Source organism: Ranitomeya variabilis, chromosome 6, assembly GCF_051348905.1.
Source record: "Ranitomeya variabilis isolate aRanVar5 chromosome 6, aRanVar5.hap1, whole genome shotgun sequence".
Classification (NCBI taxonomy): domain Eukaryota; kingdom Metazoa; phylum Chordata; class Amphibia; order Anura; family Dendrobatidae; genus Ranitomeya; species Ranitomeya variabilis.
Genome location: NC_135237.1, coordinates 44,961,942 through 45,250,299, shown reverse-complemented (window position 1 = coordinate 45,250,299; position 288,358 = coordinate 44,961,942). Strand labels below are relative to the sequence as shown.

At 44.3% G+C, this 288,358-nt stretch overlaps 3 protein-coding genes across 7 annotated transcripts; 1 reads left to right on the top strand and 2 right to left on the bottom strand.

Annotated features, from left to right (window-relative positions):
* Positions 1 to 23,627: 23,627 nt before the first annotated feature.
* Positions 23,628 to 30,188, top strand: LOC143783404 (sperm microtubule associated protein 1-like). The gene is made up of 3 exons (XM_077271821.1): positions 23,628 to 23,956; positions 27,265 to 27,364; positions 29,654 to 30,188. Exons 1-3 carry the CDS (start codon positions 23,672 to 23,674, stop codon positions 29,809 to 29,811), a joined length of 543 nt encoding a protein of 180 aa, XP_077127936.1. The 5' UTR covers positions 23,628 to 23,671; the 3' UTR covers positions 29,812 to 30,188.
* A 37,511-nt stretch (positions 30,189 to 67,699) lies between these two features.
* MSRB2 (methionine sulfoxide reductase B2) lies at positions 67,700 to 81,253 on the bottom strand. Its single transcript, XM_077268360.1, has 5 exons — positions 81,005 to 81,253; positions 77,224 to 77,330; positions 77,016 to 77,092; positions 71,146 to 71,293; positions 67,700 to 69,760 (listed from the first exon to the last, which is right to left on the bottom strand). The coding sequence occupies exons 1-5, from the start codon at positions 81,111 to 81,113 to the stop codon at positions 69,662 to 69,664; spliced, it is 540 nt and encodes a 179-aa protein (XP_077124475.1). The 5' UTR covers positions 81,114 to 81,253; the 3' UTR covers positions 67,700 to 69,661.
* Positions 81,254 to 106,871: 25,618 nt separating this feature from the next.
* On the bottom strand, positions 106,872 to 243,979 carry ARMC3 (armadillo repeat containing 3). Of its 5 annotated transcripts, none has more exons than XM_077268355.1 (20): positions 243,852 to 243,979; positions 231,369 to 231,417; positions 230,966 to 231,083; positions 229,495 to 229,620; positions 211,997 to 212,065; positions 207,308 to 207,483; positions 206,536 to 206,730; positions 204,791 to 204,974; positions 192,679 to 192,831; positions 192,489 to 192,594; positions 192,252 to 192,353; positions 172,218 to 172,467; positions 151,063 to 151,199; positions 149,183 to 149,351; positions 147,041 to 147,141; positions 136,947 to 137,045; positions 126,881 to 126,976; positions 113,200 to 113,406; positions 111,628 to 111,790; positions 106,872 to 107,150 (listed from the first exon to the last, which is right to left on the bottom strand). In XM_077268355.1, the coding sequence occupies exons 2-20, from the start codon at positions 231,414 to 231,416 to the stop codon at positions 106,947 to 106,949; spliced, it is 2,703 nt and encodes a 900-aa protein (XP_077124470.1). In that variant the 5' UTR covers position 231,417; positions 243,852 to 243,979; the 3' UTR covers positions 106,872 to 106,946. The 5 variants fall into 5 exon arrangements, with proteins under 5 accessions (XP_077124470.1, XP_077124472.1, XP_077124471.1 ...); XM_077268357.1 differs by having other exon boundaries at positions 126,881 to 126,973; XM_077268356.1 differs by lacking the exon at positions 243,852 to 243,979 and adding an exon at positions 243,674 to 243,793.
* Between the last annotated feature and the right edge of the window lie 44,379 nt (positions 243,980 to 288,358).

Below are 288,358 nucleotides of genomic sequence, written 5' to 3'. Positions count from 1 at the left end.
TGGCGCTCCTTTGCTTCCGAGCTCAGCCATGCGCCCAAACAGTGGTTTACCCCCACATATGGGGTGTCGGCGTACTCAAGACAAATTGTACAACAGCTTCTGGGGTCCATTTTCTCCTGTTACCCTTGGTAAAATAAAAATTTGGAGGCAAAAAGATCATTTTTGTAGAAAAAATGCGATTTTTTTATTTTCACGGCTCTACGTTATAAACTTCTGTGAAGCACCTGGGGGTTTAAAGTGCTCACCACACATCTAGATAAGTTCCTTAAGGGGTCTAGTTTCCAAAATGGTGTCATATGTGGGGGGTCTCTACTGTTTAGGCACATCAGCGGCTCTCCAAACGTGACATGGCGTCCGATCTCAATTCCAGCCAATTCTACATTGAAAAAGTAAAACGACACTCCTTCTCTTCCAAGCTCTGCGGTGCGCCCAAACAGTGGTTTACCCCCATATATGGGGTATCGACGTACTCAGGAGAAATTGCACAACAACTTTTGTGGTCTAATTTCTCCTGTTACCCTTGTGAAAATAAAAATTTGGGGGCAAAAAGATCATTTTTGTAGAAAAAATGAGATTTTTTATTTTCACGGCTCTACGTTATAAACTTCTGTGAAGCACTTGGGGGTTCAAAGTGCTCACCACACATCTAGATAAGTTCCTTGGGGGGTCTAGTTTCCAAAATGGTATCACTTGTGGGGGGTTTCCACTGTTTAGGCACATCAGGGACTCTCCAAACGCGACATGGCATCCGATCTCAATTCCAGCCAATTCTGCATTGAAAAAGTCAAACGGTGCTCCTTCACTTCCAAGCTCTGCGGTGCGCCCAAACAGTGGTTTACCTCCACATATGGGGTATCGACGTACTCAGGAGAAATTGCACAACAACTTTTGTGGTCTAATTTCTCCTGTTACCCTTGTGAAAATAAGAATTTGTGGGCGAAAAAATCATTTTTGTGAAAACAAATGCGATTTTTTATTTTCACGGCTCTACGTTATAAACTTCTGTGAAGCACTTGGGGGTTCAAAGTGCTCACCACACATCTAGATAAGTTCCTTGGGGGGTCTAGTTTCCAAAATGGTGTCACTTGTGGGGGGTTTCCACTGTTTAGGCACATTAGGGGCTCTCCAAACGCGACATGGCGTCCGATCTCAATTCCAGCCAATTCTGCATTGAAACAGTCAAACGGTGCTCCTTCACTTCCAAGCTCTGCGGTGCGCCCAAACAGTGGTTTACCTCCACATATGGGGTATCGGCGTACTCAGGAAAAATTGCACAACAAAATTTGTGGTTAAATTTCTGTTTTTACACTTGTGAAAATTAAAAAAAATGGTTCTGAAGTAAAATGTTTGCAAAAAAAAGTAAAATGTTAATTTTTTTCTTCCACATTGTTTTAGTTCCTGTGAAGTACGTAAAGGGTTAATAAACTTCTTGAATGTGGTTTTGAGCAGCTTGAGGGGTGCAGTTTTTAGAATGGTGTCACACTTGGTTATTTTCTATCATATAGACCCCTCAAAATCACTTCAAAGGTGATGTGGTCCCTAAAAAAAACATGGTGTTGTAAAAATGAGAAATTGCTGGTCAACTTTTAACCCTTATAACTCCCTAACAAAAAAAAAAAATTGTTTCCAAAATTGTGCTGATGTAAAGTAGACATGTGAGAAATGTTATTTATTAACTATTTTTTGTGACATATCTCTCTGATTTAAGGGCATAAAAATACAAAGTTTGAAAATTGCAAAATTTTAAAAATTTTCGCCATATTTCCATTTTTTTCATAAATAATCGCAAGTAATATCGAAGAAATGTTACCACTAACTTGAAGTACAACATGTCACGAAAAAACAATCTCAGAATCAGCGGGATCCGATAAAGCGTTCCAGAGTTATAACCTCATAAAGTGACACTGGTCAGAATTGTAAAAATTGGCTCGGTCATTAAGTACCAAATTGGCTCTGTCACTAAGGGGTTAACCATCACTCCCCCCTGGTGGAAGAGCGACAATACTGCAACGACCAGGACTCTGGGGCACTCCAGGACTGGGAAAAGAAGAACAACAATACATGTTAAGGTACCTTCACACTAAGCGACTTTGCAGCGGGAACGACAACAATCCGTGACGTTGCAGCGTCCTGGATAGCGATCTCGTTGTGTTTGACATGCAGCAGCAATCTGGATCCCGCTGTGATATCGCTGGTCGGAGCTAGAAGTCCAGAACTTTATTTCGTCGCTTGATCACCCGCTGTCATCGCTGTATCGGCGTGTGTTACGCCGATATAGCGATGTGTTCACTTGTAACCAGGGTAAATATTGGGTTACTAAGTGCAGGGTCGCGCTTAGTAACCCGATATTTACCCTGGTTACCATTGTAAAAGTAAAAAAAAAAAGCAGTACATACTCACCTTCTGATGTCTGTCACGTCCCCCGGCGTCCACAGGGTTACGCGCTGCTGCCGTTCCCCTGATCGTTGGTCGCTGGAGAGAGCTGTCTGTGTGACAGCTCCCCAGCGACCTAAACAGCGACGCTGCAGCAATCGGCTCGTTGTCTATAACACTGCAGCGTCGCTGAGTGTGACGGTACCTTTAGCAAAAGACATACAAAATTTTTGGAATGCTGTAAACAAGTCAATATAACAATGCTTCTTTTTATGGGAGGTGAGAACACTTGAACGTTGCAAACAAGAACATATTTACATTGTGCTTAAGATTTTAAATAACACTTATTAATTAACTAACTATAAATAACTGTTATTACCCAGCCGGGCATACTACCTACTAAGTGCAAATACAAAACGGTATCTCTCCTTTAAGGCCATGTGCACACTTTGCGGGGTCCTCTGCGGGTTCTCCCGCAGCGGATTTGATAAATCTGCAGGGCAAAACCGCTGCGGTTATCCCTGCAGATTTATTGCGGTTTGTTTTGCGGTTTCCACTGCGGGTTTACTCCTATACTATTGATGCTGCATATGCAGCAATATGCAGCATCAATAGTAATGTTAAAAATAATAAAAAATGGTTATATACTCACCCTCTGACGTCCCGATCTCCTCGGCGCTGGACGCGGCGGTCCGGTTTCAAAGATGCTGTGGGAGAAGGACCTTCGTGACGTCACGGTCATGTGACCGCGACGTCACGGTCATGTGACCGCGACGTCACCACAGGTCCTGCTCGCACACCAACCCTGAGACCGGACGGCCGCGTGCAGCGCTGAGAGGTGAGTATATCATTATTTTTTATTTTAATTCTTTTTTTTTTACACTAATATGGTTCCCAGGGCCTGGAGGAGAGTCTGCAGAATGTAAACCGCTGCATTTCTGCGTGGTTTTTCCCGCAGCATGTGCACAGCGGATTGCGGTTTCCATAGGGTTTACATGTAAATGTAAACGCTATGGAAACTGCTGCGGACCCGCAGCATCAAAATCGCCGCGGATCCGTGGTAAAACCCACAAAGTGTGAACATGGCCTTTGGGCGTATACCCACTAAAGGCATGCTATAAAACTCACAAGTGCAAATTAACATTTTCTTTATTTTTCTCTTTTACTTTCACATATGCAGGACTATCTGTCTACCTCTCCGGGCCTACTGCATCTTTCTTCAGCTTTTCTCTCATAAAATCCTAGTAATTACTCTAACTTCAGTTTTAATCAAAGAACATTATCAACATTTCTATTCCTTATCACTATCTTTCTAACTACATACTACTACTATGTAAGAACATTATTACTTATCTATCTATTTAAGGCAACATTATCATGTTTTAGGCTAAGTGCAACAAATGAACATCCCCTTTAAGAGGAAAACAAGTCTTTTCTGAGGTAGTGCAAATTCCCAAGTTGCAAGTCTGTTTAAAGCAAGGACTCCTGCGCTGTAATCAGGAACAGGCTCTTCAAAAAGATCTTTTTGTAAAACCAGTAGGGAGCACCTTTAAGAAGGTGCAAACTATATACAGCGACAGTTTGTGAACCATTCACCGTCCATGATTCGGCAGTCTTTTAAAGATGAGAAAACTTGTGCAAAAACATAAAACAATAGGGATCCCGGGTCAACAAAGGGATCCCTTTAAGAATTAACCCTAGACGGGTTTTAAGCAGCAGGAAACAAACAGGAACAGTTTTAAACGAAACTATGTACATTTTTCGGTTCTTCGAGGTTTATTCTGGCGGTTTCCAGGGCCTTACCAGGCACATAACCCTTCCTGGCCTGTGAAGGGTAGGGTCCAGGGTTACACCCGGTGTTGGATAAACGCCACTAGTCTGTCTTTCGTGGATTGTCATATCATGTGCAGCGATGGAGGTCTGCGTAGCTTGAATATGGGCATTCACTTCAGCAGGGGCTGCGGCTGTTGTCTCAGTGGTAGTCGTGTTAGTCTGGGGGGTTGCGGTAAGATTGGTCACTGCAGCGGGGCCAGTAGCTGGGGCAGGAGCAGTCTCTGGAGTGGTGTCGGTCATCATGGCAGGGTTTTCCCTCATACCTGCTTCAGATGCGGTCCCTCCGGTGCCGGTCGGCTCCGTCTCCGCTGAAGTCTGGAACACTGGTTGAAGGGCCTTGTGCTGAGGTGTCGTCATCTCTGTTTGCAGCATCTTGCTTTCCGGCAGGGTCTTGCTTTCTGGCTTCGGAGCACTGGAACTCCTTTCTTGCTCCGGACCAGACGAGGCTGCCGACAGACATCTGGTGAGGCGCCCGATGAAGGTCTTCTTCCACCCGGCCTCAGTGCTCAGCTGCGTCCGCAGGAGTTGGTCACTGAGCTCTTCCATGCCGGCCGGCAGGAAGTCAGGGCCAACAGGTGATGCCTGGCCGCGGTGTCCCTCCAGATGGGTGGGGGAGTCCTCTGCTCCGACCCCACGCTCTGGTCCCGGACGGCTGGCCATGGCGTCTCCCACGTGGCTGGCTTCTTCTTGGTCCTTTTCCCGCTCTCTCCTTCGTGGGCGGTTTCGTTTTCTTTGTCTCCGCCCTCCATTGAGGATCAGGAGGCGGATCTCGGCTGCTGATGGACACGTCCTCAAGGTACAGAAATATTTAGACTGGGCGGCCATTGTTCTTCGCGCTTCTCAGTTTGTTCACGCCCACAACTCCATGCCCTTCTTCTTCTCCTGCGCTCCTCGTGGCGCTGTAATGGCGGCGATTTTGGCGGGAATTTTTGGCGGCAAATAGCAATACACAGTCTTTGCAATAAATCAATAAATCACAGTTCCAATACAGTTCTGACACAGTTCTTAGGCACACATGACCTGATTTTCAGGCTTAAGTAGATCCTGTCTGTGACGCCAAAGTTGGTTCGCCCTCAGGCGCAGGGCAATGGGGTACTCGGTACCGGGTCCCTCTGTCTCGGTTCTGGGGATGTCACGGTGGCCCAACCTGGTCCGTGGCCCTGCTAAGGGGCGCCCAATTAAAGGTGTAGTTAGTTGTTTGTACGGTGTTCGTGACGCCACCTGTGGTGTTCGGTCAGGGGACCGACGCTGCTAGGGGTCCACTGGGGTGATGGAATGGCAGCTAGATGGTATACCTTCCCACAGGTGAAGTATGTCCCCAGGGCTTCCCAGTAGGTAGATGATGATGGTGTAGGTCGCATTAAATAACGAGGACACAGGGTTGCAGTCTCTTTACCTTTTACTGTAGACTTCAGCATCCACAATCCAGAGCACTGCTAACAGGGATGGCTGAATCCGGCCGGTCCGAAGGCACATCCAGAGTTCCCTTTGCAGGTGGAAATCAGTAGCCTTCCTACTAGCGCCTGTGTGTTGTAGTACTTCCCTGCTGAGCACCACGGGATAGTCCTCACAACTGTCCTGTATGTTTCTGATATTCTCTCTACGTCCCCCAGATGATATGGATAGGACGAGCCGTATGACGGGGTAGGCCTGGAGCTATTTTATAGGGACCCTAGAGACGCCCCTCTCCCACAATTTGCCTCCGTTGTCTTCATTAGGTTAAAGGTTGGGCAGCCAACTTGAAATTAACTGTCCTGCCGTAGTTTGAAGTAATGCGTAGAGCCTATTACTCCCTCGGTGTTCCGGCCACCGGCTACGCGCCTCAGAAGGATGTTCCCAATCTTAGGGCAGGACTCCTCCTGGTATTATCTCCTTGTGCTCTGCTCTCGTTTCTCACTTCTCCACAATATACTTTGCTTCTTGTACTTTCTTAGGATGCTGCCGCAATGAGGTGCAGACGCAGCTCCGTAACGTTCTATCTCTCGCTCAGTCTCTGCCAGGATCCCACCCCTGACAGGGACCTCTGTCTGCAGCTCAGATGTTCCTCCTTCTCTCCCTGTCTGCCTGACAGGTCTTTCCTGGGTCTCACCCAGTAGCGTTCTCCCTGACTTCCTATCCAACCCACCAGTTTTACCCGTGTGTGAGGAGTGGCCTAGTAAATAGAACCTTTGCTCCCCCTGGTGGACTGGAGTGTGAAGTGTAGTGTGTGACTGTGATACCTGGTCAGGTGAACTCCTTTAGTGCCATCAGACGTACCATCACTCCCCCTGGTGTAAGAGCGACAATACTGCAATGACCACGACTCTGGGGCGCTGCACTACTACCTCTGATGATAAAAAACCTGCTGAAATCTCTTCATGAAAAGACAATAAGTAAGAGTCTAAAAAAGCTTCAGTGGCCAGTGTGAAAATTGCAAGATTACCAATTTTATTTATTATTTTAATAAAGATTGTGAAATAAAAAAAAAATTGTGAATATTGTAACACAAAAACCTGATTTATACAACAGGTCATTTTTGATTGATAGCTTCCCTTAAAGGTTTGGGCTATACGGTGGATTGCAATTGCACACAGTAAAATCAGAGAACTACCATGACGCAACTGCTATGAAACTCATTGTGTAGCCCAGATGTAAGGTTCTGGATCAGAGGAAAAAAGTTTTCTTGAAAGGTCGGTCTACCAAAGAAGGAGCAACACTGGAGCAGATTATACACTACATTCATACATCCAGGTTTTAGTTAAAGAAGAACTCGCACAATAAAAATTACAGACCTCTCTATTCTTTGTAGGTGGGAAAACTTGCAAAATCGTCAGTGTATCAAATAGTTATTTTCCCCACTGTATTTGCAATCGCTGGGTGCAGGAATGTCAGATCTTCCAAAATATAAATAAATTAATCTGATCGGTAATCAGGAAAACGAGAAAAAAAATCAAAATGCCAGAATTGCGCTTTTTTGGTCTTCGCTTTTTATTGCATTGTATTGCAATGAAGCAGATCACAAAGTTAAATCTCCAACATCAATAAAAACGGCAGCTCAGGGAGCAAAAAATAAGCCACAGATCCTGAAAAATGAGAACTTTATGGGTATCAGAAAATGGCGACAAAAGCAAAATTTTTTTTTCAGACCAATTCTGAATTTTTTTTCACCACTTAACCCCTTAAGCCCTGAGGGTGGTTTGCACGTTAATGATCGGGCTAATGTTTACAATTCTGACCACTGTCCCTTTATGAGGTTATAACTCTGGAATGCTTAAACAAATCTTGGCGATTCTGACACTGCTTTCTCGTGACATATTGTACTTCATGATAGTGGTAAAATTTATTCGATAAAACTTGCGTTTATTTGTGAAAAAAAACAGAAATTTGGCAAAACTTTTGAAAATTTCGCAATTTTCCAACTTTGAATTTTTATGCCCTTAAATCACAGAGATATGTCACACAAAATACTTAATAAGTAACATTTCCCACATGTCTACTTTACATCAGCACAATTTTGGAACCAAGTTTTTTTTTGTCAGGGAGTTATAAGGGTTAAAAGTTGACCAGCAATTTCTCATTTTTACAACACCACTTTTTTTTTAGGGACCACATCTCATTTGAAGTCATTTTGAGGGGTCTATATGATACAAAATACCCAAGTGTGACACCATTCTAAAAACTGCACCCCTCAAGGTGCTCAAAACCACATTCAAGAAGTTTATTAACCCTTCAGGTGTTTCACAGGAATTTTTGGAATGTTTAAATAAAAATGAACATTTAACTTTTTTTCACACAAAATTTATTTCAGCTCCAATTTGTCTTATTTTACCAAGGGTAACAGGAGAAAATGGACCCCAAAAGTTGTTGTCCAATTTGTCCTGAGTATGCTGATACCCCATATGTGGGGGGAAACCACTGTTTGGGCGCATGGCAGAGCTCGGAAGGGAAGGAGCGCCATTTAGAATGCAGACTTAGATGGATTGGTCTGCAGGCGTCATGTTGCATTTGCAGAGCCCCTGATGTACCCAAACAGTAGAAACCCCCATAAGTGACCCCATATTGGAAACTAGACCTCCCAAGAAACGTATCTAGATGTGTTGTGAGAACTTTGAACCCCCAAGTGTTTCACTACAGTTTATAACGCAGAGCCGTGAAAATAAAAAATAATTTTTTTTTCCACAAAAATTATTTTTTAGCCCCCAGTTTTGTATTTTCCCAAGGGTAACAGGAGAAATTTGACCCCAAAAGTTGTTGTCCAATTTGTCCTGAGTACGCTGATACCCCATATGTGGCGGGGAACCACTGTTTGGGCACATGGCAGAGCTCGGAAGGGAAGGAGCACCATTTGGAATGCAGACTTAGATGGATTGGTCTGCAGGCGTCATGTTGCATTTGCAGAGCCCCTGATATACCCAAACAGTAGAAACCCCCATAAGTGACCCCATATTGGAAACTAGACCTCCCAAGGAACTTTTTCTAGATGTGTTGTGAGAACTTTGAACCCCCAAGTGTTTCACTACAGTTTACAACGTAGAGCCGTGAAAATATAAAAAATCTCTTTTTTTACCACAAAAATGATTTTTAGCCCCCCAAATTTTTATTTTCCCAAGGGTAACAAGAGAACTTGGACCCCAAAAGTTGTTGTCCAATTTGTCCCGAGTACGCTGATACCCCATATGTTGGTGTAAACCCCTGTTTGGGCGCACGGGAGAGCTCGGAAGGGAAGGAGCACTGTTTTACTTTTTAAACGCAGAATTGGCTGGAATTGAGATCGGACGCCATGTCGCGTTTGGAGAGCCCCTGATGTGCCTAAACAGTGGAAAGCCCCAATTGTAACTGAAACCCTAATCCAAACACGCCCCTAACCCTAATCCCAACGGTAACCCTAACCACACCCCTAACCCTGACACACCCCTAACTAATCCGAACCCTAATCCCAACCGTAAATGTAATCCAAACCCTAGCTCTATCTTGAGCCCCAACCCTAACCCTAACTTTAGCCCCAACCCTAACTTTAGCCCCAACCCTAACCCTAACTTTAGCCCCAACCCTAACCCTAACCTTAGCCCTAATCCTAGCCCTAACCCTAACTCTAGCCCTAACCCTAGCCCTAACGGGAAAATGGAAATAAATACATTGTTTTAATTTTGTTATTTTTCCCTAACTAAGGGGGTGATGAAGGGGGGTTTGATTTACTTTTATAATGTTTTTTATAGCGGATTTTTATGATTGGCAGCTGTCACACACTAAAAGACGCTTTTTATAGCAAAAAAGTTTTTGCGTCTCCACATTTTGAGACCTATAATTTTTCCATATTTTGGTCCACAGAGTCATGTAAGGTCTTGTTTTTTGCGGGACGAGTTGATGTTTTTATTGGTAACACTTTCGGGCATGTGACTTTTTTGATCGCTTTTTATTCCGATTTTTGTGAGGCAGAATGACCAAAAACCAGCTATTCATGAATTTCTTTTGGGGGGGGGGGGGGCGTTTATACCGTTGGGTTGGGGCTAAAGTTAGGGTTGGGGCTAAAGTTAGGGTTAGGGTTGGGGCTAAAGATAGGGTTAGGGTTTGGTAAAATGGATAAAGCAGTTTTATTCTTCGGGTCAGTACGATTACAGCGATACCTCATTTATGTCTTTTTTTATGTTTTGGCGCTTTTATACGATAAAAGCTATTTTATAGAAAAAATAATTATTTTGGCATCGCTTTATTCTGAGGACTATAACTTTTTTATTTTTTCGCTGATGATGCTGTATGGTGGCTCGTTTTTTGCGGGACAAGATGACGTTTTCAGCGGTACCATGGTTATTTATATCTGTCTTTTTGATCGCGTGCTATTCCACTTTTTGTTCGACAGTATGATAATAAAGCGGCCCCGCGGCCATTTTGGATCCAGGACTGCTGCAGGGAGGAGGAGGTAAGAGACCCTCTGAGCAACGCAATCACATCGCGTTGCTCCGGGGGTCTCAGGGAAGCACTCAGGGAGCCCCCTCCCTGCACGATGCTTCCCTATACCGCTGGAACACTGCGATCATGTTTGATCGCAGTGTGTCGGGGGTTAATGTGCCGGGGGCGGTCCGTGACCGCTTCTGGCACATAGTGCCGGATGTCGGCCACGCTCTCCCCGTGAGCGTGGCCGATCGCATATGACATACTATCCTGTCACTGGGAATTAAGTCCCAGGTCACCTTGACAGGATAGTACGTCATATGGGATTAAGGGGTTAAAGCAAAAAAAAAAAAACTATACATGTTTGATGTCTGCATACGCACACTGATCTGAGAAATCATATTGCCAGGTCAGTTTTACCATATATTGAAAATGGTAAATAAAAAATCTAAAAAACCCATTGAGGAATTGCACTTTTTCTTTCCAATTTCACTGCACTTGGAATTTTTTTCCTATTTTACAGTACACGATATGGCAAAATGAATGGTGTCGTTCAAAAGTACAACTCGTCCTGCAAAAAACAAGCCCTTATACCGCTATATGGATGGAAGAATAAAAAAGTTATGGCTCTTGGAAAAGGGGAGGAAAAAACGGAAATGGAAAATGGAAAATCACCTAGAGGTGAAGGTGTTAATAACCAGCATGGTGGTATTATCACTCCTGTATATGCTGGTGTTATTTGTCTGTTATATTGAAATATTATAATTATTATTATGATTATTACATCTTACAGTGGGTACGGAAAGTATTCAGAGCCCTGTAAATTTTTCACTTATTGTCTCATTGAAGCCATTTGGTAAATTTAAAAAAGTTCATTTTTTCTCATTAATGTACACTCTGCACCCCATCTTGACTGAAAAAATGGAAATGTAGAATTTTTTGCAAATTTATTAAGAATGAAAAAGTTAAATATCACATGGTCATAAGTCTTCAGACCCTCTGCTCAGTATTGAGTAGAAGCACCTTTTTGAGCTAGTACAGCCATGAGTCTTCTTGGGAATGATGCAACAAGTTTTTCACACCTGGATTTGGGGATCTTCTGCCATTCTTCCTTGCAGATCCTCTCCAGTTCCATCAGGTTAGATGGTGAATGTTGGTGGACAGCTATTTTCAGGTCTCTCCAGAGATGCTCAATTGGGTTTAGGTCAGGGCTCTGGCTGGGCCAGTCAAGAATGGTCACCGAGTTGTTCTGAAGCCACTCCTTTGTTATTTTAGCTGTGTGCTTAGGGTCACTGTCTTGTTGGAAGGTGAACCTTCGGCCAAGTCTGAGGTCCAGAGCATTCTGGAAGAGGTTTTCATCCAGGATATCTCTGTACTTGGGCGCATTCATGTTTCCTTCAATGGCAACCAGTCATCCTGTCCCTGCAGCTGAAAAACACCCCCATAGCATGATGCTACCACCACCATGTTTCACTGTTGGGATTGTATTGGGCAGGTGATGAGCAGTGCCTGGTTTTCTCCACGCATACCGCTTAGTATTATCACCAAAAAGGCCTATCTTCATCTCATCAGTCCAGAAAATCTTATTTCTCATAGTGTGGGAGTCCTTCTTGTGTTTTTTAGCAAACTCTATGCGGGCTTTCATATGTCTTGCACTGAGGAGAGGCTTCCGTCGGGCCACTCTGTCATAAAGGCCCGACTGGTGGAGGGCTGCAGTGATAGTTGACTTTGTGGAACTTTCTCCCATCTCCCTACTGCATCTCTGGAGCTCAGCCACAGTGATCTTGGGGATCTTCTTTACCTCTCTTACCAAGGCTCTTCTCCCACAATTGCTCAGTTTGGCTGGACGGCCAGGTCTAGGAAGACTTCTGGTGGTCCCAAACTTCTTCCATTTAAGGATTATGGAGGCCACTGTGCTCTTTGGAACCTTGAGTCCTGCAGAAATTCTGTTGTAACCTTGGTCAGATCTGTGCCTTGCCACAATTCTGACTCTGAGCTCCTTTGCTAGTTCCTTTGACCTAATGATTCTCATTTGGTCTGACATGCACTGTGAGCTGTGAGGTCTTATGTAGACAGGTGTGCGCCTTCCTAAATCAAGTCCTATCAGTTTAATTAAACACAGCTGGACTCCAATGAAGGAGCAGAACCATCTCAAGGAGGATCACAAGGAAATGGAGAGCATGTGACTTAAATATGAGTGTCTGAGCAAAGGGTCTGAATACTTAAGACCATGAGATATTTCAGTTTTTCTTTTTTAATAAATTTGCAAAAATTTCTACATTTCTTTTTTTTTTTAGTCAAGAAGATGAAAAGTGGCTGAAAATGAAACAGAGTGAAACATTTAAAGGGGTCTGAGTACTTTCCGTACCCACTGTATATACTGATGTTATTGGAAATATAGGTAGTAGTAAATTTTAGTCCCAGTCTGTCCCTGCATACATTCATGTGACATGTCCATGCTGTCTCATAGGGTTTTATTGATTCGCACATGCATTTTAAAAACTGATCCATTTGTCGGGTCTGTGAAACTCACAGTATGTCCTATTATTTATTTTTTCCAGATCATACTCAGCCAATAAAGACTATGGTGAACATGGATAAATCTAGGAAGCTAGACTTTGTACTTCAGAGCTTCCATTCGAGCGTCATTCATTTTTAACTGATCCAGGAGTCAATGGATAAAATAAAGTACAGACAGTCTACCTGCTTCAGTGAAAAGGACCAGATGAGAGAGAGCAGATGCAACACAGAGGCAATATAGATATGCAACTTGCCTCCTTAGAGGGATGAAGACTTGAATTCTAGCGCCACCTAATGGAAGGAGAAATCCTAACATTCAGTATTGACCTTTGCAACATGACTTAGGATAAAAACCAAACCTGACACTCTATTTGCAAACACATGTTTTGGTTTGTTGGCCTCTACACAATGCGAAGTAAGATGTTTGATTTGGCTGGGTGAGGGGCATCTGGCGGGTGTTTAAGAAGTAATATCTCTCTGGTGTAAAGAGACTGGCGTAAAGAGACTTAAAGGCCAATGTTTTGTCTGGAAAATTATATATGCCATCTATAGGAAGTAGCTATCCTAAAAATCAATAATGGTTAACAAGCCTGGCCAACATGCCTTAGGATAAAAGTCAAACATTTAGATGATGTCGCATAATAAACAAAAATGCTAATTTTACACGGATGTAAAATTAGACATGGATGTGTGAACTAGGGGTGGATTGAGACAGGTGTATTTCAGGATTAATACATAAACAGCAATGCCCAAACTGACCGTGGGTCTTCTGAACCGAATGTACAGCCTTAACTTACAGCCCCATGGCCATATATTTAGGCTGTAAGTTCAGATTGGGAGACCCGAGGTCAGTCTGGGAATTATGGTCTGTTTATAGATTGTGAAGTACGCTCATCTGAACCCGGCGTAATCCTGACCAATATTGTGTAAACTTATATTCTGTGCATTTTCAGACTATCAATCATAGGGACTTTTGCTAATTAATATTTTGCAGCACGTTTTTACACTTAGGTCCTGATACATCAAACTTATTACACCAGGATTTTGGTGTAAATCACTTAAAAAAGTCACAACATTTTTGCAAAACGTGACGTTGCGCAAAAATGTTGTGACTTTTTGGCATCTTCACGTAGAAAAGAAACCGGCACTGTTGGATAGATGATACAGAAAAATCTTTAATTGTCTGGTCCAATAGAAAACATGTAAATAATGTGACGCTTCAGTCCCACTGACTTTCATCAAACTTAGGCTGGGGTCACACGACTGTGTTTTCTCTCATCTGAGAAAATGGGTCTGAGATTGATCATAGTGTGATCCAATTTTCTCAGATGTGGAGAAAATTTTTTAAATAATAATTACTCCATATTCTCTATTCTGTTAGTAAGTGAAAATCAGACTGCACTCAGATGTCATCCGAGTACGGTGAGGACCCATTTATTTGCATGGTCGAGTCCGATCAGATCTGGATGCAAATCGTGCATGTTGTGATGTTCTTTTCCTAAAAGAGACTCAGTCCGAGGTAAAAAATCAAACATTTGCACGGCCCTATAGAATAACATTGGTCCGAGTGCAAGGCGGTTTTACTGGATCGCACTGGGACTGAGAATATGGTGGTCTACACGAGCTGTAACGCTGAAAAAACAATAATTCAATACAAGGCCTTCTTCACACGTCCGCATAAAACTCGTACGTTAAAAAACGGTTCTGGTGCCATCAGTGTTTTCCATGTGTCCGTTTTTGCCATCGGTGCCATCAGTGTTTTTCCAATATGGATAAAGAAATAAATAAATTACAAATCTTCTCTTATACTTTGCAGTATTAAACACGGACAGCACGAGGTCTGCACACTGATGCCATCCTTGTGCTGTGCGTGTTCTTCACTGATCATTAGACTTGTTTTTGCCCTTGTCATCCGTGCTCCATGGAGATGTGCATTGCGCCACAGGTTATAATAGGTATGTGTGGTATCTGCGAAAAAAAGGGTACTGGAAACACAGACGTGTGATGGAGGCCATAGGCATGAAAAAAGTGATAAATGTGAATATATAAGACATGTTTGACAGTTGTGAATATTATGAAACTGCAAACATAATCATATCAAGAAAGTCAGTGAAAAAGTTGCTACAACAGGTCTCTGTAAGGCCTCTCTGTTTCTTAGCCACTGCTGCTCCGGATCTCGCTGTCTCTTTACTTCAGTCTCCTCTCACTTAGGGACACACCAGAATGTGGCTGTGAGAGGATGGACAGGAGCTCTGTCTCCTCTAAAAGACATCTTGTCAAAAGGGTTAAAATTGCTAAAAGTTGTTTTTGTGTGACGACAGTATTTGCATATCTACTATATAATTGTCTAAGGGTCACTTCCGTCTGTCCTTCTGTCGGTAACGGTTATTCGTTCGCTGATTGGTCTCGCCATCTGCCTGTCATGGCTGCCGCGACCAATCAGCGACGCGCACAGTCCGGAAGAAAATGGCCGCTCCTTACTCCCCGCACTCACTGCCCGGCGCCCGCATACTCCCCTCTGCTCACCGCTCACACAGGGTTAATGCCGGCGGTAACGGACCGCGTTATGCCGCAGGTAACGCACTCCGTTATCGCTGCTATTAACCCTGTGTGACCAAGATTTTTTTTTTTAATATTGACGCAGCCTATGCAGCGCCAATAGTAAAAACATCTAATGTTAACGATAGTAAAAAAAAAACAAAACAATTATATACTCACCTACGCCGCCTTTCCCGCTCCTCGCTATGCAACCGGCACGTTCCGGTGGCACGGATCATCTGGCAGAAGGACCTGCCGTGATGTCACGGTCATGTGACCGCTACATGGTCATGTGACTGCGACGTCATGACAGGTCCTGCACGACAAGGACCTGCCGTGACGTCACGGTCACGTGACCGCGACGTCATCAAACCCTGGGACCGGAAGATGCCGCCTGCACCCCACACAGGCGACAGAGCTACAACGCGCCTGCGGAAGGTGAGTATATGTTTATTTTTTATTTTTTTAACGTGTGTCACACGTGGATGGGCAATATGCTACATAGCTGGGCAATATACTACATAGACTGTGCAATATACTACGTGGCTGGGCAATATACTACGTCACTGGAATATACTACGTGGCTGGGCAATATACTATGTGGCTCTGCTGTATACTACGTGACTGGGCAATATACAATGTAACTAGGCAATATACTATGTGGCTGGGCAATATACTACGTCACTGGGCAATATACTACGTGACTGGGCAATATACTACGTCACTGGGCAATATACTACGTGACTGGGCAATATACTACGTCGCTGGGCAATTTACTACGTCACTGGGCAATATACTACGTCACTGGGCAATATACTACGTGGCTGGGCAATATACTACGTCACTGGGCAATATACTACGTCACTGGGCAATATACTACGTCACTGGGCAATATACTACGTGGCTGGGCAATATACTACGTCACTGGGCAATATACTACGTCACTGGGCAATATACTACGTCACTGGGCAATATACTACGTGGCTGGGCAATATACTACATCGCTGGGCAATATACTACGTGACTGGGCAATATACTACGTCACTGGGCAATATACTACGTGGCTGGGCAATATACTACGTCACTGGGCAATATACTACATCACTGGGCAATATACTACGTCACTGGGCAATATACTACGTGGCTGGGCAATATACTACGTCACTGGGCAATATACTACGTGACTGGGCAATATACTACGTCGCTGGGCAATATACTACGTCACTGGGCAATATACTACGTGGCTGGGCAATATACTACGTCGCTGGGCAATATACTACGTCACGGGAATATACTACGTGGCTGGGCAATATACTACGTGGCTGGGCAATATACTACGTGGCTGGGCAATATACTACGTGGACATACATATTCTAGAATACCCGATGCGTTAGAATCGGCCAACCATCTAGTATTCTATATAAAAGTGTATTTTATCCTTATGGCCGGTGGATGGCAAGTTCTTGGGGTGTTAGCCTCAAAGCCGTCCCCAGGAAGGGGAACCAGTGGGAAGGCTACATGGGTATAGGAAGTAGTTAGTGTTCAATGGTGAAAGTGTTGAAAAGGCTGTGTGCAAGAGAGGAGGTGACTCAGAAGCTTAGGGAATCCCCACAGGTATTCAGGCTGTCTAGCAGCTGCAAATCATGCAGCTGCATCGACATAAAATAAATCCCCGAGCATGCCGAAATACTCGGAGACCACCCAAGCAGCGAGTATACTCGCTCATCACTACACACAAGGAATATGAGATTAAAAAAAATGTGTGGGTTCTGTGAAGTATTGCAGTTCAGGCCAATTCGAGAGTCATCTGCAGTACCATACATAACCCATGGTCTGAGGCGGTGCTATTTCTGAAAGAAAGCAGTCCTATTTTTTTCTAATTTTATGCAATTTCTTTAATTGAGGCATGGTTTACTCTAGAAGGTGTAACATTTATTTTATTAAGACCCGAGTAATACACGGCATGGGCACTTTTCCTCATTGCCAGATGCTTTTCAGCAAAACCTAGAGGTTCTGCAAATTAAAAGGTTGGTTATGCAGATTGTTGCATTACATAAGATTAATTATTAATTGTATTCTTTTAGCATGATCAATTTCACATATTTTATATATCCATTCTATCCATAGCGAACCGTTATATTCTTACTGTAGCCACATGCTATATACAAATACGGTATATTTTTTTCCCCCAGTTTTTGTAAGTTTCCTTGCCTTTCTTACCAACCAGCTTATGGTTATCTGGCGCTCCCTAGTGGATGTTTTGTTAACTGCAGCGCGCTTTCCTTTCCTTAGTAATGATGTTTTATATTTTTTTAATCATTATTTATTCTTTATTTTTCTGTTCCTCATATTGGGACATATATAGAAATCTATCATTTTCTCCAAAAATTACTTATTTAAAGGGAACTTGTCAGCATGTTTTTTTTTTCTTTTCAAGTAGTGGTTTGGCAGAAATGGCGCTTGTCATCTAATGAAAATGATAACTTTTTCTAGCAGTCCGATGTGCCAGTCATGAGAAATATGGTGTAGAATCCAATAGGGCTGAAAGTGCACTGGGGTTTGTTTTAAGTGCATTGACACGCCCCTACAGTGCACTTCCTGATTGATTTGCATATGACTTCTGTGCTAGGTTGCTCATGACTGGCAGATTGGATTTCTAAAAAAATATATATCTTTTTTATTGGGGGTACTATTAACTTTACAAGATACCACTTCTTCCAGGTATAAAACATGCTGACAGGCTCCCATTAAAGGTTTTATGACTATACAGAAAATATTGGAATGTATCCCTTTAATCCTTAGTTTTGCATTTTTTTTATATAAAAAACAGCCATTTTTATTATTATTATTATTATTATTATTATTATTATTATGCAGTTTATCATGTAATTTTGCAAAAGCCCTTTTTTCTTTAGGGGGATTCCAGCCACAGTGATTAGAATTACAATACCTTGACATGTCAAGGACGACCACTAGAGGACACTGGTGTGTTAATATCCAAAAATTAACCACTTCAGTCCTGATGGGGTTCACTCCCATTCACTAGCAAGCCCCTTGAGGCTGAAGTCATTTTTGCATCTCTGCATTAGGAGACCTATAACTGTTTTTTTTTTATTTTATCATAGATGTATGAAAGCTTGTTTTGTTTTTTTTGCAGGGTGATTTGAATTTTTAATGACATCAATTTGTGGTACATAGGTACCTGTCATTACTAATAAATATAACTCATTTTTATTGCTTTTTTTTAGAGAAATGAAAAAACGCGCCATTGTTTATTGTGCTTAAAATGTCTTAAATATTATGATACCAAAATTCTATAGGTTGGGACAAATACAATAATACCATATATACCAAATATAGTTTTCTTTTACAGTTTGCTACTTTTGCGCAGTAATACCACATTTCATGGAAAAATATTTTTTTTAAATATTAATTTGTATTAAATTGAACTTAAATTCATGGCTATACATATATGCTCAGTTCGCTCCAATGACTTCTATGGAAGTTCTTGCTCTGGTATATTCTGAATTTCTATAGAATTCAATGGAGAGAGCTGTGCAGTTGAAGTGCCCTCAGACGCAGGGCCGCGGGGTACTCGGTACCGGGCCTCTCTGTCTCAGTTCTGGGGTTGTCACGGTGGCTAGACCCGGTCCGTGACCCTGCTAAGGGGCGTCCAATGAAAGGTGTGATGATGGTGCGTGGTGCAGGTCGCGGTGAATAACGAGGACACAGGGTTGCAGTCTCTTTACCGCTTTACTGAAGGCTTCAAGATCCTCAATCCAGAGTACTGTCAACAGGGCTGTCTGAGACCGGCCGGTCCAATGGCACCTCCAGAGTTCCCTTCGCAGGTGGAAATCTGTGCCTTCCTTCTAGCGCCTGTGTGTTGTAGTACTTCCCTGCTGAGCACCACGGGATAGTCCTCACAATTGTTGTGTCTGTTCCTGATGTTCTTTCTCACAACTCTCGTTTCTGTTCTGATGCTCTTCTCCGTCCCCCAGATGATTTGGCTAGGACGCACCCGTATGACGGGTAGGCCTGGAGTTCTTCCGGGACCCTAGTGTCGCCCCTCTCCCACAATTGCCTCCTATGTCTGCTTAGGTGATTTAGGTGAGACAGCCAACCTAAAGTCAACTGCCCTGCTGTTGGTTTGAAGTAATGCTTGGAGCCTAATACTTCCTCGGCGTTCCGGCCACCGGCTACGCGCCTCAGTAGGATGCTGCCTCGATCTTACGGCACGACTCCTACTGGGGTTATCTCCTTAGCGCTGTGATCTTGTTTCTCACTTCTCCACAATAAACCTCGCTTCTTATCCTTTCTTAAGATACCGCCGCAATCAGGTGCAGGCGCGGTTCCATAACGATCTGTCCTTTTCGCTAGGCCTCTGTCAGGATCCCACCCCTGACAGGGACCCCCTGAATCCTCCCAAGCAACCCCTTCTCTCACTAGGTGTTACCTGGGCAAAACCCAGTCAGCTTCTCCCTAACTTCCTATCCGGCCCCCAGTTTTACCAGATTGTGAGGAGTGGCCTAATACTTAGAACCCCTTGCTCCCCCTGGTGGCCAGAGTGTGAAGTGTAATGTGTGACTGTGATACCTGGTCAGGTGAACTCCTTTAGTGCCATCAGACATACCATCACTCCCCTTAGTGGCAGAGCAACAGTACTGCAACGACCAGGACTCTGGTCCTGCACATGCATGAGCACTGAGAACAGTAGGAGATGGGGAGCTTCTCTGGTATTTGATCATCTGCAGCAGTAACATCACATCTACATTGCTAGTAAACGCTGCAGCCAATCACTGGGCTAAATTGGTAGTGCTGTTAAGTCCAGTGATTGGTTGCAGTGGTTATGAGCAGCGTAGATGCGGTCAACACTGCAGCCAATCAACAAAGACTGCAAGGCACCGGAGAGGCATAGCCATACCTAGGGAGGGTGATTAAAATCTAAATTTGCTATGTTAAAATTTTGAGGCGTAAAAAATGAAAAAAAACAAACAAGCCAACCCCTTTAAAATGGACCTGTCACCAGATCAAAAGTGGCCAGTTTTTGGATCTATTTTATTCCCGCTGCTCTCCTGAGTATTCCATTTTTTTTTTTTGGATTAAATCCACAATATGGTTCCAGAGACATGGGCCTTTTTATTTAGTGTGCCCTGTATGTAAATTTTTATGGTCTTTACAAGGGGGTGTGGCTCACAGGGGTAGTTATGCATAACAGCCTAAAGACACGCCCCAGAGGATCCTGTGAGCCACACCTCATTGGTAAAGGCAACAAAAATTAGCTCTAAGTAAAAAAGCCCATATCTCTTCAACCAAATGGCGGAATTTAAAAAAATAAAAACCTGGATACACAGGGGAGCAGCGGGAATAAAACAGGTGCAAAAACTGTTCACTTTTGACGTGGTGATGGATCGGCTTTAATTATCACTATTATAGAATATTCTGGCTATTTGTAAAATATATCAAAATCAGATAGTCTTATAAAAAAAAACTATTAAAATATACCAGAAAAAAACCAGTATATTAAAGGCTTCTAGATTAAAGGGGTTATTCGGTATAGTAAACCCTAATTGGGAATTGTTAGTTAATAGCGGGTGGTTCTCTCTCCAAGATCCTCATTGATCTATTACGGATAAACAAAATCGTACAACACATTGACTTGAACAGCCATTATGTAATGCTTGATGAAAATTAAACATTTATTGCTCCAATTCCACACAGATCACTTCTAATTTCACCTCATCAATGGCTCGTCCAATTCATAGCTTGTCATAAACTAGATGAGCCGTGGTGTCATGCTCCACAGGCACCATCGTCATGTCCCAGCTCCACCTATTTCTTCAGAGTTGGGAAGAAACTGGCGTGAAAATGCCAAAAGATGCAAAATTTTGACGCAATTCTGAGTTGCGTCAAATATGTAACTTTTCAAAGCTTTATGCCAAATTTCTGGCTTGAAAGTTTTGATGAATCGGGCCCCTAAGTGTTCTTCCAAAACATAGGGTCCTATTTATCTAGCGGTTTTCACCAGAATTCTGTCATAAGACTGTATATAATGTGGTAAAATGTGGCAAAATTTTTTGCGCAAGTGCAGCCACAGGGACTGGAACATATTTTTCGAGTATACCCGAGCATGCTCCGATAACACCTTATCCGACCACGTTCGCTCATCACTAATTGCCAACTGTTACCCATTAAATTACGACAGAAATGTACACCAGACACAATATGTGAACAGATGTGGCGCTGTGTTTGGAATGGTGCTTCCACATGGCTGACATTTTGATGATTTTGGTAAGCTGCAGGTTACCACTGCTTGTTGTGTGTGACTGGTCACTGCTGATTATTTGCTCTTCATACAAATCCAGTGCCACATTATTTGTCTTTTCAGACACCCTCGGCCTTGAGAATAGGCCTTGATCACCAGCTCAGCACTTTACATAATGAAGTGAAGGTTTCTCTGTGCGGCCGTCACAGTTAACGAGTGTGTCCGGCATCTGACTCACCACCCTCGTCCCCGTCAACCTTCCATTCTAAAACTGTGCCGCCATCACGGTCAAGTCTTGTTTATATAGTCTCGGTGTTTGCCTTTGTGCACTGGGGGGGTCCAGTGAGACATCAACGACGTAGATCAAAAAAATTTCTGAGATGACTTTGAACTTCAAAGACCAGAGACGGACTGTAATGACGCTAATGATCGGAGGATGGAAGCAGGGCCAGCTGCAGCGAGTTATAATAAATGGGATGCTTAGATATCAGATTCAGGGCAATTAGATTGCCGCCCACCGTCGGTTTGATCTTCGCATTGTGATTAATTTCACATGTTCAGATATGCAGGAGATATTGGATGTCGTCCATTCTGTGACACAAGCCATGGGGTAAAGGTGGCCATATACTTTACAGCCAACCTGATGATTTTGGAGGCTTCTCAGCTGTCCCCTGATAGATGATAGTAAAGAAGGATGAGGAATATTGAGTTATTCTTTCATTCTCAAAGAGGATAAACCAAACTCAGAGTTTTCTGCAGCAACTGTTTCCTTATTGAAAACACATGCACACTCAGCGGAATCGAGCTTCCATGTTTATGGGGGAGAGGGGTCTCTCTGCTTTCATACGAGGTCCATTGGGTGCCGTATTTTTCAGATGGAAAAGTAGGGACCATTTGCCGCCATACGGCTTGGTACACTCAGCATTGTCCTGCGCATTGGAAAAAATTGGACTTGAATATTTTTCTTAATTACTCCTTTCCAATTTCCAGAGAATGCAAATGGTCAGCTTGATTAAATTTACCTACAACATAACTAATGTGCTGTATTTAAGGCCACGTTCAGACGTTCAGTATTTTACCCCAGTATTTGTAAGCATTTTAAGGTCATTGTGTGGCCAAGCCAGTTTCCAGACCTTAGTCCCATAGAAAACTTATGGAGGGAGTTGAAGCTCCGAGTTGCCAAGTGACACCCTCAAAATGATTTAGAGATGATCTGCAAAGAGGAGTGGACCAAAATTCCTCCTGAGATGTGCACAAACCTTATCATCAACTACAAAAAACGTCTGACTGCTGTGCTTGCCAACAAGGGTTTTGCCACCAAGTATTAAGTCTTGTTTGCCAGAGGGATCAAATACTTTCACTGCAAAATGCAAATAAATTTATATTCTTTATACAATGTGATTTTATGGATTTTATTTTTGATATTCTATCACTCAATGTTAAAATTAACCTTCCCTTAAAATTGTAGGCTGTATCAGTGGGCAAACTTACAGAATCAGCAAGGGATCAAATACTTATTTCCCCCCACTGTATACAGGCTGTCCGCCCATTTTCTATATGTTATGCAATAGGTTAAAAAAAAGACAACAAAACTCTGAAAGAATTAATATTTTCCACTTAAAAAATGCACCTTGTGGATAAGATTTTAGACATCTCATTCATTTTGCTGCTGTAAAATGCTGAGTTCCTTCCGAACAAGAAAAATGCTTGGAAAAATGAAGCAAGACAATACCCTAGGGTTTTACAGCATTTTTCTTGGTGAAAATTCCTCCACTCTCACCCAGGTTCTCCAAGTATGATCTTATAATTTCATGATGCATTCCAAAGGAAAATCCGCTAATTATGCAAATTGTCTCTTCAGGGAGGAACAGAACTAGAACTCTAGGGCCACCTACTGGAAGGTAGCAATCCTACAAGTCTATGTCGACCCTTTAAGGAGCCTTGTCACAGGACTTAGGATAATAGCCAAACCAGAATTGCGGCTTTAAGTCTCCTCATCTCGGCATGCTTAGCATGTCAATCTCCGCAAGGAGAAACGATACTTCTTGGATAAAGGAAAATTCAAACTTGTGTCCTGCATTTCCAGATTTGCTGCCTCCTAGCAGACACCAGTGTGTATGTTGCTCAGGAAGCTTCTACTGAGACCAAGAGCTAATTGTTAGTGAAAGAGGCCTGAACTCGAGTTTCCGTGTGTCTATAGCAACACTCCAGGAGCTCTGTTGTGCCATCCATTGACTACCGTGACTTCAGCAGGAGACAGGTAGACCTTATAAAATCATGGCACATTTCCCGGTATCAGCGGCCTCAATGGCGCCTCCGAGGAAGGAAACATTTTGTATGTTAAGTCGCTTTGCACCATCTCCCTCCTTAGCTGAACTTCGGATGAAGGAGAAGAGGTTTGTCCTGGACTGTGTGGCTGTTGAAAGCATCTCAAAGGATTACAGCGTCTCCTTGCCAAAGCTCGGCTCCGTCATACCGCCTTACAATGCCCAAAAGGACCGCCACGTCCAAGGCTATTTCCACAGTAGACCTGTGCCCCCACTACTGAGGAGGACAGGGCAGGTGAGTACGTACGATTGCCCCCGTTTGTAGCCCAGTTTTTTATAATACAGTTTGTGGCATATAGAGTTTACTGTTGTGCGGTATTATAAGGGCCCAATATGGCACTATTATTTAGGCGGCGTTAAAACAGTAATATCTTTTCCTCTTGTTAAAAAAAAAAAAAAAAAATCACCAAAACATGAAAGGAGCACTAAGGAACGTTTTGTGTGGGGTCATCTATAGACCACCTTTGCCTGGCGCTGTTTGCTGAACAAAAATGTTTGCATTTTAGAAAAGTATAGAATAATAAAGTGTAAAAGTAAAATAATGTTAAGACACAATATATTTTAAAGAATATGGACACTTTCGGGGAATATATATATATATATATATATATATATATATATATATATATATTGCAATTGGGCTTCATTGAAGATTTTGCACCATTTGGCTTTTACAGGCTTTTTGCATCCCGGCAAATTGCTGTTTTTTTTCTAATGAACTCATGAGGATTTATGACCACAGAGGACTTAAAAGTTGAGCTGAACTTTGATGTGGTCATAAATCAGCTCATAAAACATGAAAGAGTTACAAGCCCCCTGTTAGAAAGAACTCACTGGCAGGCTCTCGGTTAACTCATTCTGCAGCCAAATGGGGTAAAAATGTTAATGAAATCTAACAGAAAAAAATAGTTTTTGCCCAAAATAAATGCATTTAAATAGAAGACCACAAAGATGTCCATATCCTTTAAATTACGCTCCCTTCCCTTGTAAGAAATATTGTCCTGACCATAAATACCCGTTTAAGGGTACGCTCACACTGGCGTATAACACTGCCAAGCGCTATAGTGGCTCCGATATTCAGATCACGCACACCATGGGTGCGTATGAAATATTAGACTGCACTCAGATGACATCCGAGTGCAGCCCAGTGCACGTTCACAGAGACTGTCCTAGAAAATCTGCAGCAAAGTCCTCAATGATTTGCTGTGGATTTTGACTCAGAAATGCTGCGTATTTGCCAATTTGACTGCTTTAAATCCGCAGTGAAACACCTCTTCATGAAATCATAGGAAGCAGATTAAAAATCCTCACCGCGGGTCAATTTAAGATGCACATTTTTTTTTCAAAATGTTTTATTGGGTAAAATCTCATCCACAATGTTGCTACTGTAAGGCGCTGTGTATTTTCCACAGAGACAGGTGGGACATTTGCAGTTTATCCTCTAGTGAATTATTTTGGAGGCACTGCGCTTGTCAAGCAACATCCAAATACATTAATGGTAATCCGTCACCAGATATCACAATACAAACTGTATAAATTATTAAATAGATCGCTTAGACCTGATGAGGCTGGTGTACTTACTTTGATAATACGTATCAGAATGGCTGTGTAATCGTCAAAAGGCCGGGGTCACACTACAGCGTAATACGGATGAGTGTTCAGTGATAAAAAATCGCATAGCACTCGGCCAATGTTAATCTATGGGGCAGCTCCCATCATCTGTTTTTTTATTGTTCGTATTACACTTTGCGAGTGATAACGCAGCATGCGAGAAACGCCAATGCAAGTCTATGGGTGCGAGAAAAACACACACCACGCGAAAAAACGCAACGTGTTCACACAGCCTCAGGTTATGTGCACACGTCAGGATTTCTTGCAGAAATTTCCTGAACAAAACTGGACATTTTCTGCAAGAAACCCGCATGCGTTTTTTTCGAGTTTTTCTTGCACTTTTGACACTTTTTTTTGCGTTTTTTTCCGGAGCTTCCCAATGCATTAATGTGTTTATTTTAGTGCAGAAAATCCTGGATTTCGTACCCCCCAAAAAAACAACAACTGAGTTTTTTATCTCAATTTTTTTCAGGCTCTCCATAAAAATATGGCAAAAATGCACAGTTCAATAGTGTTTGAATCCACAGCGGGAATGAGCTTTCATGATGTCACATCCACTTTGCTTGAACTTTAAGGCTATGTGCCCACGTTGCGGATTAGTCTGCGGATTTTTCCGCACCTTTTTTGAAAAATCCGGATTTACCACAGAATTGCTGCTTTTTTTGTGCGGATTCCACCTGCGGTTTTACACCTGCGGATTCCTATTATGGAGCAGGTGTAAACCGCTGCGGAATCCGCACAAAGAATTGACATGCTGCGGGAAATACAACGTAGCGTTTCCGCGTGGTATGTTCTGCAGCATGGGCACAGCGGATTTTGTTTTCCATAGGTCTACATGGTACTGTACACCACATGGAAAACTCCTGCGGATCCGCAGCCAAATTCACAACTTGTGCACATAGCCTTAAACTCAGCATAAAAAAATGCAGCGGAAAAGAACGCGGCGCTTACGAGAACTTGGCCTAATTATGGCATCACATAGACCTGCATTGGAGCTGTATACGCAGGGCAGTAGGGAATTTTTAATCAAGACTGTTTACAAAGTTGCTTCATTTTTTTTTTACTTTTTATTTGTACCGGAGCCGTAAAATTGGTTCTTAAAACTAAAGTTTGCTCACTAAGGTTTACCATAGATTATCCTAATGAAAAGCTATTTAAAAAATGATCAGTTTTTGGAATCTACCACTGAACAAAAATGTATAGTTCTTTCCAGGGGTGTCACTATATATGGTGCAAAGACAACAGTCCTCTGGGGCTCTAGAGCTTTCAGGGGCCCTCCCCTCCACGTAACAAGTATTATATATTGCAGATTTATCCAGCTTTCCTCTTGGCTCAGCATATCACAAGATGAGGGGCATGAGATGACTTGCTTTGATAAAAAAAACAAACCAAACATGATTTCTCAGTACTCTGTCATGGGTTGATTCTGCTATGGGTATGTGCACAAGCTATGGAAAGGTGTGCGGATTTTTCCGTCCTGATTTTGGTAAATCCGCATGAAATCCGCACTGCGGATTCACTGCAGAATTAGAGCGGATTTTCCACGGTTTTTGTGCGGATTCCACCTGCGGATTTACCCCTGCGGATTCCTATTATGGAGCAGGTGTAAACCGCTGCGAAATCCGCACAAGGAATTGACATGTGCACAGCGGATTTGGTTTTCCATAGGTTTACATGGTACTGTAAACTCATGGAAAACTGCAAAATCCGCAGCGTGTGCACGTACCCTATATGTGTAGGTGGCCACCCAGTGGTTGCGATGTGGACTGCAGGCTGTCGAGCTCTTTTGCTAGTGTCTCAAGTTAATGTTTTACATTTTTATTAAGAGAAATTAGAGCCCTTAATAAAGGGATGGTCTCATCTGTAGAGGGGGCTTCATGTTGTGCCCCTGGTTCCTTTCTCTGACTTGTAACTGATACTTTGGTTTTACAGTCACATGGAGGGACATCGACATTTGGTGACCTCGCGGACCGTTTCCAACACAAGGGTGCAGCTGCTCTTTATCTACTGACCAGAAACAGCCTGGGGTCAGGTACAGTAACTTATCTCTTCTCTGAGGAAGTCTTTAGATATTATTATTATTTATTGTTATAGCGCCATTTATTCCATGGCGCTTTACATGTGAGGAGGGGTATACATAATAAAAACAAGTACAATAAACTTAATCAATACAAGTCACGACTGGTACATGAGGAGAGAGGACCCTGCCCGCGAGGGCTCACAATCTACAAGGGATGGGTGAGAATACAGTAGGTGAGGATAGAGCTGGTCGTGCAGCGGTTTGGTGGATCGGTGGTTACTGCAGGTTGTAGGCTTGTCGCAAGAGGTGGGTCTTCAGGTTCTTTTTGAAGGTTTCGATGGTAGGCGAGAGTCTGATGTGTTGTGGTAGAGGGTTCCAGAGTAGGGGGGATACGCGAGAGAAATCTTGTATACGATTGTGGGAAGAGGAGATAAGAGGGGAGTAGAGAAGGAGATCTTGTGAGGATCGGAGGTTGCATGCAGGAAAGTACCGGGAGACGAGGTCACAGATGTATGGAGGAGACAGGTTGTGGATGGCTTTGTACGTCATGGTTAGGGTTTTGTACTGGAGTCTCTGGGTAATGGGGAGCCAGTGAAGGGATTGACAGAGGGGAGAGGCCGGGGAATAGCAGGGGGACAGGTGGATTAGTCGGGCAGCAGAGTTTAGAATAGATTGGAGGGGTGCGAGAGTGTTCGAGGGGAAGCCACAGAGCAGGAGGTTGCAGTAGTCAAGGCGAGAGATGATGAGGGCATGGACTAGAGTTTTTGCAGATTCTTGGTTGAGGAATGAACGGATTCGTGAAACATTTTTTAATTGAAGTTGGCAGGAAGTGGAAAGGGCTTGGATATGTGGTTTGAAGGAGAGATCAGCGTCAAGGATTACCCCGAGGCAGCGAGCTTGTGGGACTGGGGAGAGTGGGCAGCCATTTACTGTAATGGATAGGTTCGTTGGGGGGGTCGTGTGAGATGGGGGAAAGATGATGAATTCTGTTTTGTCCATGTTAAGTTTCAGAAATCTAGTGGAGAAGAAGGATGAAATAGTGGACAGACATTGAGGGATTCTGGTTAGTAGGGAGGTAATATCTGGTCCAGAGATGTAGATCTGTGTGTCATCAGCATAGAGATGATACTGAAAGCCATGAGATTCTATGAGCTGTCCCAGGCCAAAGGTGTAAATGGAGAAGAGCAGGGGCCCAAGGACTGAACCTTGCGGGACTCCGACAGATAGGGGGTGAGGTGAGGAGGTGGTGTGTGAGTGGGAGACGCTGAATGTCCGGTCTGTTAGGTAGGATGAGATCCAGGATAGGGCCAAGTCTGTGATGCCAAGGGATGAGAGGGTCTGTAATAATAGGGAATGGTCCACTGTGTCAAAGGCAGCCGACAGGTCCAGGAGGAGGAGGATAGAGTAGTGTCGCTTACTCTTGGCGGTTAAGAGGTCGTTGGTGACCTTAGTTAGGGCAGTTTCAGTGGAATGGTGTGACCGGAAGCCAGATTGTAAGTGGTCAAAGAGGGAGCAAGAAGAGAGATGGGAGGACAGTTCAAGGTAAATGTGTTGTTTCAAAAGTATTTTGGAGGCATAAGGGAGAAGTGATATAGGGCGATAGCTAGATACAGAGGATGGGTCAAGAGAGGGCTTTTTGAGGATAGGTGTGATGGAGGCATGTTTAAAGCTTGAGGAGAAAACACCAGTTGTTAGTGATAGGTTGAAGAGATGGGTTAGGGTTGGGATGAAGACTGTAGTGAGGTTTGGGATGAGGTGGGATGGGAGCGGGTCAAGTGCACAGGTGGTGAGATGCGATCTTGAGAGTAGAGTGGAGAGTTGATCTTCTGTAATGGTGGAGAAGTTGGTTTTGGAGGTGGAGGGCTGGGAAGTCGGGAGGAAGGGCTCTGGGGGTTGTTGACCAAAACTGTCTCTGATGCTACATTCTTTTATAGCGGGGGGGGGGGGGGTATTTTCCTTACTTCTTTGCCTTCTTTCTTACATAGTTTGAAAAAAAAAGACCTAAGTCCATCAAGTTCAACCTTTCTCCACCAATTTGTCTTTCTATTTATTTCCTTCTTATTCTACTGTTATTCTTATGTTTCCTCCTGGGGTCTCAGTGCAGGGATGTGGCCTCCTTGTGCACACCGGTAATACGGATCTTCTTCTGTCGGCATCTTTCAGGCGCGGCAGTGGTCTGTATGGGCCAGTGTCAGTAATGAATACATTCTGCATGGTTTCTGAGCAATCTGTCGATGATACCATGTATAACCTTCTTACCTATGACTGCACCATGTCATCAGTATTCACGTCATGTCCTAGGTCATTCTGCAGAACACACCTGTGGCCACGGCTTGTTTTTATCGTCAGTGAAGCCGGTGATTGGCTACAATGGATTCTACGGCTACCGACGAAACACCCCATCACTCAGAAGGATGCCTTCTCCATTTGGAATTATTACCAAGTCAGCAATTTACTAATATATTATTCTGTATTCAGCAATTATTCTATTATAGGATCTCGTACTCTATCTAGTGCAGGTTCTACAGAAAGTTCCAACGTTACAACGTTGTGTTACAAAGGTACATAGCACCATAAAATCTAATAAAAATGTACATCGAGGGAATAGCTGCAAATGTAATTGTAATAATAAAAATCATATAAGAAGTCGCTTTGGATGTGGCAATATTCCTTTGCTGGTCGGTTTTTTCATCATATTATTACAAGTATGGAGTATTTAGGTGCAATTATTTCATATAATGTGATTATGTGTAAAGTTCATTTATGTAATGTACCTTACAATTATTGTACTGGCAACACGATAAATAAACCAAATTACAAAATATGTGCAATCTTCTTTCTCAGGTCTCTGTTGTTTTTTACAGACGCTACACTGGTACTGTGCAAGACCTCATTCATACGTCCATGTTTAACCCCTTAACCCCAGAGCTTTTTTCGGTTTTGCGTTTTCGTTTTCTGCTCCCCTCCTTCCTAGAGCCATAACTTTTTTATTTTTCCGTCAATTTGGCCATGTGAGGGCTTTTTTTTGCGGAACAAGTTGTACTTTTGAATGACGCCATTAGTTTTAGCATGTCGTGTACTGGAAAACGGGAAAAAAATTCCAAGTGCGATGAAATTGCAAAAAAAGTGCAATCCCACACTTGTTTTTTGTTTGGCATTTTTGCTAGGTTCATTAAATGCTAAAACTGACCTGCCATTTTGATTCTCCAGGTCATTGCAAGTTCATAGACACCTAACATGTCTAGGTTATTTTTTTATTTAAGTGGTTAAAAAAAATCCAAACTTTGCTAAAAAAAAAGAGTAAATTGCGCAATATTCCGATACCCGTAACGTCTCCATTTTTCATGATCTGGGGTTGGGTGAGCGCTTATTTTTTGCGTGATGAGCTGACTTTTTTAATGATACCATTTCAGTGCAGATATGTTCTTTTGATCGCCCGTTATTGCATTTTAATGCAATGTCGTGGCGACCAAAAAAATGTAATTCTGGCGTTTTGAGTTTTTTTTCCCGCTACACCTTTTAGCGATCAGGTTAATGCTTTTCTTATTGGTAGATCGGGCGATTCTGAACCTGGCGATACTGAATATGTGTATATTTGATTTTTTTTATTGTTTTATTTTGAATGGGGCGAAAGGGGGGTGATTTAAACTTTTATATTTTAATTTTTTTCATATTTTTTAAAACATTTTTTTTTACTTTTGCCATGCTTCAATAGCCTCCATGGGAGGCTAGAAACTGGCATAGCCTGATCGGCTCTGCTACATAGAGGCAATGCTCAGATCGCCTCTATGTAGCTTAATTTCTGCATTGCTATGAGCGCCGACCACAGAGTGGCGCTCACAGCAATCCGGCATCAACAACCATAGAGGTCTTCAATAGATCTCTGGTTGTCATGCCGACGCTTCGCTGACCCCCGATCATGTAATGGGGGTCAGCGATGCGCTCATTTCCGGCCCGATGGCCGGAAGCTCTAGTTAAATGCCGCTGTCAGAGTTTGACAGCAGCATTTAACTAGTTAATAGCTGCAGGTGGATCGCGATTCCACAGCTAACATGTCCCGGCTTTGATGCGGGCTCACCGCCGGAGCCCACATGAAAGTGGGGGTTGACCTCAGACGTACTATCCCGTCTGAGGTCAGAAAGGGGTTAAATACGTACATGAAAAACTGGTGGTGATGTCATCAATGTTTCATCCATGTGTCCGTTTTTACCATCAGTGTCATCAATCAGTGCTTTTCACATATGAATAAATGAATAAATACATAAATAACAAAGCTTCTCCTATCCTTTGCAATGTTAAATACGGGCAGCGCACATATGGCATACTGATGTAATCCGTGTGCTGTATGTGTTTTTCATGGACTCATAGACTTGTATTGGCCCTTTTAATCCTGACGGACATGTCTCAGAACATTTTTTGGTTTGGTTGGACTGCTCTAGGGGGCTACTGTGTGGGAATGCTATTAATGGAGGTGGGAATTACCAAGAGGACTACTGTATAGGGGCACTATTACTAACTTTACTGCAAAGTGCATATAAACAAAAAAGGATATTACGAAACAGTAATTTGTCATGGGTGATGTCCAAGGCTATTCACACTAGTGAGCTGTCACCTAGCTGTATTGTTCCTCGGCTGGTGTTGCGATGTGACGCACCCCGAGATATTAAACAGAGTCCGGGGAAACAGAGGAGCAGCAGTTGGTGTGAACTCCCGTTTACTGGCTATATTGCTAAATCACAATGGGTAAATCATCTATTGGTACAGAGGGACAGCCATAACCATTACATAACAGCTCCAGATGTGTTGGAGAGCATACAATGAAAAGTGAGATTTCCCAGTGGTGTTCACCGTTAGTGAGGACAGACTGCCATCTTCTGGCTGGACAAAACCAGGTGGAACTAACTGACACCAGAAGAATTGCAGGGGGACCTGGTCAGGTGCCTTGCATGACCAAGTTCTTGGATACAATAGTCCTGCGTTCCAAAACAAGAGCAGATTTGGAGCCAGTAAAGAGAGAGGTGCAGACGTGCTCAGGAGAAGACGTTGTGGCCACAGTGTTAGGCCGGAGCAGGAAGCATGTGCCAGCAGTGTGCTGGCTGCTTGCAGACAGGACCGAGACAACACTAGATAAGATCCAGGGCCCCGACTATGCCAGTCAAGGCCCGAGGAGCTGATCTTCACTGGTTATGACTCGGAGTCCAGACTGTGCCAGTCCTAGCCCAAATCCCAGACTTGCACCGGTCAAAATACTGAACCCTGACAACACCAGTCAAGATCTGAAACCCACCCCTCTTCTCCGAAGATCCCAGAGACAACCAGCCTCGGTTAAGCACATTCATCAGGAAACACCGCATGGAGCATGGAGGTGGATGACTGCGGTGGTGAATGGGAGGCACAAGTGAGCCGGGCCATTACTTCTAATACTGACGTGCGGTACAGGGGTCAGTTGCGGGTGGTTCAACAGGTGGAGTGGGGACCGTCCAGAATGCGAGAGGCACAGAGAGCATTGGTATGACAAAAAGACTGACTGGCACTTCCAAGCTAATGTAAACAGGTGCCAACTAGGAGCAGCTACCTCCATATACAATAAACAAAAAAGTTGAACTCTGTCGTGCTAAAGCATGTCAATGTGAAATATATGAACTATGAATAGCAATACGGCTTCTGGATACTAGGAAAAAATGAGACGCTTAGCATATAATTTGGCCAATTCATGCATGCCCAATAACCAACTACAAGGTAGTCTCAAAATCAGACTTTGAAGAGAGGTATTCACATCTACCCAGGAATTCAGACTTCAGTCTTAGGGAGGTATTCACACTAGTGCAGCACCCCAGAGTCCTGGTCGTTGCAGTAATGTCGCCCTGCCACTAGGGGGAGTGATGTTACGTCTGATTGCACTAAAGGAGTTCACCTGACCAGGTATCACACACACACTCCACACTCCAGCCACCAGGGGGGGTGGCTCTATCTACTAGGCTACTCCTCACACTTGGGTAAAACTGGGGGTTGGACAGGAAGTTAGGGAGAAAGGAGCTGGGAAAAGCTCGAGAGAGGACCTGTCAGGGGTGGGATCCTGGCAGAGCCCTAGGAAAGGATAGATCGTTACGGAGCCGTGCCTGTGCTTTATAGCGGCAGACTCCTAAGAAGGGACAAGAAGCGAGGGGAGTTGTGAAGGAGTGAGAAACGGGAATACAGCAAAAAGGCGATAGAACCAGAAGGAGTCGTGCCCCGAGATCGGCAACATCCTTCTGAGGCGCGTAGCCGGTGGCCGGAACGCCGAGAAAGTAAGAGACTTTAAGCATTACTTCAAACCACGGCAGGACAGTCAGGGGTGGGATCCTGACAGAGGCCTAGCAAACAGAGAGAACGTTATGGGACCGCGCCTGCACGATATAGCGGCGGTACCCCAAGAAAGGACAAGAAGCGAGGTTTATTGTGCTGAGTGAGAAACGAGATCAACGCAACAAGGAGAAATACCAGTAGGAGTCGTGCTGTAAGACCGAGGCAACATCCTATTGAGGCGCAAATAACCGGTGGCCGGAACGCCGAGGAAGTATAGAGCTCTAGGCATTACTTCAAACCTACGGCAGGGCAGTGAGTTATAGGCTAGCTGTCTCACCCAAATCACCTACGAAGACATAGGGGGCAACATTTGGAGAGGGGTGACTCTAGGGTCCCGGAAGAGCTCCGAGCCTACCCGTCATACGGGTGCGTCCTAGCCATATCATCTGGGGGGACGAAGAAGAAGAAGAAGAACATCAGAATCGAGTTGTGAGGGAACACGAGAAACAGACACAACAGTTGTGGGGACTATCCCGGGGTGCTCAGCAGGGGAGGACCACAACACACAAGCGCTAGAAGGTAGGCACAGATTTCCACCTGTAAAGGGAACTCTGGAGGTGCCATCGGACCGGCCGGACTTGCGTAGCCTGGTGAACCGTACTTCGGACTGAGGACTGTGAGACCTTCAGTAAAGAGGTAAAGAGACTGCAACCTGGTGTCCTCGTTATTTACTGCGACCTGCACTGCACAGCACGATAACAGCCTCCTACACCTCTACCTTCATTGTACGCCCCTCAGCAGGGTCACGGACCGGGTCTAGCCACCGTGACAACCCCAGAACAGAGACTCAGAGGCCCGGTACCGGGTACCCCTCGGCCCTGCGGCAGTGGGGGCGCTGCAAACTTGGCGTCACGAACAGGATCTACTTAAGCCTGAAGAATCAGGTCATGTGTGCCTTGGAACTGTGATTTATTGTGCTTGGACTGTGACTTATTGCAAAGACTGTGTATTGCCACTTGCCGCCAGAAGTTCCCACCAAAACCGCCGCCATTACAGCGCTAAGGAGAGCGCAGGAGAAGAAGAAGGGCGTGGAGTGGGCGTAGACAAGCTGAAGAGCGCGAAAGACAATGGCCGCCCAGTCTAAATATTTCGGCCCCTTGAGGACGTGTCCGTCAGCAGCCGAGATCCACCTCCTGATCCTCAACGGTGGGCAGAGACAGAGAAAACGAAACTGCCCACGAAGGAGAGCGGGAAAAGGAAAAAGAGGAAGTCAGCGACATGGAGGACGCCATGGCGAGCCACCCGGAGCCGGAGCGTGGGGTAGGAGCAGAGGACTCCCCCAGCTACCCGGAGGGGCACCGCAACCAGGCCTCCACCGCTGATATTGACTTCCTGCAGGCCGGAGTGGATGAACTCGGCGACCAACTCCGGCGGACGCAGCTGAGCGCTGAGGCCGGGTGGAAGAAGACCTTCATCGGGAGCCTCATCAGACGTCTGTTGGCAGCCTCGTCCGGTCCGGAGCAAGAAAGAAGTTCCAGCGCGCCGAAGCCAGAAAGCAAGGCCCTGCCGGAAAGCAAGGTGCTGCAAACGGAGATGACAATGCCGCAGCGCAAGGCCCTGCAACTGGTGTTCCAGACCCCAGCGGAGACGGAGCAGATCGGCACCGGAGGGACCGCATCTGAAGCAGGTATGAAGAACGACCCTGCCTCGCCAGCAGAGGACTTGCTGATAGGCCCCGTCGCGGTACCCCCTCTCCCTTGGACCTATAGACTCCGGTGCCTTACACCCTGGGATCGGGCCACGGGTATGGAGCACTTCTTAAAGGCCCCGATCTCGCCGATCACCTTGCCGAGCGAGGTCTATGCGGAGCTACGGCCGCCAGAGCGAGAGTAAACCTCGATGCCATGGATATGTAAATGGTTAACTGTTTGTTTCCCTGCTTTTTGCTGCTTTAAACCCGACTAGGGTTAACTCTTAAAGGGGTCCCTTCGTTTACCCGGGATCCCTATTGCTTTTATTTTTGCTTTTATTTTCCTTTTTGCTCCCTGTTCACCCATGTTATAAAGACTGCCGGATCATGGACGGTGAATGATTCATAAACTGATGTTGTAAATAGTTTGCACCTTCTTAAAGGTGCTCTCTACTGGTTTTACATAAAGAAAGGACTCTTTGCGAAGAAACTGTTCCTAGAAACAGCATCGGAGTCCTTACTGCGAACAGACTTGCAGCTTGAGAAGTTGCACTACCTCATAGAGACTTGGTCCCCTCTTAAAGGGAATGTTCACGTATTGCACTTACGAACAGTGTTGCCTTAAGATGGTAAAATGGCAATAATGTCTTGAAAAAAGAAGTTAAATGTAGCTAACTAGTTGATTGTAAGAAATGTTTAATGATGTTGATAGAAGAATGAGGACAGAAAGTGAACCCGTACGGGGTTAGTCAGTGAGTCCTCCTAGGAGCCATACAGAGATGGCTCAGTGATCCTGAACTGAAAGATGGATGATAGGTTCTATACTGTGTATAGTAGCGGAAAGGCAGTAGGCCCGGGCGGAAAGGGGCGGTCCTGTAACAGAAAGGAGAGGCAGCAGGCCTGGAGCAGTTAGGACAGGCGGTCCTGCAGATGTAAAGAAGGAGAATGCAGAAAAGTTGATTAACCTTATAGTGTTTTATAAGAAGGTCTTTAGTGGATTCAGCGAGTACGTCCTTAAAGGCAAAGTTAAATTATTGTTAAAAAATTTTGCACTTAGTAGGATACCCGGTTGGGTAAGAAAAGTTATTCATAGTAAGTTATTTAAAAGTATTTAACCATGTTTGTAACGTTCAAGTGTCCTCACCTCCCATAAAGGGAAGCTCTGTTCAAAAGTTGACTTGTACTTGCATTTTCAAAAATTGTATGTCTTTTCGCTGACATGTATTGTTGTTTTCTTCCCAGTCCAGGAGTACTGGATTTAACCGGGGGGGAGTGCAGCGCCCCAGAGTCCTGGTCATTGCAGTACTGTTGCTCCGCCACTAAGGGGGGCTACGGTACGTCTGATGGCACTGAAGGAGTTCATCTGACCAGGTATCACATACACCAATACATTTCACAGTCTGGCCTCCAGGGGGAGCTAAGGGTTCTATGTATTAGGCCACTCCTCACAGTCTGGTAAAACTGGGGGTTAGGCAGGAAGTTAGATGAGAAAGCTGACTGGGTTGGAACCAGGCAACACCTTGTGGCAGAGGGTGTTGTAGGGGAAGATTCGGAAGGGTCCCTGTCAGGGGTGGGATCCTGACAGAGGCCTAGCAAACAGAGAGAACGTTACGGGACCGCGCCTGCACGATATAGCGGCGGTACCCCAAGAAAGGACAAGAAGCGAGGTTTATTGTGCTGAGTGAGAAACGAGATCAACGCAACAAGGAGAAATACCAGTAGGAGTCGTGCTGTAAGACCGAGGCAACATCCTATTGAGGCGCAAATAACCAGTGGCCGGAACGCCGAGGAAGTATAGAGCTCTAGGCATTACTTCAAACCTACGGCAGGGCAGTGAGTTATAGGCTGGCTGTCTCACCCAAATCACCTACGAAGACATAGGGGGCAACATTTGGAGAGGGGCGACTCTAGGGTCCCGGAAGAGCTCCGAGCCTACCCGTCATACGGGTGCGTCCTAGCCATATCATCTGGGGGGACGAAGAAGAAGAAGAAGAACATCAGAATCGAGTTGTGAGGGAACACGAGAAACAGACACAACAGTTGTGGGGACTATCCCGGGGTGCTCAGCAGGGGAGGACCACAACACACAAGCGCTAGAAGGTAGGCACAGATTTCCACCTGTAAAGGGAACTCTGGAGGTGCCATCGGACCGGCCGGACTTGCGTAGCCTGGTGAACCGTACTTCGGACTGAGGACTGTGAGACCTTCAGTAAAGAGGTAAAGAGACTGCAACCTGGTGTCCTCGTTATTTACTGCGACCTGCACTGCACAGCACGATAACACCCTCCTACACCTCTACCTTCATTGTACGCCCCTCAGCAGGGTCACGGACCGGGTCTAGCCACCGTGACAACCCCAGAACAGAGACTCAGAGGCCCGGTACCGGGTACCCCTCGGCCCTGCGGCAGTGGGGGCGCTGCATAACCTCTTACCGCAGCTCCTCACTGGCCTTATCACCACCAATTCCAACTCCTGTTTCACAACTCCAATTTAATAACCTTCCAATCATTTTCCAACTACCATACAGGAGCAGTTAGCACTCCACGTGACCCTCCAAGGTCTCCTCCTGTTACTTTCTCAGACCAACTGTAGCAGCCTAGTACCTAAACCATCCACTTGCCTCTCATTTGAGGTTTGTCCCATTAGGCAAGTACATGATTTACTGTTTGAGATTCTAGGCTCTCTCTAATCCCAGCCTATGGTGGTGGTGTAGGGTAGCGACATCTCCCAAGCTGGCACCAACCTGTTTTTTGTCCTGGTAGGACAATATTCTCTCTTTGTGTCCCTCTGAAGCCTCTCTTTCCCTTGCAATGCAACAAATATGCAGTAAAAGCCAATGAAAACTCCTAACTTTGCAAAAAAATCAGCTGAAAAATCGGCACGTAATACATACGCACTGTATCTTGCTACAGATTATACTGCAAGTTTGCTTGTATTACATGCAGATGTCCCAAGGCTTTTTGCTTTTGACTGCAACCCCCATCAGCTCCAATTTTTAATTAGTACTTGACTAGTTGACAGAACAAACACAAACTGACCTAAAGGCCCGTGCACGCTATGCAATGACTAATAAGCGACGGGCGAGGAGCATTATCACCCGCTTCTTTCTGGGAAGTAACAGTGTAAACCTTTCTTAAGTGTAATGATCTTATGTAATGAACCCTGCAAAATAAATATTGTATTTATCCAGCGTCTTGAATGCATTGAAGCAGAATCGGGAAGGAAACAAAGGATCCACAGGTGTATACTGCGTAGAGCTGCCAGTCTTTATTTATTGAGATGGAAATTAGTTTGTGCCAAGGAGCCTCTTGTCGTTCATTTACATGCCAATACGGCCCTGTGACAATTTCACCTACTTGATATTACTTTGTCCAATTAACATAGAAGGTGTTGAGGCCGCCGTGTGTATACAATATGTCTGAACAGAAACTCATCAAATTAAGCCCCTCGCAACCGGCGGCGTGTGCACCGGCACAAGACATAATGGAAAGACCTTGTTTTCGGTTCTGTGTGTTTAATTAAGTCTGACTTTCCCATGGAATCCGGGATATGTGGGAGAAATACCACAATGCCCCCATTGACCCTTTTTGTCATAGAAGGTAATTGTTATTATTAATTCTAAATAGTTTTTCAACCGACGTGTTGTCAACTTCTATAAAGGGATAATGGAGATCTCTTCTGAATGAAGTTAACATTATCTTCTAATGCCATTAAAAAATGAGAAAGCAGTGAAAGTGCTTATTATCTGCTAAAATAATAGAGGGATGTGACCACTCGTGGTGAAGGCCGGCCGTGTGGATGAATTCGGTAGTGTAAACTGTTACTTACAATGTACAGTACATCTGCTTGACTCTGAATTATTTACTGCTCATTGTAGGCGCAAAGGAACACTTTCAATGACCAAAAAAAGACAAAAATGAAATGTTTCGATGAGAATCATCTCATTAGAGGGTACAATACATTGCTCTCTTTGTTAGATTATCCATTCTGGCTCTATTATAATCTATTTACACCCACTTCATGGACCTAATGGAACTAATAGACATTGGAGATTACAGTCATTTGTTGTACTTTTGATGGCAATGGACTATAGGGTATGCAGAAGTAGTAAGAACACTTGGGTTCTGGTACTATTGTGGCCCAATGACAACCGCTACCACATATGAAGATGCCAAATTTATAAATGGTACACGCAGGGCCGCCATCAGGGCATTACTGCCCTGACTGGCATATGGGGACCGGTGGGCAGAGGGGGCCTGCATCGGGCCCCGTCTCTTCTGCTCACCGGGCCCGGGCCCCAGCGGCAGGCGGCTTCTATCGTGAACCTGCGTCCGAGACGCAGGTTCAGTTTGCCTTCCGGGCCCGTGCGGGCCCCCAAGGCAATGGTTAATGCCGCCAGCCAATCGTGGGCTGGCAGCTGACATCAGCGCACATCACCAGTGTATGACGTCATTGTCATTTGCCGGTGAGTGCATGTTGAAACGCCGGGAGGGATCTTCTCTTCGCTGCAGGAGCGCGGCCAGGTAAGAAGTTTTTAAAAAAAATTTTTTTATTATTTTAACTGAAAGCGGCAATGTTTCAGGATGAAGACACAAGGACGGGAGCAAGATTGGTGACACGGGGGCAGAATGCAGACACGAGGGCAGAATGGAGACAAGGGGGCAAAATTGGAGACAAGAGGGCAGAATGGAGACTGTGGGGCAGAATGGAGACACTGGGGCAGAATGGAGACTGTGGGGCAGAATGGAGACACTGGGGCAGAATGGAGACTGTGGGGCAGAATGGAGACACTGGGACAGAATGCAGACACTGGGGCAGAATGGAGACACGGGGCAGAATGGAGACAGATGGGGCAGGATCATGGGACAGATGGGGCAGGATCATGGGGCGGGATGGGGAGATCATATGGGGCAGGATGGGACATCACATGGGGGCAGGATAGGAGAACATATGGCTGGAGCCAGGAATGAGACACACCGGGGCCAGGATGGGGAATATTGTTACCATAGGGGCTAATTAAGGGATATTATTACTGCAGTAATGTATTTATTTTATTTTTTGAGGATACTGTTTTAAATGGGGGTGGGGCGGTCTTGTTACTGTGCAGACCAACACTGTCTCTTTTTTTCTTCATCTGTTGTAGTTTAGAATTTGGGAAAAAAATAAGTAATGTGTTCTGCAAGCGGTGCTCTAGATAACTGTTATTTCCTGCAGAGACAAGCCCTGGCTGGATGAAGTGATGGCGGTCTGTGCTCGATGAAGATTAAAAGCAAAGATGAAGGACTTCACCTAGAGACGTCACTAGTGAGTCAGTGTGTTACCTGTACACTGGTGCTATACACTGAATACTATATACAGTGGTCCTGTGTACAATGTCACCAGTGATCACTGAATTACCTTTACATTATACACTATATACAGAGCACCAGTGTATAATGTCACCGGTGATCACTGTATTACCTGTACACAGACACTGCATACTAAGTACAGATCTCCTGTGAATACTGGCACTTATGGTGATATTAGTATTGTGTTTTTTTTTTATTACTGATCAGTATTGTAGTAGTCAGTCACTATGTGGTGGTAATATGTTGTCCGGCCATGGTGTGGCGGTATTTGTTCCTTACATGTGCTATTATTTGGTCACTATGTGGTGGTAATATGTGGTGGTAATATGTGGTCTGGTCATGGTGCAGTGGTATTTGTCCCCTGTATGTGGTATTAGTCATTTTAAAAATTGAAAAATAAAGATATACCTAAATTGTATTTAACACTTTAACAAATGTTTAATAGGTTACAGTAGGGTAGGGCCCGACCTTGTCGTGGTGGCTGCTTTAAAAATCTTTTGACTGTGGACAGTTCAAGGGGTGGAGCCAGGGCGGAGTCTCAAGGGGGCCCTGAAAATTTTGCCAGTATGGGGCCCCGAAATTCCTAGTGGCAGCCCTGGGTACACGGCACATTCTGTGCTAATGTAAGGCGATGGACATACTGCAACGTTCCCCCTTGAAGACATGAGCACTAGTGATGAGCGAATGTGCTCGGATAACGTCTTATCCAAGCATCTGGGCATGCTCATATATTACGTTCGAGACTCAGCGTCTGCATGATTTGTGTGTCATGCCTCTGGTGTCGGGTGTCCACACTAACCAGACTAACAAAGTAATACAAACAGGGGCAATGAAAAATACCAAACATACAAACATACTCACACAAACAATGGAGGAATGCTCCAGGGAGTGGGGTTAAACCAAAGTAGGAGAAGAAAGGGAATTATCACACACTCATAACATAGTAACAGTCACAGATGAATCCACCAACCGCCTTTTCCAATAATAACCAACAACAACCTCCAGCCATGTAGCACAAGCTACCGCTGACAATGAGTGCTAGCCAGGGCCCAGATTATACAGGAGATGGGAGTAGCTAACAGTGCACAGCTGAGAGCCTTAACTCAGGAAAGCTTCCAGGAGAACTCAACTGAGCAGATGAACCCCTGCACTGCCTAAAGAAATTTACACCTTTTAATATGAGGGTAAATTGATTCTAATTAGTGCAGGAGTAGGAAAAATCAGACGCTGCGGTCTTCTGGCTCCTCTCTGTCATGGTAAACCCGTGACATTGCAGCTGTTAGACAGCCTCAACACATGGGTATTTCCTAACTAACAGGCAAATCCCCTGAAATCAGCTGTGGCGTTAGAACAAGATGCTGCAAGGGAGCGCAGGGAAGGTAAGTAGATTGTGTTTCTTTCTTTATGTTTTTCTGATGGGGGCCATGCATTCCAGGATGGGGTTGGGGTCATTCATACAAGGATGAGGAATGAGGGGACCATGCAGACCAGAATGGGGAATGAGGGGTCCATGCAGACTAGAATGGGGAATGAGGAGACCATGCAGACTATAATGGGGAATGAGGGGACCAGGCAGACTAGAATGTGGAATGAGAGGGCCGTGCATACCAGGCTGGGGATGAGGGAACAATTGCAGCGCCCCAGCGTCCTGGTCATTGCAGTAATGTAATTTTCCTCTAGGGGAGAGTAATGTTACATTTGGAGGCAAAGAAGGACAACTGCATCCAGGTATCACAAACATGCAACACATTTCACACTCCAGGCCACCAGGGGGAGCTCTGCTCCTATTTATTAGGTCACTCCCCACATTGGTAAAACTGGTGACTAGGGTTGAGCGACTTTTATTTTTATAGGATCGGGTCGGGTTTCACGAAACCCGACTTTCTCAAAAGTCGGGTTGAGTGAAATCGGCCGATCCTATAAAAAAGTCGGGGTCGGGGTCGGCCGAAACACGAAACCCAATGCAGTGCAATGGGATACTATGGTTCCCAGGGTCTGAAGGAGAGGAAACTCTCCTTCAGGCCCTGGGATCCATATTTAAGTGTAAAATAAAGAATTAAAATAAAAAATATTGATATACTCACCTCTCCGACGCAGCCTGGACATCGCCGCTGGTAACCGGCATCTTCCGTTCCTAAGAATGGCGCTTGAAAGACCTTTTGATGACGTCACGGCTTGTGATTGGTCGCGGCAGCCCACGTGACCGCTCAGCGATCAATCACAAGCCGTGACGTCATCCCTCAGGTCCTAAATTCCTCATTCTAGGAATTTAGGACATGAGAATTACGTCACGGCTTGTGATTGGTCGCTGAGCGGTCACGTGGGCGGCCGCGACCAATCACAAGCCGTGACGTCATCGAAAGGTCCTTCACGCGCTCATTCTTAAGAAAGAAGACTGCCGGAAAGAAGCAGGGCGCGTCCGAGGGTGAGTATATACCTAATAGGAATATACTCACCCTCGGCTTCTTTCCGGCAGCCTTCCTTCTTAAGAATGAGCGCGTGAAGGACCTTTCGATGACGTCACGGCTTGTGATTGGTCGCGGCCGCCCACGTGACCGCTCAGCGACCAATCACAAGCCGTGACGTAATTCTCATGTCCTAAATTCCTAGAATGAGGAATTTAGGACCTGAGGGATGACGTCACGGCTCGTGATTGGTCGCTGTGCGGTCACGTGGGCCGCCGCGACCAATCACAAGCCGTGACGTCATCGAAAGGTCTTTCAAGCGCCATTCTTAGGAACGGAAGATGCCGGTTACCAGCGGCGATGTCCAGGCTGCGTCGGAGAGGTGAGTATATCAATATTTTTTATTTTAATTCTTTATTTTACACTTAAATGTGGATTCCGATACCGATTTCCGATATCGCAAACATATCGGAACTCGGTATCGGCATTCCGATACCAGATTCAGAAGATCGCCGACCTCATGGCTGACCCCACACAGGGGTCGGGTCGGGTTTCATGAAACCCGACTTTGCCAAAAGTCGGCGACTTCTGAAAATGGCCGACCCGTTTCGCTCAACCCTACTGGTGACCTGTAGGGAAAGTTAGTGAGTTGCTGGCTGAGCTTCACTCAGGTAGTTGGTCTCTGGCAGGGGCGGGATCCTGTCAGAGATCGAGGAAGAAGGACACGGAGCTGTGCATGCCATGAGAGCTGCAGCTTCCAGAAAGAGACACTGAAGGAGAACTGTATTGCAGAGAGGGTGAAAGAAGTCGTAGCAAAGGAGTGGACACCAGGAGGGGATCAGCCCTACACAAGCTGCCTCCTTCTGAGGCGCAGCATCCCGAGGGAGCAACGATCCTTTATGCCTTGCTCCAGAGACCAGCAGGACAGCTAATTTCAAGTTATCTGTCCGCCCTACACCCAGGAGGCAAGGTGGCACCCCTTAGAGGCTGGGGCATGATAGAGTCCCTATAAACCGCCTCAAGCCACCGGTCATACGGGTTTGTCCTATCCTAACCAGGGTACAGAGAGAGAGAGACATAACATCTACAACATCTGTGACGACCTTATGAGAAGCTTAACTGTAAGGGACTACAACACTGCAGCGCTAGAGGAAGGCTACTGATTTCCACCTGAACAAGGGAACTCTGGACTTGCCTCCAAACCAGCCGGACTCTGCCTGCCCTGTGATCTGGTGCTCTGGACCGCGGATGCTGAAGTCTTCAGTAAAGGTAAAGAGACTGCAAACTTGTGTCCTCGTTCTTCACTGCGCCATTTATCATTCACCATCTACACACTGGGAAGCCCTGGGGATACACTTCACCTGTGGGAAGGTATACCATCTAGCTGCCATAATATCACCCCAGTGGACCCCTTAAAGCAGCGTCGGTCACCCTGACCGAATACCACAGGTGGCGTCACGAACATTTCCCCTTTAAAGACCTTTCCCTTTTACTCGGGCGTCCCAGGGCCACGGACTGGGTCAGCCACCGTGACATCCCCCTGTGAACCGAAGGACCCAGTACCGAGTACCCCACGGCCCCATGGGGGCGCTCCACAATGTATACCAGGATCGGCATGAGGGCCATGCCTAGCAGGATGGTAATGAGGGGGTCATACCAGGATAGGGATGAGAGAGCAATGCATATCAGGATGGGGATGAATGGGCCATGCATACCAAGATGGGTATGAGGTGACAATGTATACCATGATGTGGGGCCATGCATCCATGCATAACAGGATGGTAATTAGGGGGTCATACCAGAATAGGGATGAGAGGGCTATGTACACCTCGATTGGGGATATTCGTACAGAATTTACCACATTTTTTACCTCAGTTTTGTTCTATTTTCTTCCTCTAAAACCTAGATGCATTTTATGATCCGGTATGTCTTATAGTCTGAAAAATATGGTATATATCAGTGAGTACATGGTGGCTATAATACGGTTTAACGGCATTATATTTTATGGGGTGGGCTGCATTATATTCTATGGGGGAGCTGCGTTATACTAGAAGAGGGCTGCATTATATTCTGAGGGGGCTACATTATATTCTATGAGGGTGTTTGCATTAAATGGGGGGCTGCATTATACTATATGAGGGGGGCTACATTATACAATATGAAGGCTACATTATGCCATATGGCGAGCTACATTATATTCTATGGGAGGCTGCATTATACTATATGAGGGAGTCTGCATTATATTCTGTGAGGGGGGCTGCATTATATTCTATGAGGGGGCTACATTGTATTCTATGGGGGGCTGCATTATACTATATGAGGGGGTCTGCATCATATTCTATGGGGCTGCAATATATTCTATGGGGGGCTGCATTATATTCTATGGGGACTGCATTATATTCTATGGGGTGGCTGCATTATACGCTATGGAGTGGCTGCATTATACTCTATGGGGTGGTTGCGTTATAATCTATGGGGTGGCTGAATTATACTCTATCGAGGACTATGAGGTGCATTATACTATATGGGGCCTGCATTCTTCTCTATCAGGCCATGGGCAGTGCATTATTCTATGTGGAGGACTATGGGGAGTGCATTATACTATATGGAGGACTATGGGGAGTGCATTATACTAAACAAGCAATTACCTATTCATCAAGTGATTGGATTGGCTATGCTGGAACAAAAATCATTGTGATCATCTGCAGATATGCTGCTGATATGATACTGTATAGAGACAGATTGATCTGCTAGTGATCATTCTGTCCCCATCATTGTTCCTCAGCTGGTGTAAAGAGGCCGGGAAACAAGCATCGAATGACTTCAAAATTGTCGATCACACTGGTTTAGCTGCCTGAAATAAGCATATGTGTGTGATGGTGCAATATGTTAGCATTTGGGGCCCCATTTTAAACTTTTGCCCAGGGCCCCACTTTGCCTAAAAGCGGCCCTGCCAATCAATAAACTAAGTAAGGTGGATACCAAGTGATGCATCCAGCCCCAACACACACAGGTCTCACACCTCTTGGGCTGGCGAAGATGATATCCAATGGAACACTGTGGCCTCTTTTGCTTCACTATATCAGATGTAGGATTTAGCAGCTTCTTAGTTATGCTGCAATTAGGTAGTTTAATAGCATAAACATTCAACAGATAAATCTTCCACAACATGCTGCAGTTGTGTTTTTTTTCTAATGGCTCTAGAAATTGCAATTTACAAAGCATATTGGCCCATTGCTCTTTAAAGGGGTTGTGCAGTGAAAACAAGTCATCATCACCTTTCCAAAGGATAGGTGATAACTTATTGAGCGGTGGTGGACTCGACCAGGGTAGTACTGCTAATAGCAGCAGACCATGTGTACCTTATAGGGTCCGTGAGTCAGGGAGCACAGTATAGGCAGAGACCAGAGCAGCAGGGGAATGGGGAGAGGTGAGTAGTCTTTTTTTATTTTATGAATGAATATGGGGATGTCATTCTGTATGGCCATCATAAGGGGATGTAGAGAAATCAACTATATGTCAGGGTAAACTGTGTGGAGGACTGTGTGGGGACACTCTACTGTGTGGGGGTCAGTATACTGTGTGGAGGGATGTGTTGGAGCCACTTTACTGTATGGAGGCCATTATACAGTGTGGGGTGCTATGGGGGAACATTATTCTGTGTGGAAGGCAGCGTGGGGCCATTATAAGTTGTACAGGGCTGTTTGTAAACTATTATATTGTGTAAAGGCCATCACACTGTATATTGGGACAGTTGGGGGGCAATAATACTATGTGAAGGACTGTATAGAGCCATTATACTGTATGAAAGGCTGTGTGGGGCCATTATGCTTTATGGTGGTCCATTTTGAGGCCATTATACTGTGTGGAGGCATTATACAGTGTGGAGACCATCATACTGTATGGTGGGACTGTTGGGGTCAAAATACACTGTTTGGAGGGCTGTATGGATCCATTATACTGTGTGTGGGGCAGTGTGTGGGCATCATACTATGCATGTGGAGGAATTCGCTGTGGAGGGATCAGGTTGTGTTTGAGGGGCATTTTTGTTGGCATCATACTTTATGAGGGTCATGAAAGGATTATCGTAGTGGATGAAAACACTAAGGGGTTTCAAGGGGCAAAATTACTTTGTAAGTGCTGTAATGCACATACCTCTCTCAGGCAATATACTGTACACCCTTCTGTGACTAGGACTATGGATAGTGACCCTGTTTACTCCTCCAAATATATATATATATATTATTATACATTTTTATAGCATCATTTATTCCATGGTGCTTTACATGTGAAAAATGGAGCAAATATAGACAAATACATTAAACATGAGCAAAAAACAAGGCACACAGGTACATAAGGAGGGTGGACCCTGCCTGCGAGGGCTCACAGTCTGCAGGGGATGGGTGAGGATACACTAGGAGATGGTAGAGCTGGTTGTGTGGTGGTTCAGTAGGTTGAGGATCACTGCATGATATCTATGTCCTGGGTCCAACCACTGGATAAAATTATAAAATGGAGCGGCAGCGCACATGCTCAACCGCCAATACATTCATTCCTTATGGGGCTGCCGAGTGCTGCGCTCTTCCTTTTCCAGCAGCCCCAGAGAGGATGAACGTAGTGGTAGTCAGGCATCCGATCTGCTGCTCCATTTTGGCACGGGGATAAAGGTACCTCATCAGGGACAAAAATGATCCTTGTAGCCGATGACTGCAGAACCAGCGGTCAGACCAATGTAAGGAGATGGACAAATGGAAGATTTCCACTGTTAATATATAACAGGGTGTTTGCAAGTAAGTGCCACCATCTAGAGGCTAAAGATTGCAGGACAAGAAAAAGTGAACAGAATTGCATCAGTCGGAACTGTATAAGGAAGCACATGGTTTGCAAGGGGGAAGAGATTGGAGGAGACATCAGGTCTAGTGATAGCTGTGGCACAGTTACTAATTATAAAAGGCCCAGAAGGACAGTGAAGAGAAGTCAGCACCATAACCTGAAGCAAGACGGATGTGCGGTGTTGTGAGGTTAGCTTATAACTGCCATTACGAGTGACCAGACCTGAGTGAAGAATTCAGTGACCGGAATCAAGTGAAGAATCAAGTTACAAGATCCGAGTAGAGAACTGACTGACCAGGCTGGAATCAGAACTGAGTAGAGAACAGAGTGACCAGACCGGAGCCAGAACTGAGTGAGCAGGACAGGAGCCAAGAGAAGCGAGCAGATCATGTTAGTGGGACATTTGTGAGATTCACGACTTGAGGTGCAGAAGTACGGTACACGGAGGACAGAGGATGCGCTTCAGGTGATGGAGGTGGCCAACTTTTGTTAGAAATGACTCATTAAGAAGGAACTTGTGGCTTAACGGTGTAGTAGCAGAGGATCCCGTTAGGGCCTGGACAGCTTGTGTCATTACCACCATTGTGTCATTACCCCTCTGTTCTACTCACTGAGCCTGCAGCGGCAGGATCCTGCCGCTTCGGTAACTGATCGCACGTCCTCACGATCAGTTAAAATCTGTTGCCATGCAGGAGATTCCTCCCGCACGGCAACAGTTAACAGCCGCCAGCCAATCACAGGTCAGCAGTTGATGTCAGCGCGCACGTCGCCGACGTATGACATCGCTATCATACACCGGAAAGACGTTGCGTGCCTCAGCCGAATCGTGGGTGAGGACATCGCTGGAGCTCGGTCAGGTAAGGAAAAACTTTTTTTTGTTGTAAAGCCGTGGTACAGGGCACATTATACTGGTATGGGGGTGCATTATACTACTATGGGGGGAGGGGTTGCATTATACTGCTATGGGGCTGCTGCATTATACTGCTACGGGGCTGCTGCATTTTATACTGCTATGGGGCTGCTGCATTTTATACTCCTATGGGGCTGCTGCATTATACTACTATGGGGCTGTAGGGGACAGGGACCTGGTGAGCTGTGCAGACGGGTGGAACCATTGTTGCCGGGAGTCGGGGTTCCGGGGGACGGATTTGAGGGGTGCATGGGAAGCCAGGCTCATGTGACAGGAGGCAGAGTGACGCAGGGAGAGGAGAGGATAAAAAGCAAAACGCGCGAAAGCAGGGGCAGAGAAGCGCGGGAAATCTCTGAGGAGAGGAAACTGCAGCGCAGTTGCTGTGAGTGTGCAGGCCGCAGTGAGACTTGCAGGAAGCAGGGGGAAAACGTGCAACAGACACTGCGGGCAATTACTGGAGCCCCCAAAAAGAGACGCATTCGTCGTCAGCGACCCCCCAGGCAGAGGGGTAGTGCTGACCAGCTCAGGGACAGTATTACCGCGCTCCCTGAGAACACCTTGCCAGAGAGTGCTACAGACTCGCATGGTTTCGTCTCAGCTGTGACTGATACTGATTATTCTCCTAATCCTCCTCAAAAAGACTCTTCTCTGGACTGGGAGGCTGTTACCTCGGATCAACGTCCGCCTGCAGGAGGGAACGCAGCACCGCAAAAGACATTCTGGACTCGACTCTACGCCTGGGCCCATCGCCAGAAGACACCTCCTTCCTCCGCCATCAGGACTACGGCGTTGTCGGAGCCTCCCCGTCAGGACTACATCGCTGAACCAGCACTGATAAGTGACCGTTGTTGACTTTATCTTAGTAGGGAGTCACTAGTGAGGCGCTGCCGCGTTCTACGGGTGTAGTTCAGGGCGGCCATATAATAATTGGGATTTACTGCGAGATTGTGTTCTTGTATATAAGTTCCCTGCGTGGAAAACGTTTGTTATCTTTTTGGTTGGAAGTTAAAAAGAAAGTTAAAAACGCTATTTGCTTTCTGGCTCCTATTTGTCCCTGCATCCTTCTTTACCTGCGGTCTCTACATTTGGCGTAGTCGGCAGGATGCAGGATCCAAAGAAGGAGCCAGAAGATACGGAGGATGGGGCTGGGCCTAGAGCTTCTCTCTCATTGGGGGCCATGTTAAACAATTTGCCCAAGTTTAATGGGAGCAACATGTTGTTGTGGAGCTGGACCGAGAGGATGAGGGGGCTGTTGAGAATGCGTCCTATGACCCCGGCCCTGGAAGCTGAGGTAGCCATTATGGCATTAGACGGAGAGGCCCGAGATTCAGTGATGTTGAGACCCCCCACAGAGCGGAATACTTTTACCGGGGTGTTACATGTGTTAGAGGGGACGCACGGGGATCCCACCGACGTGGGAGAGCTGCGGGCCCGGTTGTTTGGACGGCGACAAAAAGAGGGCGAGACTGTCACTCAGTACATGAATGCTCTGCAAGAGCTAAACATTGCAATCGTGCGGAAAGATGGTATGGGGATGGGACATGTCGACGTGACCCTGCGCGACCAACTGGTGACGGGACTGCGGGATGAGTTGACCAAACAGGCTCTACGTGAACGAGTGCGGGTCGACCCGCGCCTGACTTTCTCCGACATAGGCAATGAGGCCCGCACCCGGGAGCAAGAGAGGGGGGTGACGGTCCTGACAGGAGAGGCTCGGGTTATCCAGACCGCTGCACCAGGAGGGGGTGAGCCGTCGTGGGTTCAGGAGATGCGACAGGAGCTCAAACAAATCCGAGACGAACTGGCCGAAGTAAAAAAAAAAAATGCGCGAAGCCCAAGGGAGCTACCCCGGGGGCAAGGGTCTGGGAGTCCAGCTCGTGGCGCTCGTTCAGGATATTATCCGGTCTCCGGTGCTTGCTATGGTTGCGGGGAGGCAGGACATTTCGCACGGGAGTGCTCCCGGAGAGGGAGGGCCTCGTCACGGCGGGCGTTAAACTAGAGGACTCCGAGCTAAGGGGACGACGCTCGGAGTCAGAATCCCCGCGGATGGGTGGTGAAAGTCCCGAAAATTTGGTTGCCAGCTGCCCCCTGGTTTGGGCAGAGTTTGAAGGGCGGGCTGTACGTTGTCTGGTGGACACCGGATCTCAAGTCACGACTATGCCCGAGGCCTATTTTAGAAAACACTTCCCTGTGTCAGTCAGACCCCAATGGGGCCCCGTAATCCGGTTGCAGGCCGCCAATCAGCTGCCCATCCCAGTGGAAGGGGTCACCTGGATGCAAATATCTTTATGTGGGAAAGACCTGGGCCGCCGGGGGGTTGTGTTGACACGGGGGGATCCCAGCCCACAACATATCGTGACTTTGGGGATGAATGTATTGAAGGACTTTGGCAGTTTGCTGTTAGGGGAGACCACACAAGAGACACTCAATCAGTGGGGGACCAGTACACCTCAAGGCTCCGTGTTCAGACAGTTAGTGAGGGAAGTCCGTGTGCAAGAGACCTTTCAGGAGGGAGACATACTAGGGAAAGTAATCACCTCCCCGACAGCAGAAGTGACGTTTCCCCCAGGACAGACTGTTATATCCCTGCCCATCCGAGCTCGCATCCCTCTGGAAGGAGTGCAAGTGCAGGTTGAGCCCACCTTTACGTCCCCTTTGCCCACAGGACTGCTGGTGGCCCGATCTCTGGCTACTGTTAAAAATGGGGCCGTACCAGTGCGATGTGTGAATGTGGACGAACACGATGTCGTGCTACGGGTCCGAAGTGAGATGGCCAAAGTGTTACGACCGTTAGAAGTGATGCCTCCTCCAGATACTTTACAGTTAAAGGTGGATTCCCCTGATCCCTGGATGGTCAGTGTCCGGTCTACACAGGATCCTGAGCTGATAGCGTTACGAAAAGGTCAAACTATTCTGGAACATATGCGAGCAGAATTACCGGGTCTGGATCCATCCCAAGTCTCGCGAGTGCAGCGGCTCCTTGGACACTATGCTGAAGTGTTTGCGCAACATGAAGATGATTTTGGCTGTACCACGGCCATCGAACATGGAATTCCGACCGGAGATACAGTGCCCATCAGGGAGCGGTACAGACAGATTCCCCCGCAGATGTACCAGGAAGTAAAGACGTTGTTAGGCCAGATGCTACAAAAGGGAGTGATCCGCGAGAGTCAGAGCCCGTGGGCTGCCCCGATCGTGCTGGTGCGGAAAAAGGACGGCACGCTCCGGTTCTGTGTGGACTATCGTAAGCTAAATGCATGCACCGTCCGAGACTCTTATCCACTTCCCCGTATCGAGGAGTCTCTCTCCGTGCTGGGTCGGGCCAAATATTTTTCCACCTTAGACCTAGCCAGCGGATACTGGCAGGTCCCGATGACAGAAGCAGATCGTCCTAAGACAGCGTTCATCCTTCCCATGGGACTATTTGAGTTCAATCGAATGCCGTTTGGGCTGGCCAACGCTCCAGGCACCTTCCAACGATTAATGGAGCGGTGTCTGGGGGATTTGAACTTCGAGGCCACTCTCATTTATCTGGATGACATCATCATCTACGCCCCAACATTCGAGGAACATCTGTGCCGACTGGAACAGGTACTAGACCGGTTGCTGAAATACGGGCTTAAGGTGAAGCCCCAGAAGTGTCACTTGTTCCGGGAACAGATCGAGTACCTGGGGCATGTGGTGTCCGCCGAAGGAGTCCGGCCATCGCAGGAGAAGATTGCTGCAATCCAGGAGTGGCCCACACCGGAGACCGCTAAAGATGTACGGGCGTTCTTGGGCCTCGCTGGGTACTACCGGCGCTTCGTGAAGAATTTTGCTCGCCGTTCTCACAATCTGCAAGTCCTGCTGAAAGGAAGCTCCCCCAAGGAACGGGGAAAGAAGATACAATGGCAGGAGCCACAAGAAGCAGCGTTCCGGGACTTGAAGACAGCTCTCATGGAGCCGCCGGTGTTGGCTTATGCGGACTTTTCGCAACCGTTCATCCTACACACCGACGGCAGCTCTCAGGGATTGGGGGCTGTGTTGTCTCAGGTTCAGGATGGGCGGGAGAGAGTGATCGCCTATGCGAGTCGGTCTCTTCATGACTCTGAGTTGAACCCAGACAATTACAGTTCTTTCAAGGTGGAGCTGCTGGCCGTGGTGTGGGCTATGACGGAGCGGTTCGCTGAGTACCTGGCCGGTTCCGAGGTGCTGATACGCACGGATAACAACCCATTGGCACATCTGGAAAATGCGAAATTGGGTGCCCTAGAACAGCGCTGGGTAGCCCGGATGGCCAAGTACAGATACCGTATCCTTTACAAGCGAGGAGCGGAGAATGTTCATGCTGACGCATTATCTCGTCTGCGGAAAAATCCCCCAAGAACTAACCGAGATGAGGAGCTGGAGGGAGAAGAAATCCCCTACGCCATCGGGGGCGCTGCTCAGACGGCTGTGAGCCGGGAACAGACCGGGAACGGAACGGCTGCAGGACTGTTGGTTCAGAGTCGGGACGAATGGATACGGCTACAACAGGAAGACCAGGAACTAGCTCCATTGCGACAGTGGATAACGAATGGTCTATTGCCCGTGAGAACCCCTGGACAAATTCTCCCGTCAGATCTGAACCTTCTTCTGCGGCAGTGGGAGCGCCTAACTCTTCAGGACGGGCTCTTATGCCACTTAACCATGGCTCTGGCAGATTCTGAGCCGACCTGGCAGATGGTCTTACCAGGGCCTGTGGTGGCCGCAGTTGCTAAAGAAGCTCATGAGTCCGGGGCACACTTCGGAGTGAAGAGGACGTTTAAGTGGCTGCAAACTCGGTTCTATCATCCTCGGCTGCTTGCGGAAGTACAAACTGCCTGTAGACAATGTCGACAATGTGAGCTAACCAAGTCACCGGAGGAAAGGGCGCCTGTGCAGAGCATCACGACGTCTGCCCCTTTTGAAGTATTAATGATAGACTACATTACCATTGGAGCAGCGCATCAAGGCTACGAACACTGCCTCGTTATGGTAGATCATTTTTCAAAATTCGCGGTAGTCATCCCTACCCGTGATCAGACAGCTGAGTCGGCGGCGAGCGCTATCTGTAAGAACTTTATTCAAGTTTACGGCTGTCCGAGGCGAATACATTCGGATCAAGGCGCCTGTTTCTTGGGCAAGGTCATGGAAGAGCTGCATCGCCTCTACGGCATTGATAAGTCACGCACCACACCGTATCATCCCCAGGGAAATGGGGCTTGTGAGCGGTTTAACCGGACTTTGCTTCAAATGCTGCGTGCGCTAGAACAAGATCAGAAGGCCCGCTGGCCGGAGTACGTGTCTGACCTAGTGTGGGTCTACAACAATAGAGTTCATCAAGTCACAGGACGCACCCCGTATGAAGTGGTCTTTGGGCGCCCAGGAAAAGGCATGACAGATCTGGAACTGTCTTCGGAGGAAGAAGGCCCCCGAACAGGGATGGCTTCGTGGGTGCGTGATCATCGGCATCGGCTGCAGACCTTACACCGACTGGTACACACTCGAATTCGGGAAGTGGAGCATCGGAGCACCCCTACAGCAAAACCCCCAGAGTTCCGGCCAGGTGATCGAGTACTCGTTCGAGAGCAAAGACCGCAAAACAAGTTAGACCATCGTTGGGAAAAAACACCCTATCGGGTGCTTCGCCGTATAGACCCGCATGGACCTGTATATGAAGTGCAGTCTGAGGCCCTCGGAAGTACAGGTACTCGCATTCTTCATCGCAACATGCTCCGGTTGTGTCGCTCTGTTGACTCGGACATCCCGGAATCCGCAATCAGGGAAGAGCCACCTACGACTGAGTCCCCCAACAACCATTGGTGGGATGAAGAAGATGATGAAGAAGAAGAACGGCGTCAAAATACTCCCCCTATCTCGACTACTACACTACCCCTGATCAGTCACCCTTCCGCTGACGACATTCCCCCAACACCCCCTACACAAGGACCCGAGCCACGACGTTCTGAACGTTCTACTGCCGGTAGACCCCCAACTCGCTACAGTCCTGACTTACACACTAGACAGACCCAAGTGTGGAACAATCCATCAGGTGGGCGACCTGTCAGTGCGAAGGCCTCGCCCAGGGACTGGCGAGCATACAGGGTGGGGGAATGTAGGGGACAGGGACCTGGTGAGCTGTGCAGACGGGTGGAACCATTGTTGCCGGGAGTCGGGGTTCCGGGGGACGGATTTGAGGGGTGCATGGGAAGCCAGGCTCATGTGACAGGAGGCAGAGTGACGCAGGGAGAGGAGAGGATAAAAAGCAAAACGCGCGAAAGCAGGGGCAGAGAAGCGCGGGAAATCTCTGAGGAGAGGAAACTGCAGCGCAGTTGCTGTGAGTGTGCAGGCCGCAGTGAGACTTGCAGGAAGCAGGGGGAAAACGTGCAACAGACACTGCGGGCAATTACTGGAGCCCCCAAAAAGAGACGCATTCGTCGTCAGCGACCCCCCAGGCAGAGGGGTAGTGCTGACCAGCTCAGGGACAGTATTACCGCGCTCCCTGAGAACACCTTGCCAGAGAGTGCTACAGACTCGCATGGTTTCGTCTCAGCTGTGACTGATACTGATTATTCTCCTAATCCTCCTCAAAAAGACTCTTCTCTGGACTGGGAGGCTGTTACCTCGGATCAACGTCCGCCTGCAGGAGGGAACGCAGCACCGCAAAAGACATTCTGGACTCGACTCTACGCCTGGGCCCGTCGCCAGAAGACACCTCCTTCCTCCGCCATCAGGACTACGGCGTTGTCGAAGCCTCCCCGTCAGGACTACATCGCTGAACCAGCACTGATAAGTGACCGTTGTTGACTTTATCTTAGTAGGGAGTCACTAGTGAGGCGCTGCCGCGTTCTACGGGTGTAGTTCAGGGCAGCCATATAATAATTGGGATTTACTGCGAGATTGTGTTCTTGTATATAAGTTCCCTGCGTGGAAAACGTTTGTTATCTTTTTGGTTGGAAGTTAAAAAGAAAGTTAAAAACGCTATTTGCTTTCTGGCTCCTATTTGTCCCTGCATCCTTCTTTACCTGCGGTCTCTACAGGGCTGTTGCATTTTATACTCCTATGGGCCTGCTGCATTTTATACTCCTATGGGCTTGCTGCATTTTATACTCCTATGGGCTTGCTGCATTTTATACTCCTATGGGCCTGCTGCATTTTATACTTCTGTGGGGCTGCTGCATTTTATACTCCTATGGGGCTGCTGCATTTTATACTCCTATAGGGCTGCTGCATTTTATAGTGTTATGGGGCTGCTGCATTTTATACTCCTATGGGGCTGCTGCATTTTATATTGATATGGGGCTGCTGCATTTTATACTGCTATGGGGCTCCTGCATTTTGTACTCCTATGGGGCTGCTGTATTTTATATTGATATGGGGCTGCTGCATTTCATACTCCCATGGGGCTGCTGCATTTTATACTGCTATGGGGCTGCTGCATTTTGTACTCCTATGGGGCTGCTGTATTACACTATATATGACTATGGGGTGCATTATACTACTATGGAGGACTATCTGGGTGCATTATACTTTATAGGATGACTATCAGGGTGCATTATACTTTATAGGAGGACTATGAGGTGCATTTTACTACTATGAAGTACTATGGGGTGCATTATACTTTATCGAGGACTATGGGCTGTGCATTATACTTTATGGAGGACTATGGAGATGCATTTGATTATACTATATGGATGACTATGAACTGTGCAGTATATTATATAGAGGACTATGGGGGTGCATTATATTATAGGGAGGACTATGGAGATGCATATGATTATACTATATGGATGACTATGAACTGTGCAGTATATTATATAGAGGATTATGGGGGGTGCATTATATTATAGGGAGGACTATGGAGGTGCATTATACTTCTTATATGGATTATATGGATTCACATGTAAAGCGCCATGGAAAAAATGGCGCTATAATAATAAATAATAATAATAATAATCCCCATGACTTCTGTGTGAGCCCCTGATGAGTATAATGGCTTATTTTCTTTTATATATTACAGAACAACGGCAGAACGGGGGACAAATATACACCAGGATGGGGCACTGGATAAGGGACATATAACAGAATGGGCAATATATACACCAGAATGGGGTCAGGATAAGGCACATATATACCAGAATGGAGGGTGTATATATATATATATATATATATATATATATATATATATTATACAGGATGGTAGGGGGCCCAGTCCAAATCTTGCACTGGGGCCCATCATGATAGGGTAACACCGGTGACAGTAAAGAGCTGACTGTGATGAAGCATATAACCGAGTAATAGCATAGAGACACTTTTATCTACACTGTGTTCCACATTATTATGCAAATTGGATTTAAGTGTCAGAAAGATTTAATTGTTTTGTTTTTCAAATAAACTCGTGGATGGTATTGCGTCTCAGGGCTCAATGGATCACTGAAATCAATCTTAAACACATGTGATCATTGGTTTTCCAGGTGATTCTAATTAAAGGAAAACTACTTAAAAATGATGTTCCACATTATTAAGCAGGTCACAGTTTTCAAGTAACATGAGAAAGAAAAAGGATCTCTCTGCTGCTGAAAAGCATCAAATAGTGCAATGCCTTGGTGAAGGGATGAAAGCAATAGAAATTTCCCGAAAACTTAAGCGTGATCATCGTACTGTTAAGAGATTTGTGGCTGTATCTGAGCACAAATGTGTTTGTACTGGTAAAGGCATAATGAGGAAGATTTCTGCCAGGCAAGTTCATCGGATTAAGAGAGCAGCTGCTAAAAAGCCATTACAAAGCAGCAAACAGATATTTGAAGCTGCTGGTGCCTCTGGAGTCCCTCGAACCTCAAGGTGTAGGCTCCTTCAAAGGCTTGCTGTTGTGCATAAACCTACTATTCGGCCACCCTTAAACAGTGTTCACAAGCAGAAATGGTTGCATTGGGCCCAGACATACATAAAGACTAATTTCCAAACAGTCTTGTTTACTGATAAGTGTTGAGCAACCCTGGATGGTCCAGATGGATGGTGTAGTGGATGGTTGGTGGATGCCCACCATGTCCCAACAAGGCTGCAACGTCAGCAAGGAGGTGGAGGAGTCATGTTTTGGTCCGGAATCATGGAGAAACAGCTGGTGGGGCCCTTTAAGGTTCCTGAAGGCGTGAAAATGACCTCTGCATTGTATATAGCGTTTCTGACTGACAACTTTCCTCCATGGTATAAAAAGCAGAAACGTGCCTTCAGGAGCAAAATCATCTTCATGCTGACAATGCACCATCTCATGCTGCAAAGAATACCTCAGAGTCATTGGCTGCTATGGGCATAAAAGGAGATAAACTCATGGTGTGGCCACCATCTTCCCCTGACGTCAACCCTATAGAGAACCTTTGGAGTATCATCAAGCAAAAGATCTATGAGGGTGGGAGGCATCACATCAAAACATAAAAGAGAAAGGAGTACCAGATCACCCATAATAGTTAAAATATAATATGTGGTCAGACGTAGCCCCAATACGCATTTCGCGTAAGCTTCCTCAGGGGACCGTCCTGGTTGGTTTTTGTCTGTGTCCTTCACAATTTTATGTATTTGTCCATAAATATATATATTTTATACTATTTTGTATAGTGCATGTTACATGATTTTAGATTTATTCATAATAAATATTATATTTTAACTATTATGGGTGATCTGGTACTCCTTTCTCTTTTATGTCAATATCCTTTCTGGAGTATGTGTTGTGCCTGTTTTTGACAGTGCTGATTTTTTATCAAGATTTCTGGGTTTTTTATTTGTAATCACATCAAAACAGCAGCTCTGGGAGGCTATTCCAACTTCATGCAAAGAAATACAAGCAGAAACTCTCCAAAAACTCACAAGTTCAATGGATGCAAGAATTGTGAAGGTGATATCAAAGAAGGGTCCTATGTTAACATGTAACTTGGCCTGTTAGGAGGTTTTGGAGTTAAATAGCTTTTTTGTTCAGTGAATGTGACCTCCTAATGCTGCAAATTCCACAAATGAGCATTTTCAGTTCTTTAAAACATATCAAATGTTTAGAAATTCTACTGTGCATAATAATTTGGAACAGTGCATTTTGAGTTTTTATTCATTTTGGAGATTATACTGTTATCATTGGGAGGTTTCTTCAATAAAATTTGATGTATACTCTAATGGGTGATTACTTTTATTGGACTGACTGTCATTTGCACCGACCATTTAGGAAAATCCGATAAAAATGTAATTTGCATAATAATTTGGAACATAGGGTATTGTAAATGCTTTATGCCTTGTATGATAGAATCTAATTGTTATAACTGTTACCGCTGCTTCTATCCGAAGAAGTAACTTACGTTTAAATTGCAAAACATTTTATTGCTCTCTAATAATCTAACTTTGTTCAATTTTGTATCCGAATCATACAAATTGTCGTATTGAGTAACAATAGTCTTTGGTTAAGATACCGCTGTGCATCCTCCACCGATCAGTGAGCTATCACCTATCATGTGGATAAATGATAACTTTTCACCTTTAATAGCTCCCCGTTGAGCTTCCCCTATAAGTAGCCATCCACCAGTAATTGTGATTCGTGTAACATAGTGGTTCACTCCCTTACACAAAAGGCCCATGTCTGAGCAGTCACAGTGAAATGATTTCACATGCTAAGATAAGGTTTCCCAAATAAAGTATTTATTGAACAAGTTGGTAACAATCTTCCCAAGTCTTTGCACCATTATTCCAGATCTGACTTGTAAGCCATACTGTCCACCACACCAATAGTCTTCTTCACTAGACATTGTTAGGTTCATAAGAATGTTGTAGGACACAGATATATTACTCTGTACAATATAATACAATAAAACGTATATAAATCATCCATAATTATACAACACACAATGTGATCATATTTGCATATTGACGAGCGACAGCAAATCCGATCTGTCCTTTATTGGCAGGCTGCAGAGAATGCCAGAGCCGGAGGCTTGTTTGGCTTCTATCTTCCAGAAACGGCGCCACTGTGATGGTTTGTGGAATTGAGGATACAAGAGCTGTTATAAGGAGTCTTCGTACTGTACTTGAGAAATACTTTCATTTTTCCGTTGATATGGATGGAAACATACACTCACATGTGACTAATAAAATACAAGATGAGAACTAAAGATACCCAAAATAGAAGAAATGTACGTAACTCTAGAACTTCATATTGAAAAACATATAATAGAAAAAGAGTATAAGTGCCATGTAAACTTTCAATATTAATCTTTATTATATAATATTAAAAGCAGAAACAAATCAAGAAGAAAATGCAAATACCAAATCAGAGGCTGCAATACCATATATTACTACTGAGGACGTGACCTACACGAACAGTGCATTGGGGCGGCAGGAGCACCGGCATCACACCTTGTCCTCCTATGTAAATCCCATAATTATAATTGTACTGGACACTATATGCACACTATGCAACAGCACTTTATATTTAAAAAACACTTCTTTGTATTCTAATTAAATTGACAATAGGATTTTATTTAGGGTAAAATATGCAATGAGATCTCCCCAGACTGTTATATGGTATTGCAGCCTCTGATTTGGTATTTGCATTTTCTTCTTGATTTGTTTCTGCTTTTAATATTATATAATAAAGATTAATATTGAAAGTTTACATGCTACTTATACTGTTTTTCTATTATAGTAAAATACAAGCTCGGCAGGTTAATTCCAGAAAATTAGAAAGAAAAAAAAAGCAAAATAAAAACTCGTGTGAGGACCTTGTCAAACACCTCCCAATATCTCAGCTTCCAGTACACTTAATAATAATAATAATAATAATCTTTATTTTTATATAGCGCTAACATATTCCGCAGCGCTTTATAGTTGTTACTTGTGAATGTAACTAAAGCCTTAGAACACAGTCGTGTTGGAGGCTAAGATTTAAGTTGTGCCTCAACTGCACCGGTGTCTGACTCCGATTTCGAGTATACAATAGCATATAAAGTATTTCCTTCTGTTAGATTGTAAATTAAGTTCTCCCTTTAAAGAACATCCATCACCAGAAAAAAATGCCTATTGTTTATATCAGGGTTTTTATTAATATATATATATATATACACTCACCGGCCACTTTATTAGGTACACCATGCTAGTAACGGGTTGGACCCCCTTTTGCCTTCAGAACTGCCTCAATTCTTCGTGGCATAGATTCAACAAGGTGCTGGAAGCATTCCTCAGAGATTTTGGTCCATATTGACATGATGGCATCACACAGTTGCCGCAGATTTGTCGGCTGCACATCCCAAAGATGCTCCATACAAGGCAGGATGGATCCATGCTTTCATGTTGTTTACGCCAAATTCTGACCCTACCATCCGAATGTCGCAGCAGAAATCGAGACTCATCAGACCAAGCAACGTTTTTCCAATCTTCTACTGTCCAATTTCGATGAGCTTGTACAAATTGTAGCCTCAGTTTCCTGTTCTTAGCTGAAAGGAGTGGTACCCGGTGTGGTCTTCTGCTGCTGTAGCCCATCTGCCTCAAAGTTCGACGCACTGTGCGTTCAGAGATGCTCTTAGGCCTACCTTGGTTGTAACGGGTGGCGATTTGAGTCACTGTTGCCTTTCTATCAGCTCGAACCAGTCTGCCCATTCTCCTCTGACCTCTGGCATCAACAAGGCATTTCCGCCCACAGAACTGCCGCTCACTGGATTTTTTTTCTTTTTCGGACCATTCTCTGTAAACCCTAGAGATGGTTGTGCGTGAAAATCCCAGTAGATCAGCAGTTTCTGAAATACTCAGACCAGCCCTTCTGGCACCAACAACCATGCCACGTTCAAAGGCACTCAAATCACCTTTCTTCCCCATTCTGATGCTCGGTTTGTACTGCAGGAGATTGTCTTGACCATGTCTACATGCCTAAATGCACTGAGTTGCCGCCATGTGATTGGCTGATTAGAAATTAAGTGTTAACAAGAAGTTGGACAGGTGTTATGATCTCAATGGCAAGAGAACATAGCATCAGCATATATAGGAACTAGCTCTTGGAAGATGGGAACTGAGCTGACCATGAACTAAACCTAACACACAACTAGCAGTGGCCGGGTAGCATGCCTACGTTGATTCTAGATGCCCAGCACCAGCCGGAGGACTAAATAATGCTAGCAGAGGAAAATAAGTCCTAGCTCACCTCTAGAGAAATACCCCGAAAGGAGACAGAGGCCCCCCACATGTATTGGCGGTGAATTAAGATGAAATAACAAAACGTAGTATGAAAATAGGTTTAGCAAATTTGAGGTCCACTTACTACATAGCAGAAGACAGAAAGAACACTTTCATGGTCAGCTAAAAACCCTATCAAAACACCATCCAGAAATTACTTTAAAACTCTGGCATTAACTCATAACACCAGAGTGGCAATTCCTGTTCACAAGAGCTTTCCAGACACAGTAACGAAACTACAGCTGTGAACTGGAACAAAAATGCAAAAACAAACATGGACAAGAGTCCAACTTATCTAGTAGTTGTCTAGGAGCAGGAACAAGCACAGAGAGGCTTCTGATAACATTGTTGACCGGCAAGCAACTAACAAAGCAGCAAGGTTATATAGCGACTCCCACATCTTGATGGGAACAGGTGAACAGAGAAGATGAAGACACCAGTTCAATTCCACCAGTAGCCACCGGGGGAGCCCAGAATCCAAATTCACAACAGTACCCCCCCCTCAAGGAGGGGGCACCGAACCCTCACCAGAACCACCAGGGCGATCAGGATGGGCCCTATGAAAGGCACGAACCAGATCAGAGGCATGAACATCAGATGCATTCACCCAAGAATTATCCTCCTGGCCGTATCCCTTCCACTTGACCAGATACTGGAGTCTCCGTCTGGAAACACGAGAGTCTAAGATTTTCTCCACAACGTACTCCAACTCACCCTCAACCAACACCGGAGCAGGAGGCTCAACGGAAGGCACAACCGGTACCTCATACCTGCGCAATAATGACCGATGAAAAACGTTATGAATAGAAAAGGATGCAGGGAGGTCCAAACGGAAGGAAACAGGGTTAAGAATCTCCAATATCTTATACGGGCCGATGAACCGAGGCTTAAACTTAGGAGAAGAGACCCTCATAGGGACAAAACGAGAAGATAACCACACCAAATCCCCAACACAAAGCCGAGGACCAACACGACGGTGGCGGTTGGCAAAAAGCTGAGTCTTCTCCTGGGACAACCTCAAATTGTCCACCACCTGCCCCCAGATCTGATGCAATCTCTCCACCACAGCATCCACTCCAGGACAATCCGAAGATTCCACCTGACCAGAGGAAAATCGAGGATGAAACCCCGAATTACAGAAAAACGGGGACACCAAAGTGGCAGAGCTGGCCCGATTATTGAGAGCGAACTCCGCCAATGGCAAAAAAGCAACCCAATCATCCTGGTCAGCAGACACAAAACACCTCAGATATGTCTCCAGGGTCTGATTAATCCGCTCGGTCTGGCCATTCGTCTGAGGATGGAAAGCGGACGAAAAAGATAAATCTATGCCCATCCTAGCACAGAATGCCCGCCAAAATCTAGACACGAATTGAGTCCCTCTGTCAGAAACGATATTCTCAGGAATACCATGCAAACGAACAACATTTTGAAAAAACAGAGGAACCAACTCGGAAGAAGAAGGCAACTTGGGCAGAGGAACCAAATGGACCATCTTAGAGAAACGGTCACACACCACCCAGATGACAGACATCTTCTGAGAAACAGGCAGATCCGAAATAAAATCCATCGAGATGTGCGTCCAAGGCCTCTTAGGAATAGGCAAGGGCAACAATAATCCACTAGCCCGAGAACAACAAGGCTTGGCCCGAGCACAAACGTCACAAGACTGCACAAAGCCTCGCACATCTCGTGACAGGGAAGGCCACCAGAAGGACCTTGCCACCAAATCCCTGGTACCAAAAATGCCAGGATGACCTGCCAACGCAGAAGAATGAACCTCAGAGATTACTCTACTGGTCCAATCATCAGGAACAAACAGTTTATCAGGTGGGCAACGATCAGGTCTATCCGCCTGAAACTCCTGCAAGGCCCGCCGCAGGTCTGGAGAAACAGCTGACAATACCACTCCATCCTTAAGGATACCTGTGGGCTCAGAGTTACCAGGCGAGTCAGGCTCAAAACTCCTAGAAAGGGCATCCGCCTTAACATTCTTAGAACCCGGTAGGTATGACACCACAAAATTAAACCGAGAGAAAAATAATGACCAGCGCGCCTGTCTAGGATTCAGGCGCCTGGCGGTCTCAAGATAAATCAAATTTTTGTGGTCCGTCAATACCACCACCTGATGTCTGGCCCCCTCAAGCCAATGGCGCCACTCCTCAAAAGCCCACTTCATGGCCAAAAGCTCCCGATTCCCAACATCATAATTCCGCTCAGCGGGCGAAAATTTACGGGAAAAGAAGGCACAAGGCCTCATCACGGAGCAGTCAGAACTTTTCTGCGACAACACTGCCCCAGCTCCGATCTCAGAAGCGTCGACCTCAACCTGAAAAGGTAGAGCAACATCAGGCTGACGCAACACAGGGGCAGAGGAAAAACGGCGCTTAAGCTCCCGAAAGGCCTCCACAGCATCAGGGGACCAATCAGCAACATCAGCACCCTTCTTAGTCAAATCGGTCAATGGCTTAGCAATATCCGAAAAACCAGCAATAAATCGACGATAAAAGTTAGCAAAGCCCAAAAATTTCTGAAGACTCTTAAGAGAAGAGGGCTGCGTCCAATCACAAATAGCTTGAACCTTGACAGGATCCATTTCAATGGAAGAGGGGGAAAAAATATATCCCAAAAAGGAAATCCTCTGTACCCCAAAAACACACTTAGAACCCTTCACACACAAAGAATTAGACCGCAAAACCTGAAAAACCCTCCTGACTTGCTGGACATGAGAGTCCCAGTCATCCGAAAAAATCAGAATATCATCCAGATACACAATCATAAATTTATCCAAATAATCGCGAAAAATATCATGCATAAAGGACTGGAAAACTGACGGAGCATTTGAAAGACCAAAAGGCATCACTAAATACTCAAAGTGGCCCTCGGGCGTATTAAATGCGGTTTTCCACTCATCCCCCTGCCTGATTCGCACCAAATTATACGCCCCACAAAGGTCAATCTTAGAGAACCACTTGGCCCCCTTTATACGAGCAAACAAATCAGTCAGCAACGGCAATGGGTATTGATATTTAACAGTGATTTTATTCAAAAGCCGATAATCAATACATGGTCTCAAAGAGCCGTCTTTTTTTGACACAAAGAAAAAACCGGCTCCTAAGGGAGATGACGATGGACGAATATGTCCCTTTTCCAAGGACTCCTTTATATATTCTCGCATAGCAGCATGTTCAGGCACAGACAGATTAAATAAACGACCCTTTGGGTATTTACTACCCGGGATTAAATCTATGGCACAATCGCACTCTCGGTGCGGAGGTAACGAACCAAGCTTGGATTCTTCAAAGACGTCACGATAGTCAGACAGGAACTCAGGAATTTCAGAGGGAATAGATGATGAAATGGAAACCACAGGTACATCCCCATGAGCCCCCTTACATCCCCAGCTCAACACAGACATAGCTCTCCAGTCGAGGACTGGGTTGTGAGATTGCAGCCAAGGCAATCCTAGCACCAAATCATCATGTAGATTATACAGCACCAGAAAGCGAATAATCTCCTGGTGATCCGGATTAATACGCATAGTTACTTGTGTCCAGTATTGTGGTTTATTATTAGCCAATGGGGTGGAGTCAATCCCCTTCAGAGGAATAGGAGTCTCCAAAGGCTCTAAATCATACCCACAGCGTTTGGCAAAGGACCAATCCATAAGACTCAAAGCGGCGCCAGAGTCGACATAGGCGTCCGTGGTAATAGATGACAAAGAGCAAATCAGGGTCACAGATAGAATAAACTTAGACGGTGAGGTGCAAATGGAAACAGATTTACCAAGCTTTTTAGTGCGTTTAGAGCATGCTGATATAACATGAGTAGAATCACCACAATAGAAACACAACCCATTTTTCCGTCTAAAATTCTGCCGCTCGCTTCGGGACAGAATTCTATCACACTGCATACTCTCTGGCGACTTCTCAGTGGACACCGCCAGATGGTGCACTGGTTTGCGCTCCCGCAAACGCCTATCGATCTGAATAGCCATTGTCATGGACTCATTCAGACCCGCAGGCACAGGGAACCCCACCATAACATCCTTAATGGCATCAGAGAGACCCTCTCTGAAAGTCGCCGCCAGGGCGCACTCATTCCACTGAGTAAGCACAGACCATTTACGGAATCTTTGGCAGTAAATTTCCGCTTCATCTTGCCCCTGAGATAGGGACATCAAAGTTTTTTCTGCCTGAAGCTCCAAATGAGGTTCGTCATAAAGCAACCCCAAGGCCAGAAAAAACGCATCCACATTGAGCAACGCAGGATCCCCTGGTGTCAATGAAAAAGCCCAGTCTTGAGGGTCGCCCCGGAGCAAGGAAATCACAATCCTGACCTGCTGTGCAGGGTCTCCGGCAGAGCGAGATTTCAGGGACAAAAATAATTTGCAATTATTTCGAAAATTCTGAAACCCAGATCTATTCCCCGAGAAAAATTCCGGCAAAGGAATTCTCGGCTCAGATACAGGTGCATGACAAACAAAATCTTGCAAATTTTGTACCTTCGTGGCGAGATTATTCAAACCTGCAGTTACACTCTGAAGATCCATTACAAACAGGTGGACACAGAGCCATTCAAGGGTTAAGAGGAGGTAAGAAGCAGCTAGACAGCAATTAAGGGCTAGACAGCAAAACTCTGAAGGGAAAAAAAAAAAAAAAAAAATTTCCCTTAAACACTTCTCTATCTCCTGCTTCAGCCCAAACAATTAACACTTTGTGGGCCGGTCAAACTGTTATGATCTCAATGGCAAGAGAACATAGCATCAGCATATATAGGAACTAGCTCTTGGAAGATGGGAACTGAGCTGACCATGAACTAAACCTAACACACAACTAGCAGTGGCCGGGTAGCATGCCTACGTTGATTCTAGATGCCCAGCACCAGCCGGAGGACTAAATAATGCTAGCAGAGGAAAATATGTCCTAGCTCACCTCTAGAGAAATACCCCGAAAGGAGACAGAGGCCCCCCACATGTATTGGCGGTGAATTAAGATGAAATAACAAAACGTAGTATGAAAATAGGTTTAGCAAATTTGAGGTCCACTTACTACATAGCAGAAGACAGAAAGAACACTTTCATGGTCAGCTAAAAACCCTATCAAAACACCATCCAGAAATTACTTTAAAACTCTGGCATTAACTCATAACACCAGAGTGGCAATTCCTGTTCACAAGAGCTTTCCAGACACAGTAACGAAACTACAGCTGTGAACTGGAACAAAAATGCAAAAACAAACATGGACAAGAGTCCAACTTATCTAGTAGTTGTCTAGGAGCAGGAACAAGCACAGAGAGGCTTCTGATAACATTGTTGACCGGCAAGCAACTAACAAAGCAGCAAGGTTATATAGCGACTCCCACATCTTGATGGGAACAGGTGAACAGAGAAGATGAAGACACCAGTTCAATTCCACCAGTAGCCACCGGGGGAGCCCAGAATCCAAATTCACAACAGACAGGTGTACCTAATAAAGTGGCCAGTGAGTGTATATATATATATATATTGCTACCTTACCTTGTAGTGCTGTCTCTTATGATAATGAGACTGCTGAAAAGTCAAGTCATAACAGGAAGTATCAGTCTAGCTAGAATTCATTGTTTTCTTAAAATATAGAGATATGGAAAATTGAAAAAAACATTACAAATACTGTAATAAAAATACATTTAACATAAAATGACTTTTAGTGTTTAATAATGACGTTTTAATGATGACAACTCTAAAAGCATTGGATTGTATTGTGCAATATCTCTGCACATAGGGCACTGAATAAAAAAATGATACGTTGGAAATCAATTGAATGCAGGAGTTGTTAGGAAGAAGCAGAATATTGGAGATTACTGGAGTCATAACTAACTTTCAGATTTTCAATAGAGTTATGATTATAATAGCTGATAGATACAAAGTATCTGGAACTACTGAGCAGAAGATATACAGTTTCTTTGGCTTCTCTTCTTTGGGCTACAATCTCTAGTCTTGAGTGGTAATATTACTCCTTTTGCAGATAACCAGCTGGCTTAGGAAGTCATTTAGACTAGGCAATGCTCCCTGGGAAAACAGATATACAAATTAGATCTCCTCCAATAGAAAGAAAACCATCTCTCTAGTGCCACCCAACATTGCAATCCCTGTGGCCCAAGTCAAAGGCCTCTCCGCCAGCCATCCAGTACATTCCTCTTCACCAATGGCGGGAAAGATCCCATAAACAACTGTCTACAGATAGGTTCCTCATTGAGAGGACTTGAGTTTAGCTTATATCATCCTTTTTGCAAGGCTCATTAAAGCAGATCTGTTTCCAGATTTTACAAGGCAAACTACATAGATAGATATTTTAGACCAGATTAGACTGATATATTTACTTCGAAAATCCAAGTCAGAATGGCTGTATAATCCTAACATTATGTTGACTATTTTCATGAGCACAGATCGTACTGAGCAGCGTGAGATCTTAGCAGCGCAGAGGGACAGTGAGGAGCTGTCAGTCATTTTAGAACGAGTTAGGATTTATAGATTGTGTTTAAGGATTATACAGCCATTCTGACATGGATTATCAAAGGGTCATATTTCCTTTTATATATTGCATATGTGTATTTGTGTGTGTATATACAGAGGTGGCATCAGGATCAGAAGTTCCGGAAGGTGCCAATATCTGTCCAGCCACAGAGTTTAGGGTGGCTTGACCAGTAGCGCTATCCAGTTTGGCAACATGGATATATGGGTGCTGTCCTGCTGGAGTAATCAGCTCTCTACTTTGGCCAACGCGACGGCACCACACCCTATTAAAATTTCCATCTTCCTGCTGGGAGTTGCCAATTATTTTATATTAGTACTGGTTTACATCTACCGCCTGCTCCTGCTTTGCTTGTATGAGTCTTGTTCTGACCTTGACCAGTTTACTGACGCTTCTCCTGACTTACAATTCGGTTCCTTGTCTTTCTCGCCTTGACCCGGCAACCTGACCATGCCTGCCAGCCCGCTCCTCCAGACAGCGGCTACTCCAAGGACTCCATCCAGGGTCCCTGTATAAGTCCACATCCATGTGCAGGTCAAGGCTCGCCTGGGACCTGGCAGTTAGGGTAGCTAGCACAAAGGCTGTCTATGGAAGTATTATTTTAAGCTGTCAAGTGACCAAGAACAGAGACACGTGCTCACAAAGTAAATACAGCAGTGTTTATCGTGAAATCTGGTTACGGCTCTGCTTTATAGCATTAGACATTGACTTATAGGATAGCTACCTAGATAGATAAAGTTCTATCTTCTAGAGGAGAGCTAATCTGCAATATATAATCTGTTAATAAATTCCAGACAATATTAAACTCCACTTAGTTCACAAACTGGGACAACCGGCACAATAGGAAATGTATAATACTTTTGAAGGCATCTTGTCACAAAACACATAGTACACAACAAAAAGTAAAAAAAAGACAAAATTATGGTTTACCCATAAATAAAAAAGGCAAAAAAGTTACTGAAAAAAATTATTAAAGGGTTTTTTACAGGAGTATAATATCAATGACCTAACAATATTTGATCCATGGGGGAAGATGCTCATTGATCAAATATTAATGGCCTATGCTACCAATATTTAAGTGCTGGATACTCCCTTTAACTCCTTTATCTCCCTATAAATATGCTCAAATTTAACTTGGTTTGAAGCTGAGTGCAATACTGTTGATACAGAATCTCTGACCAGAAGGTTCGGGACCATCATCGAACACGTGACCAAGGTGAGCATCACACTGTAAAAAATAAAGATAAATAAGTCGGTCACACACAAAAAAAGCAAAAAGAGAAAAATCTATAAATGAGATTCATATAGTTTTCCATTTGAGGAGTTATCCCATTAGCACAACCTATTTTTGAAAATGAGGACCTACTAGATATAAGATGAACCCTGTGCATCCGACAGATGAAATCCCTGGAGATCAGCTGTAATTTCCAAGGAAGATTTGGACAGCCACAAAGATATACCGTATATACTCGAGTATAGGCTGAGATTTTCAGCCCATTTTTTTAGGCGGAAAGTGCCCCTCTCGGCTTATACTCGAGTCATTGTCCCAAGGGGTCAGCGCGTCACGGGGTACCGCTCATTAAAGTAATGAATATGGGCGCTACTCCACTCCCATAGGGGTGGAGCACATATTCATTACTTTAATGAGCGGTACCAGTGACCACTGAACACAGGAACAAGCTGCCTGCATCAGAGATCATCGCATCGGAGAAGCAGGGACCGCACCAGGACGGTGAGTATAACGGGGGAGGGTGAGCCATGCGATATTCACCTGTCCCCGTTCCACCGCCGCGCGCCGCTCCGTCTTCCACATTCTCTGGCTGTGGCGTTCAGGTCAGAGGGTGCGATGATGTGTTTAGTGTGCACCCTCTGCCTGAACAGTCACTGCAGAGAGACGGAAGACAGAGCGGCGCGTGGCGGTGGAACGGGGACAGGTGAAAATCGCAAGTGTCGGTGTCCCCGCCTGCTCAGGACAAGAGGTATGTCATTTTTTTTAATCGCAGCAGCAACATATGGGGCAAATTTTTCTATGGAGCATCTTATGGGGCCATAATCAGCCTTTATGCAGCATTGTATGGGGCAAATGTTTCTATGGAGCATCTTATGGGGCCATAATTAACCTTTGTGAGGCATTATATGGGGCATATTTTATTATGGAGCATCTTATAGGGCCATCATAAACTTTATGGAGCATTATAAGGGGCATATTTTATTATGGAGCATCTTATGGGGCCCATCATGAACTTTATGGAGCATTATATGGGGCTCCTGATTCAATATGGATATTCAAAAACACTTAACCTACTGATGTCTCAATTAATTTACTTTTATTGGTATCTATTTTTATTTTTGAAATTTTCCAGTAGCTGCTGCATTTCCCACCCTAGGCTTATACTCGAGTCATTAAATTTTCTCAGCTGTTTGTGGCAAAATTAGGGGTCTCGGCTTATACTCGGGTCGGCTTATACTCGAGTATATACGGTAAGTAGATTCTAAGATAAGAATCCCTTCTAAAAACTCCATATTCTCTAATTGGAAATATGGACAGGAGGTGTCCTCATTGAAAACCCCTTTGAACCTCTATATACAGTAGGTCTATTATGTCAGAGTTACCTCCTTGCAAATAACTTCTGTTCCTGCACAACCTAAGGAGTTGTCCGGCCTCTGTAAGACATTTGTGCTTCTTTCATCATTGCCGTTGGTGCAATAGGCTTCCCAAAAGGAGGGCCAGCCTGTCCCAGAATTATACTTTGTCTTTGAACTACGAGAGAGAAGAAAGAACCAGCAGAAGAATCAAATCACACGTTCTATGGAAGAATCTGATATTCAGCTAATAATTCAAACAACAGCTTCAGGTTTCTTCAATGTGGCTGTTATTTTATGCCTTAGGAATATTACTAAGGATTTAATAGGTGCAGGGGCACATTTACTTAAGACAGATGTTTTCCATGCGTTATTACTAGAGATGAGTGAATATTTTGAAATTCGAACTCACCAGCTTTGCTGAATCTTCACTTGAAATTCCCATGACAAACTCCCTATTAAATCTGTAGTATTCTCTTTTCCTCACGCAGTAATCTTCTTTATTACTATGCTGTCACACACTCACTATCTGTAATGTTTATTCAGTGTTGTACGACTTTCTCCCTATCTCTATGGCTAAGCTGTGATCTTTAATGTCTTCTCACCATCCAGATTCACTCCAAAATGGCCGCTGCATTCTTTGCTTCTGTTTTACTACAAGCTATTACAGTCCCTCTGTCACGCTGGTGGGTGTGGACCCTGTGCGCCACGGCCTGGGCTTACCCTGGAGGGGCGTGACTAAATGTCTATCGGTCTTGACTAAGACCTGTGATGGTGAGGTGATGCTGGGCTGCCAGTAGACACCAGGTACCACTCCAGGGCAGTCCCCGGGACTGCAGCAGCTGATTGGATGGTCAGGGGCGCAGGTAGGAGGTACAGGAGGGCGAAACAAAAGCGTAATCATAAAGCCAAATAAAAATAACATGCAGATGCTGCAGTGCTGAGGAGTGCTGCAAGAGGCAAACTCAGTGAGACAGCCTGACACAAGGAGAAGCCACCCGGTGACCACAGTGAGTAGGGTGGGGCAGATGAGTCATGTGATTTACCGCTGTGTCTCCCTCTTGATTTGCAGTCCTACACCCTATGATGTGAATGCTGCTAGGCATTATGGGGAATGAAAGACACCTCCTTCCCCCTATCACCCTGCCCAACGTCATGTGATCCTTCTCTGGGTAACACAAATTTTTCCAATGTGTAAAATGATGTCAGCCATTTTAGGCGATTTGCATGCTCACTTGTTGGGGGATCGGCAGTCTTTTTAATTAAACTGCAAGATTATCAAGACATGAGCATTCCAAGGAACAGTACTTCAGGATTATCTTGCAGTGTAAATGGACCAAAATTGAGCCTGTCGTCTGATATTTAAAATAACATGTATCCTAAAAAGAACAGTAAGCCTAATGATTACCTGTTGTTGCTTTGCTATCTTATTTAAGACTGTTCACAATAGCTCTATTCTATAAAGTTTCTATTATTGAAAAAAAAGAATGCAACACATTATAAGTCATTGAGATCCAAAAGGATCCAATTTCAATCAACGCAAAATCCATGTGACAGATGAAACCTGTGACAGCTGTGTAAACAGAGCATTATCCAAACTACTGTCCTCTATTGTCAACTATTGCAGGCTGCGGAGTACCGTAATTCTTATGGGATTACTAAAAGTAAGTCTGGAAAATGTCAGTTCCCCATATGATCACCACTTCATGTCACTTAAATCCAATTTTGAGAATCTCCTGAAACATTTCTATATTTATGTGTGATTGCTAATAGTATCTTTACATGCTTTGCACTCTGGTATACGCGTATGTCAATTCTTCTTCTGTTCTTTATCTGTTTCTTGCAAATATAGGCACAGCTACTGCTCCCAACATAATTGTCACCTAGCTTTCAGAGTAAAGGATGCATCAGTACATCACTGCCATAATTTGTACATTAGAAATTTGGGTAAAAAAAACCCAAGGAGCTTTAATAGTGGCCAAATTGGTTGTGATTCAGTTATTTAGTGATTCAGTATTTTGGAATTTATAGCCAGTTTGCATAGGTATTGATGTCATTTGAATTGTGGATGTATGCTTGATGATATACGGTCAGAGGAAAGACAACATGCTGTCACGGGTGTGTCCGAGTCTGAGTCTGCAGACAGTCGCACAGCATCTGGCTGCAGAAGGTCTCTGTGGTTGGCTTTGTAGACAACTCTCTAGTCCTTATGACTATTGGACCCAGTGGAAACCTCTCCTCGGCTCTAATTGACACACCCGGACTGGGTATTTATAGACTTCCTATCTTCTTTTGGGAATCGCCAATGATATTTCCATTTTCCCCTGTTGAGGCTTGGAGCTATAGCAGTCAGCTATCTTTCTCTTTGGTGCTCCTGGAGGACGTCTGTGTTACCTCTCTGAGTCTACTCAAAATAAGTGTTCCCCTTGTTTGTCTATCCCAGCTGTCTTTAGTTGTAGTGGAGATTGACTAGTGCCTACCCCGTCCTTCCCTAAGCAGAACTTATTGCCAGGGTCAGGTAGGGATTAGGTTCCTGCTTGGTGATAGGTGCAGAACCTATATAGGGACATTTAGATCAGACAGGGTGACTTTAGATCTGCCTAGGGGACCCCGATCCTCTCCTTCCCTAGAGTTGGTCTCCCTTCCCCTCATCCCTTTGTGTTGCACTTAGTCTTTTCTACACTGTGCATGACACCCCCTCCCTATCCAGGGCCTAGCTCTAGGGAGATACAGGGCTTAGGTTTCCTGCTCGGCGATTGGTGAGGAACCAATTTAGGGATAGTAGGGCAGGTAAGGTGCTATCAGATCTGCCTAGGGGTCTACACTCACCCTTTCCACAGTGTCCTCTCATCCCTTCATGTTGCACTTAGTCTTCCCACACTGTGCGTGACACATGCACAGCTTGCCCCAGGAAAAAGCAAACAGACGAAACCCAGAGTTGGGCAATAGCTGGTGCGCCGCATAGGATTTTTATTACATATTTACATGCCGTTTTTTGCTAGAATAATTAAATCCTTCTAGGAAACAACTTGTCCGACTGTTCAATTAATCTTTGAGATGTTCTATGCAGATGGAAATACTTGACACAGCAAAGTAAGAGGAGAGCATCATTATTGGAATACAATACCGACTTATACTGCTTGTGGACGCAGGAGGATTGATTGTCTCAAAAGACTGTTTAATGCGCAAAGTGGTATTTATTATGAAAGAAGCTGCCTCCAAGAACAATATACGGCCCACTGCTCATCATAGAGCTCCCCACTATCTTTATCTAGCAAAACTCAAATAATCTTAAACTATGAAAATCATTATCTGAGCCCCTAACATAATGACTAATAGACAGAAGGAAGAAATTAGGCTGCAAGTAAGACTTCTACCTGCTTGTTCCTACACAGTCTGCACTTGTGGTATTTCCGCTCCTGCACCTTCTTTTGCCTCTCCCACAATCAACCAGTACTTGTGAGCTATATGTTGTATTTTTTGGGGATTAGACACATTAAGGAACACTTCCATGGACTATGTCCTACACAGAAAGGTAATATAAAAAATGGATACAGGAAATAAACAACACACTGGCGCTCACCACACTTGAGGGCAAAAGGTGGTGACAGGAAGAACTGGCAGTAGAATGGGCACCCCTAGCTGCTGGAGACACAAAACAGGATCTGTGCCTATCCTGGGAAGAAAATGTTAACAAAAATGTCACAAGAAGACAGGGTAAAACCGCGCTCAGGGGTGAGGGCTGCGTGGAAATGGGCGGCAAGTGGCTGGTATCAAGGTCCGGGGAGTCACCAAGCCCACAGCAACGTCAAGAATGCATATGTGAGTGTGCATAAACCTATAATACAGTGAGGTGCTTACCCAACATGTAGCTGCGTTTGTGGTTCCACTGAGGAGCCCAAAGGATTGCCCGGATCGGCGACCGCTGTAGCACTGTTTTCATAACTGTCTAAGTGCAATATTCTTTTAAACAAGCAGAACTATCCTCTCACTTCATACGTAACACATACTGTTCAGGTTTTAATTTTGTAGCTCTAATAAAGTATTTAATTTTAATTGTAAACACTCGGCCACTCATTAATATGGAAGTCCATTTTCAGTGACTTAAATCAGTCATATCCCAGATGTAATAATCAACACACATTTGGTGTGCAGAACTGAGCCCACTTTAACATCGACGAATACACGCAGCATACCCAAAGGAGTTGTGTGGGTAGGCGGGCTGTGGGCGGGTTAATAATCTAACTGCAGCGTATATAGGGAGAAAATGGAATGACATACGGTAACCCTGATGAAGAAGGCCGAGCACCTTCGAAACGCGTTGGTTAGTCGTTCCTTTTTGGCCCCGACGCCGCTCCGTACCTCTAGTGACATCACTGTACAGGCACCTGCGAGCCGGCGCTAGCAGCCATCTTTTTCCTCGCGGTTACCAGGGACGCCTTCGGCCGGGGCTGCCAGGTATCACGCTAGTTGCCACATTCCGTCCCGCTCCCAAACCTCCCACCGACGCCGCAACAAGTGCTACAGCGGTCGCCGATCCGGGCAATCCTTTGGGCTCCTCAGTGGAACCACAAACGCAGCTACATGTTGGGTAAGCACCTCACTGTATTATAGGTTTATGCACACTCACATATGCATTCTTGACGTTGCTGTGGGCTTGGTGACTCCCCGGACCTAGATACCAGCCACTTGCCGCCCGTTTCCACGCAGCCCTCACCCCTGAGCGCGGTTTCACCCTGTCTTCTTGTGACATTTTTGTTAATATAAAAAATGCCTTTACGCAACAAACTTTGAGTACATTTTGTGGCCCAGGCCCCAAAAAGAGGTGACTCCCTTATTATACAGGTGTAGGTATGGTAAGGACACTTCTGAATGAGGTCACCTTAGTGTATAGTAAATATATTGAAGGAACTTAAGTTTTTGAAATATTTATATTTGTTTCTACAAATTGGTATTTGTATTGGTTAGATGTATAGATTTGGCTTTTGTTTCTTGAATTCTGTATTTTGGGTACAGCATAGCGGATACTGAGCAATCAGGTTGATCAACACAAAAAGCCATTAGGAAGATCTCAATTGTTTGGAATATGTGGGAGGTTCTGTATACTTCTTGTCACACTTGTTGGTATGATTCGGAAAGAAGCTAGGTGAAACGCGCGTCGGGGTGGTTGGACACAAAGCCTGTTTTTTCCTGTGCCTTGGTGATTACTCCAGTATTAGGTCATTTGTATCAACCTTTATTTTGCTTACACCTCGGGCAAGGTGGTGGGAGGCGATCTAGAGTCTGGGCAGGCACCTTAAAAGGGAACCACAGAATTTTGTAATAGACCTTTGTCTGCAGTTATAATATTACCCTTATTCTGAAACTATGCTTTGTACCTATTTGTTCACCATATGTTCTATGCCGAGTGCATTTTGTGTTCATTTTTTTAGGAATTCCCTTATACATTTGTTTAATATTTTTATATATTTTTCACTAAAACTATTTGCTGTTTAATAATTTTGGATCTCTTCTGTTGTCGGGTAAAAATAGTGTGATTTTCGTGATTTTCAACATGATGAGTGCTGAAATGCATATTCATAACCATTACATGTGCCAAATAGGAGTATGGCGTGCCAGTGTTGAGATTAATTGACATGATCTGTTACCTGCTCAAAAGGTGACGATTGGGAAAAAAAAATCCGCAGCCACTGCAGTTGCATAAATTGGACAAATATTTGCTGGGAATCACTTAAAAAAAGGACAATTCAGGACCGCTGCCAACTATACCAGAAGCAACTGAGATGTGACCAACCAGGACTGGCATCCCTTGTAAAAAAAAAAGCCCTGTAAGAGCCACAATTGTCCCTAAAGTATGCACGCCTTTTGCAAAAAATGTGGCGCACCTCAGATAACATTACCTGAACAATGGAGTGTCGCAGCACACGCAGTGGTATGTTCCTTCTTCTGTGTGGTTCAGGTAGATGCCACTGAAAGGCTAGGCAGACAGATATAACGTCATTATTCTATAACGTACCGTTATCACCAGTCTATAACCTCTATAACCCCATAGTGAAGCTCCTAGATTCCTTCCATGTACTGTGCACACTCATACATCCAGCTGCTCACCAGTTCTGTGCCTTTTTCCCTGGTCACATAGTATTGCTCTGGGGTGAGTTTCTCTTGCCAGTCAGTGGAAACGACAGATTCGTCATATCTTGTAAGTGATCCTAATCCTTTGGAAAAAAAAAAAAAAAGTAAGAAGAGAAATTATTAGTAGCCATAAAATAATCACGAATAATATAGCTGCAAGATTGATCATCACTATCGGTGGAACATCTGCCCATCATGGAGAAATGAGCATCAGTTTTGGGCAGAGGGTGGAAACATTCTGTATGAGAAGAGGGAAACAAGTCTCTGCTGGACAACTTGTGTCTTTCTTGAGAACATGACCCATTCAAAAGAATTTCTGTGATTTATAAAAAAAAAAACAAAAAAAAAAAACACCTTTTTTCCTAATCCTCTCATTTTTTAAACTTAGTCCAAAATACACGTCTACTTTTGCATGTGAAGAATGCGGCTGTACAGGACTGGAGTGATGGAATTAGTAGAAGTCGGCTCAGGTCACGTCTTGTTGGAGGCTCTTCAGCTGAGTGTCTGTATATTTGCAGCAAGGACGCAGATAACATTATCGGGTCAGGCACAGTCTGAAGCTCAGGGTGACATATCAACCACACATCCTGTCATAGCACATTATGAGAACCAGCACTGATCACCGGCTATAAATACCACCCAGGAGACCTATTCTAAGGGCATTAATAGCAACGACGTGCAAGGAATTACTACCAAGGAGGGTTCTTATTACAGTCTTGTATGGTAATTACAATGATGGGATATACCGATTTTGTAGAGACTGCTCTCATTGGTCTGTTAATGGAGTTTCTTGTGAATGGCCACCTACCCAGCCGGGATTCAGAAAGTATTAACAACTTATGCTCTGATGCAGGGCTGGACTGGCCATCTGGCAATTCTGGCAAATGCCAGAAGGGCCTGTCTGGTCATGACCCGACCTGTCTGCTGCTTTATTAACAGAATCAGTGTTCTCAAGACACCCATACTGTTAAGAGTTGTGATGGAGCACAAAGTCCCTGACTTCGTCACTTACCCCAGCAGGCCACAGGTATAATCAGAAATATTGGTCTTGTAGTGAATCTTCCTTTCCTCCATCCAGGGTTATATTAGTGATACATCACATCTGGTTCTTGGGGACGGGGACAGCATGGGCCTGTGCGATTTCAAATGCCAGGGCTGAATTTCAGCCCCAGTCCGTACATTGTCTGATGACAAATCCCCGGGATATCACATATAACTTTACAGGTGCTATTTCCCACACTCGGTCTTTGGTGAGCTTTGTTCGTCCGTTACTAGCAGCCAAATGCTTCATTAAGCTAAGAGAGAAATCGTCACCCTTGTGTGCAGGCTTGGACTGGCCCACCGGAGAACAGGAGAATCCTGCGGTGGGCCCCTGTGCAAGAATGAGCCATAACCCTCTTATATGAGCAGCACTTGGCACAATATACTTGAATCACTGTGTACAGACAAAGGCGGCATCTTATTCATTTATTAATCTACCCCGTTCATTGTTTTATACATTTGTGATTGAGGATAATGTCACATTTGCATGTAGCTGAAAAGTGGTGTCCAGGAGTTGGTTATTGGCACCCCAGTCCGAGTTGCGTGTGGCCCAAAGTAACAGATCTCACTACGGTCTTCCTATTCCTTGAAGTTTTATTTTTGACCACAGCCATATCTTTGTGGGTTTGGATTTCCTTTCCTATTATTTTCTTACGATGGACATAGGCACTATATCCAAGTCTATGTACGCTGAGTAAGGTTTTCTCTGTCAATCCTGTAGAGAATGGATAAAATGGTCGGACATATGCCAAGCAGCTTCATTCAAGCCGGAAACAAAGTGCCCCGTTCTGGCAATCGGTGGAAGTCTCAGCGGTCATCTAGAAGTTATTACCCATCTCTTGGATAGGTCTCACTTTCTTTTTACCTGGAATAACCCTTTAATCAGGGGCATTTCATTCAGTCATACATTATATTATGTGATGTTTTGCCTTCCTGGTTAAAATGTGACACAACATAAAAGTAACACAAAAGGTCATTCAACAGCTTAAAATAAACGCAAAAAGTCTCCATGTAGCCAGAGCTACACAATAGGTGGAAGCTATCATAGTCAATAGTTGTAACCAAAAGTTTACAAATGGTTCCCTTTAATGTATAAATAGTCACGAAAAAACATCTAAGTTCCCTCTAGAGGTGGCTGTGATAATTTGACCATTTATCTCTATGTCTTTATTGGAGTCTTGAAGATCTGTATCAGATAACAAGATAATAATAATAATAATAATAATAATAATCAAGATCTGAAGATATATTATTAAACTAATCAACACCAAAGTTATAATTCATTCATTAAAAAAACCTAAAATGAATAGTGTTCAATAATCAGCATTTGCTATGTTCAATATATGATGCAAAACTTAAAAAAGTTGTCGACCTTGTAAAATAAAAACACCATGTACTGACCTGGCAGTGCTCTAGCAAAGTGGGTTCTGGGTCTCCCGGGGCTGACTTGACATTGTTATGCCATGTGAGCCCTGCAGCCAATCCACTAATGAGTTGCTGCTGTGCTCTTACTTCTTCTGCTTCGTTGAAGTTCATCTGAAGATGCGAACCTCGGACAATTGGAAGAAGTAGGAGCGCAGAAACAGCCCAAAAGCAGCCCCTGCTTGGCTGCAGGGCTCACATGGCATAATAATGTCAAGCAAGCCCTGGGAGAGCAGGAACAAAGATCGCTGGAGCAGCGCCAGTGCAGGAGGTGAGTATATGGTGTTGTTATATTACAAGGGCGGCTACTTAATTTAAAAAGGGGTTGTCCAGGTAGTTGATAACCCATTTAAGAACATATACAACTTCAGACGAATTGATAATAGTTAAACAATAATTTCATGGACTATTTTGGAAGTTGATATTTTTCTCTACAATCAAATCAATATTTAGAGTGTTTTGGAATCATTAAATACACATAAACCTGTTTCTATGTTCATATAGCTGAGTTTTCTGGATAAAGGAATCAGAACTCTGTGTAGGGAAAAACCAGAGCTACAGGTTGCAGTTTCTTGGTGGAGGGTTGGGTCATAGGGTGATTGATGCCTAATTGCCTGAAGGGTCAATTTGTCTCTATACTGACTGTATCATCCTGCAGAATTGCAAATCAGGCTATATCCATGTATGAAATACAAATTCCATGACTATCATGAATCATTCTACGTTTTATGTGATTGCTTACGTATAATATGATTATTTGATTAAAACTGGCAGAAGCAAAAACCTTTCCATACTGAATCAATATGTGGTAAGATAAGTAATCCCTCATTATACTGCCCCCCCAGTGTTATCAGTGCAGGAGATATCTCTTCAACCATGACATTTCTTAATTAAAACCACAGGGCTTTTGGGTTAATTAACCTTCTGGATGTAATTCCCTGGAAATGACCACAGATGGTGCAAAGACAGTGGAAATTTCCAGCCAATGTATATAGAGTGTAGCTCTGCCTGAGACTATCTCAGAAGGATGTTTATGTTTACATAACATTTCTGTTACAATGTTGCAAAATGAGCAAAACATAAGAACCCCTGGTACCGTTCTGGGCAGGTAAATATACATTTTGGGGACACATCATGTACAATAACTACATGAACCTGCAGAGGGGAAAGGGTTTTATTGCAGAGATGCTCAGTGCAAATTATTCCCACACTCAACCTATAGGTCAAAACAGCAACAATAACAAACACATAACACATTAGAACCCTAGTAAGCAGGAACAGAGCTGCCTCTTACCAGCCTCTGAATGCAGCCTCCTTGCACTGCTCCCCATGTAGGTGACAGGTGGCAGTCTTCTTTGCCTCATCACAAGGATGCTGAAGCTTCTCAGGAACCTGGTGGCCATGTTGCAGAATTAAATATAAAAGGTGTAGAGAAGCAGCAGAGCTGAGTTAGAAGCATGCACAGTGCAGCAGTGCCAGGCTCAGCCTGCAGATATGGGAGATGTGTGAGCTCAGCAGCTCTGTGCTCCTGTCACTCCCCCCCTGTGATATCATGCACAGCACAGCACTGTAGTTAGTGGGTTAAAGGGCAGCAAGGATCCCCCTCTGCATTCCTGTACAGTGTCTGTTTACAGGGCTGGAGTACAGTGTCTAGCCAGAAGTCACATAACTGTGAGTAGTAAGAGCCATGGAGTAACATAGTGCACTGCTTGTATCTATGTCCTGCTGAATGCAATGTATGCACCTATCTATGGATGCTGCTAATATTTCTACACATCAGACTTATAATTATTCCCTGATGTATTACCTCCCAACCGTGTCCATAGTCCTCCACACAGTAAGTATAGGTCCCACTGGCATAACCCCGACTGCCTTCCCTTATTTTCTGCTATTTATGGAAGTACAGTCTGCTATAAGATACACAGTAAACAAAATATACACCAAGTAGAAGCGGCTTGTTTATTTTTGCATACAGTAGGCCCCGTTAGCTGATGTATATGAATGAACGAAAGGAAATGTCATTTACTCACTAGTCCAGGTTCCATCACCGGGTTCCATTTGTTTCTGGAAACCCCAGCTTTCACCTCTTTAAAGTGATTGGTACAGGTATCACTCCTAGAACACTTTTATATTTGGGTATAAAAGTGTTTTTAAGGCCTTTAAAGGAAACCTGTCATCAGGATTTACCCCTAGAAGGTATTAGGTATTAGCGCTTCATCACCTCCCAATGTTCTCTTTAATGTTGTCTGTATTAACCATAAATGCTAAGGCCATGTGCACACGTTGCGGATTTTTACCACGGATCTGCAGCAGTTTCCCATGCAGTTTACAGTAAGTGTGTTTAAAAACTAAGCTTAATTGTCTTTAAAGGCTGACCCAGCCTGAGTATTCAGGTATTAGTAGGGCAGGCTGCTACCATGTGCTTTCTAGTTGTTAGGCTACACTTCCAACTTGGCTCTGCACCAGCCACCTGTCTGGTTAGTAGCGCTATCCACTATTCAGCTACTACTACTAGTGATGAGCGAGTATTCTCGTTACTCAAGATCACCCGAGCATGCTCAGGAAATCTCGAGTAACGAGTATACTCGCTCATCACTAACTACTACCAACTCAACCCTTATGTTTCTGATGATCTCCATGCCCTCAACTGTGCTGAATCAAGGCATCGACCAACCTACTCTTATCTGCTATTCCTGTGCCTGATGACCTATTCAACCCTGCTATTCCTGTGTGCTACCCACATTCCTGCAACAAGATGCCTGATGACCTACTCAACTCTGCTATTCCTGTGTGCTACCCACATTCCTGCAACAAGATGCCTGATGACCTACTCAACTCTGCTATTCCTGTGTGCTGCTCCCATATTCAGCTGAATCTACTACTCCAAGCTCTGATGATCCACCTGTATATCCAGCTCTAGAAAAATGTATATTTAGCCAGCAGAATGAAAAAAAAAAATAGAGTCCTCTTCAGATGTCTTATTTGATGCATTATTCCTGTGACCTTTTGTGTATAAATATGTGACCCTTTAGATATTGTGCTAAACTATGCCTGGTGAAGAGACCTGAGCAGTCTGGAAAGCTGGCTAGAAGTCTTCACCTTGTCAGTTAGCCAGTAAAGCGTAATCATTGTTTTAATAGTTCACATAAAAATAAGCAACTTTGCAAATAAATCTTATCACAGAAATCTGCTTCTTTCACTTTCTGGAATGATCTTTCACTGTCAATTCCGGAGTAATATCCCATTACTGAGATAGGAAATGACAATTGGTTCTTATAAGATTTCATGAAGGGAGGACACTGACCACTTAATTTTTAATCTACGTTCACATTTGCGGTCGGCGCCGCAGCGTCGGGCGCCGCAGTGTCGCCGCATGCGTCATGCGCCCCTATATTTAACATGGGGGCGCATGGACATGCGTCGCACTTGCGTTTTGCGCCGCATGCGTCCCTGCGGCGCCCGCGTCCGGGCGCAGAGGACGCAGCAAGTTGCATTTTTGCTGCGTCCAAAATCAATGAAAAAAAGGACGCATGCGGCGCAAAACGCAGCGTTGTGCATGCGTTTTGCTGCGTTTTTGTTTGCGTTGTGCGTTGCGGCGCCGACGCTGCGGCGCACAACGCAAATGTGAACGTAGCCTTAGAAGGTATCAAGGACTGAGGACACTCAGCAACATTTCTATTTTTCGCTGACGGGATATTGTCTGCACTTCTATTATCTTGTCTGCTTGTAGAACAATATTTGTTCTTGGAGATAAAGGATTTTACTGTATCACCAGCAAAAAAAGAATGTGTTCAACATTAACAAGATCAAAGACAGAAGGCTTCTTGTGTTACCTACAAGCGTAGTCAATGCTGTCTGCACAATTCTCATAACTGATACAGAACTAACCCTTCTCCCCCATAAGGCGCTGTTCACATCTCATTATGATTTGTTTGGCCAATGTGCTGGAACAACTACTGACTAAATACAAATACTGACAAATCCAAACCTTTCCATTGGTGTTTTATTCATCAGTTTCATAAATCAATAGTACACATGAAAGTAAGCAACATATTTCATATCAGAGAAATCTGCTTCTTTCTCCGGGACCGTGAGTGCTGACACCACTGTAATGGCGCCAGCATGGGAGGTGAGTATAGGGGTTTTTTATTTTAGCAGGGCCAAACATTTAGATCTAGAAGGAGTTGTCCTAGTAGTGGACAACCCCTTTAAGGCCCCAAACACATTAGATAAAAGTTGTATCACAGACAGGCACAGTGTGGTGAGCTCACAAACAGCTATTCATATCCCAGCTTCCAGGACTTCTGTGATATAGGGGTTCCCCATCGTTACATCTTAGGCTACGCTCACATTTGCGTTGTTGTGTGTTGCGTCGGCATTGTTTTGTGACGCATGCGTCCTTTTTTTGCATGATTTTGGAAGCAAAAAAAATGCAACTTGCTGCGTCCTCTGCGCCCTGACGCGTGCGCCCAAAGAGACGCATGCGTCACAAAACGCAACACACATGTTAAATATAGGGGCGCATGACGCATGCGGCGATGCTGCAGCGCCCGACGCTGCGGCGCACAACGCAAATGTGAACGTAGCCTAAGGCTACTTTCACACTAGCGTTAACTGCAATACGTCGCAAATGCGTCGTTTTTGCGAAACGCCGCATCCAGCAAAAGTTTTTGCTGGATACGTTTTTTCGTCATAGAGTAACATTAGCGACGCATTTGCGACGCATTGCCAAACGGTGAATCCGTTTTGCGACGCTTGGGCGTATGGTAGCGGACCGTCGGGAGAAAAAAACGCTACATGTAACGTTTTTTGCTCCCGACGGTCCGCTTTTTCCGACCGCGCATGCGCGACCGGAACTCCGCCCCCACCTCCCCGCACTTCCCCGCACCTCACAATGGGGCAGCGGATGCGTGGGAAAAATGCATCCGCTGCCCCCGTTGTGCGGCGGGGACAACGCTAGCGTCGGGGACCTCGGCCCGACGCACGGCGACGGGCCGAGCCCGACGCTAGTGTGAAAGTAGCCTAAGTTGTCAAGTTTTGAGTTGCATTTCTCTTCTTCTGTTTATGTGATGCCTTCTGGGGCGACTTCAGAAGGAACTGCAAGTTCTCCTGAAAGTTTGAGGACAGGTAATTTGACATAGTTGCAGGAAACAATCCTGGAGACAAAATGTTCATCAATGAAGTAAAGGAAAAAGAAGACACAAAGTTTCCAAAACAAGAGGAGAGGTGTTAGTCTCTCCATGGAGACAGGACAAGTTTCTGAGTAACTTGCAAATCGGGTTAATGGAGGAACAAGTCGCACTGCCAGTACAAGCTATTACTTCCAGCTACTACAGAAACATGGTAGATAAGGGGGTGATCTGTGATAGTGTTACAAACGCACAATGGGAACCATTAAACTGGTTGTCTGGGAAACAGCTTTACCCAGAATTAGCGCTTCTCTTGCCTATGGGCTGTATCTGGTATTGCAGCTCATCTCTATACAAGTAAATAGAAAATACCAGACACTGACTATGACATTAGTGGCGCTGCTTCTGTAAATGAAGGAGACATTTATTTTTTTTCTAATTCTAGACAACCTCTTTAATAAATACAACAACCACTGATGCATGTCATTTGCAAAGCTCCGTACGGAAATAAGCCCCGCAAAAGACATAAAGGATAACAGGGAAACTCCACTCATGTATAAATCTTATAGAAAAACTACGGAGTATAAATGCCCAATGAATCATACGTAAAAAAATAGCAAATTTTATTAAACATAATCAAATCACATATGTTACAAGCATAACAGACAAAGTGTACGTATAATGCATGTGCGGCGGACAAATCACACTACAGGTATCACCTGGGGTATAAGGAAGGCAAACACAACTACCTACTCTGGGTCTGTTAATACTTCAAGGGAGCATGATAAATAGTTTAAAGTGCATAGTGCTACCTACAACACAGCATGTGCCAGTCATTTCATTAGTATCACTGCTCCAAAAACCCACAGTATGGATAAATACTAGTCAAATATCGTTGCCAATCTTACCCCAATATCATAGGTGTCAGTGTGTGTCCGGCGGCCCCGACGCGCGTTTCGCGTGAGCTTCCTCGGGGGGACGTAATTATGTGTCTAACATGGGCTGCATTTTAAGGACCCCTTACAGCTGTGGCGGCCATAGCGTATCTTGATTGGCGCATGCGCACCGTAACCTCCAGGACGCCGATACCATCATCCCCGGCGCTCACGGCGCTAAGAACAGGCAGAGGAAAAATCCTCAGGACGTCATTTCCTGTTCCGCCGTTGGGGAGCGCAGGTGGATGCTGGTCGGCAAGCCAGAGCGCGGCGCGCATGCGCACATACACCAGCGGCCATTTTACCCATGGGAAGAACTAAGGGCAGCTAAGACACGTAACATATCATTATTTAAGGCAGTGAAAATCTGAAGTGACCGTGCCAAGTAAACAATAAACAGAAGAAAAGAAAAGAAAAGGGAAACACTAAAACAGAGTGAGGAATTGATGCAACTAACTACTATAATAGGAGTTAATATCCACATAATTGATATATAAATATAAAGTGCATAGCTATGTGACTATTCATAAATATTTTCTATGAATTTTTTTATGAATATAAAGTGCATTAATTAGTGGCTTTTCTTACATATCACAAAATATATGCTACAGGGCTATACCAAACCACAGATTATTAATGTGTATAATCTCATTGTGCCAACTGAAACCATGATGTGAGCGGAGCAAGGCTATCCACAAACTCCACCAATATAGTAAGGAGTGTGTAGCAGGGGACGAACCCCAAATTGTTCATATGTTATTACAATAGCACCGCTCACATCATGGTCCATTGCTCACACCAACACTAATAACGACCCTATAAGGGAACAAAAGGAAAAATTATGAATATAATAAGCCAAACAAAATAATGATGCGGGTCTTAGCCCAAATTCTGCTACCATCCAATGTTCATAGTTAATTCTTGGAATATATAAGTCTACAGTCCGTAACTCATAATATTCCCTTTCGATGTATACATTCTCCAGGAGATACAGCTGTCCGGATGTCCAGATGTCCAATACAAGCCCAGATGAACAGACAATCAAGATGGATACAGGCATTACAGGTACTAATATGCTTATCCATCTACCTCTTTAATAAAGTAACATTCATTTGAGTCTGATAAAAACTACTCCCAGCATCTCTTTACCATTTTTAGGCCGGGGTCACACTAGACCGTAATACGGACGAGTGCTATGCGCTAAAAAATCGCATAGCACTCGGCCCAATGTTAATCTATGGTGCAGCTCCCATCATCCGATATTTTCTCCACCGTATTTCGGATCCGAGGGAACTCGCAGTATGCTGCGATTGTCAGCGTATCTCGGCCGAGACTCGCCAATGAAAGTCTATGGGGGCGAGAATAAATCGGATTACACACGGACCATGCGTGTGCATTGCGAGAAATACGCAGCGGTGTTCTCTAGAAAAGCCGGTAATTCAATTGCCGGCTTTGCATTTCTCCTTCACAAACCCGACAGGATATGAGACATGGTTTACATACAGTAAACCATCTCATATCCCCTTTTTTTTTGCATATTCCACACTACTAATGTTAGTAGTGTGTATGTGCAAAATTTGGCCGCTGTAGCTGCTCAAATAAAGGGTTAAATGGCGGAAAAAATTGGCGTGGGCTCCCGCGCAATTTTCTCCGCCAGAATGGTAAAGCCAGTGACTGAGGGCAGATATTAATAGCCAGGAGAGGGTCCATGGTTATTGGCCCCCCCGTGGCTAAAAACATCTGCCCCCAGCCACCCCAGAAAAGGCACATCTGGAAGATGCCCCTATTCTGGCACTTGGCCACTCTCTTCCCACTCCCTGTAGCGGTGGGCTATGGGGTAATGAAGGGTTAATGTCATATTGCTATTGTAAGGTGACATTAAGCCAGATTAATAATGGAGAGGCGTCAATTATGACACCTATCCATTATTAATCCAATTGTGTGAAAGGGTTAAAACACACACACACACATGATTAAAACTTATTTTAATGAAATAAACACACAGGTTGTTTTAGTATTTTATTGTTCTCTCAATCCAGCTGCAGACCCTCGCTTGGCAAAATAATAAACGCACAAGATACATACCCTCAGATGAACCGTCACGTCCCACGAGGTAATCCATCTGAAGGGGTTAATTATTTTACAGCCATGAGCTGTGCTAATGCACTCGCTCGTGGTTGTAATCCCCGGGGAATGAATTAAATCTGAGTGATCTGTACTTACATTGAGTTGCGGTGATGCGCCCTCTGGTGGATGAACTCATATGAACTCGAGCGTGGGAACTTTTCCAAGGCTGCAGTTCATGAGAACATCCACCAGAGGGTGCATCACTGCAACTCAATGTAAGTACAGATCACTCAGATTTCATTCATTCCCCGGGGATTACAACCACGAGCGAGTGCATTAGCACAGCTCATGGCTGTAAAATAATTAACCCCTTCAGATGGATTACCTCGTGGGACGTGACGGTTCATCTGAGGGTATGTATCTTGTGCGTTTATTATTTTGCCAAGCGAGGGTCTGCAGCTGGATTGAGAGAACAATAAAATACTAAAACAACCTGTGTGTTTATTTCATTAAAATAAGTTTTAATAATGTGTGTGTGTTTTTTAACCCTTTCACACAATTGGATTAATAATGGATAGGTGTCATAATTGACGCCTCTCCATTATTAATCTGGCTTAATGTCACCTTACAATAGCAAGGTGGCATTAACCCTTCATTACCCCATAGCCCACCGCTACAGGGAGTGGGAAGAGAGTGGCCAAGTGCCAGAATAGGCGCATCTTCCAGATGTGCCTTTTCTGGGGTGGCTGGGGGCAGATGTTTTTAGCCACGGGGGGGGGGGGGACAATAACCATGGACCCTCTCCTGGCTATTAATATCTGCCCTCAGTCACTGGCTTTACCATTCTGGCGGAGAAAATTGCGCGGGAGCCCACGCCAATTTTTTCCGCCATTTAACCCTTTATTTGAGCAGCTACAGCGGCCAAATTTTGCACATACACACTACTAACATTAGTAGTGTGGAATATGCAAAAAAAAGGGGATATGAGATGGTTTACTGTATGTAAACCATGTCTCATATCCTGTTGGGTTTAGGCAGGAGAAATGAAAAGCCGGCAATTGAATTACCGGCTTTTCACAGATATCGCGCTGAATGAAATATAAATACAGAATATATATATATATGTGTCTCAATGACATATATATATATATATATATATATATATATATATATATATATATACTGTACATATGTTTTCCCGAACATTTGAGCACATAAATCCATTAGATGTCGGTTTTGCAAGCCTGCGAGAAAATCTCGCAGTACGGATGCCATACGGATTACATACGGAGGATGCCATGCGCAAAATACGCTGACATACCCTGCCTACGGATGACATACGGACCACTATTTTGGGGACATTTCTGCGTATTACGGCCGTAAAATACGGACCGATTTTTTATACGTTGTGTGTGTCCCCGGCCTTAAAGTCATACTGGGAGTTGTAGTTTCATGCGATTCAAATGTATATGGGGCTGACCTGACATTACAATTGATGTACAATGTACTGATGGTGGTTCAGGTGATGTATTCATGTACTGATGTCTGCTTGTGTTTGTGCACGTCTGTGTCTAGGTCTGTGTATCTGGAATTATATGTATTTTTGTAAGATATATGTATGTAATAGTGTATTGTGGGGTGTAAAAACCATTCATATGTTTTGGGACATTTATTAAATCTATAAATGCTCTTTCACATAGGGAATTACATTTGTCTTTCCACATTTAGGAACAGACAAGTGAAATTAATCCCTTTGCACACCTTGACATAACTACAGTTTGTCACTATAGGGATGTGCTTGTATGGAACGGGAGCAGGAGATGAGCCTGCTCCATACCGTGCAGATGTCGGCTGTGATACATAGTGTCACGCTGTGACAGTCTGCGATAAGGAAGGGTGGCCTCAAACTGTCCCTGGAATTGGGACCCTAACTATCCCTGTCCCGGGCGGTACTCTTGAAGGTAGAGAGTCCCGAGTCTTCAGCCTTACTATACTCCTGTTAAACCCTGATCTGTCCCCTCCTCCACTCCATGAGGCATTGGACAGAAATGTAATGTAAACAAGACACAAAAACAAAACAGGGATAACAGAAAGGCCATGTGCACACGTTCAGGATTTTTCGCGTTTTTTTCGCTATAAAAACGTGATAAAAACGCGAAAAAAACGCTAACATATGCCTCCCATTATTTACAATGTATTCCGCATTTTTTGTGCAAATGTTGCGATTTTTTCCGCGAAAAAATCGCATCGCGGAAAAAAAAGCAACATGTTCATTAAAAATGCGGAATTGCGGGGATTCCGCACACCTAGGAGTCCATTGATCTGCTTACTTCCCGCACGGGGCTGTGCACACCATGCGGGAAGTAAACAGATTATATGCGGTTGGTACCCAGGGTGGAGGAGAGGAGACTCTCCTCCACGGACTGGGCACCATATAATTGGTAAAAAATAAAAGAATTAAAATAAAAAATAGTCCTATACTCACCCTCGATGTCTTCCCGCCTCACCGCTGCATGCTGCCGCTTCGGTTCCTATAGCTGCTGTGCGGTGAAGGACCTGTGATGACGTCACTGTCTTGTGATTGGTCGTGAGCGGTCATGTGACCGCTCACGTGACCACTCACATGACCGCGACGTCATGGAAGGTCCTGCGCGCACAGCAGCTATAGGAAGAGGAACGGACGCCGCTGATGAGATGTCTGCAGGTGAGTATAAGCATTTTTTTTATTTTTTTTATTATTTTTAAACATTCTATCTTTTACTATAGATGCTGCATAAGCTGCATCTATAGTAAAAAGTTGGTCACACTTGTCAAACAGTATGTTTGACAAGTGTGACCAACCTGTCAGTCAGTTTTCCAAGCGATGCTACAGATCGCTTGGAAAACTTTAGCATTCTGCAAGCTAATTACACTTGCAGAATGCTAAAAAAAAAACGCAAAAAAAACGCAAAAAAAAAATGCGGATTTCTTGCAGAAAATTTCCGGTTTTCTTCAGGAAATTTCTGCAAGAAATCCTGAACGTGTGCACATGGCCAAAACCTCTATTATACAAAAGATCTAACCAACAATAGGGACAAGGATAGAGACAGGGAGGAATAAACTAAATAGGATAGGAACATGGACCAGGAGATAAACAACAGGGAGGAATAAACTAAATAGAATAGGAACATGGACCAGGAGATAAACACACACGTACTACAGCAAAGCAAAGATCACTACTACAACAACTCTATTCCAACCACTTAGCTTTAGCACACAGCACAGGAAGATGAATCTCCCACCGGCAGGGACAAGAAGGTCTGACCAGTTTTTATAGGAAGAGGTAATGACCAGATCAGAAGCAGCTGAAATGGAGCTGCATGTTTCTGACCAGCATAGAAAGGGCCGTTAACTTCTTCAGCACCAGAGGAAACTAAATCCATTTAATATGGGACACAAATATCACTATCTCTAAAGAAGACCTGCGATTATTTACCCAATGTGATTCTCTAACTCCAGGTCTTCCCAGAAGATGTAACACCCTTGTGACACCTAGTTAGGGAATACAACAACTACAATTACTAAAATCACTTTATCAGTTTTAAAGGAGTTTGCCTGAAATTAGAAAAAGTTTTTGTCCCCTGATTCAGCGACGCTCCTGTCCATGGGCTGCGTTTGGTATTGCAGCTCTGGGTAATTTAAGGAAATAAGGCTGAATTGCAATACCAAGTACAGCCCATGGATGCAAGCGGCGCTCTATCAGATTAAAAGCAGATTCATTTATTTATTTTTTTTACTCCATACAATTCTCTTGATAAATGCACCTAGCATCTTTGAGATGGTAAATTAAAACACAATGTGCAGGACAAAGCTGCAGCTAGGCTGATAACATGATATTCTATGGGCACAGAACAATCGTATTAACGAACATTCCGTGCACATAGAATGTTTGTCGACCTGTCTAAACAGGCCAGGAAACAAGCGCAGTAGGCTTGAATATAGCTGATCATTTAGTGGGCTGGATCGGCCCATGTAAAAGAGACTTAAGTTGAGCCTGATCCTACACCAGATTTCTAAACATTTCTAAATTTGCGTCCGTAAAAAAAAAACAAAAAAAAAAACACCTCACCTAAACTCCCCTGATATATAGAAACAGCTATTCAGTTGCATATATGCAGAGTCCAAAGTGCAGTATTTGGGCCTAATTGTGAGTCTAGGGTTCTAAATGATGGCGTCCTGTCTGATGACCTTTGAACACAAATTACCGATGCTGTTTACTCTAAAGATTCCTTTGGTTTACTATAATCGCTCACAATATTCACCAAGATACAGCACAACACACTGCTATGCTGCTGCATATGTTTCAGTCTATGCACACTGCTCTTAAAAAAAAGCACTGGTTTAGAAAAAAAAAGGATGTTATAGGCCCAAAGCCTGAGACTGCACAACTGGGAGATCCAGATTACATACTCTTATTTGGTTGTACAGAAACGGGGTAAGACAACAGTGACCAGGGGTGAAACTAGGGGGGGAAGAGGGGCACTTGCTCTGGGGTGTAGCCAGCAGGGGAATGTCGTGAGGCTGCCTCTTGTGGTGGTCCAAGGTGCCGGCCTTTCTCTGCCCCCAGAAGTAGGTTTTGAAGGTTCTCCAAGCCTGCGATAAAGGCGATGTACAGCAGTAGGATGAGATCACCTTATCACGCTCTTAATGTCACTCCAGAGGAGTAGAAGATGGCAGTAAGGGAAGTGCACAAATTGAGCCGAAGAAGCAGATAACTTTTATTGGGGGCTAGAGTGAGGGGGTAATGTATCGAGACTGGGCAGTACGGTGGTCAGTGTGGAGGACAGTATAGAGAGGGGCAGTGTGGGAGGAAAGTGTGAGGGCACAGTATAGTGGGAAAAGGGGGGGAAATGGAGCACTATAGGTGTGTGTCAGACTATATGGGTGTGTGCGTATAGGGGGCACAGGATAAATACTGGGCAGTGTGAGGAGACAGTATAGGGAGGGGGCAGCAAGGGAAGCCTGTGGAGGACAATATAGAGAAGGGACAGTGTGAGAATGGGACTGGGCAGTGTGGTGGGTGAATAGTGTGACGGACAGTATAGGCGGTGTGTGTCTGTGTGTGAGGGGGCACAGTATAAGTGACTGGATGTCACTGATGACGTTTTGTTTCCGGGATGGGGCAGAGGCTGCAGCATTGACCGCAGTCACTGCCCCCTGATGACGTCCCATTTGAGCATCCTAGCATGCACTGGGCGTTCTCAAACGAAATGTCATCAAAGAGGAAGTAAAAAAGAATAATAGAGAGAGTGGTAGGGACTTTTTTTTATTAAAGAGTATTCGAAAAGTGAATAGATTTATTAAATAGATAGGATTGAAATAGTTTTTAACAACCCTTTAAAGATATCATAAATACAAATGTAGCAAGGAGCACTAAATATAAAATTAAGCACTGTAACAAGCCAAATTCTAACAGCGGGTAGTATACTCACTGTCAGGATTTGGCTCAGCTTGCCGTCTCCAGCGGTCATCACGTGACCACTCATATGCATTTTTCATACTTAGGTTCTGTGTACACAATGTCTTTTTGCAGATTCTGTCTGAGAAAGGGCTAGAAACCGCTATAAAGTGCGAACATAGTGCACAGCAATATAAAAATGACTTGTGCACATGCTCAGTCTTTTGTCATTTCTTTTAACCGCTTTAGGCTTCGAAACCCGGAAAGTGGTTAAGAAAAGTAGCACGTTTATTTTTGGGTGGCGTTCCTTGGACGTTTCTAACGATTTAATGTTCAAGCTGCAAAAAAAGGTACTGGCGCTCAGAGCCACCACAAAAATAACAAAAGAAAAGCCAACAAAGACGTTTCAGGAAAAACACCGCTGGAGTTTGAGCACATTCCCTTACGGTCACTTAGTGAAGGGGGGGGGTTTAGTAATTCACTGAACATTGAAAGAATTATAAAGTACAGCTCATCAGCCCTTGACTGTAAGTGAGCAAATCATATACGAGCGGTCACATGCAGGGGCGTAATGACTGTGGGAGCTGAGGTCGTCATCGGGCCTGTGCGGGTGAGGTGCCCACCGATGTCCGCACAAACTTTAACTGGATGTGTGTCAGCTGAAGTGTATTGCGGTGCACAGACCCATCGGGTCCATGCATGGCAATACAGGTCGCCAATCAAAGGCCAGCAGCTAACGTCGGCGTGCATGTGACTGGGGGCTCATGGCAAGTGACTGGGGGCCCATGGCCTGTGCTGAGATAATCTTATACATGTTCCCCTGCTCTGTACTGTGTAGTGGCTGTGTCTGACCGTGCAGGAACATGGCCTGATCATACCACATCTCCTGGGCAGGGAAGGAAGCAAAAGAGAGTATAGAGACAGGACAGCACAGGATCACAGTTGATTTAATCTTTGAGGTAAACTGCTTAAAACAGGCAGTGAAATGTTTTGGCTCACAAAAAAAATCAGCTGCAATTTCTGCAGGAATGACTGTCCACTGTCCAAGTCTGTGGTATGATCTGACTATATTCCTGCACGGTCAGACACAGTCATTACACAGTACACAGCAGGGGCACATTTCTAAGATTATCTCAGCTCAGGAACATTTTTTTAAACACATCCAATTGTGGAACGTATTATTTTTCAAATATCTCTTTCTTGACCAGCCGCCAACCTCCAGTCACTGACTTACAGGTCAACTTGTCTGAGTGACCCTCTTCCCCGTCCGAGAGCTAATGCGTACGTCACTGTCACGCGGGTGCTGGGTAGACTACAGCTGATTACTCGGGCCCCTGCGATATCCCTCAGACTAGGGAAAACCCTGTCTGTCCCTCTCCCAGAATTTACACTGATGGTGTGCTTGTCTGGGCCGCCAGGCCTGACCCTGACTCCTGTTTCAGTCCTATGCTGAAACCTCCACCCGCCTCCCAGTGATAAGACCACATACCAACCCCTACAGAAAGCACAGACAGGGAAAACTAAAAAACGCACCACGCCGCAGACACACAGGAAAACACTATAATGTGCACAGGGCAAAACATATACAAATATAGGAAGGAGAAATATAACGAAGGATAATACACCACCAGATACGATATTTCTTCTCCTAGACCACCACTCCAGACCGAGATCACCAGGCACAAGACACAAGCTATAATCGGCGACGCCCAAAGTCCAGAATGACTATTTAAAGGCCACGGGCGTGACCCAACCTCCAACCCGATTACCAGCTAGATTAACCCCGGCATATCTGGATAAAGTCTAGCCGGCGCCACTGAGCGTATAGTGGACGAATGTGGAATTACCGCTGTCTGTCGGATGCCCTAGTGTGAATAGCGTTCGACATGACAGTCACTCCTTATGGGATTCACATGCACAGATCGATAGTCCGATTCCAGCAACATCCTCAGGAACTTACAGCTTATGTGCCACCCCAGGGATGATGGCGCGTGCATGAGATCCTGGGCAGGGGAAACGGACCGGTCAGTGATGGGACTAGTCAATGTCCTGGGGCAAACTCCCCTATGGGGTTGAAGTAAAATGCTGTCGGACTAGAGCTAAATCATTAGCATATGGCGGGAAAACCAGAAAAAAAGTTTTTTGCTTCACACTTATCCACATTTGCGTCAGACATCAAGTATGTGGTAGGAATGAAGGATTAGGACCGTATAATATATTGGTGGTAGTTTGGGAGGTTTCAGGCAAGATTGCAGAAAATAGTGTGAAAAAAAATCTTTAATCATAGAATTAAAACATAGTTTCACTATCTGTTAGAATTATCTCTATTCTAAACAATGTATATATATATATATATATATATATATATATATATATATATATATATATATATATATATATATGTCGGTGGAGAAGAAGGAACGCACTCACGGGACGTCCGATGCAGGTAACTTTATTGTTGTATGAAAAACATCTTCACAACCGGGGGTGCTATACAAGGAGTGCGGCAAAGCTAGACAACAGCTGTTCCGCGCCTGGCTGGCGCTTCAACTGACCTGTTGAAGCGCCAGCCAGGCGCGAAACAGCTGTTGTCTAGCTTTGCCGCACTCCTTGTATAGCACCCCCTGTTGTGAAGATGTTTTTCATACAATAAAGTTACCTGCATCGGACGTCCCGTGAGTGCGTTCCTTCTTCTCCACCGACATCTACAGCTGCATCTTTTCTACGGAACTTCGCACCCAGGACTGGATGCTTTGGCCATCAGCGCGTAGGTGAGTGGTTCCCACTACATCTCTCTCCTACTGTTGGTGCGGTCCGATTTTCTTCTTATATAGATATATAGATATAGATATAGATTTTAAATAAAATGTGTGAATAGCAACATTTTCGAGACATCCTCTTGGTGGCACTCTAAGACCGGCCAATGGTATGAATGGTATACACACTGCATGAATCTTTTTTTTTACTTAAGTTGTCTCACTCTGCTTTCTATCTGGGAATCCGCTCCTGGCACAAGTTAAGGAACGACTTTTGTAAGCTGAAGTGCTCTTACATCATTCTCGTGTAACCAAAGAACAACGTATTCCATTAAGTACAATGAGAAACACTTTTTACATCCCCATGGCTGGAGGTACTTCTCACTATAAATCTAAAATGCATCGAAAGTGAAAGAGGACATGTAAGGAAATATGAGAAAGATGTCCCCAATCTTATCCCATTGGAAGTACAATTGGTGATTGTCTGCAGTTTTTTCTGTTTGGAGTGTTTTGCGCCTTCTCATTGGTGAGGCACATGGTGTCTGAGCTCTACGAACCATCAATGCTCATGGTGACACATATACATGCGTATACCATGTCTAAGCACTTCTTATACTAGATGGCTAAATATTCTAACAAAAAACAAAATCTGTGCAGAAACTGGATCTGTGCAGAAAATGTATGTGCCACAAATGAGATACCATAGAGACAGGGCATAACTATGTAATGCAGGTGACCGGATGCAACGCACAGAGGACACGAGGCAAGAACAGTCAGTGAACGGTGTAATTTACAGTTATGAGACTATTGGTGATATTAAACAATGCAAATCAACAATGAACCATATAACGATGCAATTGTAATAACAATGAAAGCGTTTTGGTATATAACACTACTGTTCTCTTTATTAGGAAGTTACAACTATTCATGGGAGTTACCACGTAAGTTCCTCCTGAAATTCTGGCCCTACCGGAGGTAACCGGGTTTTTCTGTTAGGCCGCAAGTCTTTCTGACCAAGTCTAGTAAAACGCATTGAGCCTCCCACTTACCAACTGGCCCCTTCCCCACCTGAGGTCGTAGCCCAGGCCAGCCCCAGTACCGAATTTTATAACCAGAAGTGACAGCCCTGCACACTTGCGCTGTCCCTCTGCAACCGCAAGTGTGCTCCTCTGGTCACCATCTCCTCACGGGTCTTCGTTACTTGACTGTCGGCGGCAGGGCTGCCACCAGGAATTTCAGAGCCCCATACTGGCAAAATTTTCGGACCCCCTTGAGACTCCACCCAGGCTCCACCCCCTAGATCCGCCTCCACCCCTTAAACCTTCAACAGGCCCACCGCTCACTCCAGAAAAATCTACATTTCTGCACCATGTCCTCATCAATCATATGTTAATAGTTCCCATCGAAAACCAGATCACATACATAGCCAGCAACTTTTGTTTTGGCCAAAAAAAAATTTAAGTCACCACCATGACAAGGTAGACTCTTTTGGCCAGACCCTACTCTACTTTAACCTATTTAATATTTCTTAAAATGTCCAATACTCTTTTAAGAATATTTTTATTTATTTTTCATTTTTTTAAATGACCAATAATATCACATACAAGGGACAAAAACCATTACACCATGACCAGGCCACATATTACCATCACATAGTGACTGAATAATACCACATACAAGGAACAAATACCACCACACCATGACCAGACCACATATTACCACCACATAGCGACCGAATAATACCACATACAGGGGACAAATACTGCCACACCATGACCATATCACATATTACAACTACTACATAGTGACCGAATACTACAATACTGATCATTAATTAAAAAAAACCATCATACTAATATTTCCATAAGTACCATTATACACAGGAGCCCTGTACATAGTATACAGTGCCACTGTACAGGTAATACAGTGATCACCAGTGACTTTATACACAGGAGCTCTGTATATAGTGCATAGTGTACAGGTAATACAGTGATCACCAATGATATTATACATAGGAGCTCTGTATACAGTGTCAGGGTACAGGTAATACAGTGATCACCAGTTACATTATACACAGGAGCTCTGTATATAGTATATAGTGTACCGGTAACACAGGGATCACCAGTGACATTATACACAGGAGCGCTGTATATAGTATATAGGTAATACAGGTAATCATTCTGCCCCATGTGTCCTATTATTCTGCCCCATGATCCTGCCCCATATGACCCATGATCCTGCCCTGTCTCTCCCATGATCGTGCCCATCTCTCCCATGATCCTGCCCCATGTCTCCCATAAACCCGCCCCATCTCTCCCATGATCCCACCCCATCTCTCCAATGATCTTGCTCATCTCTCCCATGATCCTGACCATGTGTCCCATGATCCTGCCCCATCTCTCCCATGATCCTACCCCATCTGTCCCATGACACTGCACCATGTGTCACATGATCCCGCCCCATCTCTCCCATGATCCTGCCCCATCTGTCCCATGACACTGCCCCATCTCTCCCATGATCCTGCCCATGTATTCTATGATCCTGCCCCATCTGTCCCATTATTCTGTCCCATGATCCCGCCCCATCTGTCCCATGATCCTGCCCCATCTGTCCCATGACACTGCACCATGTGTCCCATGATCCTGCCCTAAGATCCTGTCTCTCCTGTCTCCATCCTGCTCCTTGTGTCCCATGAACCTGCCCCATGTGTCCCATGATCCTTTCTCATCAGTCTCTGTCCTGCCCCATGAATCTGCCCCATGTGTCCCACGATGCTCCCTCATCTTTATCCTGCCCCATCTGTCTCATGATCCTGTCTCATGATCCTATGATTCAGCCCCATGATCCTGTGCCATGTGTCTCCATCCTGCCCCATGTGTCCCATGATCCTGCCTTATCTGCCTTCACCCTGACCAATGTGTCCTATGATCCTGTCCCATGTGTCCCATGAGCTTACCCCATCTGTCCCATGACACTTCCCCCTCCTGTCCCATGATTGTGCCCCATGTGTCCCATGATCCTGCCCCATGAGTCTCCATCTACCCCATGTGTACCATGATGCTGTGGCTGCCTCATCTGTCTCTATCCTGCCCTATGTGTCCCATGATCCTTCCCAATATGTCTACATATTGTGGCTTGGCGCTTTCAGTAAAAATAAAAAACAAAAAATGTTCTCCTTACCTGGCCGCGGTCCAGCGGCATGGTCTCCCCCATCCATTTGAGGTGCATACAGGATGCCTGCCTGTGATTGGCAGGCGGCTTTTAACTATTGCCGTGTGGGCATGCACGTTAGGTTACTGAACTGGCAGAATCCTCCTGTCCCTGGGGCCTGGTGAGCACATAGCACACGTAGTATATTGTGCAGCCTACGTTGTATATTGCGCAGCCCACGTTGTATATTGCGCAGCCCACATAGTACATTGCGCAGCCAACGCAGTACATTGTGCAGCCCACGTAGTACATTGCGCAGCCCACGTAGTACATTGCGCAGCCCACGTAGTACATTGCGCAGCCCACGCAGTACATTGCGCAGCCCACGCAGTACATTGCGCAGCCCACGTAGTACATTGCGCAGCCCAAGTAGTACATTGCGCAGCCCACGTAGTACATTGCGCAGCCCATGTAGTACATTGCGCAGCCCACATAGTACATTGCGCAGCCCACGCAGTACATTGTGCAGCCCACGTAGTACATTGCGCAGCCAACACAGTACATTGCGCAGCCAACGCAGTACATTGCGCAGCCCACGTAGTACATTGCGCAGCCCACGTAGTACATTGCGCAGCCCACGCAGTATATTGCGCAGCCCACGTAGTACATTGCGCAGCCAACGCAGTACATTGCGCAGCCAACGCAGTACATTGCGCAGCCAACGCAGTACATTGCGCAGCCCACGTCGTACATTGCGCAGCCAACGCAGTACATTGCGCAGCCCACGTAGTATATTGCCCAGCCACGTTGTATATTGCGCAGCCCACGTTGTATATTGCGCAGCCCACGTTGTATATTGCGCAGCCCACATAGTATATTGCACAGCCCACGTTGTATATTGCGCAGCCCACGTTGTACATTGCGCAGCCCACGTAGTACATTGCGCAGCCCACATAGTATATTGCCCAGCCACGTTGTATATTGCGCAGCCCACGCAGTATATTGCACAGCCCACGTTGTATATTGCGCAGCCCACGCAGTATATTGCACAGCCCACGTTGTATATTGCTCAGCCCACGTTGTATATTGCGCAGCCCACATTGTATATTGCGCAGCCCACGTTGTATATTGCGCAGCCCACGTTGTACATTGCGCAGCCCACGTAGTATATTGCGCAGTCCACGTAGTATATTGCCCAGCCACGTTGTATATTGCGCAGCCCACGCAGTATATTGCACAGCCCACGTTGTATATTGCGCAGCCCACGCAGTATATTGTGCAGCCCACGTTGTATATTGCGCAGCCCACGTTGTATATTGCGCAGCCCACGTAGTATATTGCGCAGTCCACGTAGTATATTGCCCAGCCACGTTGTATATTGCGCAGCCCACGCAGTATATTGCACAGCCCACGTTGTATATTGCGCAGCCCACGCAGTATATTGTACAGCCCACGTTGTATATTGCGCAGCCCACGTTGTATATTGCGCAGCCCACGTTGTATATTGCGCAGCCCACGTAGTATATTGCGCAGCCCACGTATATTGCGCAGCCCACGTATATTGCACAGCCCACGTAGTATATTGCACAGCCCACGTTGTATATTGCGCAGCCCACGTAGTATATTGTGCAGCCCACGTAGTATATTGCGCAGCCCACATAGTATATTGCGCAGCCCACATTGTATATTGCGCAGCCCACGTATATTGCGCAGCCCACATAGTATATTGCACAGCCCACGCAGTATATTGCGCAGCCCACGTTGTATATTGCGCAGCCCACGTTGTATATTGCACAGCCCATGCTGTATATTGCGCAGCCCACGTAGTATATTGCCCAGCCCACGTTGTATATTGAGCAGCCCATGTAGTATATTGCGCAGCCCACGTTGTATATTGCGCGGCCCACGTAGTATATTGCGCAGCCCACGTTGTATATTGCGCAGCCCACGTTGTATATTGCGCAGCCCACGTTGTATATTGCGCAGCCCACATAGTATATTGCACAGCCCACGTATATAGCAATGTGGGCATGATATCCCTGTTAAAAAAAAAAAAGAATTAAAATAAAAAATAGTTATATACTCACCTTCAGTTGGCGCCTGGATCCAGGAAGCGGTTACCGACGCTTGGGATCCACCGAAGCTCCGCCGAGCTGCTCCCGCCGGCCGCCATCTTCTGTTCCCAGGATGCATTGTGAAATTACCCAGATGACTTAGCGGTCTCGCAAATACAGAGGGTGAGTATAGCAGGTTTTAGTTTTTTTATTATTTTTAACATTACATTTTTTTACTATTGATGCCGCATAGGCTGCATCAATAGTAAAAAATTGGGGACACACAGGGTTAATAGCAGCGGTTACGGAGTGCGTTACCCGCGGCATAACGCGGTCCGTTACCGCCAGCATTAACCCTGTGTGAGCGGTGACCGGAGGGGAGTATGCGGGCGCCGGGCAGTGAGTGCGGGGAGTAAGAAGCGGCCATTTTCTTCCGGACTGTGCGCGTCACTGATTGGTCGTGGCAATGGTCGTGGGCGTTTTGCCACGACCAATCAGCAACTTGGATTCCATGACAGAGGCCGCGACCAATGAATATCCGTGACAGACAGACAGACAGAAAGACAGACAGACAGAAAGACGGAAGTGACCCTTAGACAATTATATAGTAGATGGCTGTTATCTTGGCCCAAAGCACGTATGGAGTGGCTTACTAATGTGTCTAAATGCTTAGATATTTCTTGTTGATTCATTTTGCACTTATTATAGGCATTGTCTCATAAACAGGGCAGTTTATTATTTGTTCCTTTGGCTGGCAGCAAACCATCAATGGAGGTATTTATTCTTGGCTTGCACTAATGAGCATCACAGATCATTACTTCTTACATTTATGCCTCACTTTGGACTATCTTGATGGTTTATTTTATGCGTTGTGACTATTTTGGGAAAAGACCATTATCTATGGTCAGGTTGTTATTAGCAGTAGGTTTTTTTTTAAATGTTTTTAATATGTTGTAGTTGTTTGGTCTGTGTTTTTGTTCATGTATATTTTGAAAATTAAAGAAATATTTGAAAAAGGTGATCCCCTTTCTGTGCATACCCCTTTTTTGGTTTTGCCAGTGTGCACCAGCTCTCATCCGTGAAGAGCACAGGGTGCCAATGTCGAATCTGCCCATCTTGGTGTTCGCTGGCAAATGTCAATCGTTCTGCATGATGTTGGGCTGTAAGCACAACACCCACTTGTGGATGTCAGGTCCTCATATCACCCTCATGGGGTCTGTTTATGACAGTCTGAGCAGACACACGGATGTTAGTGGCCTGCTGGAGGATGTTTTGCAGGTCTCTGTGTCATGAACCGTTCCAGGGTTTAATCCTGTCTGCCCTTTTTCCGGGCAGATCATGTCAAGGGTTAACTTTGCTCTGCCTCATTCTGGGTTCAGGTTTGCTATTTAACTCCTATGCATCCTGCTGGCGGTGTCAGCTACAGTTCTGCCTGACTCTGGTAGCTCTTGATTTGTCCTGCTGTGATCCCTGACTTGCCCCGTGTCTGTTGAATCCCTCTGTCTGCCCTTTTCCCAGCGTTTCCCTGTTTTTTGGTTTGATTCTCTGGTTTCTGACTTGGCTTGTATTCGGACTCGCTTCTGCCATTGTCTTATCCGCTTCTGACCATTGCTGAACCTCCTGGCTTGTTCCTGACAATGTGTACTGCTGATACCTTAGTACTTCTGCCTCTGTTTTTTTGTTTTTTGACTTGGCTTGTCTGACCACTCTCTCGCCACATGGTGGCGCATGTGCTGCTGCTCTGTGGTGCTACTCTGTGTATGCAGTCTCACTTCCCTCTCAAGCTCCCTCTGGTGGAGGTTGCACTATACTGCACTGCAGCAGCATGACACTCTTGCACTGCACCTCCTTGCACAAAGAAGGAGGTAGTGGTCATGCTGCTGAGTTGTTGCCTTCCTAATGCCCTCTCCATGTCTCCTGGTGTACTGGCCTGTCTCCTGGTATCTGCTGCATGCCCTGGACACTGTGCTGACAGACACTGCTAACCTTCTTACCACAGCTTATATTGATGTGCCATCCTGGATGAGCTGCTTTACCTGAGCAACTTCTGTGGGTTGTAGACACCATCTTATGCTACCTCTAGGGGTGAGAGCAATGACAAAGTGGAAAAATGACCAAAACACCATTAAAAAAGGATGAGAACTGAGAAATGATCTGTGGTCACCCCCTACAGACCACTCCTTTATAGGGGTTGTTTTGCTAATTGCCTATCATTTCTACCTGTTGTCTGTTCCATTTGCACAACACCAGGAGACATTGATTGACAATCAGTGTTGCTTCACAACTGGACTGGTTGATTTCACAGTTACTTTGTTTTGTTTATGTGTTTTCTTTATTTTTATGTGTACTATGTTTAGGGGGTTATGAGCCATCATACTGTGTATGAGGGCATCATACTGTGTATTGGGGGTTATCGGGGCATTTTACTATATATTCGGGTTGTGTTGCTATCATACTGTGCATATGGGGCTATAAGGTTTCACACTTTGCACAGTGGGCTATGAGGGCATTATACTGTATATAGAGGTCTATGAGGTATCACGCTGTGTAGAGCGCTATGAGGGCATTTTACTATGTATAGGGGTTAAGAGGCATCATACTGTGTATTTTGGGTATATGAGGGCATTAAAATGGGTGTAGGAGCTATAATGGCATTATACTTTGTATAGGGGACTGTGTTGCCATCATACTGTGTATAGAGGGTTATGGTGGCATTCTACTTTTTATAAGGGGGCTGCAGGGGCTATCATACTGTGTATTGTAGAGCTAAGGTAGTATTGCATAGGGGGCTGCTGAGAGTGGATTTTGTTGGCATATACAGTTTTTCCACAGATCCGAAGTGAAAATTTTCAGCATAAATTGATGTAGTGCTGCATGTGGATGACGTTTATTAATATATCGTTCACAGTGCTTGTACTGAATTATGCAGAGTTATAATGTTCTAAACCTATCTTCCATGTGGACAGCCAATCAATGGCTGTACAGCACTGTTCAGATTCAATGGGTGTCTGTCTTTCAGGTGTCTATACAGAGAATGCGTGAGGTCTAAATGCACAATATTCACAAAGACACAGAATCCATATATTGTTCAATTAGACATCAGAGTGACTAAATTTTAGTCTTAACATTAAGGAAATAAAGGTTTTTTTATTAGAAAAGTTCAATAAACTAAATGGGTTTTCCCAAAAATAGTGTCATGGGTTTACCGCGACAGAGAGGAGCCAGAAGATCGCAGTGTCTGATTTCTCCTACTCCTGCACTGATTAGAAGCACTTCACCTTCATATTAAACTGTGGAAGTTTCTTTTAGCAGTGCAGGGGTTAATCTGCTCAGTTGAGAGCTCCTGGTGTGTTAAGGCTCAGCTGTGCACTGTTAGCCGCTCCCATCTCCTATATAATCCGGGTCCTGGCTAGCATTCATTGTCAGAGTAGCTTATGCTGCATGGCTGGAGGATGTTGTCGGTGGTTATTGGAGAAGGCGTTTGGTGGATTTATCTGTGACTGTTTCTAGGTTTTGAGTGTGTGATAATTCCTTCTTCTCATACTTTGGTTTAACCCAATCCTCCACTCCCCGATGCATACCTCTGTTGTATATGTGAGTATATTTGTATGTTTTGTATTTTTCATTACCCTTGTTCATATTACCTTGCTAGTCTGGTTGGTGTATTACGGTACACTACTACTCCCCTCTTCCCTGGACGGAGGAATGGTACAGACTGAGGGCAGATTCAGGAGCTAAGGCAAGGTATGTGGCCCCGGCTTCTTCACCATCAGAAGTAATCTGGGGAACAGTGCGAGCTAGGGCGCCCCTAACGTTATGGACAGGGAAAGAGCCCCTGGTCCCCCAACAGAGTCGTGACACATAGGTAATGAATATCAGATCAGTTGGGGGAAGGTCTTACACCAGCTCACCCCAGTGATCAGCTGTTAGCATCTCCCACTGTGGCTGAATGTGCACAGTAAAAGGAGGCAGAAAAACACAGCACCGTACACTGTGTAGTGGCCACTACACCGTGTGTGGATCTGTGCCGTTTCTGCTCTGCACACTGTGCACATCCAGCAGTTGCGAGACCTGCTACCAGTTGACTGGTGGGGGTGCTGGGTGTCAGCAGAAATTATCTGTGACGCTATTCACTACTCACGGACAGGCCATGAGCCATAGTAGTCAAATGTTCCAGGGTCAGATATCAAGAGAGTAAGTAGTAAACTAAAGGGGAAATACAAAGGCGAAGTCCTATGGGTGCTGTTCTTTGTCACCCCCAAAATCGAAGGTGAGCTAAACCCACCGGCATCAGGGGCTTATCTACAGCATTCTGTAATGCTGTAGATAAGCCCCCTATGTATCCTGAAAGATGAGAAAAAGAGGTTAGATTATACTCACCCAGGGGCGGTTCCACTGCGGTCCGGTCCGATGGGCGTCGCAAAGTACTGCAGTGTGCAGGCGCCGGGAAAGGTCAGAGAGACCCGGATCCTGCGCACTGCAGTACTTTGCTCTGCCCTCAACAGGGCAGACAAAGTACGCCTTCGCCGGAGCCGCAGCCTGAAGACAAGAAGAGGACGTCATCGTAAGAAGATGGGAGGCCCCGGACCGGACCGTGACGCCCATTGGACCAGAACAGAACCGGTACTGCCCCTGGGTGAGTATAATCTAACCTCTTTTTCTCATCTTTCAGGATACATCGGGGGCTTATCTACAGCATTACAGAATGATGTAGATAAGCCCCTGATGCTGGTGGGCTTAGCTCACCTTCGATTTTGGGGGTGACAGGTTCCCTTTAAGAAAAGAATACCAGGAAGATAGTGAATCAGCGCAAAAAGGCTAGGCCAACGGATGATCAGAACGAGGTCCAGGCAGCAATAGATCAACCAACTGAGCACAGAAATACAAGGCAAACAACTGAGCAGATGCTACATCTGGCAGAGATCTGGGACTCACAGCTCAGCTAAGTAGCTGGATAACCCCCTGGGACAGCGAACACCTGAAAGAAGCTCAGCACCTCTTAGACACAGATTGGACAGGTGCGCTGTCCATCAAAATACTGACAGCTCAGCAATTGGATGCCCGAGCTGTCAGTGACCGTGTACAAGACACACTGAGCGGAGGAATCGTGACATTATCAATATCAAACTAATGGTGTCTAAAGATAGGCAATGTATATCAAAATCTTGGAAAAGTCTTTTATACTTTCTATGCCACTAAAATGCCTGGCATTGATAGCTTGCATTGCACAGAAAATATATTGACCCAAACAACTAAATACTATTTTGCCATGTAGTTTCCCTTTTTTGTCTATATAATGTTCACTAAATAAGATATTGATTTCAAATTGGTGAAAAAAAAATATCTTCAAAAACCCACATAAGAAAAATACAACAAAATAAAAAATTAATATGATTAATTATGAGTGTTGGACTATTAATAGCATTTATCCACCACTATTCAAACCTGGGGCTCAGGACCCTCACTCTCGTGAACAGTGAGAGACCCTCAGAGATCTCAAATGTATCCTGTGGATAAATGTAGTTTTTGACCCAACCATTTGGTAAATGTAGTATTCCCAGGCATGACAAGAAAATGTGAAACAGCCCATATTGAAATAAACAGAAGTCTGTAAAAATTTGGAATCACCCACAGAGTAATATAGAAACATTTATTTGGTAAAGTGTATGGCAAGCAGAGGAAAATAAATATCGCAGAATGAATGTGCGCTAGATGTGCTGATAGTGATCGGCCTCCACACTTCCATGTCTCATCAATCGACCCGGCTGATACACGAGGTCCACAATATACGTCTCCGGTGATGATTTGGTTCCTGCACGAATGGATTCATCCAGTAACTTCACGTCATTCCACGCTCGGCCGTAATCTCCACGTGTCAGGGAACAGCCGATGCCAATTCTGTCAGCTATAGCCTAGGACAGCAGCATATCATTACAAGGCTGTGGACATCACATATAATTGGTACTTACTGCCACTAAGTCTCATATTCATCTTTTGCATATATTATAGTCTGCCTTTAAAGGGACCTCAAATTCTTTTCTTCTATCCTCCTAACCATTCACAAGTTTATATAAAGTTACAAAGTTTTACAATGGCGTTGGATGTTACAGCTTATTGCATCTTTATTAAGAGGTAAAACAACGCGTTTCAGGGTCAGACTGACCCCTCCGTCAAGTATAATACATCACACTGGGGTTAGTCCAACACAGAAACATGTTGTAATAACTACAACTCAGTCACGAAATTCCTCCACACCAGCAGTGCAGTCGTAACATCCAACGCCATTGGAACTCCTTTTCAGTTTGTGTGCAGACAAGGTAGATCCTCCTACACCTCCAGGATTGGCAGTAGGAGCTGGTATTTTCATGGAGTCAGTAGGCGCTGTGTCCTTATACAAAAGGTGAAGGTGAGCGTGCAATTGTTTCTCCTTTGTGCCTACACAATACATCATCACCCTACTGGCGATGTTCTTAATCAATAGTATCTAAACCATTTTTACAAAGTCTTTTTATCATTGCCGCATCCAGTTGACACCAGCTGTACAGTTGGCACTAGTGATCAGACTTCACCTGCGGCAGTCTGTCACTCTATTTTGTGATTCGGGTCTAAGGGGGAAGGTGCTAAGTCAGTGTAAGGAGACTTATAGGCCATGCAATGCTCCTCTGGGAAATTATATATGCAAATGCTCTCTCCAGAAAGCAAGAGGACTTGAACTTCAGGGCCACCTAGAGAAATGTTTTCCCCCTGAGACCCTCATCAGAGGTCTGTCATTCAACTGAATCAGACCTCTTCCTTTTCACTGAAGAGGGGCAAACATTCGTAAACACGTGTCTGCAAATAGAGTGTCTGGCTTAGTTATATTCTTCAGTTATGTGGCTAGTCTTGTTAAAGGGTAGATACTTACTTTTAGGATTGTTACTTTCACTAGGTGGCCTACAGTTCAAGTCCTCTTCCTCTCTGACGAGGCGATTTTCATTTTAGGTGATTATAACTACTGTCCCGGTAATAAGGGTTTTTTCAGTGTTTCAGCTAAGTTTGTGCAGTCACTCTATATGACTGCAGATTACTGAGTGCTGGCAATGTGCACACTGTCAGGATTTTGCGTTGCTGAATGAGCGGTCATCACGTGACCATAAGTATGCAATCTGCATAGATGCAATTGCAGCGCCCCAGAGTTCTGGTCGTTGCAATAATGTCGTTCTTCCACCAGGGGGAGTGATATTACGTCTGAAGGAAATAAAGGAGATCTTCTGTCCAGGTATCACAACCACACACAACACACTTCACACTCCAGGCCGCCAGGGGGAGCTACGCTTCTATCTATTAGGGCACTCCTCACAGTTAGGTAAAACTCATGGTTTGGGTAGTTAGTGAGGGTCAGAACCCGACGGAGTTTGGTAGAAGCTGGCTGGAGTGAGCTCCAGTCAGATCCAGACTACGGTCTGAGGAGGACGAGAGTCCACGGAGCTGCGCCTGCCCCACGTGCAGCAGCATCCTAAGAAAGAGACATTAGAAGAGAAGTGTATTGCAGTGAGTGAGAAACGAACTCATAGCAAAAGGAGAGGAAACCAGAAGGAGTTTTGTCCTGTGAGAGGCTGCCTCCTTCTGAGGCGCAGGAACTCCGGTGGCCAGAATACCGAGGGAGTAAGGATCTCTACGCTTTACTTCAGAGACAGGCAGGACAGTTAATTCCACGTTAGCTGCCCGACCTTATACCCAGGAGGCACGGTGGCAACTTGTGGGGGCCGGGGCGTCGTAGGGTCCCTGTAAAAAGCCTCAGGCCATCAGTCATATGGGTTTGTCCTATCCATACCATCTGGGGGACAGAGAAAGAGACATTCCATCTACAATAGTTGTGAGGACCTTACCGAGAAGCTCAGCAGGGAGGTACTACAACACCCAGGCGCTAGAGGAAGGCTATTGAATTCCACCTGGATAAGGGGACTCTGGATTTGCCTTCAGACCGGCCGGACTCTGCCTGCCCTGTGATCTGGTGCTCTGGACTGTGGACACTGAAGCCTTCAGTAAAGGTAAAGAGAATGCAACCTTGTGTCCTCGTTCTTCACTGCGCCTTACATCAACCACCATCACCATCTACACCTCTGGGAAGCCCTGGGGATACACTTCACCTGTGGGAAGGTATACCATCTAGCTGCTATAACATCACCCCAGCGGACCCCTAAGCAGTGTAGGTCACCCTGACTGAATACCACAGGTGGCGTCACAAACATTATCCCTTTAAAGACCTTTCGCCCATTTATCAACGGACGCCCCTAGGGCCACGGACCGAGTCAGCCATCATGACATCCCCACTGAGAACTGAAGGACCCGGTACCGAGTACCCCACAGTCCTATGGGGGCGCTCAACAATCATGTGTTGACTAGCAACTTTGCCTTCTTTTGAGAGTAGTGGATGAGAAACCAGTTGGCACGTGACTGCAACTACGCAAATCGTACAATAAGCACTTGGCCATGTAACGGAGCGCAATATTGACAGTGTGCACATTGCCAAGATGCAGCAATCTGCAGTCACTGGGTGGCTGCACAAATTTAGCTGAAGCCCAGAAACCTCCTTAAAGAGATTTTCCTACTAAATATAATTATTACCTATGCACAGGATAGGTGAAAAAATGTGTGAATGCAGAGGATCCAATGACTGTGAGCCATAGAGGTATAACATGCAGTTAGTGGGAACAACGCAATATTTCCAACAGAGCCCCCAACTATCATAAATCTTTAATAGTATTGGCCTTCCCTTATGACTCAAAAGGGACTTTGTGTGCCTCCCCACAAGGTTTTATGGCCCAAGTGCAACTGCACCCAATGTAGTTATGGCTCTGGGAATCCAAAAGATCCCAAGAAACAGAAATGGAGAAGATACAGATTAGATATTAGAAAAAATGTTTTGACAGTGATGGCAATCAATGAGTGGAAGCGGCTGCCACAAGAGGTGGTGAGTTCTCCTTCAAGGGAAGTCTTCAAACAGAGGCTGGACATACATCTGTCTGAGACGGTTTAGTGGATCCTGCATTGAGCAGGGGGTTGGACACGATGACCCCGGAGATCCCTTCCAACCCTAAGGATATGTTTCCACATTCAGGAAACGCTGCGTTTTTGTCGCTGCGTTGAGCCGCAGCATCAAAAACGCAGCGTCCAGATGTTACAGCATAGTGGAGGGGGTTTCATGAAATCCCATCTCCACTATGCAGTAAAAGACGCATGCGGCAGACCCGCAGAAACACACATGCGGCGCGTCTTTTAAGAACGCAGCATGTCCTTGCATTGCTGAAACAACGCAAGGACAACGCAGGTGACCTCACAGTGACCTCAGGAGCAGATTTGGTCAGGATTCTACCTGCATAAAATCCTGACCAAATCCTGAGGCAATCCTGAACGTGGACACATACCCTTACATTCTATGAACAAAGATTGCTGTGTGAATGGTGCAAATGTGTGACCGCCACTCTGCTCCCCTTTATAGGACTGATGGAGCTAGCTGAAGAGAATAGAGCAGTGCTCACACAAGCATTCTGATTAATGTAAACAGGAAACAGGAGACTCTAGGAGCTTCTGAGGTTCCCAGCAGTCAGACCCTCAGTAGCCGTACATTTATTACTTATAGAGTGGATTGGTGATACATGTATTTAATGGGACAAGCCTTTAAATGTCCATGTTTAGGATAAAGGAGTTACTGATTGAATAGGAAGGAGACGTTACAAAGGTACACAGATTTCTGCAGAAAGCCATAAGCACTCTATACGCCACTCTATAATAAAGATATTATAAGGAGGAGGATTACCACAGTTACGGCCCGTACACTTGGCCATATTTTCGATCCGAGTGTGATCAGACAAAAGATCGGATCACACTCAGACTAATAATAATCTATGCAGCTGTGCACATGTCCGATTTTTTTTCCTAGGATCGACTCAGTGATTTATGAATAAATCGTAGCATGCATGAGTTAGATCCAACTATCGTATCACCCTCAGCCACACACATCAATGAGTCCATGAAAACCATTGGACTGCACTCGGATGACATCGGAGTGCAGTCTGATTTTCACAGATAGAATGAAAAAGATGGAAACATTTTTTTCCCATCTTCTCATCCGAGAGAATCGGATCACACTATGATCAAACTCTGATCGAGTTTGATCAGAGTGTGACTAGCATAATCGGCCTGATTTTCTCAGATGAGAGAATCTACACCGCTGTGACCCCGGCCTAATCCAGAATCTGATGATATAAGCCATACAGAGGTACAGCACGGCTCTATAGACGTCTATGGGCACCATCAAGTTTACTTGGAGCTGCATTACATTCATGTACAGTAGATCTGTAGATACCAATACAAGGCGTAGCACCGATGACATGTGGATACACTCACCTTGTAAAGTAAGGCTCGATGATAGAATATTCCTCTCTTAATTTTTCCGATAGGTATTACATTGCACTTCAGCTCGTACTTAAGCTCGCCAACGTGAAGCTCCCAGCTGAATTCATGCAGTCGATCTTTTGCTATAGGTCCACCCATCTTTTCCGCAACGAACCTTCGTGAAATGAAAGCATATCCATCGCTTTTCAGATTTTTTTCTGATGACATTTTTTTCAAGTACCATCAAAAAACAAAAAGTAGCTATTTTTCTTTTTTGCAAATGGCCGCTGAGTGATTGCTGCAATTACGCTCAGATCATTAAATAAATTAAGATGGTAATGTATGCAGCCATTTAGGCATTTTGTCTGCTAAACTGCATTTTTTTGTAAGATTAAAAGCCGAACATAAAAGCTCAAAACGAAATCAATTTTAGTCTGAAGTCTGTAGAAATTAAGCAAATCTAATGATTATGTAGTTAGGGAGGAAGAAGGGATTTATCAGCAAAGGGTTAGGCTAGAGTTCAACATGTTGCTTAATGCCGAGCATTAACCTACACAATTAAGAGATTTCCACAGCGGCACATACACTGGAGACTGGTTTTCCTTCTCCGGCATTCTTATGGCATATGACACGGTATACCGCCAAGCTACCCTTACATGTTTAAGATGGGTGGCAGGAAACAAACAGCAAAAAGTGTGATCATTCATGCTGGGGACATATACGGTTTGGGTTTGGCTAAATTGAGGTGTGGAGTGTGGGGCCTGGATTTAATGAAGCGTTTGTGGGTGGCAACAGTAGGCCACATGGCTGCAAAACTGTGGCAAATTGCAGAAAAACCAAGCCTAACAAAGATCCATATTTTTCAACCATTAATCCTTGCAAGGAGGTTTGGTCTTAGTACTACAAACTGGGACTTCAGTAGGGAGAGAGTAGTCACAGATTGGTGGTTGACATTTTGCCAGGAACATCTGGAGCAGAAGCTGAGAGAACCATCAAGATGTAATAGAGGAGGAGAGCTAATGGGGGCTATTCCCTTTTTGGAGAGGGCTTGCAATAGACAGTATCCTCTACACTTTTTTTGCTCGGCATACTGCACTCATTTAGCACTTGGGCAAAGAATGTCACATTTGTGGGCTTTCAATCAAATAGCTGTCTGCATATTCATTTCTGGCATGGCTCCTGCTGCAAAACTTATTAAAATGAGTCGTCAGACATTGACCTATATGGGTAGCTCCCTTCTTGAAGAGAGCTAATTTGCATATAAAGGTGTGAGAAACACTACATGAACGGCTTCTGGCTGCCAGAGGCTTACAGAGCTCATAGAGGGTACAATGAAGTCCAAAAGTGCTAAAAGGGCCTGGGGACAGGGGTCTTCACAAGACAATCCACTTAAAACCTTTCTTGATTCCTATGATCACAGCATTTCACATCTACTGAACACGAGTAAGCAAAAATGCTCTGTTGTGATCTCACCACCTTTAGCTAAAGATCTATGACCTTTTTGTCTCTGGCCACCATTACTTTTCATGGTCTTTTTGACATTGTGTATTTTACAAACGTCCATTACATAGGAGATTTACTTACTGTGCCAAAGCAACGACCTGCTCCTTAGGGTGCATAAGAGGAAGGATTGTCCGGGTTACTTCTGAGATATAGTCAGCCAAATCTTGGTCAAATGGTGGAGAAAACTGAGCTATCTGAGGAACAGGCTCCGACTGAGTTTTCGTTTGGGGTATGTCATATTCTTCCCTCGTCTTTTCTTCTTCTTTCTTCACTTTACTCTTTATTTTGCTAAGATGAATTGATACAGATTTCTTATTCACATAAAAGACATTTAGACTGTGAGCTAGCTTATGGCTTTAGTAGGAGGCAAACTGATACAAAAACCAATACACTTTGTGAAAGTTTAAGAAAGGGTCTAAACAGCCACATCAAGTCAAAAGGTGGATCCCAAAGAGTCCTGCAACAGCAGTCGGATCATCACATGCTTGAGACAGAATGAGCGTAATACCACAAATCCACAGTATAAAGCATCTACGAGCGTCTATCTTGCTTGATCAATTAGGAATTTTTTAATTAAAGGCATTGGCCGACCATACCAGCTTATCCGCTATCCTGTTCTTAGCTCTCCATCTGGAGTTACCCCTTTGAATAGAGCAATCTCCCCAGGTGCACATAAAAACCGCAACCCTTGTCCATTTCCATTAGTCACAGACAAAAAATTAAACAGTGAGGAGTATTCAGGAACAGGAAACTCCAGACCCCCATTGTTGGTCAAAGTGATTAGATTCCTCAAGCGATCAGCAACTTATTCCATAGATGGGTGATAAAGGGATTGGTTCACCATAGAGATTTAAGGAAAAGTTGACCATTCTTCCACATGCAGATACATCATAGCCGACCAATGACTAGTAATATCAACTAACTCTACAGTAAAGAGAATAATCATGACCTTCATAACTACAATGAAAAAGAGGATAGATTTATATGTCCCACCCTAAAGGCCCTGGTGAACCCATTGATATCGATGAGTTCGGGTGACGGTCTGCTGTATATTGGAGTGTCGGCCGATTGATGGTCTGGAGAGATGTCAATTGTGTATGTCCGATTTCAGACTATTGAATACATTGTTCTCCCTGCAATAAGTCGCTGGCTAATGTGTCAGCCGGCATCTTTCTCATGGAGAAGACAGGAGCCCTCAGCTGAACAAGCGATCCTGCGTATGGCACAGTAGGCTGTCGGCCGAAGGATAGGCCAAAGCATCGTTTGGCCAACAGCCATCTAATGGGTATAGCCAGCATTACAATTCCTTACTTATCACAAGATACCAGCCACATCTGTTGTCATATACCGTACTTCAACCTTTGCACTCGCAGGATAAAATATTCCTTTAGACTCTGTAAAGAGCACCTCCTGCTGAACCCCTTTGCCATGTCTTCCCACTGTAGCCAAATTTATAATTCACCATCCATAATTTGTATCCAATTTGCTTGGTTGCAGCAAAGCCACAAAGTCATGATCTGGCACTTCTGCTATCCATCTCTCCGCTGCCACCCGATTGCATTGGCATGTGCCCTGATTTCTACATACAACTCCCTGGATTTTTTGGTTAATAGGTTGATGGTATCAGATACTTTCTCAATAATGCAACTACTCCTGGGAAATAGATGTTTTAAGAACCTGGTTTCTTAAATTCTTAATAGTTCTCCACCTGATATAACTAGAAATGTTCCCTGACTGCCCATGAAGAATGTCATTCCATCATGATTTTGCACATTGCATTTATAAAAAGGTAACTATAGCGAAGAAGGACTACTCTAGAATAATTCACTTATTTATGGGGTAAAAACACGATCCCTTAGGGTCATCGAGAAGCCAAATTCAATAATAACCCATACGGCCCACAATCCTAATAATTCAACTTTAATTAATTTTTTCATAAAACATTGTCATACATCTTACCACAGAAAAATTTGTCTTTCTCAACTTAATAAACACATCTTCTCCACCTCCAACCCTTACAATGATCAATCTCTCTGAATTTGATGATAAAATTTGCAAGTTTGTACATTGAAGGGTCAGGTTACACATTGTTCATAGAACTCTGTACAGAGGGTAAGGTGGGAGGAAGAAGCACAGCTACACTGCTCAGTTCTGCTGATAATGCTGCTGCATCTATGGATGCTTCAGGGACATATGGGAAAGGGATTTCCTCTTTTCTATGTGTTCAGTTTATAGTGTACATCCTAGCCTCCCCTAAATTTTGGAGCTGAGTTTGGGTGAAATAAAACAACTAGAAATTAATCCTAAAGAGGGAAAAGTGTAAACAATGCGGGATACAAGTTATATTTTGGACCAGAAATACTATTATTCCTCATGTACACCTATACTGTATGACCATTGATTCTGAAAATGAATCCTAAAGTTTAAAATACCATTCTGATGATCTGATCTGACTTTTACAGACATTTAAAATCCTACAAAACTCATCTCTTCTAATAATCCTATTGTAATAGGATGCAGGTACTGAGTGTGTCACCACGGAACAGACAGACCAACAGTTGAGGGGTTTATTAACAGGAATCAGGTTCTCCTCGCAGGGAGGAAGAAGTGGAATATAACTAACAATATAACAGTGCAAAAATATGGGAGTCAAACAGTGTAACAGTAGAAAACGGAATTTCTTGGGAAAAAGAACACTTATCAGTCTGATGAGGACTTGCTTGACGGGTTGTCTTCTCCAACGTAGGCGCCGAGATACAGCGGCACTTGTCGTCCCTCTGTTGTCCGTGGGCTGAGTAGTCTGTAGGAACCCACTGCCTGGGGTTTCGAGAGTTAATGTGATATACACCGGCTCTGAGTCTTTAACTTTTACAGCACAGCCTATCCCAGGAAAACGATAGTCAGTCTATTAATAAGTCTCTCAACAGGAATCATGAGCTCTGCACTGGTACCGTGGGTACCAGGGGTCACGGTCTCTGCACGGACCACTGTCTCCGCACGGGTGTCAAGGCGCCCCTCTCCAGTCACAGCAGAGTCTGCTTTCATGTACTCACAAGATGCAGTCTTTTTGGGCGATCTCCCTGTATTTGTCCTCTGACCGGGAGATCTCTCTCTTTCCCGGAGTGCAGCTGCGTCCTGCTCTGACCGCTGCTCATGCTGCTCTGAGCCTTGCTTGCGCGCGCCTTTCCTGCTCTCAGCCCGGCTTCCTTTTTGTCCCGGTCTCTAAGTCTGCCCCCTGGGGAACCTGTAGCACAGCTCAATGGTTCCAGGCATGGAGCCGAGAAGGTAACCACCCCTGGACTCTTCTTGTGCTTCACCTCCATACATTCCCCCCCTCTTTCTGCTCGCCATTCCACGGGCGAGATTTTCTGGAGTCCCTGTTGGCAATCTTCCAGTCCTTGCACAATCTGCTGCCAGATGAACTCGTCCTGATTGTAGCGAACGGGGGGTACACCAGCCGTTGAACGTTCAGAGCATCTCAAATCAGCAGGGGCGGTGGTGTCAACTGCTGTGGGAGAAGTCAAGGTTTCCTCTGATACATTGGTAGTTTCAGGCACCAGCCCTGTTTCTGGGTTCCCTGGGAGAGATTGGGAGTCTTCCTCGTTTTCCACATCAACATTGATCACTGGCGCAGCCGGTGGGGGCGCTGGAGCCAATTGGACTGATTCAGGATCTCTAGATAAACATGGACGCAACATATTCCTGTGCAGTGTGTGGGTGGGAGTCCCCTCTTCCGTTTCAGGCTGGACCTCATAAACGGGACCCCCGTTGCCGAGCCACCGCTTCACTCGGTACAGCCTTTTCTCCCACCGGTACTCTAGTTTGTTGTGTGGGCGCTTTTCCCTCACTAAGACTCGGTCTCCAGGCCGCAGGGCTGTCCCCTTTTGAGGAGCTACCTGGGGATGCTCCAATTCTTGCTGCCGGTTCTGCACTAGACGTTGAATTGTCTGCAGCCGACGACGGTGTTCTTGAACCCAGGAGTACACCCCCATCCGTGGGTAGTCTTCCTCGGGTTCCAGCTCCAGCTCTGCCAGCCCCTTCCCGGGTCGGCCAAAAGACAAAGAGTAGGGGGTGAATCCGGTGGTACTGTGTTTCCGATTGTTATACGCCCACACCAATTCAGGGACGGACCCAGTCCACTTCACCTTCTGGTCCTCTTCCAGTGTCCTCAGCATTTGAATCAGAGTGCGGTTAAATCTTTCACAAGCCCCATTCCCCTGTGGATGATAAGGGGTGGCCCGGGACTTATCGATTTTGTACAGCTGGTGCAGCTCCTCCATCACTCTTCCGAGGAAGCACACCCCTTGATCAGAATGGATGCACTTGGGACACCCGTACACCTGTATGAAGTGTTTGCAAGTTGAGTTAGCAGCAGACTCGGCAGTCTGGTCCCGCGTGGGCATCACTACGGCAAATTTAGTAAAGTGGTCTATCATCACTAAACAATGCTCATAGCCTTAGTGTGCTGGTCCAATTGTCAAGTAATCTATTGCCAGTAGGTCCATGGGGCCAGAAGACCTCACCGTCTCTGTGGGAGCTCGTTGTTCTGGTGGTTTGACCAGCTCACAACTTCTGCATTGCTGACATACTTTCTCCACAATGTTCCTTAAGTGGGGATGATAAAATAGGCGCTGTAATCACTGGAAAGTTTTTTCTGGCCCAAAGTGTGCTCCTTTCTCATGTGCTTCCTTAGCCACCTGATCTATCAAGGACGAGGGAATCACCGTCTGCCATACAAGACTGAGTTCTGTTTGGAGGAATACCTTCCGGTACAGGATACCATCCCGCAACTGGAGCCTCTCCCAATGGCGTAGCATCTTCAGTACTTCAGGTGACATGGAGTCCTCTCGTGTCGATTGGGCATTTGTTCAGACACCACCCACCTTCTCAACTGAGCTAGCTCCGGATCCTCCTGCTGCACTCGGACCCACCCATCGCGGGGCTGCTCCAGCAAATTCACACAGGCCTCTTCTTGTTCAGTTTCCCGCGTCGCTGCTACCATCCTGGCAGTCTCTCCAAAACCTGGAACCTCCACATCTTTCAGTTCATCATCCTGGCTGGGTGCTGGTTTGCGATAGTTTACTCGGGAGAGGGCATCCACATGAACATTCTCAGCTCCTCTTTTATACGAAATTCTGTATCGGAACTTGGCCATTCAGGCTACCCAATGTTGTTCTAGGGCTAACATGGCATTCTCGAGATGGGCCAACGGATTGTTATCGGTGCGTACATGAACTTCTGAGCCAGCCAGATATTCCGCGAACTTCTCAGTCATTGCCCACACCAGCGATAACAACTCCAGCTTAAACGAACTGTAGTTTTCAGGATTCTTTTCCGAGTCATGCAAAGACCGACTGGCGTATGCGATGATGCACTCTTTCTCATCCTGCATCTGCGATAGTACGGCCCCGAGGCCCTGCAGGTTCCCATCAGTGTGCAAGATGAACGGCTACGTGAAGTTGGCGTAGGCCAGCATGGGGGCCTCCATCAAAGCCTTCTTCAAAGCCAAGAATGCCTCTTCCTGATGCTTCCCCCACTGTATGTTCCTGTTTTTGGCGCAAGAGGGCACTCGCTAATCCACTCCAGGAGTTATTGAGGGAAGGCGGGTAAAGTCTTTTACGAAGCGTCTGAAGTTTCCTGTGAGTCCCAGGAATGCACGCACATCTTTCACAGTTTTTGGAGTTGGCCACTCTTGTACCGCAGCGATCTTCTCCTGGGAAGGTCTTACCCCCTCAGCGGAGACAACGTGTCCCAAGTATTCAATCTCGGTATGGAAGAGGTGACATTTCTGGGGTTTCACTTTCAAGCCGTACTTCTGTAGCCGACGCAGAACTTGCTCTAGTCTCTGCAGATGTTCCTCAAAGGTGGGGGCAAAGACGATGATATCATCCAAGTAAATCAAAGTGGCTTCAAAGTTCAGGTTTCCCAGACATCTCTCCATGAGTTGCTGAAATGTTCCTGGGGCGTTTGCTAGGCCGAAGGGCATCCAGTCTAACTCATACAGTCCCATCGGAAGGATGAAAGCCGCCTTGGCTCGGTCTTGCTTAGACATGGGCACCTGCCAGTAGCCGCTGGCCAAGTCTAACGTGGAGAAATATCTGGCATTCCCTAGTGCAGTCAGGGACTCCTCTATTCTGGGAAGTGGGTACAAGGCCCGCACTGTGCAGGCGTTGAGCCAGCGATAGTCCACACAGAACCGCAAGGACCCGTCTTTCTTTCTCACCAAGACTATAGGGGCCGCCCACGGGCTCTGACTCTCGCGTATAACTCCCTTCTTCATCATGTGTGACAGCATTCCCTTCACCTCCTGGTACATCTGTGGGGGTATTTGGCGGTACCATTCCCGGGTTGGTGCCACATCCCCGGTGGGTATCTCGTGGGTGATGGCCGTGGTACATCCAAAGTCATCTTCATCTTTGGTGAACACCTCCTGATATTTCCCCAATAAGGCTTCCACCTGAGGTACCTGCTGCGGAGTAAGTTCTGAGAGCTCCGCCCTCATGCGTTCCAGGATCTGGTGCCCTTCTTGCAGTAATCTGCGGTCCTGAGCTGCCTCCGCTTTGATGGTAATCAGTCACGGATCTTCTGGCCTTGCGGTCAGCTGTACCGCCTCAGTTGGGACCAACTCGTCTGGGAGGCCTAGGACTTGGGCGACTTCGCTTCTGGGGGGCAAAGTTGCATCTGTCTCCCCCAAATTTATGCAGTGCACAAGGACAGTTCCATCCCGCACGGTAGCCTGGGACCGCACGACCAATATTCCTGACGGCAGCTGGTCGACTCTGCTGGGCTCAATTTGGACTTTGACCCCTTCCAGCGGGACACCAGGTCGTATAGGCAGAGGAAGCACCATCTGCCCAGGGGGCAACACTCGTTTGAATGAGGCAGGGGCGATGACTTTGCCGAGTTCCTTTCCATCGCTGTATGCTTCCCGGACCTGGGTGGTCCGTATCAGTTGTTGAAAGACCCTTCTCTGAGGGGTTTGGTCGCTCCATTGTTGCAGGAAACTGTTCCGGGGACTCGGTGAAAACCAGGCTTCCGAGGTATTTTAACACATTCAAGCCCAGGGTCACGGTATGGTCTTTAGCTACCTCTCCATCCACCAGTACCACTCCTCTTCTCACGAGGTCTTTTCCGCAGACCTCTATGTTCATCCATACCAGCCCTGCGACCGGGATGGGCAAGTAATTAGCCGCCATAAGTTTGATCACAGGGCCCCATTCGGGCCATAGCACCTCTGTGAAGTGATGGTGGAAATATCTCTCAGGCATGGTGGTCACTTGCGAGCCGGTGTCCGCACTGCTCTTCCATAGATTTCCACCCAGACCGGAGGGCATGTGGAAACAAGGCTGAGGGGACTTTTACTCTGTTCTTCACGCTCCGAGCTGTGCCCCTTGAGCTCAGAACCACCTAGTTTAAAGGAGGGCGTGGGGATGGTCGGCTCCACCAGGGACACCATCGGGCAATGTGGCCGGGTTCTCCACAGGTGTAGCATGTAAGAGGGCTTCTCCTCCTGGTAGTTTCACCATCCCTTCGGGGGGCAGCTTCTCTGTCTCGCACCAGAGGGCCGGGCCAGAGTTCTTCTGGAGGCTGCCATTTCTTCATGGACCTGTCTAATCTCCATTCTCAGGTCCTCCACCCACTGGGGGATATTGTCTGCGGTGGTGGTTACCTCCCTGCTCCGCACCCTTCCCACCAGCCCTGTCACTCCCTGTTCTTGTTCTCGCACACGTGCCTCACTGCCAACCTCAGAAAAAGTCATGTCTGGCTTTACTCGCATGCGCTCTCGCAGTGCCTGTTTCATCATTGCGTCACGCAGTCCCGTCACCAGCTGATCCCTGAGCACCACATCAACTGACCCAACCCCTACACCGTCCTTTCATCTGATAGCAGTGTGAAGTTCTTGTAGGGCGTTTATGAATTGGGTCACAGTCTCCCCCTCTCGTTGTACCCGGTGAAACAGTCGCATGCGAAGTTCCCCTACGTCAGTGGAGTCCCCATGCATCTCCTCTAGTATGCGCAGCACTTTATCCAGGGTATCTCTCTCCTGGGGGGACCTATGCATGACAGAATCCCGCGCCTCCCCCTCCAGGGCCATCAATGCAATTTCCGCCTCCAGGGCTGGTGTCATGGGATGCATCCGCATCATTCCCTGGATACGCTCTGTCCAACTCCACAGCATTACATTGTTCCCAGTGAACCTTGGCAAATTATTCAACATGGCTCCCAGGGAAATGCTAGATCTGGGAACTTCCCCAGCTGCTTGGTCTGCCCTTTCCACGCTACCGTGTGACATCCTGCCGACTACGCCAAATGTAATAGGATGCAGGTACTGAGTGTGTCACCACAGAACAGACAGACCAACAGTTGAGGGGTTTATTAACAGGAATCAGGTTCTCCTCACAGGGAGGAAGAAGTGGAATATAACTAACAATATAACGGTGCAAAAATATGGGAGTCAAACAGTGTAACAGTAGAAAACGGAATTTCTTGGGAAAAATAACACTTATCAGTCTGATAAGGACTTGCTTGAAGGGTAGTCTTCTCCAACATAGGCGCCGAGATACAGCGGCACTTATCGTCCCTCTGTTGTCCGTGGGCTGAGTAGTCTGTAGGAACCTGCTGCCTGGGGTTTCGAGAGTTAATGTGATATACACCGGCTCTGAGTCTTTAACTTTTACAACACAGCCTATCCCGGGAAAATGATGGTCAGTCTATTAATAAGTCTCTCAACAGGAATCAAGGGCTCTGCACTGGTACCGTGGGTACCAGGGGTCACAGTCTCTGCATGGGCCACTGTCTCCGCACGGGTGTCAAGGCGCCCCTCTCCAGTCACAGGAGAGTCTGCTTTCATGTACTCACAAGATGCAGTCTTTTTGGGCGATCTCCCTGTATTTGTCCTCTGACCAGGAGCTCTATTTCCCGGAGCGCAGCTGCATCCTGCTCTGACCGCTGCTCACGCTGCTCTGAACCTTGTGCGAGCGCCTTTCCTGCTCTCAGCCCGGCTTCCTTTTTGTCCCGGTCTCTAAGTCTGCCCCCTGGGGAACCTGTAGCACAGCTCAATGGGTCCAGGCACGGAGCCGAGAAGGTAACCGCTCCCAGACTCTTCTTGTGCTTCACCTCCTTACATTATAACACAGTTTAAAGTCACCAGTCAAAGGCTTTTCCAACACTGACTCCATTTGGCCAAGTTGCAGGTCCTTACTCATCACTCTCTTCCGATCTACCCCTTTCCGCTTATAGATTGAAAGCTTATATGATCACAGCTCTTTCCTAATGTTCCTGGTTTACGCTGTGTTGTTCTGCACACACGCTTCAACACAGGATTGCGCTCCTCAGCTGTAAGACAAATCTTGGACGGGAAGCAGGACACAAGCGAATGTAGAAACCATGGCCTCTATAATATATTGTTCCCCTCTGTCGTTTATTAGAGGAGACCTATCGACACAGCTATGTAACAAAAATGGGTAGTATATGGGATAGCAAAAATATACCAAGAAATGTTTTTCTTTCAGTGACAAATTTGGGTTACAATAAGAGTTAGTGCCCATAAATCACACATTTCTGGACAGATTAATTAATACCACATTGACAGAACGGCATGAAAAAGGTTCCACCCGACCTTCATGGAGCAAAGAGAAGACATGTACCTTGTAAGATATATTGTTTGCAATATTGTCTTGAACTAAGTTAGAACTTAGATCAACTATAGAAAAGTCTCTGCTGACGATAAAATTGGATGTTGAAATACTGAACTAATAAAAACTACAGGAAAATCATAAATAAAACTACTGATTTGTGTTTAGAAGAGTCAACTCCAACCTTCATACTGTAGGGAAACCTCTGGAAAAGATATCTTTCTTCTAAAGAATTTGACAACTAACTAATATCTAGTAGAAAATGGGTAATTCTTGCACTTTCTGCCAAATCCCTAGCAATGGTTGCCAACAGCCCCAATTTAGCTTGAAAAGCACTTGCAAAATAAACAAAGAAGTGGTATTGAGTAAAACTATGTCTGAAAATTACTATTTAGAGGGTATTCCTGACAAATTTTGACAAAGGCAAGTGCCACTGAGCTTCAGGTTATTATGTGGGATTTCTACAGGGCTGAGGTCAAGGATTGAAATCCGACCAAAGGCATCCACTTCATGGACTTTATTCCCTTTGGGATGTTCCACACTCCAAAAACATACTAGTTGTTTTGTTTCCTATGAAACTTGCCACAGCGTTTGTGTGAGGTACAAGCCAATCACAATATATGTCAAAAGATTACAAAATACATTATCGGCTGTTTGGGCCTTAAGGAACGAGCTCTCTTGTAGTTGCATCTCAAGGAGGCGTAACTTTTTTATTTTTCCATCGACTTGCAAAAAATTATTGGTTTTTGTGTTGCCATTAAAAAAAAGTTATGTTAGGTCATGTATTTTGCTGGACAGATTTTTATTGATACAATTTTTGGGTTTTATATGACTTTTGATCAATTTTAATTTCATTTTTTTCTTTTGTTGCAAGGCTGGATGAACACAAAAAAAACCATTTCTTTCTGGTTTTATTTAGTTTTTGTTTTTTTAACCATGCAGGTTATATAGTGGAATAAATAGTTTGGTATCACGGCATCAGTAAAAGTCCAATTACATATATTTTTTCTCCAAATTAGTCCACCTGTTCACACGTTTAGAATTTGGTCAGTACTTTATATCATTATTTGTAAGCCAAGACCAGGAGTGGGTGAGAAATACAGACGTGATGACGTGTTTCTAGTAGACCGGCGTCACACTTGCGAGTGCAATTCGAGAAACTTGCGCGAGTCTCTCGCCTCAATACCCGGCACTGCCGCCGGCGGTTCGGACCGGAGCGTTCAGCTGCATAGAAATACATACAGCCGCACACTCCGGTCTCGAGTGCCGGTGGCAGTACCGGGTATTGAGGCGAGAGACTTGCGCGAGTTTTTCGCACTGCAGTTGCAAGTGGGACACCGGCCTATACTCTTTCTTTGATTGTTCCACTCCTGATTTTGGCTTTTGGAGAGAAAGGAGAGAGGTGTTTTTTTTTTTCTTACTTTATATTATATTTTCCATGCACAAAATTTCATAAACCTTCCTCAAACGTAAATGGGTTTTCAGATCACAAGATACTGATGATCATGACGGTTCACCGAGAAGCAATATTCAATGTATAGTACAGAATAGGAGAATTGGATTTGGAGATGTTCTGCAGCACTCAGCTGTGACCACTACACAGTGTAGAGCGATGCTGTCCTCTTGCAATGATGGTGAGGGGGGTGTTTGTAATTTTTTTTCTATTCACAGCATACTCTGGCTATGGTGTTTTTTCCTGACGTTTTCTCATAGGCATCTCTAAAGAATTTGAAAATCGTCAGTTGTAAATTACAAAAAAAACCACTATTAAAAATGCTCAAAATTGGATTTTTATATGCATTTTATTAGGGCCGATTTTCCTTGCATGATATTTTTAATAAACTGCCAGAGGAGATTATCTTTCTGAATGGTGCACGGTGATGTGTAGCCCAGATATCCATCACATGAAGCCTTGCTGTTAGAAAACACATCTGCTTCAATTTAATCGTTCGTTAATTCATGAAAACGAATCGTCTGACACATCCCCTGGCACATCTGTCTTTCAGCAGAGGATTTCTGAACTCTCAAGAAAACTGTACACGATTTTAAGCTGCACATGGTTTCTATTAATTAGTATAAAGTAAAAACATGTGTCGGGAGAACAATATTACATGTTCTTCAGTCTTGGGTGGCTCGTAGAAGTGGAGGAAAAATGAGAGCTGCGTTCCCTGGCACACATGAATGCATCCCACCTTCACATGCTGCTGATCTCTGCAGCTTATAATGCAGATGGATCTGCTGCAGAGACAATGAGGGATGTGAGCAGTCATATTCAGACCCTTTTGTAAGGAGATGGACAATGTGTAATGTGAATAGTGTTGTGATGCATTGCAGTGTTTTGCACTGTACTATGAGGAAGATGTGTTCTGCCCAGCAACAGACAGTAAGTAGGTTAAGACAGAGTTAAGTGTTGGGACTAGCCCACAGTGGGAGAAAGTGAGTTTTGGCCCAGCGAGTAACAGAGACGGACCTGAGATCCGAGTAGTCTGCAGAGCCGTATAACAAAGGTGTCGTGGCGAGAGGAGACCAGAGCAGAGGATAGCGAGATCATGAACACCAAGAGAGACATAGTGCTGTCGGAGCTACACAGTGATCAAGGGGGGACAGGTCAGTGGACTAACCGAATGACTAGGAGACTGAGAAAGACGGTTTCTGGAACAAGACGGACCAGAACGTGGAAAGAGAAGAGAGTGTCCCAGGTGGGAGTTCCTTATGTGTTAACAAGCAGCAAGCTAGTTTCAGCCATATTGGCACTATCTCTTTATGAGGGAAAAGACAGGGAACCGCTGGAGGAAAAGATGACTTTCACAGACTGTGATGTGGTACTAGGTAGCGTTTTTTTGTGCATAAACAAGTGGGACTAGTGGAGACTGGAACCAGAGAAGCAAAGGAAGTGAAAAGAATATGTATAGAGATGTTCTGTGATGTAGAAACGTACGACATGTGCCCGCTATCTCATGTATAATGTTGTCATCAAACTTCTGTTCAGTAAAAGTAAGTTTTTAAAGAAGTAGTGGTCTCCCTTGATGAATGGGTTATCAACCTGTCGTGGACAGTCAAAGTCATTGGTAACAGGCAGCCTGCCAAGGCGTATCACTTCACTATTAGGCCTCTTTTACACTTCCATCTTTCTGCTTACATCGCAATCTGTCGAATTTGCAGGATCCTGCATTTTCCCATAGACTTTTATTGCCGACGGATCGCGACGTATGGCCACACGTTGCGTCCGTCGTGCACTGGATGCGTCAGGTTTTGGCGGCCCGTCGTCACAGAAAAATGTTCAAGGGAACGTTTTTCTGTACGTCGCATCCAGTGTTTCAGACTGCGCATGCCCAGCAGGAAATATCGCTCTCACGATCTTTCCTGCTCGGCAACGCAGACGGAAGTGTGAAAGCAAACACTTCCGTCGGTACGTTGCGCGACGCTTCGTGACGGCCCCGTACCGACGGAAGTGTGAAAGAAGCCTTAGTTGCACGCAGGGCCGGACTGGCCATCTGGCAATTCTGGAAGGGCCGGTCTGGTTGTGGGCTGCCTTGTCTGCTACGTTATTAACAGAATCGGTGTTCTCAAGATACCCATACTGTTAAAAGTTTTGACAAAGCACAAAGTTGCTGACTCCGTCACTTACCCCACCAGGCCACGGGTATCATTAGAAATATTGGTCTTGTAGTAAATCTTGCTTTCCTCCATCCAGAGTAATATTAGTAATATATCCCATGTGGTGCTTGGGGACGGGGACAACATGGGCCTGTGTGATTTCAAATGCCAGGGCTGAATTTCAGCCCCAGTCCGTACCTGGTTGCACGCACACCCAGCCAGGACCTCCATCTTCATGTTGCGTGCCTTTGCGTATGAGACAAGCACTTCGCCCATGGCTACCGGCCCTGCACCACGTTACACTTTCAGTATAATAAATCTGACAGATAGCGTAACCTAAAAGATGTCTACCTGATCTGACCGTAGCTAAAGCAGGGCATACACAGTTATCAAAACACACGTGTAATTACACTCTGTCATCATTGAATAACACAGATTTAAAAAATGATAGAGTATCAAATATTATACAGTTTCCCACACATATTTTTTGTTTTATAACCCGAAATAGCTTGTAATTAGTGCAAATGTACCTGGAAGATTTTTCCTTGAGACTACCTCTGCTTAGGGACGGAGATCGCCCTGAAGGAAGATCATGTTTATCATCAACTGGAGAGGGAACACTTCTGCTGGGAAAAAAAAATTAGTATGTGGATGTCAATATGGTGGGGTGATTTTATTATACTGACTGATGGACAGGATGTTCTCAATTAGGGCTCCTTCAAACATCAGGTTTTTTTTACTCCTATGATTGTCTATTTGGTAGTTCACATGTATGAGTTTTGTTTTGTTTTTTTAAAGTAAGTGATCCGCACAAAAGAAAGAGATTTGTCCAATATTGATCAGAGTGTTGGCTCAAACTTGCCAGTGCTAGTCTATAGATCAGTGAAAATATCGGACGACACTTGTATGCCATTCATGTGCTGTCCGTTTTTCAAGAACTATTTGATAGCAGAAACTTTCATCAGTTTTTTTTTTATACGAGGAAAACTAATGATGGTAAGAACTGACACACTGACCAAACTGATGAAACTCTGATAAAGAACAATGATAAAACTCAGACTGATTATTGCATATAGGAAAAATCATTGACGTCTAAACTAGACTTTATGGTGGGATGATGTTTTCTTAATCAGTCAACTGACCTTGCAGAAAAAGGTGCCTCCTAGTAAAATACTGTTATAACAATTCTACCTTAAAAAAGGGTGTTGATATCTGATTACCATATGAGCTAATCGAGCAAGTATAAAATATGAATTAATTTGCCGTTTTGGTGGCTAGCTGCTCCATCTCGGAACCTTCTTGGTAGAGCCATGAGAAATTATAATGCCAAAAAAATAAAAATCTGGGGGAACCTTCAGGAGCTGACACTTAGAAGATAATCCATCATTCTCAAATCGGTAGAAACAGTTTTTATTTCATTTATAATAAAAAAAAAACCCTTTATATATAAGGTGCTCGAAACAAAAGCCTTATCAACTCTGGACCGGGGTAGAAAATGTGAAGCTAATGAAGATCCCAGTCTGGAGTCAAACAAGTTTGCTTCAACTACTTTATGGAAAACAGTATTAATTGTTTTAATTTAATTTTATATAAGTATTAAGTATTACTACTTATTTGTGCATCATGTATTATCTTCCATGTGGGTTTCAGCACCAGAAGAAACCTCAATATTTCTATATTTTCTTCTTTGGTAGTCATAAGCATGGATAACTAGGCACAGAGACAGGCATGAGAAATTGATACTGACATTATACCTTGTCTCAGACATCTTCTACATAACTTTATTGTCAGTTACAGGGGTTGGTCACTTTATTTTATCAGATGAGATGTGTTGGGGATATAATTTTGTGGCAATTACTAGTATATAAATATTACAGGTTCTCGGTCCATAGTTAGTACATCCTTCCTCACGAGAATGCACGGCTCTGCTGAAGGAGTAGTATGTGGCCAGATCAATCCATCTTCCTCATGTTCGAGGCTTTGGTCACGTTCTCCTCCATCCACTGACATTCTGAGAACAGGAGAACACAGATTGTGTGGAAGGCACAGTAATAAATGCAGGAGGAGAACCTGTAATACTTATACATTAGTAAGTGTCACAAAATCATGTCCCAAGGACAGATGAGCGAATCTCCTAAAATTTGATTTGGGCAGATTTGCCAAAATTTGGCCACCAGATTCGATCCCTATAAATTCAGTCTGCATCAAAACTACTCAGATTGGTTAGCTGTGGTGGAGTTGGAGAAGGTTTAAGAACAAGAGGAATCTTTTCCAGGCCCCCCAAAACAATTCATCAAAATACTGGCTGGCCGACCATTTTGCTGGTTTTGTGCAAATCCAATTGCAGAAAAATGCAGATTCTGAAGTGGTAATGATGTTCTGACTGTGAGCAATCGCTCATCTTTTGTCCCAAGCACATGTTAAAAAGAAAATAAGTAGATAAACCCTTTAAATATTATGTGTTGTGTTCATTATTCTGACTCATGGATATGTAGAACGTGGTAGTGCTTGGATAGACCTCTACTTTTATGCGCTTCCGTATTCACCTGTACTCACGTTCATACCGATTAATCAGACAGCTTAACTCAGCCACGATCTCATGTAAGAAGACTCCAGGAAAAGAGGGTTGCTTTAACTGAAATTCTTGTATTATGATGAAAGTAGCAGGTAAAAAGGAATATTCAACAGAGGACATGTAGTAGGATGCATACAGATGGAGGAATGATGACAAAATGGAGAATGAGGGCGTGAACAAACATACATCACAGGACTACAGTGAGAGAGTTGGGACAAAATACAGGGAAAGGCAAACTTCTGCCTAGAAAGAAAGGATGGAACACAAGCAATGCAAACATTAAATGATTTCTCAAGTCGTGAGACATGACACTCCCCGTCTGAAATCCTTGTATTTCACGATGTCCGTAATTCTTCAAAGTCGTTCGAACCTGAAAAAACAAGAGGAAAGAAAACATGCATGCAATAAAAAACATCAAAGATTTTAAAGTCCAAAACTCGTTGTTGTCGACCCGTAGATCATAGCGAAAGATAAGTCCAAGTATATAAAACCCATCTTCAGATTGGGGAAGCCGCAAACATGCCAACTCTTCCACCAACCCAGAATCCAAAGGGAATATTAACAGTTCAATCCAATGGAAAATGTCAATATCCAATAAAACTAGGGAACAAGGAGGAATGCTCCCCGCCGTGAGCAACGTCGGGACCATGTTCAGTTCATGTGATGTCTTCCTTTAGTAGAAGCAGCACGAGTTCAGTCACCGGGCGGAAGAAGGTTCGGGTAGAGCCCCCTTTTGTCACCTTAACTTCTACCTTACGAGTCTTTCCGTCCTCACTGGGTAAGACCTTGGTAATAAGTCCCATTGGCCAGTCATTACGATGAGCCTCTTTATCCTTTAAGAGAACAAGGTCTCCTTCTTGGAGATTGGGACTGGGCGTCTGCCATTTGTGACGGTTTTGAAGCAAGTGCAAATATTCGGTCTTCCAGCGATGCCAAAACACATTAGCCAGGTGTTGAACTTGTCTCCACTGACATTTGTAAATGTCCTTGTTATCGAAATTCCCAGGCGGAACTGTAGCAGCTCCAGTCTTCTGTGTAAGAAGTGTAGCTGGAGTAAGGATCGTTGGAGCATCGGGGTCGGATGATACTGGAACCAAAGGTCTAGCATTTATTATGGCTGACACTTCTGCGAGGAAAGTGACCAGAACTTCATGAGTAAGGGGAAGTTTATGGTCCAGCAACATGGAGTCGAGGATCCTTCGTGCAACACCAATCATGCGTTCCCAAGATCCACCCATGTGTGAAGAGTGTGGAGGGTTAAATACCCAAGTGCATCCATTGTCGGACAAGAAGTTGTCAAACTGCAGTTCCTTGCAGGCTCCTACAAAGTTTGCACCGCAGTCGGACCGGAGTTGCTTGGTAGGTCCCCGGATGGAAAAGAATCGTCTTAGGGCATTGATGAAGCTGGAGGTATCCATGGATTCAATAACCTCGATGTGAACTGCACGGATACTGAGACAGGTGAATAGGACAGCCCATCGCTTACTGTTCGCGGCTCCTCCACGGGTTTTCCTGGTAACAACCGACCATGGCCCGAAGACGTCTACACCAACATATGAAAACGGTTGGTCCATGCTCAGTCGATCTGCTGGGAGGTTCGCCATTTGTTGTTGTTGGTGTTTTCCTCGTAACCTTCGACACTTGACACATCTATGGAGAACTGAAGAGACGCACCTCTTCATTCCCATGATCCACAAGCCAGCAGACCTGATGGCACCTTCAGTAAGATGTCTGCCTTGGTGCTGTACTCGTTCGTGATAGTGCCGAATCAACAGAGTAGTGACGTGATGTCGACCTGGAATGATGATAGGGTTCTGCTCCTTATCGTATAGGTCTGATTTACTTAAACATCCACCCACTCTTAGAAACTTGAGATGATCGACTACTGGATTCAAGCCGAGTAGAGTGCTGTTTTTGGACACGCTGACTCCCTTGGTAATACTGCCAATTTCATGTGAATATTCTTCTTGTTGCACACACCTGATGATAACTTGTTCAGCATGGTCTATGTCGTCGGCAGTAAGACGACTCTTACACACGTGCCAACCATGGCACCCTGAGGGCTTGTCCTTAGTAAAACAGCTAGCAATGTGAATGAGGCGAGCTACAGTTCGTACAACGGAGGACCAGCTTGAAAAGCGTTCAAAACGATGAGACTTCAAACCTTGCCTAGATGTCATTGAAGTATAGTGAGCAGAGATAGTTTGTCTTATCTCCTTGTCAGATTCTGGTTCCACCAGCTCATAAGCATTTTTGGTGTTGTTCGCACAGAAGTCTTTGTACAGGAGACTGGGAGGCGTCAACCACATGTTGTCACCAAGCTTAGAAGCAGCTGCGAGTCTTGTACCTCGGTCGGCTGGGTTTAAATCGGTGGAGATGTGATGCCACTGCTCAGGGGTAGAAAAACTTCTGATGCGCTCTACTCTGTTGCTCACATATGTATAGAACTGCTTTGTTTGGCTGTGTATGTACCCGAGTACCACCCTGCTGTCTGTGTAGAAGGTAAAGGAATCAATTGTAATGTCCATTTCGTCTTGTACAACTTCAGCAATTTCTACTGCCAATACCGCAGCGCAAAGCTCGAGTCTGGGTACAGAGTGTGCAGGCTTTGGAGTTAATTTGGCTTTACCCAGGATGAAACCACAGTGTACCTTGTTAGCTCCTAAGGTCATCAGATAAGCTACTGCGGCTATGGCTTCTGTAGATGCGTCAGAGAAAATATGGACTTCTCTTCTGATTGCAGTCAAAGGTGATCTTGGAGAATAACAACGTGGGACTTGGAGTTGCTCTAAGAACTTCAGAGACTTCTTCCACGCCTCCCACCTTTGCTGTTTCTGAGTTGGCAGCGGGGTGTCCCAATCCGTGTTCTCGGCTGTAAGCTGTCTTAACAGTATCTTGCCTTGAATAGTGATGGGTGCTACAAACCCGAGAGGATCATAGATGCTATTTATGACAGATAGGACTCCTCGTTTGGTAAAGGGTTTGTCGTAGGGTGACACTTGGAAAGTGAAGGTGTCCCGTTTGATATCCCACAGTATACCAAGGCTGTGCTGTGTTGGAGGAACATCAGAACCCAAGTTGAGGTCCTTTAGGTTTGTGGCATGGTCTTCAGATGGAAACGCGTTCATTACCTCTTGACTGTTAGAGATAATCTTGTGGAGTCTGAGGTTTGATGTGGATAGCATTTCCTGTGTCCTGGAGAGTAGGTCAATTGCATCTTCACTTGTGGGCAAGGACTTGAGCCCATCGTCCACGTAGAAGTTCTTCTCTACAAATTGCCGAGCATCGGAACCGTACTCTCTCTCACCTTCCTGGGCTGTCCGTCTCAGTCCATAGATCGCCACAGCAGGTGAGGGACTGTTGCCGAAGACATGGACCTTCATCCGGTAGTCTATGACCTGATTGTTGACATTGTTGTCTTTGTGCCATAGGAACCTAAGATAGTTTCTGTTGTCTTCTTTCACGATGAAGCAATGAAACATCTGCTGAATGTCAGCCATTATGGCAACAGGTTCTTGTCTGAAGCGAATCAATACTCTAAGGAGGCTGTTGTTCAGGTTGGGCCCAGTTAGGAGCAGGTTATTGAGAGAGAGACCTTCAAACTGAGCACTGGAGTCAAACACCACTCTGATCTGATTAGGCTTGCGAGGGTGATAGACACCAAAGGATGGAAGATACCAACATTCTTCTCCCTCCCTCAGTGGCGGTGCAGGTTCAGCATGATCTCTATCAAAGATGTTCTGCATAAAGTCAATGAAATGCTTCTCCATCTCTGGTTTCCTCTTTAGGGTACGCTTTAAGGATGAGAACCTTGCAGTTGCTTGCTGCAGGTTGTTCGGCAACCTCACTCTTGGGAAACGAAAGGGTAAAGGAGCTACCCAACTGTTGGAGTCATCTTGAGCAAATTCTTTATCCATAACCTTTATGAATTCTTTATCTTCCCTTGTGGGTGCCAACTTGTTGTCGCTACTTGTAGTGTCGAACACTGATGACCCGAGGTTTTCATCCCAGGGCTGGTGCGTGTTCATGTTGTTGAAGGATTCCTGTTGCCACTTGGTGTTGCTCACTTTCTCTTTCACCCAGTAGTGATGTGGGCATGGCTGAAAATGAGTGCTGCGACCATTTGACAAGATGTGTGTTTTGTAAGAGGAGATGTTGTTAGGTCTCTTCATCTTATGTATGCAAACAATGCCTATGATTACCCAGCCTAGATCTAAGCGTTGGGCAAATGGTGCATCATGTGGTCCGTTAATTTGCTGACGCACCTTGTGCAGCCGGAAAATGTCTCTGCCAAGCAGAATCAGGATATCTGCACTGTTGTTGAGGGCTGGTATCTTGTTTGCTATCCCCTTGAGATGTTGGTGATGAAGAGCAGCCTCTGGCGTTGGGATCTCTTCTCGATTGGATGGAATCTGGTTGCACTCGACCAGTGTAGGTAACGGTATCTCGACGGTGTTCTCGAGAGATGTCGCTGTAAGACTACTGGCCCTTCTCCCATAAACCTCTGTAACACCACTGCAGGTACCTAAGGTGTAAGGGTAAGCATTTCCCTTTAAGTTAAACATATCAAAGAGTTCTGACCTTGCAAGTGATCGGTTGCTCTGATCATCCAGAAGGACGTACACCTTCACAGCTTTCTCTGGGTGACCGTTGGGATACACGTTCACCAGGCAAATCTTCGCACAGGACTTGTCCCAGAGGTCTTCTCCGCAGACTTCTGTGCATGAAGAAGATATTGTGGTATGGCTTGCAGTTTGAGCTGCATCCTCCCCGCCATGGCTCATGGTGGGGGAAGGAGTAAGTGTAGAGTCAGGACGGAATGGGTGGAGTGCTTGTACGTGGTCCTCACTGTCACACTCCATGCACTTAATTGTAGCTTTACAGTCTTTAGCAAGGTGTTCAGTAGAAGCACAACATCTGTAGCATACCCCGAACTTCTTTAGAAGCTCCTTGCGTTCTTGGAGCGGTTTCTTCCTGAAGCCGATGCACTTTTTTAAGGGATGTGGCTTCTTGTGGATGGGACATTCACCATTTGGGTTCTCTATCTTTTCATCCTTGTTACTCTTGCCTGGGGCTGGAGTTGGTAAGGGAAGAATATCCATCTTCTTCACTGACACTGGACCCCTGCGGTTTCTGTCGTTCGAGTGTGCGCTGACGTATTTAGAAGGAGGTGAAGCTGGGCCACTGGATTCTTGGTAGGAAAAGCTTGGGTCGTTCTTGCGCTCTGCCACGTCTTTTATAAACTCACAGAAGTAGGAGAATGGAGGAAATGACACTTGATGGTCTTTCTTGTATTTTGACCCTAGTGTAGTCCACTTTTCTTGCACGTTGTACGGTAGCTTGGAGATAATGGGATTTACTGCACGAGCAGTGTCCAGGTAGCTGAGGCCAGGTAGGTAGGTGTCTGCCTTGGCCAGCTGGAGCTCTAACAGCAAGTCACTGAGCTCTAGGAACTTTGAACTGTCCTTGCTTGATATCCTTGGAAAACTCTGTAGACGCTTGAACAGTGCATCCTCTATGGCTTTTGGACTGCCAAAGTTTTTCTCTAGTCTTTCCCATGCAGCCATGAGACCAGCCATTGGATTACTGGTATGTACAGACCTGAGTCTCTTGACACGCTCTGTGGACTGTGGTCCTAGCCATCTGATTAGCAGGTCCAGCTCTTCGGCAGCAGTGATGCCAAGGTCACTAGTTACGGTTCTAAAGGCATTTTTCCAACCTCTGTAATTTTCAGGTTGGTCGTCAAACCTTGTGAGACCGGTTTTAGTAAGTTCGCGGCGAATCATGTACCTTGCGAAGTCGGACATGTCTGTTCTTTCTGACTTAGGATGCACGAATGTGGGCTGAGCGGTGTTGTACATAGGAGTGGAGATGTCTTGGCCTTGAAACGTGGGTAAGTATGGAGTGGCATATGCATTTAGTCCAGCAACCGGTTTGGTGGGTATAGTCTCTGCTACATGCGGAGCTGGCACTGTGCGGTTGTCGAGAGTATAATGACCTGCCGGTATATTGGGTTGCGTGTAGATAATAGCCTGTGGAGTTTGATGAGATGCAGGGTCTTGGCGCGTACTGGAATACGAAGGAAGTTCAAGTTTGGGAGCATTGTACTGACCTTGAGTGTAGGATTCTGTAAGTGGATCGGCATCCTGGTGTCCTGGAGAAGCATGAACGCCATCAGGAGTGTTAGTGATGATCTGCGGTTCGCCATTTTGGCTTAGCACGTAGTCTCTTGTGCGTTCAATAGGGTCCTCCGCCTCCACTTCACACAAACTGATGCTGTCTCTTTGACTCCCACTGATAGCTCGCTCCAGGATCCTTAACTCCGCCATGGCTGTTGCGTGCTCACATTCCTTCTCCAGAGCTTCCTTGCGTGCTGCATCCGCATCCATTTCTGCTCTCTTTTGTGCTGTGGCTGCATCCATTTCTGCTCTCTTTTGTGCTGTGGCTGCATCCATTTCTGCTCTCTTTTGTGCTGTGGCTGCATCCATTTCTGCTCTCCTTTGCGCAAAGGCTGCTTGTATCTTAGTCGTTTCTGCCTTAGCACGTGCCCTTATAAGCTGCTTGCTGAGAGTGGAATGTTTTGATGAACTTGACGTAGATGAGCGTTTTGAGTGCTTAGACGATTTGGATGAGCGAGATGATGCATCTGGTGTCCGTGCAATTTTAGCCTCTATCTTTGTCTTAATGTTGCGTACGGTGTAGTCTCTTTCAGAATTAAGCTGCTGGAAACTTTGCAATTCTTTTAAAGTCTCTGGCAGATTCAGTTTCTTCAGGAGAATAATGTATTGGTCAGTCTTCTCCATATACCTTTGGTATGCTGTGCATAATTGTTCTAGGGCTCCCTCAAGTGGTAACTCGTGAGAAGCAGGCCTTGATACAGTGTCTATGTGACTCAGCACTTTCTCCCATAGTGAAGACACATCACTATATACAACACATTTTTCAGTCTCTAAATTCTCCATGACTATCCATGTAGGTTTGACTGTACGTTTTCCCCTTTCACTAGCTGGTGGATGGGGATCTGGGTCTCTTTCCTGTGTTTGTAAGTCTGGTAGGGACATTGTATACCTCGCTTCAGACATGATTTGTTTGCAGGCAGGAAGAGTGGATGATGAGGGTTATACTTCTCACTGTTTATCTGCAGTGTGTGCTTCTATGCACGCTGGGGTCTGGCTGGGAACTGGGTTACTGTGTATCTGGGAAATGTCCTTTTCCACTGAGGTTCAGCACAGACCTTGAGTTACTGTCTCTGAAGGCAGGCTATTCCTTTTTACTGAAGTTCAGCACAGACCTTGAGTTACTGTCTCTGAAGGTAGGATATTCCTTTTTACTATTCTGACTCATGGATATGTAGAACGTGGTAGTGCTTGGATAGACCTCTACTTTTAGGCGCTTCCGTATTCACCTGTACTCACGTTCATACCGATTAATCAGACAGCTTAACTCAGCCACGATCTCATGTAAGAAGACTCCAGGAAAAGAGGGTTGCTTTAACTGAAATTCTTGTATTATGATGAAAGTAGCAGGTAAAAAGGAATATTCAACAGAGGACATGTAGTAGGATGCATACAGATGGAGGAATGATGACAAAATGGAGAATGAGGGCGTGAACAAACATACATCACAGGACTACAGTGAGAGAGTTGGGACAAAATACAGGGAAAGGCAAACTTCTGCCTAGAAAGAAAGGATGGAACACAAGCAATGCAAACATTAAATGATTTCTCAAGTCGTGAGACATGACATTCATCACAATTAATATATAGATAACTCTCCCAACCATTCAGTATTATGACCAACAACTACTCAATACTTAATTTTCAATAAATATCCAACCATTTATATGTCAGCGTCTCAGCCATTTTTCAGCTATAGGAAGACTGATACACGTAAGCTATGAGGGATCAGCACAGTGTGGGTACACCCTAGAAGCATGATGTGGTTCCCCATGCAGATTGGAACTTAGATGGCGCATTCTATAACACAGTATAATAACATGTGCATGTGGAAATGTCACATACCCTCCCTTCTCTCTAGAAGCGCTCCGGCTGTGTGATGACGGAGATCTCCTAAGATTGGGTTCCAGCTTCTCCTCTGCCGGAGGTGGTGAAGGTGTAATTCTGTAAGTAGAGTTATCTGCATATAAGTATCAGCTATCATACACCATCTAAAATGTAAAGTATCAGAGAAAACTGACGGACTGATTCACACCTTGTGCCATAGAGTGTTGAATCACAAGAGGTGAATCATTATAACATCAAGTAACTAGAAAAATAACTCACTGCACAGATGGGAAGAAATCTGATGGTTGTCGGAAATGTCATCACAGCTGTCTCTATTGAAGATGGTATCTGTAATGTCTTTAATGCCGCCTTGAGTTTTAAAAAATATCCAGATCTTGGATGTAACATTTTTTGCATATAGAGCGCCCCGTAAGGGCAAGGGGTTACTCGTACCGGGTCCTTCGGTTCACAGGGGGATGTCACGGTGGCTGACCCGGTCCGTGGCCCGGGGACGTCCATATAAAAGGGAAAGGTCATTAAAGGGATAAAGTTTATGTTCGTGACGCCACCTGTGGTATTCAGTCAAGGTGACCGACGCTGCTGGGGTGATGTTATGGCAGCCAGATGGTATACCTTCCCACAGGTGAAGTATATCCCCAGGGCTTCCCGGTGTGTAGATGGTGGTATGGTGAGAGGCGCAGTGAAGAAAGAGGACACAAGGTTGCAGTCTCTTTACCTTTACTGAAGACTTCAGCATCCATAGTCCTGGGTACCGGATCACAGGGCAGTAGCCTTCTCTTGCGCTGCAGTGGTGTAGTCCCTTACTGCCTATGGCTTCACGTAAGGGTCTCACAGATGTGATGTTTCACTCTCTCTGTCCCCCATACCCATATAGGATAGGACAAAACCCGTGTGACTGGCGACTTGAGCCTGTTTATAGGGTCTCTTAGATAACCCAGCTCTGTAGGTATCACCGTGCCTTCTGGGTGTAGGTGCGGGCAGGTAACCTGCAATTAGCTGTCCTGCCGGTCTCTGAAATAAGGTGTAGAGGTCCTTACTCCCTCGGTGTTCTGGCTACTGGGATTTTGCACCTCAGAAGGAGGCAGCCTGAGCGGGGCTGTCCCCTTCTGGTATCCTTTGCTTCGACTTCCTTCACGCTTGCTGCAATACAATTCTGCTTTTCAATGTCTCTTTCTGGGAGCTGCAGCTCTGAGGACATGCACAGCTCCTTTAACCTTCTGTCCTCCTCAGACTCTGGTCTGGAACTGAACCCACTTTCCCTACAGACTACCAGTTATATATGGGGAGTGACCTAATAAATAGGAGCAGAAGCTCCCCCTGGTGGCCTGGAGTGTGAATGCATTTCATGTTTGTGATAACTGGATGCAGTTATCCTTTCTTGCCTCCAAACGTAGCATCACTCTCCCCGAGAGGAAAGCAATACCACTGCGACGACCAGGACCCTGGGGCACCGCACATACATGGCCAATGTGAATAATAGTGTTCAGGGGGTGGAAACAGCTGTGGCAGTGGTGGGTGCCAGTCGCAGGACTAGGTCTCTTGTAATTGCACATGAAAGTTGGCAGAACTTTTATGAATCCTAGCTATGGTATTCATCTCATATTCTCTGGGGCAAAGACCACTGTCTGTGTCAAATGTATCAAATCATTTCAATAAATAATTTATTACCCCAGGGTGAGATTTTTATTTATTTATTTTAGCCCTTCTTTTCGAAGGGATTCCACATTAAGCAATACTACAATCTTATCTGATCAGTTCACTCTGTGGGGATCAATAAGCTGGCATTCACGAAGGTTAATAAGTGAAAGTCCACTTATTACCTATTCTCTTTTTACTTCCATATTTCAAAGTTGACAAGCAATTTTCTCATCATTCCAACAAAATTTACAAAACCATTTTTGTTTAAGGACCATATCACTTTTGAAGTGACTTTGGAGGGTCTATATGACAGAAAACACCCAAAAGTGACACCATTCTAAAAACCGCACCCCTCAAAGTCCTCAAAACTACATTCACAGAATCATTAGTGGATGCCATGTCATGTTTGGAAAGCCCCTGATGTGCCTAAACTGAGTAAATCCCCCCATAACTGACCCCATTTTGAAAACTACAACCTTCAAGGATTTTATCCAGGGGTATAGTGCGGATTTTGTACCCAAAGGTACTACAAATAATTTGATAACATTAGGTGATCATATTGAATATGTCGTCATTAGTGTTGAGCGCAAGTGCTCGCTACTCGAGTTTGCATCAGGGTGCTCAGGTATGCACCTAGTATCGCGGGTAGTGTTGAGCGATACCGTCCGATACTTGAAAGTATCGGTATCGGAAAGTATCGGCCGATACCGGCAAAGTATCGGATCCAATCCGATACCGATACCCGATACCAATACAAGTCAATGGGACTCAAGTATCGGACGGTATTCCTGATGGTTCCCAGGGTCTGAAGGAGAGGAAACTCTCCTTCAGGCCCTGGGAACCATATTAATGTGTAAAATAAAGAATTAAAATAAGAAATATCGCTATACTCACCTGTCCGACGCAGCTGGGACCTCAGCGAGGGAACCGGCAGCGTTGTTTGTTTAAAATTCGCGCTTTTACCTGGTTACGTGAAGTCCCGGCTTGTGATTGGTCAGGGCGGCCATGTTGGGGGGACGCGGACCAATCACAGCAAGCCGTGACGAAATTACGTCACGGCTTGCTGTGATTGGTCCGCGTCCCGGCAACATGGCCGCCATTAACCAATCACAAGCCGTGACGTCACGGGAGGCTGGACATGCGCGTATTTTGAAAAGCGCGCGTGTCCAGCCTCCAGTGACGTCCCGGCTTGTGATTGGTTAATGGCGGCCATGTTGCCGGGACGTCACTGGAGGCTGGACACGCGCGCTTTTCAAAATACGCGCATGTCCAGCCTCCCGTGACGTCCCGGCTTGTGATTGGTTAATGGCGGCCATGTTGCCGGGACGTCACTGGAGGCTGGACACGCGCGCTTTTCAAAATACGCGCATGTCCAGCCTCCCGTGACGTCCCGGCTTGTGATTGGTTAATGGCGGCCATGTTGCCGGGACGTCACTGGAGGCTGGACACGCGCGCTTTTCAAAATACGCGCATGTCCAGCCTCCCGTGACGTCCCGGCTTGTGATTGGTTAATGGCGGTCATGTTGCCGGGACGTCACTGGAGGCTGGACACGCGCGCTTTTCAAAATACGCGCATGTCCAGCCTCCCGTGACGTCACGGCTTGTGATTGGTTAATGGCGGCCATGTTGCCGGGACGCGGACCAATCACAGCAAGCCGTGACGTAATTTCGTCACGGCTTGCTGTGATTGGTCCGCGTCCCGGCAACATGGCCGCCCTGACCAATCACAAGCCGGGACTTCACGTAACCAAGTAAAAGCGCGAAATTTAAACAAACAACGCTGCCGGTTCCCTCGCTGAGGTCCCGGCTGCGTCGGACAGGTGAGTATAGCGATATTTTTTATTTTAATTCTCTTTTTTACACATTATTACATTAATGTTGTTGCGATACCCGATACCCGATACCACAAAAGTATCGGATCTCGGTATCGGAAATTCCGATACAGCAAGTATCGGCCGATACCCGATACTTGCAGTATCGGAATGCTCAACACTAATCGCGGGTGCTCGAGTGATATGCTCAAGTCACTGCTCAGCTAGTTTCGCGGTTGTTAGACACCCCATAAAAATGCTGGTATTGCCCATGTAGGTCAGGCAATCCCCACAATTTTTTTTTACTGTTTTAACAGCTGCAAAACATGTGAGGCGGGGACTTGAGCATGTCATTCGAGCACCAGCGATACTTGGTGCATTCCTGAGCACCCCGGTGCAAGACCAACCCTAACAATAAGCCCAACCCTAACGCTAATGGCAAACAATGAAATAAAAATTATAAAATAAAAAAAATAATAATCTAAGCGGGTGACAGCTGGGATTTCATACTAATTATTGGCTTTTGATAACTGTGATAGGGTCTGTCACAGTGATCAAAAGGCACCAATAGGGAAAAAACAGCTGTTGCCGGGTGCAGATGGCAGATCTCGATGTCTGCACTATGTAAGAGCCCGGCCAGAGGATGGAGCAGGAGAGCCTGGAGGATGGTGGAGGTACAGGTGGGGGGAGCTTGGGTGACAAAATTTCTCAATTTTATCTGACATGTATATCATGAAGAGAGAGGAATGAATGAAATGAAAGACGGGCACACTTTGTTTGTTTTTTAACATGATCACTATTATTGAATAACGACTATCACAAGATCAGAGACCAGAAAATACGGCCATGATTGTATTGTCCAGGGTCTCATCTATCCCCGGTAGCTGAAACCCCAGAAATTTTCTGGCTCTGGGGAGTGCTATACCCTTATTCCCAATTGCCGTTTTATAATGGAGATAAGGGAATAAGGCCCATTAGCAGCCACCGCTTTAATGCATATCGACGGTAGTTAAGGGGTTAAAAGGTTCTTTCAGACTAATTAAAATTGATTATTCAACCAAATGTCCCAAAGTAATTGTCACTTCACAAAGTATAGTTCAACAATAAAGGAACTCAGTATGTGTAAACCACTGAGCCCACAAGAAGAGAACCAAAAAGATGAATAACCCTTAAAATATAATATTTAATTTTTGTCATTAAAATTTGAACAGGTATGGTACAATTACAAAAAAACACCCAAGGGAGCAGGAATACATCCTAACATATGATATAACAATGTATGGTCCATGTCATTCAAAAAAAGTATTCTAAAGCCTATGAAAAAAGATCAAACAGCTCTGAGCCACGTTGTTTGGCTATTATCTAAACCGTTTGTATATTTACCTAGTGCCCTAATCTGGTATACTAGTAAATGCTCATACAGGTATCAAATATTTAAGGTGTATATTACCTCGTGGCTGTGAACAGAGTAATAGATCCAATAAGATGACAGATCCAAAGTTAGATGCCTCCAGGTGATTCCGTGCTCCCCTGTCGCCCCGACGCGCGTTTCGCCCTTGGCTTCTTCCGGGGGCGTGCCCAAGGGATGAAGGGTGCGATCTTTTAAATGAGTGGCCACCGATAAGCATACAGGGGCAGGGAATGTGAGCTACATCATTTCCGGTGGAATTCATTACAACTTGCTTGCGTGTGAGGGAAGGGGAAGTGACGTTTGTGACCCGCAGGTGGAGCGCAAGCTTTGCTGTGGTTGCCATGGTGGGCGTGCATCACTCCTCTATGTCGGTTACCAGATAGAGTCTACGGCGCATGCGGCCGCGATGGTCACCCTATTGGGCAATTCTAAAGAATTAGAGGATATACATAAACGATTATCGAAGGACATGCCCAATGAACAATTTGTAAAATGGTCCAGTGATTTGGAAACGGATATCTGTACCCTAGAAGAAAAGGTCAGTCAGGATAAGCTTAAAAAATTTCAACGTGATGTAGGTGATTATGACGCAGATAAGGTCTTTAGGTGGCAGCAAAAGAAAAGTGATTCCCTGATTCTAAATCTAGAAGAAACTCTGAAATTTCAAGTGTATCTGGGGTTGAAAGCGCGGCTTCCACAAGTGATGCTGAATCCAATGGGGACTTTTATCTTAGAAGTGGGAAAGGGAAGAAAAAGTTCCCTGAGATCTTCAATAAGGCGCAGAGAGGTTGAAAGAAGAACAATCAGTACCGGGTAATAAACCTTTCTAACCATACTTTAACCACAGTTCAAATAAAAATATTACAGAAAGGTCTCACTTTTTCCCCTTCACACCACCTAGATGCATTCACATCAGTGAAGGACGTTCACCTGTTTGCAAGAAAATTGATATTAAAAAAGCTCCATTCAAAAAATCTTGATTACGACCCTTCTTATAGCCCTGAAGATAGAGAAACTCTTGAAAATTTGATTGCTCTGGAGGAGGAAAACAACATGTCTGAAGTGAGTACAATTCCTCAAAAATTCCTTGGCAAATCTAAAAAATTCCCCCCTTTAAGTGTATGCCCAGCGGTGGATATTTTCACCAAACTTGTAAATCGGGATGTAGAAATATTAGCCAATAATCAGAAAAGCTTTTCTAATATAACTAAAAATGAAAGAATGGCTATAGAAGAACTCAAAAAGTGGCAGGATGTGGTATATAAGCCGGCCGATAAGGGGGGGAACCTTGTAATCTGTCACAAAGAACAATATGAGAGACAATCCAACAAACTATTGAGTGATACAAAATATTACAAGAGACTTACGTTCAATCCTCTGTCTTCTTTTCAGAACCTTCTAATTGAGATTGTGGATAAAGCATTTACGCAAGGAATCGTGTCTAGAAAACTGGTGGATAATATCCGTCAGAACCATCCGAAACTCCCTACTCTTTACTTAGTTCCCAAGCTTCACAAGAATGCTTTGGACCCACTGGGCCGCCCGATAGTCTCAGGTAATGAGGGACCATGTGAATTGATTGCCAACATTGTGGATCATTTTTTAAAACCTTTGGTCGCCAATTTGCCCTCTTACATTAAGGACACCACGTCGGCTTTACAGCGACTTGATCAACTGTACCTGGAGGACAGTATGATCATAGTCACGGCCGACGTGGAATCGCTATATACTTCCATCCACCATCAGGATGGGTTAAGGGCGGTCAAACGTTTCCTTGCCTCAAGTACATTGGATGTTTCTCTAGCCGAATTAATTTTGAGTCTATTAGAATTCATTTTAACCCATAATGCCTTTACTTTTAATACCCACACATATTTACAATTACAGGGTACGGCGATGGGGGCCTCATGTGCCCCATCGTATGCCAATCTGTTTTTGGGGGCTTGGGAGATGGACATATTTCACAATGACCTCATCCAGAGAATGACTAATGTCCACAACTGGATGAGGTACATTGATGATGTCCTTTTCCTATGGGACGGTACATCTGAACAATTGAATACATTAATGCAACAACTAAATGACAACAGTCAAAACATAAAATTAACCTTTAAATATGGCAGAGAAATGGATTTCTTGGATATCAAGATGAGTGTGGGTGTGGATGGACATATCAACACGGATATATTTAGGAAACCCACATCCACAAATTCTTTTTTATCCGCAGACTCATCCCATCCTCCATCCACAATCCGAGGAATACCGATTGGTCAATTTCTAAGAGCCAAAAGAATCTGCTCAAATGACGAAAATTTTAAAACCCAGGCTATTGATCTTACGAGTAAGTTCCTGGATAGAGGCTGTAATGTATAAGAATTAGATCTGTCTCTTTAAGAAAGGAGGGCGGGAGTTGAGTTTAGTTTCTGTTTCAGTTCTAGCCTGAGGAGGAAATCTTATGCTGCTAGTATGCTGTGTGCTGGAGGAAAAGAGAAGAATAAAATACAGTTAAAGCTTACTCTCTCTTAAATTCCTTACACCGTGTGGACATTACAGAGGCTACAGTAGAAGAACCATCAAGAGAGGTTATCAGAGGGCTGAAAAAGCAACAAGAGACCAACTTTTATACCGCACCTCTAGGACTATGAAAATGGATAACAGCAATCAGGTCCGTTTCATTTCAACATATAATAAAGAATGGAGAGGTCTGAAAGATATTGTATACAAACATTGGGAGGTCTTATTCACAGATCCAATCTTACGCCAGATATTACCACCCCAACCATCATGTGTTGCAAGAAGGTCAGCCAACTTGAAAGATCTGTTGGTCCGCAGCCATTATGAATCTATTAGGACAGCAAAAAGCCATACAAATCAAAGGGGAACGCCAGGTTTTTTCCCATGTGGCATGTGCAAGGGATGTTACAATCACACCAAGACTACCACTTTTTCAAATTGGGATGGATCTCGTAACTACAATATCCGCAAACATCTAACGTGTTCATCTACTGTCTATATTGGACTGACCACAAGGGAGCTTAAGGTAAGAACCAGAGAACATATCAAGGATATAGAGAAAGCAAAAGGTAGCGAAGAGGACTTAAAATTAAAAAGTCTCCCTAGGCATTTCAAATACCATCATGAATGTAATGCCAGGGGACTAATGATAAAAGCTATTGAACAAGTTACATTGGAACCTCGGGGCGGTGATTTATCCAAAGTGCTAGCCCAGATAGAGAGTAAATGGATCTATCGATTGGGTACCATGAGTCCGGGAGGTTTGAATGAGAGTCTGGGATTTGGGGCATTTCTGTAATGTGTAGGTCATTAGAGTTATTTATTATTTCTTGAGGTATCCTTTTTAAGGGATGGGTTTCCATAATTTTAGCTGATTTTATTCTGATAATATATATGTATATTAATGGTATTTCCTTTTTTTTTTTTTAAGATTTCTCTTTTTCAAGATCTCCTTACTAATCACCTTACTTTTGCGATCTGGATATGAGCGACTTCCTTTTTGCCATGGGTATGAAGCCACATATTATCTCCTGATCTCCTCAAGAGATGTGTGGACAGAAAGAACTATGGAAAGCTTCATATGTTGGCATCTTAATACATGGACTACCTAGTGTATGTTTTTATGCTGGGGCGGGTGGACTCATTATGTCACAGTGTAGATTTTAGTTGTATGGCGGACTATATAACATGGCCAGGATGGATTCGGACCATGTTTATGTTTATGTATTCACTGTTACTTTTTTATATATGAAGTTATATCTATATCACTACATTTATATTGGGTATTCATATCCCTGTTTATGTTTAGGCACTCACCGGTGTTTTAATGTATATGAAGTTAGATTTATATTATTATAACTACACGGGGTATTTATATTATCTCGTTTTCATTCCATTATCTCTTTAAAATTCAAATTAAATTATTTAGGCAAAATCCATGCACGCTGCACTTTATTTTGAAGCAGGTCCGTCGGGTTGGGCACAATAGAGCACGGCTTACGTACATCTTTTTATGCATTTCAATATGAATGTTCCGTCCTCTGTTGCCTCCCCTATCAGGTCTTCCGGGAGAGAGAGCGCATGCGCGTGTGATCGGATCACCGGCGTTCCCTGGAGCGCTCTGTATTGAACCTGCGCACTATAATAGCGGGCGGTTCATTGAGCGCTGCCCGGAGAATGCCCAATAGGGTGACCATCGTGGCCGCATGCGCTGTAGACTCTATCTGGTAACCGACATAGAGGAGTGATGCACGCCCACCATGGCAACCACAGCAAAGCTTGCGCTCCAACTGCGGGTCACAAACGTCACTTCCCCTTCCCTCACACGCAAGCAAGTTGTAATGAATTCCACCGGAAATGATGTAGCGCACATTCCCTGCCCCTGTATGCTTATTGGTGGCCACTCATTTAAAAGATCGCACCCTTCATCCCTTTGGGCATGCACCCGGAAGAAGCCAAGGGCGAAACGCGCGTCGGGGCGACAGGGGAGCACGGAATCACCTGGAGGCATCTAACTTTGGATCTGTCATCTCATTGGATCTATTACTCTGTTCACAGCCACGAGGTAATATACACCTTAAATATTTGATACCTGTATGAGCATTTACTAGTATACCAGATTAGGGCACTAGGTAAATATACAAACGGTGGACATAATAGCCAAACAACGTGGCTCAGAGCTGTTTGAACTTTTTTCATAGGCTTTAGAATACTTTTTTTGAATGACATGGACCATACATTGTTATATCATATGTTAGGAAGTATTCCTGCTCCCTTGGGTGTTTTTTTGTAATTGTACCATACTTGTTCAAATTTTAATGACAAAAATAAAATATTATATTTTAAGGGTTATTCATCTTTTTGGTTCTCTTCTTGTGGGCTCAGTGGTTTACACATACTGAGTTCCTTTATTGTTGAACTATAATTAAAATTGATACTGCCCTTTTCTAAACCTTCAGAAGCTGTATAAAAAGGAAAGTAAAAACTAAGCATCTGAATTCTTCTGCTGACTGTTTCCGTCTGCCCAGTATGTTTACTATGGTTGTGTGATGATACATCCCTATAGAAGTAACTTCACTCTAACCTAGCAAACCACACGGAAGTGTCAGGAAGCAGTGGTGAAGGACAAAATAAGTAATGCTAAAGGAACATTTTGCAGAAATAAAAACCATTAAACATAACATTTTTCCCAACAAAAAAAATGTATAAAGACTCACATGTCAGTAAATTTAGTGTTGACTAAGAGAACTGCCCGGTTCTGGTTTAGCATCTGCTTGCTGAGTTCTTCTAAAGATGGCAAATATGTGCCGGGTTTTAGCTAGGAACAAAAAGAATTGTCTTAATTAAACAAAGTTCTCCACGTAACTAAAACTAGGTGAAACCATCACATAAGAGGCCACCATCTGCCAAGTATCCTGCATTGATCTGATCGGGAGCTGATCATAATCACCACTGCTACTCGGACGACCCTGATTTCAAACCATCTAGTGCAAGTCATGCGATCACAAGGAGTTTTGGAGGCGTAGAATGGAGGAGTACTGATAAACAGTCACGACCTGCTGATTTGTGAGAGGTTTTCGGTTTTCGAAAAACCCCATTCACATTTTGCAGACAAAATAATATCAATTCTGAAATCTGCAGTATGCACTTTAATGTGGTAGATTTTGCAGCAGTTTGCAAAGTGTAAAATCATTGGCGAATCTGCAAAATTGAAATTTTACATTTGCAGAAAATTTGAGCTACATTACATTGTAAAAACAATAAGATAAAAACAATACAAGCACATACCCTGCAGTAAATAAACAAATAGCTAGTGCATGAAAATAATGTAGGGTGCTTGTTTAACATAATTTTGATTAAAAAAAACATAAAAGCCATTCCACCACATCAAGGTGACCCTATTCGGGACTGTCCCAACCTCAAGCAATAAAACCTTACCATATGTCAAGTGATGTAAAGTGAATATGGGCTGAGAAGGACCGAGACCCGGCCAATGGACACCCAGCCTCGGGGAACTACATAAACGTAATGTCAGGCTCAAGGAAAAGGGTGTGACCTCCCTGTTCCTTGAGCTGGACATTACATTCATATAGCTCCCCATGGCTGTGTGTCCACTGGCTGGGTCTCGGTAGTAGGGTCGCCTTGACGTGGTGGGATGGCTTTTACATTTTTTTTAATCAAAATTATGTTAACTAACCGTATATTATTTTCATGCACTATTACTATTTACATACTTATTGCAGGGTATTTTATTATATTTGTTTTTATCTTGGGTTTTGTCTGTTTAGTGGCCAGTGTGAACATGCTCATACATACTAACTTAGATCCTAGTTCATCTCAGTTTTTTTACATCAGATTGTATCCTAATGACTGATGTTTCCTTGCCTCCATTTGCATAAAAGGCAGCAGACAAGGTTCTAGCTTTTTCTGGACACCAGACATAGGTGCCATCAGTGGAGATACTGATCACTCATTGTAGTAGTGAGGGCTAGCACGTCTGTATAATGCTGGCTCAGAAAGAACAATGGCTACCAGACCCCATTCATGCAAATTTTCTTCTCCGTTAATCCTCAAAAGCAATCAAGTTAAAGGGGTATTTTGGGATTAAATGTTTATGTAGTAATGAATCTGCTGTCCATATTTTTTATGCGAGGGAGAACTGACATTACATCTACAAGTCAAGTGGTGTTCGGCCTTCCAAGTTCTGACTCATTGATGGATTGTCAGCAATGCAGTGACGAGTGTTGCATTGTGGGGAATAAACATGCGCAGATGCAGATAAAAGTTTTTGGATCCATGTATGCCGGCACAGAACACCTGCGCTCACCCAGGAGAGAGGAGCACTGTGATAATTGGCAATGGTCATATATAGGGTTGAGCGACCTTTAGTTTTTTAGGGTCGAGTCGGGTTTTGTGAAACCCGACTGTCTTAAAAGTCGAGTCGAGTGAAATCGTCCGACCACCGTGAAAAGTCTGTGTCTCTCTCTCTCTCTCCTCTCTCTCTCCTCCGTCCCAGCACAGAAAATTTCGTATTGCACATTCCAAATCCCTACTGCGCACAAGCGATAACATGACGATAGGCGTTCACTCCCCTAAGACCTATGTCATCACTCTGCCCACGCTCATTCATTGGCTGAAAAGATGGCGCTAAACGTGTCATACGGAACTCGACTTTAGTGCCAAGATCGCGTACCGCATGGCCGACCCCGCACAGGGATCGGGTCGGGTTTCATGAGACGCCGACTTTGCCAAAAGTCGGCGACTTATGAAAATGAACGACCCGTTTCGCTCAACCCTAGTCATATACTCTACTCTAAAGACAACAATACCGTAATATAAAAAATATCAACTTTACATACCCGACCATGATCATAAAATCCATCAGTTATCAGGTTGCTGTAGGACAAATGTCCTTTCTGATTGTATTTTAAGGAGAGGTTGTTATCCAGCATCTTGTTTTCAGCTAATTCACTAAAATTGTTTCTACGACTTGTTGAAAGATTCATCTCCTGAAGGATTTCAAGAGCCCTAAATAGATGAAAGATCATTATATATCTATATGACGCAAAATGAACTGAACACTGACCTAATATGCTTACTAGTCACAGCACAATGTGATGTGAACACAGCCGGCCATGCACATTAGATGGTCGTTGGCCGGTCGATGCTTTGGCCGATCGTTCGGCAGACAGCCATGAGGCTACTTGTATGGCAGAGGCTGCAGATAATGCAGATAAGTAGTATACAATCTGATGCCTTGTTATGTGCATTTGTATTCATATTTGAGTCATTGAGCGGGGGCGGCATATTGCGACCAAGCTAGGGTGCCAACCTCCGCAGCAAGGCAGGGACATTCACTAGGGACATGTGAGAGAAAGTAAGAAAGGGTTTCCATCTGATTTATCTGGCTGGACAATTAACTCAGTTATCTATCTATTAGTAACCATTGTTGTGACATTATATGGAAAGGCTATATTTACTTGAGTAATGTGTGTGCAAAATGTGATGGCTGTTCAAGTATTTGGGATTCCATACCTGGCATGTGATATTTAACCGCTTATGGTACAGTTCAATATGTTAAAATCTCCTTACGTACCTTGTGGATATTTGGACTACCTGTGGTTTATCGCTTTCCAATATTTAGTCTCTTGTTTTTTATCACCCTAGTAGTATTTAATTTTGATGGCTAGTGGCTTTTGAGGTTTGTTGGCTGTTTTGATGGTGATAAGTAACCCTATATCAGAGTACAACAGGAAACATTTAGGGCTTGCCGTCGATGAGCTGGCACCATATTGCGTCCAAGCTAGGGTGCCAACCTCCGCAGCCAGGAAGAGACGATTCTCAGGGCATCAATAGGGTGGGAGAGAGTACTCCTCTTTTAAATCTTGGGTTTAAAATGCCTTAGTATCTAACAGTATTATTGTTATTGTTATATTTCATAATCTTTTCCTGGCCTCTTTTTTGACTATTTTCATATTTGATCTACATAAATTTTATATTTTAGCAAAATTTTTCTGATAAGCTGTATTTTGTTAACCTTTCACTTGGTAAGCTTAGTGTCATCTCAGCCGACTTTCCCACACACAGGAGCGTTCATTTGGCTGAGAGTTCCGGTATTCCCTAGGAGAAAGTCGCTGCCATAAATGTCAGCCGGTGGCTTATTTCGGTGAGAACAATGCGATCGACAGTCCGAAATCGTACATGTCCAATCGACACCTCTCCTGACAATCAGTCGGCTGGTGTCCAATACATGAAACCAATTTTTCCCTTTATTCTTTCTTGTATGTAAATAGGAAAAATGTATAAGGTGACCACATACATTACAGAATCTTCAGCTGAACCTAGTGATTTCCTTGAGACCAGTGGACTATCTACTGTGTACGGGGGTGTCCTAACTATTCCATGTTTAAGGACTGAGATTCAGTTTGAAACGCATAGGAAAGCTCTCATATTTTTTTTATAATGCTGGGAATGTCTTGTTCTTTTTCTTTCAAGACTACAAATAAAGTTTTTGCATTTTTTTTATAAAAAAAACCCCAACTGGATACATCTACCTTCAATAGTCTTAACTTTTCCCTCATGGGAAACAATGAAATCCAACATGCCCGATTCTTCCGTTTTTAAGGGACATAATCCTCAGCGTGAAATGTCTGGCAGCTGCTGAGGATACACGCTGAGCATGCACATGATGTGTCAGGAGGAATAGTTGATGGTCAAATGTATAACCGGCTCTACTTACCCCAATCTGTACAGTTCAGCTGCACTCTCTCCATCATTTGCAAACACAGCAACAGCCCAGCATGCATTCCTCCTAACTTCATCATGGTCAGAACGGAGTAGTTTCACAAGATGGAGCAGTCCGTCTGCATTTTTAAACTACATAAACAATGGGAAAAAATAATATAGCCATTACAAAGCCGTATCACCTGCTTAGCCCCATCCTCTGGCGGCTCTCCATCTTATGCAAAAGTACAATATTTCTTTTGACAAAATGTGATTACAGAAGCGCTCATGTGGCGCCCCCCGCTGGATGCTGAATGCAAGACACTGGCGCTGAGCGGAAAGGATTTGTTTTTTGGCTTGTTGCATGTTTAATATTTGCATACCTCTTTTTCTTGTGTTTGGTAATTATTACATAGTATGCAATAGGTTGTTTCCTGTACTATATGGTGGTGCCCGCTATCTTATCTCATGGATAGTAGAGGCACCAGCACAAGAAGTAAATGTCTTTTTTTCATCTTCCTGGGCCCAGCAGTGGACAACCCCTTTAATGAGATGAGTACCAAACCCAGCAAATTTTTATTTTTCCTTTCTATACAGGTGGTTTTTAGAGCACTACAGATTTTTTCTTATTCAGTTATTAAAATTATTTTTTATCTTCTGATATGTGGTACCCATTTTTTGTCAGTTTTATATTCAACATTGTTTTGAGCAGAAATGTGAAAAACATGTAAAGAAAAAAGGAAATGTGTTCAATTTCACACTTCAACTTTTAGTTATGCTCACAAAGTGCCATTTGAATTAGTTTTAGGGCTCGATCACACTGGCGCACACATCGGAAGAGTGCACAGCTAGAAAACATCCGACCAATGTTAGTAAATGAGGCAGCGCTCATCTGCGAGTTTTTTTCTCAGCTCGAATCGGATCACCCTCCCCAAAACAGGTTGATGGCTATGAGAAAAAAAAATTGCACAACACATGGACCATGCGTATGCTGTCCAATTTTCATCACATATCTCAAAGATTATTTCATAAGCCAAGTACAGTAAATTCACTGCCGTAACCGTCAGGATAGATAGATAGATAGATAGATAGATAGATAGATAGATAGATAGATAGATAGATAGATAGATAGATAGATAGATAGTAGATATATAATAGATAGATAGATGATAGATAGATGATAGATAGATAGATAGATAGATAGATAGATAGATAGATAGATAGATAGTAGATATATAATAGATAGATAGATGATAGATAGATGATAGATAGATAGATAGATAGATAGATAGATGATAGATAGATAGATAGATAGATAGATAGATAGATAGTAGATATATAATAGATAGATAGATGATAGATAGATAGATAGATAGATAGATAGATAGATAGATAGATAGATAGATAATAGATAGATAATAGATAGATAGATGATAGATAGATAGATAGATAGATAGATAGATAGATAGATAGTAGATATATAATAGATAGATAGATGATAGATAGATGATAGATAGATAGATAGATAGATAGATAGATAGATGATAGATAGATAGATAGATAGATAGATAGATAGATAGATAGATAGTAGATATATAATAGATAGATAGATAGATAGATAGTAGATATATAATAGATAGATAGATGATAGATAGATGATAGATAGATAGATAGTAGATATATAATAAATAGATAGATAGATAGATAATAGATACGTGATAGATAGATAGATGATAGGTAGATGATAGATAGATAGTAGATATATGATAGATCGATAGTAGATATATAATAGATAGATAGATAATAGATACATAGATAATAGATATGTGATAGATAGATAATAGATACATAGATAATAGATAGATAGATAGATAGATAGTAGATATATAATAGATAGATAGATAATAGATACGTGATAGATAGATAGATAGATAGATAGATAGATAGATAGATAGATAGATAGATAGATGATAGCGTTCGTGTCCACAACTCTCTTCTATGGTCTGTGGACAGTCAGAGATAGCCGAGCTCTGCGCTTATCTATCGTAATCGGTCCCATATGAATGGACTGGTGATCACACATACGCGTTCCTGGTTCATTCACATAAGTAACTTTGGGACCCAGCTCTTGTGAACGGTGGAGGTTATAGTAATCCGACTCCAAGAGATCATACATTTATCACCTATATTGTGGATAGATGATAAATGCATATAGTGGGAAAAAACCCTTTAAATGTATTGTATACCGTTATCTGTCAATTGCCTTTTTGTGTTAAGCAGGAGTAGGGTAGTTTTCTATAATCAAATGCAAAGTTAACATGAAGATACTAAATGTGTCATCTTACAGGGCTAAATTTGTACAATTAATAGGCCATCATTGCAGACACTGACACATTAACGCTGATTGATTTATAGAGGTAATCTGCCAGATGACGGGGCTTTAACGTCTTGCAGTGATTTCCTATACTGTAATCACCTGTAAATCATCGTAATCATTTTCTCATTTTAAAAGTGCTTCACCTTCTCATCAAAACTTGATTTCAAAAGGTTTACTTTTCATAATGGGTTTGTCTTCATTTAATAGAAAGTAGCTTCTATTTCTAAAGTAATTATGTTTATGTAAGCTGATATAAGCTGATATAAGGGTCTGTGCAAATTGGTTTTATATAAAGTTATTAAAAAAAATAAATACTAATAAATTTAAAAAATCAGAAAAACAGCCACAGCATGGGGCTTTATACTTCTTTCATTTATAAATCCCCCATTAATTTTCACAATTTTCCCCCATTCATTTGGGGGTTCACAATCTATATTCCCTATCAGTATGTCTGGAACCTGGAGGAAACCCATAATAACACGGGGAGAACATGCAAACTCCTTGCAGATGTTATCCTTAGTAGGATTTGAACCCAGGACCCAGTGCTGCGAAGCAACAGTGCTAATCACTGAGCCACCATGCTGCCAACAGTTGATTTGATGCCAATGAAATCCCTCATGGGCCCGACAAATTTGATCATTTTGCCATTTGAATTGTTAGAGTAGACTAAATAAGGCCCCTTTCACACATAAGTTTTTTTCCATCGGTCGCAATCCGTCGAATTTTGAAAAAAACGAATCTGGAGACTGATGCCGCCGGATCCATTTTTTTCTCATAGACCTCTATTGGCAACGGATTGCGACAGATGGCCTCACGCTTCATCCGTCGAAAATTGTTTGTCCGGCGGCGGGAAACGATGGACAAAGTAACGTTTTTTGTGTACATCGAAAAAATCGAACAGCAACGGATCTGTCGCCGTCTGTCGTTTGCTCGAATGAAAGCCTATGGGCGCCGAATTCCTCAAATGACGGAATCCGGTGACGGATTCCATTTTTTTTAACTGAGCATGCTCTGATTTATTTAGGATCCAATTAGCCAGATCTGTTAGTCAGATCCGTTGAAAAAATGAATCCGTCGCATCAGTTTTTCACAATCTGCGACAGATCCGTCGAGCCAACAGATGGTGTCTGATGGCAAAAAACTGATGTGTGAAAGGGGCCTTAAAAGGCACTATTTTACACATTGCACCCAGAAATTTTTCAAATGTTCAGGTGGTAAAAAAAAAAGTTTAGAAAGGACAGGAAAGAAATAAAAGGTGGAGGGGTGTGTATTTTCATTAAATCCAACTTAAGACCTGTGCTCAATGACGACATTGGGGGTCCCTGGGACAATTATTGGTAAATGTACATGGGAATAGCAATAATGAAAAGCTGGTAATTAGAGTTTGATACAAGCCTCCTATTATAGCTGAACACGTAGAGGACGAAATGCTGCAACAAATTAAACAGGCATCAAATAATAGGGTCCTTATTTGGGGGGATTTTAGCTATCTAGACAGGGCCGTATTTGCCACTAGGCACTTGAGGGCACGTGCCTAGGGCGGGACGATGCGGGGGGGCGGCACCTAAGCAAGTTTAAAAAAAATATATATTTTTTTAAAGTCCGGGTCGCCCCGCCCACCCGGGGTCGCCCTGCCCACCTACCTCAGTATCGGCTGCTGGGGGGGAAGGGGGTCTCAGGCGAGTCACTGCTGAGGAGCGAGTGAGGAGAGGATGTCCAGCTGAAAGCCTGGAGGAATCTCTGCAGCGCTCAGTCAGGTAGCTGCGACACAGGCTTAGATAGTTCTGTATAGTTCAATCCATTCATTTCAGTGGGCACCATGTACTGCTTAATTTAACCTATGGTGGAGGGAAACCAAACACTTGCTGGAGCGTTTCCACACAGACCACAGAGGATCGTTGAGCGCTCTCTCTGCTCCTAGCTGTGCTGCAGCCCCACACCTCCCTCCTGTCACCCTGTGCTGCAGCCCCACACCTCCCTCCCGTCACCCTGTGCTGCAGCCCCACACCTCTCTCCCGTCACCCTGTGCTGCAGCCCCACACCTCCCTCCTGTCACCCTGTGCTGCAGCCCCACACCTCCCTCCCGTCACCCTGTGCTGCAGCCCCACACCTCTCTCCCGTCACCCTGTGCTGCAGCCCCACACCTCCCTCCCGTCACCCTGTGCTGCAGCCCACACCTCCCTCCCGTCACCCCCTGCTGCAGCCCACACCTCCCTCCCGTCAGTATATATAGGGAGGCTGTGTGGGGCTCATGCAGTATATAGGGAGGCTGTGTGGGGCTCATGCAGTATATAGGGAGGCTGTGTGGGGCTCATGCAGTATATGGGGAGGCTGTGTGGGGCTCATGCAGTATATAGGAAGGCTGTGTGGGGCTCATGCAGTATATAGGGAGGCTGTATGGGGCTCATGCAGTGTATATAGGGAGGCTGTGTGGGGATCATGCTGTATATAGGGAGGCTGTGTGGGGCTCATGCAGTATATAGGGAGGCTGTGTGGGGATCATGCTGTATATAGGGAGGCTGTGTGGGGCTCATGCAGTATATAGGGAGGCTGTGTGGGGCTCATGCAGTATATGGGGAGGCTGTGTGGGGCTCATGCAGTATATAGGGAGGCTGTGTGGGGCTCATGCTGTATATAGGGAGGCTGTGTGGGGCTCATGCAGTATAAGGAGGCTGTGTTGGGCTCATGCAGTGTATATAGGGAAGCTGTGTGGGGATCATGCAGTATATATAGGGAAGCTGTGTGGGGATCATGCAGTATATATAGGGAAGCTGTGTGGGGATCATGCAGTATATAGGGAGGCTGTGTGGGGCTCATGCTCTATATAGAGAGGCTGTGTGGGGCTCATGCTGTACAGATAAGTCAGTTCTCTCACTAAATTACCCATCCAGCTCTTCAAACTATTCTCTCTGAAACGTCAGAGCATTCCAGAGATAAACGTCCCTGTTTGCAGTCTGAGCGATGCTGCCCGTGGTTTTGGTAAAATGAATCGACTGACAGGTTCCCTTTAAAAATCTGTCAGCCAAACCTTGCAACCATGGCAGAATCAACTGACCATGTACTGTGTATGAGATTCACCAGATTCTCACATGACAACTAATGGAAAGGTTTGCTAAGGCTCCTTTCACATCAGCGATTTTCTCCATTCGCGGCAGATCCTGCAGTTTTTCCGCATCTGTCGCGTAACATATCACTTACGGGCCGGCAACTCTGCGTTCGGCCTCATTCATTCCCTATGGGACTTGCGGACATGTGCGGCACTTGAGGTTTTGCACTTGCGGTGAGACAAAAAAACACCGCTAGCATCATTTTTTTTTCTGTTGCTGCAAGTACCGCATTTGCCGGATCGCGGCAAAACCGCAAGTGCCGCACTTGTCTGCAAGTCCCATAGGGAATGAATGAGGCCGAACGCAGTGTTTCTGTAAGTGATCCGTTATGCGGCAGATGCGGTAAAACTGGGGGATCTGCCGCAAATGTCAAAAACCGCTGATGTAAAAGTAGCCTTTAGTCACTGCCGATAGCGTCATAATCACCAATGGGGGAGGCAGCATGAAAAGTGCCTAGGGCAGCAGAAACTCTAAATACGGCCCTGTATCTAGACATTCAATAGGACATAGAATATACATTAAATGGGAGCATACTCGGGACTACTGAACAGGAGAAGGATTTGGGTATTCTGGTTACAATTTAGCTGAGCAGCAGCACTCAGTGTCAGGCAGCAGCCGCAAAAGCAAACAAGATTGTAGGGTGTATAAAAAGAGAGATAAAATCCTGTGATTCCAACGTATTGTTACCCCTTTATAAATCACTGGTGAGGCCACATCTAGAATTTGTTGAAGCTGAGTACTGACCAAATACTGAACATGTGAACATAGGATACAAAAGGCCTGGCAAAACAAAATTACTCAATACGATACAATATATTACTTATATACATTTTAAAATACATTTTTGGTAAATAAAAAAAAATATGAAAAACATACAAGCAAGGTGTCAGAGTTTGAGAAAACCATGGTTCTGCATGGTTGATGCTTTATGTCTCCTTGTCTATAGAAATAATGTTAATCTTCATGTACACAGACAACAGCTTATTCTGTAAAATGTTAACATTTGGGGTACTTTGGAGTTATTTATTTACAAAGGTTGTAATTGGCTAACAAATATTCAGAAACAGTTTTAGACAATTTGTGGGAGACTATATAGTAAGTATTAAAGACTTTGTAGTTGTTGTAACAGCCAATGCCGGCGCCCCCCACATGGTTGCCCAGCTGCCTCTATGTGGGGACGCCAACATATTCACCGCCCAGCCCACAGCAGCATCCTGCTGCTCCTCCCCCTCCTTGTGTGCACACTGCAATGATTTCCGACGGTGTGGCTAGTGCGTGCGCTCCTCTGCTCTTAAAGGGACAGGGGAGCATGCCAATAGCTGGGAGACATCTTGTATAAAAGGCACCCTCCCCAATAGGGAGGTGCCTGAGCAACCCCTATAGTTTGTTAGTGGTAGCATGTGTGCAACTGTATGTTTCCATGTCCCCGTCCTTAATCTAATATAGTCCTGTACTGTCCCTGTAGTTCTGTGTAGTTTATATGTTATCCTGATGTTGATTCAGCATTAACCTGAACCCTGTGGTACCTGAACTGTTTCCCGAGACCTGTGTGTCTGAATGAGAGCCTATCTGAAGTAAACGTTATCCATACTGTCCATCAGCCTCCGAGTCCTTTCTGTCTTTGTGTAACTAACCCCTGGGGTCGACAGCTGAGGTACTGGTGACTGCCTAGGAATGGTACCTGGTGGCTACCTGCAGCTCAAACCTGACTCCACCTACAAGAGCTCCGGTGAACACCAGGTAAATACTTAGCAAGCCCGGCACCGTGGCACAGTGGGTCCATGAACCACGTGTGACAGTGGCAAGCATGATAGATTTCTCACTCACGTCTGGTATTCATGAAAAAAATTAGTTCCATGGGTACCGGAAACACGTACGCGTGAAGGAGGCCTAAAGCTGGTCATACATGTATGTGGGCAGCTTAAAAAGCCACTTTTGTTAGAAAGGAGTAATTTTTATGTTTTTTATTTCCCCTGCGTCATCTGCAGCTACAGAACAGATCGCGGAGCTGAAACCCAGATTTAAGAGTCGCAGCAGTAAGAACACATTAGGAAATGGACTGCAACCAAAAACTTCATCTGCAGCAGGTCTCAGATTGCTGAGCTTTAACCCAGTTTTCCCAGGATCAGCAGCAGTCTCAGAATTTATCACTGTGCTGCATACTAGATTTCTCAGCATTTGCAGCAAACTCAGAATGTATCATCGCCTACCTGTAACCCAACTTTCTCAGTATTATCAGCAGTCTTAGGATCGTTCCTCATCTGTGCTATAATATGGCTTTGATGATTCTTATCTATACTTAGTAGGGTTTTGTTCCCTTGTTTGTATCCAATTGTATGGGATTTACACCTGGTCACACTATTTACCGTACATGTACTGTACATGTTTATCATACTACATTTGATGTGAATTTCTATTGCAGCGCCCCAGAGTTCTGGTCGTTGCAGTACTGTGGCTTCGCCGCTAAGGGGAGCCATGGTACGTTCGATGGCACCGAAGGAGTTCCTCCAATCAGGTATCACAGACACCAATATGTTTCACAGCTGGGCCTCCGGGGGGAGCTAAGGGTGCTATTCATTAGGCCACTCCCCACCATAGTGGGTAAACTGGGGGTCAGGCAGGAAGTTAGGAGAGAACGCTGACGGGATTGAACGGAGCAACACCCTGTGGCAGGGGGTGTTGTGAAGGGAGAGACTGTAGGGTCTCTGCCAGGGGTGGGATCCTGGCAGAGGCTTGGCATTGAAAGAACGTAACGGGTCCGCGCAGGCTCCTGGAAGCGGCGGGACTCAAGGAAAGGACTAGAAGCGAGACAGATTGTGCTGAGTGAGAAACGAGATCAAGCAGAAGGAGAATACCAGCAGGGGTTGTGCTGAAAGAGGCAGCACCCTGCTGAGGCGCAATACCGGTGGCCGGAACGCCGAGGGAGTGGATTAGAAGCTTCAAGCCATACTCCAAACAGCGGCAGGACAGTCGGTCTCAGGCGGGCTGTCTACCACATATCACCTATGAAGTCTTGGGGGGCAATTGCGGGAGAGGGGCGACTCTAGGGTCCCGGAAGAACTCCAGGCCTACCTGACAAACGGGTGCCATTCCAACCTGAATACAGGGAAGGGGTGGATTACAGAGGAACATCAAATCGAGTTGTGAGGGAACTTAAGAAACAGACACAACCGTTGTGGGGTTACTTTCCGTAAGCACAGCAGGGAAGGACTACAACACATAGCGCTAGAAGGAAGGCACAGATTTCCACCTGAGAGGAGAACTCTGGAGGTGCCATTGGACCGGCCGGACTTGCGTAGCCTGGTGAACCGTGTTCCGGACTGAGGACTCAGAGATCTCCAGTAAAGAGGTAAAGAGACTGCAACCTGGTGTCCTCGTTATTTACCGCGACTTACACCCCACAACTGCACCGCTCCACCGCTATCATTACTACCACCTATTACACCGGACGTCCCCCACTGACGGACAGGGCCACGGACCGGGTCTAGCCACCGTGACAACCCCGAGACTGAGAACCCAGAGGCCCGGCTCCGGGTATCCCCTCGGCCCTGCGGCGGTGTGGGGGCGCTCCAAACTTGGCGTCACGAACAGGATCTACTTAAGCCTGAAGAATCAGGTCATGTGTGCCTAGAGACTGTGATTTACTGTGCTTGGACTGTACTTTATTGTAAGACTGTGCTGCGCCATTAGCCGCCAAAAGTTCCCGCCAAAAGGCGCCGCCATTGCTACACCCAAGGGGAAGGAGGGCGTGTTATGGGCGGAGACTCCCAGTGTGGCGCGAGAAATGGCTACCGCCCCCTGCACTTCTGGCTGCAGAGGAATGACCTGCCCCAAAGCAGAAGAGAAACACCCCTTGATATGCAACGGCGAGAAGCGGGTGACGGAGAAGCCCGACCTCGGAGAAATGGCGGAGCTAGGTGCATGCACTGCCACCGACTATCAGGCAGCGATGATGAACGGCGAGTGCCTGAGCGAGGAAGAAGCAGTTCAGGCCTGCCTTTCTTCACCGGAGATGGACCGGAGGCCTGCGGATCCGACAGCGGAGTTACGTCCACCAATCCCGACCTCGAAGTTAGAGGAGGAGGAACCACAGCCAGCGGAGCCGAATCCGAGCATCCCATTGGAGGAGCCCCGGTCCGGGCTGCAGCAGACTCCAGCGTCCTCGTTAACGGACCAGAGCGACACCGATGGAACCACATTAGGCGCAGGTATGGCCGACGTCCCTGCTCCCCTCCGCGAGCCCGCTTCCATGACCCACCTCTATCGCAGTAGGGAGCGACTTATCACGGCAGGGCTAATGGTGCTATCCCCCGATGACCTGGGGAGGATGGTGCCACCGCTGTCGACTGGAGTGGGGGAGCCTGTAGATGTGAGCTTAGATGGAGTAGTTCTTCGGTGGGACACCCCCTGGTTTAGAGCAGATGGATCCCGGGAGAACGGGTCCACTCTTGCGGTGCTTACATGGGAACAATATAGACAGTGCTTGATTATGCAGTGGAAAGGACGGAAAGGAGCTGAGTCGATGGGCTCATCGAAAGTACAACAACCCCCCCCGGCATGGGATGACAGAGACGTGACAAGGCGGGGCACTGTGTTGGCCTACCATGCAAGAAGAGGGTGGGGCCTCATACACGAGCCAGGATTGGATACTGACGTTTTTGTTGCGCATTGTAACGTGAAGGCTCCCTGCTGTGGCTGAAGTGGAGAACCATTGCAAAAGGGGGATTCGGTGACCTACAGCCGCCACCAGAACCCGCTCGGGTGGTATGCACGGAATGTTCGGCGGTGTATGTCTGGAGCCGCGACCCTTACCGCCTCGGACCTGGTCCCAGGAGCACCCGATCTTGTCACCATCGCAACGGTGCGCCTGGTTGCGGCCACCGAGTTGGCCAGTCGAGTTCATCTTCATGTTCGAACCGCGGACGCTGGCACCACGGTGGCTGGGGGGCAGGAGCCCGAGCCGCCTGAAGAAGAATAAACCTCGATACCATGAAAATGTAAATAGTTACTGTTTGTCTTTTATTCCTTTAAGTTGCTGCTAAACCCGCCCAGGGTTAATGGATCCCTCTGTTGACCCGGGATCCTCTTTGTTTGTTTTCCTTTTCTGAAGTTGTTGCACAAAAGTTATACAAACTGCAGAAATCATGGACTGTGCATGATTCGAACTTCCCTTGTAAATAGTTTGCACCTTCTTAAAGGTGCTCCCTACTGGTTTGAGCCAAAGACACTTTGTGAAGATACCTTTCCTACCGGTTCTAGTTAAAGACACTTTGCGAAGATACCATGCCGGAACCTTTGCATGGGCCGGTAGGCTGAGAAGACGAGCTACCTTAGAAAGACTTGGTCCCCTCTTAAAGGGGATGTGAGAAACTGAACTTGAGAGAGATACTGTTGCAGAACAGTAATGCCAGAATGATGCCTTGAGAAGAAATGTAACTGTTTTACATGCTAAGTTATATGTGTTGAATTTGTTGAAATGTCTAAATAATGTTTGCAGAAAGAAAAGATGCAGAGAGCCCGTAGGGGTAGAGATAGAGGTCTGCATAGTTGAAAGTAATCGAAGTAATAATGAAGGTGAGGATAGAAGGTAAACCCCGCGTCCCCATTGAAAGTTACTTTGTTACTAAGGACAGAGAATGAACCCGTAGGGGTTAGAGAGTGAGTCCTTAAAGGAGCCGAGTAGAGCTGGCTCAGAGTTCTTTAAACGAAAGGAATGTTATGTCTATACCATGTATAGTAGAGAAAGGCAGTAGGCCCTGGATGAACAGGGCGGTCCTGTAAAAGAAAGGAGAGGCAGTAGGTCTGGTGCCATAGGGACAGGCGGTCCTGCAGGTTCAAAGTAGGAGAATGTGAAGTTACCTTACCCTGTAATGTGATTATAGGAAGGCCTTTGGTAAACTAAGAGTGTATGTTTCCTAAGGCAATGTTAATTTATTGTTCCAGAATTTGCACTAAGTAGAATACCCGGTTGGGTAACAGGAGTTATGCATAGCCTGTAATTTATAATGTTGACCATGTTTGTAACGTTAAAAGTGTCCTCACCTCCCATAAAGGGAAGCCTGTTCAAGTATACTTATTGTTTTGCACTCAACAAAATTGTATGTCTGTTTACTAATCTGTATTGTTGTTTTTCTTCCCAGTCCCGGAGTACTGTGTTTAACCAGGGGGGAGTGCAGCGCCCCAGAGTTCTGGTCGTTGCAGTACTGTGGCTTCGCCGCTAAGGGGAGCCATGGTACGTTCGATGGCACCGAAGGAGTTCCTCCAATCAGGTATCACAGACACCAATATGTTTCACAGCTGGGCCTCCGGGGGGAGCTAAGGGTGCTATTCATTAGGCCACTCCCCACCATAGTGGGTAAACTGGGGGTCAGGCAGGAAGTTAGGAGAGAACGCTGACGGGATTGAACAGAGCAACACCCTGTGGCAGGGGGTGTTGTGAAGGGAGAGACTGTAGGGTCTCTGCCAGGGGTGGGATCCTGGCAGAGGCTTGGCATTGAAAGAACGTAACGGGTCCGCGCAGGCTCCTGGAAGCGGCGGGACTCAAGGAAAGGACTAGAAGCGAGACAGATTGTGCTGAGTGAGAAACGAGATCAAGCAGAAGGAGAATACCAGCAGGGGTTGTGCTGAAAGAGGCAGCACCCTGCTGAGGCGCAATACCGGTGGCCGGAACGCCGAGGGAGTGGATTAGAATACAGCTTCAAGCCATACTCCAAACAGCGGCAGGACAGTCGGTCTCAGGCGGGCTGTCTACCACATATCACCTATGAAGTCTTGGGGGGCAATTGCGGGAGAGGGGCGACTCTAGGGTCCCGGAAGAACTCCAGGCCTACCTGACAAACGGGTGCCATTCCAACCTGAATACAGGGAAGGGGTGGATTACAGAGGAACATCAAATCGAGTTGTGAGGGAACTTAAGAAACAGACACAACCGTTGTGGGGTTACTTTCCGTAAGCACAGCAGGGAAGGACTACAACACATAGCGCTAGAAGGAAGGCACAGATTTCCACCTGAGAGGAGAACTCTGGAGGTGCCATTGGACCGGCCGGACTTGCGTAGCCTGGTGAACCGTGTTCCGGACTGAGGACTCAGAGATCTCCAGTAAAGAGGTAAAGAGACTGCAACCTGGTGTCCTCGTTATTTACCGCGACTTACACCCCACAACTGCACCGCTCCAACGCTATCATTACTACCACCTATTACACCGAACGTCCCCCACTGACGGACAGGGCCACGGACCGGGCCTAGCCACCGTGACAACCCCGAGACTGAGAACCCAGAGGCCCGGCTCCGGGTATCCCCTCGGCCCTGCGGCGGTGTGGGGGCGCTCCACTATTGTGTCATTGTATTGTGTCATTTTGTCTATTACATATAGAGTCTCTGGATGTCATTGTGGCTAATTGTTTTTAATCTTGGAGTATGTTCGTACCAATAAATATTTGCTTTGATACTGTGAGAGCAGGAGTTATTTATATATCCTGACTCCATTTTGGTTATTGTAAATGATCCTTGCTTGCAAAAAGGAGTCTATGTTTAGATTAGGGTCTCAGGAATTTCTTTGTCTAACGGGACTTCAAGATAAGACATAGCAAAGTGAAACTAAAGGTACCTTCACACGAAACGACGCTGCAGCGATAGCGACAACGATGCCGATCGCTGCAGCGTCGCTGTTTGATCGCTGGAGAGCTGTCACACAGACCGCTCTCCAGCGACCAACGATGCCGAGGTCCCCGGGTAACCAGGGTAAACATCGGGTTGCTAAGCGCAGGGCCGCGCTTAGTAACCCGATGTTTACCCTGGTTACCAGCGTAAAATGTAAAAAAAAAAAAACAGTACATACTCACATTCGCGTCCCCCGGCGTCCGCTTCCTGCACTGACTGACTGACTGAGCGCCGGCAGTAGCAGGGCACAGCGGTGTGCTTTCACTTTACGGCCGACGCTCAGTCAGTGTGGGAAGCAGATGGCAGGGGATGCGAATGTAAGTATGTACTGTTTGTTTTTTTTACATTTTACGCTGGTAACCAGGGTAAACATCGGGTTACTAAGGCTACTTTCACACTAGCGTCGGGAACAACCCGTCGCTGCGCGTCGGGCCGACGTTCCCGACGCTAGTGTGGTCTCCGCTGCACAACGGGGGCAGCGGATGCATATTTCCCACGCATCCGCTGCCCCATTGTGATGTGCGGGGAAGTGCGGGGAGGTGGGGGCGGAGTTCCGACTGCGCATGCGCGGTCGGAAAAAGCGGACCGTCGGGAGCAAAAAACGTTACATGTAACGTTTTTTTCTCCCGACGGACCGCTACCATACGCCCAAACGCCGCCAAACGCATTCACCGTTTGGAAATGCGTCGCAAATGCGTCGCAAATGCGTCGCTAATGTTACTCTATGACGAAACAACGTATCCAGCAAAAACTTTTGCTGGATGCGGCGTTTCGCAAAAACGACGCATTTGCGACGTATTGCAGTTAACGCTAGTGTGAAACTAGCCTAAGCGCGGCCCTGCGCTTAGTAACCCGATGTTTACCCTGGTTACCAGTGTAAAATATCACTGGTATCGTTGCTTTTGCTGTCAAACACAACGATACACGGCGATCGGACGACCAAATAAAGTTCTGAACTTTATTCAGCGACCAGCGACATCACAGCAGGATCCTGATCGCTGCTGCGTGTCAAACTAAACGATATCGCTAGCCAGGACGCTGCAACGTCACGGATTGCTAGCGATATCGTTACAAAGTCGTTTCGTGTGAAGGTACCTTAAGAGGTAGAGAAACATCTAAAGTCTTCACCTAGGTGTAGATGCAGGGACCCAAACAGGGACCCGCTAGTTCAAAGGACCGCTTTATAAAAACATTTTGCCGCTCCCTGACAGATGGACAACTCAGGACAGCTGCATCAAAAGGTAAGAAGCTTTATTCTTACACTTCTTGAATTTGTACCTCTGTCTTGGCCACGATGTGTTTTGGGTGTGTTGCAGGTCATTCGATCTGTTCATAGTAAGTGGGTCCATTATTGTTAGACAAAGACCCACCTCTTCCGACAAGCCTATAACCTGCAGTAACCACCGATCGACCAAACCGCTGCATGACCAGCTCTATCCTCACCTATTGTATTCTCACCCATCCCTTGTAGATTGTGAGCCCTCGCGGGCAGGGTCCTCTCTCCTCCTGTACCAGTTATGACTTGTATTGTTTAAGATTATTGTACTTGTTTTTATTATGTATACCCCTCCTCACATGTAAAGCGCCATGGAATAAATGGAGCTATAACAATAAATAATAATAATAATAAAGACCCCTGAGGAGACCTTGTGTATTGTGTTGAATTCCTGTAATGTATGTTGTATGGGAAGTGTGAATTTGGCATTTTACTGGTCATCTGTCCATGGGGTTGGATTGTAACAATTATTTGAGTGTACCCGGTGGAGCCCACGTTGGTAATTGCCGGCAGCTGCCTTTTGTAGTGCTAAGGAAACCCATATGGTTCGGGTCCCTAGATGTAGGGGACGAAGGTTTTCGTCTGATTATATGCAAGTCATACATGGACTGACCATAGATAAAGTGACTATAGAGAAGGGTAAGAGTACCCACTGGTTTATCACTCTAGTCCAGTATTCCTATTGTAAAAGTTAGAAGATGGGTAATCTGTTCACTAAAGGATACACTGAGCAAGGTAGAACTGCTGTAGAATTGATAAAGGAAAAAGAAGGAAAGAAAATTGTGCAAAAAATGCATAGATTTTGTTAAGCATCTGGCTGTCCGTGTGGCAGGCCTAATGAAGATTTCTGGAAAAGTGTATTGAAGGAAAAGATAGGATGTTTAAATGATGCCAGCTTGTTATATCAGGCTGAGATATGGTGGAAAACCTCTAAATGTGCAACTAGAGGCGAGTCGAAGGAAGAAAAACATGGTGATAAGTTTTTATATGTAAAAGTATGCAACAAAGATTGCACTGACCTACTTGCCACTCGCAGGTTGTCTCCATCCCCTTACATTGTCCATGAAGGGTGGACATGTTGTGTATACATGAATCAGAATCCAGACTGGCTGGGAATCTGTCATGTATGTGGTGACCCTTGTTAGTGGAGCGCCCCCAGTAGGGCAATGGGGTACTCGGTACCTGGTCCTTCGGTTCTCGGTGGGGATGTCACGGTGGCTCACCCGGTCCGTGGCCCTAGGGATGTCCGTTGTAAAATGGGGGAAAGGTCTTTAAAGGGATAATGCTCGTGACTAGTGTTGAGCATTCCGATACCGCAAGTATCGGGTATCGGCCGATATTTGCTGTATCGGAATTCCGATACCGAGATCCGATACTTTTGTGGTATCGGGTATCGGTATCGAAACAACATTAATGTGTAAAAGAAAGAATTAAAATAAAAAATATTGCTATACTCACCTCTCCGACGCAGCCTGGACATCACCGAGGGAACCGGCAGCGTTGTTTGCTTAAAATGCGCGCTTTTCCTTCCTTCCGTGACGTCACGGCTTCTGATTGGTCGCGTGCCGCCCATGTGGCCGCGACGCGACCAATCACAGCAAGCCGTGACGTAATTTCAGGTCCTTCTAGGCATTCAGTATTTTAAAATGACGTCCCGGCTTTGTGATTGGTCGCGTCGCGGTCACATGGGTGACGCGACCAATCACAAGCCGTGACGTCACGGAAGGAAGGAAAAGCGCGCATTTTAAGCAAACAACGCTGCCGGTTCCCTCGGTGAGGTGAGTATAGCAATATTTTTTATTTTAATTCTTTATTTTACACATTAATATGGTTCCCAGGGCCTGAAGGAGAGTTTCCTCTCCTTCAGACCCTGGGAACCATCAGGGATACCGTCCGATACTTGAGTCCCATTGACTTGTATTGGTATCGGGTATCGGTATCGGATTAGATCCGATACTTTGCCGGTATCGGCCGATACTTTCCGATACCGATACTTTCAAGTATCGGACGGTATCGCTCAACACTACTCGTGACGCCACCTGTGGTATTCGTTCAGGGTGATCAACGCTGCTTAGGGGTCCGCTGGGGTGATGTATACCTTCCCACAGGTGAAGTGTATCCCCAGGGCTTCCCAGAGTGTAGATAGTGGATGATGGGAAGAACGAGGACACAAGGTTGCAGTCTCTTTACCTTTACTGAAGGCTTCAGCATCCACAGTCCAGGGTACGGACCACAGGGCAGGCAGAGTCTGGCCGGTCTGAAGGCAAATCCAGAGTCCCCTTATCCAGGTGGAAATCAGTAGCCTTCCTCTAGCGCCTGGGTGTTGTAGTACCTCCCTGCTGAGCTTCTCGGTAAGTTCCTCACAACTATTGTAGATGTTAAGTCTCTCTCTGTCCCCCTGATGGATAGGATAGGACAAACCCGTATGACTGATGGCCTGAGGCTTTTTACAGGGACTCTATCATGCCCCAGCCCCCACAAGTTGCCACCGTGCCTCCTCGGTATAAGGTCAGGCAGCTAACGTGGAATTAACTGTCATGCCAGTCTCTGAAGTAAAGCGTAGAGATCCTTACTCCCTCGGTGTCCTGGCTACCGGGTTCCTGCGCCTCAGGAGGCAGCCTTTTTCAGGGCAGAACTCCTTCTGGTTTCCTCTCCTTTTTGCTATGACTTCGTTTCTCACCCTCTGCAATACAATTCGCTGTTCGTGTCTCTTTCTTGGGATGCTGCCGCACGTCGGGCAGGCGCAGCTCCCTGGACCCTCGTCCTCCTCAGACTGCAGTCTGGATCTGACTGGAACTCACTCCAGCCAGATTCTGCCTAAATTCCTGTCCAGACCACCAGTTTTACCTAATTGTGAGGAGTGCCCTAATAGATAGGAGCATAGCTCCCCCTGGCGGCCTGGAGTGTGAAGTGTGTTGTGTGGTTTGTGATACCTGGTAAAGAGATCTCCTTTATTGCCTTCAGACATAATATCACTCCCCCTGGTGGAAGAATGACATTACTGCAATGACCAGGACTCTGGGGCGCTGCACTATCACATAGAAACTGATAAACCTCCCATTTGCATACTATATGCCCCAGAGCCCAGTCAAGCCAGTGTGGCTCCCCTGGCTAGTGCCCCAAGTGCTACGCCTCCACAAGTCTGCAATGCCCTCAATGAATACCATGCCTGCACTGGATAGGACCAACATCCCTTGAGGCCCTGCCCTGTCTTCCAGCTCCTCCAGACACAACCCAAATGGATACAGCATTTAGGCTATGTGCACACGCTGCGGATTACTCTGCAGATTTTTCCAGACTGATTTTGGTAAATCCGCAGGTAATCCGCACTGCGGATTTACTGCGAATTACCGCTTTTTTTGCGGTTTTTGTGCAGATTTCACCTGCGGTTTTACACCTGCGGATTCCTATTATGGAGCAGGTGTAAACCGCTGCGGAATCCGCACAAAGAATTGACATGCTGCGGAATAAACAACGCTACGTTTCCGCGGCATGGGCACTGCTGATTTTGTTTTCCATAGGTTTACATGGTACTGTAAACGCATGAAAAACTGCTGCTAATCTGCAGCGGCCAATCTGCTGCGGATTCGCAGCAAAATCCACAGCGTGTGCACATACCCTTATACGTCAGTCTTTCACTGCCATCCGAGACTCATTAGGACAATTACTCAGCCATGGTAGCTCACCTAAACCCCTGCTGCTCGCCCGCAGTGCTTACCCATTACCACCAGACCCCACACACCAGTCTAGGGGACTCGATACTGTAGAGCCCCAGAAGGCTGTGTGGTGTCCCTGAGATCCTAGTGAAATGGTGACCAAGATTAGTAGAATGCCAAACCCTGAAATTTTTCCCATGCCATTCCATTTGTTAGAGAGGTAAAGAAAATTAGAAAAGCCTTCCCCTCTTATTGGTGGGATTTACAGTACCTAGTGTCAGCAAAGGCAGGCGATACTTTTTACCCCCTTGTGGCGGGGGCAACAGCAGTGGATGATGCTTCACTAGATTCGGGGAAGCAGTATATGAGAAAACTCACCCAGTGGGGGCAGACTGGGTTACCTTCCCAGTCAGCCATTCTTCATGATATCTAACAGGTTGCTACAGAGTCATTTGAAAAATATTATACAAGGCTCTGGCAAAGATGGCAGGACTTGGGATATAAGAAATATGAGAATACATTCGAAGTTCACACCCGTTTACAATCCTGAGCCTTTGTTGAAGTTTTGAAGCCTGTGATTAAAAAGCCTGTGATTAAAAAGCCTGTGATTAAAAAGCAACTAATAGTGTCCCGCCCATAGTATCGGTTTATGTTCCTGGCCGTGATACTCCAAGTAGCCAAGTGCGTGGATGCAACCACTGCACTGCATAACAAGGCAAAAACCCGGTTCCGAGCCCCTTCTTATGTATGTCCAGACCCAGCAAGGGGACCAGACCAGGCGAGGAAGAATACATTTCATTTTATTATGTGTGAAAGCCTGGACATATAAGGAGAAATTGCAGACTCCCTCCTAGATCCAGAGAGCATGATAACCCCCTCCTTCCCTTCTCCAGTAGGGGAGTCAGGGTCCCACTGAGCCATAAATGTTGTGCAGCTCCTCTTGGATAAGTCTGCTGAAATTGTTCTGACCTTCGGCCTCACTGTTTATGTCCCTCAAGATGTTAATACCATTCTTTCTCAAGCACAGCCAAAACATCTCAGTACTCCTCACCATTTTAGGTTTCAATGTGCCCTCCTTATGCCTGATAAACATCACCATTCACCATTGCACTACTCTGAATTCAGCCACCTTGCTGCCTCTGGTGTAGTAGGGGTAACCTGAGTGACCTGCTAGTTGAGCCAGAAGAGGAAAATGACTGTATACAACTAATGTCCCAGGTAATGGAGGGTTTTAGTCATGTTACCGATGTCCCACTACATGACCCAGACCATGAGCTCTTTGTGGATGTATCGCAGTATGGCATGGATGGCTGGTTCTACACTGAATATGTTGTTCTTTCCCTCCATGAAACAATAAAAGCAGAACTCCTGCCCCCACACATGTCCGCCTAGGAAGCTGAACTCCATGCCCTATAAGAAGCCTGCAGACATGCTAAAGACCAAACTGACACCATCTATACAGAAAGCCGCTATGCTTCTGGCACAGCTCACAACTATGGACCTATATGGAGCGCTCGACCTTTCCTCACAGTGGCAGGCATGCCTATCAAGAATTACAAATGCATCCAATGCCTGATGGATGCCCTACTTTTACCTGAGAAAATTACCATAGTCAAAGTCAAAGGCCATGCAAAGGACGACTCAACTACAAGTAAAGGTAACCACCTGGCCTTCCAGGCTGCAAAATCTGCAGCTTACCAACCAAGAGACAACCTTGCCGGGTGGAAACAGGATACTCAGAGACCAATTATTGGCTAGAATAGATAAAATGCTCTGCACTCGCCATAACCAAGAGTGATTGTATAGTCTGTGCCCTAGCTACACCTCATCTAGGCACAGTGCCCTTCTCTATAAGCATCCAGACAAACCCCATTGCTTGTGGGGAAGACTTGTGGTGGATGTGTGGAAATGGTGACTTTTATCCAGTACTGCCAGTGGCATGGGAGGGAACATGTGCTATTGTTAAATTCCTGATGCCATTCCAGATTGTGACTCGGAATACAAACAAGCTCCATGAATATGCAACAGAAAACCAGAGACACAAGTGTGACACCAGCATTCCTACTTCTTTCGACCCTCATGTGTACATTGACGGTATTGGTGTCCCAAGAAGAGTATCAGACGAGTTCAAAGCCAGAGATCAAGTAGCAGCGGTATTTGAATCGCTATTACCCAGCGTAACAGTGAAAAAAAAATGTGGACTGGATAAATTATATCTACTATAATAAACGGAGAGATTTGTTAAATTTAGTATGGATGAATTCCGGGGTATCGCTGAACAGTTGTGGGCCATCTTGACCATGACCTTTCACAACAGACTTGCCCTTGACATGATTCTGGCAAAGAGGGGAGAGGTCTGTAAGATGGTTGGGGAATCATTCTGTACTTTTATTCCCAACAACACTGCTCCGGATGGTAGCATAAGTAAGACCCTGAGAGGAATTGGTGCCTTGTCCAACGAATTAGCTGAAATCTTAGTTATTAGTAACCCTCTCAGTAAGTGGTTAGAAAACGCGTTTGGCAAATGGGGAACTCTTTTTAGTAATATAGTGTGTACAATACAGTGCATTAGATGAAGAAGCTCTCAAGGCTCCTTACATCGTACTACAAATTAGGGTGATTTACACTGGAGAATTATTGGCAACCTGATCATCAGCCATGCTGCCAATCATATGACAAGCACATTGCTCGTTTGTTGGGTGAAATGATTTTTAAGCTTGTTTAAAATCATCGCTCCTGGCAGCACTTATCGTCCTGTGCAAGCAGGTCATGAGCTGCCAAGAACAATGACGGTCTATACTACTATTTGGCAATATTGGGGAACAAAATTCGGAAATATCCCTTTAAGTTACTTTCCTGGTAAAACTATTGCAGTTACGACATTATTAGAAAGGCATTCCCATCACAGAAAATTACGTATCTCTGCTATAACTTTCTTATTGAAGGAGCTGCAGAACTGCTTTAGCACTGAATCTCCTTCACATTTCGTTCTTGCACGTTACACTTGAATTGAGCGGTGCTGCAGTTCCCTACACAGCAGGTGGCAGAGAAATCCGCTATATAGAGGCAACATTATAATTCAATAAGCCCCTTACCTCGGCTCTTGCTTCAGCATCACATCCCAAGGCGGCCACTGTAAGTAAGGCTTTTGTGAGCACCAAATTACTGGCTGACTGCAGCGTAGCCACAAGGGTCTGCATAACACTGTTACTTTGCATAGCAAGACGGAGGGACTCCTGAGCAGCCATGTTGATAAGAACAGTACAAGCATTGACAACCACTCCTTCTCTTTTATCTGTCAACAGACTGACTAGCGCATCAATTCCGTTGGCTTCAACCAATGCACTGATAGAAGAAAAAAAAACAATAATTGTTAGTTACTCCTGTTTATATCTTACTTAAACAATTCAATTTTTTCATGCGAAAATCGGGTGCTATATTTTTAACAGAACCCGCTAATTAGGATTATTGTTTGTTTAGTCAAGTCTGTTTTGGACAATCCCTTTCTGTTAGAACAATTTTGCTGCTAGTCACCCCAATTAGCAGCTATAATCTGTGACAGAAACTAACATCAAATGTTCAATGTTCCTGCAGTGCAACAAGAAGGAAAATAAAAAAAATTACACATGCCATTTAACAAACAGATATTCTGGGTACAGAAAATCCCCAAAGGAGTAGTTTTTGCTTTTCTGGACATGTACGGTACTTGGCATAAAATTGTTTAGAAGCTTTTGCCTGGAGTGCACGTTTACATTAAAAGAGAATGTCTGGTCTGATAGATGCTACAGGTGTTACACGTCTGTCCTGGGTATCCCTGGCTCCGCTTCCTTCACCTAGGTCTGCTGCCCTCTGCTGTGCTCCATGTCGGGTTTTGCAAGTTGTCCAGTGTGGCTCAGTGACATAATCTCCCTAGCTCTATTTAAGACCCACTAAGTCATACACCTGAGTCTTGGGATTGAGACACCAGAGACCTATATTTGGGCTGCTTCACCATCTGAGCTTAGGCTAGGTTCCCATTGCGTTAATGGGATAGCGCTAACGGACAGCGTTGCACGGCGAAATTAACGCCGTGCACCGCGTCCGTTAGCGCTCCCATTGCCAGCAATGTCAGAGCGCATTGCTAGCGCGTGTCATTTTCGGCACGCGCTAGCGATGTGCCGGTCTTTTGTAGCGCGCCTCGGACGCTGCTTGCAGCGTCCGCGGCGCACCAGAGGTCCGTTCCCCGCTCTCGCAGATCGGGGATCTGCGAGAGCGGGGACGTTAACGCGACCCCTGAACGCGGCCCCGAAAAAGACATTGCGTTAGCGCAATCCGCTAGCGCTCGCACTAAACGGATTGCACTAACGCAATCTGAACCTAGCCTTATTGTGCTTTAACCAGGTACGGACTGAGGCTTAAATTCAGCCCTAGCATTTGAAATCACACAGGCCTGTGCTGTACCTGTTCCCAAGCACCAGATGGGAATATATTACTAATATTACCCTGGATGAAGGAAAACAACTTTGTGTTTCATCACAACACTGATTCTGATAACAAAGTAGCAGACAAGGCAGCCCACGACCAGACAGGCCCTTCTGGCATTTGCCAGAATTGCCAGATGGCCAGTCCGGCCCTGGCTTTAACTTGCATTCATCCCAGCTGGATTCCACTTCATCTGTCCTACTGCTCCTGACAATGCTGTTTGTCCAAATCCTCAAGGTTCTACATGTAGTCGAGGAAGTTGCACTAATGCCCAGGGTCCATGTGACCCCCTGGACATGAAGTTTAGTGGATCCACCTCACCAAGTGAGCTTAACAACAGAACTGTGCATCTGAGTCTGATAGTCCAAGAGGCAACATACAGTCATGGCTGGGACTATGTGATGCTTCTTGGCCAAATAGTCCAAGATCATTTAGTGTAATACCACCCACTAAAAGACAGCCCTAAGAGTATCTTAAATATCTGTTTATTAAAAGAGATATCTCAAATTGTGATGAGCAAGTATGCTCGTTACTCGAGATTTCCGAGCATGCTCAGGTGTTCTGCGAGCATTTTGGGCATGAATGGAGATTTAGTTTGTATCGCCACAGCTGCATGATTTGTGGCTGCTAGACAGCCTGAATAAATGTGGGGATTGCCTGTTTGTTAGGAAATCCTCACATGTATTCTAGCTGTCTAGCAGCCACAAATCATGCAGCTGCAGCGACACAAACTACATCTCCGAGCACGCCCAAGACACTCGGAGAACACCCGAGCATGCGCGGAAATCTCGAGTAACGAGCATACTCGCTCATCACCAATCTCAAAAAACAGTCATATAAAAAAGTAATGAAAGACTGGTGCTAGCTGTTTTAATGTAATTGGAACTGTTTCTAGCATAAAATAGTACTTTTTTTGCTTTTCAGTATTTTTTATTAAGATTTATAAATGGTTAATCATTTATTGGGTAGGCAAAGGCAAGAAAGTGGAGAGAAGAGGTTGTTAAATACTATTTTTTTGCTTCCATGTATCCCTTTTAGTGCGGCTGTTAATCTGGCAGCTGACAATATAGTCTCTTTTTACTTTTCCTGCAGAAAACGTCTTCTCAGCTATACCGCCATGCTGCTGCAGAAACAGCTTTCTGCCCTGCTTGTTAGAAAAGGAGCAATGTCTACTCTCTGGTCCGCAGTGAAGAGAGGGTCAATATGCAGAGATCTGTCTGTTGGGTCAGTGACTGAGCATGTGTGTCCTCCCGCACTCAGCTTATTAGGTGGACATGCATATTGCTGTTTGCATGGTAAATATGACTTTGAACCCCATCCCTTACTTGTAAGGGTAGGTTTACAAAGGATAGGATGGGGGGAAGAGTTTGAGGTTGAGGTAAGGGGTTGGTTTCATGGGTATACACGTTTTAATTCTGAGATCTTGGTTGGGAAAATAATTCTGAAACGTGGTACACTGGATGGAGTATTGAAAGTTATTCTTGAATTTAAAATATGGGTTTAATGGTAACATTTATGTTTTGGAATGTTCGTGGTGTTAAAGGCAACGCTAAGAGTCAAGCAATTTTTGAGCAGATTAGAAACATTAACCTCATTGTTATAGGGCTGCAGGACACGCACTTGACCAAGGAATCTATGAATCTGCTACACAGGTCCTTGATGGGGTTTAGTCTTCATTCTGTTAGTTCTAACCATGCCCGTGGGGTCAGCCTTCTAGTTGATAAAAAAATTTCCTTTAAATGTATAGATTCCTTTAGATATGATGACAGAAGATTTGTTGGGGTTTGCTGTATACTTTCTCATTTTGAATACATCAGTGAGGTAAGCTTTATGTTCCTCCTCCTTTTTCAAATATTCCGCTCAAGAAAATACTAGTAAAGCTAGCAAATTGGCCGGATATCCCCCTTATAATTATGGGCGACTTTAATTATATATGTAACACTTTTAAAGGATAGGTGTCCAGTGGGGTATGACAATTGTTCCCCTTTTTGGCTGCCTGATTAATGAAGTGGATATGATAAATATTTGGAGGGAAAGAGCTCCTAGCCTAAGGGTCTTCTCCTGTGCATCCTCAACGTATCGGTCTCTTTCAAAGAATAGATATGAGTCTCTGTTATACCCCTATGGTCCTGTTTCTTCTCAATATTGAATATTCCCCTAGGTCCTTATCAGACTAATCTCCTCTCCTATGTCAGGTACAAGTGGACCTATTTTGGCTCAAACTTATCAACCTAGATAATATCAGGAGGAAGCTGACAGAATTTCTCGATCTTAATATAGGTACAGCACCCCTGAATGTAGTTTGGGACGCTATGAAGGCTAATAAAAATGGTAAAGGATAACTTGTGTAAAAAGGGGCAGGAGATAGAGGACCGGGTACGAATGACTGAGCAAGCTTTTATACTCAATAATAGCTCAGATAATAGGGCTCAATGGAATGAGGATCAACAGCAACTAAAAGACTATAAATTGGCACAGATAAATAATAAAAGCAACAATATAATGTATTAACGTACCAGTTAATAGATAAATTGATAGATAAAGAAATACCCAACTCATGTAGACCTGTTTCCCTGCTCACATTGGATGTTAAAATACTGTTTCTGAACTCTCTATCTCACTCAATGGGAAACTAGACTATGTGCTAATGGGTAAAACTAATAAGGTTATTACCTGCTTGATGTATAACTCTCTGCTATGAAGAATTCTGGGTGACCTTATGTGGGACATATTTCCATGGAGGAACGGGAGGACATCTTGGACTCAACATGGTACAGAGGAAGTCACAATTGTTCTTGATTCATAGAGTCTACAGAACCCCAAAAACATATCGAATGGGTCTCAGAGCTGATGATTGTTATCCCCACTGTGGGGAAGAGGGGGGAGACCTGATTCATATGTTTTGGTCATGTTCGCAATTGGGGGAGCTACGTGAAAATATCAGTCTAATTAGTGAGGTCTTTAACATTGCATTTTCCATTAATCCTAAGTCTTGCGTCCTGGGTCTAGTGGGGTACATTTGAGGATCTTCTCCAGGGCAGTTGGCCATAACAAAAATATTCTACTGTGTAAGGAAGACTATTGCTAAACACTAGCTAACAAGTAGCCCTCCCTTGATTGACAAAATAGTTTGGGGATTAAAGAATACAATCCTAATGCAGAAAAAGGTATATATTAAAAGGGGAGCTGTTGGTAAACAATGGGAAGACTGAAAATTACATCAGACGACAAAACCTTAAACACTACTGCCGGGCATTTGATCCAATTTAGTAGTGCTAGGTTGAAGATTTCTTTAAATAATTTATAAGAGTTTGTGTATGTAGTTAAGCAATCAGAGCCAGATCGAGTTATTCAATTTATACCAAGGGAATAAATGGTGGGGGGTTATTTGGACTTGAAAATTATTCCTATGAACTGTGTATTTGCATGCTTTTGCTATTCAGGCATATCCTGTATCGGAGCCTGCTTTACTGTTCTAATGCTTGTTATCACTGGTGCCTCAATAAATAAACTTTTCTTATAAATAAATTAAAAAAAGAATATAGATTGTCAAACTAATTTGCCAGACTGACTTGAACTTACCGAAATTCTCAAATTTTTTACTAAGAAATCTTCATTCTTAATAAATTAAGTAGAACCGCATTATAGCAGCCTATAAATAACCTACAAAAGGTAATGTAATAAATACATTATTGTAGCATTTAAACAAAACACAGCCCGATAGGAACGAGAATGCTGTTACTAAGCGTGAATGTAAATGTAACTGACAGGTCCCATTGTCTGATTTCTTCTGGCATCAGACTGGATGCCGCTCGGAGTTGAAAGGACAAGGTAATTAGTAGGGGTAAAAAGCTTTTAACCAGCAGACGTCCTGTGTAGTCCCGTGTAGTGCTTGCATGTTCTCTAGGTTGGGTATGTCAAATGTATTTGCTTCATCTAAACAAATATTATTAAATAGAAAAATACAATAATGCCATCTGAACAAACATTACTGAATAAATAAGCACGTTATTCTCCAATAATCTGCCTAATGAACAGTAATAATATACTAAGCAATTTCTTTCTCTAGCAAACTAAATAATGCAGCATGCTGTGGTTTTCTAGTAAAAAAAATAATCTACTTCTAGTTTCTATAAAAAAAAAAAAAAAAAAGATTCTAGCAAATTAGATGGAAGCTGTAGCATGTTGGCATCTGCATAAAACTGAGAGCTGGATACAGTATGTTAACTAAACCAACATCCATATGGCATCTATATTTCACAGATTCACTGAGATTATTAACACGGGAAACTGTATTTGGTTTTCTATCTTGCTTTTATTACCGCTGATGTATTAAAACAGATGCCATATTGATAACAATGAGCACTTTTGGATGACAATAAATGACTTTACATATGACAGTCTGAACTCTGCCTTAGACATAGCAGCAGGGAGAGTGAAGGGGATGTACTCAGCAGATCAGAGAGGAGAGCATTCATGTTATTAAGGGAGGCTTCCGAGCTCAGATTATAGATCAGGACGAAAGAACACGGTCCATCATCAGTTGTAGAAAGGGAAATCACTCAGTAATGAAGCTGTGAAGACTCACATCCAGCCTGTACAACTGGGAGGACGGATCGACAGAATCGGGGTCTGCAAGTGCAACAACCCCCATCACTCCAGTAATTAGCTGACAATCATTAACTGCGGATTTACATCTAACATGTTAGTCTGACATGCCAAATGGCTCACCTGTGGAGGAAACAACCTGTCCGATTAGCTCCTTCAGACATTAGGGGGCCCTGTAGCATTTCCCATAGACACAGACATGGCTCTAGGGGTATTGCTCACCTCTCTATCAACATAGCAGGACACTAGTTGATTTTTTTGGACTTTTTTTTCAGCTTTAGGCAGCAGTGATATCATGTTTTACTTGACGTTTAGCACAATGTCAGCGGATTTTGTCTGAATTCTCAAAAAATGGTATTTAGAAAATGGAGTAAAAAATGGCTACTTTGGGGAGGGGGGGAACACATAAATACCGTTTTTTGGGAATTCAGCTGGAAGATGATAAAGTACTGAATGGGCAGCAAACTGTGATGTGAATGCAGTTGTAAAAGTCACACTTTTGTTTTGCAACTTTTTCAACCAGCTCTGCTTGGGGGGAGCCTGGGCGGCATGGTGCAGAGATACGCCCGCCCTTCAAATTCATCAATATCGGGGGTGTTTCTTTGGCAAGTAATGTTACTCCAGTCCATCCACTACTGCGACAACCACTTCTTAAACAAAATGTTCGGCCCTCATAAAATAATAAAGCCTATACTCACCTCGCATGCTGGCTCTGTTCCAGCGGTGTCAGCACTCGCAGTCCCAAGGCTCTGATACTGTGGAATGACACGTGATGCCCAGCATCCAATATGCACTGGCATCACTGTCTCCACCTTTGGACAAACTGGACAGGAAGAGGAAGTCTAGGCTACAGCTGATCCCTGGGGAGAGCGAGTGCCAACACCGTGGGAACGTCGCCGGCACCAGAGGTGAGTACAGGGTTTATTATTTTATTGGGCCGAACATTTAGTGTAAGAAGGAGCTGTCCCAATAGTGGACAAACCCTTTAAGTGGCATGCACCTCTTCTTGAATTTGGCGCATCTTATTCCTGCACATCCCAAATTAAGGCAGGTGTACAAACGCTAGTCTTATTGGATGGAGCCTATGTTTCCATGTATTAGACTCCTGCAAGATTCTCAGAAATCAACTGCATTGACTAACAGAAAAGCCCAACGTCAGGTAACATGTTATGTATCCTACATGCGCCCCATGACTACTTTACAATCAGATACAAGTCATCTACACCATGCACTTAAGATGAGCCACAGTTTTATTTTTTTAGCAACCTCGTTGCTTGTAAACTCCAGAGCAAGTAAAATAACTTAAGAAAATATGGGCCACTAGCGTTAAATTAATTTAATACAGTAATTTTAACAAATCTGTCTAAAATAAAGCATTTCGAGGGAATATTCCTCTTATTCATATATGTAGAGTTGTATATTTTTGGGAAAACATATTAATAATGATTGAAGTACTTAAAAATACAAATGACCAAAAAAGAACATAAAAAATGATGACTAACTGTGGGAGGAAACACTCCAGCTATTACAACCCACTGAATGTCTGAACTCGCACTTCATAGGATGATTTACCAAAATAAATAAATGCTTCCATATTAATCTAAGATGGCTAGAAGTAACAACAGCTTAATCTGCAAATGTTTCAACACATGGAAAATGGAGATCTACATCTCCATAAGTTTGGGATCCCGAAAACCAGTTTTTACATTTATAAAAATGTCTTACTACTTCACTTCAAGTTTTCTTCCTTCAAGTTTTTATAGAGTGCAGCAGATGCCACCTGCCAAACCAAATCTACTTTGTCTTTCATTATTATGGAGCAAGTTAATGAAGGCTTTACTTTGAGGGAGACAAAATAAGGCTTCACTTTCAATCCCGTCGTCTGAGAAGAGCGCCACATGTTTAATTGCAAGACTAGTATCTTCTCAATTACTTAAAAGATTTAAGAAAAAAAAATATACAAACACCATATAAAAGTCCTCTGTCCTACGCCCTCATCTGACCCCTTATGCCACCTCCTCCACAGCTCCTTGGTTTGTAGAGTGGGTCTTTGGTTCTTCTGGTGTTGAGCCAAGCGAGTGGCCTCACGATGTTACCTGGGGGCTGACCCAAGTATTTAACCTTTCTGTTTTTTAAGCTCAGAGGTCGCTCCAGAACTCAAAGCATAATAATCATATTTTCAATTAATTCAGTTTTAAACTAATTTACTAAGAGCGAAAAGCATCTGCTGGCTCAATTGAGTGAATCTGCCCAAGTTGAATTTTGGGAGAGTCGCTCACCTCAATTACATATTTGCCTATAAGGCTGTAAGTTTGGGTCAGGAGACCCCTGATTGGTCTGGTCATTGAGGTCCATATGTGGACTATAAAACATAGATATATGAATTCATAGTTTTTTAAGTTTGATGTTAGACATAAGTCCAACTTATAATGAATTCATACATGTATAATGGCCAGAGTATGGACAGCGATGCAGTGACTTGCCGCAGGTCCCCTGACCCAAACTTTACAGTCTTATATATGCGAGAACATCAGCAACACAAACAGAAATCTAGTATTAGTTGTAGTAGAAGAGCGGACTCAATACATTAAACAACCTCTATGTGTAACATCTTTACCAAAATCTGACCCCAAGTACATAAATTAAGTAAAAAAAAGGCTTATTTCAATTCGATGCTGCTGTGTCCATATTAGTCCAATCAAATTACATCAAGATTTAACCCATATTGAATACACTTTAAAAAAAATTGCCACTTTTCCTTCATCGTATTTCCCCAAAGAAATGCAGTAAAATGTGATCAGCTCCTCACACCAAAAACAAGTCCTTATACATCCTATAAAAAAAAAAAAGAGATAAGTTATGGGAATCAAACCTCACCATCTCAAATAACATACTACGTGTGAAGTATGGTTGGTATGTTCCACCAGAAGCATTATTCGTTGGAGTTGAGAAGTCTTCGTACTGTGCATTATGTAGTATTATGCATATTGCACAAGGCTCTTCTATTTCACAAGTTCAGACTCTGTTCATAGCTGCGCTTTAAATTCTGTTACTTTGTTCCTGAGAAATGAAATCTGTATGCAAAACAAGTCCATCATAGATTGACTTCTAACGTCCATCAGAAGACTTCACACCACTAAAAATATAATGGAACTCCGGTCCAGGGGGTAATTGCTGTCCTGCCCCCAAGCCTAGCCTGTCCCTGGTCACAGACATCCAAGAAACTTTAATTGACTCCAAAAATGGACCCCGACAAAGGATTTTATAGTGTCTACTTGTCCGAATGCTGCAGGATGTCAATGCTGCACTATATCCAAGGCAACAAGGGCACCACTTCCTGAAGAAAAAACTGGCAGTGATCATACTACTTCTGAACAAATGGCTGAAGCCAACACAAGTCCAAACACTACAAATGATCCTGTATGACCAGATAAAGATACAAGGTGTACAACAGTAGGAAACAATGGTAAACCACCTGTATATCTCTCATCCATGGCATACTCATCAAGTAAGAACCCATATGTTGGGGACATATATCTCATCTCTCAGAAGGGGAAGACAATAAACGGATAAAAGCTCATGAAGAAAAAAAGACTACCATGGAAAATAAAACAGTCAGACTATTTAAATATCCTTTGAGGAAGGCAAAAGATTTAGAAGAAATGGAGAACATGATGAAATTTCTAAGGGGACAGATAAATCAGCTAAGACAAAGAGCAAGATGTTGAAAAATAGAGAATGTTGAATTGTTCAAGTTACAGAAGAAAAAAAGAAGAAAACTGACATGATGATCATCAAAAAGAACACTCTGAAGGTGAAGATCAGACAACTTGGGCAAGCCATGATGGATTTTTTTACAAAGTCACTGACATATTCTGGGCCAATCAAGTAGCTGGGCCTAATGGACAGAGCCTTAGCTTGTCGATAATGTGAACCTGCGCTCCATTTATTGTCCATTAGACAGTTGGAGATATGTTATGAACTGGTGGTTTAGGAGCAACATGGGACATGCTCTGGAGGAGGTGGTACCTGTACTGACTGCAGTTCCTGAGCTTAACACAACACTAGAAGTAGCCGTGGGATGTTCCTGTCACTCCCTAGACACCTCGTCACAGCCGGAGGACTAACTACCCCTAAAGATAGAAACAGGAAAGCTATCTTGCCTCAGAGAAAATCCCCAAAGGATAGACAGCCCCCCACAAATAATGACTGTGAGTGGAGAGGGAAATGACATACGCAGAATGAAACCAGGATGTAGCAAAGGAGGCCACTCTAGCTAGATAGATAGAACAGGACAGAATACTGTGCGGTCAGTATTAAAAACTAGAAAAATCCACCGCAGAGTTTACAAAAATCTCCACACCTGACTAAAGGTGTGGAGGGTAAATCTGCTTCCCAGAGCTTCCAGCTTAACTGAATAAATTCATACTGACAAGCTGGACTAGAAAAAACATAGAATGTGCTGAACGATTAAGTCCACAACAAGTGGACTGCAAAAGAACAAAGCAAGGACTTATCTTTGCTGAACTAGTCAGGATATCAGGGAAATCCAAGAAGAGATGTGAATCCAACCAGGAACCATTGAAAACTGGCACTGGCTGAAGGATAGAGCCAGGCTATATAGCCGAGCCAGAATAGACAATCAGTGGAAGCAGCTGCTGACTGCTAAATCCAAGGAGCAGCCGTTCCACTTAAAACCACCGGAGGGAGCCCAAGAGCAGAACTCACAAAAGTGCCACTTACAACCACCGGAGGGAGCCCAAGAGCGGAATTCACAACAGTACTCCCCCCCCTTGAGGAGGGGTCACCGAACCCACACCAGAGCCCCCAGGCCGATCAGGGCGAGCCAAGTGAAAAGCACAAACCAAATTGGCGGCATGGACATCGGAGGCAACAACCCAAGAATTATCCTCCTGGCCATAACCCTTCCACTTGACAAGATGCTGAAGCCTCCGCCTCGAAAAACGAGAATCCAAAATTTTCTCAACCACATATTCCAACTCCCCCTCAACCAACACCGGGGCAGGAGGATCAACCGAGGGAACAACAGGCACCACATATCTCCACAACAAAGATCTATGGAAAACATTATGGATGGCAAAAGAGGCTGGAAGGGCCAAACGAAAAGACACCGGATTGATAATCTCAGAAATCTTATAAGGACCAATAAACCGAGTCTTGAACTTAGGGGAAGAAACCTTCATAGGAACATGACGAGAAGATAACCAGACTAAATCCCCCACCCGAAGCCGGGGACCAACACACCGACGGCGGTTAGCAAAACGTTGAGCCTTTTCCTGAGACAACGTCAAATTGTCTACCACATGAGTCCAAATCTGCTGTAACCTGTCCACCACAGAATCCACACTAGGACAATCAGAAGGCTCAACCTGCCCAGAAGAAAAACGAGGATGAAAACCAAAATTACAAAAAGAAAGGCGAAACCAAAGTAGCCGAACTAGCCCGATTATTAAGGGCAAACTTGGCCAATGGCAAGAAAGCCACCCAATCATCCTGATCAGCAGACACAAAGCATCTCAAATAGGTTTCCAAGGTCTGATTAGTTCGCTCAGTTTGGCTATTTGTCTGAGGATGAAACGCCGAAGAAAAAGACAAATCAATGCCCATCCTAGCACAAAAGGCCCGCCAAAACCTAGAAACAAACTGGGAACCTCTGTCAGACACAATATTCTCCGGAATGCCATGCAAACGAACCACATGCTGAAAAAACAATGGAACCAAATCAGAGGAGGAAGGCAATTTAGGCAAAGGTACCAAATGGACCATTTTAGAGAACCGGTCACAAACCACCCAGATAACAGACATCTTCTGGGAAACAGGAAGATCCGAAATAAAATCCATGGAAATATGCGTCCAGGGCCTCTCAGGGACCGGCAAAGGCAAAAGCAACCCACTAGCGTGGGAACAGCAAGGCTTGGCCCGGGCGCAAGTCCCACAGGACTGCACAAAAGAACGCACATCCCGCGACAAGGAAGGCCACCAAAAAGACCTAGCAACCAAATCTCTGGTACCAAAAATCCCAGGATGACCAGCCAACACAGAACAATGAACCTCAGAAATTACCTTACTTGTCCATCTATCAGGAACAAACAGCTTCCCCACTGGACAGCGGTCAGGTTTATCAGCCTGAAATTCCTGAAGCACCCGCCGTAAATCAGGGGAGATGGCAGAAAGAATCACCCCTTCCTTAAGAATGCCAACCGGCTCAAGGACTCCAGGAGAATCAGGCAAAAAACTCCTAGAGAGGGCATCAGCCTTAACATTCTTAAATCCCGGAAGATACGAGACCACAAAATCAAAACGGGAGAAAAACAGGGACCATCGAGCCTGTCTAGGGTTCAGCCGCTTGGCCGACTCGAGGTAAATCAGATTCTTATGATCGGTCAAGACCACAACGCGGTGCTTGGCTCCCTCAAGCCAATGTCGCCACTCCTCAAATGCCCACTTCATGGCCAACAACTCCCGATTGCCAACGTCATAATTGCGCTCCGCAGGCGAAAACTTTCTGGAAAAAAAAGCACACGGTTTCATCAAAGAACCATCAGATTTCCTCTGAGACAAAACGGCCCCTGCCCCAATCTCAGAAGCGTCAACCTCAACCTGAAAAGGAAGAGAAACATCTGGCTGACGCAACACAGGGGCAGAAGTAAATCGACGTTTAAGCTCCTGAAAGGCCTCAACAGCCGCAGAGGACCAATTCGTCACATCAGCGCCTTTCTTCGTCAAATCGGTCAGGGGCTTAACCACACTGGAGAAGTTGGCAATGAAATGGCGATAAAAATTAGCAAAGCCCAAAAATTTCTGAAGGCTCTTCATCGATGTGGGTTGAATCCAGTCATGAATGGCTTGGACCTTAACAGGATCCATTTCTATAGACGAGGGAGAAAAAATAAAACCCCAAAAAGAGACCTTCTGAACTCCAAATAGGCACTTAGACCCCTTCACAAATAAAGCATTATCACGAAGGATCTGGAATACCATCCTGACCTGCTTCACATGAGACTCCCAATCATCAGAAAAAATCAAAATATCATCCAAATACACAATCACGAATTTATCAAGATAATTGCGGAAAATATCATGCATGAAGGACTGAAATACAGAAGGAGCATTAGAAAGCCCGAAAGGCATCACAAGGTATTCAAAAAGGCCTTCGGGCGTATTAAATGCAGTTTTCCATTCGTTACCCTGTTTAATACGAACAAGATTATATGCCCCTCGAAGGTCAATCTTAGTAAACCAACTAGCCCCCTTAATCCGAGCAAACAAATCAGAAAGCAAAGGTAAAGGGTATTGGAATTTGACCGTGATCTTATTAAAGGGAACCTGTCACCTGAATTTGGCGGGACCGGTTTTGGGTCATATGGGTGGGGTTTTCGGGTGTTTAATTCACCCTTTCCTTACCTGCTGGCTGCATGCTGGCCGCAAGATTGGATTGAAGTTCATTCTCTGTCCTCCGGAGTACACGCCAGCCTGCGCAAGACATTGCCTTGCACTGGCATGTACTCCGGAGGACAGAGAATGAACTTCAATCCAATATTGCGGCCAGCATGCAGCCAGCGGATAAGGAAAGGGTGAATCAAACACCCGAAAACCCCGCCCATATGACCCAAAACCGGTCCCGCCAAATTCAGGTGACAGGTTCCCTTTAAGAAGGCGATAATCAATACAGGGTCTCAAGGAGCCATCCTTCTTGGCAACAAAAAAGAATCCCGCACCCAATGGTGACGAAGACGGCCGAATATGCCCCTTCTCCAAAGACTCCTTAACATAACTCCGCATGGCGGCATGCTCTGGCACAGACAGATTGAAAAGTCGGCCCTTAGGGAACTTACAGCCAGGAATCAAGTTAATAGCACAATCACAGTCCCTATGAGGGGGAAGGGAACTGGACTTGGGCTCATCAAATACATCCTGGAAATCCGACAAAAACTCGGACTTCAAAAGAGGGGGAAGAGGAAATTGACATCAAAGGAACGTCACTATGTACCCCTTGACAACCCCAACTAGTCACAGACATAGATTTCCAATCCAGCACCGGATTATGTCCCTGTAACCATGGAAAACCCAGTACAACAACATCATGCAAGTTATGCAACACCAGAAAACGGCAATCTTCCTGATGTGCTGGAGCCATGTACATGGTCAGCTGAGTCCAATACTGAGGTTTATCCTTGGCCAACGGTGTAGCATCAATGCCCCTCAAAGGAATAGAGCACTGCAAAGGCTGCAAGGAAAAACCACAGCGCCTGGCGAATTCCAAGTCCATTAAGTTCAGGGCAGTGCCTGAATCCACAAATGCCATGACAGAAAAGGACGATAATGAGCAAATCAGGGTCACAGATAAGAGAAATTTAGGCTGTACAGTACTGATGGTAACAGACCTAGCGACCCACTTAGTACGCTTAGGGCAATCAGAAATAACATGAGCAGAATCACCACAGTAAAAACACAGCCTATTCTGACGTCTGAATCCCTGCCGTTCTGCTCTAGTCAAAATCCTATCACATTGCATAGGCTTAGGACTCCGCTCAGAGGACACTGCCATATGGTGCACAACTTTGCGCTCGCGCAGGCGCCGATCAATCTGAATGGCTAGAGACATAGATTCGCTCAAACCAGCAGGCGTGGGGAACCCCACCATAACATCTTTAAGGGCTTCAGAAAGACCCTTTCTGAAAATTGCTGCCAGAGCATCCTCATTCCATTTAGTGAGCACAGACCATTTTCTAAATTTCTGGCAGTATAATTCTGCCGCTTCCTGACCTTGACATAGGGCCAACAAGGTTTTTTCTGCATGATCCACAGAATTAGGTTCGTCATACAATAATCCGAGCGCTTGAAAAAATGCGTCTACATTAAGCAATGCCGGATTCCCTGATTCAAGGGAGAATGCCCAGTCCTGGGGATCACCACGCAGCAGAGAGATGACAATTTTAACCTGCTGAATGGGATCACCAGAGGAACGGGGTTTCAAAGCAAAAAACAATTTGCAGTTATTTTTAAAGTTCAAAAACTTGGATCTGTCCCCAAAAAACAAATCAGGAGTAGGAATTTTAGGCTCTAAAGCCGGAGTCTGGACAACATAATCTTGGATACTCTGTACTCTTGCAGCAAGTTGATCCACACGAGAAAACAAACCCTGAACATCCATGCCAGCGCCAAAATCCTGAACCACCCAGAGATTAAGAGGAAAAAAAAGACAAAACAGACTGCAGAAAAAAAAATGGCTCAGAACTTTTTTTTCCTTCTTTTGAGATGCATTTAATTCATTTTTGGCCAGTTGTACTGTTATGAACTGGTGGTTTAGGAGCAACATGGGACGTGCTCTGGAGGAGGTGGTACCTGTACGGACCGCAGTTCCTGAGCTTAACACAACACTAGAAGTAGCCGTGGGATGTTCCTGTCACTCCCTAGACACCTCGTCACAGCCGGAGGACTAACTACCCCTAAAGATAGAAACAGGAAAGCTATCTTGCCTCAGAGAAAATCCCCAAAGGATAGACAGCCCCCCACACATAATGACTGTGAGTGGAGAGGGAAATGACATACGCAGAATGAAACCAGGATGTAGCAAAGGAGGCCACTCTAGCTAGATAGATAGAACAGGACAGAATACTGTGTGGTCAGTATTAAAAACTAGAAAAATCCACCGCAGAGTTTACAAAAATCTCCACACCTGACTAAAGGTGTGGAGGGTAAATCTGCTTCCCAGAGCTTCCAGCTTAACTGAATAAATTCATACTGACAAGCTGGACTAGAAAAAACATAGAATGTGCTGAACGATTAAGTCCACAACAAGTGGACTGCAAAAGAACAAAGCAAGGACTTATCTTTGCTGAACTGGTCAGAATATCAGGGAAATCCAAGAAGAGATGTGAATCCAACCAGGAACCATTGAAAACTGGCACTGGCTGAATGATAGAGCCAGGCTATATAGCCGAGCCAGAATAGACAATCAGTGGAAGCAGCTGCTGACTGCTAAATCCAAGGAGCAGCCGTTCCACTTAAAACCACCGGAGGGAGCCCAAGAGCAGAACTCACAAAAGTGCCACTTACAACCACCGGAGGGAGCCCAAAAGCGGAATTCACAACAGAGATAGTCTAGTGCTGTAATCAGGTTTCTCTAGTAGCCTCAGAAAATGAATTGAGGTGAGGTGCGCATGGTCAACCTTCATTCTATTCTCAGAACCCTACTCTCAGGATCACTGGGGGTCCAAGTGACTGGACCCCAAGCAATTAGTAAGACATTCCTTATCCTTTGAGTAGGGGGATAACGTGAAATCTTGGTTCAACTCCTTTAAGCTATTCAGTAGAGCACTAATTTACAACATGGCAGAAACTTTATGTACAATACATTATATTGACTAAATTTGGCGCACAGGTACTAAGACTAGCCTTTTAATCACCAGGCTAAATTCAGAACATGACAAATTATCAATGTTAATTAATGTGCTACGCTGTAATATGGTGATTAATCACAAATGTCCATTATAATACTGAAATCTATCTGCAAAATGAGTTCCAGCTAATACTGTCCAAGAATTCAAATGAATCTCAGTTCTGTAATAATGTTCCTCGGATGATGGAGTGCTAGTAATTAAATCACCAGGTAAAGTGCTATTCGAGAGGCAATGTCTGCAATGAGGAGCGGGTGGAGGAAAAGTCAGAATCACAAGTGGTAAGTATAAGATGACTATGTATCTACACTGGAGAGCAGACCATAGTGGTCTCCAAACTTTGCCCCCTTTGGAGAATTTCATATGCTGAAAGGGAAGTACTCTATCGATTGAGAAAACTACAACTCCCAGCATTCTCTAACAGCCTGGAAGACCTCACAACTCGTAATAATAAAGGAGTTTGTAAAGGACAGATAGCTGTTGCCAAGACTACAACTCCCATTTTTGTGGTAGTAGTTAAAGGTATCCAAAAGCTGGAAACTTCTAGGCACAGATCGGCCTCCACCGCAGTACAATACATAGACAATACATTGCAGAGGACCTGCCAGCTGTCCCAATATATTCATTTAAAGAGATTTTCTGGGACCAGATCCCTATAACTAAAAGGTCAACTCTCCTCAGTGGAAACATTTTTATGTAATAGCGCCAATCTGGAGATATAAAAAGAGGTCATGTGACTCGCCAGCACTTTCTCCGACGCTCCGCTCCGTTCTTGCACTGGGCCCTGTTCTTTTGGGTAGTGCTTATATGTCACGTGCCGTTACTGCGAGGGGGAAGCAAGAGTTCAGGGAGCTCCTGCGCTAATCCACATCACTGTTCTAAGGGGGCCTGGCCAGAGGAGAAGACCACTCTGTACAGTAGTATAGTGGGCAGGGATGGAGACAGGGAGGACTGGTACATAGGAAACAGAGAGCTGTGAAGATCGGAAACAGCCATCGCAATGAATCAGGATCTTTATAGTCTTCTGCAGAAAATGAAAGAGACTGATGGAAACAGACTGGGCATGCATCAGCGGATTTGGGGTACTCAGAGTGAGCTCAGCAATGGTGAGCAAGATAACTGGACAGCTCGCTCGAGTGTGTACATTGGATGAGTGCTCCCCTATGTTTTATAGGGTAACATTCAGACCCATGCTATTCTATGGGACAGTGCTGATCAGTGTTTTTTTTCTCATGTTGGTTCAGCATGAGAAAGAAATTGGCGCATGTAGCGCACATTGGACGCCACTCACCTAGTCAAGTCTATGAGTGCGAGTAAATCATCGGAGTGCACTCGGATGGGAGCGGACTCACAGGATGGAGACGACGGAGACATTGTGTTCTCTATCTTCTCCTCCCCTGGATGACACTAAGCTGACACTCTGCTCAGAATTTGATCAGATTGTCATCTACATAATTGATCCGATTCTCTCGGAATCTATGGTCCTCTGACCGTAGCCTCAATCTTGCAAAACTGCAAAGCTCCTAGAGATGCCGAGGGTCTCAGTCACAATCTGCTTACAGGTGCCCCAAAAAACTCTATGCTCTATATAAAAAAAAAGTGTATTATAAGTAATACATGATCAATAAGGTCCTGTTACAGATCCGGCATCAGAGCTTCACGTTAGATCTCTACTGACTAGTGAGAACCTATAGACGGCAGTCACTAAGCTTTTTCAGTAACGGATTTCATGGAGAAAAGCGTAAGAAAGGACTACTCGAGGGTTAATGAAAATGTAAGATTGCCAGTAAGGTCAGAAATGTTCATGATGTCTGGGCTGTATGGTGTAAAGAACATCCACCAGTAGATGGCAGTAAAGCTCCAATTTATTTTAAAAAAATGTCCTCAAGATCACATCAATTTACTCACAAATCAAGTGAAATTCTTTATGACCGCTTTCCATTAACCCTTGTGTCACTAATTCAGAGCTGGCGGTATTTCTAACACATGTATATTAGATAATTCTTTTTAAAAAAAGTCATGTTTAGTAATAAAAAAAACTGTAATGCAAAATGCTGATTATGCCTGAAATTCCATCATGAAGGTCTGGCTGAGAGTAACTTGCGCAAGGCCACAACTTACACAATTTGTTCAGCAATTTGCATCCTTATTTTTAAGCTAAAAACAGGAGGTCAACAATGTACAATAGATTTCATCTTTAAAAATAAACAACAAACTGGTAAATAAACAGTTGTGCTCAGTTCACAAAATCTTTTTATACACAACTGACATTATACTTCTGGAAAGACAAAAAAATATGCAGGTGAATACTAGAGTTCTGTGGGGCAAACACATGCCAAAAGCATTACGTCTAGCAGAATGCCTCTCAAAGCAGCAGAACACCATAAAAAAGACAAAAACAAACATGACAATGGCAAATGTATCCAAATGTGAGCGTACATATGTTTCCATTGTATACTGTGTTTCAACCTGTCTTAAAAATAAAAAATTAAGTTACAAATAATACAGATGTACACGCTTTATACATAGACACATACACAAATATATATATATATATATATATATATATATATATATATATATATATATATATATATATATATATATATATATATATACACATATATACATATATACATACACACATTTTTTTCCAGTCCCTCTTTAAGAAAAAAGTGGAGCAAAGAAGAAATAGGTGCATTTAACATACATATATATTTTATTTTTAAGGTTTTACATCTGAAAAAGAAAAACTTTCAAGGCTGTATGAATCTAAAATGTCCCCGTTATTACATCCAGAAGAATTTCTGAAAATTGGTACAACGCATTTTTTTTTAACCTTTATGAACTTGATAATCTCGCATAGGTATTATATGCATTTTTTTTTACAATATATATATATGTTTATTTTCATTTTTTAATGGCACAAATTGTTTGTGCATAATTTGCTATATCAGTAAAAATATTAATTCAATATTTTACGCGCTTCATCTACCGAAAGCATTTGTTTTCATGGACCTATTTCAATGGGTATAATTTACAGACACACTTTATATTATATAATATATTATATTAAATTTTATAAGGTCTGATAATACAAAAGTCTTAATACGTGCAGCTTTAAGGTCAGATTTATTGGTTGGTAAAAATCTCATTTTTTTTGGTAGGTAATAGGAAAAAAAATGCATTTTCCTATGTACAAGGAAGATGTGTCAGTACTGGTGAAAAGGAAAATTAGTGCAATTACTATTAGCAACCAGATTCCACTTCTCTTATTTTAAGGGTGCATTGAAAAATAAAAGAAACTTGATTGCCTTCCATGGGCAAATATTACACTTTTCCTCTATTACTTATTGTAGTGTTTTTGACCCCATGTGTATAAATATATATACAACGTATAGTAAACACAGTGCATTTTTTATTATTAATTTCATATTTTGGAAATTGAAGTTTTCTTTTTTTTTTATTTATTGGAAATTATACATTTCCGTTGTGACCTTTTCATGATCCATTTTGTAAATGTCAAGACCCTGCTTAGTTCTTGCATAGTTTTGGTAAAATCTATAAGAAATACCCAATTCTGCATGAATCTCATTAAATATCACTTGCTTTCTAGGTTTCTCTTGGTCATAGTCCTACTTGTGTTTAGGCTTTCTTAGTCGTATCACGTAGGTTTTGCTCCTGTGAGAGGTGCGGAAGAGGTAGAATATGTGATTCTGGACCCAATGTGGAAGGCCAATCCTACCATCACACAGAACAAAAGGTCAAGCAAATGTCACAGATGTCAAGTGGAGAACAATTTTATATATTTTATGATCTGGCTTGAAATGCAATGAAAGTATCAGCATTTACTCTTAGGTTTAGGAGGATACGTACCCAGCATTATTAGGGCAGCCGGTGGTAAGATTTGCCAGAGCAAAGACGGCAGCTTCTCGGACTTCTTCATTGTCTTTGCTCAATAAATTAATTATTTGAAGAATTCCTGCAGAAAAACACAATATTATCAGCTGAGATTGCTCCAGCGCTCTATATGGCTAAATACACCATTCCCAGCTCTTGCTCTCACCATTCTTACTGAATACGTCCTTGCTGGCCACATTTGCACACAGCACAGAAATGGCTTGTAGAGCAGCCACCTTAACGCCATTATTATCTGATCCAAGCAGCTCCACCAGAGTTTTCTCTGCTTCTTCTTCATGGAAGAATTTTCTATTCTCAGCTGATATATATATATAAAACAGGTTATACAGAATACAAAGTAAACAATGTATTATCCGAAAATTACAATACTGCAAATGGTCACTGCATTTCAGACAACTTGATCTCATTTGATAATGTGAAAAATAGGCAATCTGTAAATTCCTTTACTTCTAAACAAGGTTAAAAAACCACTCCTAAGTGCCGATCGCTAGCTACAGTATGTCCCTGCTAACTTGCTGCCTGCTGCATATTGCAAACGGTAATTCACCTCTAACAGCAGAGACACAGTGTTGGATTACATAAAGCAGGGGCGGGTCACTGTCTCTACAGGAAGCGTGGGCGGGTCATTGTCTCTACAGGAAGCGTGGGCGGGTCATTGTCTCTACAGGAAGCGTGGGCGGGTCATTGTCTCTACAGGAAGCGTGGGCGGGTCATTGTCTCTACAGGAAGCGTGGGCGGGTCATTGTCTCTACAGGAAGCGGAGGTGGGTCATTGTCTCTACAAGAAGAGGGGGCAGGTCATTGTCTCTACAAGAAGAGGGGGCAGGTCATTGTCTCTACAGACAGCAGGGGCAGGTCATTGTCTCTACAAGAAGAGGGGGCAGGTCATTGTCTCTACAGACAGCAGGGGCAGGTCATTGTCTCTACAAGAAGAGGGGGCAGGTCATTGTCTCTACAGACAGCAGGAGCGGGTTATTGTCTCTACAGGTAGCAGGGGCAGGTCACTGTCTCTACAGGAAGCAGAGGCAGGTCATTGTCTCTACAGACAGCAGGGGCAGGTCACTGTCTCTACAGGAAGCCGGGGTGGGTCATTGTCTCTACAGGATCAGGATGTGGGGGCCAGACATTGTCTCTACAGGAAGCGGAGGTGGGTCATTGTCTCTACAAGAAGAGGAGGTGAGTAATTGTCTCTACAGGAAGCGTGGGCAGGTCATTGTCTTTACAAGAAGAGGAGGCAGGTCATTGTCTCTACAGACAGCAGGGGCAGGTCATTGTCTCTACAAGAGGGGGCAGGTCATTGTCTCTACAGGTAGCAGGGGCGGGTCATTGTCTCTACAGGAAGCCGGGGTGGGTAAATGTCTCTACAGGAAGTGGGGGCTGGTCATTGTCTCTACAGGAAGCGGAGGTGGGTCATTTTCTCTACAAGAAGAGGGGTGGGTCATTGTCTCTACAAGAAGAGGGGGCTGGTCATTGTCTCTACAGGAAGCCAGGGTGGGTCGTTGTCTCTATAGGAAACAGGGGCTAATCATTGTCTCTACAGGAAGCAAAGGAAGGTCATTGTCTCTTCAGGCAAAAGGGGGTGGGTCATTGTCTCTTCAGGCAAAAGGGGGTGGGTCATTGTCTCTACAGGCAGAAAGGGCGGGTCAGTGTCTCTACAGGAGCAGAGATGGGTCATTGTCTCTAAAGGAAGCGGGGGCGGGTTATTGTCTCTACAGGAAGCAAAGGCGAGTCATTGTCTCTACAGGAAGCAAAGGCAAGTCATTGTCTCTACAGGAAGCAGAGGTGGGTCTTGTCTCAACAGAAAGCAGAGGTGGGTCATTGTCTCGACAGGAAGCAGAGGTATGTCACTGTCTTGACAGGAAGTAAAGGTGGGTCATTGTCTCGACAGGAAGCGGGGATAGGTAATTTTCTCGATAGGAAGCAGAAGTGGGTCATTGTCTCTACAGGAAGTGGGGATGGCTCATTGTTTCTACATGGAGTGGGGGTGGGTTTTTGTCTCTACAGGAAGCAGAAGTGGGTCATTGTCTCTATAGGAATCAGGGGCGGGTATTAGACTCTATAGTAAGCAGTAGCAGGTTTTTGTATCTGTAGGAAGCAGGGGCAGATCTTTGTCTCTATAGGAAGCAGGGGCAGATTTTTGTCTCTACAGGAAGTAGGGGAGGGTCTTTGTATAGGAAGTAGGGGTTGGTTTTTGTCTCCACAGGAAGCAGGTGCAAGTCTTTGTCTCTATAGGAAGTTAGTGTGGGTCTTTGGCTCTATAGTAAGCAGAGGTGGGTATTTGTCTATACAGGAAGTGGTGGCAGGTATTTGTTTCTACAGGAAGCTGGGGCAGGTCTTTGTTCTTCTCTCCTGTCTGTCAAACTGCATGCAGGTATAACAGAGAGGCTGGTTTTAATTTCAGTGCAAAGCATTGGACAATGACTGTTTTATTGCATTTTTGGAACAAAAGACAGAATGTTCAAGCCCCTATGGTTCTGGCAAAAATTAAAGGAACAGAACAAAAACAGTTTTAAACTGTGCATCAATAAAATGCTTTGCTACAGGTTTTATGTGTAAGGATGGGGAAGCTCTATGTTTTCCGCAGCTTGCTTGTCTGCATCTCAGGTTTGCTGTGTAGACTGGGGCAGAGTTAGCAATCATATTGTTATCACTAGAAAGGGTGGAATTTAATGACAGCTCTATTGTACTGCTGGAGGCCAAGATAAGCAAGATAGCTATACTATACACAGAGATATGCACCTTTTTATTAATTTTTTTATGGTCTTTACAAAGGGGTGTGATTCACAGGATCCTCTTTAGGCTGCACTACATATTACCTTGTGAGCCACACCCCCTTGAAAAAAATATATTAAAAGTAGTATTAATTAAAATGACCTATGTAACCGAATGGCAAATTTAAAAATAAAAGAAAAAAACTGATTACTCAGGAGAAAAATGATAATAAAATAATAGCAAAATCTGGACACTTGACTCGGTGACAAGTCCTCTTAAACAAAACCTCAGTAAGCAAGAGGTTCAAATTAAAATGGAAAAACTTTCCCTCCCTTTTTTTAATATCTCGAAAAAATCCTTTAACAATTGTAGAGCAAGGCCTCTATAATAATGAAACACATAAAAAATCAACTCCCCATGACACCCCATTAAAATGTCTTTGCAAAAAGACAGACTGTAAAGCTTTAATAAAAGTGACCATATTTATACACTGTAAGATCTGATCTGCAGCAGAGCCTCACTGTAATAAAAGATGTCACAGGAACATATGTTATCTAATGGAGCGGAGTTTTAATTACACCGCCACGTTGTATTTTTCCAGATTGGTACATCTGCTAATTTATGTACAGTTACCATTGCAGGATGGATCATCCGTCTTGTTCATTATGTCACAGGAACGTGTGCAATGAGAAGCTTCTCTTGCACAGGGAACACTATGGGACCCTTACATGTCCTTAAACAAATATTGTCAAATGTTCAAAATCACATCTAGGTTTATGATTTTGATTTGTCAACATTTTCAAAATAATACATTCTTTGATCTACAAGGCCTCGATCTTCAGCTACAAACTCAGGTTCTGAAGTCTAAGTCCCCACAGGTCATTTTCTTGTTTGAATCAGGCATAGGACAGAATTGTGTGCAAGGAGATGGACATACTGCCCATGGACTGTGACATGTGTTAATGATGTTGTTAATGTTGTGTATTGCCCTATGGTAGGGAGAGTTAGAGTTAATGATTGGGATTAGCCCAGAGTGGGAGGGGAAAAAGTGAAGGGACAGAGACAGTTTCCTGTCAGGACATCAGATAGGGCCCAGTGTGCATTTGAAGCAGACCTAAGGCCTGAACAGCAAGCAGAGCCGAATGATGTGAGTGTTTCGAAGTGAGGGGAGACTGAGATGGTGGTTAGCATGAACAGGAGCAAAGAGAAAAGGAAAACAGACAGGAAAACGAAATGCTCAATAGGAGATGGGTCCTGGGACAGAATGCCTAGCAGTACAGCCCTGAGTTTATAACTCAGAGAGGTAAAGGGCCAAGACGAAACAGAGAACGTTGAAGAGAGTGCCCCAGGCGGGAGATTCAAGGCGTCAGTAGCAGAGAAGCTAAGTACCGGCCATATTGGCGACATAGTTCTCTTGAAAAGAAAGAAGACGTGGAAACCACGAGTTGAGAATAGGACTCTTGCTAACTGGACTGTAGTACTGAGCTGGGTGGTGGGGAAGTCTAGTGAAACACTGGAGATAGAGAACAAGTGAGTAATGAGAAAGCTATTGAGCCTGTGTGTTGAAAATGCTCCGTACTGTGAAGGAAACGTTCATAAAGTTGTGTACCCGCTATCTACTCTACATAATTCCCAACAGGTTATCGCTAAGTAACAAGCTTATTTTCGACTGGTGGCCTCCCTCATTGAAGTCTTCAACATATGGTCCTGGTCAACCAAAGTCATTGGTAACATGCAGCCTGCAAGGGCGTAATGTCCCCATAGCACAAGTCCACACATCCATCTAGGACCCCCACCTTCATGTAACGTGTCGGGGTGTAAGAGATGAGTACCTCGCCCACGGCTACCGCCATGCACCACCTTTCAATAGGACAGAACTGTGTGTAAATGGGGCTGTCTGACTGCTCATTTTAATATCTAAGAGAGCCCTTTTCTCTATCACAGCCGATTTAGAGGCTTCGGGTCCACCTGGGAACTAAAAGATCATTTCATGCGACAAATGCACGTTTTGCTCGATCAACAGCTGGTTTCGAATGCAAGAGTAGCATGAAATGAGCAATTCTAGGAATGTTCACACATGATAATCTTGAAGTAAATGGATCCTAAAGCTGCACTAACACTGCAAGATGCTCGTGAACGAGGGTTCTTAAAATCGCTTGTTTCAAGGTTATTTTGTAATATAAACATGCTGCCGATCACCCGAGTAAAACTCTTGTTAATTAAGTGAAATGATCTTTTGTGCATCGCTAAAGATCTTCATCATTTTTTCAATGACATCCACCTCCGTCAGTCATTACATCCCTACATAGCTAGTCAGGGACGCATGGCCCTTTCTTACATATATGACTGATTATGGGATACGTTCACTTTTTCAACCATTTTTACTGATCACTTTGGGTGCCTACACAAAATGTGCAGGACAATAGCACAACTCGGCTCCTCACTAAAAGCTTTAGGTCTAAAATCAGAACAGCCTCCCTCTCCTCTGGTAATCAAGCAGAGGAGGGCGGCAAAACAAAAGAGGAGCCATGGACTGTACTTTCATTATTACGCCCCCCGATGCACTCGCAGGCTACTCTGCATATTGATTAACAGCAAATAAATTACTGCTGACATGTGCCCTTTAATTCTAATATATCTAAAACATTTTATAATTGGAGATAATGGGAAAAAATTGTAATTGATTTGTTTTAGAAAAGAAAATCTGCATCTTGATTTCTCGCAGCCCCTTCCTTACTAAGCTACATGTCACATTTTAGGGCTTCATAAGGGAATGTAAGAAGTAAATAAAATTCCATTTAGGAAAATGACATTTACATTTACCCGCAGATCAATGGTGTCATCCAATTAGCGTGATAATCGTGCTGGGGAAGTTCTGATACCATGCCGTGCTCACCAGGCTGCCATAAACCCCCTGAGCTGCACCACGGGGAGTGAGGGCTCATTAACAAGCAATGGATATAATTAAAAAGGCAAGAGTCACACAAAACGTACAAACAGATTTGATTTCAACATTCAGTAAAAAAATATATTATTGAAGGGAATGGTCAATATGCTCATTTAAAATGCCACCTATGTATTAAAGAATCAGTGTTTCACAGGGATGTGCCAGGGTGACACACTGTATAGACTGCAATATATTCGGCGGCTCCCGTGTTTTGCTTATTCATGCTCACATAGCACCAACATTAGAGCCAATTAATCAGAGGGCAGCGTGACTCGGCGACTCTGATGAGCGGTAATGTTAATGATGTCACTGCTCTTCAGAGCCGCCGGATCTAGCGGAGTTCATTTTGAACCAGGAGTGGCTGCTGCTAAAGCCTATGGAGCCCCAGAACGAGCCTCTATAGGCTAGGTACGACGGACTTGGGGAACATCTTGGGAAGAGCTGGACTATGTCGGACCTGCGTGGGACTTTTTAAATAAATGAGGGACAATGTCTTGTTTCTGTTTTTCTCTTTTTATGTTTTTTTCAGGTATTCATTTGTGGACTACGTCGGATTCTCTGGACTAAGTCGGACCTGCATGGGTTTTATCTTTTAATAAATTGGTGAACCAGGGAAAGTATTGGTGAGTGTTTTTTTAAATAAAGTATGTTTGTGTTTTTTTTTACTTTTTATTACTGGGTTAGTAATGGAGGTGTCTCATAGACACCTCTCCATTACTAACACCAAGGCTTGATGTCAGCTGTGTTCTTGGACAATTCACAGCTGACATCAACCCCAAGCTCCATTAGCCAGCTGACCAACGCACTAGGGCTATCGAGAAGAGCCGAGGCTAAGCACCAGAATTGGCGAATCTCATGTTAATGCTCAACTTCTGGGGAGGCTGTGGGCTGCTATTTACAGGTTGTGAAGAGCCCAATATCCATTCCGTGGACCTTCCCAGCCTAATAATATCAGTTCATAGCTGTCTGCTTTACCTTTTCTGGTTTCCTAAATTAAGAGGGAACGCACATTATTTTTTTCTCATTTATTTATTTATTTATTTATTAGGTTAAACAAGCCTAAAAAATGTACTCTAAACTCCAAATGAAATGCACTAAGAGGTGAAATTTTAGAACATGTAGTGGGGTTGTGAAATTACAGATATGCAGGATATCTATCTATTCTATCTATTGCTATATAACTATTATATATTTAATATCTCTCTATCATCTATCTATATCTTTATATAAGATTTGCTTTATTACTTTTGTAAACTAGCTTTAAGTTACGTAGAGAATTATACTATGTAAAAGATTATGTTTGCAAACGGCTGCTAGGAGAGCAAATAATCTAAAATCCTTGTGTATTTTCCACAATTATTCATGTCTTTTTACGCGCATTTATTTTGTTGCGGAAGCACAAAAAAAAACCACAACTAAACAATGCCATGCTAGCGGCTTAACCTGCGGATTTAGGATCCCCATTGAGATAAATGGGTAAATGGTGCTTTTTCACAACAGAAATGGAGATGCTCGGGATTAAAAAAAAAAAAAGAAAACAACAAACACCAAATTTCCATGTGGATTCCACACCGAAAAAAAATGCAGATTATGGATGAGATTAAGGTAAAATTAATTCATTTCATGGGTACAGTTACCGTATATCCTGCTGATTTTACATATGTAAATTCAGCATGAAAAATAAACATCAAATATGTGGCGGTGGAATCTAGCCATGTATGACAATCCAAGTACGGACTGGCTATGGGTTAGCAGTCCAGGGACCAGTCAGTGCATTCCGGTCCGTACGCAGATCGTGATACGTGGATGTCTGAATGAAACTTTACGGTATGTACGCAATGAAATTTTGAGGAGTTTTAGGAATAGATACTGAAGTGCCCACAGTGTCTTTTTCAGGCGGATTCCACTGTTCAATCTGCCTGAAAAACCTGTAAAACAATCAGAAAAATGAACATAAGCATTTTTATGTAAAAGCAACTTGCTGCTCATATGTTCAGGCTTTTGAAAGTGCTTTAACCACTTTAGGATTCTAAAAAGGCCACGCGGTTAAAAGAAGTAAAAGTAGCATTATTGTGGAGGGTTTTACGATGGTTTTTATTAAGTTTTTTTTAATGTTGTTTTATGGTTGTTGTTTTTATTCACTCCTTTGAATAATTAAAGGGAACCTGTCACCCCGTTTTTTGAAGATGAGCTAAAAATAGCGTTAAATAGGGGCAGAGCTGGGCGTTACATTAGTGTCTTTTGTGTGCCTTTATTACCCACCTATGCTGCTGAAATCTATGCTCCCCCAGATCAGGCTCATCATTACGTTGGTGGCGTAGTGGTTTGCGCATGTCCAACAGAGAATATCCACTGTCCAGGAGATGAAAAAGAGCGCGATCTGCGCTATTCAGCCGTTTACCGTGCGCAGATGGAGATCGCGGCGGCCATTTTCCTGAAGCCCCGGGCAGCAGAGCGCTCCATCTGTGCATGCGCGGCCACAGAAAGATGGCCGCGCCCACCAGTAAACGGCTGAATAGCGCAGATCGCGCTCTTTTTCATCTCCTGGGCAGTGGATATTCTCTGTTGGACATGCGCACACCACTACGCCACCAACGTAATGATGAGCCTGATCTGGGGGAGAAACAGCGCTGTCACCACGCCCATAGGACCAGACCAGCGTGAGTGACAGCAGAAAACGGCGACTTTACAAAGGTATTTCAGCAGCATAGGTGGGTAATAAAGGCACACAAAGACACTAATGTAATGCCCAGCTCTGCCCCTATTTAACGCTATTTTTAGCTCATCTTCAAAAAACGGGGTGACAGGTTCCCTTTAAGAAACTTCGAGCATTTTTTAAAAGCAAAAATAGTATCAAAACACTCTTAAAATTATCTGCATGTTTTGCAAGCTTTCCCATTGACTTGTATTGTAAAGTTCAGGGCGTCTTCCGTGCAGAAAAAATGGTTTGGTCACGGCCTTGCAATTTTAGAAACTTGAAGTGGTTTTAAAGACGTTCAAAAGCATGAACATATGAGCAGCAAGTTGTGTGTACATAGTTTTTTTTATCCAAAATCCCTTAAAAACACTCAGTGTGCACATACCATTACAAAAATACTGCAGACTGATGGCAGATTTTGGCCACGTTCACACTATCAGTATTTGGTCAGTATTTTAGATCAGTATTTGTAAGCCAAAACCAGGAGTGGAACAATCAGAGGAAAAGTATAATAGAAACATATGCACCACTTCTGTATTTATCACCCACTCCTGGTTTTGGCTTATAAATACTGATGTATAATACTGATGAAATACTGATCATGTGAACGTGGCCAAACACTGCTGGTCAATTTTTGCAGCAGATTATTTTCAGAGCATGTGAATAAGCCTACTTTCCCAGTATTAGCTTTTGATGAGTTTTTGATGTTGCATATTTTCTGTACCCATTAAGTAAAATAAGTTACTCGCATTTTTTCGAAAATACAAAGCATGAAAACATATCACTAAAAGCTCATCATGGAATCGTAGCCTCGGGCTATAGGCAAACAGTTTGAGGCATTCAAAAACAACTTGATTTTAAACCAGACAGCGCTGCCGTAATGTCGCTAATTTGGAGGAGTTTTTCCTTTTCTTGAAGTTTTTATTGCAGCCTTTGATTGGAGAGTACTTTGTTTTGGAACGATTTCCATCAGGACCTTTTTTTAAAAAAAGTCACAAGCAGCCTTTTTGTCCAACAAGAGCTTTTCAAAAACCTGAAAAAAATGTTAATGAACTCCTCAAATGAACAGCAAAAAGGATTACAGGGGTTCGTAGGATTATTATTTTTTCTTTACTATGGGCCTAAAACCTAACAGGCTGGTAAGTGCTAACAGTGGCTACTACCTGCCTGTTCTACCCAGTAACGGCACAGATTGGTAACGACCGCTCCTGCCGGTGACTCAGCTGCTCCACATTAAGGGTATGTGCACACGTTGCGGATTTGGCTGCGGATCCGCAGATTTCCAGGCGATGTACAGTACCATGTAAACCTATGGAAAACCAAATCCGCTGTGCGCATGCTGTGGAAAATTCAGCGCGGAAAAGCAGCGGATTATTTTCCTCAGCATGTCAATTCTTTGTGCGGATTCCACAGCATTTTACACCTATTCCATTATAAGAATCCACAGGTGTAAAAACGCAGGTGAAATCCACACAAAATCTGCACTAAATCCGCAGAAAACCCGCAGGTATAACACAGGTCATTTTACCTGCGGATTCTGCGGAATCCGCGCGGAAAAATCCGCAATGGAATCCGCAACATGTGCCCATACCCTAACACAGCAACTCTTCTTCTTCCAGACTAATCTGTCAAAGGGCATGATTGCCGATGTCATTCAGATTGACAGTTGGCTCCCCGCAGTTAGGCAGCAGGGAGCACAGCTGTCAAACAGCATGACTTCAGCAGTCGCTCCCTGTCAACAGAGCAGAGACAAGCCGCTGCTCTCTCAATGTGATGTCACCGGAAGCCTCTGAATTCCCAACAGAAGTGGTCTGTGACCGCTCTGTGCCAGCAGAGATCGGCGTCGGGCACAACAGGCAGGTTATTGGCAACTACTTGGATCGCCCCGTCAGGGCAGCGGGGTACTCGGTACTGGGTCCTTCGGTTCTCGGCAGTGATGTCACGGTGGCTGACCCGGTCCGTGGCCCTAGGGGACGTCCGTTGATAAATGGGGAAAGGTTTTTAAAGGGATAATGTTCGTGACGCCACCTGTGGTATTCGGTCAGGGTGACCGACGCTGCTTAGGGGTCCGCTGGGGTGATGTAATGGCAGCTAGATGGTATACCTTCCCACAGGTGAAGTGTATCCCCAGGGCTTCCCAGAATGTAGATGGTGGATGGTGTGAGGCGCAGTGAATAACGAGGACACAAGGTTGCAGTCTCTTTACCTTTATGAAGGCTTCAGCATCCACAGTCCAGGGTACCAGACCACAGGGTAGGCAGAGTCCGGCTGGTTTGGAGGCAAATCCAGAGTCCCCTTACCAGTTGGAAATCAGTAGCCTTCCTTTGGGCTGCAGTACTGTAGTCCCTTACTGCTAAGCTTCTCATAAGGTCCCACAACTGTTGTAGATGTTATGTCTCTCTCTGTCCCCCAGATAGGATAGGACAAACCCATATGACTGGGTGGCTTGAGGCAGTTTATAGGGACTCTAGCATGCCCCAGCCTCTGGGAGTTGCCACTGTGCCTCCTGGGTGTAGGTGCGGACAGGTACCGTGGAAATAGCTGTCCTGCCGGTCTCTGAAGTAAAGCGTAGAGATCCTTACTCCCTCGGTATTACGGCCACCGAATTTCTGCGCCTCAGAAGGAAGCAGCCTGCTCATGGCTGATCTCCCTCTGATATATCCTCTCCTTTGCTTTGCTTTCCTTCACGCTTGCTGCAATATGTGCTGCTTTCTATCCGTCTGTTTCCTAGGAGCTGCAGCACATCAGGCCACAGGGCTCCTATGCTTCCTCTCCCTCTGTCTTCCTGACAGGAACTGAACTCTTTCCCTCCAGATCAGGCTGTTCTTATAGGGGAGTTCACCTTAAACAGGCTTAGAGCTCCCCTTTCTGGTCTGGAGTGTGAACATGTTGTATGCATTGTGTTACCTGACAAAGAGTTCTCCTTCACTGCCTCCAAACGTAGCATCACTCTCCTTGAGAGGAAAGAAATACCACTGCGACGACCAGGACCCTGGGGCGCCGCAAACTCACCTGTTAGTTCTAAGGCCCATAATAAAGAAAATTAAACACTCCTGGATAAACCCTTTAACACTGAAATTAATAGGAAGAGATTTGAGCTTTTCTTTAGGCAACTTGTGGCTTTTTTTTTAAATTAATTTGCCCCCAAATTTTTTTTAAAAACTCAGTGTACACATAGCCTTAAACGTCTTGAAATCTGCTCCACATTGCTGAAAGGCCTCTCTCTAGAGGTATATATTTCTACGACATTGAACTGTGCTACCTCTATAAAAGATTTACAGGATTTAAAGGGGTATTCCCTTCTCCAATATCCTATTCCACTAAGTAGTAGGTGTAATAATAATAATAATAATAATAATAATATTAGAAAATACTTCCAATTAGAAATGTAGTATAGTTTTTCTGATTCACGGTTTCGCTTACCGCATCAGAAGGGCATTGTAGGACCTTAGGTATCTATGGTTATGACCAATGAAATAGTGACAGCTAGTTGCTAGTGGTCGTAACCAAGGATACCTAAGGTCGTGCAATGCCTGCACATGAGAAAAGAGACATAGCGAATCAGAAAAACTATACTACATTTCTAATTGGAGGTATTTGCTAATATTATTATTACATATTGAGATAGGATCTTGGAGATGGGAATACCCTTTTAATGGACGGTGTGCTCTCTTTCTCGCTCACTTTATGCATATAGGTATGTATATATCTAGAATATTTCTATTTCCTATTGAAGCGAACTCAACTGCTCTAGTATTATGTAAAATAAAAAAGTCGTGCTGTCAAAACATTGACATTAATAAGAAGCAGCATATGAAAAGAAGCCGCTCTGATGGGAGACTATCCAAATCCATTATTCTGAATTCCACTGAATTGGAATCCATCGGTGAATGTCACATACCATTGTTAGCTGACTTGGCAATGGCCTTGGCGGCATTTCTCTGCACGTCAGGCAAGGGAGATGTCTCTGCAAAGGTCAGTATCTTCTTCAGTCCTCCCGACTGCTGGAGAAGTTGGACGGTCTCTCCATCCTCAAGGCAGTTCGCAAAGATCAAAAGCGCCTCCACGTGTAGGTCGTTAAGCTCCTGATAACAGAGACTGAGCTCGTAAGTGGTCAGAAGGCTTCACCCCTATGTGCAAAGGTCCATAACTTTATCGTAAGCTACATATTTATAAATACTCTCATATCCAGTATATAACCTCTATGATAAGTATTCGTGGCCAAGCACAGGAATTCACCCCATATGGATCATTTTACTACATGGCTGAAATCCCAAATCTTAAAGAGGTATTCCCTTCTCAAACATATATGGCATGTCCACAGGAAATGCAATACTTTTCTAATAAATGTAAGACTCACGACTATAGTGCTGCAACCAATCAGTTTGCTCAGCGGCTCTGTCTGAGTAGACAGCACAAGCTGCTGAGCTCATTGATTGGCTGCAGCACTATAGTCGTGAGTCATTTTTACAAGCCATAAAAAATGTGTTCAGTATATAACAATATTTGTTAAAGAATGGTAAAAAAGTGTTAAATGTATTTCAGAGGTCCTGTATGTTAAAAAATAAATGGGAAGAACAGACATTTATATTATTTATTTTTTCCATCAATATAATATATTATTCTGATATAAGAATAAAAAAAAGATAATACAGTGACATGAAAATGAAGCTACATGAATCACGAAAAAAAGACACAAGAATGACTTGAATATCCGAACAAGAACACATTTTACAGCATGTATCAGACAGAAGCTGCAGCTTTTCAGAGAAAAGAATAATGTATTAGCCGCCAGGGACTGAGCCGCGCTGTACAGGACAGGAAGGTCCGCGGCGGCTTCTCTCAGCTGTCCTGGATTGACAGGTCTCTAGCTGTATGTGCATGTAAGCAGAGACCTACATGGATTAGGCAGCATGTATCAGCTGTTAGGTTCCCTTTAAAGCCCATGTCCAAAAAATACTGAAATGTGGCTAATTAGGAACGGGTGTAAATGACTCGGTCTTGAACTGGTTAAAGAAGTATTTCTATGTGAAGCATTTATGTTATATTCATAAGATGTGCCAAAAACAATTGAAGAAGGATAGAGCAAAAGCCCAAATGTTTCTCCTTGTGGAGCGTGACAAGCCAAGCCTGGCTTGTCAGAGTGAGAACACTTATAAGCCATGCATGCTCCTCTGGAAAATTAAATATGCCAATTGTCTTTTCAGATAGGAAGAAGACTAGAACTCTAGCACCACCTATTGGAAGTAGCAATGCTTAAAATCACTATCGACCCTTTAACGAGCCTTGCAATGTGACTTAAAAACCAAACCTGAATCTCAATCTGCAGACGCAGTGTTTCGGGATGTTGCCCCTCATCAGTGCAAAGTATAAGATCTTATTTGGCTAGGTGAGAGGCTCTAGATTGAGGCTGAAGGGGTAATGTTTCTCCTTGTGGAGAGTGCCAAGCCAAGTCTGGTATGTCAGAGTAAGGAGACTTATAAGCCATGCATGCGTCTCTGGGAAATTAAATATGAAAATTGTCACTTTTGAGAGGAAAAGGACTAGAACTCTAGCACCACCTATTAGAGGAGTTATAAAAAGAAACAAGCAAGCAGTCCATTGTAGTGTGCTGGCTGGACGCTCAAGATCCGTGCAGAAGCTTACCTTTACTTCCAGGATTTTTAGAAGATGGTCCAAAGCTTGACTTTCGTTTAGAGCTTGTCTGCAATCGGCTTCACTGCTGAGACTCCCCAGAGCCTTCAGAGACAGCTGCTGAATAACTGGATAGTCGGACTTAAGTAATTCCAGCAATGGTGGGATAGCGTTCTGCTCACAAACTGCGCTGCAACTTTGGAAGTCCTGCATGGCAAGTACCAGCGTCATTTATGTATTTTAGTATTTTATAAACAAGGCCCAGAAAGATAAACAATGCACCAGAAGGGAGCGCTGTCGATGACATTACGACCCCTCTTACCTCTCGAGTAGAGATGAGCGAATTTGTTTGGATTCGGTTCGATCCGATCGGACTCGAATATTGATTTTGCAATATTTGTCGAACGCATCCGAACGTCATTAGAGTCAAAGGGAGTAAAAATTGCCAAATTTGTTCGGAACCGATCATAAGACACACATTCGGCACGAATAGTTTTCGAATATGGCCTGAATATGTCAAAATCAGATTCGAGGCCAAACTCTGTACAAATTGGCTCATCTCTACTCCCAAGATGAATGCACGATTGGCAGGTACTGTGCACTGCTCCTATTCTAATGTGCAGGACACAAACACAATAATCCTTTCCCTTGCACCCAATTTTGGTTCTTGTGCATTTATTTTTTCCGTGAAAGAAAAGTGATTCCACCATTGTTGGAGTTCCAAATCGATCACCTTCTGCATACAGGCATTTTTCTTTTGGAACAACCCTCTAAACGTCATTACCTGTGCCAGCAGATATATGCATTCCACACAATTCTTCTGCACGTCGGGGTCCGGGCTGCTTAACAATCGGATGAGATGTTCCAACCCATTGAGTTCTAATATCTTTGCCTTACTTGTGTATTCATTAGCCATGTATGCAAGACACAGACTGGCAAATTCATGGACCACCACTTCCTCTGCAAGAGAACAAAACATAAAGATAATTGTGCTTTCTATTAAATTATAACTTACGGTATATGGAATATTATATAGAACTTCACTTACAAAACAAAGACATTTTATGCTCAGAAAGAATCCGTGCCGACAGTGGTCTTAATTGTCATAGGGGGCTCATTATGTACAGATACACCCTTTACACCAATTAGCACGTTCTATGCCAGATGCCTGGAGGAGATGAAAGTAGTAAATGGGGAAACATGGCGTCTGCTATATAAATTGCAGCTAGCAGTCACAGAGCTTCCAGGACATGGCAGGAGCACAAACAGCCCCAAGGGGGCAGCTACTTTGGAAAGTAAGAGCATTACTACCTACATAAAATGTCATTATTGCTCTCCAGCCAATAGATTTTGATCAGAGAACCTTATGAACCCTATAAAGCTATGCATCCTACCATGATTATGTGTAGCTAAGTTTCTAGCTCATTATATTCAGGCATCAGACGATCCAGAAGAGTTGAAACCGGAGGACGAACCAGAAACTGCTGGAGGAAAATGCACCCTCATTGATATCGGAATTAAAATATAGTGTAAAAGGTTATCCCCCAAAATATCAAAGTCATCCTTATACATAATATAAGGATAAAGTGATCACTGGAGGTCTGACCGCTGTGACCCCCATCGATTCAGACTACCCCCAAGAACGCATCTTCACTGCGTTCAATGTCTATGAGGATGCCGGAGATACCAGCGCTCGGCTATTTCCGGCAGTCCCATGCGCACCGCTGTTCTATTTAATAAAGCGGATCTTTAGGGGCCCCAAGGGTTGGACTCTTAGCGGTTAGTAGGCTATTATCTACATACAGGATAACTTTATATTTTAGGAATAACCACTAAATTTATGAAACATAACTATAACACCATTTCTTTTTTTCTTTTTTTTAAGGGTTGGACCGATCTATAAATTGACCCATAATCTTTACCCTTTGAAAGGGCCTCAATTGCCCCGTTTATATGAGTCCAGGGATAGGGTTGCAATTCAATATTGGAGTGAGACGGGGCCGGTCATAGAAAAACCGATATTTCATTTACCTTGAAGACTATACACACAGGGTGTCCTCTCTCCATTTTAAACCAGTGCAATCAATATATTAAATTATTTAACGGCCAATACATGTATGGCGTTCTCAGTTACCACTATGTCTATGGTGTAATAAGCATACTGTCACGTAATTATCGTGAGAGAGAGGAGCCAGAAGACTGCAGCGCCTGATTGCTCCTACTTCTGCGCTGAAAAGAAGCACTTTGGCTGACACATGGCTGTAAGGATAGTAGTTTGGTGGTTATATGAGAAGGCGTTTGGTGGGTTTATTTGTGACTGTTGCTTGGTTTAGTAAGTGTAATAATTCCCTTTCCTTCTCCTCATTTGGTTAGTCCCCTGTCCTCCACACCCCGGTGTTTACCTCTGTTATATGTGAGTGTATATTTGAATGACTGGTATTTTCCATTTCCCCTGTTCGTGTTACCTTGTTCGTCTGGTTGGTGTACTACGGTGCACAACTACTCCCCTCTTCCCTGGGTGGGCAAAGAGTACATATGGATAGCGGATCCAGGAGAAAAGGCAAGGTACGTGGCCCTGGCATCTTCACCTTCAGAAGTAACCCAGGGAATGAGGCAAGTTAGGGCGCCCCCTAGAGTTAGAGACAGGGAAGGAGCTCCTGGTCTTGGGTTACTCAACAACAGAGTCGTGACATATACGCTGTTTTATGAAGCATTATGCATGTAATTATTTTTGTGATCATTCTGGCAATAATTTGGGGAGGGACTGCATAGGTGTCACTAATTTCAGGGGCACTGGATGGAACTATTTTTGGGAAATCATCTATATGGTACTGAAGTATATGGCGGCATTATTTATATATTTAAATCATGATTAAAAAAGAATTGTTGGTGAATATATGAATACTGACGTTTTAGATGCCATTTTACTTTGAGGTAAGCTGCAGTAAGATGAATCAATCTAATCTACTAAAAGGTGCAAACTTCTTGTTAAATTTGGAGCTTCTCTGGCCATCTGTGAGCCTTGACATGAAATCTAATTCAGGCATTGGCTGGCTTAGATTTGCGTTACTATTCCATTGTGAACTACACAGTGTTCCAAATTATTATGCAAATGATATTTTTCTTGGATTTTCCTAAATGGTCGGTGCAAATGACAGTCAGTCTAATAAAAGGCATCACCCGTTAGAGTATACATCGAATTTTATTGAAGAAACCTCCCAATGATAACAGTATAATCTCCAAAATGAATAAAACCTCAAAATGCACTGTTCTAAATTATTAGGCACAGTAGAATTTCTAAACATTTGATGTGTTTTAAAGAACAGAAAATGCTCATTTGTGGAATTTGCAGCATTAGGTCACATTCACTAAACAAAAAAGCTATTTAACGCCAAAACATCCTAACAGGCCAAGTTACGTGTTAACATAGGAACCCTTCTTTGATATCACCTTCACAATTCTTGCATCCATTGAACTTGTGAGTTTTTGGAGAGTTTCTGCTTGTATTTCTTTGCCTCCCAGAGCTGCTGTTTTGATGTGATCGGCCTCCCACTCTCATAGATCTTTTGCTTGATGATACTTCAAAGGTTCTCTATAGGGTTGAGGTCAGGGGAAGATGGTGGCCACACCATGAGTTTATCTCCTTTTATGCCCATAGCAGCCAATGACTCAGAGGTATTCTTTGCAGCATGAGATGGTGCATTGTCAGCATGAAGATGATTTTGCTCCTGAAGGCACGTTTCTGCTTTTTATACCATGGAAGAAAGTTGTCAGTCAGAAACTCTATTTACTTTGCAGAGGTCATTTTCACACCTTCAGGAACCTTAAAGGGCCCTACCAGCTGTTTCCCCATGATTCTGGCCCAAAACATGACTCCTCCACCTACTTGCTGACGTCACAGCCTAGTTGGGACATGGTGGCCATCCACCAACCACGCAATACTCCATCCATCTGGACCATCCAGGGTTGCTCGACACTGATCAGTAAACAAGACTGTTTGGAAATTAGTCTTCATGTATGTCTGGGCCCACTGCAACCATTTCTGCTTGTGAACACTGTTTAGGGGGGGAAGAATAGTAGGTTTATGCACCACAGCAAACCTCTGAAGGAGCCTACACCTTGAGGTTCGAAGGACTCTAGAGGCACCAGCAGCTTCAAATAACTGTTTGCTGCTTTGTAATGGTATTTTGGCAGCTGCTCTCTTAATCCAATGAATTTGTCTGGCAGAAACCTTCCTCATTATGCCTTTATCTGCATGAACTCTGTCTGTGCTCTGTTTCAGTCATCTCTTCACAGTATGATGATCACTCTTAAGTTTTTGGTGAAATATCTAATATTTTCATACCTTGTCCAAGGCATTGCACTATTTAACGCTTTTCAGCAGCAGAGAGATCCTTTTTATTTCCCATATTGCTTGAGACCTGTGGCCTGCTTAATAATGTGGAACATCATTTTTAAGTAGTTTTCCTTTAATTAGAATCACCTGGAAAACTAATTATCACATGTGTTTAAGATTGATTTCAGTGATCCATTGAGCCCTGAGACACAATACCATCCATGAGTTTATTTGAAAAACAAAACAATTAAATCTTTATAACACTTAAATCCAATTTGCATAATAACTTGGAACACAGTGCATGGGAGGCTAACTACTGTAATAACCCATACCAATTTTTAGAAAAGTGAAGATAGCGTCGAAAAATTGTAAAAAGTTGATAACTTTTGAGCAAATGAGGTCTGAGACAATACTTTACACAAGTACACAGGCCTCTCATTGAATTTGGTGCATCTTACTCCAGCGGATCCTTCATTAAGACTGTTGCGCAAAGTGGTAGTCTTGATTAAGCACTGTTATACTCACCTGCTCCTGGCGCGGTTCCTGCACGTCTGTTCCCTGGCGCTGGCAGCTTCTTCCTGAAGTGAGCGGACACATGGTACCGCTCATTACAGTAATGAATATGCAGCTCCACCCCTATGGAAGTGGAGTCCATATTCATTACGGTAATGAGCGGTACCATGTGACCGCTCACTACAGGAAGAAGCTGTCAGCGTCCGGAGAACCAGGGACCGCGCCAGGAGCAGGTGAGTATTATTAGACAGCCCCCGCTCTCCCTTCCCTGCCGACCCCTGGGTATGACTCGAGTATAAGCCGAGAGGGGCAATTTCAGCCTAAAAAAATGGGCTGAAATTCTCTGCTAATACTTGAGTATATACGGTACATTTTGATATTTGGTCTTTTTACCCACATTAACAATGGAGAAGAACAGAGTACATGCGTATTTTCATGTACGTGTATGTTGTGTAGGAAATGTCATCCTATCTCAGAGCTGCTTTTAAGTGGTTTATTCAACAAAGAGCTAAGACCTACACTGCAAAACCATTTTTCCGTAATCCCTATAAGCAGCTATTAGTTACGGTGAAAACTTAGGAGCAGATGGTTGGGTTTGTCAAGAGAGCATTTTGCAGTTTCTACCTTCTGGTGCAAGTCGCAAAATTAGTGAAGGCATCATATCCAACTTCTGCATCAACCTCCTAACGTCACCTGGAAGAAATCCACAAGACAAGAGATGAATGGCAGGAACTGGTTTTATCATTATAACTGCTACAAGACTAATTGCGATGTTATGTATTATATAACGGAAAAAAAAATATTTTTGGAATAATGAACAATGTCGACACAGTGAATGTATAAATTACAACCAGTCAACCACTTAAAATAGGTTTTAGGTGTTTATGTTTCATTGGTTTACTGAACATATGACAGATCTAGATGCTTACAGATGTACCGTGGCATATAAAAGTTTGGGCACCCCTGGTCAAAATTACTGTTATTGTGAACAGTTAAGAATGGCCAGGTGAGCAAATTTCCCAGCTTTATAAAAACCCAGGCTCCTCTAACCTTGTGCCAAAAAACAGCAGCCATGGGTTCTACTAAGCAGCTACCTAGCACTCTGAAAATGGTGAAGGCCCACAAAGCAGGAGAAGGCTACAAGAAGATAGCAAAGCATTTTCAAGTTGCCTTTTTCTTAGTTTGAAATGTAATTTAGAAATGGCAGTTAACCGGAACAGAGGATAAGGTCTAGAAGACCAAGCAAAATTTCGGTGAGACCTGCTCATAGGATTGCTAGAGAAGCAAATAAGAACCCACGCTTGACTGCAAAAGACTTTCATTAAGATTTAGTAGACTCTGGAGTTGTGATACATTGTTCAACTGTTCAGAGACACAAATATGGCCTTTAGGGTTGAGCGACTTTCATTTTTTTAAGATCGAGTAGGGTTTTGGGAAACCCGATTTTGTCCAGAGTCGAGTCGAGTGCAGTCGGCCGATTATCGCTAAAAGTCGGGGATCGACCGAAACACGAAACCCAATGCAAGTCAATGGGGAAGCATAGTCGGCAGTGAGTGGAGGCCAGGAAAACACCTACAGTGCCCATTTTAATGCCAAAAACATCCATTCTTGTTTCTGAAGCTTGCCAATCTTAATTAACTGTATAATAATAGTTGGGCATAAGGAATTGGGGGAAAGTTGTGGGGGGAGTAGGGCTGGCTCAAGTTTTTCGTGGGCCCAGGAAATGCGGACTACGTCACGGCGGTGTTGCAGGGAAAGGTAAGTATTTAAAAGTTGCAAGTGCTGTGATCCTGAGCAAGCAGGGGGGGCCCACTCGTTCGCATTGCCACTGGCACAGGGCCCCTCAAAGTACGGCGGTGTGTTTGCATGGCGGGGGCGCCTCCCACCAGCAGCGACACTTTTGCGTACTCTGAGGGGCCCTGTGCCAGTGACGTCGCCAACGAGTATGCCCCCCCACCTGATGAAGGAACCTGCACTTTCATCTGCACCTTCCTCTTTGTCCCTGTGTAAGGTGGTATAACATGCGGGAAGGGGAACCTTACTTTCAGCAGGGTCAGATTCTGGCTGTGTAGAGTACAAGGGGAATGTAGTGGTCTAGGTCAATGTACCAGCAGACTCATTTAGCAGTGGCTGGGCAATGGGCAGGATGAGGAGGAAACAGATATAGGGCCAAAGAATAAAGTAGGCTACATGCAGTTCAAAATTGGTAACAGGACTAAACAGGCGGCATTGCTTTGTTCAGTGGAGTAGCAAACCCAAGAGCAGCAGACACTGTTTCAAGGGCCTAACCACACTAGTAGGCCAAATGCAGTTTAATATCTGATAGTATAGGGCGAAAGCCAGAATGTGGAAGCTCAGCTTTGTTCAGTTGAGGACAACACCAGGGAGGGGCAGACACCTTTAGTAGGCCGGAAAAGCCTATTGCATTTTTTAAAATGGTAATTTGGAGCAGAAGGTTGAAGCTCAGCTTTATTTAGTTGAGGGCAACACCAGGGAGGGGCAGAAGCCGTTAGTAGGCCCTAACCACCATTTTTTTTTTTTTTAAAACCACTTAATGAGAGCCGGAAGGTTGAAGCTCAGCTTTATTTAGTTGAGGACAACACCAGGGAGGGGCAGAAGCCGTTAGTAGGCCCTAACCACCATTTTTTTTTTAAAACCACATAATGAGAGCCGGAAGGTTGAAGCTCAGCTTTATTTAGTTGAGGACAACACCAGGGAGGGGCAGAAGCCGTTAGTAGGCCCTAACCACCATTTTTTTTTTAAAACCACTTAATGAGAGCCGGAAGGTTGAAGCTCAGCTTTATTTAGTTGAGGACAACACCAGGGAGGGGCAGAAGCCGTTAGTAGGCCCTAACCACCATTTTTTTTTTTTTTAAAACCACATAATGAGAGCCGGAAGGTTGAAGCTCAGCTTTATTTAGTTGAGGACAACACCAGGGAGGGGCAGAAGCCGTTAGTAGGCCCTAACCACCATTTTTTTTTTAAAACCACTTAATGAGAGCCGGAAGGTTGAAGCTCAGCTTTATTTAGTTGAGGACAACACCAGGGAGGGGCAGAAGCCGTTAGTAGGCCCTAACCACCATTTTTTTTTTTTAAACCACATAATGAGAGCCGGAAGGTTGAAGCTCAGCTTTATTTAGTTGAGGACAACACCAGGGAGGGGCAGAAGCCGTTAGTAGGCCCTAACCACCAATTTTTTTTTTTTTTAAACCACTTAATGAGAGCCGGAAGGTTGAAGCTCAGCTTTATTTAGTTGAGGACAACACCAGGGAGGGGCAGAAGCCGTTAGTAGGCCCTAACCACCATTTTTTTTTAAAAACCACTTAATGAGAGCCGGAAGGTTGAAGCTCAGCTTTATTTAGTTGAGGACAACACCAGGGAGGGGCAGAAGCCGTTAGTAGGCCCTAACCACCATTTTTTTTTTTAAAACCACATAATGAGAGCCGGAAGGTTGAAGCTCAGCTTTATTTAGTTGAGGACAACACCAGGGAGGGGCAGAAGCCGTTAGTAGGCCCTAACCACCATTTTTTTTTTTTTTAAAACCACTTAATGAGAGCCGGAAGGTTGAAGCTCAGCTTTATTTAGTTGAGGACAACACCAGGGAGGGGCAGAAGCCGTTAGTAGGCCCTAACCACCATTTTTTTTTAAAAACCACTTAATGAGAGCCGGAAGGTTGAAGCTCAGCTTTATTTAGTTGAGGACAACACCAGGGAGGGGCAGAAGCCGTTAGTAGGCCCTAACCACCATTTTTTTTTTAAAACCACTTAATGAGAGCCGGAAGGTTGAAGCTCAGCTTTATTTAGTTGAGGACAACACCAGGGAGGGGCAGAAGCCGTTAGTAGGCCCTAACCACCATTTTTTTTTTTTAAACCACATAATGAGAGCCGGAAGGTTGAAGCTCAGCTTTATTTAGTTGAGGACAACACCAGGGAGGGGCAGAAGCCGTTAGTAGGCCCTAACCACCAATTTTTTTTTTTTTAAAACCACTTAATGAGAGCCGGAAGGTTGAAGCTCAGCTTTATTTAGTTGAGGACAACACCAGGGAGGGGCAGAAGCCGTTAGTAGGCCCTAACCAAAGTTGAAGGCCAAATGCAGTTTAATTTCTGATACTATAGGCCGAAAGCCAGAAGGTGGAAGTTCCGATTTAGACAGTGGAGGACAATTTGAATTAGGGACTGCAGACAGACTTAGTAGGCTGTCCCCTGTGGACCATGCATCCACCACATTAACCCATTGCGCCGTAATGGACACGTAATCTTCCGTGGCCATGCCTACAGGTCCATGCGTCTGTTGTCAGGTGCACCTTTGTACTCACAGATTGCCAGAGTGCATGGACAATGCGGTCTTCTACATGCTGGTGGAGGGTTGGGATGGCTTTTCTCGCAAAAGAAGTGTCGACTGGTTAGCTTGTAGCGTGGTACAGCGTAGTCCATCATGGCCTTATTAATAGTAAATAAAATATATAACTAGGCTCTATGAACTTTTAAATAGGTTCCAGGGGTACACGGGCAGCATTGGTGTGGTCAGTGGAGGAGTATTGCAAGTAGGGGCTGCAGACAGGCTATCAAAGGCCTAAAATAACAAACAGTAGGCAGTCATGGCAGTTTTACATCGGTTACATGGATACACAGGCAGGCACTCCAGGCAGCATTGTGCTCAGTGGAGGAGTATTGCAAGTAGGGGCCGCAGACAGGCTATCAAAGGCCTAAAATAACAAACAGTAGGCAGTCATGGCAGTTTTACATCGGTTACATGGATACACAGGCAGGCACTCCAGGCAGCATTGTGGTCAGTGGAGGAGTATTGCAAGTAGGGGCCGCAGACAGGCTATCAAAGGCCTAAAATAACAAACAGTAGGCAGTCATGGCAGTTTTACATCGGTTACATGGATACACAGGCAGCTAGGTGGTGAGTGGAGGAGTATTTAAAGTAAGGACCGCAGACAGGCTATCAAAGGCCTAACATAACAAACAATAGGCTCATGGCAGTTTTACAGCGGTTACATGGATACACGGGCAGGCAGCTTGGTGGTGAGTGGAGGAGTATTTAAAGTATGGACCGCAGACAGGCTTCGAAGGCCTAACACAATAAAATGGGCTGGCTGTAGGCACTTTAAAATTGGTTCCAGGGGTACACGGGCAGCAGTGGTCTGGTCAGTGGAGGACTAGTGGAAGTATGGACCGCAGACAGGCTTCGAAGGCCTAACACAATAAAATGGGCTGGCTGTAGGCACTTTAAAATTGGTTCCAGGGGTACACGGGCAGCAGTGGTCTGGTCAGTGGAGGCCTAGTGGAAGTATGGACCGCAGACAGGCTTCGAAGGCCTAACACAATAAAATGGGCTGGCTGTAGGCACTTTAAAATTGGTTCCAGGGGTACACGGGCAGCAGTGGTCTGGTCAGTGGAGGCCTAGTGGAAGTATGGACCGCAGACAGGCTTCGAAGGCCTAACACAATAAAATGGGCTGGCTGTAGGCACTTTAAAATTGGTTCCAGGGGTACACGGGCAGCAGTGGTCTGGTCAGTGGAGGCCTAGTGGAAGGAGGGACCGCAGACAGGCTTCGAAGGCCTAACACAATAAAATGGGCTGGCTGTAGGCACTTTAAAATTGGTTCCAGGGGTACACGGGCAGCAGTGGTCTGGTCAGTGGAGGCCTAGTGGAAGGAGGGACCGCAGACAGGCTTCGAAGGCCTAACACAATAAAATGGGCTGGCTGTAGGCACTTTAAAATTGGTTCCAGGGGTACACGGGCAGCAGTGGTCTGGTCAGTGGAGGCCTAGTGGAAGGAGGGACCGCAGACAGGCTTCGAAGGCCTAACACAATAAAATGGGCTGGCTGTAGGCACTTTAAAATTGGTTCCAGGGGTACACGGGCAGCAGTGGTCTGGTCAGTGGAGGCCTAGTGGAAGGAGGGACCGCAGACAGGCTTCGAAGGCCTAACACAATAAAATGGGCTGGCTGTAGGCACTTTAAAATTGGTTCCAGGGGTACACGGGCAGCAGTGGTCTGGTCAGTGGAGGCCTAGTGGAAGGAGGGACCGCAGACAGGCTTCGAAGGCCTAACACAATAAAATGGGCTGGCTGTAGGCACTTTAAAATTGGTTCCAGGGGTACACGGGCAGCAGTGGTCTGGTCAGTGGAGGCCTAGTGGAAGGAGGGACCGCAGACAGGCTTCGAAGGCCTAACACAATAAAATGGGCTGGCTGTAGGCACTTTAAAATTGGTTCCAGGGGTACACGGGCAGCAGTGGTCTGGTCAGTGGAGGCCTAGTGGAAGTATGGACCGCAGACAGGCTTCGAAGGCCTAACACAATAAAATGGGCTGGCTGTAGGCACTTTAAAATTGGTTCCAGGGGTACACGGGCAGCAGTGGTCTGGTCAGTGGAGGCCTAGTGGAAGGAGGGACCGCAGACAGGCTTCGAAGGCCTAACACAATAAAATGGGCTGGCTGTAGGCACTTTAAAATTGGTTCCAGGGGTACACGGGCAGCAGTGGTCTGGTCAGTGGAGGCCTAGTGGAAGGAGGGACCGCAGACAGGCTTCGAAGGCCTAACACAATAAAATGGGCTGGCTGTAGGCACTTTAAAATTGGTTCCAGGGGTACACGGGCAGCAGTGGTCTGGTCAGTGGAGGCCTAGTGGAAGGAGGGACCGCAGACAGGCTTCGAAGGCCTAACACAATAAAATGGGCTGGCTGTAGGCACTTTAAAATTGGTTCCAGGGGTACACGGGCAGCAGTGGTCTGGTCAGTGGAGGCCTAGTGGAAGGAGGGACCGCAGACAGGCTTCGAAGGCCTAACACAATAAAATGGGCTGGCTGTAGGCACTTTAAAATTGGTTCCAGGGGTACACGGGCAGCAGTGGTCTGGTCAGTGGAGGCCTAGTGGAAGTATGGACCGCAGACAGGCTTCGAAGGCCTAACACAATAAAATGGGCTGGCTGTAGGCACTTTAAAATTGGTTCCAGGGGTACACGGGCAGCAGTGGTCTGGTCAGTGGAGGACTAGTGGAAGTATGGACCGCAGACAGGCTTCGAAGGCCTAACACAATAAAATGGGCTGGCTGTAGGCACTTTAAAATTGGTTCCAGGGGTACACGGGCAGCAGTGGTCTGGTCAGTGGAGGACTAGTGGAAGGAGGGAGCGCAGAAAGGCTTCAAAGGCCTAAAATAACAAACAATAGGCTCATGGCAGTTTTACAGCGGTTACATGGATACACGGGCAGGCAGCTTGGTGGTCAGTGGAGGAGTAGGGACCGCAGACAGGCTATCAAAGGCCTAAAATAACAAACAATAGGCTCATGGCAGTTTTACAGCGGTTACATGGATACACGGGCAGGCAGCTTGGTGCTGAGTGGAGGAGTAGTGCAAGGAGTGTCTGTCCCAGTACTCCCAAAATATAAATAGATGTTAATGTCTCGCAAAACAACCAAAACAAAAAAAAAGATGGCATACTTAGGTACAGGGGTGGGCTCATCTGCTGTGTTTCTGACATAGTAATTTGGCAGTAACTATTTAATGGTGCCAATATAGGACACAGACACAGACTACTTTAAGTTGCATCATAGATGTCTACAAATTTGTATTGTCAGTGCCAGACATTGAATGATGTCAGCGAATAGACTAAAGATTGGTGGAGCTGTGCGACATAATTTTGCACGTAGTACAGCCCAGTTTGAGCTGGGGTAGGGGGGAACTCTCTTGAGGCCGGCGGGACCGCCCCAGGGCCACTCATGTTACAACGGTGTGTCTGACGTTGGGTGCGCACCACCACCGCCAGAGACACTACATTGTACTATGAGGGACCCAGTAGCAATGCCGTCAACCAAAAGCGAGCACACCCACCTCTTCAGACAAACAGCAGTCTCACGGGTGCTTGCGCCAAGTCGCGATACCACGGCCCCGTGTGGGGAGTTTGGCCATTTAGGGAGGTGTAAACATGTCGTATGCTGTACAATCTGCAGCAGCAAATTAGACATTAGAAAAGTAATTCACAGGCAAGAGCTTTTCATAGGAAAGCTAGGTGTCGGCCGGGCAAGGTGGGGCAAAAGATTTTGAAATCCAGTTGTGGTTCATTTTAATGAATGTTAGATCGTCAACATTTTGGGTAGCCAGACGAGTCCTTTTTTCGGTTAATATTGACCCTGCAGCACTGAATACTCTTTCTGATAGGACACTTGCTGCCGGGCAAGCAAGCTCCTGCAATGCATATTCTGCCAATTCTGGCCAGGTGTCTAATTTGGAGGCCCAGTAATCAAATGGGAATGACGGTTGAGGGAGAACATCGATAAGGGATGAAAAATAGTTAGTAACCATACTGGACAAATGTTGTCTCCTGTCACTTTCAATTGATGCAGCAGTACCTGTCCTGTCTGCGGTCATAGCAAAATCACTCCACAACCTGGTCAGAAAACCCCTCTGTCCAACGCCACTTCTGATGTGTGCACCCCTAACACTCCTAGTCTGCTGCCCCCTGGAGCTCGTGTGAGAACGATCACGTGCGCTGTGTGCTGGGAATGCCTGAAGCAAACGGTCAACAAGAGTTGATTGTTTGGTTGCTAATATTAGTTCCAAGTTCTCATGTGGCATAACATTTTGCAATTTGCCTTTATAGCGTGGATCAAGGAGGCAGGCCAACCAGTAATCGTCATCGTTCATCATTTTCGTAATGCGTGTGTCCCTTTGTAGGATACGTAAGGCATAATCCGCCATGTGGGCCAAAGTTCCACTTGTCAAATCTCCGGTTGTGATTGGTTGAGGGGCAGTTGCAGGCAAATCTACGTCACTTGTGTCCCTCAAAAAACCAGAACCCGGCCGTGACACGCAACCAATTTCCTGTGCCCCCGTGAAAGTTTCCGCATTAAAAATATACTCATCCCCATCATCCTCCTCGTCCTCCACCTCCTCTTCGCCCGCTACCTCGTCCTGTACACTGCCCTGACCAGACAATGGCTGACTGTCATCAAGGCTTCCCTCTTCCTCTGGTGCAGACGCCTGCTCCTTTATGTGCGTCAAACTTTGCATCAGCAGACGCATTAGGGGGATGCTCATGCTTATTACGGCGTTGTCTGCACTAACCAGCCGTGTGCATTCCTCAAAACACTGAAGGACTTGACACATGTCTTGTATCTTCGACCACTGCACACCTGACAACTCCATGTCTGCCATCCTACTGCCTGCCCGTGTATCCTCCCACAAATAAATAACAGCACGCCTCTGTTCGCACAGTCTCTGAAGCATGTGCAGTGTTGAGTTCCACCTTGTTGCAACGTCTATGATTAGGCGATGCTGGGGAAGGTTCAAAGACCGCTGATAGGTCTGCATACGGCTGGCGTGTACAGGCGAACGTCGGATATGTGAGCAAAGTGCACGCACTTTGAGGAGCAGGTCGGAGAACCCAGGATAAGTTTTCAATAAGCACTGCACCACCAGGTTTAAGGTGTGAGCCAGGCAAGGAATGTGTTTCAGTTGGGAAAGGGAGATGGCAGCCATGAAATTCCTTCCGTTATCACTCACTACCTTGCCTGCCTCAAGATCTACTGTGCCCAGCCACGACTGCGTTTCTTGTTGCAAGAACTCGGACAGAACTTCCGCGGTGTGTCTGTTGTCGCCCAAACACTTCATAGCCAATACAGCCTGCTGACGCTTGGCAGTAGCTGGCCCATAATGGGACAACTGGTGTGCAACAGTGTCATCTGCCGATGGAGTGGTTGGCCGACTGCGTTCTGTGGAAGAGCTGTAGCTTCTGCAGGAGGACGAGGAGGAGGAGGAGGGGGTGCGAACGCCTACAGCCAACTGTTTCCTAGACCGTGGGCTAGGCACAACTGTCCCTAAATTGATGTCGCCTGTGGACCCTGCATCCACCACATTCACCCAGTGTGCCGTGATGGACACATAACGTCCCTGGCCATGCCTACTGGTCCATGCATCTGTAGTCAGGTGCACCTTTGTACTCACAGATTGCCTGAGTGCATGGACGATGCGCTGTTTAACATGCTGGTGCAGGGCTGGGATGGCTTTTCTGGAAAAAAAGTGTCGACTGGGTAGCTCGTATCGTGGTTCAGCGTACTCCATCAGGGCTTTGAAAGCTTCGCTTTCAACTAACCGGTAGGGCATCATCTCTAACGAGATTAGTCTAGCTATGTGGGCGTTAAAACCCTGTGTACGCGGATGCGAGGATAAGTACTTCCTTTTTCTAACCAGAGTCTCATGTAGGGTGAGCTGGACTGGAGAGCTGTAGATCGTGGAACTTTCGGGTGTGCCGGTGGACATGGCAGACTGAGAGACGGTTGGAGACGGTATTGTTTCCGCCGGTGCCCTACATGCAATATTTCCTCCTACAAAACTGGTGATTCCCTGACCCTGACTGCTTTTGGCTGGCAAAGAAACCTGCACAGATACTGCCGGTGGTGCGGAAAATGGTGGCCTTACAGTGACGGAAGGGATGTTGCGTTGCTGACTAGCTTCATTGGCCGAGGGTGCTACAACCTTGAGGGACGTTTGGTAGTTAGTCCAGGCTTGAGAATGCATGGTGGTTAAGTGTCTATGCATGCAACTAGTATTTAGACTTTTCAGATTCTGACCTCTGCTTAAGCTAGTTGAACATTTTTGACAGATGACTTTGCGCTGATCAGTTGGATGTTGTTTAAAAAAATGCCAGACTGCACTCTTCCTAGACTCTGATCCCTTTTCAGGGATTGCAGACTGAGCTTTAACCGGATGGCAACGCTGTGCTCCAACAGGTTTTGGCTTTGACACGCGTTTTGGTCCAGATACGGGCCCGGCAGATGGAACCTGTTGCGATGTTGATGCCTGCTGCGGCCCCTCCTCCACCTCCGCTTCTGAACTACTGCCGCCTGCACCCTGTTCCCCCAATGGCTGCCAATCGGGGTCAATAACTGGGTCATCTATTACCTCCTCTTCGAGCTCGTGTGCAACTTCGTCTGTGTCACTGTGTCGGTCGGTGGTATAGCGTTCGTGGCGGGGCAACATAGTCTCATCAGGGTCTGATTGTGGATCTGTACCCTGAGAGGGCAATGTGGTGGTCTGAGTCAAAGGAGCAGCATAGTACTCTGGCTGTGGCTGTGCATCAGTGCACTCCATGTCAGAATATACTTGTAATGGGCATGGCCTGTTAAATGTTTCACTTTCTAAGCCAGGGACGGTATGTGTAAAGAGCTCCATGGAGTGACCCGTTGTGTCGCCTGCTGCATCCTTCTCTCTTGTTGTAGTTTTTGCTGAGGAGGACAAGGAAGCGACTTGTCCCTGACCGTGAACATCCACAAGCGACGCGCTGCTTTTACATTTACCAGTTTCGGAAGAGGAGGCAAAAGAGCTAGAGGCTGAGTCTGCAATGTAAGCCAAAACTTGCTGTTGCTGCTCCGCCTTTAAAAGCGGTTTTCCTACTCCCAGAAAAGAGAGCGTTCGAGGCCTTGTGTAGCCTGACGACGAAACTGGCTCCACAGCTCCAGACTTAGGTGGAATATTTTTATCCCCACGACCACCTGATGCTCCACTACCACTACCATCATTACCAGCTGACAATGAACGCCCACGACGACCTCTTGCACCAGACTTCCTCATTGTTTTAAAATCTTAACCAAAGTAACTTTATTTGTTGCTATCAAACAACTTACACGGTGAGCTATAACTTCAGTATGATTTCAATATCCCTTAACAGGTTGGTGAGACCACAAGGAAAATCAGGCACAATGTTACACACTCTGTTTTCTGTGGCACAAAATCACAGAGATGACACACACGCAGGACTGTCACTCAAGCACTAATGTCAATATTAATCTCCCACCTAATTTATTTATTTTTTTTTCTCAGGGAGACTTTAGAAACCAAATAATATTAAAAAAAAAAAAAAAAAGGCTTTCTATGGCCCACAATTAGAGAGAGAGAGGTGGCACAACCAGGAGTCAAGACTGGCGCACAAGCTGAAAGGGCAATATTACTCTCCCACTGTTTTTTATGTTTTTTTTGTTTTTTTCAGGGAGACTTTAGAAACCAAATAATATTAAAAAAACCAAAAAAAAAAAAGGCTTTCTATGGCCCACTGAATGAAAGGGAGAGAGGTGGCACACCCAGGAGTCAAGACTGGCACACAAGCTGAAAGGGCAATATTACTCTCCCACTGTTTTTTTAGGTTTTTTTTTTTTTTTCAGGGAGAATTAGAAACCAAATAATATTAAAAAAAAAAAAAATAGGCTTTCTATGGCCCACTGAATGAAAGGGAGAGAGGTGGCACACCCAGGAGTCAAGACTGGCACACAAGCTGAAAGGGCAATATTACTCTCCCACTGTTTTTTTATGTATTTTTTGTTTTTTCAGGGAGACTTTAGAAACCCAATAATATTTTAAAAAAAAAATAAATAGGCTTTCTATGGCCCACTGAATGAGAGGGAGAGAGGTGGCACACCCAGGAGTCAAGACTGGCACACAAGCTGAAAGGGCAATATTACTCTCCCACTGTTTTTTTAGGTTTTTTTTTTTTTTTCAGGGAGAATTAGAAACCAAATAATATTAAAAAAAAAAAAAAAAAAAAAAAAAATAGGCTTGCTATAGCCCACTGAATGAGAGATAGCACACACAGCAGTGGCACACAAGCCCTTACTGAGGCCAATATTTTTCTCCCACTGATTGATGTAGTGTTTTTGTGTTGAGGTAGAATTTAGAACACAAATCACGGAAAAAATAAATAGGCTTTCTATGGCCCACTGAATGAAAGGGAGAGAGGTGGCACACCCAGGAGTCAAGACTGGCACACAAGCTGAAAGGGCAATATTACTCTCCCACTGTTTTTTTATGTATTTTTTGTTTTTTCAGGGAGACTTTAGAAACCCAATAATATTTAAAAAAAAAAATAAATAGGCTTTCTATGGCCCACTGAATGAGAGGGAGAGAGGTGGCACACCCAGGAGTCAAGACTGGCACACAAGCTGAAAGGGCAATATTACTCTCCCACTGTTTTTTTAGGTTTTTTTTTTTTTTTCAGGGAGAATTAGAAACCAAATAATATTAAAAAAAAAAAAATAGGCTTTCTATGGCCCACTGAATGAAAGGGAGAGAGGTGGCACACCCAGGAGTCAAGACTGGCACACAAGCTGAAAGGGCAATATTACTCTCCCACTGTTTTTTTATGTATTTTTTGTTTTTTTCAGGGAGACTTTAGAAACCCAATAATATTTAAAAAAAAAAATAAATAGGCTTTCTATGGCCCACTGAATGAGAGGGAGAGAGGTGGCACACCCAGGAGTCAAGACTGGCACACAAGCTGAAAGGGCAATATTACTCTCCCACTGTTTTTTTATGTATTTTTTGTTTTTTTCAGGGAGACTTTAGAAACCCAATAATATTTAAAAAAAAAAATAAATAGGCTTTCTATGGCCCACTGAATGAGAGGGAGAGAGGTGGCACACCCAGGAGTCAAGACTGGCACACAAGCTGAAAGGGCAATATTACTCTCCCACTGTTTTTTTAGGTTTTTTTTTTTTTTCAGGGAGACTTTAGAAACCAAATAATATTAAAAAAAAAAAAAAAAAAAAAAAAAATAGGCTTGCTATAGCCCACTGAATGAGAGATAGCACACACAGCAGTGGCACACAAGCCCTTACTGAGGCCAATATTTTTCTCCCACTGATTGATGTAGTGTTTTTGTGTTGAGGTAGAATTTAGAACACAAATCACGGAAAAAATAAATAGGCTTTCTATGGCCCACTGAATGAAAGGGAGAGAGGTGGCACACCCAGGAGTCAAGACTGGCACACAAGCTGAAAGGGCAATATTACTCTCCCACTGTTTTTTTATGTATTTTTTGTTTTTTCAGGGAGACTTTAGAAACCCAATAATATTTAAAAAAAAAAATAAATAGGCTTTCTATGGCCCACTGAATGAGAGGGAGAGAGGTGGCACACCCAGGAGTCAAGACTGGCACACAAGCTGAAAGGGCAATATTACTCTCCCACTGTTTTTTTAGGTTTTTTTTTTTTTTTCAGGGAGAATTAGAAACCAAATAATATTAAAAAAAAAAAAATAGGCTTTCTATGGCCCACTGAATGAAAGGGAGAGAGGTGGCACACCCAGGAGTCAAGACTGGCACACAAGCTGAAAGGGCAATATTACTCTCCCACTGTTTTTTTATGTATTTTTTGTTTTTTTCAGGGAGACTTTAGAAACCCAATAATATTTAAAAAAAAAAATAAATAGGCTTTCTATGGCCCACTGAATGAGAGGGAGAGAGGTGGCACACCCAGGAGTCAAGACTGGCACACAAGCTGAAAGGGCAATATTACTCTCCCACTGTTTTTTTAGGTTTTTTTTTTTTTTCAGGGAGACTTTTGAAACCAAATAATATTAAAAAAAAAAAAAAAAAAAAAATATAGGCTTGCTATAGCCCACTGAATGATAGCGCACACACAGCAGTGGCACACAAGCCCTGACTGAGGCCAATATTTTTCTCCCACTGATTGATGTAGTGTTTCTGTGTTGAGGTAGATTTTAGAACACAAATCACGGAAAAAATAAATAGGCTTTCTATGGCCCACTCAGTGAGAGATGGCACACACAGGGATGGCACTGTAGCAGAAATGCCAATCTTAATCTCCCACAAAAAAAAAACAAAAAAAAAAAAAAACTGTCCTACAATTACTATCTCCCTGCAGTAATGTAAGCCAGGTATGGCAGGCAGCAATAGGAGTGGACTGATGCACAAATTAAATAAAAAGTGTGGACAAACAAAAAAGATAGCTGTGCAGAAAGGAAGGAACAAGAGGATATGTGCTTTGAAAAAAGCAGTTGGTTTCCACAGTGGCGTACACACAGCAATACAGCTATCACGGAGCCTTCTAGGGCAGCCCAATGAGCTACAGCGCTGAGGGGAAAAAAAAAAAAAAATAGCTTCCACTGTTCCTGCACACCGAAGGTGGTGTTGGACAGTGGAAATCGCTGCAGCACAAGCGGTTTGGTGGTTAGTGGACCCTGCCTAACGCTCTCCCTGCTTCTGACGAAGCGGCAGCAACCTGTCCCTAAGCTCAGATCAGCAGCAGTAAGATGGCGGTCGGCGGGAACGCCCCTTTATAGCCCCTGTGACGCCGCAGACAGCAAGCCAATCACTGCAATGCCCTTCTCTAAGATGGTGGGGACCAGGATCTATGTCATCACGCTGCCCACACTCTGCGTTCACCTTCATTGGCTGAGAAATGGCGCTTTTCGCGTCATTGAAACGCGACTTTGGCGCGAAAGTCGCGTACCGCATGGCCGACAAGCACAGGGGTCGGATCGGGTTTCATGAGACGCCGACTTAGCCAAAAGTCGGCGACTTTTGAAAATGATCGACCCGTTTCGCTCAACCCTAATGGCCTTCATGGAAGAGTTATCAGATGAAAACCTCTCCTGCGTCCTCACCATAAAATTCAGCATCAGAAGTATGCAAAAGAACATCTACACAAGCCTGATACAGGAAAGATATATATCTTGGTACCGTGTTAGCCAGTGGATAGAAAAATATTTAGAATTGAGAGTCCTCAGTGGTTGATACCTTTAATGGCTAACGGAAAAGATGGTAACAAATTGCAAGCTTTCGAGACTACACAGGTCTCTTCATCAGGAATAGACTAATACAAATTCTGAAGAATCACATATTTATGCACAATACAGCCCAGAAATAATGCCATAGATAAAATAGGTGACGTGAAGCAGAAATACCATTATGTGAGAGTGATAAACAGTTATGTCCATAAATATCGGAACAGTTCATAGATAAGGAGTGTGAATGTTTTATTGTCCTCTGATTGGGGCTTGTGTTATGATGCCCCCCACACGGTCTGAGGAGCAAATTCCTTAATTGATGTAAAAAGACATAAATCCATTCGACACATTCATTCCTGCACTGAGTGTGTCAAAGGTCGTCATCAGCTTATATTCCCAAACTCTTCTGTCTCTCTGAAATTTGAAGTTACCTTTTAATACAAGTAATCTCATATCCATAATGCTGTGATCAGGGAGACAATGTCTTTTTACATCAATTAAGGAATTTTCCGAGAAAGAATGGATGAAAATCCCTCAAACAAGAATTGAAAGTCTCTTGGCTGGCTACAAAAAATGTTTACAAGCTGTGATAGTTGCAAAAGGAGGTGCTACTAGGTACTAACCATGCAGGGTCCCCAAACTTTTGCATTGGCTAATTTAACTTTTTAGAATTTTAAAAATGTAAAAGATGAAGAAAAAAAAAATATATATATATTTGCCTAAAATACAAAGGAAACTTGTCATCTTAGAGATCATTTAATCTTCAATTTACTATGTATACCCCTTTTCACATGTAAAGCGCCATGGAATAAATGGTGCTATAATAATAAATAATAACAACTTGCTTAACTATTCACAGTAACAGTAATTTTGACCAGGAGTGCCCAAACTTTTACATGCCACTGTATTACCTGTATCAATTAATGAAATGAATACCCCTGAAAGAAGGAAAAAAGTTGACTGTTTAGTGACATCAATAGGTGGAAAATAGTTTTCTGGAGGTATCTTACATATTACCTTCTTAAAGGGGTTGCCCACTATTAGGACAACCCTTTCTTAAACTAAATTTTTGGCCCCAATAAAATAATAAAGGCTATACTCACTTCCCGTGCTGGCGCTGTTTCTGCGGTGTCAGCACTCTCTCCGGGGCTGTAATACGGTGTTGTGATACATGACGCTGGCGCCCAATCAGCGCTGGTGTCACTATGTTTGCTTTCGGACAAACTGAACAAGAAGCCAAGGCTGCAGCTCATCCCGGACTTCCTCTTCATGTTCAGTTTGTCCGAAGGCGGGGATAGTGACACCAGTGCTTATTGAGCGTCAGACATCATGTGCCATTCCACCGCATCACAGACCCCGGACCGTGAGTGCCGACACCGCTAGAATGGAGCCGGCACGAGAGGCGAGTATAGGCTTTATTATTTTAACAGGGCCGAACATTTAGTTTAAGAAGGGGTTGTCCTAGTAGTGGACAACCCTTAAAGAATAGGTGCACACAATGTCTTTTAATCTTGGGTGAAGAAGAGGATGAGCTTATCATTTTACGAAACTTGAAGTGGTTACAAGAAAATAAAATTGCATATGTTCATTTTTTCTGCATTTTCTGAGAGCTATTTCAGGTGGAATTTGCCTGAATAAGATGTTGTGTGCACATAGCCTAAAAGCTCTCTACCATCTGGATCTTCAGAAGGAGAATCAGAACTTTCCTAGAGACAGCTAGACATCTACCGAAGAAACCAATGGCCTAACTCACTTTAGTTTGAGTGCCTGTTTTTTATCTAGTTTTTGGTGTTTTTCATTTGTGCTTAATTCTTTTAATTTGCGCCTTTTTTAGATTCTGTGTTCTATGTGTCTGCTTTATATTCACAAATGTCGGCAAAGTTTGGGGTTTTCCGAGGTTTTCATCTAATTCATCATCGACTGAGACTATTTAAACAGTTGTCTTTGTCTACTTCAAAGACAATATGGGTATGCTGACATTTATAATTCGTCGTGTGCACAAACTTCTCCCTTCAAAAGTTTTAGCCTCTTAATATATTGCAGTCATCATATTATATAGCACCGTGCACTTACAATTTCTCATTTTGCCTTTCTACACAGATGATTCTTCTCCATTAGTTCTATGGCATCACATGATTAAAAACAAACTATCTGAATCCTTCTAAGCTCTATGTAGAAACAGGAGGTTAATTTTCCCTGTATGAATGAGTCATGAGTCACTGCCAGTGCCCCTCACTGAGGGGAGGAGAGAGCAGCAGGGTCAGGAGTTGAAGATCAGAATAATAAATGCAGGGAATACAGACTTCCTGTTTCTACAGAGAGCACAGAAAAGAGAAGAATTAACTGGGTGGAAAGGCAAAATGAGCAAATGTAAGTACACAGTGCTGGATAATATGATGACTGCAATATATTAAGAGGAAGAGTGCTTCTTTAATTCGGAAATGTAATAAGAAAACAAAACGACTATTAATCTGAGTAAACATTCAGTTCTTTTTTTTACATTGTTTTTTCCTTGCACAATTTTGCAAAAGCACAGCAAACAATGCCATGGTCTTTCCAGTCCTTATTTATTTTTGCATATTCCTCTAATTAATATAACTTACTGTGTGCCGCCATGATTCCACAGACCATTGTGGCGTTTCTGCGCACAATCTTATCTTCATGAGAGATGAGTTTAGAAAGTGATTCCATCGCTCCAAGTCCAAGAAGGGTGAGTTTATTTTCATCTCCTTGAGGAACATAAATGAATAATGTAGTGCTGTCCAGTGATAGCTGCAGCTTGTTAAACGATCAATAGTCGCTAACAGTAACGAGCGCGTTGCCTGACTGGGCTGGAAGAGCCATAAGATGCAGAACTCATCATCACACATACAGTCAGGCCACATGCTCTATACATACAAAATACCTCTCTAACACCATCCATTTATCAAGACCTAACATCCTGTGACAGATTTACCAAGTCATCATATATTATGCAAATTGGCTATCTTTTTAATGCAATAATTGATGATCATCTCACGAGGTTTTACTATATTGTATTCACATATTGTTTCCTGTTATACAGATGTGTCCTTTTAACCTTCTCATCAAGAGAATGCCAAGAGTGTGCAAAGCAGTCATCAAAGCAAAAGGTGGCTACTTTGAAGAACCTAGAATATAAGACATATTTTCAGTTGTTTCACACTTTTTTGTTAAGTATTTAATTCCACATGTGTTAATTCATAGTTTTGATGCCTTCAGTGTGAATGTACAATTTTCATAGTCATGAAAATACAGAAAAATCTTTAAATGAGAAGGTGTGTCCAAACTTTTGGTCTGTACTGTATACATAGGATTGTCTTGTCATTGAATGTGCTGTGTTGGTTTCGAGGTTTTGCATAGTAACGGACCTCTCATCTTCCTATCCATCCTACCGGTATGGTATAATGTGATTTTTTTTTTTAAAACAGGATGATATGTATAAATGGGTTATGGCTCAAAATGACATTTTGAAATACAATACATTGCTCAATGTCATATTCACATTCCATAGAGGAAGAACTGTACTTGTCCGCTATAGCAAAACTGAAAGAAACGAACCGGAATATAAGTTGGTATGTGAGCAACATGTAAGAGCATGTTCACACTGGCCATTAAACAGACAGAAACAAAATGAACATATACCCTGCTGTAAGTAAAAATAAATAGAGCATATAAATAACATAGGGCACTTAGTAAACACTGCTTTTGATTTTAAAAAAAAGCGTAAAACACGGACGTCAATGACCAGTGCGTGACAGCTGCACAGAAATACATGCTGTGACGCTCGGGTCAGGAGAGCCGCCGGCCAGTCCGTGCACTGCGATATGATCGTCATCCGTCATACGGCCCATCTCACTGCATCCTGACGTACATTTTTGGCGTTGGTGCACAGCAGACAAAAGATACGCAAATTCATTTAGTGGTGCACGCATCCTAATGAAAATGGCGTTCCCTTCATCAAGACTGGCATACGAATATTACTAGGTATTCTTTATATCAAGTACTTGTATATGATTTTTGTTACACTTTCTAGTTACAACGTACACCACAAACCTTTTTGCGCAAATTTATATATAGCATCACAGGATTTGGCAAGAATTTCTTCTTCCGGAGACTGAAGCATTAAGACTGCCGTTTCAGCCTTTTTACTTTCAATTGCTAACGGATCAAACTGCAAATAAAAGGAAAAAGATTTGTGAACTGAACGTACAAATAAGAAAATATATAGGAACCTTAAATAGAGGATGCGATCAGGCATTGAAAACCAATTATGTTTTGCCTTCGAGACCTGATGTGCATGGACGTATTAGGGATTTTGTATGTCATTGGTTATTTTAAAAATAAATAAGTAAGAGATGATCAGGAGCCATATACTTAAAACAGTAAAAAATATTTATCAAAATTATTTCCTTACGTTTTATTGTAAATACATATGAGCTGAATTAGAAAAACTTACCACATCTTTTGGTGGCGGCTCAAGTTCCTTCTTTACTTTTTTCCCCATTCTAAAATCAATAAAACACAGAATAAACTTACAATACAGGAAATTTAATGATCAGACAACTTTTTAGTATCTGTAGAGTCATTTGCTAATATTTTTACTGTATATTTCTTTAACATCCTAGATAATCATTAACAACATTTTTCCTCTCCTTTGCAGATGTATTAGCAATCAAAGTATTTGGCACCTAATGAGTTAACTTTTGTTACGAGGAAGTGGGTGTAATCAGATAGCATATGATTAGGAATGAGCAAACGTACTCAATGATACACGGATATCACTGGAGTATCTGGGTGCTCAGATATGCACATTCCGCTGCGAGCATTGGGCGGTGCTCGATTTCAAACTCGAATCCCTGCTCCGCATGTTTGGCGCCTTTTCCACAACCAATAAGCATGCGGGGATTGCCTGAGAGTCACTGAAATGCCATATCCATCTTGGTAGTGGCATTACTGTGATTGGCTGACCGTGTGACATCATCAGGGGTTATCAAAGGACAGGAGCCGCCAGGCTTGGCACACTGACGCCATTGCACAGCTCTACAACAGTTAGAGAGAGTATCTGTCCAGGTTGTGTGTGCACAGTATAACAAATCAGAGTCCTGCAGTATTGATACTGGTGGTGAACCTGAACCATCATACTAACAGTCCTTGTAAGGACTCAATTTTGTACTTTGCTGCTTGCATCAGATACAATCTGCATTTAGCCTAGGGAGGGAGTGAGAGTTGCAGGAGCAGGTTGAATGGCTGAATACAGTCTCTAGGCAGGGATTAGGGCTTTGAAGTCCGTTGCTAAATATATAGCTGAGGCAGTTAACCACATTTTTATTTTTTGGATGACAAAATTGACTATATTATCATCCATAAAGTATTAGGTGCTTTGTGGTACATTTCTGTGTTATATAATACTTCAAAAAAGTTGAAACATTTTTCTGGATTTAATTATTCATCCACTACGTGGTCTGTGGTACATTTCGGTGTTATATAGCAACAGTGCAAAAAAGGAGTGAAACATTTTTCTGTATTCAATTACTCATCCAAAGACTATTGTATGCTCTGTGGGAGACAAAGATGGCAGAATCACACAAGACTCCCAAGGAAGTAAATGGAGGAATATTAGAGCCAGTCGAAGCTGATGCGACAGCGGAGGTAGCAGGAGCCTGTAGTACGGAACCTACTGCTTTCTCAGAACCAAGGCCTGAACATTGGCTAGTGTTCTTGCAGACTGCAGATGGGAGAGCCAGGATCCGGGAACTGGTGAGCGAACTGCGGGGCTTAGGCTGGTTGTAAGAGACAAGGAGACAAGCCAGGACCAGGGCTGGAGAAATTGTAGCGGCCCTCTAGCTGCAAAGTACCGACAGTTGGCATCCTGGGGGGAGATTGTTACGTATGACAGGCAGCGGAGATGGGGGTCCATCTAAAAGTTTGGGACCGATTATCACGTCTCGTTCAACAATCGGACATTAGAGACAGAACACTTGCCTTGAAGGCTGCAAGAGCTGACGGCTGGAACCAGGGTCACGTTCCTAAAATTAGAGGGGCAATGTCGCTGGTATGCAATGGGTGTGATCCGAAAAGGGAGCAGGATGAACCTTTCTTGAGGAATGAACAGGTCTGAGAGAGGCTCCTCGGGTGGCTTGAGATGGGGCTACCACCACCTCAGAGATCGGACTGTCCTTGGGGTTCCCCACCTCTTATGCGGGAGCAGGCCATGGTGCAGGTGACACAGGGGGCTGTCATCCATTCAGTTTAACGTGCTAACAGTAGGTCCACTGTGCTTTATGAAGATCAAAGTCAGCACAGCCGTCTACCAGGAAATTTTAGAGCACTTCATGCTTTCCTCTGCTGACAAGCTTTTTATAGATGGAAATTTCATTCTCCAGCAGGAATCGGCCCCTGTCCATGCTGCCAAAAGTACCAATGCCTGGTTTAAAAACAACAGTATCACTGTCCTTGATTGGCCAGCAAACTCGCCCGACCTTAGCCCCATAGAGAATCTATGGAGTATTGTCAAGAGGAAGATGAGACACCAGACCCAACAATGCAGATGAGCTGAAGGCTGCTATCAAAGCAACCTGGGCTTCCATAACCCCTCAGCAGTGCCACAGGCTGATCGCCTCCATGCCACGCCGCATTGATGCAGTAATTGATGCAAAAGGAGCCCCGACCAAGTATTGAGTGCATTTACTGATCATACATTTCAGTAGGCCAACATTTCGGATTTTAAAATAATTTTTCAAGCAACATTAGCAGAAATAGACACTTGAAATACATCACTCTGTAATGACTCTATATAATATATGAGTTTCACTTTTTTTATTGAAAAACTGAAATAAATTGACTTTTTGATGCTATTCAATTTTTTGAGAAGCACCTGTAGATATAAAAGAGATAGAGAGATACGGTAAATAGATAGATAATAGATAGATTGATAGTAGATAAGATAGATAATAGATAGATAGATAGATAGATAGATAGATAGATAGATAGATAGATAGATAGAGTTATTTTGTATAATCTTGAGAATCGTCTCTCTCACTTTCATTGTATAAAATTTTACATCTCTTGTTTTAGCACCTGAAAATAACTTGCAAGTTTATACCAAGGGAATTGTTTTCACTGTTCATTTGCACTTTTGCTTACATCCCCCATGAATTATGCACGCCAGTGTCAAAGATAACATAAAACTAGATTCAAAGAGAAACAGCATTTAATTACCCTTTATTAATTCTCTATAATTGTTTCTTTCATTTTACCTACATTTATATGAAGTTTTCATTTTGAAATTAATATTTATGTTCCTATTTGCAGTAATGGGAACAGCTTGTGGTGTACGATTAATAGTTAGAATCATTTTTTCATTCAGAAAAGCTGTATAAAAATGAGGAAATGTTTTCTATCCCTGCAGCTGATGTCGGATTTTCTAGAGACCTAGCTGCAATATTCCAATTTGATTATTCCTCCCTGTCTTCCAAAAGCCAAACAATTTTTTATATTTCCATCAACTTAGCCTTATGGGGACCTTCTTTTTTTAGGGACAAGTTGTGAATAAGATTGTCCACTTTACCATATAATGTCCTGAATAAAACAAGATTGGAGGGGGAAAGAAAATATTCTGCCCAAATATTTGAGGGATTATTTTTATAGCATTTATTATGCAAAAAAAAAAGACCTGATAACTTGTTTCTTTAAGTCAATACAATTAACTATTATACCATTCTTTTAATATATTTTACTGCTTTTTAAACAATTTAGAGCTTTGCAAAAAATGTTGCCATTGTCTAATACCCATAAGGGTTTAATTTTAGGTCGATAGATCTGTATGTTGTCTATTTTTCTAATAATAGCATTTTGGGGTACAGATGACCTTCTGATTGTTTTGTTTTCCTAAGGGAGGCAAAGTAATGAAATCAGCTTTTTTTTCATGTTTATCATATGGATAAAATAATTTTATTTTTTGAATGATCAATCTTTAGGAACACAGTGACACCAAATATGCTTAATTTTTTTATTTTTTTTTCAAAGGGGGTGATCTAAATTTTAAAGGTAGCGTATAGGTACACCAATTTTTTACTCAAAAAAAAAAAAAAAAAGTGAATGATCGAATCAGATCCTGATGAAATCCACTCCAAGCTAAGCACTGCCAGATCAAAAGATCACAAGAGAATATTCACAGCGCACAATGCAGGTGAGAGTTTACAAGTCTGCAGTCATAAAGAATGACTGAAGACTTTTGTCAAGAGCCTGGACAATCCCTCTACGTAAACAATATCAAGCACAAAAGTAAATATTTATCTAAATATGTTTGAGCTTAAAAATAAAAAATAAATAAAACTAACAATCAACAGGCACTGTAGCCTTGCAGTGCTGGGTTCAAAATCCCACCAAGGACATCTGCAAGGAGTTTGCATGTTCTCCCCATGTTTGCAGGGGTTTCCTCTGGGTTCTCCAATTTCCTACCACACTCCAAATACACACTGATAGGGGGACAGCGATGATGATGTCTGTGATGATGATGTCTGAAAAGCACTGTAGTAATTAATGGTGCTATATAAAACTAAAATTAATAAATCTGAGCCCCCTGGCAGGAATCAGGTATGAACTTGTAGATTGGGGACTTTCCACAAAACTCCCACAGTAAACCAGCAGTCAAAATGTCAGATCTCACAGTTTTGACTAAACAAGCGCTGTCTGCAGCATGATGATGTTACCAATCAATAAAGATGCACCAAAGTTATCAGGAGGTGAGCGCCTCTTAATAAATTTGGGGCTCCTTACTCCGACAGGCTTTGGGTTCAAGACTATCTTGATAAATTAACCCCAATCCTATTTGATATGGTCATAATTCCTATGCGGTTGCTCACCCAATATAGACGCACAGTCCTACCAATCAGGGTTTGGATGACAGTCTCACAGTATCAGTATTTCATCAATATTTCAGATCAGTATCTGTAAGCCAAAACCAGGAATAGGTGATAAATACAGAAGTGGTGACGTGTTTCTATGATACTTTTCCTCTGACTGTTCCACTCCTGATTTCAGCTTTCAAATACTGATGTCATATACTGACCAAATACTGACCGTGTGAACGCGGCCAAACCTCATAATCACAGTCTAATTGTTCAACACACTGAGCCAACATGACCAAAGATTGTCAGATTTATGAACCCTTCAGGCAGATGGTATAGGAGCCTTACATCTGGTCCGAATTATACTGCTGGGGTAAATCATTCCCACCTGTTCCCCTTAACAAGCAGAATGACCTCACTTACTGAAATCTAGGTGACAGCTGGGTTTTACCAGATTAGGTGTCACAGGTGTAACGTTCGCTTAGGAGTCAATACAGAGATTGGCAATAACCTGCTCCAATATTCAACATAGTGAGCAGTCACAAATCACAACCTTACTGTACCTCTACTCTTGGGTGTCGTGATTGTACTATTTTATCCTAAGGCTATGTGCACACGTTGCGGAATTGGGTCGCGGATTTTTCGGCACCTTTTTTGAAAAATCCGCAGGTAAAACACACTGCGTTTTATCTGCGGATTTACAGCGGAATTCCTGCAGATTTTGTGCGGATTCCACCTGAGGATTCCTATTGTGGGGCAGGTGTAAACCGCTGCGGAATCTGCACAAAGAATTGACATGCTGTGGAAAATACAACGCAGTGTTTCCGCGCTGTATTTTCCACACCATGGGCACTGCGGATTTCGTTTTCCATACGTTCCGCAGCAAAATCCGCAAAGCCTTAAGGCTCATGTATATGGCATTGTTGTGTGCACACAGACTGTATGGAGGCACGCCATACAGATACACCCCCCTGACTCTTCGCTTGACCACAAGATGAGATGTATCGATGGGAGGTCCTCATACAAAACTGGTGGCAGTTCCTATGTAGGGACCCCTCCATGGTTCTTCAGCTTGGTCCTGACTTCCCAGTAAGTCAGGCTCCTTCTTGTAGCACCCAATGCACAAAAGACCAGGAATCGGCACCGGGCATTAGATTGGGCGGTGGCACTGTAATTAGTATGCAGCGCCCCAGAGTCCTGGTCGTTGCAGTAATGTCGCTCTGCCACTAAGGGGAGTGATGTTACGTCTGATTGCACTAAAGGAGTTCACCTGACCAGGTAACACACACTACACTTCACACTCCGGCCACCAGGGGGGGTGGTTCTATCTAGTAGGCCACTCTTCACACTCTGGTAAAACTGGGGGTTGGACAGGAAGACAGTGAGAAGTAACTGGGAAGAGCTAGAGAGAGGACCTGTCAGGGATGGGATCCTGACAGATTCCTAATAAAGGACAAGAAGTAAGAAACGGGAATACAGCAAAGAGGCGATAGGACCAGAAGGAGTCGTGCTGTAAGATCGAGGCAACATCCTTCTGAGGCGCAAACAGTCGGTGGCCGGAACGCCGAGCAAGTAAGAGACTCTAAGGCCGGCGTCACACTCGGCGTAAGACAATACGGTCCGTATTTTACGGCCGTAATATGGCCGTAATACAGAGAAATGTTCCCAAAATAGTGATCCGTAGGCAGGGTGTGTCAGCGTATTTTGCGCATGGCATCCTCCGTATGTAATCCGTATGGCATCCGTACTGCGAGATTTTCTCGCAGGCTTGCAAAACCGACATCTAATGGATTTATGTGCTCAAATGTTCGGGAAAACATATATACAGTATATATATATATATATATATATATATATATATATATATATATATATATATATATATATATGTCATTGAGACACATATATATATATATATATATAGTCTGTATTTATATTTACTACAGCGCGATATCTGTGAAAAGCCGGTAATTCAATTGCCGGCTTCTCATTTCTCCTTCCCAAACCCGACAGGATATGAGACATGGTTTACATACAGTAAACCATCTCATATCCCCTTTTTTTTTGCATATTCCACACTACTAATGTTAGTAGTGTGTATGTGCAAAATTTCAGCGCTGTAGCTGCTAACATAAAGGGTTAAATGGCGGAAAAAATTGGCGTGGGCTCCCGCGCAATTTTCTCCGCCAGAGTGGTAAAGTCAGTGACTGAGGGCAGATATTAATAGCCAGGAGAGGGTCCATGGTTATTGGCCCCCCCGTGGCTAAAAACATCTGCCCCCAGCCACCCCAGAAAAGGCACATCTGGAAGATGCGCCTATTCTGGCACTTGGCTACTCTCTTCCCACTCCCGTGTAGCTGTGGGATATGGGGTAATGAAGGGTTAATGCCACCTTGCTATTTTAAGGTGACATTAAGCCAGATTAATAATGGAGAGGCGTCAATGATGACACCTATCCATTATTAATCCAATTGTCTGAAAGGGTTAATAAAACACACACACATTATTAAAAAGTATTTTAATGAAATAAACACACAGGTTGTTTTAATATTTTATTGCTCTCTCAATCCATTTGCAAACCCTCGCTTGGCAAAATAATAAACGCACAAGATACATACCCTCAGATGAACCGTCACGTCCCACGAGGTAATCCATCTGAAGGGGTTAATTATTTTACAGCCATGAGCTGTGCTAATGCACTCGCTCGTGGTTGTAATCCCCGGGGAATGAAGGAAATGTAGGTCATTGACCTACATTTCCTTCAGTCGCGGTGATGCGCCCCCTGGTGGATGTCCTCATATGACCTGGAGCATGGGAAAAAGTTCCCAGGCTGCAGTTCATGAGAACATCCAGCAGGGGCGCATCACCGTGACTGAAGGAAATGTAGGTCAATAACCTACATTTCCTTCATTCGCCGGGGAATTACAAGCACGAGCACAGCTGCATTTGCAGGGCTCCTGCTTGTAAATTATTTTAACCCCTTCAGATGGATTACCTCGTGGGACGTGACGGGTCAGCAGAAGGTATGTATATTGTGGGTTTATTGTTTAGCCAAGCGAGGGTCTGCAAATGGATTGAGAGAGCAATAAAATATTAAAACAACCGCTGTGTTTATTTCATTAAAATACTTTTAAATCATGTGTGTGTGTGTGTTTTTTAACCCTTTCAAACAATTGGATTAATAATGGATAGGTGTCATAATTGACGCCTCTCCATTATTAATCTGGCTTAATGTCACCTTACAATAGCATGGTGACATTAACCCTTCATTACCCCATATCCCACCGCTACACGGGAGTGGGAAGAGAGTGGCCAAGTGCCAGAATAGGCGCATCTTCCAGATGTGCCTTTTCTGGGGTGGCTGGGGGCAGATGTTTGTAGCCAGGGGGGCCAATAACCATGGACCCTCTCCTGGCTATTAATATCTGCCGTCAGTCACTGGCTTTACCACTCTGGCGGAGAAAATTGCGTGGGAGCCCACGCCAATTTTTTTCCGCCATTTAACCCTTTATTTTAGCAGCTACAGCGCTGAAATTTTGCACATACACACTACTAACATTAGTAGTGTGGAATATGCAAAAAAAAGGGGATATGAGATGGTTTACTGTATGTAAACCATGTCTCATATCCTGTCGGGTTTGGGAAGGAGAAATGAAAAGCCGGCAATTGAATTACCGACTTTTCACTAACACCGCTGCTTATTTCTCGCAAGTCACACTGCTGGTCCGTGTGGAATCCGTATTTTTCTCGCCCCCATAGACTTTCATTGGCGATTTTTTTGCGCAATACGCTGACAAACGCAGCATGCTGCGATTTTGTACGGCCGTAGAAAGCCGTATATTACGGATCCGTAATATACGGCTGATAGGACGAGACCCATTGAGAAGCATTGTGCCGTATGTAATGCGAGTTTTACGCACGTAGTTTCTGCGCTCTTATGTCCGTAAAACTCGCATGTGTGACGGCGGCCTAAGCATTACTTCAAACCACGGCAGGACAGCCAATTACAGGTTGGCTGTCTCACTTAACCCCTTCATGACCTTGGGATTTTTCGTTTTTCCGTGTTCGTTTTTCACTCCCCTCCTTCCCAGAGCCATAACTTTTTTATTTTTCCGTCAATTTGACCATGTGAGGACTTATCTTTTGCGGGACGAGTTGTAGTTTTGAACGACATCATTGGTTTTACCATGTCGTGCACTAGAAAACGGGAAAAAAATTCTAAGTGCGGTGAAATTGCAAAAAAAGTGCAATCCCACACTTGTTTTTTGCTTGGCTTTTTTGCTAGGTTCACTAAATGCTAAAACTGACCTGCCACTATGATTCTCCAGGTCAGTACGAGTTCATAGACACCTAACATGACTAGGTTATTTTTTACCTAAGTGGTGAAAAAAAATTCCAAACTTTGCTAAAAAAACAAAAAATTGCGCCATTTTCCGATACTCGTAGCGTCTCCATTTTTCATGATCTGGGGTCGGTTGAGGGCTTATTTTTTGCGTGCCGAGCTGGCGTTTTTAATAATACCATTTCGGTGCAGATACGTTCTTTTGATCGCCCGTTATTGCATTTTAATGCAATGTCGCGGCGACCAAAAAAACGTAATTCTGGCGTTTCGATTTTTTTCTCATTACGCCATTTAGCGATCAGGTTAATGCTTTTTTTTATTGATAGATCGGGCGATTCTGAACTCGGTGATACCAAATATGTGTAGGTTTGATTTTTTTTTTATTGATTTATTTTGATTGGGGCGAAAGGGGGGTGATTTAAACTTTTATATTTTTTTTATTTTTTTCACATTTTTTTTACTTTTTTTTTTCACTTTTGCCATGCTTCAATAGCCTCCATGGGAGGCTAGAAGCAGGCACAGCACGATCGCCTCTGCTACATAACAGCGATCATCAGATCGCTGCTATGCAGCAGAAATGCAGGTGTGCTGTGAGCGCCGACCACAGGGTGGCGCTCACAGCTGCCGGAGATCAGTAACCATAGAGGTCTCAAGGACCTCTATGGTTACCATTTAGAAGCATCGCCGACTTCCGATCATGTGACGGGGGTCGGCGATGCCGTCATTTCCGGCCGCCCGGCCGGATGCGGTAGTTAAATGCCGCTGTCTGCGTTTGACAGCGGCATTTAACTAGTTAATAGGCGCGGGCAGATCGCGATTCCACCCGTTGCTATTGCGGGCACATGTCAGCTGTTCAAAACAGCTGACATGTCCCGGCTTTGATGCGGGCTCACTGCGGAGCCCTGCATCAAAGCAGGGGAGCTGACCTTGGACGTACTATCCCGTCCGAGGTCAGTAAGGGGTTAAACACCTAAGCAGACAACGGAGGCAGCTGTGGGAGAGGGGCGACTCTAGGGTCCCGGAAGAACTCCAGGCCTACCCCGTCATACGGGTGCGTCCTAGCCATATCATCTGGGGGACGGAGAGAACGAACATCAGAGACAGACACAGCAGTTGTGAGGACTATCCCGGGGTGCTCAGCAGGGAAGGACTACAACACACAGCGCTAGAAGGTAGACACTGATTCCCACCTGTTAAGGGAACTCCGGATGTGCCGTTGGACCGGCCGGTCTCAGACAGCCCTGTTAGCAGTGCTCTGGATTGAGTACCTCGAGACCTTCAGTAAAGAGGTAAAGAGACTGCAACTCTGTGTCCTCGTTATTCATCGCACCCTGCACCGCACATCATTATCTCTCTCAACTTTCATTGGACGCCCCTCAGCAGGGTCACGGACCGGGTCTAGCCACTGTGACAATCCCAGAACTGAGACAGAGAGGCCGGGTACCCCTCGGCCCTGCGGCAGTGGGGGCGCTCCAAATACATGCAAAGAACCAATGCCTGCTTAATAGTGATGAGCAAACGTACTCAGATAAGGTGTTATCTTAGCATGCTCGAGTGCTAATAGAGAGCCTTCAGCGTGCTGGAATACTATGTTCGAGTCCCCGCGGTTGCATGTCTCTCGGCTGTTCAACAGCTGCAACACATGCGAGGATTGCATGGTTTGTTAGACAAACATGTGTTGCGTCTGTCGAACAGCCAAGAGCCATGCAGCCACGGTGACCCGAACATAGCATGCAGAAGACAGTCTATTGGCACACAAGCATGCTGAGATAACACCTTATCCAAGAACGTATGCTCATTAGTGATGAGCGAGTATTTGTTAGTGCTGGGAGATTTAGTTTTCATCACCTCAGCTGAATGATTTACAGCTACTAGACAGCTTGCTTACATGTGAGGATTCCCTAGCAACCAGGCAACCCCCACATGTACTCAGGCTGGCTAATAGCTGTAAATCATTCAGCTGAGGCGATGAAAACTAAATCTCCGAGCACTAACAAATACTCAGAGGACCCCTGAGCGTGCTCAGGAAAACCCAAAGAATGAGTATATTCGCTCATCACTATTGCTTATCACTATTGCTTAACAAAACTGAAAAAATGAAGGCTTTCACTGCCTTTCTAGCTCAACTGACTTGTCATTTGTCATGAATATGTAATTTTTTTGCCTAGTGTAAACGCTGTTCTCCTTAATCTGGCGTTGTTCTTTTTTTGTCCCTGCACCTCTCCATTCCTAAGATATGGCCCCTCTTTCCTGCTGCTGCTTGAATCTCGGCGTTTTGGCTGCAGCAGTGACATCACGTCGATAGCGGGCATCAACACTGCAGCCAATCACTGAGCTCAGCAGCAGCGCCGCCAGTTCTGTTTATTATTTTAGGTATTTTACAGCATTTCCTAAAGGTGGAAAAACCCTTATAATGATTTCCATGTGGCTGTGTGCCTCTTCGGGCATCCATCAGCCCCTCTGCTGATGTGGTACCGTGCAAGCTGGAGACTTCTAATGACAGCTTGTCATCGCCATCTTCGTTAAACCATGAAACTCAGCCACAGACGACTGTATTTTTGGTCTGAGTGTAATCCGACAAAACATCGGCTCACACTCAGACCGATGTTATGCTATGGGCTCTGCACATGTCCGATTTATTGTGTGATTAGCATAATTGGACCAATTTTATTGGATGAGAGAAAATACGGTTGTGTGACCCTAGCTTAGGGAATCGAGTTGATTATGCTAATCACACTCATCACACTGATCAGAGTGTCAGCATAGTGCGATTCAATTTTCTGGGATGTGGAGAAGATGGAGAAAAAAAATCTCCATTTTCTCAATTCTGTCAGGCCGTGAAAATCAGACTGCACTCAGATGTCATCCAAGTGCAGACATATTTTTACCATGGTCTCATTGACTAATCAGATGCAAATCGTGCATGCTGCAATTTTTTTCTCAGACCGGCTCTGCCTGAAGGAATAATTGAACATGTTCACGGCCCCATAAAATAACATTGGTCTGGGTGCGATCTGATATTTTGTCGGATCGCACTTGGACGGATAGTATGGTCGTCTGCACCGGCCCTTATACTGTAGAAGTTATATTCTCACTATATCCTGCAATACTGGGCTATTGCAGTATACAGAATGAGCAATCAAACATCTGCAGGTTCAATAAGACTTAAAAAGTATAAAAAAAACCCCTTTAAAATATTAAAATAATAAATAAATAAGAATTTAGAAAGCTTGAATCCTTCCCTTTCCCCCAACCGAAAATAAAGAAATAAAAGTTACAGAATAAATATGGATTTGCTGTGTCCATTCATAACCAATTTATGAAAGTATTAACTTAATTAACCAGTACATACAAAAAAATCTAAACACCAGAATTGTTGTTTTTCAGGCACGTTTCCTCTTCAAAAAATACAATAAAAAAAAAATGATCAAAAAGTCATTTGTAGCCCAAAATGGTACAGACAAAAGCTAGAGCCCAGGGTGTAAAAACTAAAAAAAAAAAAAAAAGTGCTCAGAAGTTTGCAAATAAGGATCGAAAACGTTGTCATGACGACGCACAGCTGATTTATACCTAGTGGCTACATACAGTGGATGCAGTTACAGGCTACATTCATCAGTGCACACGCAGGTTACATAGACATCTCACATCCTCCATTCCAGACCCATCCATCCACTTTATAAAGGGCATTTCAATCAATATATGAGACATTCCCGCCTCCCGTGCCAGGTCCGGTGCCTCCCGGTGTTACCTGCTGCGCGGTGGCCTCTGTCAGCTATGTGTACGGTTGCTAGGAGACGTCCGGGGCACGCGCATGCACGCAGCACAAGGGAGCGCGCACAGCGGAGAACGCCTGTCACAGCGGCTCTCTGTCTCCCCCTAGGTGGTACTGCACACTGTATAGAAATAGTGCAGTGATCGGTGTCACGTGATACCGTGATATTGCTGGTTGTTATACTATAATAATGCCTCACTACGTGACATTATGTCATGCCATAAAAATTCCTTTTAATACATGGCAAAACAAAGCAAAATTATATATATATATATATGTATATATATATATATATATATATATATAAAATATATATATATATATATATACAAATAAATATATATTATTATTATTACTACTATTATTATTATTATTTATAATATATATATATATATTTACACATACACATTGAGAGTAGGTAAAATCGTCAGTTTTTCATCCATATTCATTCTCACTGCATCCATCCTGCAAGTTGTAGTTCTGAATGACACATTTTGGGACACATATGATATTTTGATTGCTTTCCATTGCAATTGTGGGCGAGGTTCGGTGATGGAGAAAATGACAATTCTTACGTCTTTATTTTTATTTTTTTACTTTACTTGATGGGCTAAATAATGTTATATTTTGTTATATAGTTTGGGGCATCTACGGATGAGATAATACCAACTATGTTTTTAGTTTTTTTTTAAATTTAATTTCTATATTTTTCCAATCGGAAAAAGGGGGTTGCCTCAAACTTTTATATATTTTTTTTAATTACTTTTAAAACATTTATTTTATTTTCCCTTTATATTTTAGTCTTCATAGAGGAACCTGTGATCTTGTAGTATAAAGTGAAAATGACGATCTTGTATGAAGCCCGTCCTGTGGCTATAGGGCACCAAGATGGCAGCATCGATTTAATCAGAAATTCCTGGACAGTTCATACAAATAGGGCACATTTTTTGCAATTTCCGTAAAGGAAATTGCAGGTGCTGGTGTTTTTTTTTTTTTTCTAAGCTGAATAAAACCTATACCCATACTTGTGAATGGAGAAAAACCTGGGCCAAAAACGCATGTAACAAATGCATTAAAAAGCGCATATTTTCGGCAGCGTTTTTCCTGCCAAGAGATGCAGAAATTTCTGCACCATATACTTAACGTGTGCACGTACCCTTGCAGCAGGGCTGTGGAGTCGGAGTCGTGGAGTCGGAGTCATGGAAATTGAGGAGTCGGAGTCGGAGGTTTGGCTCGGAGTCAGAGCCCATTTTTGTGGAGTTGGAGTCTTGGAAATTGAGGAGTCGGAGGTTTGGCCTTGGCAGGGCTGTGGAATCGGTGTCAGAGTCAGAGTCCATTTTCGTGGAGTCAGAGTCGTAGTCGGTGTCATGGAAATTGAGGAGTCGGAGTTGGAGGTTTGGCTTACCGACTCCTCAGCCCTGCCTTGTAAAAATTCCCACATAAATTCATTCTATACATAATCTGTGCAATGATGTTCAAAGGTGGACATATGCCATAAGTAAAACCCCTTAAGAGGAGCCTATTCTTCTCACACAAAGTGCAAAGCAATGGGTCCAATCTGCCTAAGAATCATTTTCCCGGGAGATTTCTAGCTGGATGATTATCCGGTAATTCTCCTCCAGTCTCCCCGCAGCCGGTGAGCAGTGGGAGCAGTCAGCGGAGTGCCAGATGCCTGAAATAAGACACTCTTTCCAAATTCAGGCCTTTGTCTGTTTTGGACCTTAATCTAGTAGACAGCTGCCAAAGGTAAGTGTAATACGATTTATTGTAAAAGTCAGCATCTCGAAATATTGGAACATCTGCTAACGTCTATTTAGGTCAGAACTGTAAGGTTGATTCGCCAAATCTTTGCTCGTATCGTGCTCCCCGGAGACGTCTTCGACAAGTGCATTCTTATTTTTGTCATCCGGCGTGATATGGGCAGCGTGTACGCGATCAGCGTCCGATCGATCCATTTTTTCCGCACAGGCTGGAAGTTTTGTAATCTCTCCGATTGTGATCACCCACATTAAAACAGAAACTATCACATTAGACAAATTGCTTCTGAGGCTTAAAGCAAAGGCTTTGTCACTATTACTGAAACTGAATTCTAAATTGCAGACCGAGACGGCATAATTTACTTGCCGTTAATATATACTTTTTTTTTTAATTCTACATTCGTCATGTAACACAATTCTGTTTAATTGAAATACAATTTATATGACAAGAGGATTAAAAAGGTTTCACTGGAAATAGTTTCAGAATTGTGTCACAACTGTCCGTCTCTATTAGATTTTTTTTGCTACTGATTTATCAAGCAGAGTGGTAGAAGATTTCAGTGTTAGAACAAGATCTTTTGGAGCCCAAAGCAGAGGTTTACATGATGTACCCATTCCTCCGTTCCCTGATCACTGTCAATCACTCCTACCCAGTAGCGTAGAGTAGGAGTGTAGAGGTGGTGGTCACCCCGGGCCCTGCGCTCGGAGAGGGCCCACCCGGAGCTACGCTACTGTTACAGTAACTGTATCAGTGTGCGCAGTGCCCCCATACAGTTATGTTCTGTGGCAGAGCAGGGAGATTCAGGGAGTGCCACCCGGCTGCCATGGGGCCCTTGAGCAGTAAGGAGGAAGCTGGTGCCAGTACAGTAGACCGCATTGATGAGAGTGGGAGCGACCACCTCCCTCTCTCATCATCCCCCTCTCAGAGTCTGACGCCACTGACGCAGACACTGACAGGGGACCGTGATTACGTAACTACTCGGTGCCCTTTATCTGGAGATGTATGGGCACTCGGAGCAGCAGAGGAACCAGCAGGAGAGTTGAGTATTGTGTTTATTTTTTATGGGGGTGCATTATATCATATAGAGTCTGTCTATGGAAAATGCATTATACTATATAGAGTCTGCCTATGGGGGTGCATTATACTACATAGAGTCTGCCTCTGGGGGTGCATTATACCATATAGAGTCTGCCTATGGGGGTGCATTACATTATATAGAGTATGCCTCTGGGGGTGCATTATACTATATAGAGTCTGCCTATGGGGTGCATTATACCATATAAAGTCTGCCTATGGGGGTGCATTATACTATATAGAGTCTGCCTCTGGGGGTGAATTATACCATATAGAGTCTGCCTATGGGGGTGCATTACATTATATAGAGTATGCCTCTGGGAGTGCATTATACAATATAGAGTCTGCCTATGCGGGGTGCATTATACTATATAGAATCTGCCTATGGGGGTGCATTATACTATATAGAGTCTGCCTCTGGGGGTGCATTATACAATATAGAGTCTGCCTATGGGGGTGCATTACATTATATAGAGTATGCCTCTGGGGGTGCATTATACTATATAGAGTCTGCCTATGGGGTGCATTATACCATATAGAGTCTGCCTATGGGGGTGCATTATACTATATAGAGTCTGCCTCTGGGGGTGAATTATACCATATAGAGTCTGCCTATGGGGGGCATTACATTATATAGAGTATGCCTCTGGGAGTGCATTATACAATATAGAGTCTGCCTATGCGGGGTGCATTATACTATATAGAATCTGCCTATGGGGGTGCATTATACTATATAGAGTCTGCCTATGGGGGTGCATTATATTATATAGAGTATGCCTCTGGGGGTGCATTATACTATATAGAGTCTGCCTATGGGGTGCATTATACCATATAGAGTCTGCCTATGGGGGTGCATTATACTATATAGAGTCTGCCTCTGGGGGTGTTATACCATATAGAGTCTGCCTATGGGGGTGCATTACATTATATAGAGTATGCCTCTGGGAGTGCATTATACAATATAGAGTCTGCCTATGCGGGGTGCATTATACTATATAAAATCTGCCTTTTGGGGTGCATTATACAATATTGAGTCTGCCTATGGGGAGTTCATTATACTATATAGAGTATAACTATGGGGCGTGCATAATACTATAGAGTCTGCCTATGGGGGTGCTTTATACTATATAGAGTCTGCCTACGGGGAGTTCATTATACTATATAGAATCTGCCTATGGGGGTGCACTAAACAATATAGTCTGCGTATGGGGAGTTCATTATACTATATAGTCTGTCTATCGGGGGTGCATTATACTATATAGAGTCTGACTATGGGGGGTGCATTATACTATAGAGTTTGCCTATGGGGGTACTTTACATTATATAGAGTCTGGCTATGGGGTTTGCCTTATACTATATAGAATCTGTCTATGGGGGTGCTTTATACTATATAGAGTCTGCCTATAGGGAGTGCATTATACCATATAGAATCTGCCTATGGGGTTGCATTATGCCATATAGAGTTTGCCTATGGGGTGCATTGTAGTATAGAGTCTGCCTATGGGGGTGCATTATACTATATAGAGTCTGCCTATGGGGGTTGCTTTTCATTATAGAGTCTGCCTATGGGGGTGCATTATACTATATAGTATCTGCCTAGGGGGGTGCATTATACTATAGAGTTTGCCTATGGGAGTGCAAATACTATATAGAGTCTGCCTATGGGGGTGCTTTATATTATATAGAGTCTGCCTCTGGGGTTGCATTGTGCCATATAGAGTTTGCCTATGGGGTGCATTATACTATATAAAATCTTTCTATCGGGGTGCTTTATACCATATAGAGTCTGCCTATGGGGAGTGCATTATACTATATAGAGTCTGCCTATGTGGATGCATTATACTATAGAGTCTGCCTATGGGGGGTGCATTATACTGTATAGAGTCTACCTATGGGGTGCATTATACCATATAGAGCCTGCTTATGGGGGTGCATTATACTATATAGAGTCTGGCTATGGGGGATGCATTATACTATATAGTGTGCCTATGGGGTGCATTATACTATAGAGTCTGTATATGGGGTGCACTATACTATATAGAGTCTGCCTATGGGGGGTGCATTATACAATATAGAGTCTCCCTATGGGGGTGCATTATACAATATAGTCTGCCTATGGGGGTGCATTATGATATAAAGAGTCTGCCTATGGGGGGTGCATTATACTATATATTGTAGAGTCTGCCTATAGGGGTGCATTGTACCATATAGAGTCACCCTATGGGGGTGCATTATACAATATAGTCTGCCTATGGGGGTGCATTATGATATAAAGAGTCTGCCTATGGGGGGTGCATTATACTATATAGAGTCTGCCTATGGGGGGTGCATTATACTATATAAAGTCTGCCTATGGGGGGTGCATTATACTACATAGAGTCTCCCTATGGGGGGTGTATTATACCATATAAAGTCTCCCAATGTGGGGTGCATTATACTATATATTGTAGAGTCTGCCTATAGGGGTGCATTGTACCATCTAGAGTCTCCCTATGGGGGTTGTATTATACAATATAGAGTCTGCCTATGGGGATTGCATTATGCTATATAGAGTCTGCCTATGGGAGGATCATTATACAATATAGAGTCTGCCTATGGGGTTGCATTATACTATATAGAGTCTGCCTATGGGGAGTGCATTATACTATAGAGGCCTATGAGAAGTGCATTATATTATATGAAGGCCTATGGGGAGCACATTATATTATATTGAGGCCTATGGGGAGTACATTATACTATATTGAGGACTATCTGGTGCATTATACTATATGGAGGCTATCTAGGGGGCCATCATACAGTGTGGAGATTATGGTAAGGGGGTCATCATACAGTGTTGGAGCCTTTATACAGTTTTGAAGCTACTAGCGGTCAGTATACTGTGTGGGTGGTACTATAAAGTGAGGGGACATTATACTGTGTATAAGAGAGCATCATACTGTGTATAGGGGAACTGTACAGGGGGGAGACTTGGGACATTATTAAGTGTAAAGTGGGCACTTATTGTTAGGCTGGGTTCACATTGCGTTAATAGCAGCCCGTTCAGCACATACGCTAATGGGCTGCTGTTAACGCAAGTGCCGACGTTCCATCGCGCCAGCAGTGACGGACCCGGAAACGCTGCAGCCCGAACCTCAGGTCCGTCACTCAATGACGGCACATTGCTATCGCACGCCCATTGTGGGCATGCGCTAGCGATGCGCCCGACATTGCATTCAATGGCGGCGTTAACAGACTACGTTACACCGCGTTATGCCGCGGTGTAACATAGTCCGTTTAACGGAGTCACTGAACGCAGTGTGAACCCAGCCTTATAGGGGCACATGGCAGGGCTCAGAAAGGAAGGAGCAAAGTTTGACTTTTTGAAAAACAGCTGGAATCGACAGCAGATGCCTTTTCGCGTTTGGAGAGCCCCTGATGTGCCTAAACAGTGGAAACTCATCCCAAGTTACCCCATTTGGAAAACTACACCCCACAAGAATTTTATCCAGTGGTATAGTGAGCGTTTTGAAACCACAGGTACTACACAGAATTTGATAACATTAGGTCGTCATATTGAAAATTTTCATTTTTTTCACGAAAATGTTGTTATAGCCCCTTATTTGTAATTTTCACAATAGATGATAAAGAGAAAACGAACCCCATAATTTGTTTCGCAATTTGTCCCTAATGCAACTATACGTGGTCAAAAACTTCTTCTTGGGCACATGGCAGGGCTATGAAAGGAAAGAGTGCTATTTGCCTGGGATAGATTGTGAATGCTATGTCACATTTTACATTATTTGCGTCGTTCATCGTGAGATAAAAGTGATACGATTACGATTACGATGTCGGTACGATTACAGCGATGCCAGATTAAGTTTTGTTTTTATGCTTTGCTATTTTTACACACTAAACACAATATTTTAGCAAAATGAATTTGTTTTTGCATCATCATATTCTGAGCGCCGTAACTTTTTTTTTTATTCTTTTGCCGAATGAGCCATATTTTTTTGGTTTGGCATTTTCATTTATACCGTTTCTTTTTACATATGATTTTTTGATTGCCTTTAATTCACTTTTTTGTGAGTCAGTATGATGAAAAAGCGACATTGATTTTTGTTTTATCAGTAAATAGATTCTTGTCATCTGTGTGCTCTTTTTTGGTGTTGTTTTGACTTTTTTACATGTTCTATTTGATTTTTCTTTCACATTTTTACTGTGGGACATGTATAATTTTAACTTTGTTCCCTTGTCTCATACACTGCTGTACAGCAGTGTATTTCACTGTCAGTGTCTCACTGACTCTGCCTGTGATAGCAAGCTTATTGCTGGCTCCCACAAGCTACTGCTCCCTGGGGTCATCACATGACCTCAGGGTACCATGGTAACCATCGGGACCCGCGATTCTCATCTCCTGGATCTGATGGTTACTAAGGCGGACTTGTGACCCCCTTGTAACAACTTAAATTCTACTGTCGCGATTGACAGCGGTATTTAAAGGGTTAATTGGCCCCGATCGGTCGCAAAACCTGTGGGGTCCGATACTGCAGGGTGTAAGGTGTCATGTACAGCTGACACCTGTGGGTATCGCTGCTGTCAGGTGGCGCTATTCCCTTATTCCCGTTAAAACGTCGATGAGAGAATAAGTACCTTTAATGACCGCTGTTTTAATGCGTATCGGCGGTCGTTAAGGGGTTAATCATAGAAACAAACTCATATACAGGCACAGTGTAAACCAGTGCAGGCTATGGCTATGTGCAGACATAGTCTTTTTGCTATGTTTTTGGAGCAGAAACTCAAAAGTTGGAGGATGATTTGGAGAGTTTCTGCTCCAAAACAACCCTGAGGACATACTGTAGCCCTGCAAACCAGAGGCATAGTTAGGGGTTCAGCTCTTTGGGGGGGGGAGAAATATCTGAGTGAGCCCCCGACAAGGTAACTTATAACTATGGTGTGACACCCTTAGGCCGGCGTCACACTAGAGAGAAATACAAATGAGGGAGAGGCGCAAAAACAACGCATTGCACACGGACCAATGTTTCTCTATGGGGCAGCTCCCATCAGCCGTATATTTCTCGGCCGTATTTTACGGGCTGAGAAAATCGCAGCATTCTGCGATTGTCAGCATATTGCGCAAAAAATCAGCCAATGAAAGTCTATGGGGGCGAGAAAAATACGGATTACACACGGACCACACGTGTGACTTGCGAGAAATACGCAGCGGTGTTCTACAGAAAAGCCGGTAATTCAGTGCAGTGTACAGTAAAATCACACTGACAGGTTAGAATAGATAAAATAAATGTCTACGCATAGTATAGGTATACATATATAGATATATATCATTGACACACACACATATATATATATATATTTATATTTAATACAGAGCTAGATAGCATAAAAGCCAGTAATTCAATTGTTGGCTTTTGCTATCTCCTTACCAAACCCTTACCATTTCATATCCGTTAGATTTTTACATATTCCTCACTAATAATGTTAGTAGTTTGTGTGTGCAAAATTTTGGAGCTCTAGGTGTTAAAATAAAGGGTTAAATCATGGAAAAAAGCTAGCGTGGACTCCCGCGCTAATTTTATCCGCAAGAGTGGGAAAGCCAGTGACTGAAGGCAGATATTAATAGCCTAGAGAGGGACCATGGTTATTGCCCCCCCTGGCTAAAAACACCTGCCCCCAGCCACCCCAGAAAAGACACATCTGTAAGATGAGTCTATTCTGGCACTTAGCCTCTCTCTTCCCACTCCCCTGTATGCTGTGAGATATGAGGTAATAAGGGGTTAATGTCACCTTGCTATTGTAAGGTGACATTAAGCCTGGTTAATAATGGAGAGGTGTCAATGAGCCACCTATCCATTATTAATCCAATATTAGTAAAGGGTTAAAAATATTTACACACATTAAGAATAAAGTATTTTAATGAAATAAATAAACACATGGGGTTTTATTATCTTTATTGCACGCTCAATCCAACTGACGACCCTCGTTCTCCTGTAAAAGAAGGAAAATAAAAAAGCAACAATATCCCATATCTCTCCACCGTACAGTCATGTCCCACAATGTAAATCCATCTGAAGGGGTTAAATACAGTTACAAACAGGAGCCTCCTAATGCAGCCGCTCCTGGCTGTAAAAGACTGGGGAACAGGGGCGTAACAACAGTCCTGCGGGCCCCGGTGCGAACTTTTGAATGGGCCCCCCCCCCCCCCCAAAAAAAAAAAATGATATACAGACACACGCATACAATGTTAAACTAAGAAGTAAATATCTATTGCAAAAAAAACATTTCCGAAAGATAAGAAAAAAGTGTTGTAAACAACAGCTTACCCTCAAAAGATGAACTTTCATGTTGCATCCCCTAAAAAGAAAAGATTGTAAGGAAAATTAGCTGACAGTCTAATACATTACCTGGAAATTAAGTTTACATGTTAAGAATTTTTACCTACAGAAATTGGTTTTTCAGTCAGTGCTGGTCATGCTTCTTAACCAAAGCGGAACAACATAAAAACGGTTTCAAAGAATCAACTCGAACAAATGCTTAAAACGGCAAACTGTGTTCAAACAGGAACGTAATAAAACGCAATATGAATATTCTTGTCACTGTAGAAAAGGAAATGGGAACATTTATTAATTTAAATGCTTTTTGCAATTGTTGATTGCCTGCCTTCTTTGTATGATGCTTTTGTGGTACCATTCTCAAATGGTAAAGGTATTTTTTTTTTGATTAACAAGCTTAAATGCTTTATTAAATAGATTGATGCTTGCTGAAATGCCAGCCCTCCTGCATCACACTGTATGGGACAAAGCATTCAATGTGTCTGTGGGGTGATGGCTGTTCCTGCCTCTGTTTTTAACTACACTTTGCATATTCTTTGAATTTTCAATGAACAGCTATTTAGTAGTTTTCTGCAGGTTTGCAGAAAGAGTAAGAGGACATGGTGGATATAAACTGTTATAAAAGTTAAACAATCTGAAAATGAAATTTGAAAAATAAATCCAGGTGTTAAACCCTAAATATAGACACAAAGAAAGTTCAAACAGAGCAATTGTATATACCACGCAATAACTGCAGCCATTACATTTAAAAGAATTGCAGATACACAAAACCAATGTATGTGGTGGGGGGGGGGGGAATGCATCCCATGGCTCCCCAATACAGTTTCACAGGGCGGTTTGAGCACTTGTAGGGGGGATTGCAGGGCACCCCCCCCCCCAGCTAAACGATAATGGCACCGGCTCCTGCCGCCCGGACATACCTGGGCCGTGGGCCCGGCGATCGGCATCGCCAGGCAGCCCGGGACCTGGGAAGAGCATGGCGCACCCACATGTCGCACCCCCCACATGTCCTGTTGCTGCACGTACCTTCACCGCTCGAAGTCCCCCAGGCAGCGCGCGCGCGCCTGGCAGCCCCGCGAAAAGGAGGAGGAGGAGCCGAGGAACGTGACGCCGCACGGCCTGCCCCCACAGTGACCGGCCGCTCAGCCTGCAATTCATCCTGGCGGCGGCCCGGTAAGCTGCGCCCACGGCGGACTACCGAGGTCGCAGAGGTCGCGGCGGCACCGGGCCCTCTTTTGGGCCCGGGCCCTGGTGCAGCCGCGACCTCTGCGACCCCGGTAGTTCCGCCCCTGCTGGGGAATGAATGAAATGAAGGTAACGGAGCTTCGGGGACTTGCAGTGCTGTCACCGAAGCTGCGCTCCCTGGTGGCATAAACTCATTTGAACTGTAGCGTGAGAAAATATTCAGAAAAATTCCCACGCTACAGTTCAAATGAGTTTTTTGCCGCCATGCATAACGCCTTTTTGTATGACCAAACAACTCAATCTTGGTTTCATCAGTCCACAGGTCCTTCTTCCAAAAAGAAATTGGCTTCTCCAAATGTGCTTTAGCATACCTCAGCCGACTCTGTTTGTGGCATGCTTGCAGAAACGGCTTCTTTCGCATCACTCTCCCATACAGCTTCTCCTTGTGCAAAGTGCGTTGTATAGTTGACCGATGCACAGTGACACCATCTGCAGCAAGTTGATGCTGCAGATCTCTGGAGGTGGTCTGAGGATTGTCCTTGACTGATCTCACCATTCTTCTTCTCTGCCTTTCTGATGTTTTTCTTGGCCTGACACTTCTGGCCTTAACAAGAACTGTACCTGTGTTCTTCCATTTCCTTACTATGTTCCTCACAGTGGAAATTGACAGGTTAAATCTCTGAGACAGCTTTTTGTATCCTTCCCCTGAACAACTATGTTGAATAATCTTTGTTTTCAGATCATTTGACAGTTGTTTTGAGGAGCCCATGATGCCACTCTTCAGAGGAGATTCAAACAGGAGAACAACTTGCAAGTGGCCACTTTAAGTAGCTTTTCTCATGATTGCATTCACCTGGCTGTGAAGTTCAAAGCTCAATGAGGTTACAAAACCAAAAAAAGTGCTTTAGTAAGTCAGTAAAAAGTAGGTAGGAGTATTTAAAACAAGAAAATTATAAGGGTGCCCATACTTATGCACCTGTCAAATTTTGTTTGAATGCAGATTGCACATTTTCTGTTACTACAATAAACCTCATTTCAAGGCAGAAACATTACTGTGTCCAACACTTATTAGATATATGAAACTGAAAAAAAAATAAATATATATATATATATATATATATGTATATATATATATATATACTTTATATATGTTTTCACGAATATTTGAGCCCATGGATCCATTATATGTCCATTTTGCAAGCCGTACGGATGCCACACGGATATTTTTTGGAGAAAAAAATTGCATGCTCGCATTGAATACGGATCACTGTTCAAGAAGTTTTCTGCGTATCTCGGCTGTAAAACACAGACCTTATTTTTATACATTAGGTCTGACCCCGGCCTTATAGTGGGTATAGGGGAGCCTCAGCAGATGACAGCAATGTTACTGAAAATAAACACTGACATTACCGCCATGTGGTGACCATATAATGGTACATACCAGTCCTGCAGAACATATGATTAGAGTATAGTTATAGGTCGTGACTTACCGCTGACGATCCTTCTGATGGAATCGCTCACTTTTTCCATTTCCTTTTCCATCTGGCCCAGACTGACATGACAACTTCTTCAAGCCACAACTCATATGCAGAGATTGCAACAAAGACACATTTGATTTCTAATATTTCCAGCACCGGCCCCATCTATTCCCGACCTGCACAAACCCCTCATCCTGCTGATATCCCAATACTGAGCCGCTGCTGCTGTATGTGTCCCCATTACTGCACCTGCTGTATAGTACAAATACAGTGCTCCTCTTACCGCCCCACATAATAATGCCACCACTGTTCCCCTTACATAGTAATAATGCCGCCTTTGTGCCCTCGATATGGTAAAATTGCCCCCCCCAGAAAATATTAATGCCCTTTGCAAGTGCCCACATTTTGCCCCTAGAAAGTAATAATTCCCCATGTGCATATTTGATGGTCACAATACCCTGAGTGCCCCTATAACAATAATGTATTCGCTTAATTATGTCCCACATTGTATAAGGGCCCAGCATTAGTTGCCACGCTGTATCAATAGCTCCCACGTGACATAAGGGCCCCGGCATTAGCTCCCACGTTATATATAATGGCCCCGACATTAGCTGCCACGCTGTATAAGGACCCCGGCATTAGCTCCCACGTGATATAAGGGCCCCGGCACTAGCTCAACCGCTGTATAATGCCCCTGTATTAGTTACACACTGTAAGAGGGGGTCTCCACAGTAACCCCCACACTGTATGAGGGGCTCCTATAGTTTATGATGCCCCCAAAGGCCCTTCACACGTTTTAAATAAAATGAAAAACCTAATCCATGATCCTGACGAGTCCTCCAGCAAAGCATGGGCTGATCAATGTGTTGTCATCGCATGCACAGGACATCAGAGTCCAGGTACGGTGTGATGACGTCACTGTGCTGAGACTCTGAAGTCTTGCGCTGGTGGCGGACCATCACCTGCTGTCTGTAGATCACAAGCTTAAAGACGGTCTATGAACAGGGAGCGGTAGTGCAGATACTGTCTCACTGCTCTACCGCTGCACATGCCGATACAGCTAACAGCAGCAGTAGCTCCGGGTGGACCCCTCCGAGCGCGGGGCCCGGGGCGACCACACCCTTTGTATCCCCAGTAGCTACACTACTGGCGCAAACACTTGGCCTACTGCATCTCAGATCTCTGCCTTCTGGATTTAGGGCTTAGCTGCTGACAATTCTCATTTGTAGGTTTTTGCAGGACGTGTCTTCTGTGTGTAATTATTCTCAAGTGTCAGGATTATGGGGTTTTACATTTCAATAACTTTTCAAGATTTGGACAAACAAGTATTACATCCTACCCAACAACAATAGTACAAATGTGTGCACAAAGGAGAACAAAAAGTTTTTAATGATTTTCCTCACATTTCCCACCAACACATATTTTGTCCACACAGTTGCAGAATTCTGAGCAATTCCTGATTAAAGAAGATTTTTCGCCTCATCTGACACGTCCGTACCTGCTGCGTTCATCATGAAATAACGATTCTGGGACATCTTCAGTTTACAACTCTGTGTTTTGCCGTTCCTCTGTCATTCCTTTTGGACGTATAAGAACACTGTCCAATCGGTGCTGATTCTGTCAAACTGTACAGAGACGCACCTCTTTGTCAAGGTGGAATGGTAACATCCAGTTGTCAATTTATTCATATATTTCCTGCAAGAATAACAGATGAACGGCACAACACACAGTTGTTTTAAAATATTACTTAGAAGTGTGATTTTAAAGGTAATCCAAGTATTTACTAAAACAGATCTGATTTTGTGCAATTTTCTGTAGATGCTGGATGTTCTGCTTGTGAGGCTCAGATGAACGAGGTCATTTGTTTCTTATAGGCGGCACAATTTTTTATGTGAAATATATTAGAGGTGGACGGCTGATGGATTATTGCACACCTGCACATTCTGTGCACCGTTCATAAATCTTTCTGCTCATTTAGGAGTACACAGCAAATTATGTTCTTGATGGACAAAAAGAAGTAACTGAATATCTTACTCTGAACAGTAGGTGCTCCGGAGCTGCTCTGGGACTTGTTTCACAGATGGAGCTTTCCAAAATGTATGTTTTTGCACAAAAGCATCCACGTAAAACATTGTCAGGATCTAATTATATCAGATTTTACTTTCGATCATTAGTCAGAGGTATAGGCAGGGCCGTATTTAGAGTTTCTGCTGCCCTAGGCACTTTCAGTGCTGCCTCCCCCATTGGTGAGCATGACACTATCCGCAGTGACTTTTGGCAAAAATCGCTGATGTGAAAGTCACCTTTTGCAGCAGATCCAGCAGTTTTTCCGCATCTGCAGCATAACGGATCACTTACGGCAACACTGCGTTTGGCCTCAGTCATTCCCTATAGGATTTGCGGACATTTGCGGCACTTGCTATGATCCGGCAAATGCGGTACCATACCTCCCAACTTTTAAAGGAGGTGTAAAAGGGATAAAGTTTGCGGCACGCTACGCGTGCTGCGGCAAATTTTAGGCCACGCCTCTGACCACACCCATTTCACAACTAGTCACACCCATATCCACGTCCCAACCACACCCATTTAGCACTGCTGATCACACTGTTTCATAAACAGTAATTATAAACAAAAAAAATGGCCACACAGTGCTCCATACTGTATAATGGCCACACATGATGCTCCATACTGTATAATGTCCACACATGATAATCCATACTGTATAACGGCCACACATGATGCTCCATACTGTATAATGGCCCCACATGATGCTCCATACTGTATAATGGCCCCACATGATGCTCCATACTGTATAATGGCCACACATGATGCTCCATACTGTATAATGGCCACACAGTGCTCCATATTGTATAATGGGCACACATGATGCTCAATACTGTAGAATGGCCCCACATGATGCTCAATACTGTAGAATGGCCACACATTATGATCAATACTGTATAATAGCCTGTATGCATGGCTCATCTCCCCCTCCCTGTATGCATGGCTCATCTCCCCCCTCCCTGTATGCATGGCCCATCTCCACCCCCCCTGTATGCATGGCTCATCGGCTCCCCGCTCCCATCTTGCATGGCTCATCTCTCCCCCCTCCCTGTATGCATGGCTCATCAGCTCCCCGCTCCCATCTTGCATGGCTCATCTCTCCCCCCCTCCTGTATGCATGGCTCATTTCTCCCCCCCCTCCTGTATGCATGGCTCATCGGCTCCCCACTCCCATCTTACATGGCTCATCTCTCCCCCCTCCTGTATGCATGGCTCATTGGCTCCCCGCTCCCATCTTGCATAGCTCGGCTCCCCGTCCTCCCTGGCTGGCATACTCACCTTTTCCACACGGCGCCGTGGTACCGCTCATTAAGGTCATGAATATGCATCCGTATTCATCACCTTAATGAGCGGTACCACATGATTACTCACACAGGATGAGCTGCCTGCACTGAGTAGGTGAATATGACATCTTCAAGGAGGCAGGTGGGCGGTCGGGGGGGTGGGAGCATCGGGGGCGGGCGGTCAAGAGGTGACCCCGGACTTGCTCAGTTTCCGCCCCCCGCATCGTCCCACCCTAGGCACGTGCCCTCAAGTGCCTAGTGGCAAATACGACCCTGGGTATAGGTGCTTTCTATCAAATAAATTCTGCATGCAGAACACAGAAGCAGATGCCTATGACAAGGAGCTCTCGCCCACTGTTGAGTACCTTAGATTTAACCCCATAGGCCATGTCATCTACATGGTTAAACCACTGGCGGACACAGATAAAAGAGGGCCCCTATAAAGATCAATATCTGGGCCCTTTGCAGCCCAATAACTCATCATAATGCTCAATTCCACCCACCTACGGTACATTAGATGTGTAAATGGGCCACCTTACTTCTTGGGCGGCACAGGTTGCACCAATGATATGTCTTCCCTTAGGTAAAACTCTCTAGCTGAAGGGTAAAAGGGTTATCCAGGACCTGGAAATGTTCTAAATATTTTTCTAAAACTCTTGTTATGTTTGCATATTTATGATCTTTTATATTAGTGTTCTTTTTCAAATGACTCTTCTTCCACTCGGGGCAATGGTGCATGTCTCCATGCTTGACATTGGACAGCCCTAGGATGCCTTTCATATGCTGTCCATTTTTCATGGACTGTTTGATAGGACCAGCTTGACAAACCGCCATATTTCTTTTTATTCTAGGAAAATCAATAAAACTCTGATCAAACTTTTATGGTAAAAACGGGCACTGATGAAACTCTGATCAAAAACACTGATGAAACATACATTAGTATCACGACTTTGTTGTCCGGTGTACCGGGACCAGGGGATAATTCCCTGTCCCTAACACTAGGGGTGCGCTAGCTCGCCCTGTTCCCTGGATTACTTCTGATGGTGAAGACACCGTGGACATGTACTTTGCCTTAGCTCTGAAATCTGCCATCAGTCTGTACCAATCCTCCATCGATGGAAGAGGGGAGTAGTAGTGTACCGTATTACACCAACCAGACTAACAAGGTAATACAAACAGGGATAAAGGAAAATACTAGTCTTACAAATATGCTCGCACATACAACAGAGGTATACACCGGGGAATGGAGGATGGTTTAAAACTACAGTACGAGAAGAAGGGGAATTAGCACACACCTACAGCCTAGCATCAGTCACAGATAAATCCACCAAATGCCTTCTCAAATAACAACCAACCAACAACCTCCAGCCATGCAGCATAAGCTAACTCTGATGATGAGTGCTTGTCAGGGACCAGATTGTATAGGAGATGGGAGTGGTTAACAGTGCACAGGTGACCTTTAATGCATGAAAGCTTCCAGGAGCTCTCAATTGAGCAGATTAACCCCTGCACTGCTAAAAGAAACCTGCACTGTTTAACGTGAAGGTGAAGTGCTTCTAATAAGTGCAGGAGTAGGAGAAATCAGATTCTGTGGTCTTCTGTCTCCTCTCTGTCACGGTAAACCCATGATACACAGACTGTTTTTTTCGCGTACAAGCAAATCACAGATGTCTGAATGAGCCCTAAAGGTGTTAAGGACTGATCTGAGTTGGAGTAGTGATATTGCAACAACTAAGGGCAGCACCGGCAGGTAGCGTCGATATAGCCAGAGGTTGGTACATGGAGCAGCAGTGTAATTGGAAAGATAAGCAGGAATTATAGTCAGGATATAGCCAGAGGTTGGTACACGGAGCAGCAGTATAGTTGGGAGGAGAAGCAGGTAATGTATTCAGGTCAGGATATAGCCAGAGGTTGGTACACAGAGCAAAAGTAGAATCTTGAGGATAAGCAGCAGGTGGGAAGAAGCTAGACTAAAGGTTGGGACTGTCAGGACTGAACATTTTTTCCAGGATGATTGGTTGGAGTTGCTGCCGTTAGCCGAATTTTCATATAACAATTCTCAGAGCGCCTCCACTAAATTTACACCTTTCTTTGCCAATCTGGGTTATCATCCGTGTATTTTACCTAGGTCTCCAATTAATTCTCCGGTTCCGGCAGTGGAGGAAAGGCTGACTGCGATGAGACAAAATCTGGAGGTTATGAAGGAATCCCTGACCACGGCTCAAGAACGTTATAAGAGATCGGCTGATAGATTCCGTAAACCTGCACCCATGTTCAAGGTAAGAGATTCTGTGTGGTTAGCAACTAAGAATCTGAAGTTAAACGTTCCTTCACAAAAACTTGGACAGAAATTCATTGGCCCTTTCAAGATCAATGGTATTGTGAGCTCTGTGGCCTGCCGACTGAAGCTGCCTAGGACTATGAAGCTACACCCAGTTTTTCATGTATCTTTACTAAAGCCTGTATCTCCTAATACCTTCCAGGGACGTGTTGTGCCACCTCCGCAGCCTGTGGTGATTGATGGGCAAGAACAATTTGTGGTGGAGGAAATGATTGATTCCAGGATTCGCAGGAATCGGCTCCAATATCTGATAAGATGGCAGGGATATCCCCCTGAGGAAGACTCTTGGGAACCTGTGGAAAACATCAATGCCCAACAGAAGATTTCTCGTTTTCATCAGAGATTCCCTGAGAAACCAGGTCCAGGATCGTCCTGAGGCCGCTTCTAAGGAGGGAGTAATGTCAGGACTCTGAACATTTTTTATTACCTTTTGTGCATTACTGCCCTTTTCCAAGATGGCGTCTTTGGTCTCATGTGCACTGTGTCTTCCTGCTATAAAACTCCACCCCAGCCTTCAGTCTGTGCTAGAGTATTCTGTCTTGCATCCAGCTCCTGACTCTGATGACTCCCTGGCTATATACCTGCTCCTGTGAACCTGTGTGGTGATCCTGCTACTCTGCTCTGAGTTCCTGCTGCATACACCAGTTTCCAGTAATCCTCCTTCATCTGCTGCTCGTGTTTACTTCCATCTGCATTTGCTGGACATGTAAGCTTTGCTGCTCTGCAAAAACATGAGACTATTAACCAGGCCTCCCTGGTTGAGCTAAGATATTATTTGAACTGCCTTAGAAGCATATCTCTCTGTGTTTGGACTAAGACAAGGATTTATTCGTGTCAAGTATCCTCAAGAATAACTGCGCTTCATAGACTTTCTGCTTGATTGCATTTTCCTCTGAAGTTTCCTATAGACTGCTAAGCTGCGTTTAATATTTACACAAAGTGTTGTGGACTTGAGTTTCTCTCTGCACCTGTTTGAAACACCGTGTGATAATATAGACTTTACCACTTATAAAACTGTGTCCTGTAGTTGTCTTGTAACACGCAAAGAGTCTCCTGAGTTATCCCCTATATTTATTACAGGGACCTCAATAATATTGCAATGAAGACTCGCAGTCTTTCCTTTCTTCGTTCAGTGAGTCTCTGATCAATTCGGATGCATAGTTGAATAAAGTCCTATAAATTTTCAGGGGTCTCGACCCTTGCAAGTTCATCCTTAATTAGCTCTGATAATCCTCGTCGAAATTGACTTCTCTGGGCAGCTAAATTCCATGTGGTATCTGCCACCCAGCCCTAGACGTAGGTTATGCAATTTGGTTTCAGCTGTAGCACAACGATTTGGGTCATCAAACACTTGATCCATAGCAATAATGAAGGAAACTCAGTCATTTAGGAGGTCAGAATTCTTTTCCACATAAGGTGAGGCCCATGCAAGAGCCTCGTCAGTCAGGAGATTAATGATGAAGAGAACCTTTTTCCTATTGGAACGGCCCCCAGATGCAGGGCAGCGGGGTACTCGGTACTGGGTCTCTCTCTCGGTTCCGGGAATGTCACGGTGGCCTGACCCGGTCCATGGCCCTGCTAAGGGGCGCCCAATTGAAGATGTAGGTGCAGGTGTAGGTCGCAGTAAATAACGAGGACACAGGGTTGCGGTCTCCTTACCTCTTTACTGAAGGCTTCGGCCTCCTCAATCCAGAGCACTGTTAACAGGACTGGCTGAGACCGGCCGGTCCGAAGGCACATCCAGAACTCCCTTTGCAGGTGGAAATCAGTGCCTTCCTACTAGCGCCTGGGTGTTGTAGTACCTCCCTGCTGAGCACCACGGGATAGTCCTCACAACTGTCGTGTATGTTTCTGTTCTCTCTCTCCGTCCCCCAGATGATATTGATAGGACGCATTCGTATGACGGGGTAGGCCTGGAGTTATTTTATAGGGACCCTAGAGACGCCCCTCTCCCACAATTGCCTCCCTTGTCTTCATTAGGTGATTTAGGTGAGACAGCCAACCTAAAGTCAACTGCCCTGCCGTTGGTTTGAAGTAATGCGTAGAGCCCAATACTTCCTCGGCGTTCCGGCCACCGGCTACGCGCCTCAGTAAGATGTTGCTGATCTCGGGGCACGACTCCTACTGGGTCTATCTCCTTTGTGCTGTGATCTCGTTTCTCACTTCTCCACAATATCCTTCGCTTCGTGTCCTTTCTTAACCCTGCTGTTCTGTTTAGATTTCACATACACTTGTACTGTTCCCGGTCATTTTTGACCGTCCTTATAAAATAATCATTTTTAGCTAATCTAAGTGGTTTTTTTAAACAGTTTTTGCACTATTATATTGCTTGTGAAGATGGTTGTTCAAATACCAGAAAAAAAAATAAATACAAAGCTTGTTTTATATTTTTTTTATATCCAAAAGGGAACATGGTATTTTTTCGATTTTTGTAAAAATTGATTATTTTTGCAGATAAAAAAAAAATCTTGATCTAAATGTTAACTATAAGTAATAATATCAAACATTATGTAGATATACTTTTTTCAAAGGCAAAAAAAAAAAAAAAAAAAAGCTTTTTTCTCTATAAAATGCCAAAAAACGTTGTTTTTTTATACACTTATACTGTTCCCGGTCATTTTTGACCGGACCTAACAAAGTTGTGATTTGTACCTAATTCAAGTGTTATTTGATTACCTGTTGCATTGTTTTACTGTATGTGAACATGGTTTTCAATAATCAGATGAAAAATTAAATCAAAAACTTTTATTTTTTGAATCAAATAAATTAACATTTATGTACAGTGTAATACTGTACAACCAGCAAACACATGGAAAATCAGAAAATCTTGATTTACAATATGAAATGTTGACAACTGAATGGAACTAGATCTATATGAACAGCAGGGTAAATAAAAACCAGTGAAATAAATTGCGCATAGCTATGCTGGAAGCGAATCCGTCGGCTGTATCGCAACTTGAAAATGTTGGTATGTGTAAATCTGTTCTGACCAAAAGTAGTCAGATACATTGATAAATAGTAGTAGATGCAATATATAGTTCAAAATGAGGTGATAGCACCTTTATTTTTGTCAAAAATTGTCTGGAGAGCTGAATAAAGGCCTATCGGTCATTTTTGACCGAACAGTACAAGTGTAAAAAAAATTGTACCAAATAAAGTAAACAAAAATAATAAAAAAAAAAAATTCCCACAGAGAGTACCCCCCTAATGACGAAAAGTCAGGGAGCCTCAAGTCTCAGAATCACACGCTGAATTTTTATAACATTATAGAATTTCAAAAACAGTCATTTTTGACCTAACAGAACAGCAGGGTTAAGATGCCACCGCAATGAGGTGCAGGCACGGCTCTGTAACGATCTGTCCTTTTGCTAGGCCTCTGTCAGGATCCCACCCCTGACAGGGACCCCCCTGAATCTTCCCAAGTAACCTCTTCTCTCACTAGGTGTTACCTGGGCAAAACCCAGTCAGCTTCTCTCTAGCTTCCTATCCAACCCCCAGTTTTACCAGAGTGTGAGGAGTGGCCTAATACATAGAACCCTTTGCTCCCCCTGGTGGCCGGAGTGTGAAGTGTAATGTGTGACTGTGATACCTGGTCAGGTGAACTCCTTTAGTGCAATCAGACGTAACATCACTCCCCTTAGTGGCAGAGCGACATTACTGCAACGACCAGGACTCTGGAGTGCTGCACTATCACTGGAAATACAGAGAAGGTTGCATCTGGAAATAGATAGGTCATTGATTAAGGAATCCATGATAATGATAATGATCCCCACTGAATTTTCTGGGAAGCAGCATGCGTGCGCTTGATTCCGAGCCTGAATTGCGCAACTCCAGAAGTAGCCTCTGCAATAATTTCTTTTTTTCTGGCCCAACACCTGTGTTTGCAACTTAGAAAATTTTTCTTAGTATGTGGCACCAATTCTGAAGTTCGGCGATTTGTTGCATCAGTTGGGCTGCAACAGATTCCATTTTGTGTGTGAGATTATTATTAAGGACTAACCTGCAGGCTTGGACTGGCCCACAGGGTAACAGGGGAATCCCCTGATGGGCCCCTGTGTAGATCTGGCTCCCCTGCCCCACTGTATGGGCAGTACTTGGCATAATTCACTTGATTCACTCTGTACAGAAAAAAGCAGCATCTCATCATTCATTAACCACGCTACCCAGTTTATTATTACATAGAGATATAGGTAAATTTGTGAACAAAGGTAGTATAATTTTTGCATGCAGGTGAAAAGTGGGCCCCCAAAGTCAATGTTATTGGTGGGCCCTTGTCACCCCAGCCCGACACTGTTGACCTGAGTTGGAGTAGTGACATTGCAACCACTAGGGGCAGCAGCGGCAGGTAGTTAGTTGGAAGGATGGAGCAGCAATATAGTTGGGAGGATAAGCAGGTAACGCAGTCAGGATATAGCCAGAGGTCGGTACACAGAGCAGCAATAGGATCTTAAGGATAAGCAGCAGGTGGGAAGAAGCTAGACTAAAGGCTGGAAGCTCAATAATCTTGCACTGAAGGAAGGCAGTGCAGGTTTAAGTAGGGTGCTCAATCAGAAGATCACAGGGTGAGCCAATCAGGAACTCAGTGTGGAGACATCAGGAACAACATATGTACTAGTATCTGATATAGCAAGGAACTAGCCAGTGAGCTGAATATCTAAAAAGGAAGAGCTGCTGCCTGGTGCACAAGAGCTGCTGGGTTTGAATCCTGACAAATGGTGCGCATAGGTTTTAAGTTTAGGAGTTACTCCCTTTAAACCGCTGATCGATACTTAATTTTTTTGTCCTATCCTTAGGATAGGTCATCAATATCAGATTGGTGAAGGTGCAACTCCCGGCATCCCGCACCAATCAGCTACTCCCAGTGCTAACGGCAGCCAGATGAACTTAGTTATGGAGTGAAAAAGCACAGCTTCATCATCTGCAAAGTGGCCGTAGAGGAATAAAGGCAGATGTGCAGTACCCAGTCACAGACACTATGCATTGGACAGAGATGTGCAGCCTCTCAACTGATCAGACAGAGGGGATGCCAGGAGTCGCACCCCTACCCTGGTAGTGATGACCTTCATTGATATTAAAGTACCCAACAACCTTTAAGTTTTCCTTATTTAGTAAATGTATTTTTTGTTTTGCTCACTTATATAGCACCATTAATTTCACAACGCTTTACAGACATTATCAGCACTGTCCCCATTGGGCCTCACAATCTACATTCCCTAGTGTGGGAGAAAAGCAGAGAACCCAGAGGAAACCCCCACAAACACAGGGAGAACATACAAACTCCTTGCAGATGTTGTCCTTGGTGGGATTTGAACCCAGTACTCCAGTGCAACAGTGCTAACCACTGAGCCACAGAAGGCAAAGCATTTATGTAATTGCAAGCCAATATTTTAATTATCAGCAAAATACTTTGCAACTGTCTGCCCAAGGCAAGTAAAGCAGCCATTTTTTGAGAGAAAACAGAATGCAATAGATGCAAATACCGAAGAGATAGATTTGTCTGGTAGTGATGACATAAATGAATGCTTCAGAAGAAAGCGCATCTTGTGCCCTTTGAGAATAACGAATATTTTCTGTACCCTTAGATCCATTTTAGCTTAAAAGGAATCTTATTTTGATAGCAAGAAGCTAATGATCGTCTTTACCAGAAAAAAAAAATGTTATTTGTACATTTGTCTGTAATTACTCTAAACAACAAAATAGTAATTAACTTTGCAGCCACTTTTCTGGAGCGATATCTTAAAAAATGTGACAGTGCTGAGGAACTCAATTAGCATATATTAATTAGAAGCCAGGAGGAGTGATTAGATAATTCATCCGAGCCTCTGACACCTGTGAGTAATGCCTTTAATTTGTGTGTTCATATTTCTTAATGCGGATAATCATATTCGGGAAAGTAGGCTGTTTGTAATCATTACTGCGCACATTTTGGGAAGCTTCTTTCAACAAAGTGCCATTCGCTAAATTGATATTTTCTTTATTATAACATTTTGAGTTGTAAAGTACACACATATATAAAAACTGATACTGTATCCCCAGGGGCGGATACAGGAAACAAACAGGTCTTCTGCAAGAACAGTATCAGAATCTTCAATAAAAACACTCTTAATCGCAAAAATGTGTTAAAAAAAGTTGCAATTCGAAAGTCGACTATGGCTAGCAAATGTGTTTTAGACAGCTGTCTTTAGTCTCTTTAGTCACAAATGTGAGTCCAAGTATGCAATTTGCATACTTCCGGTCACATTCCAACTAGATATGTCCAGCCTCACTCAATTCCCTCTATAGCGCTGCCTCTGCAGCGCTATAGAGGGACGTCAGCAGCGTGATCAGATGACCTGGTCGCCACTGTTGACGTCACCCTGACCCGGAAGTCCAGTGTTCAGGGCTTCAATTGTACTCATATCTGAGAGATGGAACCCCCTGCAAATGCCCAGCTCGTCTCCCTAACTTCGCCCCTGGTTAGCGTCTGTCTTTGGATTCCTGCTGGTAAACTTACTGCTATTTAGGTTCCTAAATTCCTGCTTCCCATTGCCAGTTACAGTTTATCTAGACCTGGTCCACACTGTTTGTCTGCCTTTGTCCTGCCAGTAACTTCCTGTTTGACACCGGCCAGTATTCTGACCATCTACTGTTACTTCATTTACAGCAAGTATTAATGACAATTCCAATAGTAATTATTTTGGCTACTATCTAATTATTTTAATCTCTTATATCGCGAAAACTGGACAATTAAGAAACATGACAGAGGAAGAATTGACACCTTTCAAATGTGGTGCTGGAGAAGGATGCAATTAATACCATGGACGAAAAGAAGAGACAACAAATCAATCTTGGGTCAGACATGTCGCTTGAAGCAAGGATCACCAAGCTACGAATTGCCTAATTTGGACACATCATACGAAGACTGAAGAAGGACATCATGGTCGGAAGAATAGAAGGAACAAGGCGAAGAGGAAGATCAGCAACCAGATGGCTTGACAACATCAAGATAGTGGTGGAGAAGTCCCAGGTGGAGCTATCAAGGCTTGCACAAGATCGATCATCCATCAAGTCGCCATGGCTCGAGATCAATCCGAAGGCCATTAAAAAATGTAATAATAATATAGCACAATTAATTCTACAGCCCTCAACAGACGTTATCACCACTATCCACATTGTGGTCACTAAATTCCCTATCAGAAGGTCTTTGGAGTGTAGGGGGAAACCAGAGTATCTGGAGGAAACCCATGCAAACACAGGGAGAACATACAGGTTCCTTGCAGTTGTTGACCTTGGTGGGATTAACACTGTACGACTGTGGTGCTAACCACTGAGCCACCGTGCTGCCCATACTTTAGAATTACCAGTTAACCCCTTCCCGACATGTGCTGTATATGCTGCTTTCCTACAAATCGCAGTGTGTATATATGGCGCCATGATCGCGCAGGCTCACACTGAGCACCACCACTATCAAATGCTGGTGTCAGCTCTATGTAAGAGCTGGCACCCTTCAGCAATGCCCACGATCGGTACTAGCACCCATCGCGGGTGTTTAACCCTTCTGATGCCGCTGTCAATAGTGACAGAAACATTGCAAAAGGAGGGAGCTCTCTCTCAGCTCTCCTCTGAGCGATCGCGTTATGCCGAAAGTCTCCATGGTGACCCCGGGCCCAAAGATGACTGCAGAGTCACGCAGGGATGGTGGCCTGTCAGCTCATGCTGAGAGCAGGAGCTGACACCTCCTCCATGCATGCCAGATGCTGATCTAATGCTCTACAATGCAGAAGCATTGCAGAGTATTAGATCAGCTAGCTGACAGTGTAAAGTTGATGCCCCATCCTGGGACAATGTAAAAAAGTAAAAAAAAACCAAAAACCTAGAAATTCTAAAAATATTTTTTAAAAATCACAACTTAAAAAAAAGAAAAAAAATATTAAACCTTTCACCACCTTGGATTTTTCTGTTTTTGAGTTTCCGTTTTGTGCTCCCCTTCTTCCCAGAGCCATAACTTTTTATTTTTCTGTCAATATGACCTTGTGAGGGCCTGTTTTTTTCGTGAGGAGTTGTACTTTTGAATAACACTATTGGTTTTGCCATATAGTGTACTAGAAAACGGGGAAAAAATTCAAAGTGCGGTGAAATTGCAAAAAAAAGTGCAATTCCACAGTTATTTTTTGTTTTGATTTTTTTACCGTGTTCATAAATGCTAAAACTGACCTGCAATTATTATTCTCCAGGTCATTACGAGTTCATAGATACAAAACATGTATAGTTTCTTTTTTGTTTAAGTTGTGAACAAAAAATCCAAAGTTTGTAAGCCGAGCTGATGTTTTTATTGAAACAATTTTTGTGTGGATACCAGTGGCGTATCTGGGGGGGACAGCCGGGGCATGTGCCCCGGGCGCAGCCGACAGGGGGGCGCCAGCGGGCCGCCTGATGATGCGGCGGTCCAAGAAGGCTCCTCGTCGAGTCATACCCTGGGGTGAGTCGGCAGGGGAGGGGGAGCAGGGGCTGTCTAATTATACTCACCTGCTCCTGGTGCGGTCCCTGCAGGTCCCTGGCTCCCCGGCGCCCCTGCTTCTCCCTGTACTGAGCGGTAACATGGTACCGCTCATCACAGTAACTATTATGCGGCTCCACCTCCCATAGGGGTGGAGCCGCATATTCATTACTTTAATGAGTGGTAACGGTGACCTCTCAGTACAGGAAGCAGCAGCGCCGGGAAGCAGGGACTGCACCGCGCTAGGAGCAGGTGAGTATAACGGGGAGGGGAGCACAGAACTGCGCGATATTCACCTGCTCCTCGTTCCAGCCGCCGCTCCGTCTTCAGCGTCTTCTGCAGTGACGCTGAGGTCAGAGTGCGCGGTGCCATAGTTAGTGCGCGCCCTCTGACTAAACGTCAGTGCAGAAGACGCTGAATTGGAGCGGTGGCTGGAACGAGGAGCAGGTGAATATTGAAAGCGCCGGGGGCCTGAGCGATGGAGAGGTGAGTATGTGTTTTTTTTTTATTGCAGCAACAGCAAATGGGGCAAGTGTCTGTATGGGGCATCTTATGGGGCCATAACGTTTGTGCAGCACTATAACGGGGCAAGTGTCTGTATGGAGCATCTTATGGGGCCACAACGTTTGTGCAGCACTATAATGGGGCAAGTGTCTGTATAGAGCATCTTATGGGGCCATAACATTTGTGCAGCACTATAACGGGGCAAGTGTCTGTATGGAGCATCTTATGGGGCCACAACGTTTGTGCAGCACTATAATGGGGCAAGTGTCTGTATAGAGCATCTTATGGGGCCATAACATTTGTGCAGCACTATAACGGGGCAAGTGACTGTATGGAGCATCTTATGGGGCCATAACGTTTGTGAAGCACTATATGGGGCAAGTGTCTGTATAGAGCATCTTATGGGGCCATAATTAACGTTTGTGCAGCACTATATGGGGCAAGTGTCTGTATGGAGCATCTTATGGGGCCATAATTAACGTTTGGGCAGCACTATATGGCGCAAATATCTTTATGGAGAATCTTATGGGGCCATAATCAATGTTTCTGCAGCACTATGTTGGGCAAATGTGTCTATGGAGCATCTTATGGGGCCATTATTAACCTTGCAGGATTATATGGGGCTCCTGATTCAATATAGATATTCAAAAACACTTAACATACTGATGTCTCAATTAATTTTACTTTTATTGGTATCTATTTTAACATTATGGAGATTCAGGAATGTACCTTGACTTGGTCATACAGATTCAATAGCGTTAAGGTTCAAATGAGGGAGGTTTGGGGGGGGGGAGGGGCACCAAACTGATCCTTTGCCCCGGGTGCAGGAAAGGCTAGATACACCTCTGGTGGATACAATCTTTTGATCTCACGTTATTGCATTTTAATGCAATGTTGCAGTGACCAAAAAAAACCCAAAATTCTGGCGTTTTGATTTTTTTTCTCTTTACGCCGTTTACCGATCGGATTAATTTTTTTAATATTTTGAATGGGGTGAATGGGGAGTGATTTGAACTTTGTTTGAACTTTTATATTTTTTTGTTTAATATTTTTAAAAACATTTTTATTTACTTTACACTTACTTCAATAGTTTCCATGGGAGACTAGAAGCTGCGCTCATAGCTATCTGACAATGACAATCACAGGGGACTTCTGCAGACCCCACGTTGTCATGCAACCCATTGGCGACACGGCACCGATTGACGAGATTAGTGTCAGAGTTTGACAGCGGCATTTAACATGTTAACAGCCACAGGTGGATCGCGACATGTGCTGGAAAAGTTGTAGGCTCATCGCCGGAGCCCGCAACAAACATGGAGCTGACCTTAGACGTAACTATATGTCTAAGATGGTAAAGGGGTTAATCCAATAATTACATTTATTTATGCAAAAAAAAAGTACACATATTTGGTATCGCCATGTCTGGAACAACCCGACCTATAAAACTGTCCATTTAGTTAACCGCTTCAGTGAACACAGTTAAAATAAATAAATAAAAAGCGAGGCAAAAACTATTCTTTATCATAATACTGCGGAACAAAAAGTGGAATAAAACGCAATCAAAAGAACCAATGTAAATAAAAATATTATAGCTGAAAACATCATATTGTCCTGCAAAAAATCAAGCCACCTTAAAGCTCCATCAGTGGAAAAAGTAAAAAAGTTATAGCTCTCAGAAGGAGAACATTTTTGTTTATAAAATTGTTTTGAGGCCATGTGCACACGCTGTGGATTCCATTGCGGAATTTTCCGCAGCGGTTTTGATAAATCCGCAGTGCAAAACCGCTGCGGTTTTTCCTGCGGATTTATTGCGGTTTTTATTGCGGATTCCGCTGCGGGTTTTCACCTGCAGTTTTCTATTGGGTTTTCCACGTGTTTTTTTCCGCAGCATGTGCACTGCAGATTTCATTTCCCATAGCCTAACATGGTACTGTAAATGCATGGGAAAAAGCTGCGGATCCGCAGCTGCGGAAACGCTGTGGATCTGCAGCAAAATCCGCAGCGTGTGCACATACACTCATTGTGTAGAAGGGCCGAAATATAAAAAATATATAACTATGATATTGCTATAATCGTAGTGACCAGTAGAATAAAGCTGCCTTATCACTTTTACTACACGCGGAACGGCATAAAAACCCCTCTAGAAAAACAATTCCTAAATTGCTAGTTTTTGTTCATTCTGCCTCCCAAAAATCGGAATAGAAAACAATAAAAAAAGTCATGTGACCGAAAACAGTACTAATAAAAACATCAACTCACTCCAAAAAAACAAGCCCTCACATGACTCTGTCTGCAATAAAAACCATCTTTTAGTGTGTGACAGCCGCCAAACATAAAAACCCGACATAAATCTGGTATTGCTGTAATCGCATCAACCCAAAGAATAAAGTTGTCTAATTACTTATACCACATTAAAAAATAAAGGCTCTGCTCACATTTATCCTGCTTTCTACATTGAGCGCTTACACTGGGGTTCCCGTGTAAATCTCTGAAATGCGTGATTCAGACCGAACCCGAGGTGGGAAATTCCCTATAATGAGGCAGATGGAGGCACTGTGGACCCGCAGTGTCTGTCTTTTTAGGCGTTCATAATAGCGCGGTCCCCCACAGTTCTGAAAAGAAGGACACCACTGAATAGAGGACAGACAGAGTCCAGAGTAACTCTGATGCCACATTATAGTGATTTAGATTGTAAGGGCTCAGCGTAAAGTGCCAGATAAATGTAATCCCAATTACTATGTAAAATGTTCCCCAAAAAAGCTTCAACTAAATCCACAAAAAAGCAAGTCCCCGCTCAGGTCTGTCAACTGTAAACAGAAATATAGGGGCTTCCATGTTACTGGTGGTATAAAGGCTCTGGAAAAGCACTATATCTCATCATCCTCAAAAGAAATTGAGCAAATTCTGCACTTCCAAATCCAAATGCCCCTTTTTCTTCTGAGCCCAAGTGTGCCTAAACCACATTTAGCTTCCACATGTTTGGCATTTCTGTAGCGATGAGAGCCTGCCTAATTTACAGGTGAGTGTCTCCAGAAGGCCATGATCACACTATCAGTATTTGGTCAGTATTTCACATCAGTATTTGCTAGCCAAAACCAGGAGTGGGTCAAAAATACAGACTTGGTGACGTGTTTCTATTATAGCTTTCCCCTCTGTTTGTTCCACTCCTGGTTTTGGCTTACAAATACTGATGTAAAATACTGACCACATACTGATAGTGTGACCATAGACGAAGCATGAGTTGGACACCACAAAGTACTGGTGACTTCAACATGTTGGTGACAACAACGTACTGGTGACTAGAATTTGCAAGATCCACTGTTGCTTGTTTCTGGAAAACACCCATGGAGTCAATATTGTCACTACACCTGTAGATAAATTGCCAAAAGCGTATAATTTCCCAAATGGGGTCACTTGACAGAGGGATTCTGCTTTTCTAGCAGATAGGAGCTTTCTATATGTAGTCTCAAACTGTAGTCTCAAACTGTTCTAACAAAATCTGTGCTCCAGGAGGAAACTAGCGCTCTGTCGCTCTCGAGTCTCGCCGTATGGCAAGCAGTACTGTACAGCCACATATGGTGTATTTACACATTAAGCAGAAATTATGGGACAAATTTTGGTGCCATTTTTTCCTGTGTGAAAACGTAAAATCTGGGGCTAAAACAACATTTTTGCGCTAAAAATGTAATTATTTTTTCTTCACTGTCCAATGGTATAAAATTCTGTGACACGTCTGTGATGTCAATATGATCACTGTCCCCGTAGATGAAATCATTGAGAGGTGTAGTTTGTAAAGTGGGGTCGCTAATAGGGGCTTCTGCTATTCTAGCACCTCAGGGGCTCTACCAGTGTGACATGGCACCCTCAAACCAGTCCAGCAAAATCTGAACTCCAATATGGCTCTTCTAACCTTTTCAGCTTTGCATTGTGCCTCAAAATTAGTTTTTGACCACATATATGGTATTGGTGTACTCATGAGAAATTGCACAACAAATTTTGGGATCCTTTTTCCCCTGTTAACCTCGTGAAAATAAAAAATTGGGGCTAAAAGAACATTTTTTATGGGAAAAAAGTGATTTTTTATTTTCATGGTGTAACGTTATAAATTTCTGTGAAGCACCTGGGGGTTCAAGGTGCTCACGATACATCTAGATAAATTCCTTGAGGGGTCTAGTTTCCAAAATGGGGTCACTTGTGAAGGTTTTCCACTGTTTATGCACATCAGGAGCTCTCCAAACGTGACATGACATCCACAGAACTTTACATTAAAATCTGCGTTCCGAAACGTCATTCCATTCTTTCTGAGCCCTGCCATGCGCCCAAACAGTAGTTTCCCCTCACATATGTGGTATCTTTGTGCTCAGGAGAAATTCCACAACAAATTTTGGGGTCCACTGTCTCCTGTTACCCTTGCAAAAATAAAATATTTTGTGGCAAAAATGTGATTTTTTTTTAATTTTTATGGCTCAATGTTATAAACTTCTGTGAAGCACCTTGGGTTTCAAGGTGTTCACCACAAATCTAGATTAGTTCTCTGAGGGGTCTAGTTTCCAAAATGATGTCATTTGTGAGCGGTTTCCACTGTTTAGGTACATCAGGGGCTCTCCAAATGCAATACGGCGTCTGTAAATTTTTCCAGCAAATTTAACATTCAAAAAGTCAAATGGCACTCCCTTCCATTCCAATCCCTGTCATGCGCCAAAACAGTAGTTTTATCCCACACATGGAGTATCAGCATACTCTGCAGAAATTGCAAAACACATTTTGGGGTCCATTTTTTTCCTGTTACCCTTGCGAAAATAACAAATTTGGGGTCTAAAGTAAAATTTTTATGAAAAAAAGTGAAATATTAATTTTTTCCTTCCACGTTAATTCCTTTGAAGCACCTGAAGGGTTAATAAACTTCTTTAATGTAATTTTGAACACCTTGAGGGGTGCAGATTTCAGAATGGTGTAATTTTTTAGTACTTTTTGTCATATAGGCCCCTCAGAGTCACTTCAAATGTGATGTGGCCCCTAAAACAATGGTTTTGTAAATTTTGTTGGACAAATGAGAAATCCCTGGTCAACTTTTAACCCTTATAACCTCCTAACGAAAAAAAAAAAATGTTTCAGAAATTGTGCTAATGTAACGTTGACATATGGGAAATGTTATTTATTAACTATTTTGTGTGACACATTTCTCTGATTTAATGGCATAAGAATTCCAAGTTTGAAAATTGCCAAATTTTCGCCAAATTTCCTTTTTTTCACAAATAAATGCAAATTATATCGAATAAATTTTTAACACTATCATGAAGTAAAATATGTAATGAAAAAACAATCTCAGAATCAGTGGTATACGTTGAAGCTTTCCAGAATTATCTATATATATAAGATGCATCGCAATTACTCGCTAATCCCGCCCCCTGCACAGAAGCGCCGCCCCCACCACATCACCACACACAATCCCACCCCCATCACATTACCACACACAATCTGCACCACATCACCACACATAATCCCGCCCCCCACTCCGTTACCACACACAATCCCGCCCCCACCACATTACCACACATAATCCTGCCCCCCACCACATTACCACATATAATCCCGCCCCCCCACCACATCACCACACACAATCCGCACCACATCACCACACATAATCCCGCCCCCCACTCCGTTACCACACACAATCCCGCCCCCACCACATTACCACACATAATCCCGTCCCCCCACCACATTACCACACATAATCCCGCCCCCCCACCACATCACCACACACAATCCGCACCACATCACCACACATAATCCCGCCCCCCACTCCGTTACCACACACAATCCCGCCCCCACCACATTACCACACATAATCCTGCCCCCCACCACATTACCACATATAATCCCACCCCCCCACCACATCACCACACATAATCCCACCCCCACCACATTACCACACATAATCCCGCCCCACCACATTACCACACATAATAACACCACATCACCACACATAATCCCGCCCCCCACCACAGCACCACACATAATCCCAACCCCCTACCACATTACCACACATAATCCCGCCCCGCACCACATCACCACACATAATCCCACCCCCCACCACATCACCACACATAATCCCGCCCCCCACCACCACACATAATCCTGCCCCCCACCACATCACCACACATAATCCTGCCACCACCACATCAACACACACAATCCGCACCACATCACCACACACAATCCCACCCCCCCACCACCACACATAATCCCGCCCCCACTCCATTACCACACACAATCCTGCCCCCACCACATTACCACACATAATCCTGCCCCCCAACCACATCACCACACATAATCCCGCCCCCCACCACATCACCACACAGAATCCCGCCCCCCACCACATCACCACACATAATCCCGCCCCCCACTCCATTACCACACACAATCCCGCCCCCACCACATTACCACACATAATCCCGCCCCCCAACACATCACCACACATAATCCCACCCCCCCACCACATCACCACACATAATCCCGCCCCCCCACCACATCATCACACATAATCCCACCCCCCACCACATCACCACACATAATCCCGCCCCCCACCACATCACCACACATAATCCGGCCCCCCCACCACATCACCACACACAATCCCGCCCCCCCACCACATCACCACACATAATCCCGCCCCCCCACCACATCACCACACATAATCCCCCCATCACCACACATAATCCTGCCCCCACCACATCACCACACATAATCCCGCCTCCCCACCACATGACCACACATAAGCCCACCCCCCACCACATCACCACACATAATCCCGCCCCCCACATTACCACACGAGGCTCCATCCCCACACATTACCACACGAGGCTCCATCCCCACCCATTACCACACGAGGCTCTGTCCCCCCACATTACCACACGAGGCTCCGTCCCCACACATTACCACACGAGGCTCCGTCCCCACACATTACCAAACGAGGCTCCGTCCCCACACATTACCACATAAGGCTCCGTCCCCACACATTACCACACGAGGCTCCGTCCCCCCACATTACCACACGAGGCTCCGTCCCCACACATTACCGCACGAGGCTCTGTCCCCACACATTACCACACGAGGCTCCGTCCCCACACATTACAACACGAGGCTGCGTCCCCACACATTACCACACGAAGCTCCTCTCCCCACATTACCACACGAGGCTCCGTTCCCCCACATTACCCCACGAGGCTCTGTCTCCACACATTATCACACGAGGCTCTGTCCCCCCACATTACCGCTGAGCGTTAGCTGGCTAGAAACAGCTAGTTACATCATAAAGCGACAGTGGTCAGAATTGTAAAAATCGGCCTGGTCATTAACGTGTAAACCACCTTCGTCGGTAAAGAGGTTAAATTCTAGACAGATCTTAACCCAAAAATTTCCTTATCTATATTTGCCGATTTTATTCTACTTTAAAGGGAACCTGTCACCAGTTTTGGCCGATATAAGATACGGCCACCTCCATTCAGGGCTGATATATAACATTCTACAATGCTGTATATCTGCCCCCAGCCCGACCTGTAAGAGAAGAAAAATAACTTTTATTATACTCACCTGCGGGGTGGTCCAGTCTGAGGGATGTTGCTCTTCTTGGTCTGGCACGTCCCATCTTTTTATTGACCTTTTCCGGCGCATGCGCACTGCAGAACTTTGCACTGCCCTCAAAACGGCAGATAGGTGCGCATGCGCCGGAGCCTGTGTGGATGATGCAGCGACACATCATCCACACAAAGAGAGCAGGAGGACGGGGATCGTAAGAAGATGGGAGGCGCCGGATCAAGAAGAGCAACAACCCTCGGACCGGACCGCCACACAGGTCAGTATAATAACAGTTATTTTTCTTCTCTTACATGTCAGGATGAGGGCTTATATACAGCATTATAAAAAGCTATATATAAGCCCTGAAAGGTGATGGCCGTAAGTCATATCGGCCAAAACTGCTGGCAGGTTCCCTTTAATAAGAGATCACATAAACCCGCACCCCCATCCTCGTACAAGTCTACTCATGTAAATTGGAGATAAATATCCTATTCTTCTGGGACTTGTTGAATTGAGGCTTTGAATATTTTAGTACAGTCAGAGGAGGAACTTTCCTTAGCACAATCACCTGGCAAGTCATGACTTATAATTATACAATCCCCATAGACCTTGCTAATAGCTTGTTTTTCTCTGTCTCTGCAGAATGGCCAGAGCCAGCAGAACATTACGCAGCACGGCGGGCCCTCAGAGGATTGCAGGGGAAGAAAAGCTGCGCAGCAGCGAGTTATATAAGGCCATACGTTGTCACCGCCTGTGACTTTCTCTAAAATCACAGCTATTACCAGAATCGTACTGCTCCCCTTAATGTGGAAAGTTCTTTTATAGTGAATTCATTACAGTCTGCTATATTCTCCACTTTGTAAGCAAGAATGGGCGAACATATAATTATAATAAATATACAGGGTGGTTTGCCGAAGCCTAAAATGCAGTTTGTGCACTAGACCAGGCCTTAAAGGGGTTGTCCACTACTCAAAAAAAATTAAAACTCAATGGCCCAAGGGTGTTAAAAAGTCAATACTTTCCTACTCGTCCAGTGTCGTTTCTCCCGACTTCTGACCAAAATGTAAAGTGAGTTCAAATATGGAAAAAAAAAACCCCTATATATTCTCATTATCTTCCTGCTATTGGAAATGTATGTTATCAAGAAATATTTTTTTTCAGCTAGGTTCCTATTATATATTTTTATCTTTGGCGTTTATGTGATTATCTGTAATAAAAAATAAATAAATATTAAAATATACCAGTTTTCAGACTGGTCACAAGGGCACACACAAGAAGCTGATTGTTCCTGCTATCTGCAGATTACTTACAAGCTTTACTGTATAGACTAGGACAGAATATAAAGAGTTGTCTCATTAGAGAATGGGGATTTAGGCTGTTTTGGAATCTATTTTGGAGGCTTTAGTAGAAGCCTATGTAGTCACTTCTGTAACTTATTCACAGAAAACTAGCAGAGCTGCATGAGGATGCAAGCTAGGTGCGGCACAATCTACGGTATAGGGAACAAGGAATCGTATTTTCAGTCAGAGTGCTGTCTGTGTAAAAAAACTGACCTCACGCAGATAGTATTCGGATCCATGTTATTCAATTGTTCAGTTCAGAAGATGTTCGGATGAGACTCACCTATTTGAGCCTTCGGGTGTGCAAAAAAATCATATCCTTTACAGATCAACCATATAGCATCCGATTATTATGGATAAATTCTAATTGTTACCTTAGGAAACTGGACTTGTGTTTCTTGCAAATTTTATTCATTTCTGATGTATAAAAATGGATGCCAAGCAAATTATATATTTGATTAAAGGGGTTGTCCACTACTTGTCCTCTGCCTTCTCACTCAATCAATATCATCCCAACTGATAAAATATCACGAGGAAAAAATAGAAAGGCCATGATCCACTATGAGGGATGGCTCTGTGAGAGAAGACAACTCCTACAACTGTATGTGAGTCAGAGGCCGAGATCACACATGCGAGAAACACGGCCGAGTCTCGCAAGTTAATACCCGGCACTGCCACCGCCTCGGACCGGAGTGTGCGGCTCCATGTATTTCTGTGCGGCCGCACGCTCCGCTCCCGAGTGCTGGTGGCAGTGCTGGGTATTAACATGTGAGATTCGGCCGTGTTTCTCGCATGTGAGATCCCGGCCCTACAAAAAAATAAAGTGCATATGGTTTATCTTGGGGCTGGTGGTTTGAGGTGTCACACTGGAAGAAATGGGTATGTTGTCAATTAGTGCATATATTTTGTCATATTGTGACCAAACACCTATATTTGATACTGCCCTCCCCTCCCATATACTTTCATGTGTATCTACCTCACCCATTTACCCCGAGTCTCCATTGCCAATTTTAACATTTTCTATATATGTTTTATGCCACTTTTGATGTATTTTCCTTAAAATTTGCTGTTTATTTTTATAGTGGACTTTTGACCGATGTTTTTTGTAAGATTTATAAACCTTCTCAATCACCATGGCTCCCTTTGGTGCGGGTGATGCTCCAGCGATGTCAGCACCTGTTCCCTTGGGATTGCGTGACGTTGTTATGTCACGCGAGCCCTGCTGTAAATAAGCGGTCATTTGTTTCTCACTTTCTTTGGCTGAAACTTACACCTGGAAGAGAGAGTGGCTGCTGCTCTCTGTCTTTCTCCGGTTGTCATTTAGTGTTATCTTACACAAGCCCGAGGAGAGTAGGTGCCAACATGGCTGGAATGACCCTCACACCGGAATAGCTGTTATTTCACATGAGGGAAATATTATGATTGAAAAGGGGTTGTCCGAGTAGTGGACAACTCTTTTAAACAATCCAAAAAGTACTCATTGTTTGGAATTTAAAGGCCCTTGTTTAAAGGAGTCCTCTGGGGCCTTAAAATTTGCTGAAGATTCGTCCGATTGGGGTCTGACGTCTGGAATCATGATGCTCAGCCTAATGAAAGGGCTATGGTGCTTAAGCGAGTGCCACATCCCCTTTCTTATTTACATGGGAACAGTAAATAAGCCTGGATCTTCTGGTTTGACCCATTTACTTGGGCTATATATTATGTATGGGATATAACACTTGTATGTAAATCACAGTCACTTCATTGTGCTGACTGCCAGAGATCAGAATACATAAAAATAATCAAGAATTGACCATCAAAGTTTAATGGTGAAAGTGAGGCTGAGTCACTTCTCACGAACAAGCCGAGAGTGAGGGTAGTCCAGGAGTCCGAGGTCAAAATCCAGAAGGGAACATCATAAACAAAGGCAAGAGACAAAGGTGTAGTCAGTAGTGATGAACGAGTGTGCTCGTTACTTGAGTTTTCCAAGTATGCTCGGGTGTTCTCTGAATTTTTGGGCATGCTCGTAGATTATGTTTTCGTCCCCACAGTTGCTTGATTTGCGGATGTTAGACAACCTGAACACATGCAAGGATTGCCTGTTTGTGAGGGAACCCCCACATGTATTCAGGCTGTATAACAGCCACAAATCATGCAGCTGCGGTGACTCAAACATAATCTACGAGCACGCCCAAGATACTCGGAGAACACCCGAGCATGCTCGGAAAACTCGAGTAACGAGCACACTCGCTCATCACTAGTAAGGTAACAGTCCGAGGTCAAAACACCAGGAGGATAATGGATCAGAGCAAAAGAGCAGGCAAAACAGCTGGCCAGAACAAGATCCAAGGTCAGGCAGCAAAAAGATCCACAAGCAGAACACAAGGCACAGATAGACAAACCACACAAAGCTAAATGTACGTCTGGAAGAGATCTAGGACTGACAGCCCAGCTAAGTAGCTGGGTAATCACCTGGGATAGGGAACACCTGAAGACAGCCCAGAACCTCCCAGTCTCAGATTGGATGGCCGAGCTGTCAATCAAAACACCGACAGCTCAGCACGCCCCTGCACCAGACTAGACGACTGCTTTGGCAATCAAAGTACTGACAGCTTCAGTTGCACCAGACTGGACACTCAGCTGTCAGTATGTGCATCCCAGACACATTCAGTGGTGGATTTGTGATAGTAAGAAGTGAGTATAATGTTTGATTCTGGCAAATACAGTTGTTTTTTTTTAATTTGAAACAAATCAGTTTTATGTCGAATCAGTTCTGTTACCTCTAGTCACAAAGATACTGAGACAGATACATAATACAGGAACAGTACAGCAGCAGCAGTAACAATCATGTAAAAACAAACAAACAGAATAAAACAAATATATAATCAGAAAATATTTTTTCAATATGCATTGTAAATAATAATAAAATGACATAATCTCCGACCTCTGACATCAGGGATTATACCCTCCTTGTAGGGATTTAACTAGATCTGCAGTATGGCACTGGAGGGGAGGGAGGAAGAACGGCTGGTATCCATTTAATCAGTATTTTTCAAGCGCCCGGGAGATTGTATTCTCATAGCTGCGAAACATTGACTTAAAGTTAAATTGACAGAGCTCATAAATCCACTTAGTGTCAGGGACAGAGGACCGTGTCATTCCGCTAGACATCTACGAGGCATATTAGACTGGACTATTCTTGGATTTCACATAGCTGATGGTTGCCAAAGCCTAAGAATATTAAATACCTTTATGAAAATCATTACATAAACGTCTCGTGTCTCGCAAGCATTGATTAAAATGCCACTGTTACATTTAAGGGTTCTGAGGTGCTATAAAACATTCAAGGAAGAAGGAAACATCCAGCTCAACGAGATAGTGAAAAAACGTGTCGTTCCTTTATTCACTTCAATAATATATGTGGAGGATAAAAACATCAGCAACAACAGGAATAAAAACAGTATCAACGTGTTTCTGGTGACAGAGCACCCTTAGTCATGATATGCTATAAAACATTGCTGTTATTTCAGGTGACTTTTCAAAAAGTCACAGAAAGTCATATCTCCCAATATTAAAGACAGGGAGAGGAACATGTAATATGGTACAAGCACAGTAATTGTGCCCATTCTGAAGACATTTAGTGCTCTCGCCCACTATGTACCCTTTTTATGGTCCCATACAGTATATTGCTCTCAAAAATGCTCCTGACCCTGTACTATACCCCCACAATGAATTACCATACACAAATTACCCTACACATACTGTGATGACCCAAGAGTGCCCCAAGCAAAATATGATGCCTATACAGTGCCCTTTACATAGGATAATAAGCACTGTGCCCCAAAAACAGTATAATGCCACCCACCGTCCCCCAACGTGGTACAATAACCCCCATGCTCCCCCACATGGCATGATGTCCCCATGGCACAGGCTGAATGATGGAACAGGAAGCTCCCTGTTCTACCGTTGAGTTAAACTATATCTGTACCTGTAAGATGCAGATACCGTTGACATTGAGACATTCGGTGGGCAGAGCCGCTCACTACCAGATTTCATCAATTCACAGTCTCCATAGGGTCCACATGGTCTTTCGCTATTAGGTTTTCTCCTGACTCTACGTAGCACATGTTCAGACGCAGCATGGAGGAAATTATACAGCACTACTTAGCACTGTAGCTGTGAATCCAGCTCTGGAATGAGATGATACATGGACTACAAAGATTTTTTCTTTGTCTCTCTACTTCTCTCTCTCTCTGCTGCTCTGTTCTTCCTCAGCCCCATTCCCTTTGTCAAACTTCAATAGGCAGCTGTAATCTGATCCCGCAGTGAGTTGCAGTCCATCATATTTTAAGCAGAATGGATTTTATTATCCAAGCATATAATAAGTTCCTCCAAAGGAAGGGGGGTGGGGGAGGGAAGGAAAAAGAGTGGCTTAAAATGGAAAAAATAAGCCGATGTCTCTGATACATTACAGTTTCCAATATTTGCTTATAATGTTGATTTATGCAAGAGTTGGAACGATAGTGACCTTTTAAGTAAACAGTTAACCTTTATATACTGACAGGTTATCATTTCTAACAGAACATTTGGTAATATATAAAATGACTATAAAATAAATGTTGTTTCAAATTTGCATTCTGTGCCCCCAAAATAGTTTTTTAGTGTCACAGAATTAGTTTTGCATCCAGTAAACAATAATAGTAACACAGTGCAGATAGTGCAGAGATGTAAATGACGGGAGTGCTAGTCACCCGCTCTAATAGAAATATATAAATAGGGAGGACCCTTGTAATCCTGCACAGGGCATATATGCTCCCTGGTATAAGGAGCCAGAAGTCTTCTAATTCTATTATTTCTTATCATAAAATTGGTCTGTGATAATCCCAGATTTCAGTTATTATCAGTGTTACAGTAACAGGCTTACCAATAATCTATGTGTTTATCCAGATTATCACTTAGATTAATAGTGATTAGTGTTGAGCGATACCTTCCGATATCGGGAAATATCGGATCAGATTGGATCGGACCGATACCCCCAAAATACCGATACCGGAAACCAATGCAAGTCAATGGGACACAAATATCGGAATGAAAAAAAACCATTTCTTTCCTTTGCACATCCAGTTTCGGAGGGGGGAAGAGTGTGGGCGGTGCGTGGGCGGAGACTGCGTGTCTGTGTGTGCGGGCGGGGTCTGTACGGGCCTCTCGGGGCTCTGTGCGGGCTGCTGGGGGGTCTGTGCGGCCTGCCGGGGGTCTGTGCGGGGTGCCAGGGGTCTGTGCGGGCCTGCCGGGGGTCTGTGCGGGCTGCCGGGGGTCTGTGCGGGCCTGCCGGGGGTCTGTGCGGGCTGCCGGGGGTCTGTGCGGGCCTCTCGGGGGTTGTGCGTGTGTGCAGGCATCGTCCGATGGGACTACAAGTCCCATCGGGCTATGCCTGCTACAATGACAGTGATTGACACATTAGCCAATGATGGGACAGTAGTAGTCCCATCATCCGGCTAATGTGTTGAATGTAAAAAAAACAACAACACAAACATTCATACTACATACAACATACTATATACATACATGCAACATACATACCACATACATACTACATACATACATACTACATACATACTACATACATACATACAACATACGTACTACATACATACATATATACTACATACATACAACATACACACATACTACATACATACATACAACATAATACATACTACATACATACAACATACATGCTACATACATACATACATACTACATACATACATAAAACATACATACATACTACATATATACTAAATACATACTACATACATACATCATACATACAACATACATACTACATGCATACTACATACATACATACAACATACATACTACATGCATACTACATACATGCATACTACATGCATACATACTACTGTACCATACTGCATACATACTGCATACATACTATATACATACATACAACATACATACTACATACATACATACATACATAGAGCATACATAAAACATGCTACATACATACTACATACAACATACATACAACATACATACAACATACTACATACATACTACATACATACTACATACAATACATTCATACATTACATACAATACATACATATAGACATACAGTACATATAACATAGAGTACATACTCATCATCACTTGTCACTTGGTTCCCCGAAGCCAGTGTCATCTGTAAAAAATATGAAAATAACAAACAAACAATATACTCCCTGATTCGTAAAAATCCACGTGTGTCCCTCAACGATCTCCCGTGGAGAACGGTGTTATGGTTCTCAATGGCAAGAGAACATAGCCCAGCAAACATAAGAACTAGCTCTTGGAAGGATGGAAACTAAACTGACCATGAACTAAACCTGCCGCACAACTAACAGTAGCCGGGTAGCGTAGCCTGCGTTTTATCCCTAGACGCCCAGCGCCGGCCGGAGGACTAACTAATCCTGGCAGAGGAAAATATAGTCCTGGCTCACCTCTAGAGAAATTTCCCCGAAAGGCAGACAGAGGCCCCCACAAATATTGGCGGTGATTTTAGATGAAATGACAAACGTAGTATGAAAATAGGTTTAGCAAAATTGAGGTCCGCTTTCTAGATAGCAGGAAGACAGAAAGGGCACTTTCATGGTCAGCTGAAAACCCTATCAAAACACCATCCTGAAATTACTTTAAGACTCTAGTATTAACTAATAACATCAGAGTGGCAATTTCAGATCACAAGAGCTTTCCAGACACAGAAACGAAGCTACAGCTGTGAACTGGAACAAAATGCAAAAACAAACAAGGACTAAAGTCCAACTTAGCTGGGAGTTGTCTAGCAGCAGGAACATGCACAGAAAGGCTTCTGATTACAATGTTGACCGGCATGGAAGTGACAGAGGAGCAAGGCTAAATAGCGACTCCCACATCCTGATGGAAACAGGTGAACAGAGAGGATGATGCACACCAGTTCAATTCCACCAGTGGCCACCGGGGGAGCCCAAAATCCAATTTCACAACAGTACCCCCCCCTCAAGGAGGGGGCACCGAACCCTCACCAGAACCACCAGGGCGATCAGAATGAGCCCTATGAAAGGCACGGACCAAATCGGAGGCATGAACATCAGAGGCAGTCACCCAAGAATTATCCTCCTGACCGTATCCCTTCCATTTGACCAGATACTGGAGTTTCCGTCTGGAAACACAGGAGTCCAAGATTTTTTCCACAACGTACTCCAACTCGCCCTCAACCAACACCGGAGCAGGAGGCTCAACGGAAGGCACAACCGGTACCTCATACCTGCGCAATAATGACCGATGAAAAACATTATGAATAGAAAAAGATGCAGGGAGGTCCAAACGGAAGGACACAGGGTTAAGAATCTCCAATATCCTGTACGGGCCGATGAACCGAGGCTTAAACTTGGGAGAAGAAACCCTCATAGGGACAAAACGAGAAGACAACCACACCAAGTCCCCAACACAAAGCCGAGGACCAACCCGACGCCGGCGGTTGGCAAAAAGCTGAGTCTTCTCCTGGGACAACTTCAAATTGTCCACTACCTGCCCCCAAATCTGATGCAACCTCTCCACCACAGCATCCACTCCAGGACAATCCGAAGACTCCACCTGACCAGAAGAAAATCGAGGATGAAACCCCGAATTACAGAAAAAGGGAGACACCAAGGTGGCAGAGCTGGCCCGATTATTGAGGGCAAACTCCGCTAAAGGCAAAAAAGCAACCCAATCATCCTGATCTGCAGACACAAAACACCTCAAATATGTCTCCAAGGTCTGATTCGTCCGCTCGGTCTGGCCATTAGTCTGAGGATGGAAAGCAGATGAGAAAGACAAATCTATGCCCATCCTAGCACAGAATGCTCGCCAAAATCTAGACACGAATTGGGTACCTCTGTCAGAAACGATATTCTCCGGAATACCATGCAAACGGACCACATTTTGAAAAAACAGAGGAACCAACTCGGAAGACGAAGGCAACTTAGGCAGGGGAACCAAATGGACCATCTTAGAGAAACGATCACACACCACCCAGATGACAGACATCTTCTGAGAAACAGGAAGATCCGAAATAAAATCCATCGAGATGTGCGTCCAGGGCCTCTTTGGGATAGGCAAGGGCAACAACAATCCACTAGCCCGAGAACAACAAGGCTTGGCCCGAGCACAAACGTCACAAGACTGCACGAAGCCTCGCACATCTCGAGACAGGGAAGGCCACCAGAAGGACCTTGCCACCAAATCCCTGGTACTAAAGATTCCAGGATGACCTGCCAACGCAGAAGAATGAACCTCAGAAATGACTTTACTGGTCCAATCATCAGGAACAAACAGTCTACCAGGTGGGCAACGATCAGGTCTATCCGCCTGAAACTCCTGCAAGGCCCGCCGCAGGTCTGGAGAAACGGCAGACAATATCACTCCATCCTTAAGGATACCTGTAGGTTCAGAATTACCAGGGGAGTCAGGCTCAAAACTCCTAGAAAGGGCATCCGCCTTAACATTCTTAGAACCCGGCAGGTAGGACACCACAAAATTAAACCGAGAGAAAAACAACGACCAGCGCGCCTGTCTAGGATTCAGGCGTCTGGCGGACTCAAGATAAATTAGATTTTTGTGGTCAGTCAATACCACCACCTGATGTCTAGCCCCCTCAAGCCAATGACGCCACTCCTCAAAAGCCCACTTCATGGCCAAAAGCTCCCGATTCCCAACATCATAATTCCGCTCGGCGGGCGAAAATTTACGCGAGAAAAAAGCACAAGGTCTCATCACGGAGCAATCGGAACTTCTCTGCGACAAAACCGCCCCAGCTCCGATTTCAGAAGCGTCGACCTCAACCTGAAAAGGAAGAGCAACATCAGGCTGACGCAACACAGGGGCGGAAGAAAAGCGGCGCTTAAGCTCCCGAAAGGCCTCCACAGCAGCAGGGGACCAATCAGCAACATCAGCACCCTTCTTAGTCAAATCAGTCAATGGTTTAACAACATCAGAAAAACCAGCAATAAATCGACGATAAAAGTTAGCAAAGCCCAAAAATTTCTGAAGACTCTTAAGAGAAGAGGGTTGC

Excerpts from the sequence above, each read along its gene's own strand:
- LOC143783404 (XM_077271821.1), top strand. The coding sequence starts at position 23,672 with ATGGCACATTTCCCGGTATCAGCGGCCTCAATGGCGCCTCCGAGGAAG. Across the intron at positions 23,957-27,264 it reads TACTGAGGAGGACAGGGCAG|TCACATGGAGGGACATCGAC; the intron begins GTGAGTACGTAC and ends TTGGTTTTACAG. Across the intron at positions 27,365-29,653 it reads CAGAAACAGCCTGGGGTCAG|GTCATTCTGCAGAACACACC; the intron begins GTACAGTAACTT and ends GTCATGTCCTAG.
- MSRB2 (XM_077268360.1), bottom strand. The coding sequence starts at position 81,113 with ATGGCCACCAGGTTCCTGAGAAGCTTCAGCATCCTTGTGATGAGGCAA. Across the intron at positions 77,093-77,223 it reads GGGAAAAAGGCACAGAACTG|CCTTTCAGTGGCATCTACCT; the intron begins GTGAGCAGCTGG and ends CTGTCTGCCTAG. Across the intron at positions 69,761-71,145 it reads CAGAAGTTATTTGCAAGGAG|TGTGATGCTCACCTTGGTCA; the intron begins GTAACTCTGACA and ends TATTTTTTACAG.
- ARMC3 (XM_077268355.1), bottom strand. The coding sequence starts at position 231,416 with ATGGGGAAAAAAGTAAAGAAGGAACTTGAGCCGCCACCAAAAGATGTG. Across the intron at positions 231,084-231,368 it reads AGCCGCCACCAAAAGATGTG|TTTGATCCGTTAGCAATTGA; the intron begins GTAAGTTTTTCT and ends TTTTATTTGCAG. Across the intron at positions 151,200-172,217 it reads ATGCTGAAGCAAGAGCCGAG|TTTAAAAATGCAGACGGACT; the intron begins GTAAGGGGCTTA and ends TTGTTTATGTAG.